Source organism: Excalfactoria chinensis, chromosome 10 (assembly GCF_039878825.1).
Source record: "Excalfactoria chinensis isolate bCotChi1 chromosome 10, bCotChi1.hap2, whole genome shotgun sequence".
NCBI classification, from domain to species: Eukaryota; Metazoa; Chordata; class Aves; order Galliformes; family Phasianidae; genus Excalfactoria; species Excalfactoria chinensis.
Window position 1 is genome coordinate 11012521 of NC_092834.1, and position 288358 is coordinate 11300878.

At 45.2% G+C, this 288358-nt stretch overlaps 7 protein-coding genes across 14 annotated transcripts; all 7 read right to left on the reverse strand.

Annotated features, from left to right (window-relative positions):
- Positions 1 to 10191: 10191 nt before the first annotated feature.
- Positions 10192 to 13429, reverse strand: BCL2L10 (BCL2 like 10). The gene is made up of 2 exons (XM_072345098.1): positions 12940 to 13429; positions 10192 to 11363 (listed from the first exon to the last, which is right to left on the reverse strand). Exons 1-2 carry the CDS (start codon positions 13339 to 13341, stop codon positions 11232 to 11234), a joined length of 534 nt encoding a protein of 177 aa, XP_072201199.1. The 5' UTR covers positions 13342 to 13429; the 3' UTR covers positions 10192 to 11231.
- A 1626-nt stretch (positions 13430 to 15055) lies between these two features.
- GNB5 (G protein subunit beta 5) lies at positions 15056 to 35169 on the reverse strand. The gene is made up of 11 exons (XM_072345099.1): positions 34931 to 35169; positions 31617 to 31753; positions 30342 to 30383; positions 29629 to 29705; positions 28028 to 28160; positions 24267 to 24410; positions 21233 to 21324; positions 21059 to 21107; positions 18182 to 18278; positions 17207 to 17373; positions 15056 to 16564 (listed from the first exon to the last, which is right to left on the reverse strand). Exons 1-11 carry the CDS (start codon positions 35040 to 35042, stop codon positions 16553 to 16555), a joined length of 1062 nt encoding a protein of 353 aa, XP_072201200.1. The 5' UTR covers positions 35043 to 35169; the 3' UTR covers positions 15056 to 16552.
- Positions 35170 to 43319: 8150 nt separating this feature from the next.
- On the reverse strand, positions 43320 to 74043 carry MYO5C (myosin VC). Its single transcript, XM_072345252.1, has 41 exons — positions 73576 to 74043; positions 70917 to 71027; positions 70274 to 70439; positions 69828 to 69972; positions 69192 to 69348; positions 68666 to 68809; positions 67746 to 67827; positions 67115 to 67222; positions 66454 to 66560; positions 65653 to 65918; positions 65071 to 65152; positions 64688 to 64828; positions 64288 to 64413; positions 63999 to 64082; positions 63143 to 63277; positions 62717 to 62814; positions 61111 to 61197; positions 60910 to 61021; positions 60272 to 60483; positions 59503 to 59668; positions 58974 to 59120; positions 58048 to 58212; positions 57740 to 57833; positions 57141 to 57204; positions 55944 to 56124; positions 55275 to 55368; positions 54507 to 54570; positions 54338 to 54418; positions 53803 to 53983; positions 52611 to 52704; positions 51821 to 51872; positions 51437 to 51602; positions 51106 to 51193; positions 50320 to 50418; positions 49210 to 49364; positions 48313 to 48402; positions 47096 to 47246; positions 46372 to 46654; positions 45208 to 45382; positions 44656 to 44736; positions 43320 to 44413 (listed from the first exon to the last, which is right to left on the reverse strand). Exons 1-41 carry the CDS (start codon positions 73600 to 73602, stop codon positions 44261 to 44263), a joined length of 5214 nt encoding a protein of 1737 aa, XP_072201353.1. The 5' UTR covers positions 73603 to 74043; the 3' UTR covers positions 43320 to 44260.
- Positions 74044 to 74152: 109 nt separating this feature from the next.
- Positions 74153 to 165359, reverse strand: MYO5A (myosin VA). Of its 2 annotated transcripts, none has more exons than XM_072346017.1 (39): positions 165205 to 165359; positions 152001 to 152111; positions 150376 to 150547; positions 143563 to 143707; positions 129303 to 129459; positions 125865 to 126008; positions 124634 to 124715; positions 123223 to 123330; positions 122653 to 122759; positions 119916 to 120181; positions 119243 to 119324; positions 116294 to 116434; positions 115606 to 115731; positions 113037 to 113120; positions 109729 to 109890; positions 108516 to 108613; positions 107799 to 107885; positions 107591 to 107699; positions 106229 to 106440; positions 105145 to 105301; positions 101474 to 101713; positions 100746 to 100994; positions 99530 to 99623; positions 98846 to 98994; positions 97992 to 98105; positions 95751 to 95894; positions 95009 to 95062; positions 94226 to 94453; positions 90638 to 90738; positions 88048 to 88246; positions 84286 to 84379; positions 83213 to 83359; positions 82673 to 82827; positions 82438 to 82527; positions 81604 to 81754; positions 80514 to 80796; positions 79864 to 80038; positions 78420 to 78500; positions 74153 to 77562 (listed from the first exon to the last, which is right to left on the reverse strand). In XM_072346017.1, exons 1-39 carry the CDS (start codon positions 165229 to 165231, stop codon positions 77410 to 77412), a joined length of 5478 nt encoding a protein of 1825 aa, XP_072202118.1. In that variant the 5' UTR covers positions 165232 to 165359; the 3' UTR covers positions 74153 to 77409. The 2 variants fall into 2 exon arrangements, with proteins under 2 accessions (XP_072202118.1, XP_072202117.1); XM_072346016.1 differs by having other exon boundaries at positions 95751 to 95897.
- A 2309-nt stretch (positions 165360 to 167668) lies between these two features.
- On the reverse strand, positions 167669 to 178333 carry ARPP19 (cAMP regulated phosphoprotein 19). 3 transcript variants are annotated; one of them, XM_072345299.1, is made up of 3 exons: positions 178157 to 178333; positions 173979 to 174101; positions 167669 to 171179 (listed from the first exon to the last, which is right to left on the reverse strand). In XM_072345299.1, exons 1-3 carry the CDS (start codon positions 178199 to 178201, stop codon positions 171009 to 171011), a joined length of 339 nt encoding a protein of 112 aa, XP_072201400.1. In that variant the 5' UTR covers positions 178202 to 178333; the 3' UTR covers positions 167669 to 171008. The 3 variants fall into 3 exon arrangements, with proteins under 3 accessions (XP_072201400.1, XP_072201402.1, XP_072201401.1); XM_072345301.1 differs by lacking the exon at positions 178157 to 178333 and adding an exon at positions 175979 to 176115; XM_072345300.1 differs by lacking the exon at positions 178157 to 178333 and adding an exon at positions 175915 to 176049.
- A 1862-nt stretch (positions 178334 to 180195) lies between these two features.
- On the reverse strand, positions 180196 to 221148 carry ATOSA (atos homolog A). Of its 5 annotated transcripts, none has more exons than XM_072345087.1 (13): positions 220983 to 221123; positions 215190 to 215384; positions 196185 to 196369; positions 195190 to 195392; positions 194628 to 194753; positions 192507 to 194355; positions 191885 to 192001; positions 190270 to 190349; positions 189326 to 189434; positions 188331 to 188489; positions 186179 to 186247; positions 184097 to 184296; positions 180196 to 180789 (listed from the first exon to the last, which is right to left on the reverse strand). In XM_072345087.1, exons 2-13 carry the CDS (start codon positions 215191 to 215193, stop codon positions 180636 to 180638), a joined length of 3255 nt encoding a protein of 1084 aa, XP_072201188.1. In that variant the 5' UTR covers positions 215194 to 215384; positions 220983 to 221123; the 3' UTR covers positions 180196 to 180635. The 5 variants fall into 5 exon arrangements, with proteins under 5 accessions (XP_072201188.1, XP_072201186.1, XP_072201187.1 ...); XM_072345085.1 differs by lacking the exons at positions 215190 to 215384; positions 220983 to 221123 and adding exons at positions 209923 to 210343; positions 211705 to 211817; XM_072345086.1 differs by lacking the exon at positions 215190 to 215384 and having other exon boundaries at positions 220983 to 221148.
- Positions 221149 to 238629: 17481 nt separating this feature from the next.
- Positions 238630 to 249600, reverse strand: ONECUT1 (one cut homeobox 1). The gene is made up of 2 exons (XM_072345755.1): positions 248349 to 249600; positions 238630 to 239747 (listed from the first exon to the last, which is right to left on the reverse strand). The coding sequence occupies exons 1-2, from the start codon at positions 249409 to 249411 to the stop codon at positions 239458 to 239460; spliced, it is 1353 nt and encodes a 450-aa protein (XP_072201856.1). The 5' UTR covers positions 249412 to 249600; the 3' UTR covers positions 238630 to 239457.
- Positions 249601 to 288358: the final 38758 nt, after the last annotated feature.

A 288358-nucleotide genomic window follows, 5' to 3' on the forward strand; every position in this document is an offset into this window, starting at 1 on the left:
GACAGCAGAAGGATGGCCCTACGTTCATTTGGCACCTCCTGAGATCACATCAGGAGAGGCTCAGGAGGATTTGTACAGTAACTTCCAGGTTGGCTTGGTTTTGAACCATTTCCAAAACAGCCAGAGAAAGTAAATGACAAACAGAAATTAGATGCCAGAACACGAGTGAACTGCACACAGATCTCTATTTGTGCAGTGCCAGGACATCCGTGAGAGCCACGGCTGCATCCCCTGTGCAGCAGAAAGCCCCTGTGCAGCAGGACATAGCCCTGATGCCCAGCCCTGCAGCTGGCAACCCCAGCACCAGTGTGACAAACCACCAGCCTCCCTGGGCCACAGCAAAGAGCGCCTTCAGCCAGCAGCTTTCTGTCTGACCTTGTGCGTATCTCCACAGAGGGTGACAAATAAAAGCATTGCAGATCAAAGCACTCGGCACCGAACTTGCCCCAGCGATAGCACCGCGCTGATTTACAGCTGCTGAGCTCACACAGGAGCTGCGCCGGCTGCTGAGGGCCTAGCGAGGTTACAAAGCACTCATTGTCCCCAAGGAATTCAGGGAAGCAGGAGACGGCCACTCGGAGAGGATGTGCTTCAGCATGTGCTTATTTCCTTACAAACACCAGTTGCCTTCTCTCCCAGGAGCCGCACTCAGAGCCACGTGAGGCACACACACACATTGCCACTCTGCAGCACTTGCTCCCACCACCCTGCTCTGCTGCAAAAGAGTGCTGCCCAGTGAGACCTGCTGAGGAAACACCTTCAGCAAGAGCAGTGTGAGCCTTGCAATCCTTGAGCCCTGCAACCCTTGAGCCTTGCAACCCATGAGCCCTGCCATGCAGCAGCACGGTCACTACCAGCACCTCAGCATTACCATCCTGCTCTGGTGTGCTGGAGAAACGCACGTAGGGACACCACGGCGCTGACACCGCCCCGCTGCCCACATGCCACTCTCGACACCATTTTACTGGAAAGCCTGGCTGCCCTGAAATAGCTGCGGTGCTGAAATAGCTGTGGCTGGGCTGCGGCGGGCGCTGACGGAGTGGGGCCTCACCCCGCTTCCTCCACGGATGTCAGTTCTGCGAAACAACCCACACAGCAGCACGGCTGTCCCAGCCCCGAGTCGCACCAGCAGCAGTGAGGACAGGTTGAGCTGCTCCACGCCATGCCGGCAGCAACACGGCCTTGCACCAGTCACTGTCCTGACAACCTCCATGCTAGCACAGCACTGCCAGGGATGCACGGGGACCTCTGATGCTTCCCAACCATCATCCCACAGAAATACATGAGCTCACAGAAGAGACACGCTAGCAAAATTCCCCACAGCTTATGGGGGTGATTTTATTTGAAGGCAATTTAGTTGTTCAGCTGGGCTCACTCTAAACCTATAAACGCCACCTGTGTAGCTAATTGCACCAAGAGATTGTTATAAAAAAAAATGTGACTCTGACATCTGTAATCAAACACATTTTGTTCCAAAGGCTGGCACAGGCCCATCTGCAGGTGCTGTGGGGCAGGATGAGCCCTGCCATCCCCTGGTACCCTGACGTGGTCCCAGGATGGGGCCCTACCACATCTTGTGAATGCGGTAGCAATGTGTTCTACTCAATTCAGAAGCAAAAGCAGCTACATATACAGCCAGACTGTCTGTGAGGCCCTGAACAACCTAACATGACTGCACAGGACTTCTCCATCTTTGCACAGCTCCTTCTTATTTGCTGCATTGAGCAAGAGCGGAGCAGCTGCTCCATTTCCCATCAGTCCCCCATCCTACCCCACTCCCCTCCCAACGCTATGGCCCCATACCTGCACCCAATGCCAAGCCCATGGGCCAGCCCTGCTCCCCCTGCACACTGGGCATTGCCAGCCCCACGTGCAATGCTGCTGCCTACCATCGTTTGGAGACTCCTGCCCTGCCTGAGCAGCCAGCAAGCACCCAGTGCCCTGCTGAGATTAAACTGACACCAAGTCACCAAAAAAGGAGGCTTAGTCTTTTTGTTTCACACTGCTTTTCAGTCTGTTCCTCTGCCTTTCAGAATTCCAGATGATGAGGAAAATAAATATTGGAAGATGATCCTTTGCATCTCATGATCAGATCAAAAAGCCAGCATGTGACTTGGGATGGAAAAACAAGTCTTTCCAGCAGATGTCAAAAGCAGCTAGCGCGTTGCAGACTGCTGTACCTTGGTGTTTGCTGCCAAAGTCAATTCCTTGTGCATCTTTGAGGTAAAGAAACTTCATGATTCATCAGGATCTTACTCTAATTAAAGCAAACTGCTCAGATGACTTTCATTTTAGCTTTGCCTGTTTAGCAACCCTGAATTCAATATGTATGTAACAATAAATAGCTGCCCTCAGCCATTGTTTTGTAAACAGGCTTGAGCATTGGGCAGGTTTTGGAGTCTCCCTGTAAGTCATGTGCTTGGATTGAGCAAAAAGCTTCTCACCAGCTTTGAGCAAAGGGACCAAGCAACGTGGAGCCCATGTGTTGCAGAGAATGAAGGTGCGCCGAGCAGGACCCGTGCCGCAGAGGAGCCATGCAGAGGATCATTGCAACCACACGGCACAGACCTCGAGAGGGGATGTCAGGCTTATGGAGAGACTGTTTCCTCAGAGCTCTGAAACCATCAGAAGGTACAGAGAAAGGCAGCCACCCCTCCAGCAGCTCCTCTCCCCTCACCAAGTAACCCAGTGCTCAGGATGGGAAATGCAGCGACTGCGAGCAAGGTTCTACCCGAGCCGCACAGCCTGATAAGCTGTAACATTGCATCCAGGCAGCCCCGCTGCAGCCGGCATCACATGATGGGTCAGCAGTTCATGGGAAGTGGTGGGCTGAATGCTTGAAAGAAAACACAACTTGCTTCAGCCAGCTCCCTCTCCACAGGAAACAAAAACTGGAGCTGAACTCCAGCAGTCTGGGTTTGACCGGACTTATCTCATCTGAGGCCTGTGCCTGACCAAGCACCCGGCTCTGAAACTCTGCAGAGAAGGAACTCAGCTCAAAGCAGGATGATGAGGAGGGAGAATAAGCCTGTGCATGCCTGCCTGCAGTGGGGAGGAAGAGGGAACGATGTAGGGCACTCACCCTACTGCTGCTGGGGCAGCCCCACACTGCCCATGCCAGGCAGGACAGAAAACTGGCACATGGCCACATGGGGTGAGGGTGGTGCCCAGCCCCAAACATCCTCCCCCCAAGCACGGCACCCATGGGTGCAGGATGCAGCCCCAGCTATCCCCTGGGTGTGGGATGCAGGCCGGCACCAGTGGGAGCAGCAGCACTGCCCACATTCCCACAGCACCAGGCTTATGCCCAATGCAGCCATCTCCCCCTGTTCCGTGTGCATGGCAGCATGCAGAGCTTTTTTTTCCTCCCTTTGTCCCAGCATCACAGACAATTGTACAGCTATTTTTAAAGAGGCTTTTCTTTTCCCCTGCAGAGCAGCCTGAATAGCTTTCCCTCCCATGCCTGGAAATGCTCTGAGCCTGGACGTCTTGTCTCATTGTGATGGGAAAGGTTATCAAAAGTACAAAACAAAAGTGAAATTATCCGCTGACATTCCTGCGACTAAAATAGCAGCTCTGACGTTACAGCAGGGAGCGGAAGTCCCAGGACACAGGCTGTCCTGCTGCAGCCAGCTGACGCCAGGCTGCTGTGAGCCCATGTGCAGCAAGGAGCTCCTGCCTTAGAAGACAGGGCAGGTAAAGACATAGAGCAGGTAAAGGGCTGCCACAGCTCCCTGGGCAGCGAGGCAGAAGCTGACACTGAGCAGCCGCTGCTGGCCTCCGAACTGAGCACAGACCTGAGAGCCAGCTGGGGACAGGAGCACTGGCAGACACTTGGGTACCACACCGCCTTTAAGGTGGCCTGGGGACTCCAAGCCTGAAGGAGAGAGCTTGTGCTCATGGGATGAAGAACGAGTCCCCTTCGGAGGACACTGCTGTCATCTCAGATCGGTCTCCCGTGAGGGAAGTGAGCACCAGAAGTGCTGAAGCAGAAACCAAGGAATGTGAAAAACAAGGAAAAACTTTACTTCCCCTGAACACACAGTAAAACATTGACCCAAATTGTCCAAGGCCTTTTCAAAACAAGCAGGGCACTCCACTGCCTGCCAAAGCCCAGCTTCTTTCCAAAGGACATGGAAGGTTCCTCTCCACTCAGGGCAGCACAGTGCCTTTGGCCACCCAGAGAGAGCACCATCCCTGTGCCACCAGCTCCAGGCTCCAGTGAGGCCTTCCTGGCTTTGTTGACTGGTACAGCTTTATCGCTGTTAAAACACTGCGTTTCTGTGACTTCTTCCCCCTTCTTAAATGTCAACTTGAAAAGAAAAATTTGGGAAAGGTCACTTAGCAGAGACTGGACTAATTCCAGCCACTTGGATAAACACACGTAGGGTCAGCTGCAACGAGAGGGGATTTTAATCATGGTATTTACCTGCGATGAACACGTGCTGTGCTTCTGAAGGAGGGTGAGACTCTATGTACCTTGCAGAAGGCAATCAATCTGCTCATCAACCACCCATCTGCTGCAGGACTCCTTAACCCTTTGGCACACCTCAGGCAAGAAGATGCATCTCCCCCCTAACATAGATATACACAGCCCTGTGGCTGAGGGAACCCAGCTTTAGGGGGCCGGTCCCCACACAGAACACAGCCACTGTGCTGTCCCATGAGCTGCTTGGGGCAGGAGCCAGGTCAGCTGCACATGCACCGCAGCTGTGTCATGCCAGCAGCCTTCCCAGGCAGGTGGTGGGTTCTAGGAGAGCAGCAGGACCTCCACTACAGGCACAGAGAGCCCCATGTCCTCCCTGAAAGAATTCACCTTTCTGTGGAATCCAGTCTCTTTAAAAAAAAAAAGTAAGCAAGCCTTCCACAAGCTTGCAGCAATATTTTGACTGTAAATAATCTAGGGAGCAAGGTCACATTCCCAAGCAGAAGCATAGCAGGGGAAGGGCGGTGCGTGCTGCACAGAAGGCCAGCAGCCCGCATACACCCAGTGCAGGGCCCAGGGAGCCTGGCTGGGGCATGGGGGATGGCAGAGAACCCCAGGGAGAAGGCAATGCAACCTTGGACATCACTACAGCAGCCCAAGGAAGCCATAAGCACTGGATGGCTGTCAGTGAGGCAGGTGTTGTTTTACCCTGAGTCTCACTGAGAGCAACACACAGACCCTAGAAGATTGTATTCTCTTCCTACAGATTCAGGCTAGGTTTACTTTACAAAAAGCTGACTTTATTTCTGAAGGCTGGGGAAGGGTAATGGTGCCATGGCAGAAAGTTGCATGCACCAAAGCACAATGAGGGCACCGCACTGCTTCACACCACCACAGAGAGAGCAGTCAGCCCCTGCCTACACCAGCTGCAGCCACACACAGAGAGGTGCCCGTGCTGAGGGGGCCAGAGGGGCTGCTGCGTGCATGTGTTCTCTAGGGCATGCACGGGGGAGGGAAAAAATATATATCAGACCCTGCACATATGTTACAGACCATTCAAATGCCAGACAGCTCAGCGGTTTCTGTGGAGTTTTGGGACGGAAACCACTCACTGACACAGCAGGGCCATGTTCCACACAGAGGCAGTGACCATGCACAGCCCTGCTGTCCTGCGCATGGCTCTGGGCTGCCCCTGCTCCGTCACCTCTCCACTTTATCGTGTTACCTTACATGAGAGCGGTGGAGTTCCTTCTTGCTCATGCCATGCAACCACCACACAGCCAGCACAGCTCTGCTGCAACACCCTTTCACAGCCACCCTCCCAGGAGCACACAGGGCACACTGCTTGTCCCCAGCACCGTCACAGCTCTGAACACATCTGAGGATGAAGTGGGGACAAGCCACCCAAAAAACAGCAGCAGCGACCCTTGCAAAGCAGCTCTGTCAGCTGAGATGGCAGTTTGGGATGGGGGACAGGGGACACAGCAGGTGGAACACACAGCCGCAGCAGGACACTGCCTGCATGCAGCTCAAAGCCAGCAGGGACATGGGGTACCCAGCAGCCAGGTAACAGCCCAGCCAGTATGCCCAAGAGCCTTGCTGGCAGCTCCTGGCTGGCTTCTGGGGAAACAGGAGTGAGCAGCTCCTTGCATCACAGAGCCAGTTCCGCCTGTATTTCAAGAGCATCAAATGGGTTCAAAAAGCTTCATAATTAACACTTAGAAATTAATTAAAGTAGTCTGGGATTCTTTCAAAGATACTAATAGCCACTAGTAAGAAACCAACCAGCTTGGTAGCTGAGCGTACTGAGGACTTTATGGTCAGCACTCAGGAGAAGCCCAGCACTTCTGCACTTCCAATACTATGCACTGCAGAGCAAAAGCACGAGCTCATGGCTTTGGCACCACACTGCAGCACCACAGCTCTCCAGACACCATGCCTGCTGCTCCTGGAGCTGCAATACAGCACTGCGCTCCCACGAACCTCAAGCAAACCAGGCCAGCACTCCCCAACCAATGCTGCTTTCTGAAAGCCACATTTTAAAAAAGAGACGCTATCAAGAAAGCTGTAAACAGGGTGTGGAGTTCCTGCTGTTACTCGCTATATGCCGGTCTGTTCAGAAACAAACAAAAGAGCACATTCAGTTAAACACAGGAACTCCCTCAAAGTGAATTATTGTCATAGGTCAGGATCATTGAAAGGATTAAATCTGGAGGACAGCAAAAACTTCCTGCAGCGCACACAGCGGCTCTCTGAGGATGTGCTGTTCTCATTCCCTGTGCTGTGGTGTCTCTTTCTAGAGGAGACCTGGATTTCAATCTCCCCAATAGCCAGCACAATCCCTCGCTGAGCTACAACTGCCATTCTGTAGGTGTAATTCTCACTAACAGATGTGTAATGCTCAGACATTAAACAGGTGAACGTTCTGAAACCACAGGACTGTCCATTTTCTAGTATCAGTTACACAACACCATGCTAGGAACTTACCACAGGCTGCAGAGAAACGAGTGACCTATTTGAACAGGAACCCTATTTGAGAAGGGAAGTCAGATCCTGCCCTCCTCATCTCGTTTGAATAAAGCAAACAGGCCGAGCCCAGGTGGAGAAACACTGCAGTGAAACCATCTTGTGAGCTCAGCACAGAGCCAACCTCCTGACTTCTCACACTTGAAATCAAGTAAATCAGGAAGCTTGTTCAACTCTGTTCTGACTTCAGGGCTTCACAATCCTTATTAGAGGGCAGAACTGATTAAGTTGTCCCAGTAGCAGCAGCATTTATGGAGGAGGTGCACCACAACTGCCTAAACCTGAAGGCAGGTCACATCCCAGCCATGCTTACTTCCCCACCACACATCTCCTGGTAGCCAGGAAAAGTGGGCTGGAGGCTCGTAAAGAATGCAGCCAGAGAAACAGAAGTGAAACCCAGAGGTCTGCTTTCAGTATCCACACTGAATGAGCATGAGGACTTGAGAGATTACATGAATAAATGCCACACGCTTGACCTCACTTCCTTCCAGGGGCTCAGCTGCCACATGACACATCCAGCAGGGCTGCCCCCCAGGCTGGGAGCACCGTCCTGCAGGACCACATTGTATCCCCATCAGCTCCTGCCAGCAGACATGGACACAGCCCCAGCACCTTCAGCAGGACACAACAGACCAGATTCTTTGCATACCACAGCAAAGTTGCTTAAAAACTGACATACAACACCATCTGGGGATTCACGTGTTTTGATCCCACAGCAGCATCTCATTTTTTTCCCCTACTAGAAGAGGGAAGAGCTGGCTATTTAAATGCCTTGGGAAACCCAATCAATAGATTTCTCTTTCTGTTAATGAGAAGGCAGCTGGGCTCCCTCAGCAGCACTGCAGCCTCTGCCAATGCTTACAATGAATGCCCCTTCACAAGGAAATAGTGCTGAGCAGGTGTGGTGCCAGCAGATAACGCCAGAGGCTCCAGGAAGACTGTTGTGAATGCCAGTGTGGGCTGGGAATGCTGCCCTCCAGCCTCCCAGTCCTGCAGAAAACTCCTAGCATAGCAGGACACAAAGTGCTCACACCTGGTACTGGCAAGCAAGGAATGAGCACACAACTCCAGGTCAAAAATACCAGCAAAACAAAGGGATGGGTGCGAAGATGGAGGGCAAGGAAGTCTGGGTGAGCACCAATATGGGACACCAAGGGTCAAAGGGGACTCCTGACCTCCCAGGAGAGCAGCTCTGAGGCCTCAATGGAACCAATGGCAATTACTGTGCTAATTGCCACACAGCACCAGGTCTGTCACCTCTGGCACCCACCTGGAAAGTACACAAACACTGGAGATCTGAGAGCTGTAATCAGGATTAGACACAGTGCCTTGCCCAGCCACCACCTAGTTTCCTTCTGTATTTGAAGAAAGGAACAGCTGAGTCCTGCTTCCCTTTTCTGAGCAGGAAAGGGGACAAGCAGCAGTTCTCAATTGAAACAGTACTTCATTGAGACAGTCAGACTGAAACTGAAAAAACAATGAGAAGGATGAATTAGCCTGAATGGCCCTGAGGTCAATGGCACTCCCACAGCGTAGGACATCATGCTCCATCCTGCAGCAGTTATGGGAGTTATGGCTGCCCTTGGTAGGTCCCTCTGCCCACTGGTGTGCGCCATGCCCACACAGGAGTCAGGAACCAGCAGGCACAGGCCCAGCTTCACTGGGGTACTGGGACAGGCTCAGCCATGTGTGACCCCTCCTAACACCTTCCCAATCTTTCTAAAGCACCCAAGTTTCTTCTAGCTCCCGGGAGACCTACCCACAGCTTCTCCTGTGCCAAAGAAGAGTGGCAAACGCTTTCCAAGCTGTACCTTTCACATCATAGGCTGACAAGACTTTATTCAAGGACACTTCCAGACTGTTTTCTTCTCCTCCTGAGCACACTGTGGAATGACAGCATTATATCCTCTCTGGCATTGCTTTGTGTGGCCTGCAAGATCAGGTTACACTGGAAATCAAGATACAGGTATTTTCATCTTTGCTCTGCTTGATGCTGGAAAGACAATGAGGCCCACAGCAGGACATGCACTACGTGACCTCTGCTCAGAGCGCTTCTTGCCCTGCTGCTTTGCTCTTCCATGCTCATCCCCCTAAGCACTCTGTTTTGGAAACTACCTCTGCTTCCCAGCATTAGTCAGCTTACACCCACTGCAGCAAGTTTCGAGCAGCTCCTTGCTGCCAGAGGTGGAGGAAAGCACCCAGGGGCACCAAGCTCTGCTGGAGCAAGCTGGGCTGCCTGCGTGGGACCTTCAGGAGGCACAGAGCATGCCGCAGGGTCTTAATCCTTTTGCTGAGGAGCCAAACCAGGGTTTAGAGAACTGGAAGTCAGAGAACAAGCAGACATTTGTTCAGAGCAAGCAGCGTGAGGGGGAGTACTGCGAGTTTCTTCCCGCCTCCATGGGACTTACCGTCTCTCAATGTTCCTTTTTGTTGTTCTCCCTGCGTTTGTGTTCGCTCAGCACAATGGGGCTCTATGTAACTGGACCACAGCGCAGGCGGCTGCAGCTCGCAGCCCTGCTCAGCCCATCAACCAGGGAAAGGAGCACGGTGATGCCGCAGGCCACAGCCATACTGACCCTGCTGCCAGGCTGCTGTGCCCAGCTCTGTCACACTGAGCAGCATGGCCAACTGAAGGGCCCACAGAACGGCCCTTTGGATGGCTACAGAACTGGCCCAGGAGCAGCTGCACCCTGCAGCACACACCAGACCACCAAAGGCAAAGATAGAGGCAGCTCTGAGAACTGGCTGTTTCACAGGAGAGTGAAATGGCTTTAAAAAAAGCTTGCAGTTGCTCAGGTATTACTGATTTGAGAAGGGCTGAATTGCTATTGCTCAGTCATTATCACACCAAGCAGAAACTCGTTCCAGTAGAGAGGGGAAAAAAAGCTAATAGTGAAAGAGAAAGGCAGCAGCAACTCAGCTGAGAAGAAACAAGAACCCTGTTACCCTGTACAAGTAGGAGCAGCTCCCAGGCGAGCCTCTCAGTACCCAGCTATGTTAGCCAACTTGGGAACGTTTCAGCTTGAGAAACCATAGGGTTACTTCCAGTTGCAGCAACGAAGCCAGTCTTTCAGGCTGGATCATCTCTAAGGGCAGCCCTGCCCCTACAGCTCTGAGCTCAGCACTCCTCTGTGATGTGGATGGCCTTCACCCTGCTCTGTGCCACACAGCTCCCCTGGGTCAGGTCAGCACGTTGAGATGGTGGATGCAAACTGACCCAGCCCAGTGAATTTTAAAAAGGTTTTTGAAAATAAAAATACTTAACATTTATTCACCATTTTAAGTCACCATAGTAATATTGTACACGCTGTAAGTAACCCAAGAACGTTATTAAAAGCTACCAGGAACAGAAGGCAATTTGTACAACCGTGGAAAGAAATACACAGCATGTTGGAAATAGAGCAAAACGTTCCTCAAACAAGACAACGCCTGACACACATGAGAGTGAGAAGAACCAGCATTAAAAATGAAGTTTTAAACAAAAATAAAGATGTCATGGCTACAAGTATTATACAGTGATAAATACTTCAAAAATATATTATGATATATGGAAATTCTCGTTTTGTAAGGGAAATCCAGAGAAATTCCAGCCTCCACTGGATTTCACTATACCAATTAAGGTTTAATATTTAAATTCCTTTCAGTAAGAACTGGAACTGCAGCCATTACTGTCCTGTATCAACACTTACACTCTTGTAGTGTCATGAAATCAGCCTTACATTACATCAAGCCATAACGCCTCACATCACAGGTACTAACTGCTCTACATCAACCAACGAGTTGAGTTGCCTCTCAATAACAAGTGCTGGGCACCGCATGTGAAGCCACAGACCGTGTTCTATCAGTCGGTGTGAGGCCACGTTACAGTACGAATGGCAGGCGAGGTCTGGGACTGCCTCCATGTAAATGCCTAGAACACAGGGTTTAGTTACGAGTCCACCATAGCTTTTTCCTAGCATGACATTGAGCACTCAGAAGTTACAGTACAAGAACCATGGTAACGTTTAGGGTCAAACGTTCAAAAGAAAGTCCAGGGGACGTTTGGAGACGACACACTGTGAACACGCACAAATGGTGGTGTGGTACATCTTTGTGCCGTTACTGGGTAGCGAGTGAAGCGGTTTATAGCCAAGGGTTTGGTGAGCGAGTTTTCCGAGCCACTTTAAAAATATAAACTTCTTCTTAGAGGATCTGTTCTATAGAAAATAGAATGCGATCTGGTAAAACAGTTCTGAGAGTACTTTCCCCATTGCAAAGATCCATCCATCCATCCATCCGCCTACCGCACCACCAAGAGAAAAGCTAATCCTGCTATTCCAAACCCTGCTGCTGCCATGATAGCATTGCTTAAGGTACTGTTCTGGTCGGCTGGTTGGGAGCCATGTCTGCCGAAGAAGCGACAGAAGCCGTCCTAGAAAAGCAAGAGAAAGGACATTGAGTTGGTTGGCTTAGCAATCAGTCATTTTGCTTTTAAACACATCTTTGAGTACAGTTGCGTTTGCAATCCCAGCACAGCACCTGTCAACCACAGAAATCCCATCACGAAAGCCTCAGCCCTATTGTCTTCAGCACACAAAACGCTTTGTGTGAGCTCACACAGGAGACGACTGGAAGCGGTCACTCCATGTGTTTGTGTGTGTGTTTGTGTGCCTTGCTCAACAGACAATTGCCAACGTCTGGATAGGACGTTCAGCATGTCACTGCATTATTTTCACCCTTTTAAGCAAGGTTTTGATCACAGCTGCCAGCATTGTTCCCCCCATTCACGATTCAGAAAGTATGTGAAACACAGGATATGGAAATTTCCACTTGAAAGCCAGGAGCCTGAAGCCGGTCCCATCCCGGTCGATGCACGACTCTGATTACATATTCTCTTGGAAGGGCCAAGTGGATGCTGCTCAGCACTGACCTATGACAGAGCAGAGCTGGCAGCTGCTCTAGCAGATCTTTATTTGCGATAATCAGAAGTGGCAGTCATACAAGTCCAGATGGTCGTGTTTGAACTCCGCTCAGCAGATGTCTATGTAAACAAGTTATACTCTTGATTTCTTCCGGAACTTTGTTCTTTACACTTTAATTTCTGCCAACAGGCAATGCGATTTTGCTAAATGACAGTTTACATTGTAGCCAACCACCATATTGTCCTCAGCATCCAGATGGAGGAGTGACCATTGGAAAACCAACTTCCTTTTAGAAGTTCTCCTTTCCTCTGGAAAAGTCAGCACAGCCAATGGCTCATCTCCCCGCTCTCCCTTCAGACTTTTGTACTTCTCTGCACCGGTATCAAATATTCTGCTAGTTTGGAAGATGGGGAACTTGAAGTTCTCTAGGATACGTGACATTATCTTTGGAAACACAGGCAGAGCCGCACAGATGCCTTCAGCGCAGCTTTTTGAGCATGGATCTCGTGGCAGAGGAGAGACAGCAACTGCAGCTCTCCATTGCCGTCGGTTCTACGCTGCCATGTGCATTAAGGCTGTCGCCCACACTGCCACGATACCCAACCCGACCAGTTCTGGAACAAGAGAGCACCGGAGCAGCGCTACTGACGGCCAATGAATTCGCTCCCAGCTGCATTCAGGGATACACATCAGTACATCCGGAGCGGACCCACCTGAGCCGTTCTCCGGGCCGCCCACCTGGGGACAGGGCGAACCGCGCCCCCGAGCAGAGCAGCACCGCTCCGAGCGCGCGTGTAAGCCCGGCACGGGGCGCTGACAGCCGCCCTAAGGACTCGCACGTGCCGGTCCCGGAGCCATGAGCCGCCCTTCGGACGCGCCCTCCCACACCCGGCACAGCCGTCGCGGCGGGCAGGCGGCAGGGCGCGCCTCGGCGCTGACAGCTCAGCCCAGCGCCCCGACCCCGCCACGCCGCAACACCGGCTCCCGGCCACCACCCGCGCCGCTCCCCGGCCCGCAGGCACCGCTCGGCGCCCGGAGCCCCGCCCGAGCCGCTCCCGCCCCCGGCCCCGGCCCGGCCCCGCTCACCCATCCGCCGTGCTCCTCCATCCACTCGCCCTGCTCCTCGGCCAGGTACGCGGCCAGCGCGGCGGCCAGCCGGCTCGGCCCTTCCTCGCAGCCGCTCTCGGCCAGCGCGGCCGCCAGCGTGCCGGCGAACACCACGAGCGCCAGCAGCCGGCCCCAGTTGAGGCCGCCTTCGGCCTCCAGCTGCGCCGCCACCTTCCGCAGCAGCGCCGCCGCCTCCCGCGGCTCGGCCCGCGCCAGCGGAGCGCAGGAGCGGAAGAAGGGCCGCTCTCGGCGCTCCAGCTCGGCCGCCGCCCGCCGCAGCTCGGCCGCCGTGGCGCTGGGAGGCAGCGCGGCCCCGCCGGCGCGGTGCTGGAAGTAGTCCTCCAGCAGCAGCGCCGTCTCCTCCTTCAGAGAGCCCGGCATGGCGGCGGCCCGGGGCGGCTGCGGGCCCGCAGCAGCTGCCGCCGACTAAGAGGCGGAGCGGCCCCTCCGCCCCCGCCGCCGCCGCCCGCGTGGCCCGGCCCGGCCCGGCCCTCTCCCGCCGCCCCGCCCCGGCCCGCCCCTCCGCCAGCCGGGCGTTGCCGCGCGGTGCCTTTGTCGCTCGGGCCGCACGCGGTGCCGGCGCGGGGCTGCTTCGCGCTTTCCCACGGCGGCGTCCCGGGGCTGCAGGGCGCTCCTCGAGGCCTCCGGGCTGCGGGACGGGCGCGGTTCGCCTCCAATTCCAGCCGGACGGCGCGCGGGATGCGGGGCTGGGACGCTCGGGCCGCGGCCGGTGAAAGGGCAGGGAACAAAAGCGGCCCGAGGCGCTGCCGCTCCGTAACGGTCCCCCGAGGTCCCGAGTCCCCGCGCGGCACGGCTGCGCCGCCCCGCAGCTCTGCGACGGCACGGACGGGCTGTGCGCTCACACGCGGCCGTCCCTGCCGAGCCCCGTTAGCCAACCTAAAAATAGAGCTGGACCGAATCCTGCAGCGGTTTCGCTATCGAGAACGGCCCGAGCTCAGAGCCACCGCTAAGGCAAACTCTCGGTTTTACATCCCCATATTTGGTGCTTTTTGTTTTGCTTTTAACCGGGAAAATCTGGTCTGTGTTTATGCGCCGGAGCTGTGACTGGAAGGCAGCACGGCTTTGCACCCGGGCTTTTTGCTTCTTAAACTCGGGTTTTCCCTACGATTGTTAATCCCGGAGCAGGAATTTCCTATTGCATTCCTCAGGGCAGGAGAGCAGAGGGAGAGGCTGCCATCGCTCTGGCAATTTCCTCTTCCACCCTTCCTGTTTATACGGCGTTCGTTCGGAGGGGCCGGGCCGCCTGACAGGGACTGCCGCTCCCTCGCACTCACACTTGGAGGCAGCAGCCCGCACGTGCGAGACCCCCGGGCCTTCTCCATGCAGGGACGGCCGTGCCAGACCCGGTGCCGGCATCACTGCCACGAGTGCAGTGTGTGGGTACTGCTATCACAGGGATAGGCTGGTTCAGCACTTCCCCAGCTCTTCCGAGGAAGGGAAATGAAACAACGTGCCTAAAGTAAGGTGCTGCTTTTTTTTCCCTAGGTCTAAACTGAGCGCTTCCAGCGGCAGCCTGCACGGTGACCACAAAACCTACATGCAAGTGCAAAGGACAGCTGATCCCAGCACGACTGCTCCACTGCCAAAGCAGAGAGCTTCACTGCTGCATCTCAGCACAGTCTGCACGCAGGATTTACCCCAGCAGTGACAGCCAGGCCCTCAGCAGCGTGTCCGTGCCCTGTGCTCACTGTGTCGCACTGCAATGTGAGGACAGTCCAGGCTCTTGCAAAACACATACTCTGCATTTTCCAGCGCATTCTTGTGTCATTTCTGGAAAGAAAACATCACATGTCAGCTATGAGCCTTCTAAGCAGGAAAACACAACCTGAATCCTGGCCTTCTGGAGGCAGGAGGTGCTCAGAGGGAGGCTCGAGTGTCTCCAAAGGCAGCTCTTGCAGTTCTGGCTCCGTGGGTATCACTGGAAGGTATTGCAGGAGCCATTTTCCAGTACATCTGGATACTGCTCTGGACAAATGACCTACAAAGCTGTATGGTGCAACAAGTAAATGCCAAAATCCAGAAGCAATTGTTACCACTGCATGTACTTAACACGAAATTGACCAAGAACATGCTCTCAATATGCAAAATACAATTTATTGTATTTGGGCCATTCATAAGTATCAACACAATGCAGTAAGTTTGAAACAGATATCTTACCAATAAATACTATCTAAACATTAATATCTTTTGATCAGATGTGTACAGTGTATTGACTCAATATTGCACAGTCAGCTCCATATGACATTACAGTTTCTGTAGTGCATTCGATACAGGGATTGTTTGCCACAAGTATTCCAAAGCATCAGGGTTGCCTTTTCCAAGCAGAAACAACTGTAACTTCATGAGAGACTGAAGGCTGATACACGTATCAGTGTCCTACCTTACCTGCTCATGGATTCTTTGGATCCCAATGTTTTCATAAATGAGGCCCACAGCGGGGCCCAGCAGCTCGCTGCCATCCATTCTCACACCCAACTACGACTGCATTGCCTCGCTCCAGTAGGAGAGCTGTTCAAGTAGGGGCTGTACAGTTTGGCTTCTAAGATTTGGCCCGCATTGGCATGAACTTGTGCTGCTCTGATGTTACACAAGGATCTCAAAATGGGAGCATGCTGCCTTTAATGCACATTTAAGGCTACATCACCCTGCCATGGCGGTGTGAACTGCTCAAAATGCAGATAAGAACTGCGATCACAGAACAACTGTGACTGACTTGGAAAAGACCTGACCATCAGTGTAATGGTGCTAGAGCTTAGCGTGTAGTATCCCTCAGTGCTTAGCGTGTAGTATCCTTTAAGTAAAGAAAATTCACTCACCAAGTGATACAATTAACGATTTCTAAGAAACTACTGGTTAAATACTACCTCATGATTATGTAAATCATGTTTATATACCTCATCTTTGCATTTATCATTTTGTATATATTTAGATTCTTTATATTCAGGTAACAGAGACGAAATACTAATTTCAATCTAAAAAGACAGTAGGAAAAAGCAGGGATTTAAAGGGTTCTCTTCTGTACAAAAAATACATTTTTATGACAACAACCTTCCCAGCAGGGCCTCTGCTCACCGTGCTTCAGTCAGCCGCAATGACATCACTAAGCATCAGAGTTGCTTTTCTTCCCACTTTTCAACACCAAAACTCAATGCAGCCCTATGGAATGTTCCCAAAACCTGATGCTACAACCTGATAAAATCAGGAATCTCTCTTGATTTTTTTTGCTCTAAAAAGGAACTCAAATCATGCAAATAAACACATAATGTGCACTGTAATACTCATTTCTGTGATACAGACGACTTCAGAGAAAAGTCCATTTATAATTAACTAAACTAGTTCTATAGTAAAATATGGTACTTTCAAAACAGAATCAGAAGCATTAACTTTTACCACGAGTTCATGTTTGCTATGTGTTCGAGCAGGTTATGTCCTACCTAGTTGTGTTGATCTGTGGGTTTGGTGTCACTCCTTTGTAGAGTAGCGAATGTCTGATTTTCAAGGAGCTTTCTTTATGCTGTTTTTGCAGTCCAGGTCATCGGTCTTCATTGGATTCTGCACACAGGATCTCATGTTAAGCCCAGATCTGCAGAAAGAGAGTTGAACAGTCATTTATGACCCTCACTGTTCTATCAGGTACTGAATTAAAATTTGCCAAGGCAGTCAGGTTAGTGACACAGGATACCAGCGGCCGTGATACCATTTAAGAAGCGACTTCAAAATTTCCTTGGCTTCAACAGCTCTGCAAGTCCTGCGAGGCAATGTTTCCATTCGAATTTTCAGCTCACACTTTATGCTGCAGGATTTTATATCTTTGTTAGTTGTCACAGAACCACTTGAGTTGGAAGGGACCTTTAAAGGTCATCCACCCCTGCACTGAACAGGGACACCTATAGCTCCATCAGGTGCTCAGAGCTCCTCCAGACTGACCTGGGGTGTCTCTCCAGGAGTGGGGCACTGCCACCTATCTGGGCAACCTGTACCAGTGCCTCACTGCCCCTACTGTAAAAACTTCTTCCTCGTATCCAATCTACAACTTCTGTCTTTTAGTTTGAAACCATTTTCCCTTGTCCTATCACAACAGATCCTGCTAAAGAGTCTGTCCCCTTCTTATAGCCCCACCTTAGACAGTGAAAGGAACCTGGAGAGTCAATTTTCCTTTCCTAATCCCTGTCCCTGTCCCTTTCTATTAAAGCAAACCAACCAGCAAGGTGCCCCCAGTGCTTACTCGCAGAGTGTGGTCCCAGGACCCTGAGCAGAACGCCGTCCCATCAGGAGAGACCCGCAGGGTGCTGACACGGTTCTCGTGTCCAAACAGAATAGATACACGGGATCCTTTCAGCACATCCCAGACATTTATGGTGTAATCATTATACCCTGCAAACAGCAGGCGACCTACAAAGAGAATGAGATTTCAAAAAATGAATTCTTAAGTGGGCAACACATCATTACTGCAGTAACGGGAAGCAGGCAGCAGCCCAGCTTTCCCATGCTGACACACACACACTGCCACGCTCTTATCCCCGTTAAATACTAAAATGATTAGAATATTAATTAGTTGAAAGCCAACAAAGGCCAACATTTCTTTGCTCAGACTTTGCAGGAGTTGAATACAAACAGCTGAACAATCAGGAGAGAAATTAGTGATTCTTTGTCCCCAATGGGACCAGCAGTGGTGCCCATGACCGGCACAGAGCCATCTCCATCTGTCAGTGTGCTGGGAGCAGCTTGCCCCATGCTCAGCCCTGTGGGAGCCCCCTGGAGCAGGGCTGGGAGGAGGCGGAGAAGACTCAAGCTCACATCTCTGGATCTGCAGTGAAAAATGGCTCTGCCTTCGTGCTCTTTTAACATACTTTGAGTTTCTATTAATCATTTATTATCCTTTAATAAACTATTCATGTAAGTGTGCGTTATAGTCAAGTTACATTTCGTGTTTCCTTTGAAGCATTTTTAACAATCATTGTGAAATTCTAGCCCAGCTGTAGTTAATGGCAAAATATTTTCTGCTTTCGGCGTGACCAGGAGAATACTTTTCATTGCTGCAAAGTCAGCTGGGCGACATAAAGAGTCATTTTAATTTACAGAGGAAGATTTTTGGATTTAGCACTGGTTTTCAAATGCTTTGTCAAGTTAAACTGACAACATTTGACAGCCTTCCACCATCCCAACACTAAAACCACCACCTCCCAAGTGCAGTTCTCACCACTGAGAGAGAAATCCACACTGGATGCTCCAAAAATGATGCTCTCCTTGGAATAAATTGCTACTTCTCTGTCTGCGCGAAGGTCGTATAAGCGGCACTAAGATCAAAACAAAAACAACGTACGTGTCACAGTAAAGATCAGAGTCAACGGCCACTACTTTTCATTGAAAGAATGTGATTGGGAAGGCCTGCAGCCTAGCAGGTATCACAGAAAATGGCTGCTTGGATTCCTTCCTTCTGTTCTTTCTGCCCACTACAACTGGGACTCCTCTGGAAGCTAACAAGGATCTGAACAAAACCAGGCAGCTTTGTGTAAACTGAGTACAGAGCTTGCTCGTCCAAACCTCTCCTGTACACCTCCTTCCTGTCCTGATATAAAGAAAGCAGTTTGGTTTTGGACCATGGATATCTCCTGGAATTTCTGCCGCTCCCAGCCTGCTCTCTTGCTTCCCCACTGTGGTTTCCTGTGTTAGGGTATCCTGCTGCCTACTTACTGGCTGTCGGCACACTCTCTAAGATGAACACTTCAGCCATAACGGGAGCTTCAGAGACACAGAATTAAACCTCCGGAGCTTTGTTAACACTGCCCACATGGTATGGTGCTAAGGCCGTTCCCTTGGCACAGAGGGAGCCACAATGCTGCTCTGTGCTGTGATACAGGACAGCAAGCAGCCTCTGGCTGAACATGAAATGAGGTTTGTCTGCTTGAAGAACCTACGCGAAAATAATTTAGGTGAGATAACACATTTTTCATACAGATCTTTGATTTTCATTTCGTATGGAAAATCCCCACTCACTCTAAAACCCTTATCATCTCCCAGCACACTTTGGCTTGCTTAACATGGAAAGGCTGCATAGACAGACAAGATTTCATTGCCATTCAGAATAGCAATCTGTTAGGTCTGAAATCACAAAGCACTTTTCAAATACTTGAACTGAAAACCTTCCTTAATATGTTAAGCTTAAGCAAACCCTGGCCAGCTGGATTTCTTAATATTAAGACTTGTGAAGAACAGCTGATGAGCAGCCTGTGCATAGAGGAGGAGCTGTGCCATTGGCAGGGCTGTGTGAAGCCACAAGGTATGAAATGTCCACATTTCTGTCAATGAGTAATTCTATCAGACTGTCCTGATAGGGAGTAAGGGTCACCTCAGGTGAGAGCACTGCTGTGTGAGCACACTTTTATGGTTTCCCTCCACACAGTCAGAATTACATATACCTCGAAATCCCTAAGTATACAGTCAGCTCAGAGATACCCATCAGCACACCGGTCTGTAACAGGAAAACACCAACCTCTTGGCTTAAACAGTGACATGGGTGGAAACTGCCAAAACTTCCATCAGAAGTACGAAGATGGCCTTTCCCATTCTCCCATCAAGTCAAAATAATTAGTAAGCACAGGAGCCCAGCTTGTGGTACTGGGCATCAAAAGAAAGCACTCTAATTGGTATTTAACAAAGGACGTTTCCTTCTTCTCACTCTCTCAGCATCTCAGATGTTCACAGTGCCACAACCAAATGTGCAGAGATGCACTGGGCTCACCATACAAGCTAGAGGTATTAATTTCCAATAGAAGCTTTTAAAACCTAAAAAGCAGCGCACGCATCCAGGGAAGAAAACAGGAATGGTTCTGTTGAGTTGAGTCAATTTTGGAGCAGACTCAAAACATGCTTCTAGGTCAGAGTACCTCAGAAAGGTTCTTCACCCCCATGCACCTCAGTGAGATGTCTGACAAGGCAGAAGGGTGTCAGGTGCCTCCCAAAGGCCTGCTCTCCAGTTGCGTTTATTGCCAGCTTGGCTCCTGCAGGGTTGCAAGCAGAGCCCTGCAGACCCACCAGCTGTCTCAAGACTCCAGCCACACACACCATGCCAGAGCCCATGGGCACCAGGAGGTAAGTGACATTTTGCAAGCAACATGCAACATGCTGACTAACATTACCAGTCAATACATACTGTGTCCTCCTAGCAGCTTACTCATAGATAAACCCAGGAAGGGCTATTGTATGACTAGAATGCCCTGGATGCAGTGACTCATTGCAGTGAGTCATGTTGGCAGGGAGGAGATGGACATGGGGGCCAGCCTGCCCTCAGGATGCACAGAGCTGCTGAGACCAACTGGCTGCATCTGCACAGCCCCACGCCAAGCCCACAGCCCCAGTGCTTGCTGAGACATGCATGTTTGTGTGTCCTTGCATTGTGCTGCTGCTTCTGATGAGTGGGGTTGATCTCCTCACTGGTGACAAGGGACGGGATGAGGGGAAATGGCCTCAAGTTGCACCAGGGTAAGTTTAGGTTGGATATCAGGAAAACCTTATTTACAGAAAGGGTTGATAAGCACTGGAATAGGTTCCCCAGGGGGGTGGTTGAGTCACCGTCCCTGGATGTGTTTAAAAAGTGTTTGGATGTGGTGCTCAGGGACATGATTTAGCGGAGGGTTCTTAGAATTAGGTTAGTATGGTTAGGTCATTGTTGGACTTGATAATCTTTAAGGTCTTTTCCAACCTGAGCGATTCTATGATTCTATGTTTCTATCTGGTTCTTTCTGCACTGATTGTGGCTAACTGTATGAAGCCAAATCTCTTCTAGTAAGACAGCTAATTCTGATTGTGAAACTTCAAAACATAGAACATTTGAAATGAAGATTTGGGCAGTACCTCATGTAGAAAACTTCGCAATGGTGACCTACAAATCATTACTAGATCTTTTTCCATATAGTGTTTAATATCTTCATATCACATCCTAATTATGGCACCCTAATTTTGGTGCTGCAGGCCCAGTGCAGCCACTGGCAGATTTCCATGAATATGACCTAGGTTCTTAGAACAATCTGACCTGGGAGGCAACAGAACTCAAAATTATGCTGTTGAATCAACATACCGTGGCATCATCTGAACCAGAGGCAAAAGCATCTCCACTTGGGTAATATCTGTGCATGAGTGAAAAAAAAAGACAGAGAACACATTACATTATTTGGATGAGATCAGTCTTCAAAAATAGAAGCAGTGCATGGCTCAGCATCACAAGTGCGTCCTCTCCCACAAACACACTGACCTGACGCTGTTGATGTCTGAATCGTGGGTTTCGAAGGACTGGATGCACTGACCGGACCGCATGTCCCACACCATGGCTTTCTTGTCACACCCCTAACAAGACAAAAGAAACTCACTACAGTTGTACAAACAGTGACGATCGCCCCTCATGTATCCAATATGTGTTCAAACCCAGCTGCATTCACAGGGCAGTGCTGCTGTGGGGCACAGAGAGGTCAGAGGGAAAGGGGCCCTTGTGCAGACATGGCAGGGTGTGTTCACACTGACCAGCACTCAGTGCCCTGCTCTGCTCACATTGCCACTGCATCTGCAGTTTCCCCATGCTGCATGAGTGACTCGTTCCCTTACTGCTTCACATGCTCAACATAAATATTAATACCCAGCACTAAAAGTTTTATGATAAATGCTTTTCATACACTGAAACTGGAAATGAAATAGATGTCTCTTGCCAAACCAGAGTTAACTCCCACCACAGCTTGTAGCACCTCCATGCTCGGTGGCAAGGCTGGATGAGAAAAGAAGCATGACAGCATTTCAGCTCATCATCAAGCTCTAAGCCACCCAAGCTGTGCTTTGAAAGGATGGTTTAACACTGAGTGCTTCCTAAAAGGTGCCGGGCACCTGTGATGTCCTCAGTGATGGACCCTCTCATGCCTGCAGAGGCACGTTTTTGGTCCTGCTCTCAGCAGCAGTGTTTCACTGCTGTCACAAAAGCAGCAGCAGGAAAAAGAGCATATACTTTTCTTTTAAGAGTGATGAGAGGTTTTAATAAACACAACCCTGCAGGGGAAAGGCAGAAGGTAGGCTCAGCTCTGGGGGTGGCTCAGCCTCTCCACAAGGGTCCCTGCTGCCTACATGCTGTATGGGAAGCACAGAGCAGCCCAGGCAGCTGCTGGTGAGTGCTGCTCAGCAGACTGTGCCCCACGTTATTTATTTTTAAGCACATGTAATTGCTGGCTAAATTAACTCTCTTCACAATTCAAGTGTCTCTTTATTTTTTGAAACTCTCCTGTAAAATGAAATCCCAGCTTTTTTTACTAATGATGCCATTATTTAAGTTACTCATTATTTAAATGTTCCTTCATACCAAGTTGCAGTTTCTGCATAGGCGAAAGCACACTGTGTTGAAAACATTTTGGATTCAGCACGTTTCCCTTGGAGGCTCTGCCACAGCCCCAGCCCAGCCCTTTGCATTGCTCCCATGCGCACCATTCTTACTGACCTCTCAAGGAGTTTGGGGCCAAGACCGAACTGAGAAGCTGCTGTTTGGATTACTAAGGTTTGAAGGAGAAACCAGCAAACACCTGTGGAGAAATGGCCCCACGACTGCTGCCCACCTTGCCCCAAGGAGCAATGCTCCAAGGGCTCAGAGCACAACAGCCTGGAGCTCAGCCCTGAGCTCACCCAGCTCTATAAGTCATACTGTGATTTTTAGTTGTTATACACAACAGCTCCCGTTCTACATGCTGTTGCATTTACATCGCTTATTCCATCTCAAGATTGCTGTACTGCAGAGCCCTGGTATACAGGGACATTCTATATATCACTATACATCCAGGTCACACCACTTCGGTTATGCAGCATCAACTCAGCGTAAGACAGACCTTCACTAAAGTGGTGTTCTGCATTTGATGAGTTAAGTGAGTCTCTGTGAGCACAGACATGCCTATGCTTCTACACTGACAAAGTATGACATATTCTCTTAGCAGTACCATAGCTGCTTGCGATTCTTCACCCTATAATAAGCTGAGCTGTTCCCAGGGAGAATGAATCTGTCCTTTCTGGGAAGTGAGCTCAGTGGCAGGAAAGCCCGGGAGGAGTAAATGCACTCAGATGGAATTAGCTTTCAGTCACGCTTCGGAGCAGCTGTGCTAACAGCAGGCAAACCGGGCCAGTGTGCTGGACTTTGCTCCTGGTGGACCCACCAAATTTGATAAAAAGAGCTGTAACTGAAGAGGTCCAGGTTTATCGTGAAGGGACAAGACTGTGACTCTGTGCACTATAAGTGGAATCCTCTGATTGACAGACAGTACCCTCCAGCACAAGGGCCATTTCCCCTAGCAAGCACAGGACACATCGTGCCATCACTGGTTAGACAAAATAACCAGGTAGCATCCACAATTATTGGTAGCAAGGGCTCACCTCCCAGCTCCTAATAGCTCCTACCTGCACACTTGGCTTCTGAGGTGGGAAGGACCAGCACTCCCTCAAAAAGGAGCTAAAACCCACTGCATTCACCTCTGTGCCTTGTTGTGCCTTACTGTGTAGCCATAGCTCAGCTGTCTGGGGCAGTGCTCCTTCAGCAGCAGAACACCATTGGGAAGGTGCCCTGATATTTCCCTAGAACCATCCTTTGGCCCCAGCAAGGTTGGCGTGTCCCTCAGGGCATGGGGAGCAGCGGACAGCATGTGGCTGACAAAGGGTCTTTGAATGCCTCTGGTACCACTGGAAAGCACAGGGGGCTCAGCAACAGCTGAAGATGTGGCCACACCTCATCTCTCTGCACCAACTTGCATGAGGGTCCAGCCAGCACCCATGCTACCCCTTGGCTGCTGGGGAGTGGTTGAGCAACACAGCGGCATGTGCATTATTTACAGCCCTGCACTGATGCCCCAAGCAGCCACTGGCACACCCTGCCTGCCTCCAGAGAGCTGGGCACAACAGAGCCAAAAGCAGAAGGGCGTCTGCTGTGGCGAGCTCACACCTCTGTCTGCAGAATGAGCCTGCAGCTCCAGTTCTGAGCCCGTTCCTTCCTGGGAGAGGTGTTGTTTTGATCTCGGGCTGAGTTGCTTTGGTGTGGGATGGAATCTGCTAAGTAAGCATAACCGCGGTCACAATGAGAGGGTGGGTTTGACCCCACAGTCAGAAGTTTAATTTACTCCAGATTGAGACATCTGCTTGCAATGAGAGGATTGCAGTGATGCTCCCACTACATACTCCAACGCTTCTTCAATAAGATCACAAGCCTCCTGTTTTGCTGCCTTTTCCCTCCCACCTTCCTTAACTTGATATGATGATAGGAAGCTCCTGCTTACCCCAGAGACAAATGTATTTCCAGTTTCTGAAGGAGCCAGATCCAGGCACAGGACATCAGCTCCATGTCCATGGAAGCTTTGCAGAAGCTGCCCACTCTCAACATCCCACAGAGCACAGGTCCCATCTCCGCTTGCTGTCAGGATCTATGGAACATGGCAAGGAAAGTCACGACACAAAATTCAACAGATAATCAGGCTTACAAAGAAACAACTGGCATCCTATTTGTACGCCAAGGACAGCTTTAACTTCAAGAAATATTATACAATAAATCAAAGCCATAAAAACAATCCTCTTCTGAGCTGAGACCGTGTTTTTAACTTTTAAGGAAAGAAGTGAGAGTGGAGAGAAAAGGAGAACTGACACAGCTGTAATGACATAGTGTTTCAGTAATGGTCAGTTTTGTGCAGTGGGGTTTGAAGAACAGATGCCATCAGAGATCTAAGGGGTGGTAGAACCAGACCGGTATTTTTGTCTGTCCCTGTATTCAGCTCTACTTTAGGCTGCTGGAATTCAAACTGCTTAAAGAACTGTTGGAGTAAAGGATGCCTGTTGTGGTTTACCTGCTTAACTCCTTCAGGTTTTTTTAGCTTGAAATCGCCAGATTCAAACCAATGAATTGGGCTTAAGACATGGATATTCTGAAAGGGAAGCAAGCCTGTCTAGACAGTTGTTTGACAAGTCCATCACTTCTCACTTGTCCAAAACCATTTATGTGTGAAGAGGCTTGAACAGATCTTGATCAAACAGAGCTCACAGCTTCCCTCATCTGCTACAGGCATGTGATCAGTGCTTGTGATTGCGGCTAAAGCCTGATGATGTTCAATTGTTTAGAATTTCCCCTTGGCACCCAAAGCTGTTATGCAATCACAGATTTTATAGGTCTCTGTGCATAGACATGGAACAGACTAGGGTGACCATACAACAACTCTGCATGTTCTGTAGTTCTCTGACCTTATGAAGTCTTCTGCAAAGATTATTCTCATGTTCAGTGGGGAAACTCGAGGATCCCAGTAGGTAATTAGAGGTTAAAAACAAAATACTCCTTAACAAGAAAATGATCATACGCTCATGAAACCATTCACAGAGTTGCATAAAAGTTAAACACTGATCACGTTTGACAGGTGCTCCAAAAACTCCTCCCAAAAACAAAAGTCTGCAAAGCTGCAGAACAGCCTATTCCAAACCCTCCTGCAGAGTCACAGCGATATTCTGGGATGTCAACAGTAGAACAAAGCCCTGAATTGTCTTTCTGCCCTGTTTTTGAGCCTAGGTTAATAAAATTCTCTATTTTGTGCATGATTTGTGCTCAGATGGAAAGTGAAGGTACTGAGTGAGGAATGAAAACTTCCAGCTCTGAGCATTTGCTCTTGTAAGAAAGAAAGATCTCATGGAAACAGGAATAGCTAAAGACATAAGGCAGAGGTTTGTTGGCAGTCCATGGCTCCAGCTAATGCTGGAGTTGAACTCGATGATCGCTATGGATCCCTTCTGGCACCAAGAAGCAGTGCTGTACATGGCCCCATGTTGGGGCTCACCAGGAGTGCAGGCGCTGGGGTAGGAGCAGCAAGAAGGGCCACTCTATCTTCCCCACAGTCACATCCTTTTCCTTAGCTCTGTCACACTGACACTATGGCTGCCTGCCCCATGAACAACACCCGAGATCCCAACTAACTCTTGCTATTAATACACACAGAGCATTGTCACGTGGGGAACATTATCGCTCTGCAGAGCTGCAGATACCTAATTTAGGAAGTGAGGCTCCCAGGCGCTCTGTGTTGGGGAAGCTTTCTCTGGCAGGACTGATCTGTGGGGCCCAGGCTGATTTGTGCAGGTTACCCAGCTGACAGCTCAGTGCTCCTCTTGGCCTGAGATGGCAACATGATGAAGAGCAAAGATGGCACTTCCTCTTTCAGCATCTGTGCAGCCTGAGCTTGGCTTTCATCAATGATGAGCCACCTCTTACCAGATGTCATGGACACACCGATTTCTGAGCTCCTCTCCTGATATTCATTCTGAAAACTGAGCACAGGTTTGAGAAAGCAGCTGAGGCAGAACAGCAGCACTCGCAGCTCTGGTGCTGGCTGTCATGGAGCTCTGCACTTGGGGAGCTGTGCTCTGCCCCAGAGATGCTCCAGGACAGGCAACACGGCAAGTCCTCTGGTGACACTGCCAGGAGAGCAGAGCTGCACAGTGTACCTGTTGCACAGTGTACCCTCAGAATTTCTGCATGATTTTAATTCTTAGGCCATTACCTAAAGGGAGAAAAGAGATGCAATGCGGGGTTCTCTGGGATGCCCTATATAACAGTGCCCTAACAGAAGCTTAGCCAAACCATTTGCTTGTATTTGTTTAAATAGCGCTATAAGCAATCACTTAAAAGCATATGCCTATCAATCACAAGAAAAATTCTTCAGCAAAATCTCAGAATCATTGAATCTAAAATAACTTAATCCACTGTGGTGCAGTATATCAATGCAGTTTGCCATATTTAATAAGGAAGGAAAAAAAAACACTATTTTTTCCTTCTATTTTTATTATGAAAAATACATCACATTTTTCTTTTCTTTCCATAGGATTTAAATCATGACACACATAGGTATGGACAAGAAAACAGATGCCTGGTTTTGTGTCTCATCACAGCCATTCCACATCATTTAGACTCTCCTCCAATTACGCAGGGCTCCTGCACAGTGAGGTCAGGGCTGAGCAAGCCTGAGACAGGTCCCTCCACCACCTGTTTCCATGACAATCAGCCTGAATTAGCACCTCAGAGTCATTCCAGAATGACAGACTGGCAAATAACAACATACTTTGGGGCATCTCATGTCTTGAAATAGAAGCAATCAGAGCTGGCATTTCCTTCAGAAGAGCTCTAAATATCTGCAAGAAGGGAACAAGGTATTCCCTTTCCAGCAGCTCTGCTGACACAGAGAATGATTTAAATGCTTTTTTTTCTTTCTTTTATTATTATTTTTTTATTTCCTGAGTGCTCTGAATAGAATTTCAATATGAATTTGAAAACCAGGGTGGGCAGGGAGGTTACTCTGGCTCCTTTCATAGTCTTTTCTGTTTCTGGAGAAAGGAGTGTGATATTCACTGCAGGAGGAGACTAGACTGGTCCTAGATGATCTGCATTTTGTCCCTAGCTTTGCCATAGAGTCCCACTGTGACTGTGAGCAATCACTGCTCTTTGTCTCAGCCCCTATCTATGAGACAGGGTCAACATCACTGCTTTCCCTCAGGAGAGCACATCATGGCAAGGATGGCTCTCTGTGGAGTCATCCTTGAGCTCAAATATGTCACTTGATATGAATAAAAAAATACTAAGAATTAAAGCAAAGTTGACTGGACATCCACAACAAAGCAGGCAACAATGCACACTCCACCACCAGCTGGCAAAGCAAACACCCGGCTTAGTTCTACTTGAACTGGTGTTGTTTTTTTTCTCCTCAACTATTTACATTAGTTCAAGCTCCTAAAAGCACAAGGCAGCACAGGGCCAGCGAGCAGAGAACACACCGAGTACCAGCAAACATTCTCTGCAAAAGACACAGGCTTTTGCAGGGCACAGGCACAACAGCCTGGCCACAGGCTGTTACAAGCTGCCAGAGAAGATTTTGCAGCACATTCATTGCTCCCGAGTGTCCCAGAAGCCCTGCATATGGCAGGACATGACTCTGGTTACTGAACGCCCCTTTTGCAGAGAAGGTTACTGCATCACATACAAGTGTGGCTCATGTTAGGCAGGGGATGCATTTACCTGCATGTCAGAGTTAGTGAAGCTGCAGGCAGACAAGTAGTTTGTGTGCATTGCAACCGATTTCTTCTTTGCAGCCATATTTTCATTTTTGTCAAATGTCAGAGGGTACACAGAACACTTGTTGTCCAGGCCACTGGAGAGAGTAATAATAGCAAATAACAGAGAGAACTGGTTAAAACTGCAACAACAAAAGGCAAGTGGTGATAAGAAGGAAACCACCTGTCAGTGCTGTGCTACCAAATCCTCACAAGCACCGACTTCCCTGTATTGTGCTGGCCTGGACCTCACGTGCGGGTAAGCCCAGCTGCCTCACCAGCCTGGCTACGTTACAACACATCAACAGCTGAGGCTCACTATTTTTTACCCTCATCCAGTTTATAAATGGCACTGAATTAAGACTTACTAAAGTACAAGCTAGAAGGTGACACGGTCACTTCAGGGTTAATTTTTCCTATTCAGTCAGAGTGCCATTTTTCTGCCATGTGTCATTGTGAGTACTAGCATTTAAAACATCATTATTTATGTACATTAATAAATTTGATATAACTCCTATGGAAGAGACAGCATAGCAAAGAGTGGACGTGAAGTAAAGGTCTTTTGGAAGAATCTGGGGAAGAACACACCAGAAATACCTACACCTGCAGCTGGTGTGTCCCTCTTGGACAGTCACAGCAGACAAGCTGTGTCACCCAGGCCAGCTGTGCCCACCTTGATGCCTTTCTAAAGCTGTGTTAGTTCAGTCATGCCTCGGTCCCGGGTCCCCAGGACTCCAGCAGGTGCTTGCTTTGTGCCTTAACTGCACGGCTCTTAACCAGTGCCACAGCAGAAATACAGAGCTAGGTAGTGCGATGCAGTTATGTCCCCATTGCCTCCCTTACAAGAGCTTCCCTGTCATTCTTTAAGTTGTAGTAAAAGTCATACAGTTTCTGAACTCCATCTCCACAGACACTTATGGAGTCTTTTTTCCACATTTGCAAGCAGCACAGTAAAGTCTCCCTTTGTTTCTTTCTCGCCCCAAGCTTACTTTGTCTGTGTGATCCACCCAGTCCCTTTTTAAAAGATCTTTTGCCAACTTCTTCTCTCTTTGTTTTCTCTCCTGCAAAAACTTGATTTTTTCAAACCTGAGCCCTCAGAAAAGTTGCAGATAATTATCAAGGACAGGGTCACTTCCCCCCACTTCACCTCCACAAGATCTATCCATGTGCTGATAATCCTTATCGGACAATCTTTCTCTCTACCTCTTAGAAGAAAGAAAGCAAAGGAAGAATAGGGTTAAAACCACTCTCCCTTAGAAGATATATCCAATGCACACAATCAAATTGGAACAGAGAACTTGCATGCATGCAGAATTCCTAACCCATGATATAAATGCTGAAAGAGGATTATTTACCATGCTTATACAACAGATGTTATTGCACTGAAGTCAGTGGAGACAAAATGGATGAGCCGTTATGGGACTAGAAACAGAGGCACTGAATATAATCCTCCCATCCACAATCAAGGCACGCAAGCTTCTAACTGTCGGCATCTTGTGAAGGCATCAGGAGATCCCTGCAAATCAAGTCTCTCTGCACAAGCAGCTGGGGAAACTGGAAACTTACCCACAAGCAATGGCACATCCAGATGGGGCATATGCACACGCCATCACCCAGGTACATGGCATTGTCACGGCATGTTCCTGAAACACAGTATCTCTCTTTAAAACTTAGACATTACTACTTCCCTAACCCAGCAAAGCAGTAGGAGGACAGCTACTCCATACCTGACTACTCTCACCTTATTCACAAGCCCCAAACACAGCGCATGTTTAATTGATGCTACTTGGTGTTGAAAATGTCAGTGTGGTACATATGTGGGTGAGTTAGAAATGAGCTGTATTTTCACAGCTGTCTGAAGAAAGGAGAGTCCTGACAGAGCTTAGAGAACCAGTACTGTCATATCACAGTAAACACCATGGCTAAGAATCCCTAGTGATCACACATGGCACCTTGCATAGCTGTTACTCAGGGAAGTTTTCCATTTAACTAGCCTGGTTTTTCCTCCAGCCCAGGGGCATCCCATCAGTGAAAGGATTGGATTGGTACATGCTGCAGACCACAACAAATAACAGTGCCCTTGTGGGGACTTTGCTCAGAGGCAAGTGAAGGGAGATGGTTTGTGTGGGTTCCTTGCTCTGAGGTGCTGGTGGAACCTTGCAGGCTATTCTATCATACTGCTGTCACCTGTGCCACCTGTTTGCCCTTCAGACCTCCACTGTATCCCACCGCTGTTTGCCCTCTGCACAGAAATTGGGCCTTTGCTGACTTTCACCTACCTTATTGGTAGTGAACGAATCCCACACAATCACCTTTCCATCCTAAATGAAAACACACAGAGAGGTACATCTGTCAGATCACATTCCAAATTTGGGGGAAATTCTGCTGCTCATTGATATCCCTGTCACGGTCACCTCAAGAAGCCATTGCTAGCGAGTGCTCACCTGCCTCCTTTCAACCACAATGTGTTTCCCCCAGCCTGCAACCACCATCTGCAAAAGCAGACACTTCTCCCATGTAAAACCTGTTGGTGGCTCAGTCCAAGGCCTTACAAATACAAGAGGTGACCTGTATTATAAGTCATTTTCCCAGCTGGCAACATGCACAGAATAATTTATGGACACTGCAGTGTTTATTCATCTTCCTTTCCTGTCTTTTTCTATTTTCCTCTTTACTTCTTGCTACACTTACTTCAGTTATACACTGTTACAACCAGCTAAATAGCAATTGTAACAACACTCCACTGAGAGTAACTCAACCACTTTGTGTATGCCAGCAACAATCCTGCCAGTAACTTTGCCTTTAGTGCATCATACTGGTTATCCTCCCAGTTTGCTGAAACTGAAATGTTTATTGGTAAAGAGGAATTTTTGCTATATCTGGACTCGTTTCAGTTCTTAGAAATGGAGACAAAATGCATTACCACTTTACTGCTTAGCTTTCTGATTTACGCAGTGGCATTTTAACCACTAAAAAAAAAACCAAAAAACAAACCTGTCCCGTTAATTATTTAAACTTTGATTCTCTTTGCTGGAATCACCATGAATGGTAAAAAACTCACAGTAACTGAAGGTGGCTTGCAATGCAGATTGCCTATTTTTATCCCTCTGGTGAGACCCCTGACAGATTTCATATAGGTCAATGAACAGCTGTGTGATGCAGCTCACTCACTCACTGCCATACTGGGCACATGATGAACCAGGGGATCTAGAAAGTAATTATCTTATTACCTCCTACAGCTCGTGAGACTGATCTTGAGCAGGTGGTAGGACAGTTTCTCAAAATGCCCAAGTAGATGCAGTAGCTTTGGCAGATTGTTTGAGGCTTTTAAGGCACACAAGATTGTGGAAGAAATGTTTGCACACAGGAATCTCTGCAAGAATTAATATCACTTTCCTTCCCTTTTCCTGATTGTTTTTTGTTAACACATCAAGTGAAATCATTACTGAACATTAAGTCTGTAATCCCAAGGCAATAAAAGTATGCATTTGCCTCAGAAGAATTCTGTACAGTGCCCAACATTGTCTTTGTAAAACACCCGCCCAGTGGCATACCTGGGAAGAGCTCACAATTCTTCTTTTGTCTTTGCACCAGTCCATACAGAGAACTTTATTTCCGTGGCCCTTCAGGGTCCTCCTGGTCTTCATCACAAACTGGCCTAATGCCTCCACACGCTCTGCCACCTGATGAACTGCAAACAGCTGATGGTTAGGGAACCTTGCATTGAAATTGTGCCACAGAAAGCCTTTGCATGTGTGAGTAATGTCACTTGGAGGAATGAATCCAAGAAACATGAGCCTATATGCAAGCCAAAAGGTCTGCCTTAGAACTGGCAGGTGATAAAACCAAGGTGGGAGGTGTACGAATATATCCACCAAAAAAAGATATGGATGCACTCACCCATGGATTGAATTCCACGGCTGTAGCAGCTGAAGCACTTGCACGCTATCGTTCCCAAGCATAACTGGAAAATCAATTACTCACCCCCTTTCCTCCCTCTCACTGTCTGAGGGAAACCCTCAGTCTGGCTGTGGCTTGAAAGAGCATCCCCAGCCTCACCCACACCCTGAGGTGCTCAACAGAACTGAAGATCACTGCTGTGTCTTGGAGGAACAAATCATACAAAGAAGGGGATAAGCATCAAATCTCTGAAGTTTTCACTGTAAAACCCTTGTTCTGCTTGTGAGACTCAGTGTGATACAGCTACCAGAGACTTCTTGCCATGCCATCCCCACCTGATGCCCAAGGAAGCTCTGAGGGCCAAGACACAGCTCCGACTGAGCAGGGAAATGAAGGTGATCAGAGCCAGAACACCTCTCCTGTGAAGAAACACTGAGGGTACTGGGCTTGGAGAAGGCTACAGGGAGACCTCATTGCAGCTTTCCTCTGCTTGAAGGGAGCCTACCAGCAGGAGGGAGACAGACTTTTTACAGGGGAAGACAGTGATAGGAAAGGGGGAAATTACTTAAAACTAAAAGAGGGAGGATTTAGGTTAGATGTTAGCCCTGCCTAGAGCTGTGGGTGTCCCATCTCTGGAGGTGCGTGAGGCCAGGCTGGATAGACTCTGGGCAGCCTGATTTGGTGGGTGGCAACACAGCAGGAGGGTTGTAACTGGATGGGCATAAATGTCCTTTCCAATGTAGGCCATTCTATGATAACGGGATCCAGTGCTACCTCATGTCATGTTTGTCCATGATGAAACATAAACTAACACAGCTGCTGCTAGCTAAGGGGACAATACCTGACTCAGATCTTTAGAAATAAATGCAGAAGCTCACACACTTCAGTGAGCTGGCAGATGAAATATTAAGCTTTCCAGAGCCTTGCTAGAGGCCGAGCTCCATGCCGTGTGGGACGGGTGACTGCTCTAGAGCAACGCTGCTGCTTCACTCTTGGTCACTTTTCTAGAGCAGCTGCAGGCGTCCTTCACTTTGAGATCAGTCCTTGGCACAGGGTCAGGGGAGAAATTTCTGCCTAAGGCAGAGGCTGATTTCAAGTAGTTTAGATTTTCAAGAGTTGTCTTTCAAAACCACCAGCCCTGTGGGCTGTGCCAGAGCAATGCTCTGCCTGAAATCTCTGCTTGCCCAGCCTCTCCCAGCCCAGGGCCCAGTGCTGCCCACCACCCCCAACCATCCGACCCTGCTATTTCCAATGAGAGGTCAGAAACAAGTTTCTGATTACTATCCTATAGGCTTACTCAGGAAAAGGTACATTTTCCCCCTACTTTTGCCCACCGAAACCCACTCAGTGATCCAATCAGAAGACACGAATGCACGGGACAGGAGGTTATTATGGCAGCTGGAAAGACGCTTGAGGCCAGAACATATCTGAAAAAACAAACGTTTCACAGACAATAGCAAAGTCTTTCCATTATGTCAACACAACTGAGACTCTGTGGAATTGTCTGGTTTGGCTTTTACGTTCTGTGAGGACGCTTATCTCCAGTCGCAGCCATAATAACGCCGTACCCGCCTAGCACAGGTTGCAGAGTCAGATAATTATTTTGAAGCGTTCCCTGACATTGTTTCAGGATAGTTGAAAATTATGCACTCAGACAAACAGATCGGCTGCAGCCAGCAATTAGCTCGAGTGGTTTTACAAAGGTCCAGATAAAACATGCTATTTTTATAGAGCATATGGTTTGGACCAACAGGAAGCGGGGATTTGATGCAGATACCACCGGGTCTTTGATCCTTTCTGTGCTGGAAGTTCTAATAGTATCTCTGGCCTTAAAAAGTTATGGCTCGCATGAACAGGACAAGCTGTTTTATTTATACCCCACATTTCAAGTGAGAGAACCAAATCCCTGAATCTGTAACACTGTGGCTCAAATGCATGTTTGGTATTTCCCCTTTCTGTCCACATTTCTGAGAGCTGCTGTTCCAAACCCACTGGACAAATAAGGGCAGTACCAGTTCAGCCAGCTGTTTGTTTTGGGAACCACAGAGGGAAGGTTGCGATCAGAGGGAAAAAAATGCAAAAGATACATTTTTAGATTAAAAAAAGAGAGAAAGAGAGAGAAAGATGCCTTATTCTGTTATTTATAACCTCAGCAGAAATCGCTCTTGGGAATAACTGAAACATAAAAAAACCGCTCTGATATAGACTTGACTGTGAGTAAGCACTGCTCTACATGAGTGTAAGGACGTGGAAACCATGCCACGGCCCAATGGAAGTTACAGATTTTATGTGTGAGAAAAGAGGTAAATATCCTACAACTGCAACGTCATGTCCTTTTACAGCATCGCTCCAACCGTGGGTGAAACTGCTTTCCTGAGCAAAGGTGGATTTAAGCTTATGCCAAAGGGACCTGTCAAAGAGAGGCCCCACTGCTACTGATACAGCAGAGGTGCTGTACGGATGGGATGATTTATGGTAATGTTTCTGTAATGAGGCCTTTGCTTAGTGATTCCTATTGATAGGGTGTGCATTATGACGGTCTAACTTAGACTAGAATATGCTCTATTTACTGCAGACCAAAAAAATAAAACGTAAGTCCCTTTAAACGCTCCCACAGCTGCTACTCAGCAGTTCTTTAGGAAACAAAAAATCCCGGCCTCATTGAAGCACGTCCCCACCAACTTCCCCGGGGTCGCCTTCAATCTTTGTTTCCGTCGCTAAGATGCGCGCAGTACCGCCGCGAGCAGAGCTCCGGGCCCGGCGCTGCGGAACCCCGCGGCCTCCCGCGCCGCCCCCGGTCTGCCCCACGCGGGGCCCGGCGGGCACGGAGCCGTCCGGCACGGCGCCCCCCGGCCGCATCCCCGGCCGCGTCTCTCCTCCTCCCGGGCCGGCCCGCGCCCTTCCGCCCGCCGCTGCCCGACCCGGCCAGGCCGCGCTCCCCGCCGCCCCGCCGCCCGGCCCCGCTCACGCTCCACGTCGTGCAGCTTGGCCCGCTCCTCCTCCAGCTTGCCCTTCAGGCTCTCCGCCTCGTTCTTCAGCGAAGCCAACGTCTCGTTCTCGTGCAGACCCTCGGTTGCCATCTTTGCAAAGGAAGCGGCGAAAGACAGATGAGAGGGAGGGAGGAGGAGTTTGTTGCCCGGCTCTCAGGGATGCTCGGAGGCTCCTGCTGCCTCAGCAACGCAACGCGGCCGGCTCCCCCCCCCCCGCACGCTGCCGCCCCGCAGCACGGCGGTCCCTGCTGCAGGTGCAGCCGGGCACCCAGCCCTGCCCGCTGCCCCAGGGCTTCGCTAGCTCAGAAATACATGCCAGCGGGGAGCTGCTGCGTGCCCCAACGAATCTGTACAACTTTGCACGCTCTGTGAGGGAAGGATGTAATTTTCCTAGACTTCAGCAAAGCCTTCGACTCTCTCCCGCGGCATTCTCGTAGAGAAGCCCCTACAGAGGCACCCGGACCGCCGGGCTGAGGCTAACTGCATGCACTGCAGCAAGACCAAGTGCCGGGTCCTGCATTTTGGTCACAGCAACCCCATGCTCCACTGCAGGCTTGGGGCAAACTGGCTGAAAGCTGCACAGAGGAGAAGGACTGTGGGGGTGTTAGCAGACTGTGCTGGAACATGGACCAGCAGTGTGCCCAGGTGGCCAAGAAGGCCAATGGCATCCTGGCTAATGTCAGGGATAGTGATGGTCCCTGTACAGTAGCACTGGTGAGGCTGCTGCTCAAGTGCTATGTTCAGTTTGGGCCTCTCTCTGCAAGAAAGACATCGAGGCTCTGGAGTGTGTCCAGAGAAGGGTAACAAAGCTGTGAAGGGCCTGGAGCACAGGTTTTTCCAGGCTGAGGGAACTGGGATGGGTCAGTCTGATGAAGAGCAGGCACAGGGAAACCTCATCACTCTCCACAACTCCCTGGTAGGAGGGTGTGCTGAGGTGGGGGTCAGCCTCTGCTACCAGGTAGCATCGATTGGACAAGAGGGAATGGCTTCAGGTTGTGCCAGGGGAGGTTCTGGATGGATATCAGGGATATCAGCTCCACAACCAGCAGCCTCTGCTCACAGGTCTATGGGAAGCATGTGCACTGGACATAGTATCATCATAGTATCATAGTATCCTGAAGTACATGAAGTAACTATAACATTTCCAGAGAAAGGACTGTGCCAAACAGCTTTGCAACTCTCTGTTCCCTGGGAATTCCTTGAAAACGTCCTCTTTTTTTCAGCAATTGTCCTTAATCTACATGGAGTAACTTCGCTCATTTTGACTCCCATTATCTCCCTTTCACCAGAACACAGACAATCCAACGGCTATTGTTCAACCTGGAGAAGTTCCAAGATTGGAAAGGGAGATAATAAAGTAAGGGTTTGCAGCTGTTGTTTGGACTCAGGGCACATCCTGGACACAGGGCTAGGAGAAAATGAGTCTTTTCCCACACTGGCTTAGCAGCAGTGCCACTGCCCAACTGGGATGTGCAGGCAGAGCTGCTGAGCTTCCCACTGCCACCATGGAAGTGGAATTCAGGCCTAGATCTGGTCCTGTGCTCCAACAGGGGAGTGTCTCCTGAGCAGAGATGCAGAAGTGTGTGATACATGGCATATATTTTGTGCACCTAAGTTAGGTAATACTATCATTAGCTAACCACGCAAAATAACCCAAACAAGTTAGAATAAGGCCATTTGGGAGTTTCAAATAAAGCAGGCTTGGGTCTAGTGGATATCATTATCTAGTGGATAACATTCTACCATATCAACTTCCAAAGTAAAAATGTTACCATTTAAGAAGCAATCTAATATTTTCACTCCACCCTTTTCATAAAATCTAACCGTAGTGAAGGTGATATACCTTTTTTTAAGTTGTATACAACTTCTTACCACAATATTAGAGCTGACCACGTTTAATCTGACAGAGCAGCTCAGTCTGCAGCAGTAGATAAAATATAGGCCCTCCTAGTTTGCGTTCTCATTTCAGGCGAGTTTCAGAACACATCAGCACAGTCCAAAATGCTGTGAAAACATCCTGTATGGAAGGTACGGCAGGTGGACAACGTGGAAAAGCAGCAACTGGGCTTTGTAATGTCGTTTTCCATTGATGGTGCAGTAATAGCTGGTATTTAATTTCTTTTTTGCCGTCACTTTGTACTGACCACCTGCATTCCCCAGAAAGATGACCACTTCCAAACTGGCTGCTGTGTGCTCAGAGGCAGGGAGCTGCCACACAGCCCAAAACTAGGACAGGTTTGTGTAAGACAGCTTCCGACTCTGACTCTTCCCTATGGAGCAAAGGCAGGCTGCCCCTTGGCTTCGAGCAGATCAGGACAATTTTGAGGTAAACACTCTGAAAGCAGTGCTTTATATGCAGCATCACTCCATGGAGCTGCTACAGAAACATTCAGACACCAAGAGCTGTGGCAATAGCAATCATTGTCACAATCATAAACCTACATTCTGCACGTGGCAAATACACTGCACTGGGGGATACACATGAGGAAGGTGGCACCGTTCTATCAGTAGGAATGCTGGGTAAAATGGAAGGTCTAACAGCATCACAGATTGTTGCCTATCTTAGAAGGTAGGCATTTATAAATTAAAAAATAATAAAAATAAAAAACCATTTTGTGAAGACTAAAACAGCAAACACACTGAATTTCTGATTAGCACCAATCTCTGCAACATGCAGAGTAAGTAAGAAACCGGATGAGGTTTAACATAAGCAAGTGTAGAGTCTTGCATCTCGGTAGAAATAATTGCATACACCAGTACAGGTTGGGGGAAGACCTGCTGGAGAGGAGCTCTGCTGAGAGGGACCTGGGCGTCCTGGTGGACGACAGGTTGGCCATGAGCCAGCAGTGTGCCCTTGTAGCCAAAAAGGCCAATGGCATTCTGGGGTGCATTAAAAAGAGCGTAGCCAGCAGGTCAAGGGAGGTGATCCTCCCCCTCTACTCTGCCCTGGTGAGGCCTCATCTGGAATACTGTGTCCAGTTCTGGGCTCCCCAGTACAAAAAAGACAGGGATCTCTTGGAAAGAGTCCAGCGGAGGGCCACAAAGATGGTGAAGGGCCTGGACCATCTCCCCTACGAGGAGAGACTTAGGGAACTGGGTCTGTTTAGCCTTGAGAAAAGAAGGCTGAGAGGGGACTTGATCCAGGTTTATAAATACCTGAGGTGTGGGAGCTATAGTGGCGAGGCTGGTCTCTTTTCAGTAGTGCGTGGGGACAGGACTAGGGGCAATGGGCTGAAACTCCAGCATAGGAAGTTCCGCACGAATGTGCGCAAGAACTTCTTTACAGTGAGGGTGACGGAGCACTGGAACAGGCTGCCCAGGGAGGTGGTGGAGTCTCCTTCTCTGGAGATATTCAAGACCCGCCTGGACGCCTACCTGTGCGACGTGGTGTAGGGAGCCTGCTTTGGCAGGGGGGTTGGACTCGATGATCTCTAGAGGTCCCTTCCAACCCCTATAATTCTGTGATTCTGTGATTCTGTGATGCAAAAGCCCAGAGGGCTTTAGCACCTGTTGCACTTAAATGAGGTAGGATGATCAGTGTGCAGCTGAGTCCACTCCACATCTGAAATTAAGAGGCGCAGTGCAAACGAGAAGCTACAAAAGGCCCGGCTGGTTGCACAACACATTATGCACGCCCATGCACAAACACCTGCCTGGCAAGGACACACTGCACTGTGACATTACACCAAAGGACACCTGCAGCTTTGAAAAACCAGTTTGATAAAAGGATGCTGCTTCCAAGCTGTATGTATTTCAGTATTGGTGCAAAGAGCTGCATTTTTTGTTTGGTTTTTGGTTTTTTTAATATATATATAAAATAAATATGTAGAAGCAAGCTAAATCCAGATCTACAAGAAAGGCTGGGTTCCTACTGCAGTGCTAATACGGTGCCTAACAGGCTGTTAGGGATGGAGGCAATTCCTCCTGAAGTCTCAGTCTGTTTCCACTTAGCAGCTGTTTCTGGTGGTAACAGTCTAACTTCCACATTGCAAATAATAAGGAGAAAGTTGCAGGAACTGTACATAGCAACCAGCCAGTTTCCTGCTATGCCAGTGTGCACTAACCAAGTCATGCAAAAATGTACCAGATAAATCACTATTTATAGGCTGCTGGCCAAGAAAGACCTGAGCAAAGCAGCAGCTTCAAAGTCATGAGAAGAGAATAAGCAGGGAAGAAAACTTGCAGTCACTACATCTGAATTTCCTTCTTGACAGCGTGACAAATGACTGTACTGCACACATCCGCAGTCACCACATCAGTGCTCTCATCCGCCCATCTTACTGTATTTTCCAATCACACCTAGTTAATCCTTCCAGCATTTCTGTAGAGATCACTTCATCTGATGCTCAAATATAACACGCTGCATTGGAAGCTGTTCAGTTATAGTCACGACCAGTTCTGGGGAAGGAGAGGGGGAAAGATATCTATAAATGCTGCTACACTATGGTTCAGGAGGATGGAATAGTTATTCCAAGCTGGAGTATAATCAGGACGATGAAATCCCTAAGTTTGCAGAAGCAGTTTTGGAGATGAGCTCTTCAGTCGCCATGTAAGTACCTGAGAGCTTTGTATCTCACTACAAAAAACTAAAACAAAAACAACTGTGACCACACTGGGACAGTGTTTCCTACCAGGAGAGTGGGTTATCACCTCAGTAACTGCTGAAGATCAAAAAGTCTCCAGCACCATTCCTTCTTCATGAAGGTATTCTGGCAGGACCTTCTATGGTGGTACACACAGACAGAAGAGCCACCACTGCTATGCAGCCTTTCCTCTCTGTATCCTCACTGCAGCTACCTACAGCTCCCTCAGACTCCACACCCGAGTACTGCAGGTAGCATACCAGGCAAGGTTTCAGCCTGGAGTGGGCCATGCACAGAACACTCCAGTTCTGTGTCTGAGGAGAGCTGCATCAGTTCAACTGACCCCAATCTGCCAGTCTTTGCTGAGTCAGCTTGTTGCAAAAGCTTTGTCTTTTTAATATGTTGTTTAAGGGAGACGCTCAAGATCATAGGCTAAGCAGACCCACACACATATACCTCAGAGCCCTGCTCGGACAGGCACATAACACGTGCATAGCTAAGGCATGCAGTGCCCTAGGGAAAAGAATCTCATGGCCACTTTCCAATCAAGAATCAAAAAACATATCCTTGAACCCAGGGTCACATCTGTTTGTTTCAGGCTTATGGAATAACATCAAGTGTCTGCAGAAGTGCTGGCTCGAAGGAGAAGTGACCAGCCTTCAGGCCTAGCAATGCTGCTTCTGTCCAGAAAAATCCAACACAACGGACCATTAATACACCCAACCCCTACTTTTTGCAGTCTTTTCACATTCCAGCCGATATAATCAATAACATACCATTTCCACACATAGCGAGCAGTAGCTGAGCTGTTCTGATTTGATGTAAACAGCCCTAAGCGGCTTCTCTTTGGAGCACTTGTCACACGGACCAAATACAATCGCTAAAAAGGTCTGGTCACACATCGCTGCGGTGCGAGAGCTGTAAGAGAGAAGAAAGAAAGAGTGTGTTCCACTGTGGTGCAAAGCTTCTTGCTGCTGCTCCAGTAGCTGCTGCAGCTTAGACAGCATATAGATAGCTGTAGGCTGGATAATCTCTCTGACTAATCTTTTGAGCTTAGTGAACAGTCACTACGTGCAAGGCAGTCACATGATCTACAGATAGGAATTTTAGGAAGAAAAAGCAAAATATGTATTCTGTTACAATGAGCACTGATTGCACACTGATTAATGACATACATGACATGTATATCCTTAGCTTTCATGTAACTAATTCCATTAGACGGTGACTAGAAATACCCAGCAGCTGGATTTGTGAGAAATCTGATCAATACTTGTGTTTTTGTTTGGTTTTTTGTTCCCCACTGCATTATTAAATAGTCAGTATTACGTATCATTTTTAAAGCTGACGGATGAGCTCGGATTCAGCTGGCAGCCATACATTTCACACAGTGTTCTGCTTGAGCAGAAAGCAATGATCTGGCACTCTGAAGACTGTGTCATTAAGAATCCCCTTTTTGTTCTCAAGCCAGGCATAACTGCGATCAGAGCACCATCATCAAAGGAGAATTAGGAACTCCTTGCGTCAGAAAAACAAACAATATCATTGTGTCAATCTCCTCCTTACACTTTCCATGGGAAAAAATGTAGTATTTTCCAGTTTTTAAATGAAAGCTTTTAAAACTATGTAGATAATTTAACACTATTTAGCCAAAAGCACAGATAATGAGTTTATGGTTAAAAGAAGAAGCTATTAAAAAGGGAAGCAAAGCAAATGGAATGAACTACGCAGATTTCAGAATGTGTTTGGCTGGATGTACATAAAAACATAATAACATTTTATTCTGTGCAGTTGCCTCCGTTCAGCTGCTTATCCTTACGTATTTCAGTGCACTGCTTGAAACAGGAGATGACCAGCTCAGAAATCCTGTCAAGTCATCAGAAGTTTCTCTGTTATCTCCAGGAGTTGTGTAACTTCATCCCAAAGTATGCATGAAGAAATCTGCCCTGACATAAACTACATCATATTAATCTCAAACCCACATAGAGCTTTCAACCAGCTATATGCAACCAGGGGTTCGTATCCCATTGGATGAAAAACAACAGATGTGCCCTGAAGCTTTTAATGCATTCTTTTGCAAACAGTGAGCCCAAGTCCCCAAGCTGCTACCCTTCCAGGGACCTTCCCCATAGTAGTTTTTCCTAATAGAGTTGAAGCATGTACAAGAGCAGGGCTCAACTGTGCTACATTTCTTAAATCTGGATTACAGGCTTTTTAAAAGTTAAATTAGAAGTATAAAAAACATTAACAGATATGCTACAATGAATCGGGTTGATGAACACCCCAAATCACTTACCTTTTCCAACAGCAAGAACCTGGAGATTCTCAAGATGAGCAAAGAAGCTGTGTGCAACTGCCACGCAGATGGACAGCCTTCCTATTAAGGCTACTTACAGGGTATTTAAAGCTCAGCCTCTCCAGTTGTGTCACCTCAGGTCAGTTATATACTGACAGTTATAGTTGAGAGGCTTGATTTCAACTGCCTTCTGTCAGAATATAAACTATTAAGCAAAATAATGTCTGCCCATTCCACGCTGCAGCCATTTGCTGATATCTTTCAAATGTTTAAATACACTGGGGGGATGACTGGCTGCTGTGCTTTCTAGCTTTCCAAATTGATATTCTAATAGATGTTGAGTTTACATCATATTCTTAGAGACAATTCTAAGTCAAAAACCCTGAGTAGTGTCCATGCTTGTTCTTCCTTGGATGACCATCATCCTGTACTCTTCCATTTGAATGCAAGAACTTTCTTCTTCAATATCATTCTAGGGAAGATATCCTCAGAAACGCTTCTTCCATGTATCTGCCCTTCACTAATACTGCTCCTTCCAAGAGGGAAAGCCAAAAGCAGAACTTTGTACCTACATATTGGCTGCAGACATGAACACCAAAAACACAGTAAGTTTCCTCTCAAACTCACTTATCAAATTGTCAGAACAATTTTCCTCCCTCAACAATTTTTGCCATACACACCTACATACCTTCAGACACCCCGTGATGTTGATGCAGGAGTGCACCATGCTTTTACTCCTACCATGCCAGGTGACACACAGCTCCAGTAAGTGTAAAAAAGGCCATATGCAAACCACAGCAACTAAACCTGCTTTCATTGAGATCGGTACAGAAATTCACCAGCATCAGCAAACCATTCTGATAGGAAGAAACACAATGTTGCAGCAAGGAAACTGGAGCAGTAAATAAACACTGGTGGTACAATACAAGGCAGTATCCACTCATGTTCCCACAATTCCAAGTAAATTGTTAATAATTCTTCACTGAAAATATCTGCATCACTCAGAACATTACAGATTGATTTAAAAGCTGCTTTATTTAACAGATAGGAATACCAGCCTGCCCACACATCTCCAAGTTTTGTACAACTTTTACAGCTGTTGAACAAAACAAAGACTGTTCCTCCATGTATTCTTTATGCACCTCCATAGTAATCACTATGAATATGACACTGTTCATCACAAATATCAAGAACAAAATATAACAAAAATATTCTTCTCTGTATTTACAAATTTTAAATGCTATGTAATACAAAAAAATCAAATTTCTCTTCCTGTAACATTCAAATTAACTACGTTAATTAGAATCCCTTCAATATTTCTAAGCTTCGGTAACATATTTCCATAACAGCCTACCCAGAAAACTAGCAGCATGCTCTGAAGAATTTCTAATGACAGCCGTCACCGCAGCAAGGTGAAAGCTGGTTCTCCAGTTGCTCTGACAGGGTCTAGTATTAAAGAAATTGTTATTCTTTGTGTTCTGCCTACAGAAATAAAGTTGAACGAAACAAAAAGGAGACCACTTCTGTTTCTAAGGATCCTGCAAGTTAAAAATGCAATGAATTAAGATTGGCTTATCAGTAATTTCAGACTATAGCAGCTCAGTATCTGAAATAGGGGAGGGAAACGAGCAAAAAAGAATGGGAGAAAGATCTGTATATGAGTGCATGCTCAGTGTATGCTCCTAAAGACACTGCATTAGAGACAGACCTAAAACAGGACTCCTAATTTCTTTTTAAGAAATAAGCTTGTAGTTTGGATCACAACGGGAATTTTATATCAGACTTTTCTGCTCTGATAATCAAAACAAAAATCCAGACATCGTTGCAGAGAACAGAGCTAAAATCTGCCTACAAAAGAAGTGCCCAAATTGCTCCCCAGGCTGAAGAGCTGTCTGCTGTGCCTGAACTGTAACGCACACAGCCAGCCTGAGCGAGCCAAGCCAACATTCCTACAAAGATAGCATGAGTTTATTACAGCAATCGTCTTAGACAAATTCAGTACAGCAAGACAATGGAATAATCTTGGGAAATCTTTTGGTACAGAAAGCAAGTCAGGGAAAACTGTACAGTAATTATATTGACCCCAGCATAGCCTTTCCCTGTGACTAGTGCTTTAATGTTACTGACAGAGAACCAGTGCAAAGTTGTCAGATAAATTCTTTCCTCATCAGGTTTGGGCTAAGAAACTGTGTGGAATGATGTCCTGCTGATGTCATTATTATAGGACTGTAAAGAAGGATGAACAACAGCAAAAAACAGAAGGAAATCAGAAGCTGAAATGATTCTTATTTTTTAAGTCTTGTCTCCAGAACAAGTTTTTAATGGCTTAATTCATGGCAAACTAACATACCATCCTCCAGCTGGAGAAAGGAAGCATAAAAGTCTATTTGTCCTTATTAAGTCTCAGAGAAAATACCAAAGCACCGGTTTTACTAAACCCTTGTGAGAAAGCCAAGTTTGAAGCTGCTGGGGACTTGTATCATTTCTAAAGCATGTGGAGAGGGTGTGAAAGGAAACATCACTTGAAAATGGTATTTGGTATCAAGCATCAGCTGCGGTCCATCCTCGCGATTGTTTAGCAAGGCCTGAAATTATAGCAGAAAAGGTAAGAAAATAACATCATCCAGTTAAATCAAAACCATTGTTTTTTCTCATTGCAAATCTTTCCTTCATTTTAAGGAGACCGCACTCGATCAGTTCCCAATGAAAAGCTGAGCAGTGTAGTCATCAGCTGACACAAAGGCCAAGTATAAATACATAGCTACAAACACAGTGTGGATGAAGTGCCCGGTGACCTTAATATCAAATGAAGTGATGCCGCTCTTACCTGGACTTTGCGAACAAATGACGGAGTCACTCTTTTCTCAAAATCATCTATCGGAGTGTATGAGTTGAGGATCTTAACTATCTGCTCAAAGTACAATACATGACTTTAGTATGCTACAAAAAGTGAAGAAAGCACTAAAACGTCACCTTTCTTGGTATTTAATTGAACTTTCAGTAAGAAATTTTGCAATCAAGTGAGAATTTTGACCTGGAACATAATTATTTCTTTCATATATGATCACTGCTAGGACTCATTTCCAAAGCTGTCAGCAGGATCAGGGAGATGTGGAACTGATAAAAGGAAACAACAAAAATGCCTCTGACAAAGAAATAACCATTGTGGAATAAAGAAGTGAGACAGGACAAGGCAGACAGCTATTCACCACAGAAGTTGTTAAAGCAGTTGGAAATAAGGAGTTAAAAAAATCGAATATAACAAGTGGTGATGCAGAAAGCTGACAAATGCTGTTTTTATCAAAGGAAAGGCCAATAACTCTTTGCAGCAAATTATGTTAGGTAGGTTGGTGCCAGAATAAAACAAATGGTTCATTACCTGCACAGTGGAAAGCGATGTGCAGTGTTCACATATTTCTTTGGCATCATCATCAGTGATCTTTTTGACCTGAAGGAGCCAGGCTGCTTGAGACAGAGGCTCTAAAGTTTCTTTGGCATTGCTGCTTTGAAGATTCTTGTCCTTAAGCCATTCTTCCAAATAGCTGATATTACATCTAGGTTATACCACGAACAGACAACAGAAATGTCAGGTTCCCTCTTGTCAAACAAAATACACTGAAGTCTTCTAAAGGAGTAATGTTCCTCTAATGCAATGTTCATATTCATAGAGTTTAAACAATACCATAACTGTACATCATAAATATCAAACAATAGCCTGCTGGTTTTTAAGTTTAATCTCTTGTACACTTTCATCCTTTTTTATTTATTCACTTTATTTCTTAAAGGTTGCCAAAAAGAAAGCAAGTTACTAGTTTAGCTGTTACAGAAGATCAGAAGAATATCAGTCTCTATTAGCTCTGGTAATTACGTTGTAGAACTGTATATGTTAAAAATATTAATTTATGACTAAGCTCATACAGGAGATTAGAATAATCTTTACATGTTATTAATCAGGCTAAGATATAAAGGTTAAAGCAGCTTTCTTCTAGTTGTATTTTGAAATGGGTCAAAATTGGACTGATTTTCTTTCATCTTAGTCTAACAGAGAAAAACTGTGTGTATTTTGCAAGAACTGTTTGGAACGTATGCTCTTGGTGATTATAAGATGGATGATGTCTGACCTGAACCCTCACATGGCTCTCTCTCAGTGCTTTCTTTTCTCATGATAGAGCATAAACAATATAAGTTTGCTTTCATCTGTCTGCCACATAGGGGATTCTGTACCTGCTTACTCTACTACTAGACATCATCATGAGCCAACAAGCATAGGAGAAATGCTAAAAATGGGACTGACTTTAAGCTCTCTGCTGATGGTTTCTCCATTATGGCTCCATGGAAGGTACAGACTGTAGTGTGCTAAGCAGAGAAAGCTCAGCAAATAAGGCAAAGATCTATTTTTTCTCAAAAGAGTGAAAGACAGCCAGCTACTTCCAGCAGAACGGACACAGAAGATCCAGTGACAAAGAGATACAGGGCTAAGTTACAGAAAAATGTTAAACATTCATCCTCAAGCAACTACTTGCTGAAAGCTTCCTGGCCTCACCTTATCTGCATTCCTTTCCTACAAGAGCACATGTCCTTGCGGAGGAACAGACTATTGAGGGTGACTGCTCCAATGAGAAAGAAAAGCTGCTTCACCGCCTGCTTGAGAAGCTCAGAGTCCAGGCCATTCTGACACATCGTACTATAAAAATAGCTGAGTTGCTGCAGGATAGATGTCATTGTGTAGGTATCCGTGTCATCTATACTAGAGGAACGTTTACGGAACCCTGTAGGTTTCAAGCCAGAAATTCCCTGGAGACTTTCATATTCCAGCATACCTGGTACTGAACGACAATAGAAGGTAACTGTAAGACTATAGGAGGACAATAGAAGGTAACTGTAAGACTCCTATAGCTCCTTCCAATTACATTAACTTAATTCTTGAACAAAACATAATTTCATGATATTTTAAAATGTAAATAATACTATATAAATTGAATATCTACCAGGGCTTCTGAAGAACACTTATTTTTTTAAAATAATTTTTATTTTTGTAGAACTTTGGTCTGTTTCAAAGTATTTTACCCCACACGAGGAAAGTGCAGAGAGGAAAAAGCCCTTTGGGGTTATAACATGCACATTTAAACGCACAGAAACACACATCCAGGTACCCATGTAAATCAACAGGAGGAAGGAGCCTGTCCCATCCTTTGCCACCACGTATAGACTTTACACAAGTTCTTCATCAGCTACATTTGTCTTCAATTGGACTTCTGCTGTCTTACCGATCATGTGCTGAATGCTGTTCTCCATTACAAGAATGAACTGGTGATAGATCTGAATGGCCAAATCACTGAGAACTTGTCTGTACTCCGAGAGATCAAAATGCTTCAAACAGTTATTATTCTGACGAGGGGTGTTGTGTTTCATAAATTCCTACAGTTACATTGTAAACACAAATATCAGAAATCACATAAACATTATACTTGTAAACTGGTATTATATACTAATGTATATATTAGAGTAGTACGCTTGGTCACTGGCCAGTCTCAGAATTAGTCAAAGCATCCACTAACTTCAATGGATGTTTCTAGTCCTGGGCTTCCTCTACTCATTTTCCAGTTATTGTTTAAGCTTACCCTGTTCCAAAAGATTACTAAAGCCAAAAGAAATGCTTGAACATATTTCAGTGGACTTGGGAGCAATTCCTATATTACTTAAACAGAAAATGTAAACTATTTAATTTAAAAATATATATAAGGTCACTGTCTATTATGTTGCTGCAAAGCACTCTCAGTTTTGGACTTGTCATCAGGAGAATTCTGCTTTCAAAAGTAAAGACTTCACATAAGTTAGGATCCAGTCTAAAGCGTTCATTTCAAATAGAGATTAATATTCAACGTGCTGGATTCAGAGTTTTCCCTCTCATTAGTGTTAAAATACAAAAGGCTGTTATTTATTGCATTTAAATCATGTTTTCACTGTGCATTACACATTATCAATAGAACCACGAGGGGGAGTACTGCTGTCTCGACTGTGCACAGCTGCTATAATTTCAGGATTAAAGCAAATAGAACATGAAGAGTGTATTCTTACACACTGAATTTCATTCAGCCTATATCAGTTAATAAAACACATCACTAAAATATCATAGACTAAGAGTTTGCAGTTTAAAAGAATGCTGGATTTCAGGATAAAACTCACTTAAACAAGCACGTCCAGCTCACATTAAACTCACATACAAGAATTCAAACTACTTAACAGTTATCACTTTGTGTCTTCAACTGACCTCAGCACTTTCATCTTTTGATTTCACTTTATCAGTTAGTTCTACACTGCCTTCTTACACGTGTATGACATGTCACCACTGCAAAGCAATACACACCCTGAAGGAACAGTGATGAGCTGGCAAACAATTATCTATTGGCTACCTCTGTCCATTTTACTTATTGTAGTCTGACAAAGGTAAAGCAATTAAATTATTATATGAGATCACTCCTACCTCTTCCCCACTGTATTGCTTCAAACAGTTAAGGAAATAGTATGTATTGGAAAGCCAAAAAGACAACATCTCAAAATCTTCTGAATTTTCCTGAAAAGGATAAAGCAATCTTTTTATGGCATTGTCTCATGAAGTCAATTGCATTTAAAAACTGAAGCTAAAGACCAGTAGATGTAGCTAAAGACCACAGAATTAGTAGTAACAACACCTACCTACAGAAGAAGGAATACATAGCACCTGTAATGTGGCAGCTATATAAATCACTCTGGCATTTTTTCAGGCTAGCGAATATATAGCAAAGACCCCTCCTTTACCCATTAAACATTGTTTAAGTCTACATAAGGGATGGGCTAAATACATCAGTCTGAACCTGTGTTACACATTCCTACCTGTAGCACTGTGGTGTATAGGAGGCCTTCCTGACAAAGCATGAACAACGTTCATACAGAAATGAAACTGAACTACGTATGAGCACAATTCTAACTTTGCTTAAGTATGTCTTCTTTCTGTTAGATATGCACGCATAAGCTCTTCCTATGGGTAAAATGTGGTATAAATTTGTGAACAAAATACAAACGCTTCCTACACAACAAATACAACTGCATAAAGCGTGGTACATTCCTACCAAGCACACCTTATGTCTTACTGCATCACAAATATACAACAAAGCATTCACATATCTGAATTTGGATAAGCATGTTAGCATGTTCAGCACAGGAGAACCTTACCCGTAGGCTTCATAGGGTCATACTAATAACACCAAAAAGATTGTCACTAACTATTTCTTATAGAAATACCAGCAGACGCAAGTATCAGCATTTCCCAGGTACTATGCATGCATCTTATAAACTTCACATGAAAAATAATAAGTAAAGTACAGCCAAATGTAATTCCTACCTTAACAACTTGTTTTATACCATCAATGGTTACATTTATGAAAGATTTCAGCATGTCGGCATCATTCAGATAATCTGCATACCTCACACACATGAATAGGATGTGAGCTGGAAGGCCAGGTATCATATTGACTACAACTCCACGTGGCTTTAAATCTGCATAAAGGAGAGTCATCAGGTTCATTATATAAAAATACAGAGCTTTAATGTGTCATTGTGAAAAAGACAAGCACCTTTAGGTTCATTTCTTCGGCAATGAGCCACTTGATAATTGTTATAGTGACAAATTACTCCCTGCTGAAAACTTGTATAGTAAGTAATGCTTGGCTCATGTGGAAGCATTAATTAAGTAATCCAGAAAATAAGGAGAGAATTACAACAAATTCTGGGCCATAGCGTGAGAGATAGGATAACCCCCAACACTGGCCTGTATTTAGCTAACTATAGTAAAGCCCACAGTTTTCTGGCACTGCTTAATGACAGACCTTTCTTCACAAATAAGGTAACGTTCAAATGTTGAAGTAAGTTTGAAGTAGATGAGAAGGCAAAGAAGAAGTTATTTCCAAGTAGTAGTTTGTAAAAGTACTGATGTGCATGGAGAAATTGTCGAGTTCCCGCTAACAGCAAGCGAATGCAAAAGGCTGGTCTGGCAGTAAGGCTGGAATTGTGAAGTGACTTATAGGAAGGGCAAAAATCCATCACGAGAGGAACACAAAAGTACAGTTCTCATCAGTGAATGAAATGATATGGAAAGGACAGATAAGATTAAGACACTGCACACGGACAGATAACTTACAGTCTTTGTAGATGACTAGGAAGAAAGTAAATTGAAGTTCCAAGAGTGCTCCTGAGACTTACAGCTTTATAAGCGAACAAAGAGTAAGGAAATATTAGAGTCAGAATTATGTAGAGTCAGAGAAAAATCACATTGTATTTGAAATGATTGGCAGCAGGAAAAAAGCATCTCCAAGTTACGTTGGCAGGAAGAGAGTGAGATAAAGCCATCTTAGATCGAAAATGAAATATGGCATCTTGTAGTTTTTGTTGTAGAGCTGTGTTCTGTGCCAAACATCTCTGATGACCAATAAAGTTCCAAATGTTACTAAAATACCGAGGATCAGATTTTGAACAATCCTTTCTTCATCCTCTCTTTTGTACTCCATCATTCCAATGTACTCTTTGTCCAAAGCTGACACATGAACTTCACTGCCTGTCAAATACAAAGCAGTGTTAACTGCAAGTAAATTACTAAGTTGCCATTCATGTATTAGAACAAACTATTGGAGAAAAGCAGTTCCTCTATGGTAAAGAGTACAGTGTCCAGTCACATGAATGTTCTTAAGTTAGAGTTCCAAACACTGAGTTAAAGAACATTCACATTATTTATGTGAAGTTTCAATTAATTCAATGGAATTACCTTAATAAGGCAAACAAACAGCAGTGACACGCCTTAGTCACTTCTGCATCCTTCTGAAGCATATTCTATAGTAAAGAACTACTTGCTGCATAAGAACTTTGTACAAATCTACTTCCTATCAGTAACCATCTGCCACCTGAATGCCAATGAGACAATATACTCATCTACAAAGCTAACATCCTGTTGGCTGAGAGACAGTTTGCGTGAGGGTGTGTACTAACTTTTGCTGACAGAACCCGATGCTTCTGAATTAAACTTTATCACACAGTCTAGGTCCCACATATGCCCATTATTTAGCTGGAAAAAAATAGGAGGAAGGGTTGTTAAAAAATTTCTGTCAATGGTCTCCTGGCATTTTTTCCTGAGGTTTTTTATCTCTAACCCATTCAACAAAGCCTACTTGGTTTTGCATTTGTAAAACTACTTTCACCGAACGTTCAAAGGTATGAGAAAAAATGATACAACAACATCTTGCCTTACCTTTTTCAATAGTCTTGGTAAGAGTTTTGATCTGATCCTCCAATTTCTTTATTATTCTGTCTTTCATGTCTAGTTCTTCTTCAAGGTCCTATAATAATCAAAAGTTCAGAGCAATGGAAATAAAGAAATCCCTTCTAGAGCTACATATTATTGCCACAAAAAAAGCATTGCAACATGTTTTACATTAGGTGGAAGAAACAAGAAACCCTTGTACATTTTCCTCCCCTCAACACACTGAGAAAACATCCCACCCATATCATAAAATCATTATTTCTTTCTTTTTATTCTATATTTCAGGTGCAGTTTCTTAATGAGGATTTCATTTCCTCACCATGTTTTCCACAGTAAGCCGAGTTGTTTCTTGCTTCATCTTGCTTTTTACTTCAGCCTGGATTTCACCGTGCTTCAAACCATTGCTCAGCCCCTCCATTTCTTGGGTTATGACATTCAATCTCTCTTCTTCTTTTATGTCTGTTCCATTCTGGAACTCATTTGTTCTAGAAATAAGCAGGAAACGTCGTCTTTTACTCTTCTTCTGTTAAAGCACAATCATATCACACTTACCTGTTATCTGTTAGCTGTACTCAGTGCTATGGGATGAATCATATGTTGGATGTGGAACTTGTGGAACTTCAACTGTGAGTTTGTTACTCCCAGCCTGTGGCACTTCTTATGTTAAGAAGGAGAGGAGAGAGAGAAGGAAGAACCTATTTACCGTCGTAGTGTTCTGTCTCCTTCTGGCTCACGATGCAGCCGGTTTGACATCTCTTTAGCAATAAAATACAAAAGAAAAGAGAAACAAGACCACACTTGCTTACTGCTCTGTATTCGTATTTAGAAAAACTTTTTCTTTAACTCATAATTTTATCTAACAAAATGGAATGGTGCCATATAACAGATCAGAAAATTCTCTGATTACTCCACGCAGAAGATTTCGTGTGCTATGGACACTATCCACTCCTTGCAGTTGGCAGTAAAACTACTTTTACCTCTCAGCAAACTGAAAAAAATAAGTTGCCTGGGAGGACACTGCAGTTAGAGAGTCCTCAGCAACTTCTGCTTTCCTGAACAGAGAAGAACTCTGAAACAAGCAAATTAGCAGGAACTTTTCCTTCTGCCTCTGAATTTTTCACCCCTTGAAATTCATGGACTGCAACTTAAATTCCAGTACATCGTTTCTTTTTGTGACTGCAAACAAATTGCATAATCCATTACACATACTCTTAGCACAGCCCTACTGAACATACTTGTAGACATCCAAACCATAGAACTGAATGACCTAAGAAAAGTCCAAAACAACAAAAAATTGCAGACATTTACACATACTTTTCTTTACTAACAGAGCTATTCTCTACTTCTTACTGGCAAGAAAGCAAGTAAATAGGCAAAGAAGTACAGCTGCTTCAGTTTTTATACATTTATGTCTATGGAATTCATAACTCAATCACAATTCATTCTTAACTGTAAGACTGGGGACACAGTGTCACTTTGCAATGGTACTTTACCTTTCAGCTTCACAGTCTGCTCTTGAAGACGGTTCTCGAGGTCTAACTTTTGATTCTCAAGCTCAGAAACTTGCTGTTTAAGATCTGGGATCACCTTCCAGAGGAAAAATAAAAAGGACATTGGTATATCTCAGCACATTCAGTTTGAAACACCTCTAATAGTATCTGTGAGATCAGAAGACCTTCAACTGCAGGAAAGAAAATCACACATTTAACTTTCCTAGCTCAATTAATTTGGGGGGGAGGAGGAGGGGAAAAATCAGTAGGTTATAAAATCATCCTTTAAAGATAGCATCACAAGCTACTTTTCCTTATGCTTCCAATTTCATTAGTTTTGTTCTGAAAATATTTCTACAGCTATACTTCACAGGAAAATACCACGGTATGTCCGATCTTTTGGAATAACAGCACTTCCCTGAGTCAGGTTTTACACAGCATTAATAATCATTTTGACTTTTAAGCTTGTCTGCAATTTATTAGCAACTTTATATGGTCAGCTGCCCTCTGGTGGAGAGAACCGCTACACAACACAAATCTATCACCACCGACATCCCCCAGGCATCTGCTTTCACTGGCAATCAAATCACAGAACTCTTCAACCTGAGAGAAAAGAGAGGCTTCAGACCAAATGATGCTGATTTCCATCCTTTGACCACAAGGGGAGAAGAGCAGACCTAAATTGTGAACCAGCTCGTTGTCGTGGCTTGGCCTCAGACTGAAGCCAAGCAACCGCAAAGCTGCCAACTCACCACCACCACCACCCTCCCATCCCAATGCAAAAAAAAAGGAGAGAATAGGAAGAGCACAAGTGAGAAAGCTAAAAGACAAAGTTCATTTAATACACAAAGGGAAAAAACAAGCCAAAAAAAAAAAAAAAAAAAAAAAAAAAGCCAGCAAGCAGAGCAAGGCCAATCACCCTAAACACACACAGTCACACCAGTGCTCAAACAGCAGCCACTCTGAAGCCAAACACACTTTGTTTCTTCTTCCCTTACTTCAGTTTTTATAGCTGAGCAAGAATTATACAGGAAAAAGTTGGTGTGGATGTGCAACCTCAGACGGGCACATCTGTTTGGGCTTTGTAAAGTCAAGACACGATGCCAGGTTTCTGAGGGCTTTGTAACACCAACAGTTTTGGATTGTACAGCCAAGTAACTGAAACATGCTTTGCTTGACTACATTGTGATCTTACCAGGTTTTCTGAAGTTAGCCTGCTAACTTCAAGTCGAATGCCATCATTTATGTCATTTTCCTCTCGAAATAGTTTTTGTAGATGATTAATATCTTGGCTAAGATGTTCAACTTTCAAGTTCAAACCTTCAATCTCCTTTTCATAGTTTTCCTTCTGAGACTGGAAGTGACTTTCCAATACTCTTTTAAAAACAACAGGAAAAATGAAAAATTGCAGCTGTAATATGACATTGGTGCAGTAGATCAAGTTTAATGCAGATGAAAACAATTTTGTGTTCGACACTCAGATATTCCATTACATCACAGAGGCATTAAAGGAGATGGAAGTCATGCATACTGTCTCTAAGGAAACATTTCCGAGACTGACACATACATACTTCATACTTAACTGATTCAGATAAGCTACTGAGACTATCATAGAAGATAATGTTTGTTAGGAAGAGGTTCGGTATCACACTATCAAGTTACTCATTGATTGTTCTGTTTATCTTCTAGATCACAGCCTGGAGATACAAAAAACAGAGGCACTGACTAACCTTGTAGCTTTTTTCAAGCCTTCGTAAGCAAACCACAATTCTCCATCTTCATTTAAGTGTTCCAGATCCTCTGTAGACAGCCTAGAACACAAGGCAGTGTCAATAGCAGGCAGGTGAACAAAATTCCTTAGTTGTTGTTGTTGTTTTTAAGGAGAACTCGGCAAATTACCTGCTTCTTACATCTTCAAAGTCATAGCTTTCAAGAAGCTGTTTTGTAACTTCTGACATCTTTTCTGAGGAACAAAAAAATATATACATGTTATGATCTCAATAAATTTCTCCTAACATTTCGAATTACATACCATTATAAAAATCAAACCAACCTCTTCCTGAATCTGTAAGGTTCTTCCCTGTTACTCAGTGCTTATTTACCAGCAGAACACAATGAGGGCACACGGCTGTACTTCTGAGCAAGGAAGGAGCACTATTTAGGTACACCAGCAACATAACTGCTTTATTTGTATATTGACCTTTGTTGTTGTTTTTTTAAACATATCACACTTTCACTGCCAAGATACTTCTTTCTGTTTCAAACCCAGACAACGGCTACAGTTATACAGATGATACGTCACCTAGTGCTGGCTTACCACACTAGATGATCCCAGTTTGCTATGTAAGATACGTTCTCAGTACTGCACAAAGTGCACAACAGCAGAGCTCAGATTAGGTTCCCTTTGTCAAAGGGATCCCAGCTCAGCAAGTTACTGATGAGACCTGAGGCTAAAGACAGGCTGAATGAAGGCCAGATCATGTATTCTTCCCAATGTCTCTGAGACTTTATGAGACTCTGAATAGAATGAACTCATGACAGGACAGAAAGTTACCTGCTTTTCTGTCAAAGCTAGCCAGTATTTCTAAAAAGCCCAACAATTCAAAGCAGCCCGTTCGCACTGAGCCTGACAGACTCTCTGAATTATCCAGCATTTAACTCACTTACCCCTCATCTCCCTCTTCTGTGACTGGGCCTGTTTTTCAACATCCAATTTTTGTGTCTGCAGCAGCTCAATTTCCTTTTGCAGCTCAGGTATTTTCTGAACCAGGCAGAAATTACAGAATGCAACAGAAAGGGAACGAGAAGGGCTAAGTAACAGTTATATCATAAAGGAAATTATTAATAACAACAAAATCATGAGCCAGAGGACTTTTAAAGTCTTTAAAGTGCCTGATTTCTTAGGCATTAGAGCTGAACAGTAATTTGATGCAGTAAAAAATAATGTGTTTGTGTCATGGATGTGACTCATAGGAAAAAAACGCGACTACACAAAAACAGTATTTTCACAGTCAGATTATAAGCTATAGTTACAAAAAACAAACTTAAGAAATTAATGCCTTCAGGGAAAAAGAAGGAAAAAGAAAGGGCCACGCATTTGAATGTATAAACATTCAGGCACTATCAGTTGTATCCTTGAAATTCATATGTGAAAAAGAACTTATACTGAGCACTACATGAAAAGGTCGCAATATAGTGCTGAATCAAATACGACTTGTTAGCTACAATTTCTTCACAACTAAGGAGGAAAAAAGAAAAGAATCTATAAATAAAAATCCCCATCGCCTACTTGCTTTATGCAGGAAAGACTCCGAAATGAAGCGAGTCAAGCTTTACCTGCGCTTGTTTTGTAAGTTGTCCTACTTCTATTTTCAGGTCATCCTGAATGGTGATCTCTTGCTGTATTTGTTGCTGTAGCTGCATTTTTTCTTCTCTGAGAACCTTTATTTCTCCCTTGAGCGATGCAATTTCCTTTTCATAGTCTTGTTTCTGAGTCTGGAAATTTTTCTCAAGTATCCTAAATGAGACAATGAGGCATTTGAAAGAAAAAGAGCAGGCTACGTTTTGCTTTTAACTTGAAGGATGCGTCTCAGCAAAGGAAACTTATATGAACCACAGCTGCTTGAAAACTCTAGGCATCAAAACCAATCTACAAAATGGATGACAATGGGATATGAACATCCCTGGATTTCCCTATGTTCTATTCAGATTTTGGGGTTGAACTCAAGACAGATGGAACACTCCACTTAAAGGCTAATTCTTTAACTCTTTGAGAGCCCACCTACTTGAGTGGCTCTCTGCTACATTTATGCCCATGTTAAGCACTGGAAGGACAACACAGCAGAAAGCCCTGTATTTTCTACTGGCCCCTGCTGGAATGGACTGGCTTCCAACATAACAGAGCAAGTAAGAAACGCAGAGAAACTAACAAAAAAGTCTGAAGTCAAATTGAAATCAGATCGAGCTGAAGTCCCATGCAGCTTCCAATTCCCAGTGACAGTGATTTATTACGCTCTTCAAATTTCTGAGGATGGCATTTATTTGGTACCTAAGGTTCTCTGTCTCGTAAAGAGTCAAACAAACATCTGATCTGATAGCAGAAAACTGCAAAGCATCATATGTAGCTAAACAACATGATTTTTCACACTACAAATAATATTCCAGAGGGAAGAAACACTTTCTACTCTATCCCCTTAATCTAAAACACTGCCTTTCCTTCAAGCTGAATCTAGTATGGTCATCAGCTGCTTTTCTGACCCTGACTGAATACTGAGAATGTATCAATTCTCAAAGACACAAATAAAGCAAGAAGAATCTCAAGCCTTCAATATATTTTCCCGCATGTGACTGACCCACAAACATGCATTCATCTACAGCAGTACATAAAGTATGTCAGAATGAGCATCACTTCTCAAGAATGCTGACAGACTCATAAATGATGTGATCATAATTACAGCAGGAAACAGAAAATCGAGAAAAAGGACAAAAAACACCAAAATGTTGCCTGAAACAAATGAAATTCTGCTTCCATACATTCTCTGACTTTCTTCTTTTCGTACGTCATCAAAAAGTTGTTTCGTGAGGTCATCCATTTTCTCTGTCAAAAAACATTGGTGATATTTCAAAGAACTTCATGCAGTGATGTGTATTTCTTAAGAAAGCATTACCACAATGAGAAGCTTCCATTTTAATAACAATCCTTAAGGTGAAACTGTCTAAAATGTCAGGAAGTACCCCAATAAACTTAGTAAGTAATGCTACAGAACAAAACGCTTCTGAAGCACCAAAATGCTCTAAAGTACACCTGACTTCACATACTGCTCGTATCCCATGAAGCTGGCTTCCTAAAAAACAGCTAATCAAAGAAAGGACAAATTGCTGCCCCCTGAGACAGGAAACATAGATAACAGCACAGGCTATGCTACTATAACAACAGATTTAATTTATGACATTAACAGCTCTTACACTCAACATTTTAAACTCTTTCCAGGGATGCGTAGATGCACCTTTCAATTTACTGTAAATTAAGGACTTACAATGTTTTTATTAGGCCAAAAATTCATTTTAATTTGCCAAAAACCTGACTGTTTGGCCTTCCCTCTTTTCTTAGAAACTCCTTTTAATTATCATACCTTTCATTTCCTCTGTTTTCTCTTGCAGCTTTACTTCTAAAGTCTCCTTCTGCTCTCGTAACTCTTTATTCTGGCTCTCCAGTTTCAGTATTTTCTGTACACACAAAAAGCAAGAAGAACACAGAATTTAAGAAAGGAAGAAGAAATAGGTCACAAGGTCTTAAGTTTACAACAGGAGCAAACAGACTCCCTCCTTCTACATCACCCCCTGTGAAGTTATTTACACGGTAACTCTCACAATCATGCAATTGATAAATCCAGCAAATCAAAAACTTAACACAAGCACCACAAAGGTAGGGAAAATTTACCTGTTCACTGTCCTCTTTATACTTTTTCCCTTTCTCCTCATAAGTTCTCTTTTGAGCAGCTAACTTTTCAAGCTCCGATTCAAGTTTCTGAATCGTATCCAAGTCATTCATACGAGTTGAAGCCAGGTTAGTCAATCGCTCCAGCAAGCCATGATTTTCCTTGCTCTACAGTGAGGAAGACAGGTTAAAATAAAACCAGGGAATGCACCACTGAGACTGTTCAATAGCATTGTGTCTTTACATATGCCTCTCAAAAAATACTGGGGAAAAAAATAAACCAAAACATACAGAACTACAGTTAAATCAAACTGTGCTTTTTGTGTAGAATTCCTCAGGGGCCATGAGAACCAATTTCAAGCATGTGAGCAATATAATCAGTGCTTCGCTTCTGCTCAGCTACAAAGGAAGCACCTGACCTATTTCCACTCATCATTCCAGGTTCATCGTGATTATTTCCATCAGGGATTGTTTCCATCAGGTAGATGAAAGCTACCATATCCTAAAGGTAACTGGTATAGACCTCACAAGTAAGCTATTAAAGAAACTTCAGACAGAATTCCCCAAAGTTTTGTTGAACCAAAGCAGTATGTAACACACTTCATTCTAATACAAGTAATCTCATGTGGAGATTGAACATTTACTATGAAACATTATAGGTTAACTCTTCTCATCAGCGCAGCTAACCCAAAACCTCAGCAGCATACACCTCAAAAACACAAGGAAATCCCAGCAGATTTTTGCTATGTTGGATATAGAAAGAATACAAGTTATTAAGGACTGTATCCTTTGTATGAATTCTGTCCTGTCAGGTAAATTATTGATATTGTAACCCACATAAGCCCCCGGTCAGCATGAGAGCTCAGAATAAAACTATCAATATCTATTATGAAATCAGTACAAATCATAAAGTTACTGATGATGCTCACCTGTTCTTCTATCTTCTTCTGCAGTCGCTGAACTCTGTATGAAAGCTGGATGTTCAGGACAAACCGACGAATGTTCTGAAATCTGCGCCTGGCCAGCCATGCCCGGGCGTATTTCTGAAGGATCACAGCCTTGTGTTCTTCAAGCATCTTCAGAAGAAAGCATTAACATCCATCAGTAACCATCTGTGGCTCAACTGACATCAGTTAAAGCGTTCTGTGAATCTATGCACATTGCTACGCTCTCAGAAGTACCAAAATAGTAAGATGTTCAGGTATGTGTACGGTCTGAATAACCGCAGCAATCACACTAAACGATCTGCATCGAGTATAAATCAGATGGTTTAACAGCTAGGAGATTTACATCTGAGCTACCACGTGTCAGTACTGTTACAATATCCACACAGAAATAAGTAGAAGATACAAGAATTAACACATGCAAGGCAAAGTAACAGGGATCGCTGCCTTTGTCTCCATCTCTCTTACAGAATAACCGCTGTTTCCAGTTACTGAAATCCCATTTGTACTGTACCTTCCGGTATTTCTTTCTCGCTAGAAATCCTCTGGTGTAAGCTTGGATTGTTACAGCAGCCACATGGATGAGCTGGCAAAGCTTACGGACAAGGTAACCTCGGCAGTATTTCTGAATAATTATAGCTGCCCATGTTTGCTTCAGAGCTTGTGCAGTTATGGCTTGCCTTAATTCAAAAGACAGAAATGTTTACTGAGGTCAAACGAGATGTTTTATGCTCATTCCCTCAGTCAGACAAATCACACACACGAAAATAGCTTGGCTGACAATGAACACTGCGTAGGACTATTTCCTTTTAGTGAAGCACAGAGGCATTAATCTTACTTATGAAAACTAGTGGAACTAGTCTAGAATAACAAAAGCGAAGCTGTGCCAAGGAGGGGGAGCAACCCACAGCCTTTTCTTTCTTTTCTCACTAGCCATTATTCTCACGCTGTCTTTCTGAACACTTCAAAGCCCAGATACAGCCACCTTTTTCCTCTGTCTGTTCTGCAAACGACTGCTACAATTTCTTGGCTGAATAGAAATAGGCCTCTCAGGAATGTGAGAGACACCTGGAGTCTGCCATAGCGCTTCCTTCAAACCAGCCAAACAACATGAACATTTTCAAGTTCATAGTTACAATCAAGAGAAAAAAAATCCACAATTTGGATTATTTTTAAACAAAAACTACACTTCCAAATCCGTGCCGAGCACTTTCACTGAGTTTGACCTTTCAGACCCCTTCAGGAGTGCCTGAACAGCAAGCAAACTTATCAGCCAAAAGTACCGCACGGCCCGCTGCCCACGGAAGTACTGCTGGATGGTAATGGCAGCTTGCTTCATGCACAGGAATCTCCTGCGCTGCAGCCAGCCCCGAACGCTCGTTTGGATGACGATGCACGCGTGTCTCAGTTTGTCCGATCGCAGTTTCTCTAAGTAAGCAACTTGTCCTGCTCTGAAGAAAATTTTCGTTCTCCCAAACTGATACTGGTTACGATCCTGAAAAATAATGACACAGCAGATCTGAATTTATCACCAAGCCCTTGAAAGCAAAGTCATCCGACTGAACACAGTTCCTAGAGCTCCACACTACCCTAAAGTGCATGTTTAGTCTCAAATCGGTGAATTGTGAGAGCAAAAACTCACAGAAGAAATAACTTTTAAACTCAGCCTCTCTGACACGTGAGCACACTGAGCACAGAGAGGTTAAACCAGCTATTTATGAACACATCGTGACTCAGCATCACAACAGAAGGTCACTGACTTACAAGCCTACGTTTGACAAACTAAATCAGGAAAGACAGCAATAAAGGAAATGTGTTATCTTTCCTACTTAAGGGGTAGGACACTACCCTGGAGAAAATGCCCCTTTTATTAATAACAGATGTTATGTGACACATATTGGATCAGTGCACATGTGCCAACCTGGATTAACCGCTGCAAAACGATCTTGCAGATCTGTTTCTTATCACTGAACGAGAGCTCCTGCTGTGTCATAAGGATGCTGTAGCGGCTGAAAAACTCAATGTAAGTCCATCTGAAAAATTAAAAGTTAGCAAATGCAATTTCTTTGAAGATGAAATACACTTTTTCTTCTAAATATAGAGACCTGCTATCAACCCCTACCTGGACGGATAGCTCTGTGCACTGATTCGAATGGTTTCCAAAACACCACATGCTCGCAGTTGCTGAACCACCCTTTTTGAGTCAAACCTTACAAAAAAAGCAGAGTTATGCTTTACATTTGTGCTAAGCTTGGCACACTATAATAAAACTACTAACTGGATTTCTATTTCTGCTCATAGGACAAAGGGCTCCCTATATTTTGTATGGTATCTTATCTGTTTGGTTTTCTTGGGATCTAAGATGGAGTATTTATGTTTTCCTCCTCAAGAAAGGAGGAAGAATGTCCTTATTTCTGTCTCATGACAAGTCCTTTTCCTTTCTCTATTAAACATGGCTGTTGATATTACCAAGAGGCAAAGAATCACGCCAAGGAGCAGAACATACATAGAAATAAATTTCCTCAGCAGCCTGCTGGGAAGTAACCCTCTCTGGGTACTCTTCAGCACACCAATTATAAATGAGATGAGATTGGTGTAAGGATATCTCGGTTCAAGACTGCCAACAAAAGGTGTGGGAAGAACCCTTCCAACTCTGGACCAAGGTGCACAAAGCACTGTGCTAGAGTCAATCCATTACTATCGAAGAGATTTCTGTGACTCACAGTGACATTGTTCTTCCCATGCTTTTGTAGCCTAATTCAGACATACTACTATATTATCCAAACTGTTTTCCATTTTATCACTATTACACAAAACAATCAGGGACAACAAAACTGTGAGACATGTAAGATATTTTTCACAGAGAGATTTTGTCCAATTCCATGCAAGTGAGCTAATCCTACTACAAATTAATTTAGAAACACATCAGCTTCACCTCTTCCTTCCTGCTCAGAAATGTGGAGTATACACAGGCATTTATTTCACTTGTCAGCATGTTACATTCCAACTAAAAGCTGTATACCTGAAACCAGAGAGCTGCTATGTGTTTGCCCACTGAAACCAACAGCTGCAGCAAGGTCAGCTCCCACTGACGGTAAGTGGTTATCAGGTTGAATGAACACAGGAGTTATGCAAACACAACTATCGAGCATGCAAGGCTGTATTATAACACTGAAGTAAAATAAATGTGCGTGAAAAAGCTAAAGTTGTGTTCAGTGCCACTCATACCTTTTCTGATTTATAAATACTTTTGTAGGCAAAAAGGAAACTAAAAAACTGCAGTAGCTGCTGCTCCCCAAATATGATTGGGTACTAATCTGTACCACACCAGCCAAGAGGAAACCTGAGCATTCAAAATACTGTATTTTCACCACAAATGTTATGACAAATACACAATATCTGACTTGAAAATCTTTAGTGTAATAAATTGTTTGTAAGGTATCAGTAATTATTACTGAATTATTCTGTTTTTGTAAGAATACATCTTTTTTACTTTGGCTCTCTTGAAAGGCAAAATACATTCTCTAAGTGAAGCTGTATGAATGTTGTGTTAAGGGACATAGTTTAGTGAGAACTACTGATGATAGGTTGGATTGGGTGACCCTGCGGGTCTTTTCCAACCTCGGTGATTCTATGATTCGGTTCAACAACAGGAAGCTAATGTGAAACGCAGAAGCACTCTTGCCATTTTAAAGACAGTACGAAAGCTGAACAAGTACCACACTTACTCAAAAGGCTGCTTTTCATCATTTGGCTTTATGCACCGCACGTAGTGAGGGGTGGTTGCGTTAAGCGTCTCCATGAGTAGAGACAAAGAACTCCGGAACTAGAAAATATCAGACAACAGTTTTGCTGCTGAGAAGTTTACAGCTTAGTGAGAAGTCTAATCCTAAGGTCTTCGATTCTTTGTTAGGTTTCGGATGGGTACTGAGAGATTTTCTAAGGGTTTTCAATCTCAAACACGAGAAACTTCATGTCCTATGGCACCCATTGTCTCCTACTTTGGAATTAAACTTACACTCAGAGGAGTGCTGCATTGTCGCTGACTTTTGTACTGAAAATTAGATGCTTCCCAATGAATAGCAGAATACAGTACCGTAGTCTGAGGCTACCCTAGAAGTAGGAGCATCACAAAGCAGCATTGTACACTGTACCTTACTGCCAACTGTCATCCGGAGCTGCTTGTTAGGTGACTTGAGGACAGGTCTTGCAGATTTGATGCTTATGGTTGAACTGAAAGGCGAAATGGACACCGGACTGTCTTGAAAAAAGTCTGCACACAGACGAAACTAAAAGTACATTAAAGAATCACATTAAGCCACAAAGCAAGACCAAAGAAACACCTGCTACAGTCCTAGACCTGCTATGGAGCGTTTATGTACTTCAGAGACAGAACTTAGCAACTGCAAAGAGTGCCTGCAAAGGCCATTTCAGTATAAGCAGACATGAGCAGAAACTCAGAATTAAACACACAGAAGATTTTATTTGCACACTATTTAATTTAAATTAAGAATATGGGTTTTAGTCAGATTAAGTTAATTTCTTATTAGTAAATCTACAGCACCAGAGGAGCAGGGCCTGCAAGCAGGTGGGAAGAGACAAGCCCACGTAAGATAAACGAAGCTCTCCCTGCCCTGGCATTTCCTTAATCCCTTCTGACAAATAATTGAAGGCAGCCGTTAAAGCTAAGCCACCTATCCAATCCATATAGAGACTATGGAAACAAAACCTTGCGGTTAATTGAACTGTTCAGTTTCAAGGACTCCAAAATGCCATCAAAGGGAAGATATTAAAAACTCACACTAACGTAACCAGCAAATGATTGTGATTTTGATGTTTAATATACACATCTGAGGAATTTTCACTAAAAACTAAGATGTAAACTAACTGATTCCACCCTATGAAGAACATATATCCTTTCCTTAGAACAGATCTTTTAACATCAGATCTGAATTAATTCCATTGACTTCCGATACACAGCAAATTAATCACGACTGATTGAACACAAACCTTGCTCTCTTTCAAGATTTCCATCAAGACTTCGTATACCGTATCCCTGTTTTTTTCCAGAAATCCTTCACATTTATACTCTACCTGTGCAAAGGCATGAAACCGTTAACACCAGAGACAAATGAATATGGTGGCATTACCAATAAATAAATAGCAATAAGCACTGAAGGAAGATTACCCAGCAGTTTCAAAGAGGTGTGGTTAATACTTCCCCTGCAAGTTTGTTCCTTTTCTGCACAAGATATTGCTAGAAGGAGGGTGCAATAAAGCCGGTGTCTTTACAGTTTACCTTATCAGCGAAGTGTTGAATGATGAAAGATGTGTTTGACATCCTCGGCTTTTCAAAGAGCGTGTTTTTGTTGACAAAATTATTATATAGCTTTTGAAGCCAGTTTTCATCTGTTCCGTGGGGCAACTGTAAAAATGAGAAGGGAGATACCTTTACAAAGTTCAGTCCAAAGAGTTTTCCAAGCAATGGGATCCCAATGCATTTCAGCTTAAGCTGTTCTAGTGCCCCATTGACCACACGGTAAAGAAATTGAGCTGCTGAGTCAACTTCTAGGTAAGAACCTACTTATGATTCCTAGAGTTCCTAGATTCCCAACTCAAATCACTGAACAGAGGGCAAATGTTCATGTTCCTTTTGTAATTTTTCTATGAGCTCATAAATGCAATCATTTTCACATTACCAAGCACTCTTCATCCAAAAGCTCTAAAATCCCCATTTTAGCTTCAATAAGGTCAATGACGGGCTGGTTGTCATAAAAGTCTATTAACGTCCACGGGATATCTTCTTTCATATATTCCTCTTGTTCAAGTTTAAAGACGTGCTAGATATATGAAAAGTATGAAAACGTAAGGTTAGAATTCAGGAAACAATACATAAAATACCTTTTTTTTTCCCCCTTGTTACTGGATAGTTGTTAACCAGAAACAGACATTTCTCAAATACGAATTTCCAAATAGTAACTGCAATTGATAATCTCAAAACTGAAGCAAAAAAAGACAAAGAACAATAAAACAATAATACAAAAGAAAACAAAAATAGAACTATAAAAATAAATGAATGTACCAGGTTAAACTGCTGCTGTAGTTTTTCATTGGCATAATTGATGCAGAATTGTTCAAAACTGTTCACATCAAATGTTTCAAAGCTGAAAAGTCAAAAAAAATAAAAAGGTGATACGATTGTATTGAAAACAAAAGGCCTTCACATTTAAATACAGATTGTAATAATCTGGTAAGAGCTTGGAGCTACTCTGATAGTACTATGGAAATGAAATGGCCATAATCCTAATGAAGGCTGCCAAGGGATTTCAAGGCTTCCCTAGAAGATAACGTTATTGAGGTTGACAGAGCTAAAAAAAAAATTTCAGAGTTACATCTAAAAGAATTCAATCAAGACTTAAATTCAAACTTCACTCATGTGAGATGCTGATATTTATATTTGCTGAACACACCTATGACTGCAGATGCAAAAGAACTCACATGACTGCAACCTTTTTGCTAATGAAACATTCCAGATTCATTAGCAGCACAAATTAGGAGGTGCTCACAACCCCATAGAGAATGAACTATGTTTAAGTTATAGAAGGACAGTGACTTCATAGAAGCTTAACTGGTTTAATAAAACTGTTTCTAGAAACATTCTTACCCATAAATATCCAGAACACCAATAAAAGTATGTTGCTTGCCAGAGAACTGCAAAGCTTGGTTAATTCTTTCCACAATATAGTCAAATAAATGAGAGTAGATCTTCTTTGCCAAAGCATCTCTTGCATTAAGAGCCTGAGGTTTTGTCATTGGCTTTATTACGGTCTCTGAAGTAGTGATAATCTTTCGGTGGCACAACCACTGTGCCATCTTGTCACTGTTTAATTCCAGAAGCTCACAGAATATATTGAGATGATTGTCTTCCAGCTTTACAGAAGATAACAAATATTATTACATTTAATGCCTTAAATGTTGTCTAAACAGGGAAATCCTGGCACTACTGACATCAACATAGAGGTTTTATTTTCTGCTCACTTAGCCTGACAAAACACTGAGAAGAGTTAATCCAAGTAACAGTGGATGGAGCTACTGACATAGGGAAGAAAGGCTTAGGCTGGATGAGGTGCACTGGACATAGACATTGCAAGAATAAGTTAGACTATGTTTAGATGTCATTCTTTTCTGTCAGCATAGTCTGCTGGGACACATACCAAGCAGCTCTGATAACGTTGTTTCCTTTATCCTGCAAGTAGTCTCCAAAGGCTTTACCAACAACTGCCAGGTAGAAGTAGGTTTGACATGAATACTCACTTTGTACACATACAAAGATAAATATTCCCTCAAGTTTAGTATACCAGATTTAATGCTGCTTTGAGACCCAAAATTGAGAAAAACACTGCTAAAGGTCTTTTGGCACAGAGTAGAAAAGAAAATGTAGTATCTCAGTGAGTTGCTTCCTTACATTGATGGATGACCTTTCATCTCCAACAGCTGTTATTTCCAAGTTGCCTAAGTGTAGGATTGCTGCCAGCGTTTTGAAAACTTCCATCTGAAAATCCTCCTTCAGACCTAAAATTTAAAAAAAATGTATCAATTCTCAATTATTTTAAACATTCAAATACAGTAGAATGAACTAAAATTGCACAATGCTTGATTACTTGCTTTGCTGTGTAGTCAGTAGTTGTACAGCTTCCCTGCAGACTATTGTGAAAAGACTATGTTCTGCCTGTCTGATACAATGAGAGATCAGTCATAAATTCCTGTACACCTACCAGTGCCAGCCAGAGTCTCATATCATCTTCACATAAACCACATTAGGGCTAAGGAAGCTTCTAATTCTATTTCATTTGCAGTATGTAATCTCACGGGCCAAGCAGACCTCAGCCCTTAAGTGTTTTTGATCATTAACAATGGATGCCAAATGGCTAGCAGTCATTTGCTCTTGCCCAGTGCTTTTAAAGCAAGCGTAAAAGACAGGCTATTAAGGAAAAAGTAAATAAATAGTAATAATTACAAAAATATTAATATTTAAGAAATAATCCACCTCTCTTCATTTAAGGATATATATACATATATACGTGTATATACATATATACATGTAGTAGGTATCCTCAAGAAATTACCCAGTAAGGCAAATGTCTTCTGAGTCTCAATCATATTTGCTCTGTCATCGACTCCTTCAATAGTCGTACTGCCACCCATTCTTGTGTAGTGAAATTCTTCTGCGCTTCCTGAAGGTAAACAGCAAAACTCATAATGCTGGAAAATTCAAGACTGGGGAAAGCCAATAGTTAAAGGCTTGTCACAGTAGAAAATTGCATGTGCTATCTGATGCGGTGAGCTGGAGGTCCCCTTCTTTGGAGAAATCCACATGCACAACTCATTTTAACTGACACAAACCAGCATTCCTAGTTCCTAGCAGTCCCAGCAGTTGATCCAACAAGCAAACAGGAACAAAGACATGAACGCATAGAGCTGAGATCTAACTCTCCCACGTGACATTAAAGCCTCTGAATCAAGCACCTGCCACCACAGACAGTACTAGAATAATATTTCAAAGGCACGTGATAATGCAGCATTCAAGTTCCAAGCGATTTGCTACCACGCTTAATACAAGCAGACTTACTGTCTATGTCCAATTGTAAGCCTTTGAGATATATGACACGAAGCACTTAACGCACTAGCTGTGGATAACCCAGTATTTGATACACTACACTGCAAAGGGGAAGAGGAGCTCTTTTTCCTGAGACCTACCCAACTTTAGATGCTTGAATTCAGGTTGCATGGCGGATGCACACAGCTGATAAAATATATGGTAATTCCTCTCATTCTCTGACTGCAAAGGAAAAAAGGAAACATTACAGAAGAAAAACGTTTGATACTGAACTGCGGTAAAATGATGGTGGTATGTGAAGGCGGAATACAACCTCAACACGGTTTAGCAAAGAAACTGCCCCAGAGTGTTCAAATATGCTGTTTCTCCATTACCATTTGCTCAGCTGTTAACACGACTCCTTCCACCTGAAAACCCGTCTACTAATAAGATCTGAAAGCACCAGGATGAGCAGCTGCATGGCAGCACCAGCTGCAGCACTGCCTGCGGTCATTCATGGAACTCAATGAGCCACCTTTCAGGGAGAAGATTCAAAGAAGGATTTTCTGTAGTATTTAAAAGCTACAGTACTACTAAAATAATGCTAAAACGTCACAAAGGCAGCCTTATCCAATTAATGCTTTCTTGAGTAGATTATAACAGTTATGCTCTAACACTGCAATGGATCACACATGATAAGCCTTGGCCTTAGACATTTTCAGCCAGTTCTGACCAGAGCATCCCTGTACTCCCCAGACACTGCCTCCTTCCAGACACAACTGGCACATGCCATTATAGCGAGTGAAATTCAGAGACTTTGCAGATACTTCTGGCACTACCACAGGGAATTGCTCCTGAAATACATCCTCCACTCAGCATAAGGAAGGATACGGAATAAATCATTTTCTTGCTCTAAACAAGATTAGCTCCTACAAAAAAAGAAATCATGTGTTTGTTAGACATACTGTGTAGAATTGCACGTATCTATTGTATCTTTCCACATCTTTTGTATGAAACCAACAAAGCCAGAAGGTCGTACATCAGTAGCTACGTTCACACTGAGCGTTCTCATTTTACCCACCTGGAAGACAACTCTGGACTTCTCAAGCAGGTACGTTCTCATGTTGGCTCCAATGATTCGGTAGCTCGGATCAAAACTGATTTCGGTGTATTTTCCAAACCTGCTGCTGTTATCATTCCGTGTGGTTTTTGCATTGCCAACAGCCTACAAAGAGATTTATTTGCAGAGCTTGTTTTGCTCGTATATTTCATAAAAATAAGCTTCTCAAAATGTGACTCAACCACAAGTTGCTAAAATCTCCATTCCTCAAGAATCAACCTCAACATTCAGCTGTATCTGCTATCATCTATTTAACAGGACGTGGACGGATCAAGCTTTTGCATCCCAGTGCCTGCAGAGGGCTGCTGGCAAACTGGGCAGAGCCTCGGTGCTCCTGACCTGACCATCTCTTCCCACCAGGAACATTCAGAGGCTCAATTTCTAATGCAGATATCTAAGTCAGCTACTAAAGTGCCCCTTCATGATTCCAAACAGAGAATCCTCTCCTCAGTAAGTACAGATTTGACAGCTGCTCTCTGAAGTTTACCTCGGTTATTGGATTGGATGCCAGAACTTTATCCTCCACGTGTGCATTGCTGCTTGACTTACTCACAGTGGCAAAATATCTCATAGTGTATCTTGCAGACACGGTCTTTCCAGCTCCTGACTCTCCACTGACTATAATAGACTGATTCTTGCTGTTTCTAAAACCAAATAATCAGAGGGTTGAAATCAGAAGTGTCTGAAATGCTTGTATATATGTGCAAATATAAGAAAGAGTTCTACATATGAAACAGAGGGATGAAAACACAATTGCAGTCAACTCGTACGAGTTCCACCTTTCATCTGCTCTTCTGTTTCACACCTCTTTGGCTGTAACCTCCCGCTAGGCCAATGTCATGGCCACTCACACAGCTAAGACAGTTCTGGCTCTTGTCAGAAATAAAAATGGTTCCAAGTTATAGAAGCCAAAGGATTGCCCAGGTTGGAAGGGACCTTAAAGATCATTTAGTTCCAACCCCAAATTCCTCAGCTGGTTGAGGAATTATTCCTTCTCTAGTTAAGTTACACATTCAGAGGTATTCAAAGCAGCCAGTGGCACATACACAGTTAATCTAAATTACAACGAGCAGACTGCTACTTGACTAAGTGTTATTTATGGAAGTAAATCAGCACACCAAACCTTGCCATTTGCTTGTACGCTTCTTCTGCCACAGCAAATATATGAGGATCCATGTCCCCCATGTTTTGCCCACTATACGCATGGATAATAGCATCTCCATATATTGGCAACTGCTTATAGGGGTTTATTGCAACCAGAATTATTCCTGCAACCAAGTGCACAAAACAAAAAGAAAACATAGGTTACAATATTGTCTAAAGCAGGTATAATATTCTGACCAACAAACGATGGTACACACATACAAATCCCCACTGAATGAATTAAAAGACACTTGAGGAAAAGATGACTTGCATCGTACTGCACGCTAATCATAGAATGATTTGGGTCAGAGGAAACCCTAAAGATCACAGAGTTCCAACCTACTGCCGTGGGCAGGGCTGCCATCCACGAAACCAGGTGAGCCAAGGTTACTTTGCTTTTCAAACCTTGCATCCAGCTTTGCTTACCACTGTAGGTGTAGATAAGCCGAGACTCCACGAAGCGAACTTTAAGGTTGTGCAGAACGGCGGGTTCGTGGAGGTAGCTGAGTGCTGTGAGGTCATTTTCACCCACAAGGATGTCGGGGTTCCGCAGTGGTGGCAAAGCAGGTGGATCGACGGGGTAATCGAGTTCCTGCGAGCAGAAAGGACTGGAAATAGCACTGCATTCCCTGCTTAAACACAAATGGATCTTCTATCTCTGCATGAAGGCACGGGGCTGGTGGAGTACTGTCTGATCTTTTCTTTCATCAGCTCCATACATCTCACTGAACATCAGGCACCGGGGAACCGCGAAAGTAATATGGTGCTTTCATCCCTGTGAGATGTGTTATTCTTACCTTGCTCTTCTGATTTACTTCAAAAATGAGTTTTCACTTGTTTCAAAAGCCATCTTTCTACTTCCATATCACTCTTATACACTAACGTGACACGGGCAGTAGAACTGCAGATATTTTTAAGCAATAGCCATTTACTGTGCAGCTTTCTGAATGATTCAATTCTGGTCACTGCATAGTTAGCAAAAAGGGAAGTACAGACAACCCATCTGGACCTGGTGTGCCCTATGTTTCTACACAGCGAACCCCACAGCAATTAAGGCCGCTCTCCTTACAGTTCCATCTTCTAATTGCACATGGAGAAAGCGGTCCCCTGCTTTGTAGTCTTTGGTGATTTCTGCAGACTGCCAGACTTCTTCGCTATCAGGAATCCAAACCCTGTTGTACTGAAAGAGAAAAAACAAGACAGCAGCCAACTCAGCTATTGCCATTACACCAGGCATTAGTTATTCTGTGTGAGAGAAAGAAGAGAAAAGAGAGTGTGAGAACAAACTCCATCTCAGATGTGCTCATTCTTCTCCTGTTTGGCATCTACACTGAGCAACGTGTGGAGCAGGAAGCTGAACAGTGGCCAGGCTGCTGCCAGGCCCTTCAAATCCTCTAATGCTGAGGAAAGAATAAAACAGCCTTTGGGCAGAGCCCTGGTTCTTAGGAATTCCAATGAGCAATGACCAGAGAAAGCATCTCACCGAGTAGAACTGAGACAACCACTCCCCTGGATTCAAATACAGGATACTGAACTTAGAAAGCACTGTGCCATAGGATGGATGCACACACCAGGAGGACACACAGCCACCTTCCTTCTAGCGGGACCTCCTTATAGCAGCACCTGTGCATTTATACACTGCTTTTAGCAGCACTGAAATCACATCCATTTGAGGGTTTGGGGCCGTTTCTGCCATGGCTTAAGATGTGGTGTAAAACACCTTTTACATCCTGCACTGCACCTGTCTTCAGTAGCAACAGAGGACTGAAGGAAGCTTGGATGGGAGAGGAGGGCAGGAGGAATGACAGAACCATCAGGGAAAGCACAGCCTGAAAGTCACCATACACAGCAGAGAGAGCTTCACGTGGGCCCTACTGCCTCTCTCCACAGAGCACTGCAGCATTCAGTCTCTACCCTCAGAAGGAACCATGACATGTAATCATTTCAGCATCTCTCTGTTCTGACAGATAGAATCCTTCATGCAATTCCCCTATCCCAGCTCAAGGCACGCTCGGTTTATCAGCTCCGTGCTGAGGTTAAACAAGCCTGTGACAACTGCTGCAGCTTCCCACTGAAAAGTTAACTTCAGACAACAGTTCATGGAGCTCAGGACAGCCACAGACACCTCGGGGACTCTTAAACCTTTCCATTTCAGTGCTGAAACTGTTATTTCTGACAGAAACAGCTTTTCCCCCCATATCTCAGAGGGAGCCCTACACAGCAGCATGTGCAGCGCACACACTGCTGGTGCTCTCAAGGCAAACACCAAACCAAAGGGTAAAGGGAGGGGTGCCCTGCAGGTGAGCCCAGGCTGCTCAGTGCCCCCCAGCCTTGTAAGGTCAGAGATGCCGCAGCCTTCCTGGTTAACAACACACCGACCCGAGCTGTGTGTCAGGTGACAAACACAGACCAAAACCTCTGTGAGATCTCTGAGCTGCTGCTTTCAGCACAGCTGATCCTGTCTGGTTTGGACACTGTGTGAATGCTGTGATGAGCACGTTTCCAGACGTCCAATCAGAAGGAAGAAAAGCTTTTAGAAATTCCTATTTAACAAGCAAATGAAAGACAGGGCTCAATGAAATCAGTTGAAGTGCACTTTTCCTGCATGTAGAATCACAGAACAGCTTGGGTTGGAAGGAACCTCAAATATCTCCTGATTCCAACCCACCCCACCACGGGCAGGGCTGCCAATCACTAAATGGGGCACCAGCTCAGATGCCCAGGGCCCCATCCAACCCAGCCTGGCAGCCTCTCTATGCAGCCTGCGCCACCAACTCACCACCTCTCACATTGAAAACTCCCTGTAACATAATCCAAATCTCCCCTCTTTTAGTTTAAACCCATTCCCCCTCGTCCTATCACTACCTACCCGTGTATAAAGTTCATTTCTCTCCTGCCTACAAGCTCCCTTTAAGTACTGGAAGGCCGCTATGGGGTCGCAGAACAAGGCCGGTCTTCATCGGGAGGCGCTTAAAGACAAGCTGACTTCTGTGTCATTCCTGCACAGTCCTTGCTTTTAAAGGCACATACGTACCTACCCACAGCTGTTACACAGAAGCCTTTGCTGTCATTTCACGCATTAAGAACAAAGAACTGCAGACCCTCAGCAGAACAAGGGGCGTTCCCGGACCAGAGAACGGACCGATGTGGGTCACAGCCGGAGAACGACAAGCAGATCAGAGCAGCGCTGATCCATCGGGAACCGCCCCGCGGGGAAGGAGCCTCCATTGGCAAACGGGCAGCGCGGCGCTGCCCCGCAGGTAAACGGGCGGTCCCGCACCGCCCCGCATCGCATCGCTCCGCTTCCCCGGCACGGCCGCCCGCAGCGGCTCCGCGGGGCTCACGCTGCACAGCGAAAGGCAAAGCAGGGCTGGGCGGGCACCCGGACGGGCGATAGGAGAGAGGAGGTCGATGGCTCTGCTATATTCGCACGCTGTTTGCTATTCGGAGTTAAGCAAACAGCTCCACCTCACAACGCCGCGCTGACGACGTGAAACGTGGGAAGCCCCGCACCAGCTGCGCTAAGGAGGAAGGGCGCTCGTTTTAACCCCCAAACCCGCAAGCCGCGCTCAGAAAACGCGCACTTTTCCCAGCGAGAATGGGAAGCGGCATCCCCCGGCACGGCGACCCGGAGCCGCTCTGCCTCCACCGCCTGACGTGACCGAGCAGCTGCACCAGCTGTCCCGGGGAGCTCCTCTCGGCCGCCCCCCTCGCAGAGCCCCGCTCACCTGTGTGTACAGCTCGGCCAGCGCCATGGGCACAGCTCCGCAGGGACGGACAGAAGGACGGACGGCTGCCCGCACCTCCGCCCGCTCCGGACAGCGCCCTCCAGCTCGGCCGGATCCCCGCCCTGCCCCGGGGAGGAGCGCGGCCGGCGGCCCTGCGGCTGCCACGCCGCTCACCTGGCCGAACACGGGCTCACCAACAGCTCCCGCAGCGGCCGCTGTGTGTTAAGGCATCCTTAAACGCGCGCTTGTGTGTTGGGAGGTACGGGAAGCGCAGGTGTGTAATTACAGGGCGAATGAGCAGGCTCGGCGATGACACGCAGGCGCTGCGCTTCGAGTGCTGCTGAGAAGGAGGAATTCCTAAGGAGCCTGGGGGAGCGGGGGGCAGCCCCTGACCAATAAGGAAAACCAACGGAAATAGGAATCTGCTCACTGTAAAACACCACGAAGGAGTGACTTTAGGATTAGAAAACAGAACAGAACGAATGAACTATGCTTCGGTAGCTCAGCCACGAGCCTGACAGCCACCCACTCCGAAACAAACGGACCTGAATGAACAAACAAACAAACAAAACCGGAGTAAATCTTACAGCTGTCTTTTTATTTGGACGTTTTCCAGTGATAGCTATTAGGCTACAGCTTTTATGATGCATACATTTACTAAGTACAACATCGGACACTACAACAGATCAGAGCTCAGGTCATTCTGACAAGGTTTTGGTTTCATCTATGTACTGTAGTGGTACTGAGTGAAAAATCTATTTCAAGGCTTTGATTTACCAGGTGAAGTCTGGGCATCATAAAAAAACCCAACCCGTTTACTCCTAGTACTTGTACGGTGCTTGAAAGGCGTTCAGTTTAAATCAGAGACCTTCCCATTGCAAATGCTGGTGTTTCCGAGTTAGGAACAGACATTACTGCCCATCAGCCCACTCTTCAGCGCTGAGATTGAGCCCATTTTGTTCTCCTCCTGATAAGTAGAACAGATTATTCACATTTAATGGACTTAAGCACTTCCATGTTCCGTCCCAGATTGAAGCCTGGGAATCAGTGTTTTACAGCTTGAAGACTCTGCTAAGCATCCAAAGGAAACAATCACTGGAAGAAAGGTACAGCAAACAGAATGAGGTAATTGTGCAAAATCTCTACAATAACTGTATGTCATTCTAAGGGCTCTCTGAGAATCATGTTTGTTTTTTTTCCAGCATCCAATAGAATCTATGATAGCAATAGATAATAAATTAAAATATAAAAGATATGTCCACATGAAAAGAACATGATTCAAAGGAAACAAACAAACAAACCAAACAACCCAGTTGTTTCAAATAACTCTGCATCCTATTCAATGGTTAAAGAGATATTAGGCCTAAGGTGAAAGTTCTATTATACACCGACACTAAAATGTTACTTCTGGAAAGTGCATGTAAAATACTGCCAGGTACAACATGGGGTGATTCACCAATTACACCCCTATTCCAACCCTGCAGTCATTTCCTTCCAAACATGTCGAGCAGCATCTACTTTTACCGTGATATAAAAGTAATACCAGTCAAACCACTGAGTTCAAGGATAACATCTATACATTATTAACCACTACTTGCTGAGGGAAACAGATACAATAAGGCTTTTTACAGGTAAACAAACTTTAGAGATCAACAAAAGTACAGGTAGGCATACATTTTAATACACCTATGCTTCCGTAGTGGATACGTTTCCTGATAGACAGTATGAGCATACCGTAACATTAATTTCTATGTTTTCCAATAAGGAGAAAACCGTGCAGGTCAGCACGTTCTGATATGTTGCCCTCCGTACCCTTGGCTGTGAAGGCCTTCCCATTCCATTTCCTCAAGTACAGTACCCTAAAAGCCTGAGAGCCACGATACCCCACCATTTAGTACATTACATTTGGAGCCACTCAGCAGCAGCTGTAGTTCAGAAATCAGGTAATATTAAATAAAACAAGTGTTTGGTGTACCATGCATGCAAAGACATCCGAAACCATCAGCAAGGACCACCCCAAATACCTGTGCAATGCAATATTCAGTTCTTGCATGGTCCATCAAACACAGCGTGGGTTTTCCACATCTGAAAATAAGACAACGTGAGCATCCTAAAATGACAATGCCAAAGTTCAGGCTGCCTTCATTCCTCATTTTATCAACCGTATCAACAGTATGTCTGCCCCTGCAGTCAAACACAGCTGAAACGTTTCTGTCTGCTTGGAAGCAATCTTTTTCTGTGAGTTTGCAGGCAAACACTGAGTACCAAACAGACTAATAGTGTACCTCTAGATTATTTCTCAGTAGTTGTAATGCTAAGTTGCTAGTTTTTATATTACATAAAAAATATTGCACAATGCAACAGAGTAATGTGAGTGTCTTTTTTTTTTTTTTCCCCACGTGTGTATTTGAGCCACAGGCCACAAAGGACACGTTGTAAAGGGCAGGACTGGAACCTTACGGAGAGCCTCTGCCCACACGCTGCACGTTGTGAAATGTGAATTCTGAAACACATCCGAGGAGCGTGAGACAGAAAACCCTCCCAGCTGGATGTGCCATAGCCCCACTAACTCCATTTCTCCTTACTCACTCCGGATCTCCAACCATTAAGTCAGCACCAATGGCAGTCAAGGACAGCATCACAGTCAAAACTTACTTTGCGTTTTTGTTGGCCAACCTTTCAATGAACGATTCCTGCACTACCGCAAAAGTTTTCTGTCAGCTTTTCCTCTCAAATACGAATATGAAGGAAAAAATATATACACAATCTTAGGGTTTCTTTTTTGTTTTTCAGATGTGGCAACAAAACACGTTATGCTGAATATACACGCTGTCATCCCTGGGGTCTACAAACAAAGAAGAACATGGGACGTGCTACAAAATCTACATAAATACAAAAATCGTGACTCATTTCTGATCATCTGCTTCAAGATTCTGTATTCTTAGATAACTACTTAAAAGTAATAAAAAATAAAAAGCAAAACAAAACAAAAATAACCCCTAAACATGTAATTTCCAGTGTGCTACTTGTGCTTAGTTACCATTTTCCTTTACAGGCGATATTTGATAACATCTGCAAAAGTCCAGTTAGAATAACAGACTGCATTGGACTGTAAATAAGGTTGACAACCCAAAATGAAGCATCTTATTTTTAGTGCCTATCATGATACTGTCACACATTTAAAAGAACACAATATGCAGCGGCAATTTAATATGCTTGGTAAACCACGTTACTAACAAATGAACACCTATGTTAGAGCATACAGTAAGCTATACGACTTATCGCTAGAGTTTATGTCAAATTGACATAAATAAGGAAGTGGTTTAAGAAATCGTTTTATATATTGCAAGTTTTTGCTTCTCCATTCCAGTTTTTACAAATTAAAAGTAACAGGCTCCCAAGTGAACGTGGACTCTACTACAAAATGCCTTACTTTTACGTCTTCCACTGGGAGCCACTGGGACTGTCCCCGTTGGTCCCTGCCCATGAGAAGGTTATACGTGGAGTTTAATTTACACTATTTAAATATGTTACTAAAGATCTAGAAATGTCTCTAAACAGCTGAAGACACAATTTTTGTCCAAACCCAATTTCCATTTCTGGAATCATTCAGTGATGTCCTCCTAAGTGCACTGACTGAACACAAACGCACATCTTTCTATCAGCCTTCAACCTGTGGAGCTGTTGTGTAGTTTCCCAGCTACTTTTACAACAAATCTGAGCATATGGAGACTGTTTGTTCAAAAATGTGTTTTCAGTGGCTCACTATGTTTTAATGGGCAATGATATCAGGCAAACAATTCTCCACCTAACACTGACAGAACATCCTTAGGATCAGACACGTGTTATGAAGCCCAGCCCCAAGCTGGCTGGGATCTGGATGGTTTCTAATGCCAGGGAGGATGGATTAAATGGAAAAGTAACAGGAAAGATGTGTTTAGCATCCATGAGCAGTTGAGGAGAGTCCTTCCTGTCTCGCAGACGCAGCTGTAAAGATAGGAAAGGGATTACGTTAGCATTCAGTCCCTTCAATGACAACAATCATCTTGCGGCAAGGTACTACTTCATCTGGGTGTTCAGAGGTGTAGATACACATACACTGTGGTAATCTGTAACACTTGTAACAATTAAATGATTAAAGTATGGTTAATTTTGGTGTTAGTTTTGTGTATCTTTCCCTTGAAATACTATCTGAAGATATTTTGATTCCTTGCAAAATGGAAAAGTAAGGCACTATCAGATAACCACATCTTTGCAGTGAGCAGAATTAGAGTTTTGCCTCAGTTCTACCTTCCCATTCTCCCTTACTGCACTAGCAGTGCACCTAGATTTGTAACAAACCAGAAAGATCATTGTTTCTTTTCTTTTGCCCTACTTGCTTTTTCATTTTGGAGTTCTGGGGATTCTTCATTTCCATAAATATATATGAAATTAGAAGGACGAAGTGAAGAGCTCTGGAATGTACACAGGCCTCGCTTTTCAAAGCAGTTGGAAATTCTCACGCAGACACAGGTCTGACAGAAGTAAATCTGCATTTGCAAATGTTATCATTTGAAAAGTGAGTATTTAAATGTGTCTGCATATACACAGATACGCAGCCACAAAACTCTCTCTCCTTCTGGAAATCTCACACATACTGAGGGAGAAACTAACATTCCCTTCCAAGTTTGGAGGCAGTACGGTGTGACCACTTAAGATTTTAAGGCTGACATCACCTTTTCAGCATAGAAAACAAAAAAAAAGGGCTAAAAAGCCTAAAAGGCTCCAGGACACAAACTGTGAGGATCATCAGAGGGTTTCTTAGAAACAGCCAGAAGATGTTTAATGAAAAGATGCAGCCATACCTGTATTGTACGTATAAACGATACCAAGACTCTCTCTTCAAATTCATTAACTGGAGTATACAAATTCAGTACTTTCACAATCTGCGAAGAAGAACAACCATCCTTAGTTTCATCCTACCAATAAGTCTACAGTTACTAATACATTTTTACATGAGCTATTTTTAAAATATAAAGTATTCATTTCTGTATGTTTTATTGATTCATACAAAGTGGCATTACCTATTCAATGTTATTTGTAAACCTGCCCCCTTAGAACACGTGTTCTTTGGAGGCAGAAACTCCAATTCTTCCATGCATAGGGAAAATACCAAACTGTGGCTAAGTCAGACGATTTAGGTGGTATGGTTGGGTCATGGTTGGACTCGATGATCTTTAAGGTCTTTTCCAGTCAGAGTGATTCCATGATTCTATGATAAATAGCTCACTGCATTCCTACATGCTCCTGAAACACACTGCACTTCTTTTCCTAGCTGTGACTCCCTGTGACCTTATGTAGCTTCCAATCAAGAGAATCTTATGACCTCATTGTTGTTCAAGGGAGTGAGCTATTCCTCTAAAAGCCACTAGAAGACCGAACTGTGATACAGAGCCTTTGAATAGCAACAAATTAAACATCTAAAACTTACATAAATCAATCATTTCTTTGGTCTTTTACATTTTTTTTTCTGTTTAAAACAATCTTCAATCGAATGAAAACACTCGAGGCACATGGAATTACAGCTTCTTTCAGTTCAGAACTAAATCGGTGCATCACTAAATCAGAACAGCTGTACCAATGTCACTGTTACTGCTGACATCACTATGAAAGAAACAGAAATTTGTTTCTTTTCCTTATAAGAATATTCACTAATAACCAAAGACGCTTGGATCCTGTTATTACTGCAAAAATTCTAAGCATATGCTGCATAGTTAAAATCAGTGCAGCTTGTCTTTACAAAACCTAAGCTTTCCCATGGAGTAGCCTTCAGCTGTGCTGCCAACTGAAACACACTTGGCTCGGCCTTTCTGAGGCTAATGGGTACAGGAACTTAATACTCTTGTTTGCAAACCCTGAGACAACAGCTCTGCCTGAACTGTTCATTATCTTAAATGGATGCCAACTCAGATGGCAGAAAGATAATTTCCTAGAATCCCAGACGGATTTACCTGGGGAATAGAAACGCCAGTGGAGGCTTTTCTCTGAAGATTTTTGTATCCTGAGACTAAGTACAGTGCTACACACTGCACAGTGTACTGAGTTTCCTCTCAATTGGTTGAAACTTATCTTGAGCATCAGACCTAGTCCTTTTTTTTCACCTCTCCAATTTAATCTGTTTAGTTATACAAACTCAAAGCAACGTTAGCAATGTGTGACCTGCCTGTGACAGCGGTGCAGGCCTAACAAAAACAGCAGAGCAGAGAACTGTTCAAAAGAGACAGCAAAAGAGAATGAGAGTTTGATTACTTGGGCAGTAGTCAGTGCACTGCACATTGAACAAATGGCTTCTGCATCTTCATCTGTTTTCTTTTTCACTTGCAACAACTGTGCAGCCTGTATGAGGGGCTCCAGTGTTTCTTTGGCCCCACTGTTCATCAAATTTTTATCACGTAGCCACTCCTCAAGTTGACTCACGTTGTACCTGTATGAGTTAAGAATACCCAAACATTAGTGCTTAATTACTGCTAAATCAAAAGCACGTCCGTTTCTCGTTCAGAGTTTCTTTCTCCTTATATGCTTCCACTTCATACTCGTAGTTTTCTGTAATTTTATCTTCATTCTATTTCCCTCCTATTAAGGCAGGACATTCCGAGTTTCAAAACAGTCAGAAACTATGGCTGAAGACTTCCACTACCTTTCCCCATTTGTTTCTGTTCCTAAAGGCAAATGAGATTCTGTTCATACAAATGCTCAGTGATACTTTACAATATTACCCAAGGGAGGGAATGCCTTGGCTACGTTTCCTGGCACATGCCAGTAGAATGCGTTGGCCAACTGCAGCCAAATGCAGGAACAGCCTAAGGTGGCTTTACCACAGGAAGTAGCAAATTACAGCCAAGAGCTCACTAACATTTTCAACAGCACGTTCAAGAAAAGTATGACAAAAGCTCTCCCACCTTATCTGCATTCCTTTGCTCCATGAACACATGTCCTTGCGCAGGAGAAGATTATTAAGTGTTACAGCCCCAATGATGTAGAACATCTGCTTGACAACCTGTTTGATCAGCTCTGGATCCATTCCATGCTGACACATCACGGAATGGAAAGAGTTCAGCTGTCGAATAATGGAGTCCAAAGTGTAGGTTCCTTCATCAGCAATGCTGGATGTTCTCTTCCGCAGCCCTGTTGGTTTCACCCCTGAGACACCTTGGATAGTCTCATGCTCCAGCATCCCAGAAACTGCGTAAGATTGACAACATTATTTTAATGATTGAAAGCAGTCTATGTGCAAGTTCGCTGTGCAAACCAGCAAGATCCTGCTGGCTATTTACACAGAAATATCCCATTGGGTTTCTGCTAACCACACTCTACAACAACTTCCAGCAATTCTCTCAGGGTCCTACTGTGTTTTACAATATCCGAACTGACAGCATTTTACAGGATATTCCAGCATGAGTGTCTGAAAGTAGCTCAGCATAATACTCTTTTCATCCACCTGATGTAAGAGCAGCAGAGTCAGCATACCAACAGCTGTTCCACTCTTCTAAATGATGTGATCAGAAAGCATAATGAAAATTTGAGAGAACACCATCTGACCAAAAAAATGAAATGAAAAACTCTCTCTGAATATAAGCTTCACCACTGCTAGTTATTTAGTTGCTGACTGCTGCCTATAATGATGGCCAGCAACTTTCTCCTCCATATTCACTTAAATTATGATTTCTCATGTAATTAAAGTCCAATTTTTCCAAGAGATGTGTTTTCCCAACACACAAATATTAGACTGTTCTAGCAGTGGTTTCTCTCGTAAACACACGACTTATGACAAACATTTACAATAGAAATTGATTTATTCTGTCACTGCCAGAAGAGCCAGACACTTCTAATCCAACCTGTACTCTACAGTCCTTGTCATCTATAAGCAGAATACTGTAAGAACTATTAATAAAATGGGATCATTCAGCAATGACTATAAGATACAGCATGTTATTGCCATCACAACATTCCTTTTAGTACTACAGGTTAAGGAATTCAACTCTGCCTTACCAATCATTGGTTGCAGAATGTTCTCCAACACGCGTACCAGTTGCTGGTAGATCTGAATAGCCAAATCACTCAGGACTTGTCTGTATTCAGCTAAGTCAAAATTAGTGAGGCAGTGCTCATTCTGACGAGGTGTATTATGCTTCATGAACCCCTGCATTAATGAAATCACAGAAACAATTGCTTCAGTGGAATACAAGAACATCAAATAAAACCTGTATTTAGATTTTTTAACACAACTGACAAATACCTCAAAGTAATGGTTGCAACCTCTCAAAACTTTAGTCTGGAAGTTCTGACTGCAACTAATACTAGGATTTGATCTTAAGTTCTGACTTATGCAGTGCCTGCTTCCTTGACTTGAAGCTTTGAGTATGTGACGTAGGCACAAACTGCCAGCTTTCTAGCTTTCTGGCCTCCCACTCCAACCTGGACATTATCATCTAGGCATGTATTGCCAAAATCACAGGTAAGTCTCAAGAAGGAATAAGACATACTGTAGCCTCCAGACTTAAAATGGTCTGTCATACTATAGTTAAAGCACTTAACATGACCTGTTTAATTTCAGCGAATCGTTACTAAAAATTCTTCAACTAAATCTGAGCTGGCACTTTCAGGAGTCAACGCTATCTAACCTTTGGGGCCTCAGCCTGTGATAAAGTGAAATGGGATCAGACTTTATCTCCTAGTACTTTCCACTGATGCCATCACCATCATTTCAGAAAGAGTAGCTGTTTTAAGAGACTCTGAGTAGATTTGGAGCTATTACAGGAATTAAAGTGTAGTGCCAACAACAGCATTATAGAGCACAGAAACTGGAGTGTGAGCACTGCTTACCTCTTCTCCACTGTACTGCTTCAAACAGTGCAAAAACCGGCAGGTGTTAGACAGCCAGAAAGACACCGTTTCAAAGTCATCACCTCTTTTCTGAAGATAAAAACAAACACATTTCAATGACTAGTAAGAGGAATGAAACAATGGAATGCTGGATAAACACTTCACATCCACTTTACCTAATGTACAATCAGAGATAAATTTCAATTTAACATTCTCCTAAACCAAGCAGACTGACCTTCAGCACTTTTTTGATGCCATTGATAGTGGAAGTCAGCAATGAACGCACTTTCTGGTCATCGTTAAGGTAATCTGCATGGCGTACACACATGAACAAAATATATGCTGGTAGTCCTGGAATCAGGTTGACTGCTACCCCACGTGGTTTCAGCTCTTGGGAAAAACAAACACATTATTTTAAGTGTAAACACTCTGGAAGGTGTTATAAAAAGTAATTGCAACTTCCCAGTTAATTCTACCTGTGTGTCTATATGTGGACAGTGAAGAATTAACAGCAGAGCTAAGAACACAAGCCACTTCCTTAGTAAAATTTCTGAACAGAATAAAACATAACTGCTTGCTAAAAATACATGGACATATTAACTTGCACTGTACTAATCAGGAAAGATATTTCATTGCAACAAGCATTTAGGAATTTTAGACAAACTGAATGCTGTCAAAACCAAAACATGCTATGCAACTTCTATGTTCTCATTATTTGCTTTATTTGTCAGAGTATGTGACTGCAAAGGAGGCTGCAAATGAGAAAGACACTTACCTAATATAAGATTCTTGACTAGTTTTTGTTCATCCTCCTTCTTGTATTCCAACATCCCCTGGAAGTCCTTCTCCTTCCGTGGAATGTTAACCGGACGAATAGGTTCATCAATGATTTGTCCAGGTGATATGTTCTCCATCTGACCCACTTCAGAAGGGAAATGAAAAACATGATAATATCTTCCAGACAACCAACTGTAATAAACTTTTACATTTCTAACAAAGAACTCCAGCGTATAAAACTAAGAAATGTGGATTTTTTTTGTTGCTGGTTTGGGGTAACACTTAGCAACAAAATTTCCATTAAACAAGAGGCCTGATTCTTGATAAATACATCCTGGAATAGCATTCTTCCTTTGAAGAATTTATAAGTTACTGAGCTTGCTTCCAGAGAAAGCAGACAACCATAAAAAGCTTTAGAAAGATCAAGATCTGAATTATTTAAAAACAAATTAATACTTCAACTTTTTACCATTATTAATCGCTTTTAACATTTACAATGATTTTACTTATGCAGAGACATAGAAATCTCTCAGTCTCTTCAGTCATGAGATCCTAAGGCAATACGCTTTGAAGCTCATAAAAACAGAACTAGCTTAGTCCATATCTGAGGGCTCTCACACCCAAGTCTCTACAGCTCCTGAAAATGAAACCTCAATCAGAAAAAGACAACCTCAGCATTCTTGGCTCCAGTGATAAAGAAATTCACAATCAAAGAAAACCTGGACGTACTTTTTCTATCTGGTTCTTATTTAATGTTGCTTTCATCTTGACAAAAACAGATACCGGCTTTGAGTACACAAATAGGCCAGGTAGCAATATTCTTAAATGGCTTCCATCTTCAGAGAAACATCAGCCTCCTTTTACTCACTGCTTTCAAATGATGACAAATCTTCTGCAGCTTTATAAAGGAACAAAGGGAGCCCTGAGTGGATCTCCTGTTCCTGGAATCAATCTGCAGAAGCTAACGCTGCTGGAGCCCTCACACCCTCCTTGCCACTAAGACAGCTAAATATAATGACAGTGGGATCACAAAACGCAAAACAAGATCTTTCTCTCATAATATAATAGTACCTTCAAGTTCACCAATCTTCTTAGCAAATACTTTCAATTGCTTCTTTAACTTGCGAACAGTTTTGTCTTGCTTTTCAAGTTGTTCCATTAAATCCTGCAAATTAAAACAAGAGGCAGATTAAGATATAAGAAAATGCCATGTTGTGACAGAACATCAGCGCTGTTAGAATCTGCAAGGTGGTGAGGAAAGCTGAACAGTGTTGCCATCCGCTGGCTGAGGTTTAAAAGCTGGTACACTGCCTAGAACACAAGACAAATATTGCAAATGTTATTAAGTTGTGTAGCACAACAAAGGCAAAGCTCTTAGGCAGGTATACTCTGCAAACACTCAAAACTAGGTCAGTTCTCAAGGCAAAAGCCATTTTGCTGCAAACACATCTCCCTAATGCTTCCTCCTTGCTCTTCCAAACGCCTCACTGACATGACTTTCTTTATTATTTAACAGCCGTCCTGTACTTCTGCATCGTTTACTCATGCCTTCAGGACTGACTCGTTATTCAAACTTATCTCTTTCATAGTCTTATAAAATGAATATCTGCAAAAAGAACTTAACTTGCCTTCAAATCCACCAAAATCATAAACCATTCAGCATACGACATATCTTACACTGCTCTCTATCATTTAGCATCATCGCATTTCTCACATTCCCTTACACTGAAACTGGGGTCTTAAAAGAATCGTCTTTGTATTCTGCGATCAAACAACACCTGGCACCTAAAAAACCCTATTATTGCAATAAAGCAGTATTTTTCTTTCAAAGGAACACTCCCCAGAAATCTTTGAATATTTCAAAAAATCAGAAAGCCATTCCACAGCAGGCATTCAAAATAAGCTTTTAAAACATGTACTATTCTAAGTAGATCCTTCATTGCACTCATAAGAACACAGGTGACCACGAGCTCCCTGCATTAGAAGTATCACTGCACCTTTCCTAAAAGCACTGTGGCTCCACTATACAAATTAAACAGATGTCACATCTCAGTGAGCTCTGGAATCTCGTAAATCATATTCCTTCAAGTTCAGGTATGCTGCTACCTCTGTTTACCATTTTTTATTATTATGCAGTTAAATTATTTTTAATATTTCCAATTCTATCCTTCAGATTTCACACTTCTGAAGAATATTAATTACAGATCTCTATAAGCATATTGATTCGGACGTATTTATTTGCACCAGTTGTCAGCACTGTAAGGAGATCTTAAAAAACACTGAAGCTATGATTTGGCAACTTATGTTTGCAGGCATTATTGACCTTAGAAGTATCTGTATGATCATGCCTCTATTTTGCTGAGCTGAATTTAAACATGTTGAAGTTTTAAAGTAAAGAGTGGACCTGAAAATTGAGCATCTTTTGCATCACGTACCTCCTTTTCAGGGCGCAGAGGCAGAATTAAGTAGAATTCAAAAAGAAACTGCTTTGCTCAGAGAGCAGGACATATTAGTAGCAAAACTGTGCGTCAAAAAGGGACACAGATGACACAGAGGACACTAAGACTAACAAAAAAAGCGGTGAAGGATATAATTGGCATCATGAAGCTCTCTGCAGGGGATTTCCTTTGGAAGGCAGAAAGGGAGGCAGCCTGCTTTTCAATTAGTGCTCCAGAAATAGCAAACGAGACAACAAAGAAGCAGGATTTATGTGATCTACATACAATCATCCGTTTGTAAAGGGAAATCCGGTACGATTGATACTTCTTGGGATCATCTGCATACAACTCCTCATAAAACTGCAAAAATAGGTAGAGGATTGTTTTTCCCCCTCTCTTTTCAGGCACTAATACTTCATTTAGCACTATATAAATGCAATCAGATTAATGAAAGATCAAGGATCTCTAATTTGAAGTAGTTTAGTTCTCAGGTGTGGTGCTGACTGCAGCTCTTCCCAGACAGAAGCTAATGTAGATGAGGCACAGAAGTCAGATCTTTAAAAAATAGGCAATAATAATATTGTGAAAGTCTGGGATAGAATCTTTGCAAGGCTTTGGAAAGAACACGTCCCTATGCTAATAAATTTGGGATGCAGTAAGTACTGTCAGCCTAACATCACGTCTGGGAAACCTGTAAATTATTTGTACTCTGGGGTTAGGGCTGGAAAAGAAGCCTATTCCCAGTTTGGAACAGATTTGCAATACTCAAATGTTTGCAGTGAAATACTGAGTCTGTATTTAACAAGTAAAATTACATTCACTGCATTTGTATAGAAAGAAATCTCCTCTGGGATGTAATTGCATGACTCTGTTGTCTTTGGAATTCAGAATGCAATGAGTGACTCTCTTGGTGGAAAAAAGGCTAAAGCTCAGAACACGACTAAGCAGCAGGAGGGAGCTATCCGAGATGGAAACGTTCACCATTTACCTTTTCCAGTAGGAGTCAGTTACTACTGAGATATATTTATAACACACTTTCAATCAATTTTCTAAGAGCTATTAAGCTGAACTGGCAATTGCTCTAAACCTCAGTACTAACACAACAGCTTTACAATGAAAACTTCTGTAACATATATAAGCAAAGAAGACTCCCTAAATAGCACCTTGGCTTGTTTAGAGAAAGCAATGGCACTCTGAATTTTCTCCCTGAAATACAATGGCTGCTCCAAAAGTAATGCCTCTTATTTTATGACGTTAGCCCATGATGTCAGAGGTTGGTGGTATGGCAGTAGAGACCGAACCTTCCTACCAGTACTTCATTACATGTTGTTGCCATGGGACAGATGGCAGCAGAGGGGCAGTCTGACAGAATGGTGTCTGACATGGAAGTACATACGAAGCAAAGGGTTAGAACTAATTCACTGCAGTTGTGACACAGCAGGTCTCCTCCATGGCTGCAGACTTTTACGAGCACAGCACACAGGCTCTTGTTCATTACTGCTGGCAAAAAATGCATAGCTAATGGTGTTGACTCTTGAAAAATGGTGTTTTGTAGCTGCAAATCTGCTCTGTCAAACAGTGCTATTGTGCTATTTGTAATTTGTTGTAGTTTCCATGGAAATAAATAGGAGGCACTACTTTCAGAGCAAACTACGTAGCCTGGTGCATTCTACTACAAAGAAGAAATTATACAGAGGAACTCCCAAGCTAATAAGCAGTGATCAGACGATGGTTTTTCAGCATGGGCTGAAGATTTCTCCAGAAATGAACTAGCTCATATATGACAAATAAAAGCCTTCAGAGGAAAAGCTGTTTCACCTGACTTCTCCTTCCTACAGAATTGTGGTACAGTGAACAAGGAACACCAAACAGCCAAGTAACTTGTAACCAAGTTTCTTTTTCTGGAATAAAACACTGAATACTCATAACACAGTGCATCACTCAGGTGGCTTCAGGCACGGAGAGAAAGGGGAAGAAAAGCTACACTGAAGAATTAAAGAACTACATCAGCATTTTTCAACAAAATAACATTTCAGAGTTAACAGTGTTAACAGAGTTAACATCACTGCAAGCCAATAATATTTTTTCAAAGTTCCATGCATATCCATGATTCTATTTAGGAATGATTAATCTCATTAGTCGAAACCAGCACCCTTAGACTGAGATCCACAAGCTTTTTCTGTGCCACAAACTAACACATTCCTCAAAATAACACGACTTAACCAGTAGTCATTTGTTTCTTTCTTGCATTAACTCATCTAAAAAAAACCAGAATTCCTTGTGCTCAAGCAGCCGTCTTTTACAGGAGGCTGCCATCTGAAAACCAATGAGAACTTACAGGCACAGACAAGCTTGTAAGACTCCATGACTGCTCCAACAACATCACTGCCCTTACCAAGTTCTCGTTTGTCAGCCGGGTGATCTCATGCTGCAGACTGGCTTCAATGCGGGCCTCTGGGGGCAGCTGCAGATTCTGTGCCAAGAGCTGCTGCTGGCGATTGTTTTCTTCCTTCAGACTTTGGATCTCACCTCTCAGTGACTCCAACTCATTCTCGTGGCTCTTCTTCTGCGACTGCAGCTGAGACTCCAGCAGCCTGAAGAAGTTGAGCAGCAGTTGTAAGATCACACTTAGTAAGACACATCCCAAATTCTCAGAGGGAGTTTAGCTGCTGCTCAGGAACAATTAGCCACGGCTTGCAAAGGAAAATGAAAAAGGCAGAGTACTCTTTAAACCCTTCAGTATGCCTTCTAATTAAATTAAGTTTGTGTGATCAAAAAGTGGAGAGAATCTAATTGTGACAACGCTTTGCATCTCCTTTGTGATGGAGCACATACTGTGCGTGGTACTGCTGAGAATGAGGCAAGGAATGTATTGCTATGCCTTCAAAGACCGCTCCTGTTTGTAAAGGGGCGAGAGAGGCTTTACCCAAATCATATCAACTGTGTAAAATGAAGACAGCCTAAACACCTAAGTTATGTTCCTGCAATATTAACAAAGGAAAATCTTTTTAGAGTTAACTCTGTTCAGTCAGAAACCATTCAACTGCAATTAATAATAAATAAGGTTCATGGTCTTACATTAAAGTAAATATTTTGAAGAGGCCTGTCACAGAATCACAGGGCTTGCTACTTGTGCAGGAATGTTTAACTAAAGAACCAAACTCAGGACTGGGATCCAGGAGCACTGTTTCACCCTTGCCACTGACTCTCTTTTTTCCCTTGGGCAAATCACGTCTCAAATTCTTCTTATGTGAAATGGGGATAAGATGCAAGAGCCTCCTTCAAAGCAGTGCTGTGTGGATTAACTCATGTTTGCAAGGCACTGTTCAAGAGCTCTGACTCATTATTTCATAAATACACACACAGGAAATGACACTACTGGAGACTGCTGGTGTTCAATTAGACAATCTTTCAGGGTTTAAATATGCATTAGGCAGCCACATTTATTAGTAACCAGACAGATCAAGCACACGAGGGCAAATAGTCATTTACCTGCATTGCTCTGCCATTAATACAAAACCTGTTGTCTCTACAGTGCTAGGACAAAAAGGAAGAGGCGTGGAATGCTCACTCTCACTCAAGTGTTCTGCTTTGCAGAACACTTGTTCTAAGTTACACCTTCACAGACTGTGTTAGGTTTAGAATTCGTAAGCACAAGGAAAGGAAAGACTTCAGTTAGTAGCGCTCACTGCAAAATAGCTCCTTCTGTAGTTACTGCTACCAAATGTGTATATTTAAGAAAATCAGCACTGCAAAGCTGTTGTGCCAAGACATGACTAAGGATTGTTTTGGAAGTCTAGGATACGTTACAGAGGCCCAGTCACACACACAGACCAGAACTGCGTTTCCTAACCAGGAGAGCTGCCCAATGACCTGACCAGCATGCAGCTTTGCAGCAGCCACAGTGACTGTACCAAGGTCTGGCCAGCACCACAATGAACTAACAACTGCTTCTCTGCATGTGGCCTCCTTCTTGTCTGTTACACTCTGAATCTTGCATAGAGAGGTGTGTGAAAATAATGTTACATTTACTGAACCCAAGTCAGAACAAACAGAGCAAGACATAACTATTCAGAAGTTAAGAGAATGCTGAAATTATTTTGACATTAATTTTGATACCCAACATAAAGACAGACAAATAATACGTAGTTAAAAAAAAACAACCTCCCCTTGAAGATCTTCTGGCATTTTACAGTCTACTTTTGTGCAGGTATTCTTCAGAATTACCTACTCTTTGTTGCCACCATCTCAGCTTCTCAAATAACATCATGTGGAAAGCCAAAAACTTCGGCAACTAACTTTGAGGAAAATCCAACAAAGATTTTTTTGTAAGCAAAAAGAAATACTGTAGCCAAAGCAAGGGGCACGGTTAGCTAGAAGAGAAGACGCAAATAAAGAGAAAACCATTCTGAGAAGTCTGGTAACCTGTTGGCTTGTTTTAACCCTTCATAAACCAGCCAAAGCTCTCCGTCCTCATTCAGCATATGATAGTCCTGGGGAGATTGCCTTCCAAGAAAAGTGTTTAAAAAAATACAAGAGAGATACATGATGGTGATGAGATGACACATCAAGGACATTACATACTAAATTATAGTTACAATAAAAGAGAAAGAAACAATTCTCTAAAACAACTGGGAGAAATACCTCTCCTGTTTATATGTATTTCTTCCCAGTGATGAAATTTAGCTTGTGGTATTAGCCAAAGTGGTTACAGCATTTCATGCTGTTAAAATATACATATTATGACAGACTACCATGAGTACTACTGGACAAACGTTTGTAAAACAGCATGTGGAACAGAACCCAGATTGAGCAATGTAGTCAGTCAATTAAATGCTAAGAAGGTGCAAGTCCAAGAATCATGATTTGACATGTCCTCATTGTTTCTTAATCCTTTCAAATGTTGTACATAGCAGTTTCACTAATCAAATCAAATTATAGCCCCCACTACAAATGCATGTAAATGAAATATAGAGAACATGTACCTGTTTGTTTCCTTCAGTCCAATATATGCCTGTGCTATTTCCCCTTTGTCTTTCATCTTCTGCACATCCTCCAAGAGGATAGTAGAATCTGTCATGGTATTCTGGAAAAAGAATGAGGATTTCCAGGGTAAATTTAACAATGTAAATTTCTTTGAATCCATCTTTTTGTCACGTTACTCACATGGGACCCTACTCAAGCTACATGCGAAAGGGAGTTTGGGTACTTCAGGAGCAAGAGTTTGGTCTGTAACTACTACAGCTACTCGGTACATCTTTTTAAATGACTGCATACAACATGTTGAAATATCTATCTACTGAGTGGGTACATCTGTTAACCTTGTTCCATTTTTTCTTAATCATCTAAAAGGAAATGAAATCGTGGATTTGCATTTGGTTTGATATTACTGCGTACTGAAATTCAAGCAGCATAATTTTGCAGCAAGTTTACAAATATAGCCTAATTCTATTTTAGATTTTATTTCTGAATCTCATAAATAAAGTCTTCATGTATTTTCAATGCTCTGACAAAGCAGGCAATAATTTACAAGGACTGGAAATTGTTTAAGCTGGATAACATCAAAATACCATTTTTGTTTCAGTTTTGAATGTTACTATGGCACTTTTGCCTTCAGTAAATCCTGAAATAAATAATCAGTGTTTGCAGTCAGCTAGGCCAGTCTAATCCTAGTCATTGCCATGGATAATTACCACAGTGATCTAATGAATTTAAGAGCTGTAATTCTGACTTTTCCTTTTGACTTTCGAAACAATTAAGTGCTATTTTCCTGTGTCAAATTTTTTCAAAGGAACAACTTTTAGACGTAAGTTTTGGAGAACAGCTCTCTTATGCCTGATACCATTTGTGTTATCTATTATGAAAACCAATAAAACATATAAGCCGCTCAAAAAATGATTCCCGAGATTACAGTGAGGTCTTTGTCAGTTCTCTACAATTCTTTCATTACACAGTAAAAATACTGTACTCATCTGCCAATACTGCCTTAGCAACATGTATTTATTACTTCTGCGCTGAAGGAAAAAATGCTAGTTACTCTTATATCCTCAAAAATACTCTAACTGCTAAAGTTGTAACACTTAGCAGCCCTCATTTAAAGTCAGTTTGGTTCCCCATTTTCCTAAATACTCTATGCTCAAATAAATTTTCTGATCAAACATTCAACAATTCCTGTGTAGTATCTGCAGATCACAACTCAAGTCCTGCCTGCGTTCACTGCATGTCAAAGGTAACAAACACTATAAAGTAATCCTTCCTATCAAGGAATTCTTTTGTGAAATGTATAGATTTTGCTGTAGAGATCTGATTTCTAAATCACAGTCCTGCTCCTGCTCTTCAAACACATTCAGCAAGATACACTGATTGAGCCAACCAGACTGATTCAAGGATCTTTCCTTACATGTCCAGCTTAACATAAACCAACAGTGCATAGTTGTTAAATCTGTTTGTTTTGAAGCAACTTCTTTCCTTGTGCAGAAGGGGAAGGTGGATACAGGGGACAAAAGAAAGGGATAACAAGAATGGTTTTTCAATAAAAGCAAAGTATAGGACCTGGGCAGGTTGGAGAAGTGGGCCCATGAAAACCTAATGAGGTTCAATAAGGCCAAGTGCAACATGCTGCACTTGGGTTGGGGCAATCCCAGGTATTTACAAGAACTGGGGGAAGACCACCCTGAGAGCAACCCTGTAGAGAAGGACTTGGGGGTCCTGGTGGATGAGAAGCTGGATATGAGCTGGCATTGAGTGCTTACAGCCCGGAAGGCCAACTGTGTTGTGGACTGCATTAAAAAAGGTGGCCAGCAGGGATAGGGAAGTGATTGTCCCCCTCTACTCAGCTCTTGTGAGGCCCCATCTACAGTACTGCATCCAGGTCTGGTACCCCCAGCACAAGAAAGACACAGAACTCTTGGAGCAGGTCTAGAAGAGGGCCACTAAGATGATGAGAGGGCTGGAGCACCTGTCCTATGAGAAAGGACTGAGGGAACTGGGTTCGTTTAGCTTGAAGAAAAGAAGGCTCTGGGGAGACCTCATTGTGGCTTTTCAATACTTGAAAGGAGCGTATAAACAGGAGGGGGAATGGCTGTTTACAAGGGTAAATAGTGATAGGACAAGAGGGAATGGTCTTAAACTGAGACTGGAGGTTTAGGTTTGATATTAGGAGAAAGTTTTTCACTTGGAGGGTGGTGATGTGCTAGAACAGGTTGCCCAAGGAGGTTGTGGATGCCCCATCCCTGCAGGCATTCAAGGCCAGACTGGATGTGGCTCTGGGCAGCCTGGTCTTGTTGCTGGCGACCCTGCACATAGCAAGGGGGGTTGGAACTAGACAAGCACTGTGGTACTTTTCAACCCAGGCCATTCTATGATTCTATGATATATGTAGGCTACATATGAGAGGCAGGGAAAGAATAGCTCAAGTATTTGTCACTGTTTGTTTGTTTGTTTGATAGCATTAAATAGTTCTGGTTAACAACTGTAGAAAATAACATGTACCTTGTCCTCCTGGCAATCAAATTGGTAGGCAAGAAAGAAGAGAAACAAAACATTAGAAAATTCTGTTTAAGCTGCAGCTGTCCAATCTGATACGTAAATTGGCTGTTAGCTGTCCCACTGGTCACCTTCCCTCATCACTAATGCAAAAACAATTTGGTCCCAGCATCACTGAGAATAAGTTATTCAAGGATTCCTATTCAAGAATTCATTTATAATGCTAAAAATATCATAGGAAAATGAGTTTTGTTTGCTTTATAATTAATCATTTGAAACAAAGTATGTACACCTTCATGCATCACAGACTTTCAACTGATTTTGGACAAATACAAACACATTTCTGCAGTAAATGAAGGAAAGAGAAAGTGTACCTGTTAATTCCCTGCTGCAGTTATAAACGCCAGAGAGTTCAGTTCAATGGAACAGATTAGTTACTAGTTTATCTGACACCCTTTCAAGTTAAATAACTTTCAAAGCTATTACTTTACTAAGTATCTCATCAGAATTATAGTTTTATTTTATTGTTATTTCTTAGAAAATACACTCCCTGATCTATTCTTCATAAAACATGTCACCTATCAGGCAATAATGTGGATTTCATATATCTTCATAGGTTAACTTTATAAACTTTTACTGTTTTTTTGTGTGCTGTCCTTTATGAGCCCACCTAGATTTAGCAGAAATTGGTCATTGCACCTCCTCTGAACTATTAATTCCGGACAACATAGTAAATTTCCCAGTGAAACTACATAACTCTCTAGAAATACAATACTGCTCCAAATTTCCACATCATTAAAAGAGTCTGGGGAGATCCTGGCCAGACAGTCTGTATTTGACAGCCTGCTATGATCTGTATATCTTCATGAGATGCTGGCAGATAAGCCCAAGGTTGGTTTATTAACAGTCTCCCAATTTGGATGGCTGCAATTTGTGCACTAGTAATGGATGAACAGCTAACACTTAGAAAGGCTTTGAAACGTAGATACGTTTTTCTGCCTTTTCAAGCAGGCTGATGAATTAAATAAGGCACGCCAGTTACACAATGTAACTTTACTACCCCAGTGAAACTCTTGACTGGTATTTACCTTGGGTTGAATGGCCTCTTTCTGGCTAACCAACTGAGACCTCAGGATCAGCACTTCTTCCTTGCGTACTTCCAGTTCTTCACTTACTGAAGTCAGCTGATCCAGAAGGACTCTGTATGCTGGAGCGCCGGGAGCAGTTACCTCTGGAGATCGTGTTTCTGTGAGGGCCTTCTGCAGCTCATTCAATTCATTCTTTAGTTTTTTATTCTCAGATTCAAGCTCCTGACGCTGCAAAAACAATGGAGACAATTCCATCAGCCAGCAGTACGGCAGAAACACTGAGCAACTGCACCAAATCCAACAGTCCTTCCCCTGCCCCCAGCTGTATGCCCAACAGGATTTCACAGACAGGGCTACCATTAGACTGAACCCACACATGTGTATGGTAGTACGTGTAGATTTGAAGGGAAAAAAGAAACAATCCCAACAAACAGCAACCAAAAGGCTAAGAAGGTCCTGCATCATTCAGGGTTATTAAGAAATATTTTAATTGTTAGTGGCCTAAGGCATGCATCAATTTGAAGAACATGTCTAGAATACACAGCTATATTTATCACTCCATCTTTGCTTAAATTCACCTGCAAGCTGCACTAAGCCCCAGTCGTACACTCTCCATCTCAAAAAAAAGGCAGTCTTACAGCAAAACACTTCTTGGGGAATTTTAATTCTAGTTTTTCTAGCCAATATTCTGAAACAGCAGAGCTGATGTAACGTACTACGCCAGCACATATAATTGGTGGTAATATTCTCACTAGAAAATAACAAAGAACTCCTTAGATTTACCTTGAGTGACTCATACTCCAACTCTGCACCTCTTATTGGAGGCCTTTCCTCTTCCTGTGAAAGAACACAGATTAGTGTGAAAAAACAAAGGAACAAGCAATCCTTTCTATCCCTTATTACAGCTGGGGAAGGAAAAGGAAATGGAGCTGAAAACTTTTCCCTATAGAACTGGAAAACACTCATTCTGGTACTGCTGAGCACTTCAAGCTGAATACTGGTATGGTCTCACTTAATTGTGTGTTTAAGAAATAGAACTGGTTAATGTAAATAACATCGTGTACCTGTCACAGTTACAGAGCACAATGAGTGCCAGAACATTTAAGATATTCACTGTTGAAAACAAATGGCAAAACTAGTTCAACATATTTATGAATACTTAAGGAGGTCATTTCAGAGAATTACAATTAAAATTCTGCTAAGCAAGCTTGTCTTATCTCAGCACTCTGGCATTGATTAAGCACTTCCTATTCCATGTAAAATTACCAATTACTTATTCTCCCCAACATTTAAGTTGGTTGTGATATTTTTATTCATCAATAAACAAAACACCAAAGTCCCAGCGCATTTGGTTACCTAGTACTAAGTACTGACAGTACTAAGTACCAGGTATAAAGCATGTGGTAAAATAAAGCAAGTACTAGGGAAAGATAAGGACTTAGTAAAAGCCTGTCAGCATTTGCACAGCTGATATTTCACCAGGGATATTCTGGAGTCAGCATTTGATCAGCTAGAAGGAGTCCACCTTAGCTTTGGCACGAAGAGCTTGTTCTTCCTTTCTGTCCAGTTCATCCTGCAGGGATTGCTTTTCTTGCTCCAGCTCTGTAACCCGTTTCTGCAGCTTGAGGAACAGAGACATGTCCAGTGGTGCCTTTTTCTCACTTGGCTCCTGCTTTAGGAAGAACAGAGGGAAGTCAAGACGTATTCCACTCCCACAGCAAAAGGAAGCACTACTGTGAGTAAAAAAGGGAAAACAGACTGGGGAAAAGAAATAACACACAGAAACGTTACTTGATTCTGAGAGTTTGCTACTGGCATCTAAAACATTTCATCAGCTGTCAGAATGCTATTTTAAAAAAGGATCTACTCGCATAAAACATATCTAAGCCTACAGCCTAGCAAAAGGAAGCACCAGGGATGATCTAGCAGAGAGCGGTCTATAATTAAGCATACCTTTTAATCTTACTTGTTTGGAGGGGGAAGGAGAAAAAAACATCCGTGGTTAGAATCATTTGGAAAGCAACTGTAAACCAATGCTTTTCCTGTTTTTTCCCCCCATTTCAAATTCTCTCTCCCGTGAGTTTATCAGATACAGAGAACTCTCTCTGACTTGTATAGATTTAGATCCATGATTAACCAAGGTAATTTAGTGGGATGACATAAAAAGGCACTAGAAGATATATTTTATGCCTTTTTCCTTTTCTTATGCTAATTAAACAGCCTGTTCTGGGACTAATCCACTAGCTTTCTCACCATCTTCTGGGTAAGGACCAGCATTTGCCATCTGAAGGTCCATAAAAAACTGTTCATCAGCCATTTTGTACTTCATATAGCAAGAAGATTAAAGCATTTACTGTGAAGTGTACCATAAAATTTTGAAGCCTAGAAAAGGAACTAGAAATTAATAATAATGACTTAGCAGATAAGCAAGCACAGCCATTTCTACTTCATCTCCTCTCACCGTTGAGAGGAAGGCTCATAAACTACACTGGCAGCTCAGGAAAAAGAAAATGGACTTTCAGGTTGCTGGCTTTATTGTTTCATAATGACTTGGTGTCTGTTTTTGTGCTATGGTTTTGTATCATTGCACCCTTAAAATTAACAGCATATTTTAAAGAGAATATAGATTTAGTCTTCCCAGTGCTGCACTTATTCATGCTACTGTTACTTTTTCTTTTCCCATTTATGATTAAAAAAAAAAAACAACAAAAAAACCCCACCAAAACTGGCTCTAGAATAACAATTACATAAGTCTGTTAGCCGAAAGAAAAGATGCTGTTTGGCTTGTATGTAAGATCCAATCACACGCAGTTGCACTGTCCTTTTCTTGACTGACTATAAAGATGGAAGCATCTTCCTGAAATAATTTTGCAAGGTGAAAAGTGTAAATGAGAAGGCAAATTGTGAAAGATACATCAGCATGAATGCATCGTGGTGTTCGCACCCCTTGTGGAAAATCATTTTCTGTAGTTGCTTTCAAAAACAGCCTGTAAAACAAATCACAGAGATAACTAACCTAGAGAGAGGGAGCTCTGTGATGGCTCACAGTTATAAAAATCTCTGGTAAGCACACAGTAACTTAGCACCTGCCAACTACCAAGCACAGTTAGAGCACAAACCTGACAGCTTGCTGCTGTGTTAGTAGTCCCACTCCTGTGCGACTGAGAGGGGATAAAATCTACAGTTGTCTTGGAATATACAGTGAATGGCTTGGAGATGCAACACAATTATTCATGGCTATCATTCATTAGAGAGGATTATATGATTAAATATTAAGTTTTATTTGTCTGTATGAAACGGAGGAAAAACAAATCAATGTGAGGTTTTCACCCCAAACAGGGAATGCATTACTTGAACATCCTAAGAGTGCAGCCTGCAACCTTGTCTCTTTTAATCCTCGAAATATATGGCATACAGACTTCTCAGGAAATCTCATTGGTTTTTCGTGTTCCTACTTTGTGCTGAAAAGCTGCTTGTGCTTATAAACACTGGCAGGCAAACGTTTTTACAGATGCAAAACTGGAGGACCAGGTGTTTAGTCTGCATGTTCTGTGATGCAGAAGAATTCAAAGTACTCTTTCACAAAGCCTTTTTAAATAGGATTACAGCTAACTACAGAATGAGCTATTCTCAAAAAGGAAACGGAAACAGGACACGCTTAACATTAGATTTCTCGATATATAGTGTTCACAAGCACATACACACACAAAAAAGGGATAGGAATGAACTCAACCATTCATCAATGGTTGGGTTTTTTTAACATTACCTCCGTCCTCAGTGGTAAGTCTTCTGCTTCTGTGATCTCAGAGCTAAAAGTATATTCAGATTCATTGCTACTGTGAGTTGAATCCGTTCTTTTGTGTCCAGGCTTGGGGATGCTCTGGAGTTCAAATTAAGCAAATCATTAGCACTGTATGTTTTCTTTTCCTGTGACTGTCTCTTCATACCTATAAGTGAGCCTGTAATATATTTGGTATTCCTCCACAGCTATCACAATTTACAAGTAAATGTTTTTGATTCTGGTCTCTTGTGCCACTTAAGTCTATAAGAAGCAGTTCACAAACAAATCTATGTGGACAGGTAAGATGCTATGCTAACAAGCATTGCTGCAGGAAGCAGAATCAAGTAGCAACGTAGCATTTTGTGGGAAAGAAAAACTCATTTTACAGGAAAGGTTCAGGCAGCGTAGAAAAACACGAGCAGCAATTCTTTAGATTTCCAGACACTGGAGTGAGGAACATTTTTTCCTCCTGCCATATATAATATTCCTAGAGCTGCCAAAAATTTAATACTAGCTGAATGTGGTACAAACGTGTGAATAACTTCAGGGCAAAGTAAGGGTCGAGGGCATATGCATTACCCCTAGCAAAGACCAAGAAGAAATTTAGTCTTTTACCACAAAAATGAAAATAAATGAAGAAAAAAAAAAATCAACTATTTTAAATACATTTGCTTTGCCTGAGCAAATCTAATTCAATCAAGAACTAAAACAGCAAACTTTGTTTTCAGCTGTAGGTAAAAACCGGATAGTTGAGAGCAGTCAGTTACTAAATTACACCCATAGATTCTGCTTAAACACACTTGTGAACAGCTTTTGATTTCACACAGTTAGCCACTTACCACCATTAAGTTCATTTCATCCTTGAGATCATCGTACCGCTCCTCCAAGCGGCTGAACTCATTCAGCAGGTTCTGATACCGTAACCTTTCATCATTCAGGTCTAGCTCCAGCTGCTTCGTTTCCTCCACTAGCTTCTTCTCCATTGTCTCTGTCACAGAGAACAGGAACCCAAACTGAGAACTACAGTCCTACCTAATATGCAGCTCATCCATCCTGTAGGTATAGGGCTGTTCTACAAATCAAACACTCCTCATCACAGCTGCCTCCATCATAACCCTGACATCCAGAGCTACAGTTTTCTGGCTGCTGTCTGCACAGTGGTAGTAGCAGTTACAACAGCAGCTGGTAGGGCTCAGAAATTTTGGCTCAGACTTACATCTTCTAACAAGAAAAGCATCAGGCACAAGTCTCTGCCTACAAAGGGACTACAACATTTGCTTTCAAACATCAGAGCCTTCTTTTATAAAGTAACATTTTGCAGCGAGAATCCTCACCAAAAAGATCTCAAACTCACTATCAGAAACTCAAACAGTAAATACTTCTGACATATGAGAGTTCTTACAACATTAAACTATTAATCTAATAAGGAATACAAAGTACAGCAGATTAGCCCAATTTAGTCAGTAGTGTCACTTTACAAGCTAACATGAAGTGAAAATCTGAGCAAAGAGAACAACACAAACCTGTTATCTCCTTTGCTTGGTCATGGATGCGGCGGTTCAGCTCCTCCTTCTCTGTTTTCAGTAACGTGTTTTGCTCTTTCAGTTCCGACACCAGCTGGAGAGATAATAAAATATCTGGCTGAGAATGCACTTAATCTTCCATCAGCAGCTCCAACAGCAATTACATCCTTGTTGTAAGAGTTCAAACATTTAGGCTTTTAATGGCCCCTCAGAGAATGAAATCTGTGAGCCAAGTTGTGACATTTTCATTTCTCAAATTACTTCCTTATATACACCCCACTTCAAATTCAGCCATTCATTCTACATTTGTTCCATTTCTGATCAGATGCTGAAACTGCCTTAGACCACTCCTTTATGCCATAACATTTTCCAGTGCAGTCCCAAAGATGTAATTCATTTCTTAAACATACATTCCTAAAACAGGAACAAATCTGGTTGTTCTCTTGTACATTCCCTTGCATTTGTTAACACAGTAATCTAACATCCACCCAAAAGCTGTGCCCCTTCAACTACACTCAGGTCTGCCAGTAACTCATTTGTCTCTGCTTACAGATACATCAGATTCACTCTGTTTAATCAAATAATATTTTTTTCTTTTCATTTAACTAGTCTTGAAATGCATCATGGCAGCACCACATGATGACAGAACGGCCCTTCCAATACTCAAAACTTGCACCATATCAACAAGTAACTGCGATAGTGAACAACTTGTTTGCTACATTTGTACTTAAAGCAAAGATATGGGGTAAGTCAAAACCTGCTGAACTAGAGTGCCCATATATACGTGAGCTCAGCAGCCTAATTATTTAAATTAGACAAGATGTAAGGAGGTACTCTTTGAATACAGTGTATGGAACTGATTTCAGACATCTATACAATTGTACTCTCTAGGTAGGTAAAATGATTTCTTTGTACGATGTGCTGTCTTGCACTAATTGAGTAAGCTTAGGTATTCAGACGGGCAAATTCTTTAAATATAAAAATCTGACTAGACTGAGTACATGTATTTACACACAGTACATAAATTTACCATATTCTTCAAGCAAAGGTGCAATTATTTAGGCATCAAGCCTATTTACTGTCGTACAGCTATAACACTAACTAAAAATACTGTTAAAGTATCAGACATACAACCAAAGCAGTTAAGTTTGGGCAAAACGTGAGTGGACACCAGGCATCTGTACATCTGCTCATGCACCTGGGACTGCATTCTTACCTGCTCAGTTTCATTTTTGTATTTGTCTGCCCATTCCTCAATTGTCTTCTTCTCAGTCTGAGTCTGGTGCAGCTCCTTCCGGAGCTTGGCAATCTCCTCCTGAAGGCTGAGAACACGGTTGGTTGCATTCTTAGCTTCCTCCTCACTCATCCGAAGCCTCTCCACATCACTTCGAAGCTTCTCTGTCTCTGTACTGTATGTGATCTCCAGGTTATTCATCTTCTCCAGCAGAGATTTGTACTCTTTGTTCTTTGCAAAACACAAAGGAGACATCAAGGCAGTTGGAGAAGTTCTGGTTTAAGGAAGCTTTCTGATTGCTTACAGAATACACCAAGACAGGGGAACAAGAGAGCAATTCTCTCCTTTTCAGTCTGTTTCTGCAGGAGAATTGCTTAAAGAGGTGACAAAACAGTCCAGTCTCTAAGTTTACATAATAATGTACTGAACTAAAATCAAACAAAGAACCCACTAACACCAAACTCGATCATCTCAGGTTCCCCTTCAACTGGACAACTGGAGTACTTCCAATGAAGGACTGAAATTCAAGGAGCAGATGCTTTCTCTCAGTGCTTCTGAGAGATACAAACAGATGTTTTACAATTTCAGTTCAATTGCTGTCTGCCTCTCTCTTCTCTCAGCATTCTTCAGCAGAGAAGAGATTTGCAACGAATGCCCACAGTGCTACAGAAGAAAATACAAGACTGCCAAGTGTTTTCCCAGAGCTTTACCTGTTCATCGATTTTCCGCTGCAGCTGCATGATCTTGTTCTCCAAGCCAATGTGAAGCTTCTTGTAGCGTTCCACAGACCGAGCTTCGATCTTCAGTTTCTTCAGCTCCCTCTTGGCCATCATGCGCCGGTAACAGCATTGCAAGTAAACAACTGCCTTCAAGGTCCTACGGTAGTGCACTCGAGCCAGCCAGCCTCTTACATGTTTCTGAATAATAATAGACTTGTGCTCTCGAAGCATCTACAGTTAAGAAAAAACACCACAAGTGTTATTAGAGTTACACCTGCTCAGTTAAATCGACTCCATAATGAAAGGTGTAAAGACGATGTAAATAGAGACGCCTTAGTCAGGAAAGAGAAACTGCTGGGGAAATGTAAAAGAAATGGATCTGGAATGAAAATAGAAGAGTAAAAGAAGACATGAATAAGGAAGACAAGAGAAAAGAAAAGGAAACAGAATTAAGGACATGCAAAGAAAGAACAAGAGACATGTTAAAGAACCAAGCATTCCTTTTTGCTGATGTCAGATGAAGCTAATTACAAAAATACATGGTACCTCTTGGCAAGATTACAAATACAATCCAGATGACTAGAATGGGGTTTTTTTATTGTCTCTTTTACTTTTAAACTTCTTAAAAGCATTGATATATGCAGCACAGAATTCATCAATACGCAGCACAAAATCACTGTACTTGACACACAGTGCAGCTATTACATATTACGACCCAGAGCACATTATAGCAGCTGTTAGTAAGAACAGCCGTACCCTAAGACGACTGAAGTACAAGTTCTAGTACGTGTTCTTTCCTTTTCTTTCTTTTTGCTTACCACTCCTTATACTTGTCAGCTGGAGAAATGTTTTTCTCTCTATTTATTTTAATCAGAAATTTTAGACTGTAATAATTCCAATGCATTTGATGGCAGAAATTTCAGTTATAGATTTGAGATGTAAAAATAATAATAATAATTAGATGTAACTATTTTTTAAAAGTCACTTTAATGAAAAATAATCAAGAAATCAGCCAGATATTTCTACTAGAAAGATTCTACCATGTGTTCCTGGATCATTCACCCAGTGATCCTCCAGGTCTGAAGCTACTGAATTCCCATAGACCACAGCTATGCTGGGAGAGCGTGTGCAAACCCACAAGGCTCCCAGGACTCTGAGAACACCAGAGTTCATTTAATAAAGCTTCTGCAAATTACAAACTTTACTCTAAAAAGCAAAACTATTTAAGATCTTCTGTTACTTACTGGATTTGGTAGCTTAAAGATCACACACTATTTCACATTCTTACATGGATTTACCATAAAGCTGGTAAAGCAAACCAGTACTGTAATCAAATTTTATTGTATTTTATACTTCTTAGCAAATGTACTGAAATGTGTTAAAAGCATTACATTTTCAGATCAATGAATCTGAAAGGTTCACTGGCAAAGTGGCAGTATTCTAAGAAATAGAAGCTTTCTGCCTTAGCATTCATTTTTAAAGAAAAAAATGAGGACTTGAAACACCAGCGCTCAATTAAAATGTACAACTTGGTAAGGAAAAAGATCCCTAGAAACTACAGCAAGGTCAAAAACCAAAGTCCTTCTGATTGCAAGCAACACAGTCAGCACTCCTCCCTCAACCATATGTGCTCCCTGAAATAGTCTTCCATGTTACCCACAGATGCCCTAACAACTAAGATAGAACTGGCTTGCAACAGCATTATCACCTGGAGCGTGAAAGCAGTAAGTCCCATAGAGTACCTCCATTGTGCAGGGATGGTCCTCATCTGCCAGTGAATTCTCACACCCATGCAATCCAGTGAGAGTATCAGAAAAGTCACTTAATTTATCAGGTATTTTCTCCTGGAAAATATAACCTGATAACCTGATATCAAAGTTCTGGAGGAATTAAGTTCCTTCTTAAGCAAACAAGCACGTCGCAAAGGCTCAGGCAGAAGCTTTCTCCAGGACGTGTGAAATAGATGATTCAAGCATTTCAAATTCCTTCTGTAAGTCATGTGACTGCCAACCCATGTCCTCTGTTATAAAAACAACAACAGATACCTTTCACAATCCTAACTACCAACACGGGCACCATATATTATGTACAGTCACAGCTCGGCCAAGGTTGCAGTCACAGGACGACCTTTCAGTTTCACTCACCTGCAATCATCATGAACTTCAGAGCAGAAGTGTTTACCTCTGCGTGCACAGCATGCACAGCTTGTGCTTCTGTCTCTGGACATCCCTGTATCTCAGCTTTTATAAAATAACACCTTTATGAGGGTGATACCTACATGCCACGTCTCAGATGCAGTTAATGCACCTTCTGTCCGTCTTGTGAACTTCGTGTTTTACTGTGGTGAACAATTTACTGCTCAAGGGGGAAATTCCCTGACAGGCAACTACAACCACCTCGTATGGAGATCCCTCCAGAAACACACAGCAGACTCACAGAATCATTAAGGTTGGAAAAGACCACCAAGATCATCCAGTCCAACTGCCTACCCACCATCACCCTGCCCACCGACCCATTTCTATTACCAGGGAATAGAATGGATCTGTACAACAATCATGCTACAGGACAGATGTGGTATATACCACTCTCATGACTAACTTCAGGTCTACAGAACCATCTCCTGCAGATGAACCATTTTCCTAGGGATAGCCCCTGCCCACATTGTTCTGTGACCTGCATCTCACTGTCGTATCTGTCAGCAGTCATATTTGTCAGACTATGGTTATAAACACATATAATCTTACTACATAAAATATGGCTTCTAATACTGAAGATGCCAAGAATTTTAATTAAAAAAAAAAAAAGCAAAGACCCTCAAAAATTGCTGAGTCAAGCAAAGCAAATAGAGCTCAAAAATTCCAATCAGGGATTGTTTGTTTTCAAACTTCCTGGTAAGGATACTACTTAAAACCGTTCTCACAGAGAAGTGCCATGCAAGCTGGCATTTTGTAACCTAATCATCTGAATCATAATCCTGTCTCCAGTTCTATAACCACTGGAAAGGAGGTCTATAATTTCCGTAAAACAATTTTTATTTTTTATCAAAGATAGTCAAGAAAATGTGATCAGTGTCACTACGGCAGGATTACAGCAATTTATCTCCAAAATGAAGCCAACATCAATGCAAAAAAACCCAAGAATCTGCCAAAGATTTAGTCTGTTCTTTTCAGGTATCTCCATGCCATCATTCATGTCCTTCACATATTCTCTCAACACTTACATGCTTCTACAGATTCACTGAAATTAGGAATGGAATAGGAATACTACCACATCATATATGCATACTGATGTGAGCAATGCTGATTTGGACTCATGAAGGCATATCCACACAAATCTATTTTCAGTATTTATTTGAAGTGCCTCCACATTCCGTATAACAAACAAAAACATCTCCTCAAGTCTGTAAATCCTTGTTAGATGCTTCACTGACTGCATGGAAAGTCTAGGCATTCAAATCAGATGACAACGTGAATACCTCTGAAATGAGTAGTTCACTGATCAGTATCAGAACTTTCTAATTTACAGGTGCTACCTCTCCATCCATCTGTTCGTGCATTGCGCATAACAGCATGCAGATTCCCAAGGGGACAGCAGAGAGCAGCTTCATTCTGAAGGTATGTGGAAATGAAATTAGAATAAAGGACTAAAACATTATTTCTTACCATTTGGTACCTGTTCCTGACCAGGTAACCTCTTAAGAGAGCCTGAAGAGCAATAGTAGCATCTCGCATGCATTGGTATCTTTTGCGGACCACATACATACGCTGGAACTTCTGAATAATGATGGCAGCCCGTGTTCTCCGTAGGAACTTGGCATAGCTATGGAAGAAAGATTACAATAGTACCTGTAATTGCTTTTCAGTATTTGAATACTGGTTTTTACATCCTGTAACATTACTCGCTTTCTTTAGAACTACACTCTTTCCTTCAGTTTCTTCCTAGTGTTGTCAGCAGTACCACATACTGACTTGCTACTTTACCAAGCAGCAGTACAACAGAACGACAAACAGAAACCTTCAAGGTTTTCCAGTTGTTTTCACTTCTGCTAGAAACTGTGCTATAGAGCTGGCAAACTAAATTCGACTTCATTTCTCAACACCTTTTCTCCAGCTTTAAACCTATTTCTGCTTCCAGACTTCCTCTCCTAAACTCACCCTGTATAAAATGTTTGCTCATTCCTGGTCCTCTCTGGAAGACAACTGCAAAGCATCATGACATAAGCCTCTCCTCAAAGGTAGATACTTATGGTCTTCAAAACCATTTTGTCTTTAATGATGCCACCTTCACTCCTACTCTGGCTCATGCAGGGCCATCCCTCAAGAGTAAATCCAAACAAATGACTCTGGTTGACTTAACTCCCTTTACAGCTGCACTCTGGGTGACAAATCACTTCTCTAGCTGCACAGACCCAGTCAGGAGTGGACATGGAAAATGGGCAACGACAATTTAACCAGAAGTCCTGCTTTACCTCACTCGCAGAAATATCTCCTAGTATTAGTTTTATTCTTCTCTCACTAACAACATACTGTTCTAAGCATCATCTGGCCACAGTGCTACTGTCCTCTTATGAAGGTCAAAAAGAGGCAGGAGAGACACACTCATTATATTCAATTTCCTTTATTTCCCTGTAAAATCATTTCCTCCCAGCCAGCATAGAAAGCGAGAGCAAATATATCACATTTAAATGTCCTACTTAAAGGCATCTGAATTGAGGCTAGTGTGGATTTTCCCCAGAGTATTGCTTACCATCGTGCTTGGTACCCTCTGACATATCTCTGAATGGTGATGGCAGCCTTCCTCATACGCATATACTTCTTTCTCATCAGCCAGCCTCGGATCGTCTTTTGGATGCGGATACAGGCAGCTCTCAACTTATCTGCCCTTAATTTTTCAAGATAGGCTACTTGACCAGCCCGGAAAAATATTTTTGTCTTACCAAACTGGTACTTATCCTTGTCCTATTTTCAGAGGTAAAAAGATGATCAGTTATAGCATTAAATGTTAGCAGATTAAAAAAAAAAAAGAAGAAAAAAAAGGCATGATGGCTAAATGAAAAGTACTGTTAGTAAAGACACAAATTTACCTGTGGAATATTTAAAGTAAATCTAGACTTGAATTAGCTAGTGAAGGAGAGTATTTTCTCTGTATGATTCTGTTAACAAATTAATATAATAAGGTCACAAGCAGGGCCTAAAGAAATAAAACAAGGTATTTGCTTAAAGAAGATTGCCATAAAGTTTGTGAATGTCATGGAAAGCTGTAAGAAATGAAGAAGGGGCCCAGAGGATGAAAGTGATACAGGCAATGCATATTTGTAATTTCTTGCTTAAGCAGTGGATGACTCCCCCCCCCCAACTGCCCACTTTCAATGATATTACACAGTACAAAGGAAACAGCTCAGGCTTCAAACGTGTACTCATCATTTACTGCCACCAGGACTGAGCCACAACAAAACACAACTATACTCCTGAAACAGATCTTAAACTTTAAAACCCAAGCAGGAAGAGAATAATATTGTCTCTGTATGACTGCAGCGCTCCTTGGAGGGAAATCCTGAGACAACAGAAACCATACAAAGGTATGACAGAAAAAAATATTCTGTTGATGTATTGACAGTCAAGTTGAAATGAATGGCAAAAGATTTTAGTTAAGTCCAGCCAATGACACAGAATTTGGAAAGCCAAGCTCCAACTTGTCTGCAGAGTACTTATTTTCCTTATTTCCATGAACATCTTAACAATGGCACTGCACTTCAACAAGGTAAATTTCTTTCTTTTGTATCTTTAGAAAACGTTATTTCTTTCTCTTCTGAGTAAGTCTCAATTAATCACCCTGTACCTGGGCAATACTTAGAACTGTCTCTTTGTAGCCTGATTTCCTTCGCTGCTCATTGGTTCTTAAAAAAAAAAAAAAAAAGCAACCAAGAAACCACAACAGTTCAGGTGCAATTCTGGTGCTAATGGCATAGTCTGGAAATGCAGGGCCACAAAAGGAGGTAGGAGGTAAAGCAAGGGGCAGCTGAGGTATGACAAAGGCTGATGGCACTAAGCAAGGAGACCTATCTTTATTCCTTCAGATTCCAAATGCTCTAAGGACTACATCTAGTACCAGAATCAGCTTCTCCAGGACATTTTTACATGTCTGCTTTCGGTCACTAATGACATCTTTCTGCTTCATCAGAACACGGTAACGGCTGAAGAACTCTTGGTATGTCCACCTGTTCCACAAAATAGACATGGTGTCAGTCCAAACAACAAACAATTCTCTTATGAAGAATAACTGTAGCTGAAAGCAATCTAAAAAGCAGCAAACACACCTGGAGGGGAAACCAGCTGCACTGATTCGGATGGTCTCCAGGACACCACAAGCTCTCAGCTGCTGCACTGCTCGCTTTTCATCAAATCTGTGTAGGAATAAAAAGAACCCGTGGGTGTGGGGTTAGCCTTGTGTTATCTGCTACCTTTTATCTGTGGGATGTGACAACTGGATAGCAAGTACAGGTAGTGCTTCCACAACTCAGCAATAACAGAGAACAGCCTGGCCACAGAATTCAGAATTGCCTGAGCTGCTTCAAGATGCTCATCTACAGAAGCCTTGTCCCACTCCTCACCAGCCTTCCTGACACACGTGGTCATGGAGGTCTTTGTATGCCCAGCTGTTAATCAGGCGTTTGAGAAACGCTCTGAGCAAATTCATATATGAAAAAAAGATTAGGATTAACTGGAAATAAAAAAAAAAATGGAATCAGCAAAAGCAAATTCCAGCAAATGGAAGCTAAAATGAAACTGCAGGTATTTCTTGCATCACATCATCCAAGAAGAAAAGCTCAGGAAGTACTTCTCCCTCTACTCAATCCAAAACATACCTTGCTGTAAGTGCACACAGGCGTGCACAATAAGCACATAACAACAGAAATGAGGCACATCACCTCACTCTTGATTGAGCTAATGCTTAGCAGAACCTCAACCCTCAGGTCCTTGGGGAATTCCCTCCCATTCACATGCCTATACAAACCATACATTAACCAGCTTACGTGAACGGAAACTTGCAGTCATTAGGCTTAATACAGCGCACATAGTGTGGAGTTGTAGCATTCAGGGTTTCCATCAGCAGATGAAGAGAGTTTCGAAACTTATTGAAAAAGAAGGGAAAAGCATCAAGGAATAATCTCAACTGCCATGTTTGAAAGAATCTCAGAGAGCAGCCTGAGCAACACTTATTTGTAATAGTGCTTCTGGTAGAAAACAAAACACCAACTTGTTTTTCTTATGGCAACAGATACTAGATCCAGATATCATTTTGGGGTGAGCGACATTACAGCCAGAGCTCTAAATGCTAGGTTCTATGAGAGTAAAACTCCCTACAGGCATGTGATAAATTACAAAAACGTGATAAACTGAGTTATTTTCAGCTTATGCCTATCTCTTCTACCCTAAGACTTGCCCATCTCTTCATGAGTGAACTTCATGGCATTACTAAATAGCCATTGATTTTTATATCCATTTTAAATCAAATTTAAAATCAACAGAAAAGAACGTTCAGCATTTTCTTTGGCCCCAGTGATTCCAGTGTCACACCTACTGATTTTAACTTTGGAAGATATTCTAGAAGTCCTAGGCACAGGAAAATGGAACTGCTCAATAACACAGCGGTACAGGCTAGCAAGTACATCAAAACACATACCAAACTGTCAAAAAAAGTTTTCCCTGGCTTCAATGAATACTCCAAGGGGCAATCCATCATGCATAAAGCACTAGCTACGAACTAAACCATCCTGAGAAAACGTCTGTTAGATCTGTTGATTGGAAATTAGCAAATAATTCAGCTGATATGGATACTTTTAATACAATTCTGGCACATACAGATGGATATTTTACATTTAGCCCCCTGACATTCTTCTGAGGATTCAACTCATACTTTGGAATTGAGCCAGAGAATGTGAAAAATGACCAAAAAGACACAGTAGAAGATTTTCAAAGCTTCTCAGCATCGAACATGTTAAACCTATCTTGAAAAAAACATTAGTTATTGACCAGGCACCATAATAAGAATTGAGCTCCCTGAAATTCTGGCCCAAAGTATATTACTAATTTTGGTATATTTGCCTTAATTATATGCAATGAACAACTGCAGTCGTCCCAGAATCACCAGGGACCCCAGGAAATCACCAGCATACCCAAAGACCTACCCAGACAGGGTAAGATAAAGAGCAAGGTTATTTAGAACAGCTGCATCCTTAAACTCACCTGATGCCCCACAGTTTTCTTATGCTCCTTGCTAGTTTGACCTGGCCTGGCCTTGGCTGGTTTTATAGGAGTTCGAGACAACAGCACCCGGCCTGAAGTGGTGGCTGATGTGGGACTGATGGCCTTCTCCTCATCCTGGAATAATTCTGCTAGCAGCTTAAACTGGTGTAACGGCAGAAAAATTACAGAGGGTAAGAATGCAGCAAGTGATGGCACATGTTCGTGTTTAAGGTGGTTAGAACCAGGCTCTGTTTTGTTAAGTGCCACATAGGAAAACAGGGATTAATGTAAAGTAGCATTCAAGCTAGCAATACAGGTCACAGTTTAGTACTAAAAACGTGCAGGTTTGATCAGTGAGTCTCCTTCTGAAGATAAAACTCTGATTTGAGTTTTCTTTTCACAGAGCCAGCAATAGCCTCCATGTGAAACCGCTAGATACTGACAGCAGTTTCATACGTACCAATTGCAATTATCTATGTCTGCTTTGAGGAAAGAGGGAAGCAGCACGGTCCTATCATATTCCACTGGTGCAGAAAATTCCTTTGTGTGGTTGAGCAACATCTAGGACACTGAATAACCCAGCAAGTAACAAATATTATTCCTCTTTTATCACTCTAAATTGAAATAACAAATGAGGAATCATCAGCTAAAAAGCTGTCAGCCAAATTCATGTGACTGAAGAGCTGCGATCAGATCAGCGGGAGTGGAAGAAAAACCTAAAAAATCTTTCCAGCTGTCATTCAGATCTTTTGGTTCCCTTTCTCTAGCAACTACAAAATACACCCACAGATAATAGCTGCTTTAGGGCAACTTGTACCTAAAAATAACACCAAAAATGGTATCGCTTGAGAAGCATTACAAAAATAAGAAAATCTGAACTTCTCTACCTGTCAGTGAATAATCTTTCATCTGGCACCTGTGCATTTCCTCACAAGAGATGGGAACATTCAACTACAAAGTGCTTGGGCTCAGCACAAGCTAAAAAATTTAAAAATTGCTTTTGCCTTTTGGTGATCATGCACGATACTCAACAAAACACACTGTGAAACAAAATGGTATTTGTGCTCTGTGGTTGTGCCAGATGGGCTAGCAGAAGGCATCAACCAGTCCTCACTAGCATCTAGCACAGAACTCTAGCTTAATATATTGACTGTGAACGCTATGAAGGTATCCCAAATCACTAAATTTAAAGAGGAGTATTGCAACTCAGCTTTATCTCACCTAAGTCTCACAGGTCAGGAGCACTGTTACCTTAGATTCCCTTGGATTACCATCTTAGATTTAGCTGTGGATGAATGACACTTCCTGAGGCTGATTTAGCCTGTCTCCTTCCACTGACTGGACAAAGAGTTTAGGACGGCTGGAAAGCTCATTCAGCTACCTGCAGTCAGACAGTATAAAGCTATGTTTGTAGCCATCTAAATTACATACCTGAGTCCTTTAATTCCACATAGAAACTTATTTGAATGCAATATGCTTTGTCTGAAAGTACTGATGCTTTAATGCAACAGGGGCAAAGGTGAGGAAGGGGTCCCCAGTGTCTGAGTGGGGGACGGATGAGCTCTAAGCTACACATTTCCTCCCTCTCCCCACTCCTGAGAAAGCTGGGCTGTAAAAGTACGTCAAAGTCTCAAATTCTCTTTTAGTTACTACATACGGAAGAAAGGTGCAACATCCAGCAGCAGAGGTTAACAGGAGAGCACTGCTGACAAGATCCACACTGTAGGGGCACATATGTTTTGGTTTGGGTTGTTTTATTTTTCCTATCTTATCAGTTTTCTTTGTTTTGCAGAACATTAGGAGTGTTCAAAGAAAAGGAAAACACTGATCAAAGGGCAGATAATTCACAGGGAAAAAAACAAGCAAGCATTTTTTCCCTGTAATTTTTTTCTAACTACTTGACATTCTGCTGATACAATCTTACTGGCAATACAGAACCACAGCAGAAGATTTTAACAACATGCAGTAGCAAGCACAGAAGCTGAGGACATGCGTGTACTTTCATGATACATGCGTGGAAACCGAACTGATACAAGTAGGTGCTGTGGGTGGATTTAAAGAGAAGACCAAAAAATAAAACTCAGCACTACACTGCCTGCCAACAGAAGAGTTTGTCATGCACTTCAGAGAGCAAAGAAGCATTTGAGCTGTATGTTCAAACCCATAGCAGTGACAAGTGTGCATGGGCAGGATGACAGATGATGCATTCAATTTAGAATTACCTTCTGTTGAATGTGCACAGCAAACCCAGAGAAGAGCAACAACAAAGAAAGAATAAAAATCAGCAATATAATCCGATTAAAGTTACTAATAAATAGGGTCCGCTGCAAAATAAAAATGAGACATTCTCAAATTCAAACTTTTCTTCTTTGGAAAATACTTGCCTTGGTAACATTTACCACTGGGAGAAAGCGGTTTTGTTTTTTAGCTCTGAGATTGGATTGACTTAGCATAGTGAGCTGGCAGCCCCTGAGCTGCTGCAGTGCTCCCCACAGCAAAGCAACTACCTTGAGACATTTCAATTCTCATTCTCAATTCTCAGTGGAAAGTTTGCAGTAGTTTTTTCATTATACTACACATTTTAATCATTTAACTTCATAAATCAGCTCAGAATACAAACAGAAGCAGAAAATGTTGGAATTCTTGATAGAACAGCATAATGTTAAGCAATCTGTCCTTGATACCAAGCTTCCTGGGTCATTAGAGCTAGCAAATTCCCAAGGGTGATCAGACCACAATGTTAATTGCTTTTAACTTTCAGAAGAGCACAACCAGCATTTTTTACATTAAAAAAGCCAATGATGCCACTGAAGGCCTGTTCTATATTATTTCTTCACACAGTGTATTTCTATTCAGATGTTATCTATCACAGACACCGAGAAGGTGAGACTCAGTAAGTTCTGGTTCATTTCCTCAGTGTTTGTAGATTCCCCTCCTCTCATTTTGCTTCTGGAACAGAACTTGTCTTTCCTGCAGCACTATTCTGCTCAATTGTCAGGCCATAAGCAAGCAGTTTCTGTTTTCAGATTAAAAAAGCCTTAACTGCTAAGCCTTCTTACAGTACTACAGTATATTAGAGGGGAACAAAAAGGTTACAAAGAGGAATCAGAGGATAAATACAGCCTCTGCTGTATTTCCTCAGCTGGAAAAAGGCTAGGCTACAGGACTTTCTCAGTTCAAATGTGATATGAACTATGTTCATCCTCAGTCAAGGGAGAAAAATTTCCTGGTTTTATGAAAGATTTCACATGATGCTTAACTCAAGGCATTATAACTTCAGAAAAAGCAAAAATAATCCTTATACTAACCTTACTTGATTTTAGGACCTTAATTTGTTCTTCATAAACAGTGTCCTTATTCTTCTCCAGAAAGCCTTCACACTGATATTCCACCTGAAAAGGATCATTAAAAAAATAATTAAAAAAAAAAAGTATTAAAAGTAATAATAAGTAGCACAGAATCTACCAGCTATAACATTCACATTACAATATAACTCTGCTGGGTGCTGAAAATATCAGCTCCTGGTTGCATCTTTCTTAAAATATAGATTTTGCTCAAAGCCAGCGCCTTGCAGTAAGTGTAAAACATCAAAACATGTAGTGATGAGTGCTGTTATTGCAGTAGACCTGATATATCTCTGCAGAGAGGTGCCTGTGGTAAGACAGCATAACTGAATGGTTACTGTAAAGGTGAAGAATCAATGCTCGTATTAAGCATCTCCTATATTGAAGTCATCAGGACTGTAAAATGGCAAGAAACCTGGGTGCAACTGAGAACAAAACATCTAATCTCATTAGCTGACAGGCAAGAAGTAAATCTGCCTGCAAGCTGTTAGGAAAACGCTTCATTTGTACTCAGAAAGACTACTTGTTTGAGAAGCAGTTAAGTCTGCCTGTTGTGACACACACCGCGATCCTCTATCAAGGGGCCACAGATACTTGATCAAAGAATGGCCAGAGCTTCACCTAAAAGCCCAATATTCCACAGTCCTAATTCCAGGCTGAACAAAAGCTAAAAGCTCCTGTCACAAGTTCACACCTTAGAATTCATAGACAGTTAGCACGGCAACTCTGCTTTCAGGCCTCGCTCTGACCTCATCTCAGCAGAAGTGCAGGCTACAAAACGTAAGAGCAAGCCCTTAAACCAATGTTGTTCTTTCAGAGCAGACAGACTGACGTCCGTCAGCAGACATCTTCCAGTACTGCCACTTAGTAATTCTTACACAACGACGCCATCCCTCAAGCTGAAAACCAACATCTAATATATTCCTAGGGGGAAGACAAGGGGATTTTCCAAGGTCTGCCACTAACTTGAAGCCCACTCCGCATGTTATTTCAGGTACGGCGGCGATGATGCCACGAGAGGGCAGCAGGATCTCTGCTTTCCCCCAGAAAAGATGACGACAAGGCACGCAGCTCCCTCACATGTCAGCTACAGCCTTACATTTTCAAGATGTCTGTATGCCCTCATGTAAGCACATAGGAAAGCACACACTGCTGGGCACAGACAGCGTGCTGGGGCTTAGAGCTCAGCCAGTACCTGCCTGGAGCTCCTTTTAGCTTTCCTTGGACTGTGATTCTCAAAGCAGGTATAGGAACATCCAATTTTCAAATAACAAACTTCAGACTATTGAGCACTATAAGAAATACGAAGCAAATCCTTCTTGCTCTCTCATGAAGCAAATGAAACAGAACTCACAAATCTATACAGAGCTCTCAGGGCTTTCATTAAGGTAACACTTGAAGCAACAAGAATAGGATCTCTCCTCTGTGTGCAATCTGAAGAACTTTTGAGAAATCAAGAGGAAGCAAATAAAGAACTCCAGTCTCTCGAGTCAGCATATCCAGACCTATGATAAGAATTCCAGAGCTTGCCCAAACTTGTGGCCAGCTTTTTGATGCAGCTGACAAAATTCTGAACCAGCTTCTTTATTTAACAGGACAAGTATCTTAAACCAGAGCTTATCCTTTTTCTTTCAACTCAGCTGTCTGAGCTGGACAGCACACGTACTCCACTAAGTCTGTCAGAAATAGCTGCCCACTGACCAGAAGAGGCAAAAGGTGGGAAGAGCACATTCTGTTCCAGCAATAACAGTTGTCAGCTGGTCGCCTGTTTGCAGCAAAACTACCATTGGTTTGTTGTTGCTCTTTAGCTAAAGCTGTGGAGAGATGCATGATTTTCCATTTTGCCTCATGTAATTGGAATTTATGTTGTGACTTGCAAATGCACATTTTGAACAAAGGATGATTAGTGATTACAGCATGTGATAGGAGTCAGGAGCTCTTGTTTGTCTTCCTGGCTCTGCACAGCTGCCAGCTCAACTTTCTTTGGAGCTGGTGTACAGGCGGGCACACGTTTTACAAGAAGCCAAGCAGAAAATGAGGCTGCTGTCTACCAGTCGGCCTCTCAGCTTGTTCTTTCTGCCTTGTGGCCACTAGGAATGTTTCCTGGGCACTCCCTACCCCACCTCATCAAACTGAACGGCGTTAGCCAAAAACTGCTGCTGAAACCATGCCAGCTGAAGCGGCTTACCCTGAGTGAACTGAGGGAGAAAGCCATCAGCTGAAAACTCCAGCAGATTGAACAGTGCTGTAACAAGCACTCAGAGCTGATAACTTCATGCACTGGCATGAGATACAGAAACATCTGTCAATCCACAGCATCAGTTTTGCATCCAAGCTGCAGACAGGTTTCACCAGGCAGCAGGGCAGCCCAGCAGCTGTCCCATACACATCTGAACAGTTCCTGGGCACCAGTTTCCCCCAGGCAGGGACCACCATAGCCCCGCTCCCTGAGGCAGCACTTGTCTCAGCCTCCCTTCCCACCCCCCTATTCCCTACAGCTTTGGAAAAAGGTAACCAGCAGAAAACTCCTTACCTTGTCAGCAAAGTGTTTGATGATAAAAGCCTTATTGGATAAACGTGGTTTTTCAAAGAGGGTGCATTTATTCAAATGAGTATTGTACAATTTTTGAGCCCAGGAGTCATCCGAGCCTTTTGGCATCTACACAAGAGAACACAAAGCCATTTAAAATGTACTGAAAACTTTTTCAGTAGCAAAGGAAACTAAGGGGATACTTTTCAATTTGCTTTCAAGCTCTGGCTCCTTGGATTTCCAGCACTGCCCTAAGCAAGTAGCCACATCCTTGCTTTTCAGACACTGTGGACTCGGCACAGCCCTTATCGCTGCTATGTGACATGTAAGATGCTCACAGCACTTTCGGTGTCACACATACATATCGGTGAGGATCCCAGAGGAATGGTACCTGACTGAGAAGTGGGTCAGAATTTATCTACCACCAATAGGGATACACAAAAACCCAGGCTGAGTTCCCACTGAATGATCATAGATCATAGAATCATTAAGGTTCAAAAAGGAAAAAAAAAAAGCATGACTAAAAATCATTTTTTCTCCTTCTCTGCCATTTCTGTTTCTACATTCTTTTAAGTATTTCAACAGCAGAGCACCAAAATAATGGCTACATGCAGATTATTTTTCCCTGTGAGGCCCCAGGTAGCAGGATAGATGATGACCTCTTTCCCTATGAAAGGCCTTGAAAACACACCTTGCATTCCTCATCTAACAGATCCAGAACTCCCATTTTGGCTTCTATGAGGTTGATGCAAGGCTGATTGTCATAGAAATCAATCAAGGTCCACGGTATTTGTTCTTTCATGTACTCTTCTTGTTCCAGCTTAAACACATGCTATGGGGCAAAAAGAAAACAGTTTTCCATGAAACAAAATGCAGAATAAATACATCAAACTCCCACTTGAATTCACCTTGGCACATTAATCCAGGCTGTCAAGTGGTGCACAAGTTAAACGGAATAAACCTTTTAACAAGGTTTATGGAAGACAAATTCACCCTTTTTTCTGGCCTCAAAACAACAGACTGAATTAACGCATTCATCCATACTCTATGCATATAAGGTCTGTTTTTCTTATCTTTTTCCCACATTGTTCCCCAGTGACTATAAGTTCCTTTTTCTAAAAATAACACAAAATCCTGAAAAAGCTTCAAGTACAGGAACAGCAACTTTCAAATTGGGATGTGACACGCGCTTATGATTGCAAATTTACGAACACTGCTCTATTTCAAGCAAAATTACACAATAAACCTTTTGTGTTTTCTTGTAAGACAGCAGAGTTCCATTTTCTCTTGAATGACTGATAAGTTCCTTCGGAGGTGATGTATTACACTAAATATACTCTTCAGCAAAAACCTGCGAGAATGACTAAGAGTATCAGCACAACAAATCTGATGTACCAAGATCAATAAAAATGGCATTGTATAGTTTTAAAAATACACTATTGAAGACAAAACAAAGCCCTGCACAGCTTAAAAAAAACATGCAGAGAAAATTAACTTCAGGAAAAAATACATGATAAAATATTAAACAAGGAAACTTGTGGTCTTAACAGCACAAGCGTGTGTTTTAAGAATTAAAAATACTGCTGGTTCCACGTATTTTAAACTATATTTTATCTCCTCTTTACATTTTAATGCATACTAACTGCTGTAACAGGCAAAAAAATAAATTCAAAACATATTCCAACACCGAAGAGCAGCACTATAGGCACTACATAGGGGGCAGCCAGCAACACCCATGGTTCTGGATTCAGCCTTAATTGCCCCCCTAATTCATCTCAGAAGGCCATAAACACTCCACACTTTTTCAGCACACATCAGTAAGGCAGCACAAGCTGCCCTGACAAAGCAGTTTATCCTTTTTATTTCATTAGCTTAACATGATCCTTTCCAAAACGGCGCTCCTTAACAGTGCCCGTGGGAGCCCTTCCATGCTCATCCACTTAACAGCTGCATTACATGCAAGTTAATTCCTGACAGGAAAGTAAATGATAATGTTTTATTGGTGTATCATATCTAAGCCATCTACATGTAAACCCTTTTCTTTACTGTAAAAAAATTAGCAGTTCTGTGGGTGAGTTGCACTCAGCAAGGGTTGGCCAATGTGTTGTCCTAGGGGCCCTTACATCCTACACGTTGCACTAACCCACAGCACATCCACCTTCTCTACACTCCCAAAAGAATAAGGAAGCAGAAGGAAGACTTATCAAAAACCTGGCCAGCACAACAGTACGAAGCTGTTAAATCAGATGGCTGGATACTAGGGGCACCATCATAAAATAAAGCCATGCTGTAGATCAGACGTCACAGTTTCATGTTTATCTAAGTTGTGACATTTGTCAAAGCAACAACAGCTTTAATTATCCCAATTCCTGAAGCCCTGCTTTCTCAAACAGCAGCACAGAAGCTGCTGCTTCCATCATTCTGCATCCTCCTGCCTCCAGCAAGAGACAAGCTATTGGATGAAGGAGAAGATGGGGTGCGGGGCCAGCCCACGTGCTGCTTCAGCTTCTCAGGCAGTGCATGAAGGGTTGCTGACTGCCAGCACCATCCCACGGGGTTTTTAGCAACCAGTACATCTGCCTGCTGCACTGCATGCAGCAGAGGCTGCAGTCCTATAGGTCTGTGTCCAGAGGGCCAGAGCTTGGCAGCTTAGAATGGAATCAATACAAACACCTCTTTACCGCATCCTCTGTGAAACGCATGGGAAAGAGAACATGGGAGCAGTGATCCCATCCCAATAATAAACCAACCTTTATTATTTTCACAGAATGAAATTTTTCTGCAGAGCTGAGAAAACTCTGAAATACCTTGTGCTTAGCAGTTATGACATGTAGCTTATGGAGCTGAAACCATCTGTAGCACTATAAAAACAGAAATGCCATTTTGGAGCTGGGAAGCTAGCCTCAGTTCTAACATGCTGCTTACTCCCAGTCTGCGTCCCTGCTGCTGGGATAAACAATTGCTGAGGGTGATCCAGTTCTGCACATATGCACCACCACTGAAATGCTCTTGTAAATATAGTTCAAAGCTATTCCAGCACAGCAGCACAGCCTAGCAACAGGCCTGGCATAAATAACTTGCCTCATCACTATGCAGGTAAGATATGTAATTAAAAATGTCACTGGGGCTGATGAGAGAATCATGATCTCTCCGAAGGAGGGAGAAGAAGCACTTCTTGCCACAAGTCAGTGATCATCTTAAGGACATGGCTGTAAACCCTCAAAAAATAAAGCCATTTGCAATAGCATTGAAAGTGAGCAAGGCAGACTTCCAGCAGTGAAGTTCTGCTCTCTTCTGTCAGTGCAGAGAATCTTGTTGCAGGTTATGAAGATACAACTAACTCAAACTTCATCCATACAGTGTTCTCATTGACAGGCATTCTCAGGGTCTTAATTGCCAGGCACTGCTTCTGTCTTACAATCGTTACTGTGATCGGAATTTCAAATAGTCCCAGAGCAGCAGTTAGTCATAAAATCTATTTTCAGGAGATAGTCAATCTTTTCCCAACCCCCAAAGCCCACAGCCAGGACAGCTGGTTAATAGACTGAAGGAATTCATCCTAACCACTGGGGACCCAATTAGCAGAATGGACTTTGGTGAGGGGAAAGGGAAGAGGAAATGCCAGTAATTTCCTACTTACCATATTGAACTGCTGCTGCAGTTTTTCATTGGCGTAGTTGATACAGAACTGTTCAAAGCTGTTGATTTCAAATGTCTCAAATCTAAAACATGTAGATATTCAACAATATTTGTTCAATGAAAAAAAAACAGATTAAATGATTCCATAACTTTAAATTCCCTCCCCCCAGTCGAATTCATTGCATTATTCCAGGCATAAAAACCACAAACATGTAACAAAACAGACAGGGAAAGTGCAAGTCACAGAGTGAGGGCAGTTCAGGGATGTTCTCTTTTTTGGCAGGGATGAGGAACACAGGGAAGGGATCGATGGTCCTAGAGAGCATGTTAGTTACCTTTGTCAACTCTGACCATGAGGTGACAACTGGCATATGACCTTCTCCAATACAATACATAATGGAACAACTAATATAAAAAATCTGAAATCTCACAGTAAGTGTCAAGACAAAGATCTTGGACTGCTTATCAAGAATAAACACCTACTTCCTTCACCTAACAAATGCAACAGGTAAAAGTACAGTTTAGGGTTTTTTGTGTTTTGTCTTTTTGATTGTTTTTTGTTTGTTTCTTTCTTTCTTTGTTTGTTTAATCCACACAGTGTAGCATGACAAAGACCAAAATAATGTGGTAGATAATCATGTAAGAAGTGATGCACCTCTAACAAAAAGACTCACCCATAAATGTCCAACACTCCAATAAAAGAATGTTGCTTTACAGTAGAATGAAGGGCTTTGTTCACATGATCTACAATCCAGTTAAAGAGATTAGCATAGATATGTTTGGCAAGTGCATCTCTGGCATTGATGGCATGGAGTTTAGAAATTGGCTTGATGTAGGTTTCAGTGGCAGTTGCGAGCTTCCTATGGCAAAGCCAGTGAGCCATCTCTTCATACTCCACACCCATGAGGTCACAGAAGATGGTGAGGGGATCGTGTTTGGGCTAATAAAAACAAAATCATTAGGTCTTGAAATAGTATTACTGGTAGCATACACGCAATCGCATAATCAGAAGAACTGCCTGCCTGCAGTGACCAAACCACAAGCAGCAAGTGCAGCTCCCTTTGCTTATCTTTCTCCAGAGCACAAGTTCCCTACCCACATATCACATTCACATCACTGAAGTAAATTACTGAAACAGTTTCCCCAAAGGCATTTCCCTGTACCTGTGTTCGTAAAGAAGTCCCACACAGGCAACCTGGAACCCCCACAAAAATGAGTCATCCAGCTTCCCAGGGATGGACTTTGCATTTTGAATACCTCTAACTGTCTTAGTGTGGAGTAAAATGCAGAGGACAGGGCATCAGCTACGTGCTGAGGACAGAACAGACTACAGCTTCTGTGTAGTGCTCTCCTCTAATCATATACACCTGTGGCAGGGAGTGACAGATAGTGGGGGATCACAGCCCAAGCTAAGAATGAATAGGAAGAAGTGTCAAAGTGATATAGCATTCTGGTCTCAGAATTTAAAACAGTATTTCCCTGCTGAAGTCTGGAGACTAATGTTACGAGATCAGAGAACAGAAAGGATGTTACCTAACTCTCAAATTGGACTTAATGTAAAAAAAGATTAAAAAAAATACCTGGCCTTTGGTTTATGGTATTAAACCAACTAGCAAGGCTTGCACACTAAAATGGGTATTTAATATTTCTGCATAAAAAAAATCAGTGCTGTGGGTTTACTACTCAGTGAGTTAAGTCACCATACTTCGTTACTAACAAGCAAACCAGAAGTTAGAAATCAAGGACAGACAGGTCTTTCCTCTAAAGGAATTCCCCTAACGCTACTTCCTCATATTCACTTTGCACTGTATGGCTCAAGAGCATGCTGACAAGCAGCATCTTGACAAGGACAGATTATAGGGAACCATTACTACATGCCCAATAACTTCGAGTACATCAGCTTTATCTTCCTTTTTTTAATGTCCTTCTGCCTTCTTTGGGGCTTGCTGCAGTCCTTAGGGCATATAGTCCCCAAGGCAGTGCTGTTACACCTCTAAAATCCAGTTAACCGAGCTCATCTTCTTTCAACTTAGCCATACCACTTTAAATGGCTCAGAAAACAATAATAAAGTAATAACAACAAAAATAACTAAACTGTACAAGAGAGTTCCAATTAGGGTTACTCAAGCTGACTTTAAACAAAGTGATTAATTCACACAGCATGGTGGGTAGACATCACTGAGCTTCCCAAAGCTCATCACTGCATTCAGACATACCTATCTGCATGGCAGCAGAGCTCTACACAACGTGGCCATTGTCAGAGAACAACACAGCTTAAGTAGCCAAAGACAGGGAGCAGACATTTGTCTCTGCCTGCTACATGCTCACCACATCAAGATAGGATTGCACAGGAACTTTCAGCTTTGTACTATTCATCCAATGTGATTACTGCATCAGAGATATCCATTACAACCCAGGCTACCTCATCACGTCCTGGGCCTCATCTGCTTCCCACCTGTGATCATTAAATGATGCTTCCTTTGTAGTTAAAACCTTTTTAAGACACATCAAAGAGCTAGACTATTGTTGTGGTTTCACAGCAACTATCTATTAGATTCCTCAGATGGTGTCAGAGCAGGCACACTAATTAGCTGTGGTCCTATGGAGGACTTGTTTCAGCTCCAGAAACTGCTACTGAAAATGCTTGAGAAACTGACTGCTATCAAAGGGAGAATAAAGCCTGCAACTGCTGCTACTGTTTGAAGAGAGAATGATGAAGGCTGTGTATTGCAGCAGTAGGCATTCAAGGAAAGGCAGAAGGAGAAACTGCTCACTTGTGAATCCACGGAAAAGAAGAATGACAAGAATAGAACAAGCAGATCTTTTTTGCTTCCCAACTCCAGAATAATAACTTCAGTAAGAAGCTTTGGTCCTTACTGAATAAAGAAGTTTTGTTCATATCAGACTTCATACTTCTCGCTGTGGACCTCCACAAAGTTAATAAAAGACTGAAAAAACCACAATAATCTTAAATGCATCATATTAACCACATCTGTACATCCTTGGATCCCACCTAGATGTCCCAGAGAACTTTGCAATACATTTGCTTTGCAATTATTTAGCTAGTTTGGCATTACTCTTGGCAAGGAATGTACTCATGTAGGAATCTAAAGATCTAGATATCTGCCCAGGACTTCAAAGCCAGTCTGTCTAGAAGACCTTTCTAGGACAGACCTATTACAATGCTGGAAAGAAATTAAGGCAACTACGGTTATAATACAAAGAATACTGTCTAAGGGTTGTAAGCTAAGAAGAGTTGGATCCATCCCCCAAATGAATATAAACAAATTAGAAACAATACAGTTCACATTTTTATGTTATTACTTCTTTTCCAGGAAAGATTCCTGCAAACAAGCAAAAGATGGGACTGCCAGAAAAGAAGGCACACTCCTGAGCTCATCCACTACTTACAGGAATGGTGCAGCTGTCAGAATCCCGAGGTGCAAACTCCACGTTGCCCAAGTGAAGGATGCCAGCAAGGATGTGAAAAATTCCCATCTGGTAGGAATCACTAATCCCTGAAAAAATGATGAATAAAATATTTAGAGAAGTAAAGAATCATGAGTCATGTCTGAAAAATGTTATTAAGAGAAGAAAAAATGCCACTAGTATCTGTGGGATGTTTTCAGAGCAATTGGTATTTGAACATGTCCTTGGCTCCAATTCCATCAAAACCACTTTATTACCAGATGCAAAGAAGATACAGAAAAATGAGCTATTTTAGTTTCTGTTTCAAAATGCTTTCTCAGAGACCTCCAACACTGTATGTTGGGAACCCAGCATTTATGGATGTTCACATATGTTCTTCTACACTAGGTATGTGATTACATTGCAACTTAAATATCCCCTAAAGGCAATAAAACTATCTAAATCCCTGAATATTTTTAAGCACAATCAAATACCAATAAGATATACCCAGGCAACGTGGAAAACATTTGCTGGCATATCACATTTGCGATACAATTATATTTTATTAATTACCTAGCAAAGTGCAGGCACGCCTGGTGTTTACCATTTCCTTAGCATCATCAACACCATCAATCACAGGGCTTCCACCTTGCCTCGTGTAATGAAAATAATTTGCATTCCCTGTAAGACAAAAACCAACTCTTTTACACACAGAAATCCATTGCACATCTGTAAAGCTGTGTAAAGGTTAAGTTGCTCTTGACAGAATCTATGATTTGAAATATCTCAGTATATTTTTTGTCTCCTGGCTCTTAGCATCCACTTCACCTGAAGAACAATTTTTTTTCAAGATTTAACAGAGCAAGTAAGTATTCTTAAACTATATGTTTCCTATGACAGGCTCTCAAGTATACTCTTTACCTAACGTGGGTTCACACTTCCACACCTGTGGAATAATCATTTTGCAAACAATTATTCTTCCAACCTGAGCCAACCAGCTCAAAGGTAGGTGCAGAATTGACAGGAGCAGCACTATAGCGTTATTTGGCAGCTATTATTATGATATTATTGCATGAGAACATTTTTAAGAAGTCTGCTTTGTCCCTGTTATCTTCTCATTTCTCCTTTACAGTCTAGTCTATGAGTATCTGTGATCCATTCTGGCTGAGAACTGGAGAACTGATAGCTTCGTATCATTTGGGAAGAGCAATGGGCTTTATTGCGAGGGCACTACTTCTTGGATGTTATAATACATTTGTTTTTGTGGCCATGCTTTCAGCTGCAGTAAGAGTCCTTTTCTTCTGATCGACTAACATTTCAAGAAAACTGAAAGACGAGTCTGCTCCATGGCTTCTTTAGCTATAATTACATCAATTCCTCTTTCCCTGAGTCAGTAGGTGTGAATCCTAAATGTGCTAGGATGGTGTAGAAGATCAGAGCAACACTTAAAAAGCAGAAGGATATTTCAGAAATCACCACTGACATACTGTGCAGTCTTCCCACTACACAGCTAACTGGAGATCTTTTTTACTTCAAAAATGTCACTTATCAGATTTGTGAGCACTGGATGAACAGAAATGGCAGAATAACTGCTGGTGGCAGTGCAAGTCACAGTGTGCAGATACAAAATACTCTGTAAGCTTTTCGGGTGCTTATACCAAAATGAAAAAATTCTCCAGCTGTTGGAGACATAATAGAAAGGTTTGACAGGACCAAGAGAAGAGAATTTCACCCTTGCAAGTGGAAAAATACTCTGGAATCCGGACATAGTAAGTCTGCAAGACTACAACCACAGCATATCAGAGTATGCTGAAGAAACAAATCTTTTGCTTTCATTTTACCTAACAAAAAAAACAACAAAACCAACCAACAAAGTCTGAGATGCGACATTTTAATTATTTCCAATATATTTAGTGCTCAGAAAATCTTAGAGATGCTGCTTTGCATATCCATTTGCACAGTACAAGGAATGTGAATTTCATACCTAATCGTAGAGTTTTAAGTTCAGGTAATGCTGCAGAGGCACAGAGTTGGTAAAAGATGTGGTAATTTCTCTCCTCTTCTGCCTTTAAAAGAAAGAGATTGATTATATTTCACTAAAAACAAACAGTCAAAAAACCTTAGATTTAATACATTCCCCAGCACTACATAGGGAGCATGGAAGTCAGAAGGAAAAAGGAAGATAACTCATCATCTGTCATTTCCTTCTTTATTAATTTAATCCATTTTCAAAAGCAAGAAGCATGCAGACATTTTCATGCTTAAAAGAATGCATGATTTCACTTTTCAGAATTGTAGATTACTGTTAAATATAGATCAGGATTCTATGGGTGAGCGAAATGATCATACTTAAAGGCTTTTCATTTTCCAAAAATAACTAATACCATTTGCTTCAGCATTTATAGTAAGCTGGTGAAGAGAGTATCTTTCTTGCCAACGCAAAGCTGGAATTTTAAAATGGAAGACAAGCACAGCTCAGAAGGTTATGACTCATGACTAACACCATAATTCTGAACTTAAGGGCACTAAACTTCGTAAATTCAAATCAAAAACCAGAAAAAGACTCTGCTTTTGCTAAATTACGTGCAACAGATTTATCTTATTTTTGAAATGGCTGTACTTCCTGTAACACCCTCACACAATACAAATTGTGATTATTTGCTTTATACCTTTAGGCAGCCAGTCAAGAGTAAGTCAGTTTTTACTAAGCTCTAGCTAGACTGATAAGCAAATAAAGAGAGGATACGATGAGACTTCAAGAGAGATGAAATAACATATTCTTCATGGTCTGATCTCTAATCAGTGTGATAGCAGTGAGTTTTAACAAGAGATTTAAAGTGAGATAAGATGGCAGCTCTACAAACCACAACAGAGAGCTCTTCTTGAGAATGGGCGTTTCTGTTAGGTTTTGAAGTCCAATTTTATAACACTGTGGTTAGCACAAACCAATACCTAGTAGTGCATAGTAGCGCACTCAAAGTATTCCTAAAATGCACATCTTTTTAAATATTCATGTTACTACTATGGATAATACATATATTGAAGAGCTACTTGGTTTTCCTTCTCCCTTCTCTCTGCGCATGTGCTACAGTGAAAATACATTACAGCCATCTCTCACAAGAGACACCTGATATCAGCAAGCAATGGTTTTTTTAGCATAGTCGTACAAATATATACAATCATATATATAAATAATAACTTTGCATCAGTATTACCTGAAACACCACTCTTGATTTCTCCAAGAGATAAGTTCTCATGTTAGCACCAATGATTCGATACCTCTTGTCAAAACCAATTTCAATGTATTTCCCAAAGCGACTGCTGTTGTCATTCCTCGTTGTTTTGGCATTCCCGATAGACTGCAAAGAGGGAATTTCGTAAAGGCAAAACAGCTTTCAGAAACGCTCATATCTAGCTGATCATCTACATGGCTCACAAATGCATAAAACACTTGTCTGTCCAGTTTTCAAAACACAAATTTAACAAAGAACAATCTCTGCCTGGTCAGCAAGTTACATCCAAATATTGTCATTTCATTGACATGAGATCTGGAGCAGATCTGGAAATGATTTCACTTCCAGAGCCTAACTTTCCAGCTAAGTATCATTAATTGCTCCCTGAAATCTTTTAAAAGATTCTAACAGAATGCTTGCATATATGTTGGTTTCTTCTACGGGTTTAATAAAACAATACCCACTACTTCATATTGTACATACTCACATACATATGTATAAAGACACACGCAGAGTACTTGCAACCTCTGTGCATCTATGTGTCACAAAGCCATAACCCAGCAAACAGCCACTGTACCCTGTCAGGCTAACACTTCTATTATTTTATAACCAACCACACTGCAAAACTACTTCTGCAAATGTACTGCTATAGAATATTTACTGTGTGCCTAAACATAATCTAGAAGTTAACATGTACAGACCCACATCATTTCTCTGAAATTAAATTCCTGCCATAGCAGCTTGGTTGTAGATTCAGAGGCAGTCTTCAACACTGCCATGGCAGCAAAGCAGTTTCAGAGCACCTCCGACTTGCAGCACCTCATTGCTGTTAGGATTCACACCACTGCTAGTACCAGACTGGAAATACCACAACTTTGGGACATGCAAACCACAACATGCTGAATTCCAAAGGAAAGCAGCTTCTCTTCTAAACACAATCCAAATGTATAGGCAGAACAGCAGTGAATCTGTGAGCACTAGCAGCGTACAGCACTGGAAGCTGGGATTAGACTTTGAGAAACGCCATTAGGGCAGCAGCAGTGTGCCTGTCCAAGTAGATGTCAAAGTGGTTATCAGATGAATCGTACTATAAAGAACTGAATCTCTGCAGTTCTAAGAAATACTAAACTCATTCAAAATGAATGCATTCAAACTTCATTCCTGTACTTTAAGCTTACTGCCTCTGTGATATATTTTGTTGCTGTAGGTAGCACTGTAACATCACAATATTTTTAGAAACCAGTTATTACTTTGATAGGGCCTGTTCCAAAGTCCAAAGCTGTATACATACAAACAGTCAAGAAAGCCTTTGGTATTACAAAGACTGCTGACCAGAGTGCGCAGTAAGCTGTACAATTTGCATAGCCACACAGGGTACCAAATAATGAGCAGAGGGTACTTACATAAAGGTTTGTTTCTAGACTTGACTATTTCTGCATTTGCTGTTGGCAGAATGTTTATAGCTATTAACTAGAAAACTAATTACTCAAATAGTTGGTAGTAATGTGAGTGTATAATGGTCACCTGATATTATAGAGTGTTTAGTAGGCCAAGATGATGTGAAATTCTGACATTAATGGTAGTTTTGACATAGAAATTAAAAAATAAAATTACCTTCTGCTCAACTTCACAAATTTGAAGCTCAGTTTTCCTAAGCTGAATTCTTCCTAACCTACATAGTTTAATTTATGTTTCTGCTGATTTATCAGCTAAAGATTTCAGAACATTAATTTTGCTATCCTTGACTCTGTGTACAAGTTCGCATTTCATAACACATACTCTAAAGCCTATTTAAAGTTCAAGTGTTAGAAGTTAAAGGGTAACTTTTACCCAATTATAACAACTTTTAAAGTAATTCAAACATCAGATCTATGCAGATTCATGAAATCATTATCCTAGAAAATAAAGTAACAGCACCACCACACCTCAACATAGCCAAGGATGACACAACACTTACTGTGACGGCTGCAGCAGTGAAAGAAGTACTATGGGGTTAGTTCATTCATGCAAAATTGCCATTGCTTCCAAGGGCCCAAGCTACCTCAGCTGGGTAGGAGCAGCTCAAGGCAAGGCTCAGCAGTCCTGGTTTCTTCCCATCACTGAGCACGTTGGTTACTTGACAGCAGAGCCCACTGCTGATCATGACACAGCTCAATATACCCCGCAAACAGTTTCAAAACAGCACACAGCACCACAAACCAGGCACAATTACCTTGTGACTGAACACACACAATTGCGATGGGGCAGCTATAGTCTGTATATATCATGAACTCCTCATGCCAAAAGGAAAGATGAAATAAAAGAGTTCATTTTTTTAAATACCTGAGGAAAAAACACAACGGCAGCACCTTGCATTTCACATCTCACTGTGTGCACACCATCTGCTCATGTCTGTCCGTTCAAACTACTTCAGTGAGATGCTAAACATCCACCAAGATATCCATCACACAAAGCATTTTCTTAGGTAGGTTAACATGCACCCTTAGCTTGTGCATGTTTGTGAACAAAGCTTCAGAAATTCCACCAAGACTTCTCTCTGGTGAACTATTTCTGATGTAGAATTCCTTAACCCCACCTACAACTTGTATCTCTACTACACATGTTAACAAAGATGCAAAAAGTGGTTAGAAAATAACTCAGATGAGCCTAAGAAGTTTCCGGCTTGGCCGTGACATCAGAATTATAGCATCTTCTGAGCTTCCTTGTAGAACAGGGACTCTGAACAGTAGGGAATTGTATATGTTATCCCACAGCCTGTTGATAGCAAGTGCATTCCTAAGCCAATGGCTCTGGAACTTGACTACAGTGACATTAAGATTACTGTACAAATGAAACATCATAGTCTGAGTTCATTATTTCCAAGTTATGTCTTCTGCCATTTTTCCCCTCCAAAACTGTGTACATCTCATGTAACTTTGCTTTCTCATCTATCTTCCCTGATGAAATTCTGCTAAAATTGACTATTTGCTTTATTCATTGACTCTCTTCCCCTCAGCAAATAATCAACATTTCTCCAATGTGTTCTACAGGTAAGACCAGAAATTTTCACCCATTTTGGAATTTCACACACAAAAACAGCCTCCTGCACTTGCATTGGGCTGGCAGCCTGGAAACTATCGGTGGTTACAAAGTTGAAGAGATTTATAGCAATATTAATCTAAAAATTACTTTGTTATGAGAAATACATTAACAGTAATGTAACATTACCTCATGTCTTCTCTCAACCTTTCATAAATATACATAAAATAATGACTACAGCACTTCCTGGTAAATGGCTTAAAAATGAAATTTTAAAACATTCAGTCCAGCTTTTTTTGATCCCCATAAAAGTAACAATCAATCTCTTTATTGAATGCTTATGTTAGTCTCAGAATAATTACTGCAGCAGAAGGGTAGGAGTTAGCACAGTAGCTCTCTTACCTCCATTATGGGGTTTGAAGCCAAGACTTTCTCCTCAACATTGGCTTCACTGGCAGATCCACTGACCGTGGCAAAGTACCTCATGGCATACTTGGCAGAAACCGTCTTTCCTGCCCCAGATTCTCCACTTACAATGATTGACTGATTCCGCTCATCTCTGAAACACAAAAACATGCTGATTACCAGCTATTCTCCCAAGGACAGAGTTTGGTGTCCCCAACTTGGCAACAACCCTTCCACCATAAATACTAGCAATACAGAGGTAACGTAGATACATGTGGCAGAGGAAGGCTGTTAGTGCTCAAGTTGCCTAGATGGCTAATTGGACTGCTGGTGACCAGGATGCTCACAGAGGGTTGGTGCTGCCACTACAGTTCAAACAACCATCAGAGCTTCTCTACAAATCCTGACTACAGTAAATCACCTGTTACTACTTTATCACTATGTACTTTTGCAGCTACTTCTACCCAGAGTGTGCGGTAAACCATTCACTAACTTATCAGTGCTCATTTGGAAAGATCATCTATGTCATCTTACAGATAGAGAAATCAATGGCAGAGTCAGCAACAGAAACCTTACTCAGCCTGAGTAAGCGCTGAGGCCCTGAGTAAATGCTACACAGTGGAAGAAAAGAAACATGCAAAAAAAAAAAGCCTATTTGTGCTTTCTGTAGCCTCAAGGTCCTCATGGGTTCCACTCTGACATCTTCAAAACAAGGTGCTGTTGAAACCATGAAGCTCAATTACGGATCACACAGATACTCTCAAGCTGTTATGCCTCTTAAAAACATCCCCAAGCACCCAGGTAAGAGCACAACTCTAGTACCTACTTCATGGTTCACACAGAAGCAGACTAAAGGCAGCTCCTGGTTATATCTGGCATCTGTGGGTGAGCCAAGGTGTGATTCATTTAACCAAAGGAAGTCATTGGTTAAAGCAGGTTTTTCACATCTTGGTAAAAGGAAATGGTTAAGTGCTGCTTTAATATGAAGTGTTAAGGAGAATATGAAAGTGTTAAGGAGATCAAAGCAACCTAATTTTATGTTTTAAACTTCCATTTCACACATATGATAGGTGCGAATGACTATAGCACAGTTCACACATTAGCATACATCAAGCTGTCAGTTTCGGTGGGAGAAGTTGTGGGAAAGCATAACTATTGAGCTTGATTCCGGGATGAAGATAGCCCAGGTCACTGCCAGAGATGGGGAAGTCAGAACACCTGTCTGGTGAGACAGCTCCTTCAGAAAGGCCACCAAGACTGCTGCATGCAGCCACGTGAGGCCTGTGGTGGTGGGACAGCTAGCATCAGACTTCCATTAGGGAAAGGAACAAGAAAAGCCCTGTCTCTTCCTCAGTCCCTGAGCCCAGCTAAGGAAGAAGCACACACCCATGGCTCTGCACATCGGGAGTCAGCATGACTCATGCTGAAGTGCACATCCAAAAGGAGCTGCAGAAGGACATTGGAGAAGACCAGCCATGGACATGGCATTTAGGCTTAAATGGGGCAAATGACCGTTAACAATTTTCTGCTCATACAGACAGTCCCTGCAATGAGTCAAAACCAGAATAATTTCTTCACAGGACTGGCAGTTTTTCTACTGCTCTTTGATGCAGGAAAAAAACAAACCAGCATACTACTATAAAATCAGAAACTTCTGGTACAATTTCAGGGTCCGACTAACACAGGAGACCAGCAATGACATAAGAAGCTTTTAACTTGTGGATCAGCTCTGTTTCATATATTAAATATCGTTAAATATATGAAGACTCGTGAAGCTATGAAATGGATCCTCTGATGCTTGCAGGTATTTTTAGCCTAGTTCCCGAAGTACAGAATGCTTTCACAAAACAAAGTAATGAAACCTCAGTTCTGCAGACTTCTAACAAAACTGTCAACAAAAAACACGCTCTGCTGCCAAGGGAGGAACATCAAAATAAATACGTCTTGTTCTAATTGTCACATCCCTTAAGGATCTGTTCCAATAGTTGAGGAATCCCACATTAGTTCCATCCACTGCTCCAGCTGCAAGACCTGAGGGCATACATTGTGAAAGTGGTAGCATTGGATACATAGAGCTTATTACCATTATTCTAGAAACACTTTCCAAAATCAACTGGTGATTTTACACAAAAATTTTCTGGAGCAATTCTGAAATAGGACCTAATGGAACTAGCAGGAAATTGGTAACATCACACTAACATTTTATCCAAGCAAGTCGTGGTAACTGTTCCATCCTTCTGTTTACCAAAACAAACTGATACACTACCACTCAAACACAGCAAAAAGGGCTTCATTTTCAAGCACAAATCCACACCTATGCCTCATCTTGCAGCCTCTCCAAAGCTACCAGTACTGAATTGTCAGTCACTGCTCCAACTCTCTTCATCCAACAGCTAATTCCAATGGAGACATCTGCTGCCCAACCTAGCGAGTATTAAAATCTGCCTCAACTTTGCCCTGAGGCCCTTGTTATTTCAATCCATCCAAATACTGAAATAACAGAACCAAACAACAATGTGCACTGCTTCTTTCTTTGCACAACAGGCATTGCACTTTTTAAAGAAGGTGGGAAAATTAGCAGAAATCAAACAGAATTAGTTAGAACTAACTCAGAGCTCAGATCATCCAGCACATTTGTGTGAGTGTGCAAAGCACACCCAGTTTTGGTCTTCTGCGTGGGTGCTCAGGAACAGCAGGAAAGCAAGCATCACTTCAGAGGACTACAGGAGGGCCTCCCATGTTTGCAAAGAATATAAAGAAAAGTGAGGTTGAAGTAATTTCTCTTTAAGAATACTGTTGCTGATTAGCCTGAAGTTTCCCCTCCCCACATCTCAGGACCTGAAGGTTTGTTCCTCTCTGTGGCACTCATGCATGTCCTCCTAACAGAGGAACCATTATTATGCTCTTATGGAAGTACGTACATGCACCATTTTTATAAATTGGCCTAGAGAAGATGTAGCAGCAGCTCCCTGGCACACAGAGCCAGCCATCAAGCCTGCAATGAATACTGTGTTTGCAGAAGCTATGGAAGTCATGAGAAACAAAGGCCTCTCTCTCCCCGCTCCATGCATGCTCAGACCGCTCTTGTCCTCACAAGAGCATTAGTCCATTGTTCACATTTAACACACTGCAGTTCCCATCCTCCAGCACTTTATTCTTTCTGCTTTTTGGCAAAATGCCCACCATCGCTCCTGACATCTGGAGAAGGTGCAAGGACAGTGCCACGCAGCACCCACAATGCAGGCAGAGGGGTGAGATGATACTGCCACAGACCCAAGAAACGCCTGGCACATGGCAGCCCTACCACGGGCAGCTGGATACACTGGCACCAGGGAAGGAAGGTGCATAGGCCTCCCTAGCAGCCACCGCAGGTCTGCAGAGAGAGCTTCGTATCATTAAACCTTAAAGAAACAAAATGCTATGTATTTTGGAGAGAAAGTACCAGCTAACACAGAACTGAAATGTATTTGACAGTGTATAAAATGATGGGAGAGCATATGCCAGTTTGATGCAAATGATGGTCAGTCTAACACATAACCTCTGCTTATGCTTAATGAAATTTTCATTATCAGTCAGTATTAAAACAAACAAACAAAAACTAAAAGAGAAAATACAAAAAAAAGTTGAGTTCTTCAGAGACAGAAATGACAATTTTGCAGTTAAATCGCTGGTCCTCAACCTCCAACCTGGCATTTTGAGCACTTAACACGTCACCAGTCAGAAAAGAAGCAACAATTAAAACTTCCAGCCAATAAAACATGTAAGCAGGGCAATATAGTTATGTGTGACACCACTTGCTGTCTGATGACACAACCTATTATCTGCGCAATACTTCTTCATCTCCCTAATGCTTCTTCTAGGCATAAAGCACGTAATTAGATGATTCTAAAATGAAGATTACTTCTGAATGGTTTCTAATGGATGGAACTTTTTTCATTATACTTTTACAAAGAGAAAAGAAGTAAGCTGGGAGATGAGAAGCTGTAGGAGTCCTCTTTCACCGCAAGGTAGATGATGATCACATCCTACAACGCACAACTCTGCTACAGTGATATGATGATATGCTGAACTATTGGCAGGTGTTTAATTGCAGCAGACTGGAACAGATTGATAGTGACTAATTTACCATTCGTGGAAACATGAAGCATTATGCTCAGGATCACAATCAGCTTTTGCCATTTCTCAGCAGAGCACAAGAATAAGAGAATGACAAGGAAAAATAAAAACCACAAAAAACTCAGGGTTTAAGATGATAGGCCTGGTCACTTCACAAACAAAAGGAGAGTGCTGAGATTGCTTCCAGTAACAGGACACTTGATTCAGAAATCTTCCAAGTCCTTCACTCAGGACTATACTTAAAGAATGACGTAATAATAATAGCTATTTCCTGTCAAACAGAAGAGTGACACACTGCAGAATAAAAAACTAAGAGTGAAAGGAGTGTTATCTATTAGAAAAATGATGTCTAATTTTGAAAGGCAATATTCAGACCCTGCTCTATACACAGCTCCACTCTGTGACAAGTTATGGTCACAGAATGAGCAATAAACGTCACTCACCACAAATTTTTCATCATCATAACTCTAGGAAAAGACAGAAAAATCTGTGCATTGGCTGGTTGATTTTAAAGATGGTTTTGCTCTCCTACAAAGCCCTGTTGACAGACAATATATTTATGTGGAATCTCGCTGTCCAAGTGCCCAAACAGAATAGATACAGACTTACCTAACTCCTGCAAGCTTGAGATCACAACCTACATTCCAGCACGTTGTTTTTTTTTGTGCTTTGAAAAAACACTGCAAAATTCAAAACTGAAGATAGCTTCAGCTCAAAGGGATTCAGCACTGGAATAGAGTGCTGCAAAGTGACCTGAAATACATTACTTGCAAAGGAGGGTTTTGCAGAATACTAGTGAAATAACAGTGCAAAAGAAACCAAAGAGTGGTTTGAAAAGAATAATCTTGCTTTCAAAACATGAAAAAATCTTTGTTGAAGACGTGCATACACCTTAAGGCAATACATCTAATAGCACTGACTACCATTAACTTGAAATTGTGTATATCATAGAAATCTAAGGGAGAAGCTTACAAAAGGTTTCAGAAAGAAATTCTACGCCAAGTTACAGCTGTCAGCCTCAGTGGAAACAAGAGTAACACTGTCACTGGGCTCCCCTACTGCGTACAGAGTGCTGCTAAACTACTAATCATTGCTAACCATCATTACCCAGGGCAACTTCTAACGATTTCAGTTGACCAATGGGAAAACAAGGAAAAAAAAAGTGCAAAAAAAAACCAACATTAAAGTTATTAAAGGCAAAGTTGCCAATTTTCAAACAATTTCAATTCCCCAAGATCCCTGTACCTTCAAAAGGTGTTTCCCACAAAAACAAACTTACTGCATTATAGCCATTTCTTCATAGCACACTATTCAAACATCAGAGTAACCGAGACCTATAGATTGCAAAACCTCTACCAGTCTCTTTGTTTACATTTTTCTTCTAAACAATACCAAAAGAAAGTCCCTCTTGGAAACAGGAACACTAAAACAGCTAAAAAATAATCAATGCACATTTCTGACAGGATTAAAGAAGCTGTGAGCTATTCAGTTTAATCATCAAAGCACAGCATTGTTTTTATGTTTTATTCCTTCCTGTGACTGATGCATAAGATGTATCACTTGATCTTGTCTTTCATGCTTGGGACTCAGGCAAATCATGTCAAATAGATGCATATAAGGACACACAGCATACAAACATCAGCCTGGGAAAAGCAACAACAGCAATACAGAATCAGTGACATCAGCCTCAATATTCATATCAATCCATCCTTACCCAAGCCATCAACATCTCCACCTGGCAAATGTACATCATCAACAACTGATTTTAAAAGATTTTGACAGAGACTTCAAACACTTGTCTGTGGTGCACTGCTCCAAAGCTGAGCTGTTTCAGTGCCATCTAACACAGATGAGATTGGCAAGAGAGATCAGACCGAGACCTCCTTAGATTAAATAGACCAAATAACAGAATGATTTGATGAGAGGAGAATTAGGACTTGCTGTGCCTTTCACTCCAAACCATCTACGTCTGCTAGAATCGAGGACACTGCCAAGGTGCTGTTTTTACAGAAGCTTCTTTTCAGCATGGTTTGAGAGGAGATGGCCTGAAGGCGGACGGAGTTAAGAGCATAATTAAATCTTTTTTTTCTTTTTTTCTGAGCATGTGTCTGTGTGGAATAGATACCGGTTTCTTGTTTTCCTTAAGAGAAACAAGCTGAGGTAATGGCCAAGGGCACCATCCCCATGTCATATGACAGTTTCATTTTTTATTTAAATGAACACTGCACAAATTGCTGCTCAAGGCCTGATCCTGCAATCTGTAAACACCCAGATCTCCTACTGCTTCAGCGCAACACCAGAAACATAATGAATAGCTTTCATTTAATCCAACAGTGACAATCTGGTCCACTCGATCTCAGTGTTGCTCTTCTGCTGCAATTCTGCAGTAAAGGAGTAGATTAGTAAGCTTGAAATTGCTTTAGATTTTTCAAAACAGTGAACTCTGATCGAAGAAAGTTAGCAATTAACCTGATGCGAAGTCCCTGGGAAGGAACCTGTGACTCAGGGAACATTTGGGGTAGATTCTGTTCTAAGCATGCACGTGTAATTACCACTAACATCAACGTGAGTTGTGTCCATCAAAGACAAGAGAGGAACTCGAATTTGCTTTCTGAGTGACACATTATCCTACAGCTGAATTACAGCACCAGGAAAAACAGTTCAGGAGAATAATTTCAATAGTAATGACACTGATGAAAGGTAGGATAGGATTCACTGGGAAGGCTGGCACGTCTGAAATCTCACAGCACTTCTATTAGCTACAGCTACTCCAAGAGCCACACGGTTAAATAGGCACCAACATAAAATTTGTTTGAGACTTTCTACCTTGTTAAACAGATTTTCAAACGGCACTAGAATACGTGTACTTATGTGCAGCTGACATGATTGTCTCCAGCGAAGCAACTGTATGAGAGCATGACTAAACAAATATATTTATTAAAGATCAATTTCCTCCCACAAGGCAGCTATATAAAAACAAAAAAGAGCCCAGAAAATCTTACCAAATTATTATCTCATTGAAAAGATAAAGTAAAACAACTTAATATAATGCACCAAGGACAGAACCATCTTGGAAGTGCTAAATAAGGCTTCATTGATGTTCCCAGCTAACTTCAAAGAGTCAGTGTTATGGGAACAGAGAAATGCATCCAACATTCCACCCATTACAGACAGCTTCTTCCAGCCTTGCTTGCTGGAACAAGACTGCAAACTCCTTGTGAAAACCATCCACTTTCATCAGCTGTTGGTATAAAGTAAGAGTTCTCTGCAAGATGGAACATTTCTGACCTTCATTGAAAGCAACTTCAAGAACTTACTAAGAAATTTAGAAAGGAACTTCCCAGCCCCAGCAGGTTGATGGAAGCACAGTTCTCAAACGACTGGGCATTTTCCAAACACCCGAAACACAATGCATAGGAGATGAAATAAACTGCTGGAAAAGAATAAAGCATTGGGGTATGACCAGAGAAACAGAACAACAAATCTGTGGTGTAAGACACATCGTCTCATAACACAAGTTGTCTCATCTGAAGACTATACCAAGTAAATCTCACTTCAATAATCCAAATTCCGTGTTTCCTCAAACATCAGCAATGGCAAATCTGAAACCAAAACAAATCCATGTTTCCTAGAATGCCCCATTTTCTTCAGCATAAAGCATGGCTTTGAAGAGAGAGAAGGATATTGCTCCCACTGTGCTGTTGGGCCTAACAAAAGAGTATGTGCAGGTGAAGGACAAAGTATACACCCAAGCACTTCTCTACATGAAGTTGTAGACAGAAACGTGGTAACCTTGGTCACAACGGCCTTTCAATAGAGAAATGCAAACAAAGCTCATAACAAGTTATTGCAGCTGTAAAACCCACGTGCTTTGGAAGGTTTACCACATCTGTGCAATACACTTAAGCTTCACCTGTGCACAAGGGCGTTGTGTGGCAGCAAAAGCTGCATATGCTGAGCAGTTCCTGCTTACCATGAAGGCTCCACACTCAGCCCAGGGTGCACTGTCAGGAGCCACTGGAGAAGCAGGCTCCTCTACAAGCCCTGGATTTGCTTTTCCACCAGAAGTAATTCAACCGTTCCATAAACAACCAAGAATTCATCCGGCAGTTTTCCAATGCTCTCCGATGAACAGAGAACAGCCGCAGCTTTGGAGGTGCCAAGCTGGAGCCTGACTCGGTGTTTTGCCCTTCACTGACCTTCTGAACAAGCTATTTTCATCACAACAACTTTTGCAGCCCTAAATAAGTTCTATTATCCCCCTGACTTCTGGATTAGGCTCTCTGGCCTGCTTTGTGGAAAAAAGCACCCTGGTTTTGCATTCCCACTTTCCAATGCTTCCAAGAGCCCAGAGAAAACTCACACTCCCTGTGCTCAGCCTGCTGAGCCCAGCTTCCTGCCTGGGGACAAGATTCCCCTGCACCCAGCCAACATTGACAAATGCCAGCCAAACTCAGGAATCCCTTTTTCCCTCATTGTGAAATGGTTTCTTCCTCTCAGTGGTCTTCTGTGTTTGGCCACAGCTCTTGCTTCCTGTGGAGCCATGTCGTCCCCACATTCCCACTGGTGAAGCCTACAAACTGGTCTATGTTGGCACATCCCAGATGTGGCCTAACACAGATAATTACTTTTTCCACCCTTAAAAAGTCTGTTTCATGGGCTATCAAGCTGACTTTCATGTAACACCCAGAACGTGCAAAGTGCTCTATCAGTGCTAGGAATAGTTATTAGAGACTAGAGCACTTTGAACATGGCAAAGTGATGAGAGGGAAAGGTTAAAAAAAAAAAAGGTTATTATCAGTGCTATTCCCCAATAGGAACTACAGCTACATTTCTGGCCTGTCCTACTGGCATACCCTGTCCCCATCAGTTTCTTTTGACTATCTGGATCCAATCTGCTCTGACTGGAAACATCCCAGCCCTTGCAGGAGCCATGTTGAAGAATTCAGAGATGTCTTCAGCTGCACCTTGAGTCACAACAACTTGCAGTGACTAATCAATAAATTCATTTTTAGTAAAAGACTTAATTTTAATAGGCATGAAGGCATTGGTCCAGCAAAACCATGCTCTTTAGCCACATCTCTCAACATATCTCTAGCTCAACTGTTTAAAAAGCATAACAATCTTTCTTCTTGACATCATGTTCAACATGCTACTGGAAAAAAGGATCTGAGCATAGGAATGGGAGCTGGAAGCTCAGTGTTGGGAACCTGCTTTTAGTGACAGAGGCATGGCACGACTGTGCCTTTTCTACTGTACAAGCAGAAAATGATATACTGGCATTAGAGACAGGAAACACAGCTCTTGACTGTACAAACACCAAAAGGTGAAAAGATAATTAATTGATGGTAGCGTCTCTCGACACATACAAATGAAGAAAACTGAGGTCAGCACATGCTGTAAAATCATGACAGATTGCACACTAGAGGAGCACAAAGATGAGCCAGCACTATGGAAGTGATTTATCTAGGGATTAGTCAGAGGTCACTCCTGTAATAGTTTACTAAAGCTCATTGCCTAGCTACCAGCAGGACACCTCACATGAACCCTAGCTTCCAGCTACAGCCGTGATTAACCCTTCTGTTGCCTAAAAATAATCACTGATCAAACAGGTAGGTCCTTCACATTACATCAGCTTGAGTACTGCATCTGTTGCCTTGTATTCCGTACCACAAAATGCCAGACCTGAAGTGTAAGGGTTAATTCTTTATCCCCAAATCAACAGTTTGCATCAGAAAGGACAATTTCCCTTTTCATTCTAATTTTACCAGCAGAGCCCCAGAAGAACTAGGTAAGTATTTCATGTGGAAGAGTCATGTGTGACAGCCATGTGTCAAAGCAGGCAGGCTGCCGTATGCCTGCACAGTGCCTATCAGGGAGCACGCTCACTTTGTAACTACATGCAGATCCGTGATGTGTTGTTCATCATCTCCCTTACTGCTTCTGGAAGGGGTGAACAGAGAATCCATTAATGAGATATTAGGAAGCAAAGCAGCAGCTGATCAAACATGCATTTTTATAGCAGGACATCATCTTGAGATGCCTGCGATAACGGGAGGCTGTCAGTCAAGGTGCTTTCAAAACACCTACTCAACAGCTCACCAAGCTTCCCTCTTAACAAAAAGGGATATAAAAAAATCTTCATGTAGCTGAGAGCCATCAGATGCATGCCACAAATCTACAAAACAGAGAGGCAGCCTGCTTATTAAAGGTAATTTAATGAAGAAGATCCACACTAACATTGAATAAATGATTATGCTTTGTCTAAACAGAAAAAGCAAAATGCTGCAGACTGACAGCATCGCTTTCCATTCTAGCACTCATTGAGTTCTACACAAATCTCACCAGTACATAAAGTCTGTAAGCATTGTCAACTTGCACTCTGAGCAGACAGCTTCACTGTATCTGTCAGCAACCACAGTAATAACAAAACAAAATACATCAACTAAGCACTGATGAAAATATACATTATCTTAATTATGTAATAAGCCCTTACTACACAGAAGGGATCCCATGTAGGAATGGTTTAGAACATCGTTCCCTAATAGTGTAAGGAACTGAATAATCGTAAATCTCAGATAGTAATGCAATTCTTAGCAGTTTCAAGAGTATAACCATAAACATTTCCTCTCTCACAAGCCACAGGTTTAAAACTGGAGGCTTCTACCAAACACAGAAAAGAAACTGAAAGGAAAGCTACACGTGCTGATGGTTGATTCCTACTGAAGTTGTAATGCTTTCAAAGAAAATCAAAATAGATTAGGAAACTTAACAACTAATTCTATGCCTCAGTTTTCATAGTTACCAACTGTGAGCCAAGAATGAATATCTTTTGTTACAAAATTGGAAATGCTGGCTTATAAAAGTGGTATGCATTGTAGCTCAAAGAGTTCAACACACACAAGCACATACACGCAGATATTATGGTTTATATTTCAGAGGGAAAAAAAAGTAAGCACTTCAATAATACTTTCCTTCCTTTTAACTTGCTAACCTTCCCTTAAAGTTGTCCAAAAGCAAGCTATCCATGGAAATCACATACCATACATCTGGCTACCTACAGTCTAAAATGAATGAATAATGAATAGAAACAGAAATACAAGACATGCAGACAAAAGCAACTCCACAGTCTCATATAAAGTTATCAATAAAAAGACATACTTGGTCAAACCTTAGAGATGAGTGAGCACTATTCACAGTGTGCTCTAAGAACAGCCCATGGGGCCACCCTGCTACACTTTACACGTATTGCTCAGAAACTTGGCTCTTCTGGAAAAAGGAAAAGAAATGAAAATCCAAAATAAGAGTAGTCCTAAAAAGATATATACATTTTCCTGGGTTAAACTAATGATAATCAGTTATCTGACAGCCAACTGTGGGTAAAGAGCCATTCTGCCTTTAATTAATTATTCATATTTTTGCACTGTACATGCTGAAGACACAATGCAAATACTTAGTTTACTATGACTAGCTTTCAGGGTTCGTTTTGTTTGACTAAAGATCTCAGAAATCACTTAGTAAAACCAAACACAAGGAGAGAGTTTCTTAGTCACCGTAAAGGAAGTAATGAAGCTGCCAAGAACAAACCCTAAATCATTACACTATAAATAACAAGGAGTAAATATTCATGTGTTGAAGCTTTATGGATAGCAGTATCACAACCAATTATTCCAGTGATCATTTAAACAGAGAATTAAGACAGATCAGAAGCCAGAAGCAACAGTAAAATAAAAGCAATATATGCATGAATGCAGGTAATTGCCATGAACATAGCAACCATATGAATATTTAATGTAATTATTAAATTGTTAGTGAAGGTCAGATACAATCTGATTTTTGCTTTTAAATGACCAACAGAGGAACTGTAGACCTTCAAATTCTTTTTTCTTTTAATTTCATAATTCAGGAGTAAAAGGTCACTCATCCAGATGCAGAAATTATCATTGATTTTAAAGGGTAGGGACCAACAAAGGAACTGAAAACAGCATTAGAAAATGTTATTCAACTAGTAAATACTCAGCAAGTCCAAACAGAAGAAATCCTTACAAACAAACAAAAATAGAAAGGAAAGAAACAATAAGGGAATAAATAATGGAATTGTCACTTGAGTCTTGAGAAATAGAGAGAAAGGGAAATAAACATTAGGAAACTAAATAAAGTGGAACAGTTATTTTAATGTAGAAGAATTGTATGACTTCTCTTTGTATGATCAGGTTTCATTATGCACCTTTGAAAGTAATGGCACTTATTTATACATAATAACAAAGTGTCTATAACATACTGTCAGCATGCAAAGGAATTAATTTGTTAACGCTAAAAGATTATTTAAGATCATTTCCATGCTTATATAACTTCTCATTTGTTTCAAGAGGATCTTCCACATCTTATTTGTTATTATTCAGCAGCACAGAATTGCTGGAGGGAGCATCTAGAACTGCAGAGCAGGCAATTAACACAAAAAGAAATAACCACAGGAGAAACTATTGCCAAATCTCAGCACTCTGATTCTTCATCTGCTGTCAGAGAAGGAAATAGCAGATAGTGCAGTTGGTGGTAGATGGAAATCTTCACTGCACAGGCTTCAGCTAACAAGTGAGCACAATGTAGGATCTTGAAATTTCTGAACAGGTAAGTGGTAGGTCTCCTCCAGCGCTGAAAAGCAGCCCTTAAGGAGAGATCGCCTTCCAGCCTCCCAGTGATCGAGATACAAAAATGATGGATATTTGGATTACATCCCCCCACTGCAATATAAATGCACGTGTATAATGTGCCTCAGGTGTAAAGTCTGCCTACTGTATTCTTGTTTCATAGACAGACTTGACCAGTATTAGTAGAACAATGCAGATCTAGGTTTAAAAAGCCACAATGTACAAACATGACTGCCGTGACACGCAGTTTTGCCTTCGTATTTCCATACAAGATTATGTGTCTTTTTTTCCTTAGCAGTAGGAAAATAAGGGGAGTATCTCTGCTATACAACAATGCAAGTGTGTGGTATTTCTGAAACGCTGCCTATTTTGCAATTACCCCACATCAGGAAATACTGCACTGTACGTATCTCTTTCTTTTAAAATTATCTATTACTTGATTATAAAGTGGATCACTGTACTCACACAACCGACTTCGTAACGTATGGAGGATTTTATTCATTCTAGCCCTCATATGAATTCTTTAATGAAAAGGTAGCTGATTGCAAAGCTGAATATTTTATCATTTTCAGCTCTTCTCTGCTTTGCTCCCCCTTCTGCAGTAGAGCTTGAGGTCCACTACAGTTAGTTCATATATCTGTTGCTATTTTACCAGGTTAGTTTGATCACAGGCTGTATTATCAACAAAGAAAACTGTACAGATAGCTTGTAGCTAAACAGTGAGGATACCAGTGACCATTTTGCTAACCTAAGATCACGTGGTATCCTCTAAAAGGCTCATTCTAGAAACTAAATACTTCAGAAAGCTTCTCAAACTGACAGGTTACTGGGGCGAAGGGGAAGAACAGTTTCCAGCAACTTTCCTTGGGTGACAAGTTTGTTTTCATGCAATAGCTGAGGAAATGACAACTTCCTACACAGCTGTTATAGTGTCCTTAGAGACATTGTTTTAGAGAACTCTGTGCATTCAGTCCTTTCTTCCCTCTTAACTCTAGTCAATGGCAGTCAAAAGCAGATTACATTGTTGGGACTGTGCTGATACAACTAACAGTCTGTAACAGCACACAGCATTCGTGAGCCCGGTAATTTTTCTTTCTGTTGTCAGTTCCATATACAAATATAAAACAGTTAAGAATCTTGCATTTTTTCTCTTTAAAAATCCACCAATGATTAAAAAGTATCTCCACAGTTTGCTAATCAAATTAAAACTACATAATCTTATAAAGCACCAGGCTAATTTTAGACCTAAATTCTAAAGAGATCCACAGTTATTCCTGTTACCTGTCAGCAGCCAGGATCTCCTGGGCATTTGTAACATTTTAATGTTCACTAACTTGGACAACTTACCCTCCTGTGAAATGCACTGAAACACTGGATAAAAAACAGATCCTGAAACTACTTTGTGAGTCATAAATTAACGAGAAGTCTGTTAGCCAGAAGTCTAAATTCCTTTTATAAAATCCCTGAATTCAAAACTCTTGTGGTCTACAAACCTGGCCATCTGCTTGTATGCCTCTTCTGCCACTGCAAAGATATGTGGATCCATATCCCCCATATTTTGGCCACTGTACGCATTGATGATATCTTCGCCATAGATAGGCAGTTGTTCATAAGGATTTATGGCCACTAAGACGATACCTACACAAACAAAATGAAACAAAAGGAGTCAGTAATAGTGGTCTCAAAATAAAATAAATCAAAAATGGGCTTAACACCAACTGCTGTCCTAACCTTTCCAAAAGAACTAACTAGAGAAGAATAACCCACATGCTTTATATTGTTGTTTTCTATAGATATTTAATCTGACCTTGGCTTTATGCATAAAAACTGGATTGAGTTTACTTCCTATTTCAGGGCATACATCAGGGACAGCTTTTTACTTCATTTCTTCACCTGCCTGTTCTAAAACCAGTATGCATGAAGCCACATCACCAGATTCGGAGCGTGTCTGCTCCTAATACGGCACACAGTGAGGTACACTGATCAATCTGCACTGCATCTCCCCTTTCTTTAACTGTAAAAGCACCTGGATTTGTGAATTATAGCTGCTAAATGGCCTCACGAGCATTCTGTTATGTACAGTGTGTTAACCCTTCAGAAGCTATGCTGAACTCAGGACACACTTATAGTTTTTGTTAAGAACAACAAAGTAGAGTCATAGCGTGACCTGGATGGCTTTACCGGGGGGCAGGAACAACCTCCTGCCTGTAGGACACTTCTGACAGGGCTCAAAAGAATACACCGCGTGGGGCTGACACATAGAGGCACAAAGTCAAGTCAGGAAATTAATTACACCTCCAGAAGGCACCACAAGACCCTCACATTGCATGCCTATATGTGGAACTACTTACTCCTTCCATCTTCTGGTTTTCCAGGTTTATTTTATGCCAACCATCACTACAGCATTTCTAAATTCACACCATCCTTTTGCTCCCCCCAGACAGACCACCTCCAATCCCCTCCTCTTTTATAGAAAAGCTCAGTTTTAATCTGTACATCTTTCCTGCCCACAAAGTGAGATCTGAAGTGGCCTTGGTCCAATTTTCTTTTTCACAAAAAAAGAGGATTTCTCTGCCCACAGGGAGGGTCTGAACGAGGACTACTGATACTCCTCTCTTCTGCAGTATTTACTACAGGCAGGGAACACCTCTTATTTGCTCCATGTAGAGGTGAAATCACTGATCACTAACATGTGAGACCTGGCCATTCCAGGCAAAATCTGCTCTCTTGACAACACAATTCTTCCTCACCTTAACAAGTGATAGAAGCAAGAAAAAACAACAACAATAACAGCAACAAAAAACTGATTTTAACTGCAGCTCACTTTAAAATACAACCTCTTCTTACATTTGTATTTCAAGCTGCTCATGGCTGCATCAAGTCTGCAGCAAGCATGCTATAGGCACTCCTTGGACAACGGCCTCTCAGTATCTGTGCTGGAAGTACCTCCACAGCATTCAGTGCATTTCTAAATCTACCCAGAAATTCACACAGGCCCACACCTCCTCAGGGCTCCCAGCACTCTGCTCCGTGCACAGCAGTGCTGTGATTTCTATCTCAGGAACTTTCCATGCAGAGCTGGGAGAAGGGAAGGGAAGTGAAAGCATCTGTAATCCGCCTCTGCTGCTGGGAGTATCATCCCATTTTTAAATCCTGTCATGTATTTATAAATGAAGCACCAACCACAGCAAAAACACTGAACAGTGATAGAACGCTTTGCAAAAAGAGACCGGAGAAACCTTGATTTATTTCCTCAAATATAATGCCAGTTACAGGTCTGGGCACGCCTATCCAACCCCTACCAGTGTTTTTCCACCAAGTGACTTCACCCAGATGACTCAGTAACTCAAGTTAGAAGTTGCTGTAAAAATGTGTGCCAAGTGTAACGCTGTAATGACGAGCCAAAAAATAAAAGGGGTGCAGGAATACAGGAGCTGGGTGCTGACACACGCAGCAGTGCCCATCAGCTACACTGGGAGTCAGCAGCTGGGGGTGTAAGTCAGCAGCAGCAGTCAGAGCTGTGGGTTGGAGCAGGGCCTGCAAGCAACCCAAGGTGCTCAGGGCTGCTCCTGGTACGACCAGCCACATCCCTGGGCTTCATAGAATCAGTGTGGGGCAGGAGAGCAGCAGGCAGCCAGCCCAGCAGCCACCAAACCTGCATCTGCAGCCTGGGCTGCCACAGACAGATCTAACATCCCTAACATGCCTGCAGCACAAAGATGGCAGCGTGTGTGAAGGATCAGGACAGGCTGCAAATCAAAGTCAGGTGAGCTCAGTCTGGGACATCAGAGAGGCTACGAATGATGGCTGTAAGGGCAAACACTGGGAAGCAGTGGTGTTCCAAGGCCCTGGTGATGCTGCCGATGGGAATGCTGGGAAATTCTGCTGTATAAACAACTGGGAAGCACCTCTGGACCCTGATGGTCCATAGGGATCTGCCTGCACACTGGAACACTCAATCCTTTCTTCTCAGCATACCTCAGTGGCATGTGTGGAGTGGCATGGCCTCAGGATTCACAGGTCTGCTTCAGCACTGGACATAACCCACGCTACGATTACTGATTTCACCAATAACGAGCTACTGCCAGGCACAGCGATGAGGAGCAACTGCATTTTACCTGGGCTCAGTCCAAGCCACTAAGCTGGCTCTGCAGCAGCAGGAACTGCAGGTTTAGCTCAGGCGCTGAGGGCCGGATGAGGCTCTCTGCAGCAATGCTCCCATGAGAGCGGACGCATGTGCCTCGTTCAGCTAATTAGCCAAGTCTGCTAATTCACCAGCACTTGTTCCAACACTCACACCACACAGCCAATGTCTGTCAGCACTTCTGTGCAGTGCTGCTATTACCAAAGTGTGCATGGCACAGTGGCAACCGAGGAGACCTTGTGGGACTGTTCATTGTAGGGAAGGTAGGCTAGGTGACCTTTAATGCTCCTTTCCAACTCGAATGCTTCTATGACCCTATCACTCCATGACTTGTCATGGAGAAAGAGACATGTTAGACAACCCAGCCCGCCCCATGCCAACAGGCCAGGTGCCAACAGCCTCTGGCACTGAGGCTGTGATGGATGGGCTCCTAAATCCTCCCAAGCTTACATGTGTATTCAAACAGACATTAAAAAAGCCGGGCAAAACTTCAGACAATTCCCTCCTGCTTATGTCTGCACTGGCAAAAACAAACCCTTGAATTCAAAACTGCAGCCCCATGACAAGTCTCCAACACATTAAAGCACTTAATTGCAGTAGTGGCTTGCAAAATCAACAAGTTACTGCCATCTGGAAATAACCAAAGCAAGCAAGACAGGAATTATGTGCTTTCTATGGAAACTTTTAAAGCAGTTTACCTCCCAGGATAATAATTCTGAATTATTCATATATAACTTATTTTTACCTCCACTGAATGGTATTGCTGTTTTTATAAGAAATATCGTGGCCCTTCCCACACTGTGTGTGCTTTCATTCCTGCAGTTACATGAAATCTTATTATATTACTTCTTGTTACTTTCTGCCATTCTTCTTACATACATCCAAAGTAAATGAGGCCGATTCCTTCATTTTGAATGTATTCATCCATATGTGGATAAACTAGATACTAATGCAAACACTTTATTAACTTGTTAGTTTTCTGTCCTTCGTAACAGGCAGTATTTATATATCAGAACTAACGAGGAATATTTACTGAGTTTTGATCACAGTCATAGCAGGTTGTCCATATATTTTTTCCTTATAACCTTTCAGCTTCCATCTCGAACTCATCATTCCATATTCTCAACAGCAAAACAAAACAATAAATCAGCTCTGGATTTCTGGTTGACAGGCTGCCTTGAAATTAAAAATCAGGAGTTCTTCAGTTTAAAAGTCTGGGTTACCTCAAAGTGAAATTGTAAGGAATTTAATATTCATTCAACCTATTACACTAAGAAAAGAATAATTGAATTAATTTCTAGGACCACAGAAATCCATCCATTCACAATCTGCTGGTTCTGCTGGTTGAGGAGAGTGTTACCATAATTCTCCTGGTGGATTAAAGTGTTTTCTAATCTCCTTCTGGCTAAATCAACTGGGTTAGCTCAAATCACCTTCACCGAGTATTTAACCTAACCTGGTAATGTCTGAACCAGAATAAGGAGGCACACACAATTCCTTCCACGGGCAGAACTCTAAGACAATAATCATTTGAAAAGGGCAAATAACACATACTCGGGACAGAAACTGATAGTGATTTGGAAAGTGAATGTCCTTAGCCAAAGGACCAGGTTTTTAAAGGCTAACACACTAGCTCTATTTTACCTGGTTTACACTGTAATGTATATATGCCTACCACCCAAGACAACAATTGCAGAGCACATTGTACTCTTCAGTACCCCAGTTGGTGTAAGAACTCACTCACCTGCACTGCGACCAGCTGAAACTGCCACAGTGCACAGTCCACGTATTTCTAATTCACACACCATGCATTTCACAGAAGCCTCACTTAGTACTGGGAAGCAAAAGGGCTCAAGCTCAGCAATCCTGAATCAATGAATTCCATAAGCTGCTAAAAGCCTTCTAGACCTAGGAGAAACTGTGTAACATCAGCCAAACCTGCAACTAAAGCAGCACTAGGACAAACATAAAACAATCTGTCTTCTCAAGCAGCAAAACAAAACCAGAAGACACACTCTCTTAGAAAGCCCCTTACAGAACACTAAACATAACCCCTGTTTACAAGCAAACAAAACACAAACCCGGCATACTGTCTCACAGGACAGGCATGGCTGTACTTGCAGACACTACACTCATAAACTGGAAACTATTTACAGGGTCGGGCCGTAAGACTCCGGTTACACAAAAGCCCTTTCACTGAACACTCCCCCATCAGGAGCTTTGCCATGGGGGCACTAGGGACAGAAATACAGGCTATGTCCAAGATGGGGGAGCCAAGAAATTCTGCCCAGAATGGTTGTGGTTTCCTTGGTCAAAGCCCTAAGCAACCCAGTCTCGTCAGATCTGTTTGTAAGAAGGGAGCTTCCTGGAAGACTTCCAGAGGTCCTTTCTAGCCTAAACCATCCGGTGCCTGAGGTCACACTCTAACTGTGCGACAGCATGAGATGTAGGTATGCATCATCTCCCACATCTATGGGAATGAAGGCTGCCTGCAAGCAGAGGGAGGCAAAGTCAGACTCAGGCCCTCATGGTCTGGACACTGCTCAGAGCAGGACTGGAAACAGATGTGCTCTCATTGCTGGTATGAGCAGAATGTGGCACAACTCTAATGCTTTTGCTCTGGCCATCATGAAGTGCCTAACATGCTGCTTGCCTTCGTTCTCCACATCCCTCACCATGGTGGAGGTATAAGAATGCCCTGATCAGGGAAGTCTGACACATGAAAAACTCTACCTGCAAATCAGGACAGGACAAGGCCTTGCAATGCAAAACAGAAATTTCTACTTCAGATACCAGCAGCCACGATTTGCTTCTATCTGACAAGGGCCATCCTGCAACATGACACCACCAGCCTTGTGAAAGCCTACTCTACAGGATGCAAATAGTGCAAAGCACAATGAAATCATAAATAGCAAGTCTAATATATGGCAACACGGAGGGGGCTCAATAACCTCTGGCGTGCAGTAACAACTGGAACTGTCCTACAAACATCTGATTAGAAACAAAGTTAAATTGTGTATTGAAAAAGAAATCATGGGGCGTGATTTCTGCTGGCATAAACTGAGCTCTGCTAAATACACAAATAGTTATCTGACTACATGTACTGAAAGAATGTGCCTTTGTTTTAATCAGACAATCACAAGAAAGACATTTTTAGCACTTGATTTCCAGGAATCACATCATCACGTCAGATTTTCTTTTACTCAGACCTAAATGTTAAAAAAACCCAACAAAACAAAAAATAAAAACCCACCCAGCCAACAAACAAGAGCCTAATGACTTGAACTGTTCCTTCTGTTCCTTATGCAATAGCACAGTGTCCAAAACATAGACAAACTAAAGAAATACTTGAAAAGTTAACAGACTGTTTATAATGAAAGGTTACATTAGAAAGTTAAAATAGTATTTTGTATTAAAACTAAAGTTTAAAAGAAACACATGCACATGAGCCCAAAAGCATTAAGCCTAAACTATCTCAGTGTGTCCTTAAAACTTAGCTACAATTTTGTACCTACAATGAAGTGTGTTAAAGTAACTTCCCCATCGTTTGGCTGTATGAAAATGTTACAGGCAATTACGGCTTTAGGAAACGTCCACTGTGAGCTAAAAAGTATTTTTAAAATCCACACTGTTGATGATTGTGAATGGACAAGCACTGGCTCACACACAGTTACAAACGCACTCTCATAGTTCCACTGACTGGAAAAAAACAAAAAGGAAAATAAAGGGGTATCTTCAGCACAAAGATACGGCAGCTCAATACAGATGCAGGCAATCAAAGGCAGGAAGCAATAAATCCATCAAACAGCAAGGCTAGCCTCCTACATCCGCAGTGTGTGAAGCTCTCCTCCAGCCAATGCCTACCTACGCGTGCCTAAAGGAACAACAGTCAGCAAGGAATCCCATGGCTAAAATTGTTGAATACAAATTTTATAAACAGAGCCCACTGGGAAGCTAGAGGAACATAAAGTGAAGTCAATTTTCTTCGAGCCTTAATAATTTCAAGCCTACTTGATGCACTTACTGACCACAAACACAGGGACTTCCACAAGAACAGCCCAACCTACCCTACCATTATGTTAAAAGTATAAAAATCAGTAATAAATTTTTCCTGTCTACTGCAGTCTCTGTGAAGATTACAGGATAGAAAAACAGTACTTGCCACAATAGGTATAAATGAGTTTAGAGTCTATAAATCGAACTTTGAGGTTGTGTAGAACAGCAGGTTCGTGGAGATAACTGAGCGCAGTGAGGTCATTTTCACCAACAAGGATATCAGGGTTTCGCAAAGGGGGAAGTTCCTTAGTCTTCGGATCGAGGCAATATTCTAGGTCCTGAAAATCAAATAGAAGCAAGTGCTGAAAGAACTGATGTTCAGATCCCTTCGTTCAACCCCTCTCACCATTCTTCCCAGCAAAAGATTCACAAGGTATAAAAACCAAGACAACATTTACATTGTCTGGTGATTTGGGTTCTCCAAAAGTATCATTAAAAAATTCCCAAAGGGGTTTTCTACATGCAGTGGGCAATAATAAATGTATTTCATCCTTTTAAACTATTACTTAAACAAATGCCTTGCTTTTGCTGACAAATCTTTTTTATTAAATAAACTGAAATGTGTTTTATCACAAATCTAATTAGTTTTTCATATTATTTTCCTCTTGAGCAGGACAAAGGAAATAATTTCCCATCAGTCTGCAGCCAGCCCTATATACAATAACATCACACAAGAAAGCTGGCAAGCACAAGAATGCTATCAGCACACAAACTGAAGAAAATGCTACTTATAATTCACACAGATTTATGCAAATTAAGCCCTAATGTAGATGTTTTAATTCCTCTGGAGGAAACAATACTCTATTTACCTGACATTCTCTTGTCCCAGCACAATGTGTCTCAACTGGCAAACATCTGCATTTTACTACATTCAGTGCACAAGAGTGCAGCATCACTGCACAGTCTGGAATGTGGAGGGTGGAGCAAAACAGACCTTGTCTGATTGAAAAAGCTGTGCTCAGTTTGCCATATCAGAGATGTGAGTGAGTCAAAGAATGAAATTCATTCAGTTAAAGTGTTTTAACTTAGGACCTATTCTACACATATGATCTGCTCATTTTACTTAATTGCTATGTAGACCTCCATCTGAAAACAGCATGCAAGCTGCCCACTCGTACGAAGAAAATAAGTTAAAAATAAATCCTTGAACTACTGCAGGAGATCTTTATTCTCCATGAGAAATCCTGAAGGACCACTTCCATCATACAGTGACATTAAATAACCATTTAAATGGCATAAGAAAATATAAACAAGCCCTCACTGCAAGGACGTGATCTTTTCAGTGAGATGCCATCCTTTCTCCACAGCATACCACGCCATTCTGGCAATGCTTTTAATCCTTGCCCCATCCTATTGATACTAACTTTCTCATGGATATGCTCAATGTGAAAGTCACCATTTCTTTCTGCAATGCTATTCTTGTGGCCCCCTGGAATATCAGCCAGGGTTATAGCTTTAACAGTATAAGCAGAAAAAGATACATATATATAACCGAATAATACAGGCAGCTGGACATAACCAACATTTTTGTTATCTTAGTTTAAAAAAAATCAGGCAAAATGGAATTCTGTAAATAAACATAATTAATCACACAAAAAGTAATACTCAAATTCTGTGGTCAAGAATAATAGCACATATTAAAACAGGGCTATAGTTTTGCAACTTATCTTTGTGTGTTAGATACATCAGTCTCCCAAGAACAATCAGTCAGGATTTAACATGCAGACCTACCTTGCCATCTTCAAGTCGAAGCTGAAGAACTTTATCTCCAGGTTTGTAATCTTTCAGAAGTTCTGCTGACTTCCAGACCTCCTCTGGGTCAGGGATCCAAACCCTGGCATACTGCAACATGAAAACAACAGCAAAAGATCGGTGACTTCTTGAAGCAATATCATTAACCCATCAACATATATGACACAAAAAACTTCCATTTTTTCCTTTTTTAATACATCTGTTTATAGATGCCCTTTCAGTTACCAGGTTTTGACATCACGTTTGAAGTACACAGTGGCTGAACCCAATGCATTTCATTTGCAAATCACTCCTTTTCACAACAGAGTCAGTGCTGTCACTTCAGTGCTGGTATTTGTCACAGTGTTTCTGAGTTGGGACAGATTTCCCCCTCGCCCTTAGGTACATCCTAAGCCTACCGTGTCGCCTCTACTGAGCCCATAGAAACCACACAAATAGCAACGACTATTCCCCAGAGCCTGAGGAAATCTGTCAGTTTAACACAAAGACATCACCTTATCAGTCACCGCTGAAGACAAAATGCTTATGGACTACACTTGGTCCAATTTTTATGACTTTTTCTTCCCTCAGCTAAAGCGGTAGTTTCTCGTCTACAATGTTTCTGATGGGAACCCACAAATAAAAGGTAACACACAAGAGGTAAGCTATACATACGGTCAGGACAGAAGGGCCAGCAGGCTGGTCACACACTGTTTCCAGTGTTAGAAAGGCAGCAGTCTTGTAAGACACAAAGTTAACTTCAGGCAGCAAATGTTGCACAGCAGTTTCTAATTATGTGATCTATGCCAGAATGAAATAGGCACCTCTAATTTATTCAACTGAAACTGTACATTTTCTACTGTCTGCAGAAAGGAAGGAGAAAGCAGAAAACAGATCACCATAGAAACTGGGTTACTAGAGACAGCTGAATCTTCCACATGACATAGCCTCACAGATACTAAAGTCATCCTAAGAGCACTAAGATCTACCATCACTGCCTTGCCTTAAACCCCTGCCAAAGAAACACCTGGTAAAAAGAGTAAGTAGGAGTAAAGAGAGAGATAGTCCTAATCAGAAGCAGTGAATCATTTCCCAGCATTCTCACCTCACTAACTTAGCAGAATGGTTTGCCAAATCAGATTTTCATTCTATCTTTTGCATAATCAGTTGATGGTAAAATTCCACTGTCATAACGTCTTCCGTGCGCTCCGAGCCTGAGCAGAAAGCAAAGAACTGTCACTGGTGGAAACAGGACCGAGGTCATCTGGGCAGTGCCTTGCTCTGGTATGCCTAATATTCACCCTTATTGACTACTATACAAAAACAAGCTTATGCCTACATTAAAATAAGACCAACACAATAAACTTCTAGAGACAATGAATTACAAATCAACCTTCTACAAAGGGGTAGGAAATTCTACCCAAAAATAACACTGAAATTGCAGTAAAAGTGACAGCAAGAATCAGATTAACTTCACTGAAATTGTGCTCAGTGAACCAGGATGAAAACGTTGATAGGGAAATAACAGACTGACTCAAGGGAAAGCAGTGAATGACGTTTCAGAGAAATACAGCTGTAGCTGACTCTAAACTGATCAGGGTGAATAGAAGGCACACTGATGAGATAGCCATGAATTCAAGAGAAATAACTGAATACATGTAAAGGGTTATGTCAAAATTACATTTCTTGCCTAGACTCTTCCAGCCTCAGCAGTGACGTCAAACATCATCGCCTGCACAGCCACGCGGACGGACAAAAGCACGGTGCTCTATGCTGGAAGGACAAGTGCTGTGAGGCAGTGTGCAGGGCTATGGATAGGATGACCCTGATGAAAAGACAGAGCAACGTATTCACTTCTCACTGGCGGGTCAGAAATTTCACTGTATTACCAGAATTTCATGTAATAAGAAAGTATAATAGAAAATTGCAGCGCTCGGTAATACCTCATGATTTCATCTTAGATCACATGAAGAAATCAGCAGACTATAACAATTATCTATCAAATGAGACCATATGACTCAGAAAGCTTCTCTTCTGAGATATTAACCTCTTGAAGCACAAACTGACATTGCTGACAGAACAGAATTAGAAATGCAAGCAGCCCAGCTTTGGCTTCAGCAGTTGGTTTTCCACTTCCATTGCATAACCACAATTACTGCAGGAGATGCAGCTATTTGTCCAGCACAGCAGCTCTTCTGAGATGCACTGAAAGACTTCACAAGGTGATCTATACCCTAACAAAACCAAACAGGAAATTTCAGCCCAACAAAGCTGTCCCTAGCACCTAAGACCTAACCTTTTACTTGAGCTCCTATGGCTTTCACTTTAGCAAAGATGACCATGTTTCTCTTTTACAGACAGTCTTAAAACTCACAGCCTTCCAGGTGCTTATCATGAAAAACTTATGACAGACATTACTTCTCTGCTTCACAAATGACCTTATTTTTGGGTATGAATAAAGCAGTTTGTTAATGCCTGGATCAAAGAGATACTGGCAGCACGAGCTGAGGAAGCTGATGGGATAGCAACAGTCCAACCTAGACCAAACTCGTGCAGCATGAGCCTGTTGCTAACTCTGAGCATGGACACCTGGAGAGAACAGTCTGCATCACTATGGCTGGAAAAGGAAAAGTGCCTGTTAGCAAGGCACAGCTACAAGGCAGCCCAAAAGCTGTGAAAGGCTGGGTGAAACAGCTGAGCTATGCAAGATGCTTACATATTAGAATAGGATTTCCTGATCTGTGCAATTTCGTTGGGTAGGATTGCTCTGAAAACATCAATGCATGCTACTGGAATAATTAGCTTTCAGCCCATATTCTCCCTTACAAAGATCTCACAATGCCAACACCACGGGTGGCAATCCTGAACTTAAAAGCGCTTAGAAACACTTTCTCTTTTGTACTAATAACACAAGCAGATGCATGTCCAGGTGAGTAACAGGCTTAAACACAAGTCTTAACTTGACCAGCCTAGATCCCATGCAGAGATCCTGATTGGTAACACCGGAGGCGGCAGCAGGTCCCAGTTCTCCCAGTGCTGAAACCAGAATGATTTTTTGCAGGGCTCCCATACAGACTCAGTCCTGAGGAAGCACTGCACCTCCAGCAACAAAGCACTGCTGCTGGTTACAGTATGAAGACTTTACTGTCCTTTTAGAGAAATTGCAAGTTACCAGGAAGGATCAGAAAGTAACCAAAGACCTCACTTCTGTGACAAGCAGGATGCAAAATTTCTGAGCAACTCCTCTAAATTCTTGTGATGACCTGAGGGAAAGGCATCGTTAACTTTCCAGGAGAAACACAACAAAAATTATTGATTTTCTTAACATTTTCTTAGCATTCTTCTGACATGGAAGGTATTTTCTGTCTTGTTGCTCAGCAACAGCCATTTCTATACCTCTTGTACAGTTTAAGACCTAATATTTATTATGTATTAGTTTAAAAAGACATTACTATGATACATAGTGGGGAGAACATCTGTGACCATTTGTATTAATGCCTTATACGACAAATAATCTCACATAAGCTGTTTTTCTAATAGGAAGACTATAGGCCTACCACATAAATCTCTAACTCAGGAAGAAAAATTTCTCTCCCCATGCTACCCCAAACTTTCTAGTTGTTATTAATATCTGAGTTTCTTAGAACTGCTGAACTCTGCAGATATCTTGACTAATATGCAATCAATTTTCTTTTGCATCTAAAACATTTTGCATATTTTTTAAGGGTCAATGGAAGAGAATTCAGCTAAATACTTCTGCCTGAAACTTCTGCAGCTCTCATTGCAGGCTTGCACAGAGAACAAGCAGTCCAGCATTTAACACCTCTTTGTTGCCTTATGGCTAGGAAATCAGACCTCATTACTCTCACATGGTTATGATAGTAAATAAGGAAAAGAGTTCTTTATTTTTATTGGACTTTACTTCTATATCGTTACAGGCTCAGTAAATTAAATGAAACAGAAGGTCAGGTCTCACTGGTGCCTTGTTTGTAATGCTCTGAATAGCCAGCCCTTCCAAATAAGCAAGGACTGCTAAACTGGTAAACTCCAGTGTCTGGAGGAATCATTCTGACCAGAAGCTCCCTCTGCTAACAGTGGTGCAATGTATTTTAAGGCCAATCTCAAAATGCTGAACTCTAAGATGTGACTTTGAGCTTAAATAATCCAAGACTTCCTCCTATAGGACCAATTGCACTGACATCCCAAGATGCTCTTACATATAGCTTTCACTGAACTCCATACGTTGACATCATCTTTAATGGTTACATAAGCAGAACTAGGAAAGGGATGGAAAAACAACGTCCCATAGAGCCCTGGGACAACACGGCACCCCTGGGACCAGAACAGCAGATGGGAGGTCTGGGGCCTGCAGGCAGCTGCACTGTGACTATTAATACACACCCAGGGAGTGACTTACAAACTCATCCTGAGATAAACAAGTAGAAAACAAGTCACAAACAACATCAAGTAACGCCACCAAATGTTTCAGTCATCAAACCAGGCCTCTGAGTTACCTCTGTGATGGAAGAAGTCAAACGCAGAGACAGACCTGTACTTAAAACATGATACTGCAGCAGAACAGCAGTTCAACTCCTCAAGAATGAGCGGAAACAAAGAGTGAACTCCTACGAACAGAGCAGCACAGCCACAAGCTGATAAATGCCGGAGGTCTCCGTGTGTTTAACCACCACAGTCACTGCAGAGATGAATTGAAGAAAAAACATCACAGTTGGGGCGTATAAACCAAGGGTAGCAGCTTGGCTGTGTCACTGCAGAGCTAACCAGCACGGCAGGCTCTTCTGAAGGATGCTCCAGGTGGAAATAAAAGCTGACACATGAATACGTAACTATATGCACAGGTGAATGTGTTATGCCTGCATCTCCCTCTCCGCTAAACAACCACCCCAAGCCAGCAGCCGTACCATAGTAGGGAGTCAGTGCCATTCGGCCACAGCTCCAGCCACCAAAGGAGGGCTACAGAGATGGAGATGGGTCTGAGGGCATGGTGTGAGCAGTGGCTGAGTCCCTGTGTTTGCTCAGCCCAGAGCACAGGAGATGAGGGGAGGCCTATGGTGGCTGCAGCTCCTCACAGGGAGCAGAGGGCAGCGCTGAGCTCTGCTGTCTGGGGCAGTGACAGGGCCCGAGGGAACGGCATGGAGCTGTGCCAGGGGAGGGGAGGGTGGGGGAAGGCCTGAACCAGAGGGGCAGATCCATGCCTGCAGCATGCAGGGTTAAGCATGTAAGACACTGCGCCCTTCCCTACAGGGTAACTGCTTCCAAAGGTCTTTCTTTTAATATTTATTGAATGTATGCTTTGTATTTAGGACTTGGTCACTGGTAACAACTCCTACTTTGTCAAGCATGTCTTTGGTCCAAGGTACAAACGGGCCTTAACTGTGAGTATCCTACGAGGAACCACTGCAGTACAATTTAAAACCATTGGTTAGACACTGGGGAAATGTCCATCAACTTACACAAACTCAACTTACATCAACTGACATGAAACTTATCATTACTTTGAAGCAATGCCAGAAAAAAAGCTAAAGCCCAAACCCAGGCAACAAATGCACGCTGCTATGGGCGATTCTGGTCACCAAACAAAAATGTAAAGCTTTGTTTCTTAAATTTAGACACTCAGATTATAGCAACCCTTCGGAAAAAGTTCAGACAAAATGATCCCCCTGGAAATCCACACACTTGGAATGATATCAAAGCAGAAAAATCTTTATTTTGCACTGCCAAATCTATCAAAAAATAGCAAATCTATCTCTTTAAAAGCTTTGCTTTCTACATTTCACACTGATTGTACTTGACCTTCTCTTTAACGTTATAGGGACAGACTTGGTTTATAATTAGTCATTACTATATCACACAGCATATTAGCTATCAAACTGTTGCCCATTCAAACAACCCTCTAAAGTGCTGCATGCAGTAGCAGCATTTACCGGCCTTTGGTTTATTCCCTTCCACACCTGGCTGCCCATCCTCCAGCAGCTGCCATCTTAAGCCAGCTGCTGCTGCTGCAGTCTTGGTCTGTGCATTACTCAGTTGTGATGCCAGCAGCACAGACAGCTGAACACCACCACACAGCTCAGGGAAGTCACACGCAGTCCTGCTCGGTACATTTTGAGTCTGACCACATGATGTTCCTGATAGTATTTAATTAAGGTTATCAGTTACACAAAGCTAAAACCTGTTTTGCAGTGTCCACGCAGACACTGGAAGCCCGGTACGGCCACACTGCTCCCAGTGAAGGATGAACATTTTGGTCATTGATTGAGGCACAAACAAACATACAACAAACTTTGGGAATAAGCACAATAATCTCATCAAAAAACACAGATGAGAAGTGGGACACATCTCCAACCAAGCAACAGCAAACAGTGCAGCCCTGACACTGGTAAAACTTGAGTTCTGGTTCATGGCCACAGAGAGAGGTACACAGTGCATTGCATCTCAACTTCTGCCATCAAAATGAAGGCCAACAAGGAATTACATGCCGGGGATTTCAAAAAGAAGTTAATTACAAGTCTGCACTAAAATACCTCCTAGAACATTCAACCTAAAAAACATGTTATGAGAGTTACAGAATAGCAGCCACAAAAAAAATAAGGGCAAATGAAAAACTACAGCCACCCTCTGAATATTAAGCTAATGAAACAAGTTGCATTGAAGAAGGAATATCAGGAAAAGGCTGCATGATGTCACACCTGTCTCCAGGCCACAGAAGACCATCATGTCCCTTACAGATTTTAACATGTTGATTTTTATGTAACACCGGTTTCATTTCCTCAAGTTCATACACAGATTTACTCTTATTTTTCAGTGATTTTCCCCAAAGCTCCTGGAAAGCTCATCTACAACAGGCCACACCAATTCGTGCAGCACGCCACACAACCCAAGCTGTGCCTCAGGAAGCTGGAGCTGCCAGTGCTGGCTGCAGCTGGATGCCCGTTTTAGGTTCACTGGTGCTAAGAGAGGAAGCGTTGTCTTTTGTCTGTGTCAGTGCTTCAGCAGAGAGCCATCTGCATTGCCGGGATGAGATTATTTGGTGTATCTAGTACTCGCCTAGACAGGAAGCACAAATAATGCTTGCATTGATCAGGCAGATGCACTGAGCTGTGCTGTGCTGCAGCACCAGAGTTTGAGACAAGGAGTTATTGAGAGAAGAGCAGCATGGCCATAGCTGATCACCTGGCACACAGCGGCACAGACAGGTGAATATTTGGGTCTGTAAGGCACCCAGAGTGCAGACAGCTGCTGACTGACCTGTGAGCCACACAGCAAGAAATGGAAGGAAAAACGTTTGGTACAAACACCGACAGTAGGCAAAGCTATACTTTTCTGAGCATTTTTTCATCAAGTTGAGATCAAATCCAAACAGTCCTTCTGGTTTCACTTGAGAAAAGTCGCGTGAAAAGTAAAATACCTGCTGGCCGTTCTAAAACCCAAAATGAATGACTGCAAGCCGCTGCGTTCAGTTAGTGCACAACATTTTTTGTTAAACTGTACGGAAGCACCAGCTTGAGATGCAATTATAATAAAGCAGAGATTTCGCTGCCTTGGCCCAATTTACTCAGGGAAAACCAGTTTTACTCAGCTCACCCAGAGCAGAATTCAGCCATTACAGCCCAGTCTACACCACCAACGCCTCACTGCAACACCGTAACACAACCTGAGGTCAGTGAGCCCATTAGCAAAGCCATATTTAGTCTCACCATCTTTCCATCGGTAATTAACAGTAAGTCCTCAAGTGAGGAACTAGAAATGGTGTGAGCAACCCGACAAGCTTCAGCACAGAGCAGGCAGGGTGACATCTGGCAGCTGTCCTCCACCAGGGCTGGGGAAGCTGAAAGCAGAACTGGGGCCAGAAGGCACGGCGGGGCTGAGATGCGCTCAGAGGGGAACTGAGGCATTTCTGCCTGCACAGGAGAGCCTGAAGGAAGCTCCTGGGCAGACGCACACCCTGGTACCGCCAGCACCACTGCCTGCCTCGGCCAGCCTGGGGAACTCCATCAGACGAGACTGTGCTGGAGAGAGGAATCAAAGCCCTCCTATACCACAACTTAGATTTCTGCACCATACTTAGCCTTAGAAAAAGGCGTATTCCACTACTTTGCTCTGCAAACACTGATAGCTGACTGTTCGTACATCATTTATGCTGCCCTTGTATTTCCACTATGCGACTGTTAGCACAAAGAGATGCACTCTGACATCAGATCTGAACAACTTCTGCAAGTACTCCTCATATTCATCTAATGTAGACAACATCCTAAACAAAGAATTCACTGTCTGAGATGTTTGAAAATAGTCTTCCCTATATATCTCCACACCATAAACCAAAGCTCTATTTACTTTAAACTCTTATTAATATGCTCTTATATGACTAGATCGACAGTCTTCACCAATGTTAAAGCCAACAAAACAACCACATTCTACTTACTTTAATGTACATATATTCTAGACCATCTATTTCCATCTTGTATCTCTTGTGACACAGATTTTCAGCACTTTCCAAGGCAGTTGGTGTTTCTTTTCTGGGCAGAATAGGCTTAACCTCCATGGAAAATATTTCTGTCTCTCTTGTCCTGCTGCACAGTAGCTCACAAGGCAACTTGAGAATCTCACTGGTTCCCTCAGCAAAACAGCTGAGGTCATCTGCTTTAAAGATATGTATGAATAACCCATGCAGTCTGCGGGGTAACGTGTGACCCGCCATGCTGGGGCAATGAATTCCCTCATTGTTAGGCTGACCCATAATATTTTAGCTTCTCTCTCCAGCTCTACAAAGAGTGTCCTCCCATCAGTCAATGAGCAACTGCAAAATTCTCTCAGCTTGTGATAATCAAACGGAGGAATTCAAAGGCACTGCGAATAACTGCAGCGAGACTTCATGATTTTTCACAGCCATTTACAAAAGTCCATAAGGGGATGCAAATGCCTCAAATAAGTATCTCTTCTTCTATATTTGGAACTAGGCTAGAAGCGTGCAGTTTGCATCTGACCACACAGCAGTCTTACGAAACTTTACATGGCAAGTCACAAGTCATATGTTCCTTCTGTGCTAACTACTTGCTATAACAAAAGAGCTCTAAAGCAGTGCTGCTTTAGCCTTTGTATTTAATCTTAAGAACAAGGCTCTCATCACACCAAAGCGTAAGCAGCCTGGAAGAGTCTGCTCTCAGCCATCTCTGTTGTCTCCTCTGAGCTAAGTGAACTCAGCAAGCCAATTATCCTGTTAATTACTGGTGGCAGATTTTATTCGAAGTGAATTAACCTGAGAGCTTTATGGGCAACCATACCTGAATGATCTTGACTGCTTGTCCTCCAGCTCAGTCCTGATATTGTTCCCTCAGACCTACCATCACTGCGGTGACCTCTCATTGATATCTGCTCATCTTCTTTTTATCTCCTTTTCCACCTAACACTTTAAGAAGCTTTACCCCAGCCTGGAGTAGCTCCATGCCACAGTTACTCAAAGACTGTCTCTAACAGCACTCGCTATTGTCCCCACTAATGGGACAAAGAAACCAAATACAAGTCAATAAAGAAAACAGTTATGCAGCACTGGGGAGCTCAGATGGCCCACCTTGCCCAGCACTGCGTGTTGGGCCGCTGCCTGCAGCAAGAGGGCAATGCTGAGGAGATGGGCAGCCCTATTATCTCCCCAAGACGGGGAGGAGCCCGGAATGTGGAAGCTCCTCATGAAAATACCGCTCTTGCTATTAAATGTTCAAACTGAGCTTTAAGGAGGCAGGTCATAACTCAGTGCAGTACTGCGTACACAGAGCTTAACACCAAGAACTTGACAGGCAAGCATCCCCATGATATGCTTCCCTTTGTTTTCCAGCACCTACTATTCTGGGCAAGCAAATGATGACAAAATTATTTCTCGGCAATAAGAGGAAATAGACGGTCAAAGTCTTGCAGATGTACAGGCTTATTTCAAAGTGCAAAATTAAGCAATAGGATTACTCACACCAGTAAAGATAAAGCTTTGTGGAGGATCAGAGTTAAGCAAAGCCAGGGTTAAGTGAAGCCAAGGCATTCTGAGAACACGGAGGAAATGATGTAGTCCCAAGCAAAGGCAAACACAAAGCTCGGCCCTGGCACTGGGCTCTGCCCATAACGTCCTTGGAAGCCTTCCTGCTAGCGTTGGTAAACGAGCCCTTAGCAACCCCATCAGACTCCATCCTGTAGCTCAGATGTGAAGCCAGTGGGAGGAAGAAGTTCTACACAAAGAGCCTTTCAGTTCGGCACAGTTTGGGCACCTTCGGACACATTCCCACTTACTTGAAAGTTTTGGTACTGATTTAAACCATTCAAATTCTTAGGAGCATCGCCCTCCAAGATAAAGATAGACATCCATGGTGTACCGTGAGCAACACTACAGTCTATTGCAACAGCATAAGCAAAAGACTGACAGAAGAGGAAACAGTGAAAGCTGCAGACACGAAGGAAATTCCCAAGAAATGCAGGATGACTGTGATGCAGACTGTAGTCTCTGCAGCAAGAACCACCTGTTTCTCAGGGAAAATACACAATTCCCCTGCTGCAGAGAAGAGCAGAAGACAGCACTGCTTGAGTTCATCACCACCACGACTGACCAGCAGCAGCCTGTCCTCCTGCCGCTCCTTGGCCCTGGTCCCACCGTACAAACGCTGCAGAGTCAAGCCTGACTGCCACGGCAGTAAACACTGCTGCACTCGAGTGAGCACACAACTGGGCCAGAGACAACCTCCGCACCTCCAGCATACAAACCAAACAGCCCAACGAGGAGTGTCCGGACACGTGCACCCAGACACACACAGGTGTCACGGCTCCAGGAACACAAACTCAAGTCACAAAGTCTGAGTTGCAGGGAGTCCCATGCACACACGCTGGGTTCTGGTTTCTGTGCACCCTGCGGCCACCAGCCCTGTGCCGCTCTGCCCTCAGCAGCTGCACTGCCCACGGTTTGCTTTACTGACACTTCTTGCTTTTATCTCTTTAATCCTATTAAGAACAGACCACCAAAACCAGATCTTGTGTACATGGGATGCTTCTGTGACTTCAACAAATCCAACCTGCTCAATGAGCAACTTCAATAGCAGAAATGCTTCCTTTAATTCTGCAGAGATTAAACGATGAGTCTCGTTGAAGAGGGAGGCCAGCTATTGTAACGCTGTGCCCTCAGAGCCAAGCAGCTGCCTGCAGACAGCACACTAAGCAAGAAAGACACTCTCGCCATGCTGTGAACTGCACGAGTGGATTTTTGTTCCATGCAGTTCCCTCCGACACTTCCCTATGTCAGCTCAATGCTACAGACCCTCAGACAGAACCATTTCCCATCAGAAGTGAAGGCCAGCTGCTGAACTCAGCTCATCCACGCCTACAGTCTGCAGGGAGACTGGATGCTGCTTCCTGGAAGGCTCAGAAGGGACATTTCTGCTGCCGTCACCAACACTGGGTGAGCTCACTCGAAAGATACTGGAAAGGGAGGGTTGCAGCAGGGATCAAAGTGAATGAATGAAACAGTTGGTATATAAATAAATATGTTGAACCCGGCCATACAGAACTGACACAGAAATACCTTGAGATGGGAAATTAGCTCTGCCAAACCTCCAACTTGGATTCACGCATCCAGATTAACTACCAGCAAAGTGGAGCAGCGAGGCTGGCTACATGGTCACTGTGACACCCAGCACACACACTGCATGGTGGATCGTGAGCAAGGTCAGGCGGTTGGCAGCACGCTGCTCCAAGACTGTGCTGCAAATGCACTCCTCCTCCAGCACCCACCCAACGCACACCGGCCACCAACGCCACGTGCTGGGTGTGGTGCTGCACTGGAAGTTGTGGTGCTTTAAGGAGCTGTCCTGAATGACAATCCCAGCTGTGCCTGTCAGCACAGAAAAGATGTGAAAGTCACTTTTTCTGTGCCTGCGTACAGCTCTAAAGAGGACATGCAGAGCTTCGTGCGGGAGGGAAGCACAGGAGCAATCCTGCTGTCCTCGGTCACAAAGCACAGCCGCTACCCAAGGATGGACCAGTTTTACTTCAGTTGTTCTTCTCACCTCTGCACACTACGACCTTACATCCTCCATCTGTGCCACTCAACCCGGGACGAGCTCTGCTCCCAATGCTCACAGAGAAACCAAAGCTGACAGAGCACCATGGCACCGCCTGGGGAAGGCAGAAAGGAGGGACCAGCTCCTGCAGCCACCCCGCTGCCAGTGCCCTGCCCTGCACTGTGCAGCCCCAGAGCCACTCGGCTGTCCAGGGCAGCAAATCCAAGGTCAATGTTTGACACTAAAGACAAATAACTTCTGATTAACTCCTCAGGAGAGACTTTAACTCGCTGCCATAATAAGAACCTCCACAGAGAGGGAAATCAAGAGCAGCTTCCCAAAGTAACTCCTCATAGAGCTGAGCACCACTGAGTGCTTGGGAACAACCCTGCAGCTCCACTGCTCTTTTGACCTGAATTTTCTCCCCTTCTTGCAAAAAGTTAGTACAGATCAACGTCCACAAGGCACGGAATGGAGACGCCCACAGACACCCAGCGTGTGCAGGGCGTGCACCTCCCTTCCTGGGATGGTCTGGCAGTGTAGCACAGGCAGCTCCGGACCTCGACGGCCTTCAGAGGCCGCACGTGGACTTCAGCAGTTTCCCACCAGAGCTGTTGGAGGCTTTGGATGGTGACCCCCGTGCTCCTCCTGCTCCTCCTGCTCCGCCGGCCGCTTTCCCAGCCCTTCTGCACCAGGTGCGGCTGAGCGATGGAAACAAAGCGCCGGACGGACAACAGCCCAGCTGCAGCCCGCTCTCGGGCCGGGCCGCGGTGCCGACGCGCGGGGGGAACCCGCTGGGACACGGGCCGCCGCAGACACCGAGCGAGCAGCCCGCGGGACGCCGCCGAGCGCCGCGTGAAGCGCACCGTCATCCCACGGCCGAGGCTGCACCGAACGCGGCTCCGCACGGCCGAGCGCGCCCCGAAGCCTCGCGGGTCCCCGCCGGCTCCCGCCCTGACCCCGCAGCGCCGCAGCCCGACGGGCGGCATCCCGTCCGGCACGGCATCGCGCTCGGCCCCGCGGACGAGCACCACCGCCTCCTGCGGCGCCCAGCCCGGGTTCGGCCGCGCCGCCGGGTCCATCTTGAAGCGAGGCCCGGCCCGGCCCCTCGCCGCTCCCCGCCGCCCCCGGCCCGCGGCCCGCCGCCGCCCTACCTTGGTGTACAGCTCGGAGGCGGCCATGGCGCGGGGCGCGGCCGCGCTGCGGCGGGCTGACGGGCGGCGGCGGGAGGATGCTCAGGCGGCGGCGCGGCGCGCCATATTGCTGCTACCTGGCGGGCGGCGCGGCCCCGCTCTGTGCATTGTGGGAGCGCGGCGGGCGGGCGGCGCTGCCTCCCACCGGCGGGCGGGCGGCGGACTGCCCCGAGAGCCGCGCCCGGCACGGCCCTGCCCCGCCCGCCCCCGGACCCGGCCGCGCTGAGATTGACGGGCGGCCGGTCCCGGTGCTACCGCCCGGCGTGTGCGCGCGGTGCTCGGGTCGCTGGTAGAACCCCGCGGAGTACCGGGCCCAGAGCGGCGCGTGCAGCTCCGAACCGAGGGGGCGGAGAGGAAGAACGGTTTTCAGAAGACGCAGCTCTCCCGTCGGAAGGGAAAACGCCAGCGGCACCTCCGCTTCATCAGCCCTTCCTGGGCTTCTTGCAGCTCCGCTCCTTGGGACGGCAGAACTGCAGCGCTCCGATGCGCGCCCTTCGCCTTTGGGAGCGCGCCCCAAGCACAGAAGGACCCGGAGCTGTGCGCTTCGACCCGGGACTGGCATCGCCCGGCACAGCCCGGCCGTGTCTGCAGCAGCTCTGCGCTCCGCCGGCTTCCGACTGCCCAGCAACCTGCCCCGTCCGGCACAGAGCACAGACTGACCCGCTACAGATACAGACAGCGGGCCATGGGGGAGACGGGGAGCTCAAATCACACACCAAGGAGAGACCGCGGGTATGAGGACAAAGCTCTGACCCAACAGACACTCCCAACAGCTGCTGCGGTCCGGCTGTACTTCAGTGGTACTTGAAAGGGAGGTCACAGTGAGAGCACAAAGGAAAAATAAGAGCGAGAAGAAAACACGGAGCCCTACCTGTGTTCTCTGCATTAGGTGCAGCTGTACGACCTTCACAGTGAAAACAAGGTTGATACATTTGGAGGTACTCAAAGTTGACAAGAAACAACCTGACTGTAGTGTAGATAGATCGATAGCTTCATTGTTACACCAAGAAGCAGCTCCTGCATCGTGCATCTAACGGTAAGATTCTGATGATGTCCTCATCTCGTACCTGCTAGGCCTTCCTTCTTGGCTGTTGTCACATCGTGCCTTACATAAGGAGCAGATTCTCCATCGGCCACTTGTATTGTATGGACTGTATGATTCTTCCAAATTCCCATGCAGAAATCTTGCCCCAATTGAACCTGCCTTGTCCTACAAGGGAGATTCCTCTGGAACATCACGTAGGTGTCTTCAGAGGCTTAAAACCATCACCTGAGAACTGACCCGATGTTCAGAAGAGCCCACAGCTCTCATCTGGCTTTAATTTCAGCCAGAGCTCCATTCCTAGAAAGTGCTGCACGTTTAAAAATGCTAATCCTATTTCTCAAGGAAAACTCCCACAGGTGTTTCTTCCTCAAATCTATTGAGGAAACAACTCTGAAGATCTTGTTGTACCAGGAACTCGAGGACAGCTATTCTGTAACACTGTCTAGGGATGCTGATACACTACCCACACTACCTCTTTTATTGGAAGCAACATTATTCTCTAATAAAATAAACCAAACCCAACTGAAATCTGTTGTTTTGACAACACCAGAAACAAAAAGTATGAGGCCCAATTTTAAAACAAGTATGTCTGAAATGGGTAGAAGTTCTGTCATTATTTTTCACACCAGTCAGTAAATAGGCTTCAGTACCTGCTATGTTCAGACGTACCCAGACTTGAATCTATGAGGGGTGTCTCACTACTAGAGGAGGAATGGTCAATGATCAATGATCGAACACCACAGTCGGTCCAACTCCACTTTGAGCTGAAATACATTCACCCCGCTCACACGCTCTACAAGGTCCCCCAGTCTGTTCTTTCCAACCCCCGGGATGCCCCCAGCCATCAAACAAACATGTTACTGCAGGTTCACCTGCCCAATGAATGCGGTCACTTTTAGGGAGCACAGTGACTGAACACTAAGCTCCTCCGAAGGCAGTTTTGTGCAACTAATTGAATTAGACTTGGGCATAACGCTGTACTTGCCTGGTTTGTCTTTGCCTGACAACTGATGTCCCTCCCCATGAATATTAGGGTACAAATGATGGTATTCCTTTGCATTGCCTTGGCACAGCATCTGGATGTTGCAACTCCCATTGGACACCTCTGTTAGAGATGCAGGGTACAGAGAGTATTAATATGGCTTGGTTACCATGCTAACTGCGTAGATATACCACGTGGATCTTGAAATTGCACAAGGCCCAGTACCTGAGTCACAGCACGTGATGTTAAGAGCAGTCAGATTTTGCCCAGTATCTCAATTTCTTGGAAACTGCCGGTTCAGGTGAACAGCCTACAGCGATGCAAACCTCCAAATGCCAGCTTAGCTCCCAGAAATGCCCTTCAATCAGTATAAGGGACCAAAACAATCACCTGTTACGGAGTTTTCAAACAATAAGCTTTAATTGCCTTATTAGAAAAATAAGCACTGAAATATATATAAATGTGATTACATTAAAGTAATTCTGTAGTCTAACATACTAGGAAACCAAAACCCAGTCATATTTTTTCATGGTACAGAGTAGCAAGATTTAGGGTTTAGAAACTTTCCATAGAGAACAGGGATGTATGCAGGATCATTTAGGAAACCACAGTAAAGACGAGACAGATCTCCACATTGCAATAAAAACTAAGTAGATCAATTTATTCTGTATACTATACAATGTGTAAGTTTGTAAAGAACAGTTGACATTTTTTATCACCTTAACATCTCGACTGGGTGTAATTATGTCCAACAAAATGTACTCCTGTGGCTTTTATACAAACACTGTCCTACTACGTCAAGAACAATGAGAGGGAAGCCTTTGGTGCTACAAATTTGGGGACGTATCTGCGAGGTTGGAATTAATTCACTTTCAACCATCTTGAATAAAATGTTGGTGCTACCTGCTATGATAAGCCTAGATGAGAACTAGTCTAATAACGAAACACTGTCTAACTTTAAAGGCAAAATATGAAAGGGACTGCCAGTCTACAGCGTGGGCAGGTTTTCTTTGAAAAAGGTCATTATCAAATGGTAAAACTCATATAATACATTATGTACATACGTTTGGATAGCTGAGTTATCTTGCTGGAGTAAAGAGAAAGTAAGCATCGATCTGCAGTCACATTTGCTTTACTGTTACATGATTATTGGACTTCCTAAGTTTTAAATGGTGTTTAGAGTCAAAACAGCTGTGCCTGCTGCTTGAGCTCGGTCAGATGGAAAGGCTCATAACCAGTCACCAAACTCGTTAGTATTACAGTACTTCAAATCATCTTTTTCTAGCTGAATTTGTAGTAACCTCAAGGACTGCAAGTCACTGAGTGAGCAGCGGAAGAGCTTGAGTTATCCAACCAGCAGGACAAGCTGATCTGTAGCTATGTGAGAGGAATGGTTACATTTACATGGCTGTGTTTTTAAACCTTCCCAAGCATCAAGAAAGCTCACCTGATGTGAGCTACAGAGTAATGGAACCAGACAGTACAAAGCAAGTCTCCTTCAGTTGTTGCAGTGTGTTTCAGGCCCAGTCCTATCGTTCAGTTTCGATTTTCATTTGCACATAAAACAATAAAGAGGGATTTTCACATTAGGACAAACATCTACAGAAAGCACTCTGTTTCAATATATCCAGTTTGCTTCTTATTTTTCCAGCCTAACTTCTTGCTTAAACCCAGTCAGCCCATCCCTTCAACCTGCTCTGTGAAAAATCACAAGTTCTTTACAGTGCCAGTAGAAGACACGGAATAAAGGGGCTTTCTCTAATTACAAGCAAAGGGCCACAAAGACTTGATTAGAATCAAGTTAGCGATTTCAAAAATCCTCTGGAATGACTCCTTTAAACCAAAGAGTGTACATTATACAGATACTGCTTCACTCATATTCTAATCAAAGCAGGACCAAATTAAGATTATTCACCTCATCTTGATCATTTTCTTGTATTTAATATTAGGAAAGCATTGCAGAAAATAGGGAGTCCTCTTTCTGACTAGCAGTCATTTATCCTGCAAGACCTTTCTGAATATATCAACACAAAGTGCATCCTTCTGAAAACGTGCATCTTCAAGAGTGGTTTCCCTTACAATACCTGCATGGGTACTTTGTTTTAATTCGACTGTTTAACAGAACTGTTTCTTTTAAGAAAATAGGATTCAGTACACCGATATTTCCAAAGGGTTTCTTATGCTCCCAAAGAACACCCAGCTATGATTGCCTTTATTAGAGCCAATTACATTACGGATCACTACGCTTTAATATACCCAATTGCACCGAACAAATCATACTCTGCATCAGGCTATCTAACATCAACTGCGTACTCTGGCAATCTAGTACTCACCATGTGTATCATACAAACAATGTTTGTTTCTATCTTCTCAAAATGAAAAATTGACAATTTCTCAGTAGGCCACTGTATAAATACGTTCCAGTTCTTTTTATTTCCCAAAGCCAATAAGGGGCTGCTGCATAACAGAAAGAAAAGAATCAGTTTACTACAGCTACTGCTTCAGGAGTTCGAGGAAAAAAACAACAAAAACAATTATCGCTTTTCACTTCCAGAAGTCTAAAATAGCCCAAAGACAATTGCATATCAAATCTCAGCAAGCCTAGATTTGGAATTTGCCACAAGGGAAAATCTCTAACTACCTTCCACGTCACCCTACTGAGCATTTCACCTTTAGAAGCTTAAAGAGCTGCTGAACAGAAAGGGCACCTGCCTTTAAATACACAAACGATTTTCAGATTTATATTTGAATGCTGGACATTGTTGCAAAACAAAGTGTACAACTGCAAAAGCATAAGGCCGAGTCAGGTGTAAGTAGAAGTGTTTCACAAATTTCAGGTCTGTCATTTTTACTTTCAGTAGCAAGAGTCCGGGCTCTCAGTTTCAGGCCAAGACTTGGAAAGGTACAGAATCACTTGTGCTTTGATTGGCACGTTATCTGCTTTTTAAAATGTAAAATTAATAGACATTTGCAAAAGGTTGTGCAAAACTATTGTATTTACAAAAATGGCACAAGAGTGAATTCAACAGTCTATGCACATGCACACTTCATTCACATCTTCAACAAAAGTGTGTCCTAAGCTACGGAGCTGAAAAGAACACCAGCTTCAACAGGCAGTTGTCAATAAGCACTAGATTCACAAGAGTTACACCGGAATGGGCAAATATTGCCCAAGTAAAAACTCTATTGTTAAAGCTGAAACAGGTTTAAGGCCGTTCAAGTTCAAGAGCAGAAACAAAATTCAATCAGAGCCCTGTGTTTGTTTTTATACATGCTTTACCATCTAGCAACTTGTGGTCTAAACCTCTATTTTAGACAACAAACCCAAACACAGAAGAAAAACCCAACACAACTGGAGGTTATATTAAATACAAATATGCTGTAATTAAGGTGAAATAACAAAAGCAGAAACATTAAAAGTTGTAAAACTTGCGATGTCACTTGCTGGAACCAGTCCTACACTAGGAAATGGGCAATATGTACATTTTCAAGTAGAATACATTGCTCTAACCAAACTTGTCCTTTTTTTAATCAGTGCATTGTTCTTAACTAGTCCAAACACTACACGTTTTACTCTAAACAGTACTCCCTTACAATAGCAGCACATGCTACCGCTACCTGCAAAGCTGTCAGTCTCACGACTTAGTGTAAGAAAGAAAAAGGGGATGTGAGGGTGAGAAATAACTATTAAGGAGAAATAACAGGAATGAGAATTATCATGCAGTTCAGCTGTTCTCGTCAGCCAGCCAGCTTGCTAGCAACGAGAGATGGTTTCCGCTGTGGGAGATCCTGTGGAGTAGGAATATGGTCACCAGTGACTTCTGTCTTGTCAGGAGCTGCAGTAGGCAGTTGCTTATTCTTCATCTTTGCTTTAGCCATGTTGTAATCACCAGAATCAAAGTACTTTTGCTAGAAGACAAAATACATACACCATTAAAAGCCTGAAATGTTATCAGATGCATAAACTGAATTCTGTGGCTGTATAATAGTTACAAAACTAATCCTTAAGTTTTAACAATCTCATTTAGCAAGGCAGCTCTATGTCAGTTCAAAAAAAATCACAACTAGTAGGAACACAACTCTAAAGATCAGTTACGGTGCAAGTTTAATGCAGGGCCTTAACCATACACATACGTGAACACTATTCTAATCCTGTTTTTCAAAGGGCTTTGCTCTACCGCAAATGAAACCTGGGGGTTTGTAAATCACACTGCAGTGAACAAGTTCTGCTAGACAGAATAACCAAACAATATATGAGGGAAGGCTAGAGAACAGTGTCTGCTTTATCATACCAGAAGATCAAAGCACCACAAAACTGCATGCTATCAAGAAAACCTTTATTTCTGCATACATTAAAACAGTGAAACTACAATCCCTGAAGTTCCCAAACCAATTATTTAGTTAAGCCAGATCTACCATGCAATCCTGCTAAAAAGCATTGTGTGAATTCTTACCCTAAGCTCCAGGATTCTTCAGAACACAACCATCTGAATTTGTAAAACAGCATTTGAGCTGTTAATAGCATCACCCTTAATATTCTTTGTTACCAGCACTGCACTAAGATGAGACATGGCATTTCATCCAAGGCCCCCATCAAGTCTGCTCAGTGTTTTGGGAAACGTTGTATTTTGTTTACATCTAACTATGAGGTCTCCTATTAACGTGCTTATAACCCGTGACTTGCACAGATTGTCAATTGAGGCCAAAAACCAGATTTGGGACAGAGATTTACTCTGACAACTGTTCCTTACAGTGGATAATCACCTCAGACAGAACACTCCCCATTTAGCTTCATATGGATTCACTCTTCAGAGTCAGCTGAACAAAAGCCATCACAACCTGCACTTCCAGGCAGCACTGTAACTATACTCTTCACTTGGAATTAGCACTGCCCAGCTGCAAGATGTTCAGCAGCAGTTGCTGAACGGAAGTCATTTCAACACCCAACTTAAAAAGTCTTTACCTAAGATAAGGAGGCAGGGTTTGTTCATTTTCAAAGCATGGCTTTAAAGGTGGCTTTAAATGTTCCCTTTTAGAGTCTGCTAGAACCTCAAAGGCACTGAATCTTTCTCCCATGCACACCCGATCGCCATATTTTACCAGCCTGTCTTCCCACTACTCAACCCTTTTGACAATACAATCAATTTTGTTGCTGTTGTTTGTTTTTACTGTGCTAGAACACCGTGGTACATCTGCAGACTAGGCTTTAGTTGTACTGCAACCTGACTTGGAAACAGGCTTTCATATTTTGCTCTTCGAGACTGAAGAAACAAACAAAAAACCTCTCAAACAGGAATTAGGTAATAACACATCCGAAGATTGAGCAGTTCTGTGAACTGTTCACCAAGTAAAGGTGCTTCCTCATTTAAGACACAGAGTGTGCTAAACAAGAATAACAAATAATAAAACAGAAGAGAGATATTAACAACACATCACAAATGGAAAACTGAAGGTGACAGACTGAGAATCAGAACCCACAGCTTCATACCATCTTCCATCATACCAGCAGAATCCCTAATGCTGAGGCCATTCAAATGCCCACTGGCCTCTCTATCCTCCTACTTAAAACCACATGCTGTAACAAGCTTTGCATGAAGTAGTGCTACAACCAAGATTAAGACCTTGCAGAGATTATCTTGTGTTGTTTTCTTTTGTAATCACATTTGCACTGAGTGCCAGCAGCCATCATAACTCCTTTGTGCCCAATCCTTCTGGATTGGATGCTGGTCTGTCTCCCTGAACAATAAGTACAACGCACCTTACCTTGCCTCTGGAGTGTCTACACAGACAATAAACCCACTCGGCCTCGTTTGGGTTGTCTTTGACCACAGAAGCCATCATCTCATCTCCCACCTGCCCACCCCCAGCAGCCATTACCCACACAGCACATGCACTACTTTGTGAGAGAAAGCTCATCCCAGAAACCTGCCAGTAGTAACCACTCCCTGGAGATGTTACCAGATAGCACAGAATTACATCAGCACTGAACTCCAGCAGCTGGTCTGTGAAGGATTTATACTTGGAATCACTGCGTGCACTCAGAAGGGCCCAGACGAGAGTAAATAACAGCACAACAGCAATGAAAGCACCTTCAGAAATGACAGACCAGGATTATTCCAAGAACAGACTTTACCATGTCTGTGCAGGATTACATCATCACTTCATGAATAATTAATCGAGAAAGAAACACTTGAATAACTAAGAAGGTAAGAGACACTGGTCAAATGTGAAGCAAAATTTAAACCCAAATTCACTCCCCCTTCTTTTACCTTGACTTTTTACCTGTGTACTTGTTCAGAATTACACCATCATTCCCCAGTCAGAGATGTGAGCCGGTGGCTGCGAACACCGAGCTGTCACATGATCAAATATGAATACCAACAGTGCTGTACAACTTGAAAATGCAAGAACGGTAACACAAGATCAGCACAAAACCAGGCTGAGATTCTGCCTGGCAGTGATGACTGCATTTTCTTTGAAGCCCATCACTGCCACAGTGAGCCAGCTTCTCAGCTAAGCTTGTCTTAAAATGGCAGCTGAGCCATTGGTGTTGTATGCAACCACCCAGTCAGTTTGGCATTTGTTCTGTGAACCCCCCCCCTTGAGCCTTCACAGATAAGCTCACAGTGCTTCTACTCACACAACGAACCACAGATAGCACAACTTTGGAATTTCTCGTCTGCACCCCGCGGGCAATAAAGAACTCACTCCTTTTTGAAGCCTCTTCCTCAAGAAGTCTGAGCCTCCTGGCTTCTGGCCCAGATGAGGATATCTTGCTTTCAATTTTGCTTCTTCAGCTTTTTCTGGGCTGATCACCTTATCCTCCATTTCCTGAAACAAAATTAGCAAGGTTTTAAAAGAAATCTTACAATAAATTATTTACACACAGTGCTTCTGCAGGTTCAACAGATTACTCCCACAACATATTTTATGACTCTGCTGCAACTGTAATACATTGATACCCGTTGTGAAATAGCATTAAAGTTGCTCAAAAACACACGTGCTCCCAATTAATAATAAACACTACTGTCTTTCTCTACGCTGGCCTTCCACGGGAGGCCAACACCATCTGCCATTAGAGATATGGTTAAACGAAGACATTTCTGCAGAGAATATGCATACTTATGAGAGCGCTGTAACATACAGATGTTCAAAGTGATGACGTGAAGATGACTGTAGTTGGTACATCAACCTTTCATCACTGACCTCCACTTCACAGTGCTTTGCTCTGGCTCACGCAGTAATTGGATGTGAGCAGCAGCTTCTTTGTACTCTGTCATTTCAAAAATATTTTCCATTCAAGATAATAGTTTCGCTGCCTTCCAGTATTCTGCCATGATTGTTTGTTGCATGCAAACCACGGCAAGTTCAGGAAAAATGTGTATGGATTGTGCTGAATGCTGTACTTCTTGAACAGCAATTATCATCTGAAGTCACAGAAAGACTTTCAGCCAGGAAAGAACCAACACTGAAACCAGGAGGGCCTCATATTCATCCACGACTAAGGCTTCACATTCACTTTGAGCTGTCAGAAAGCCCCTTCAGACCATCCTCCATCCACGCCTTCATCCTCTGCACTGCATCAGTCAGCACGACCACACATATTCCATGAGTTACAGGAACGAAGTCATAGGAAAAATAACCACGTACCAATTCTTTTCCTCTTTGTCAGCCTGTTCTTCATCTGGGTCGATGTACCCCTCAGGATCACTGAGCAGCTATACAAGGATGGGGGAGCAGCGGGAGCTGACCCACAACCTGCCCTGACTAACAACCATTCCCAGCTCTCTAAAGCCAGCATCCTCCCAAACCTTGCAAGCAACGTTGATAACATAATTAAAATACAACGTCCTATCTGGTTGCTCCATTACTCCAAGACCCTCTCAGAAACAGCATCTCACAACACAGCAGGAATCTGAATTAACAGGAATATCAAGCAAGGACAGAAATCCTTACGGCAGCTCGAGAGAAACTTCACCAAGGATTGGAACCGATCCTTTTTAGTTGGACAAAAACAGCCAGGCACTACAATGCAAGATGAAGACAAATAAACAAGTACCTTCTCTGACACAATGCAGAGCTCTAGGCACTGTCTCCCACCACACAATACCACACTAGGGAAGTGCACAGCTTCTATGCATATATGACAAACGTTCTTCGGTCACTATTCTTGTTCATGGTGGGTTTTTTCTAGCATGCCAACCCTGACTCTGGACCTTCTCAAAGGCTGTCCGTACAGCTAAACATTCCACCAGCTGATGCTGAATCACCGGCTACTGCTGTTGAGCCAACTCACACGGCATTAGGGCATTAGAGGGGATGTGTTTTGCCAATACCAACCAAAGGAGATATTTTTAAGAACAGAGGGCCAACAATAAAGAGCTCACACAGATATGCATTCACAGAGCATCAAAGGAGATATTTATGCAGACTCGCAGGGTTGACAAATCATCACACAGCAGGCAACCAAAACACCAAACACTGAGTTGTGCATCAATGCAGCTAAAAGGATACAGACTGCAGTCACCTTCTCTTCATGTCCAAGAACAGCTATGACCCCCTAAAACTACCTAACATGAAGAAGGATGGCAAGACAAAGACCGGGACGTCAGACACAAGCAGCTGAGAACAGGTTCCAAAATACCTAGAACGGTTCTTCAAACAAGGTGCAGTCAAACAAGGTGCAGTCAAGCTCCAGAACTCCTCACCAAAGGATGCAGGGGACACCAAGAACGTGGATGAATTCAGAAAGGCGCTGGATGTGTTCAATTGCTGCTCAGAAGGCCTTTATACCACAGCCCGAGGAGAGCCGGGGTAGCTTTTAGTGGAAGATCACCGCCTGCTTGTCCTGACCTTCTATCTTCCACAGACTACGTAGCATTGAGCTCTCTTGGAGATGCATCATTGCAACGCAAAGGCGTTAACTCAAACCCACAAGACCAATGGCACATTAGCAGTGTTTTCCCTTGAGTTATTATAGAAGCAGCAACCAAATGACTGACAACTGATGGAGAGAAATCAAGATGTACCACGCACTTCTTCCTAGTGACAACCACACAAGTTGTAATTTTAGTTCTCTATAGGAATTTTTGCACAGCTAATGAGGTCTGCTCACTTCATTAAAATGAGCTACCAGCACAGCCAGTAGTTACCTAACACATTTAAAGATGGCTTCTGCTTTTAATCTTTATGAAAAACAAGAGGTTTGCTATCTGCTGGTCAGCTGAACTGCGCTACTAAAAAGAAGCCTGGACAATCACGTTCTGAATAAAGCTCATCCCCTTTAGAGAAAGACATCAGACAAGAATATAAAGTAGAAAATGAGACGAACATGACAGCACTGTAACTGCGCAACTATGGGAACAGCCAGTTCTGAAACAAGAGGTACCACTGCTAACAGCTTCCTGACAAACACGGACTTGTAGGGCAGAAACAGCACCGCTGAACAAGCACATGTTCACCACTGCCTGAAGGTTCCTTTGTTGCCGAACTTCCTCCTGCCACCATCCCAAGTTTTCACACGGGGAACAGGAAGCACTGCTCTCATGGAAAGTTTTCACTCGACATCACCCTTCATTGAGCGTATATGTGAGCTTCCTGCAGCAGCCCAGTTTGTAAGGGAAGTCTCAGCTTGCTGCCCCTGTGTTCCTTTGGGGTTTCTTCTTTAATGGGTACTGCAGAATGGGTCGGTCAGCCAAGTATTGTGGAGCTGAGCATTAACTGCACCAACCTGACACTTTGCTTGCCCAGACAAACACTGTTGAAGGTGAACGTTGCAATGCCACAGTACTAGTGTGTAGCTCTGACATCACACGATAGAGACTCAGAGAAAATGAGGGTTTATTGCCTTTCATTAGCCCCGAGTGGCTGCTCTGACTACAACTAAACGAGAAGCTCAGCACGGGATCCTATCCGTCTGGCAAACAGCAGCGTTTCAGAGCAGCACCATTCAGGACATCAGCCCCAAACTTTGTTGGTAGCATCAGCCGCGGCCTGCTGACACCCCCAGAACACGCTAGAAGGCAGCACAATGAACGCGCTGCCGCATGTCAGCTCCTGTTAGGGCGCTATTCCAGCAGTGCCGCACAGGCCGGGCAGCGCCGAGCGCTCGGAGCGGGATTGCTCGGAGCCTCTGCCGGCAGCGCCGCGAGCAGCGCCGCAGGGAACCGCGGCCCCGATCGCCGCTCCACGCAGCGCCGTTCCGTCCCGGCTCCCGAACCTTCCGTCCCAGCGCCACTAACGCGTATCGCAGGCGGTGAATTATTAAACAAGAACTTCAGCCCGCCGGGACATACGGCCGTTTTCCCCACAGGCCCCCACGGCGGCACGGCCGCGTTTCGTAACTTCCTCGCCGGCCGCGGGGACGGCAGCCGGCGCTCAGCGGCGCCCACACGGCACGGACGGGCACGGACGGCCCCGGGAGCCGCCGCCGGCGCCGCGAGGACGGAGCACGGCCGGGAGCATCCGCCGCCGTGAGCGCTGACGGCGCGGCCGCCGCTCTGTGGAAGCGCTCAGCAGCGCGGGCTGCCCGGCCTTTGTCTGGGAAGCTCCGCCGCCCCGGGGTTATTAAGGCACCGCTTCGCGCGGGACCGGGGCTCCCCGCCGGCCTTGGCCCTCCAGCGCGGACGGAAGCGCCGCGTGCCGCCCGGAGCGCAGCACAGAGCCCGGCGGTCCTGCTCTACGGCGGACGCCGAGCGAGGGCGGCGGGGACCGCCATCCCGCTCCCAGGCTCGGGCCCCCTCCCCCCGGGCTCCCGGCGCTGCCCTCACAGCCGCTCACCCCGCCGCGGGACGGCGCCTCCTTCCGCCTCGACGAGGCGCGGATGGAGGCGGGGAGGCGCCCCGCGGCGGCCCGTTCGCCCCCCCGGGAGAGCCGCCGCCACCCACCTTCTGCTCCTCGGCCGAGGCGGGCTCGGGGCTCTCAGCAGACATGGCGCCGCGGCAGCAGCACGGCGGGCGGGGCGCCGCTCCTCCGCGCAGCGCAGCGCAGCGCTCCTCCGCCTCCGCACAAGATGGCGGCCGCTCGCAGGACGGCGCGCCGCCGGGCCAAACTTCCTCCGCGCTCAGCGTCCCGCCGCGCGGCCACGCGCCCAGCGCCTCTCGGGGGCGACTTCCGGTGCTGGCCCCGGCCCCCGTTACGTCACGCCAACTTCCGGGCCGCCGCCGGGAGCACTGCTGAGTTACCGGAAGTGCTGCGGGGCTCTGCTGGGCGCTGCGCCGGGAGGAGCGGGGATCAAGGTGCGGCGCTCACACCGTGCGTGGGACGGTACCGCTGTGTGTGTGACGGTACCGGGCTGTGTGGGACACAGATAACCTGAGGCCGCTTTCATTCTGAATGGCAGCTGTGCAGGGACTGAGTGCAGCGTGGCTCTTTAAGCCAATGCTAAGTCATTAGCATTGGACCGTATCTCCAAAGCCCACACTTGTGTCCAAGACAAATAAACACGTTACTCCCAAGGGAAAAATGATGGATTGAATGAAGTCATGTAAAAATACAGACATAAAAACACTGCATAACGTCAGTGTGAAATACAAGGTTAATCCACTAAAGGTGAGTTATGACTTTTAATGGAGTGTCCTTTTCCCGTCCCCTTCTTCCATCAGGCACACAAGCAGATGTGCGCCTTGACACAGACAAACTACTTCTAGGACATACTGTATCTGTCTGCTTGTGACTGAACATCAGATACAGAGGAACTAGGATGCGTTCTCAATATACTCCATCAGCTCCTGGTTACACATGCGGTACAACTGCAGCTGGTTTTGACTCTTTAGCTATCAAGAGACCTTTTTCAGCTCCGCAGGACACTGAAATGACTAGAAGCTGCAAGCAATTCCCTTGTACGATGCCTCCCGAGTTTCATTAAAACAAATGCTAATCTTTGAAAACCCACCGTAAGAGGGCAAAAATACTGCTCCAGCTGGAAACAGGTTCAGTAATATCTGGGTTCTGCTCTTCTGTAGCAACAGTCATTTGAATACAGAAGAGAGTCGATAAGTATCATCTGCAAAGTCTGGTCTCCCTTACTGTCCCTGACAGACGTCCTGAAGATTCTCATCTCAGAGCAGCACTGAACATACAACGCGCACATTCACTGGTTCTCCAGTCTTCATCAGATAAGGATGTTACACTCCCAAACACAAAGGTCACCTTTCACATGACTGACGCTATGAAAAAGCATTGAGATGGAAGGACAAACATTATCCGAGGTAAGACAGCAGAGAAACTCCGAGATCTTCGGCAAGCATTACGAAGCTTCATTTTCATTATTAAATATATACTTCAAATATAATCAAATGCTTCTAGCTTTATTTCTCTCAGTTACACAGTTTAACACTTAGCATAAACTGTTCATCTGACTGTGATTTGCTTTAGGAATACATGTATTGGAAAGCATTTATATGCCCAACATAGCATCTCTAGTAAAACTTCAGATAGCCACCTAGTGGCCTACATGGAATTGACCTATTAAAAATATTCAGGATTACACGAAGATCCTCCTTATCTAAAAATAAAACAAAGTACATGTTCCATAGCTTTTGCATATATTTCAGATATTAATGCTAATTAGTTTGTTCGCACAGTACATCCTTCAGCACAATCTGAGATATCAAGTGTGGAAGGTGGGAATTATATGAGACACCAACAGACAGCAAAAATCAAAGTGGCTCTTTTGGAAAGGAAGAAATGGAGGGAGCTAAAGACGAATCGAATCAAAGATCTGAATGCAAGGGGAAGTAAATGAACGCTCCACACTACAGCTGCAAGTGTTATGAAATCTGTATGAGAGGAAAAAGAAAGAAGGGTACTGTTAAAAGAGAGAAAAGAAAGCTGAATGCTTGCATAGTATGAAATGTTATGGAAATTCAGCCACTGTCCCCATTTTCAATAACTTAAATGAATACCACTTAAAACATCACACAGATTAAAGACATCTGTATATATTTCAGATTCAATATTAATGCCAAAAATACATAGTATGATTTTACATAGGATTTATGCTACATTAGAACACTAAAGACAAACATCACTTGAGTATTAAATGAAACATTAAATATTAAATAACTGAAAAATAAAATAAAAAGTGTAAACACTAAAACTAACTCAGGAAATTGCTATTGCAACACATCCAATGAAGTGGTTTTAAACAGTACAAAAAGATTAGAAGCACGTTTCCAGTCTACATGGAATACACAAAGCTCATTCCAGAAACCTGTTACAAAACTGGTCCGGGATCACACAAGAACCTTCTCTCTCGAGCTCTATTCTCATTCCTTTACAGATTTAATTTTATACAGCTTTACCAATTTTCTCTTGCACGGAGTAATCAACAGTAAAAGGAATACTTCAGTTTGCCATTGTCTGCTAACATCTCGGGGAGAACTGAGGATTGGTTGGAGATTCAGTGTAAGATTTGAGTTCATATGCAGCGCCGCTATCGACTTCCATGGACTTCCGAGAGAACAGGAGCCTAACGTCTCGGTGGAGGTAGATCTTTCCAGATTTAGAACTCTGGAACCTGAAAAGGTATGAACATATGCATTACATAAAACAATCAGAAAAAGAGCAACTTTAAATACTATTGAATTATATGCGGAACTTTAAGAAGTCAAGGCTGAAAAAAGCCCACTTGAACACAAAATGAGCTGGTTATCAAAGCACTACTGTAAAGTACACCTGAATTATTCTCATATTACACACGGATCCATCAGGAAATTATCAAGGTCTGTCTTTCAATCACCTCAAGCTCATTATTGTCAAGTAGTAAGAATCCTGTCAGATTCCCTTTGCTCTGTCAGTATGGCTCCCCTGCAACTGGGCTGTTCTGAGCCTGACATTTCACGAAGATCGGAGGAGGATGAGTGGGAGATGGTAATGAAGGTTGGGAGATTCTTCTGGTTTATGCTTCCACTGCCTTTACATTTTGAGAAGTACCTATCACAGTAACTGGGATGTGCAGCCTCGGGTTTGCACACGTACAAGTGCACGGCAGTTCACAGGAGATAATCACACACACCCCTGCTGGTGGCTGGCAGTGGAGTGGCCAGCACAGGACCGGCCCTGGGGCTGTGGCAGTTCCAGTGCTTTTGTGTAAGGGAATAAACAAAACCACAGCAGACATTTCTGACAGATGGTGTCCTGGGAACAGCACCAACGTACAAATATAGGAAGGCTTAAAAACACAAATAACAGATAAGCTAGGAAGTCTGGCAGAGGAAAAGAAGCTAAGTGATGAATATGACTGGAGAAACGACAAACAAGCACAAAAACCTTTCGGGTATCAACATGCCACCAGAATTCACAAAGAACAGGGTAAGCCACAGGAACAGGATACAGCAGGATAGCCATAAAAATGCAAGAGGAAAAGACAAGACAGCACAACCCATAAAATTCGTAAGTAAAGCTGTAAACAAACAATGGAAAATAACAAATTCCCTGATCAGGAAAAACGCTGAGAGATCAGAAAGATCCAAAAGCCACCGGTAAGCCAGGAGCAGCAAATACAGCCAGCTTCCACCAGCAACACCTCTGGTCACATCAGGAAAATATCAAAACAAGACATTCCTCAGCTGTGTTGAAGCACTGGTTTGAAGAGCAGCCCCACCAGCCCCCACTAACAGCCGGCTAATGAAAGAAATGAACCCCGTCAGCCACTAAGCAACAGCCATTATGCTCCCTGCAATTAAGAGAGACAGCATGTCGGTAGCTACAACAGTTGACCAAGCCTTAAAAACCTGAAAAGCAGGGAGCTGTGAGCAGGTTCTGTTTAATTGCCTTTTCCAGGGGGTGCCAGAGTACAACCCAGAAACCAGCTGACTGTCGCCATCATGGTACATGGGTACAGGCACAGCTGGGCCCTCCTGCACTCACACACACTTGATTACAACACAGAAGTCTTTGTTTGGCACGCAACAGAGGGTTTTTTGTTTTCCAAAGCATCTTCAAACAGCTTCTCGAATGGTATCAACCCTTAACAGATGTATAAGAATCCTTTGCTTTCTGAACGTGTTGCCTATTGTGTCAGGACTGCAGCTGCACAAATGCAGTCTAATGGCACGCCGAACAATCTCAAATGTACAAAACCATGTATGTAAAAGTCATATAAGCACTATATCTGACACCGTACAGGGTGCTGTAGAGATCCTGGCCACCCATTTAAAGCTCCAGACCTATACAAGCATCTTTGCTGAATTACCACTTGCAGAGAAGGTGTTCATAATGCAAGTGCTGACAGCTGTAATTGAGGCCTCACAAGCAGACTCTACCACAGCACAGCTTAATATTTGGGACTTCACTTGGTTGGTTGGTTTTCTCTGAGCAAAGCTTCAACACGTAAGCTTAAGAAGAATGCTTTCAGAAAGTACTGCAACGAAACCTGAAAGGCTGACTTATTACTCAGGCTGCCTTAAAGCAATCTTTGTTATTTAGGTTCTTTTTGTTTTACACGCAAGTTCTCAGCAGGATGGGTTTGAGGAAACATGGTGCTCTTAATCATTTTTTAATCCTATCAAGGATTTAGAAGTAACACATACGAACAATAATATACTCGCACTGTTTGTTTTTCCAGCCAGAAATGGTTACATTAACAATTATGTGTTTCACATTATACATTAAAAACCCCCATCGGAATGCTGAAAGCTGGACTAAACCATACAGGTACTTCAGAACTAAAAGCAGCAGAATGGCTACATGTCCGTCTTAGCAGAAGACTGCAGATGTACTGGCTGTAAAAAAAAAAAGACTACAAAGAAAGCAGGCTTGCTTTGGGTCTGTCTAAAACAGACCTACCAACAGGGAGTTAAGGTAGATACAGTAAGTTAGTGTGGCCTGAAAGGACAAATTTCACTCTAGATGAAAATTCAGAATGAAAACACAGTTCAACATTGTAATTGTGATATTATTCTCCACACTCCAGTAAGCCAACACACACTTTTTCTGCCTGTTGACTTCCATTTAACAGGAAACATTGGTCTGGAATCACTGTCAGAGACAACTGTGCTTTCAAGCCTGCCAGTAGAAGCTAATGCCACTAAGTAGCAAAGATTCCACAGGTAATTCGACTGTTCAGCCTGCAAGCTTTAAACCATCAGCAGCCGCCAGGCTTTAAAGAGCTGCAATGGAATCACTGGGTCTGTGTGCATGTGGCTCAGTGCAACAACGCAGGCAAAAGTCTGCAAAGGACAAAGCACAGCCATCACTTCTCCTTTGTTTCCAATTGCAGCCTTCAGAACACCAGAATCGCAGCCGCACCACACCTGGCTTCAGGCAGTGCTCTGCACATCCTGTAAGGAAATGCAGCGAATATTGCATGAAGGGAAAGGTGCCTCAGTGGTGCTCATTCACAAAACAAGCTGTTAAAGATTTCTGCCACTGAATGCCCCACGGTTAGCAGCGATTCCAAGTGCTTTTCATGTCAGAACTTGTTCTGCTGTCAGGTCTGTGTGCACATAACCACCTCCTCCACACTGACCCTTGGTCTGGCTTCTGCCATGTTACAGCACATGTGCTACTCCTTGTAAGCTCCAAGAAGATCCCTGTGATGCAGCCAGAACTCAGCCTCTGCCCAGGGGAAACCAGCCACGCTTACAAGACTACACAAATGTCAGGAAAGAGCTTCATATTTCATTTTTGTTCCTCCTGAGCAGAATCCAAACTACTCAGTCGCTTTCTGCCCTCTATTGTCTGTGTGAAATACCAAATTAACAGCCTTCTTTTGTTTTAAATAAGCCTGCATGCAGACAGGCTGCTGGCGAAGGCAGTGAGTGTTTTGGCAGGTACTTGGATTCCTCCTTTAAACCTTTCCTTGTGAGCTCCCAGCAGCTCACCTCAGATGGATGAGGTAGCGTAGCAGCCTTTCTTCGGTCTGTTGGCTGTTTTCTTTATTGACAGTCCGCTTGACTTCTCGTCTCACAGGAACAGAGAAAGTTCTTTGCCGTAGGAATGTCTGATGATTAGCTGGCATCTCTCTTAAGTCATAGATCACCACAAACATCTTCACCACAGTTTTGTTAGGGTTAAATAAGGTCTGAAAAGACAGAGGAATCACACCTGGAATTAGCAATGTGTCCCCCCAGCTTGGGTCCTTACAAGAGGCAGAGGTTGCTCCTAAGCAATGGCTGTGATATACCTTCTGATTTTACTACGGAAAGTGTTGCAAAACGTAGGTAAGACTGAGTATTTAAACTGGGTGTCTCTTTTCAAAGGATTTCGGAGTTTGGACTTGAAAATTACCTCACTGAAGAAATAATGAAGTGTTACCAACTATCCCGAATCTTCAGTAACTGATCTGAAGCCTTTTCACAGCACTGGATGGGTTCAGATGTTCAGATCTCCTTCATCCCATACATTACAGACAAATTTATACTTCAAATAACCACAATTTTACAAGTTCCAAGAGAAAAATCAGTTTTCCACTGTTAGCTTTATGCTTCTCTCTAGTAAATAACCTAATTCCCTCTGCATTATTTCCTTGATATCAGTGCTTTTTTAATGCACTCATATCTGTGATGTTGCACCCATTTTTAAGAAGGGTAGAAAAGATGACCCAGGGAACTACCAACCTGTCGGCCTCACCTCTGTACCAGGTAGGATCACAGAGCAGATCCTACTGGAAGCTATGCTAAGGTACATGGGGGAGAGGGAGGTGATATGGGACAACTACATTATTTCACTAAAGGCAGGTCTTGCCTGACCAACCTTGTTGATTTTTACAGCAGTGAAACAGTGTCAGTGGGCAAGGGAAGAGTCACTGATGTCATCTATCTGGACTTCAGTAAGGCCTCTGACACGGTCCCCCATAGCAACCTTCTCTCCAAATCAATTAGATAGGAAGTTGATGAGTCAAATCCTTGACTGATGTGGAACTGATTACGAGATGGTACCCAGAGAGTGGTGGTCAATGGCTGAATGTCCAGACAGAGATCAGTGACAAGTGGTGTCCCTCAGGGGCCAGTGCTCTTTAACAACTTCAGCAATGACACTGACACCAGGATTGAGCGCACCCTCAGCCAGTCTGAGGATGACACCAATCTGTGTTGTGCAGCTAACGCACCCAAGGGATGGGATGCCATTCAGAGAGAATTAGATAGGCTTGAGCAGAGGGCCCAGGAGAACCTCAGGAGGATCAAAAAATCCAAGTGCAAGGTTTGGCACCTGGGTCTTAGCAACCCCCGCTATCCATACAAGCTGGGGGGACTGTCAGGATGGAGCCCTGTCAAAAAGGACCTGGGGCTACTGGCAGATAACAAGCTGGACGTGAACCAGCAATGTACCCTTGCAGCCCAGAAAGCCAACTGTAACCTGGGCTGCATCAAAAGAATCGTGTCCAGCAGGTCAAGGGAGGTGATCCTGCCCCTCTGCTCTGCGCTGGTGAGACCTCACCTGGAGTACTGCATCCAGATGTGGAGTCCTCAGTACAGGAGAGATGTGGACCTGTTAGAGCGCATCCAAAGGAGGGCCACAAAAATGATCCAAGGGATGGAACACCTCCCCTGTGAGGACAAGCTCAGGGAGCTGGGGCTGTTCAGCTTGGAGAAGGCTCCGAGATGACCTGATAGCAGCCTTTCAATATCTAAAGGGGGGCTATAAGAAAGAAGGGGATAGACTCTTTAGCGGGTCTGCTGTTACAGGACAAGGTGAAATGGTTTCAAACTAAAGGAGGGGAGATTTATACTGGATTTAAGGAAGAAGTTTTTGTTTTTTAACAGAAAAGGTGGTGAAGCACTGGCACAGGTTACCCAGAGAGATGATGGGTGCCTTGTCCCTGGATACACTCAAGGTCAGGCTGGACCAAGCTCTGAGCACCTGATCAGCTGTAGGTGCTCTTGTTCACTGCAGGGGAGTTGGACTAGACGACTTTTAAGGGTTCCTTCCAACTCAAATGATTCTGTTCGATGCTGCATACGTACCACTTGTATCGTTCCTGAAGGCGGTACCCGATAACCCCTTTTACCAAGGGACTCTAAAGTAATTACACCCTGAAAAAAAAATAAAGAAATAGAGTTAGCAGGCTGCAATGCAAATCATAGTGCTCTACTCATGTCGTTGTACTTACATGTTGCTGTTAATAAAATAATAATAATAATTAAAGGATATAAGACAATGTTTAAGATGAAGTTAAAAATCAACAGCTTTGGTAGATCATTAAAAGCTGTGCAATAAGGAATCCATTCTCCTCTTGAAACAACTTTCAAGGTTCCACATGTTCAGACTAGCAGTCAGGGAGCTACAGAGAAATAAAAAGCCATTCTAGAAAGAAAGCCTTACATTAAAAATGACAGAATTGCCCGTCCATTTCTGCATGGCCTGCAATTGAACCATTAATACTTCCATCTCCATAGAATTAATTCTTGCTTTTCAAAGACAGCAGATGCACTTAATCTCCCATTCTAATGCAAAACTCTAGCAATTATATCATCTGCACCAGTACCAACAGGGATCTATGGAGCTTGTGAGCATCCCACCAGCACCCACTGAGGAAAACCACTGTGCTCCAGCACTGCAGAGCTCACCCTTAAGGCTCTGCAGTACTGCATGAACTCCATTACGCTTCTGTGCACAACTGATGTAGTGCACTGATATAGATACATCAAAACCAAAAATATCCTACCAAAAAAACCCAACAGGAAAAGCAGAACTAAGAAACTAGCAGTACAAACAGAAACAACGTTTCTGATGATGGAGGCACGATACAAATGTTGTCATAACTCTGTCATGTGGGAAAGCCTTAAACAATGAAACCCTGCTGGTAACATAAGTAATGCTACTTCAATCATTTGAAGAACATCAGAATCCTTCCATCTCCTGGAAAATTAGGTGAAACAATCTTTCATAAGCAAGAAAACTGATACTACTTTTCTGTAGCTAAAATAGATACATACAAGCTTAAACTTTATTATGCAAACTCAACTTGCAAAGCCACTTAATTTCATTTTCCAAATCAATTTAGAAGCAGAATATCAAGAATATGGTACCAGCTACAAATTTGAGGTCTAAATATTAAGATAATCAGGCATTATACCCTACTTATGTATTTAAATAAAGTATTTATCATATTCTAAATGCACATACAGTAAAATCTCTCAAATGAGATCTGTCACCCAGGTAACACCCAAGCTGCTTAACAGGCATTCAGAATGAATCTAGCTGTCTGATTCAACCATTCAAAGCATCCAGACTTTTGCTTTTTTACAAGGTAGCAATTTTTAGGCATTCAAACCCGTGCTGCCCTTGCAGAACTGCAGAACAAATTAGTACCGCAGTGCTAGTGTAAACACCAACAAATCAAGCAGCTTATGAGAGTGACATGCTTAACACTGGCTCAGACAGCAATTACCTAAAAATAAAGGGCTGAACAACTTCAACTAGGAGTCTAAACTCTCCATCCACAACTGTACCTTGGCCTACCATCCAAGCAAAGCAGTTAGTTCCCCAGGACAGCAGCTTGTGCTGACAACAAAATGTATCCCATTTGTCCAGCTATTGCCTCACTGCCTGTTTTAAGAAAGCTGGATAAAAAGAGATAGTGGAGTTCAATCACTCAGTGACATTTCATGCAGCTGGATGTTGGACACAGCAATGGGAGAAAACGTATTAGTTAGGAAAAGAGAAAGGACAGGAAGAAGACACCTTGATCATAAGCAGCTGGAAATGACCCCTCCAAAGCCCCAGTGCCCCAACTCTCCACTCACTGAGCTCTTGGTTTCAATCTCCACCTACCAGAATTTAATTCCCCTATCATCCAAAGCCAGCTCTGTCCCTATGTAAAAACTGCAGGGCTTTGAAATGCCAAAGGATGAGGGCAAAAATATCCTCCCTGAGGGTACAGTGTCTGCTACCACAGAAGTACCTGATCAGCTGAGAAACTCTGAATAGCTCTGGGTAGTTTACATACATTACTATGCTAATTACAAAACGCCTCAGCAAGCATTAGGGTTGCATGTCATCAGATTACTGCATTAAAGCATGAGTTAGGCAAGTTCACCTGACTACGAGCTTACCAACTTGGTTCCACCTTGCTGGTTTTAAACAGAAGAGAGATAATTTGGAACATAAACTTACCATGTAAGGAGAAGGTGCGTTATCATCTGAAACGCTGTAGAATGACACTTCAACTGGCAGAGTCATGTGAGTGGGACAGAAGATTCCACTTGCTCCCACTTCTGCTGTGAAGCCCTCGACGATGCCTAGCGGGTCCAAGCGAAAGTTCAAGACGGACTCCTGGAAGACAGAACACATACAGCTTCAATTGAGACTGCCTCAAAACAGAGCAGAAAATAAACAGCAGTAAAACAGAAAACGAGTGTCTATAAGAACCTGGGTGCTAAGCATTTCATGGGGTGACATACCAGAAATCACAACCGGGGCAGGAATTAACAATAAAAAGAGGAACATTCAGCAAGATGGCAGTAGTCTAAAAGAAAGCATCATGCAAATCTTATCTTAATCCATCTCAAACCTGCACAAAAGCCCTCAGAGAGCAGTGGAATCTGTTCATGACCACCGTTGGCATACGCCGTCTGAAAGAACAGACCATAACCTGCAGCTTTTCTCAACATATTCAACTCCATGTTTCACAAGGTATAATGCAACCCATAAACGCTACAATTAGTCACTGACATTTGATGTGCTGCATGAAACCAAAACTGGATGCTACACTTCCAATATGTTGTTTACTACACTGATTTCACATGGCTTTTGTGAAACACTGAGTAAGCTTCGAGAATAGAAATAAGATATTGGTTTTTTCCCTAGGTTTATATATGACAAAAATGACTAATAATGATTTGAATCTCATTTAAGTCAGCAGAACATCTCCTAACTTAACTGTAGGTTAAAGTAAAAGTTAAAATTTCTGATCTTGTATGTGAGAGAGAGAAGACTTCTCACGAGTGAAATTCATGCCTTTAGAGATGGAAATTAAAACAAATTTCATTCAACTTAATTATGAATCTTTACACTGTAATCAGGCTGGAATTATCCGCACTAACGCACTCTAAAAAGCAGTACAGAAGAATAATAAAAATACCACAAGACTTCCAGACAATGTGCAATACCTCAAAGTTTCCCAGAAGGCTAAGACTTGTTACTGGTGGAGCACTAGAACTTAGAAATGGTTTCCCATGGCTCTCTGGATCACTCTCTCTGTTTATACATTGTTGTGGGCTATTAAATAAAAGAGAATAAATATAAAGGATGAACACATTTCCTTTTGTCTTCTGGGAATAACCAGGTCTAAAAAGAATCATTTGCTTACTGCATTGCAAAATACTGTGCTAAAGAAATAGCAGCTGAACACTGTCAGTTAATACTCTTGCAAAACATTTTCTAGGTAACTGAAGAATACCTTCACCGAGAGAGACAGACAATACTAATTCACGTTCACTGGCTCTGAATAAAGTAGCAGAATTTTCTCCTGCATGTAGCCATTTATCCTGAAGTTTCCATCACACTACATACTGAAAGCTGTTTATGTTATGCACATTAACGTGTAAAAAGTCGTGACAAGTCCCTTTCAAAGGTTACGCTCCCTGAGCAGATGGAAAAGCAAAATATTCAACCCATCCAGTTTAAAGTAAAACACGTCTCATTTGGAAAACAAAAAAAAGCCTTTCATATAATGGAGAAAAAAACCTCCAGGGAAAAAGAGGAATCAATGATTAATCAACTTTCTGTTTGAGTACTCAGGTGTATCCTACAGTGCTCCCAATCTTCGATGGGACAGAGCAGGTCTCAGCAGTGGCCCTGTCAGTGCTGTGCTGGTTTGGGGACCTGAGACAAAACCTATCAACTGATAATTCAGACCAAGGGCTGAAAACTGCTGCCTGCATTGTAACTGCAATACTGCCTGCAATTAGATTTATTATATATATATTTCAGAATAAGAATTCTTTGGGAAGGCGCCCATCCATCTGTATTTGTTAACCATCTTTGTTGTTATATACGTTCTGTTTCTGAATAAAGAACAATAACCTCAAAGTTTCTGGTCAATAAAACGTACCTTCTTGCTGACAAACATTTCAGCTGCAGCAGTGACGAATCCAGATCAAAGCACCCAGATTGTGTTTTCCTCTGCGGAACCTCCAAAAGGGAAGAAAATGCTAATTTAGAAGCTGCACCTCCAGCAAGCACAGGTTTGCCAAGAATTTGCATAATGTTACAAAAACATGAAAACAAAAAAGGAAGTTATTCTAAAATCAGTGAAAAAAATCTACAAGTATTAAAGACTGCTTAAAAACACTGAAGAAAAAAATCTGATCAACACCAACAAGAGTCTCCAGAAGAACACGTGAACAAAGCAACAGGAACTAAATATACCCCCAAATCACTGCCCAGCTCACTCAGGAGGCTTTGGAGCAATGCAAGAAGCAAACAAGTTGTATCAATTTCCATCCGAGTTCCCTGAAAATACGACATCATCCCTAAGCACCAAAGGACAAAATGCACCATATGCTGATTACAAAAGGTCAGCCTGTCAGTAGTTCTAATTGGGAACACCGCCTTCTTTAAAAGCCCCAACCAACCAGCTGGGAACTACGTGGATTGCTCTGAAAGTAATGCCTCCTGTTTATTCCCAAGGAAAGTCCAGCAGATACAAAGAGCACAACAACAACACTTAATAGAGGAAACTCTCAGCTGCAACATGTTATTTATTTATTTTCAGCACAGTCACCACCATTAGCTGTGTGTTTTTGCCAGCAATGAATAAGAGCCTGCATGTCACACTGGAAAAATCTGTTTTGCTGCTGCTATAATAGTGCTATTGCTAGGAAAACATCACCCACACAGGCCATCTTTCCACTGTCCCAAACAGATGGAAATCAGAAGGCACACAATCTGGCCTATATGGTTGGTGTGGTAGGACGGTCCAGCCAAGACCAGCAGTGTGCTCCACAGACTTCAGACTGGTATGGAGCCTAGAAAGTGACTTATCTTTCAAATTACTATTGCCACTGCTGATATGCACAACCAGCCCCCTTCCTGAGCCCACACACACTATTTGGTGTCCATAAATGTTCAGCAAGCATCAATAAATGTCAGTGGGTGCCATTTTTTTTCCACGTAGACGAATTCAATTCCACACCTTTGCTTCATCCACATTTCCATGTCACACTAGCCAATATAATTAAACATCAGGCATTACTTTCAGAGCAGCCCTCATATAAAAACATGTTTCTGCCTTATCACAGCAATCTTGTGTCACTTACTCAACTGTATCTGGATGTTGAAAAATACGCTGCACAAAATGTTCACAGAAACAAAAACTTTAGGATAAAAGGCCACCAGGTTTTAATAACTCACACAAAAACTCCTCGGTGACTAAATAAGTCAACTTCAAAATGCTTTCTTTGGTTTGCCATACCATCGTTGATTTTACCTTTTGTAACTCTTGGGAATCTCTCAAGAAGTGCCTCTAATGCATTCAAACTTCATTTTAGCGTTAACTCTGAAGATTCCACCCATAAAAGCATTCACCCTGACACCAAAAGGACAAAAACTTCTTCTAGATAGCTTGCCAAATTTTCTACAATACATGGGAACTGAATGTACAAAATATCCCCTTTCTCACATAAACACTGAGTCACAATTAAGCCATAATTCCATCAGTAGCTTACAGGACTTGAAAGCAGAGGCAATCCAGTTCGGGGATGAAAAGCCTTGGTTGAAGTTCCATCCAAGGACCGAAAATTGTGTTTCCGCCATATATTTGTGTGTTTTAGAGATGGTGCTTTCTGTCAGAGAAACAGATTGACTCAAGACATTATTGGGCCATTTCAACAGCCTATCAAGATATCATTTGTTTGCCCAAGTAGAAAGAGCTCATGCAGCTGGTGCATCTGCATCACACTGACGTATTATGAAACAGATATAAGTTCTCTTTGATTCAATCTACAATTGCTACAAACTACTGATTGTAAATGGCCACACAGCACATTGAGACAATAGTACGTGTATACATGACACCCAACTGACTACAGAAAGTGTCATTTCTAATGCTATTACAGCGAGCAGAATGAGGCAACGTTCTTCCTCATGTTAAACTTTTAATTCAAGAGGGAGGAGAAAAGCACCTCTAGACCAAACTTCAGTTCAGAATTGGAAGCAGACAACAGTCCCAGACTGCTTCACTAAGTCAGACCAAACCACTTCCTCCCATCACCCTCAGCAAACAGAGTGCAGTTACAAGTTACCTGACTGCCAGCAGCTTAAGAAACTGTTCTTTTCATCCCTGCTTACCTGCACGTCTGGGTTCTTCAGCCGCTCACACCTAATAGAGCCATCATCTGTAGGCTTCTTCTGAGAAGTGCTTTGGAAATCAAGGCCTACTGGCTCCTCATTCTCATCATGTGCAGCTTTCGTTTTATCTTGTCTGCTTTTATTTTTGAAGTTGTCGTGGTCTTTATTTAAATAGTTCTCAATACTAATAAGCTGGGTATTCTGCTCATAAATACTTTGTTTTTTTGAGTCTCTGTCTGAACATTTGAGTTCATTCTTGTGCAAAGAGTCAGATGCCTGCATCACAGTTGCTTTTTTTGTACCTTCAAGTATTCTGCATTTATCTATCTGCAAATTGTTAAAAGTGCCCGTGTTGTTGCTCTCACTGACAACTGTTCTTTCTTTCAGTTTATTTGTGCAAATCTGTTCATCAACGCTGCTAAAATTGGAACACTGTTTAATTCTATTGGCTGTCTGGTCTTTCTGCACACAATCAGACTGCATCATTTCCAATTTATCCAGCAATTCGGATTTATTTTCTTTAACACACGATGATGATGTGTGCATGTTTGTAAATGAATGAGAAGTCTTATTTGAAGTCTGATGAAAAGCATTTTGGACAGCATCACTAGGTTTTGCTAACACCAATCTTCTTCTCGCTTGAAGTTTCAGAGAAGCTTTTGATTCACCATCAAGCCGAGGACTGATTGGAGTATCAGGCGTTTTCAACTTTGATTTACTGCTGTCCTCTGGCAAAGTAAAACTGGATTTAGCAAAAGAAACAGAAGATGGTTGCTTGACTCTCTTCAGCAAATTTTCATCCTCATATGTACTTCGGAAAACTTTTGAAGAAACTGGGCTAGCCTCATGTACTTTGAATGGACGACCATTGACATGAGAAGTAGCTGGATCACAATGAATTAAGTGCTGGGCAATCCTTGCTATAACATCCCGCCGCTCCTGGAGTAGAGAGTCAATGAGAGGGTTGCCTTCTCCTGCAGATGGACGGCCACAGTGGTTCACTGCAGCACGGGGATCAAGCCGTGGGATTTCTGGTATCACTCTAGTTCTGCCTTCACCACCATCTTCTTGCTTTGCATTATCTAAATTGACAGCAGGAACAGGTGAGGTTTCCTTGCCTTTCCTCAGCAAGCTTTCATCTTCGTAAGTACTCCGATAAGCTTTTGGTGTAGCTGTGCTGGTTTCATGCATGTTGAAGGGGCGTCCAGCAACAACTGGGGAAGTAGCTGGATCACAGTGAATCAAGTGTTGAGCAATTCTTGCAATGACTTCTTGTCGCTCCTGAAGTAAGGAGCCTATCAAAGGATTGGTTTCTCCTGTGGACTGATGAGAGCAATGACCATTCGAAACACGGGAATCAACCAACGAAAGCGATTTAAAAGTTCTAACAGCTGTTTCATGAGCTTGTGTCTTACTGTCGACTGCAGCATTATAGCACTGAACTTTAGACTGCGATGCTGCAAAATCAGATCCAAGACCAGTAGATGGATAAAGCTTTAAATTTCTGAGAGATGAAGTAAATTCAGGTGTCTTTTTTACATTAAGTAGGCCTTCAGGTATCATGGTCCACGCTTGTTTCCCACGGACGCGCTGTGGACTGGAGGTACTGCAAAGCTCTGCTGTGCTGGATTCACTGTGCTGATATAACTTACGCTCTTTCATTTGCTTTTCATAATAGCTAAGGTTGGTGTGAATACTACAGGTCAACACTGGGTAATTCGATTGTCTGGGTAAGGACTGGACGCTGACTTTCAAGGCCACATTGTGAGAAACATTAGGAACAGGAAAGATGTGCTCTGTTGGTGTCTGGGAGAATGTCCATTGCAAGTCCACATCTGCAGCGCTCACCCTGAAACAATACAGAAGTGCATTTATAGACATACCTAAATAGAGAGCCTTTGATACTCCACGAGACAAAGTGCAAAAACAAAACACTGAAGCTCTGTCACACTGCAACTGCCACACTTTGCAAAGGATAGGAAGCAGATACAAACAGTACAGAACGGGGCCAACAATGTGGCACCCTCTGAAAGCAAAGAGGGCCACAGGTAAGAAGAATGGGTTTAAGGTGAGCAGCAGTAACACACAAACAGCCAAGAGTATTTTTCACTTCTAACATACCTGTACAGAATGTTACGGGGAACAGCACCGTGTGAAACACTCAGCCACGCGCTCAGCTGGGAGAAGAAAACAAAAGAGCGAACAGCCAATAAAAGAGTCTTCTCTTCAATGAATCGATCTCCGCTTCTAAAATGCATTAGAAGAAACACAGAGGTTGGTAAGAACACACACAGAGAGTTAATAAAACTAGGACACAATTAAGCTTTCACAGGACCCGTTGCTCCCTTCCCCCGTTTGCCTTCTCTGTCTATACCACATTATCACCACTTGGGTAAAAGGTCAAATTTTGCAAATATCTTGTAGGAAAATACAGTCAAAAATATACTATATGCATAAATACAATATATTACATGTGCATTGTTAGAGTTTTCTGTATTAAGTACAGGAAGACACATTTATTTACAAGTTTTCATTCTGAAAGTAAAATAGGTGATTCAAGCAAAACAACAAAATTCCTCCACACTTTGAAGATTACAGAGCCTGATTGGCTCCCATCTATAGGAAACATTCACAGAACTTAACAAGTCAAGCAACCATCAATTGATCCCAATACCCAACTTACTGTCGAGGAACTGGTTCCAAAATCCACCTTTCTAACAACAATGCATCTTGTTTGATCGCAGGATCATTTAAATCATTCCCCTCTGTGTTAGGCCCTTCATCACTATAGCAACAGTCTGGAAGTAACATCACTTCAACCATGATTGGAATATTGTTTTTCCACAGTAGCATAACCTCAGATCTGGTTCTCCTGGCTTGACGACACTAAGGGAGAGAATAAATGTCAACATACGTAAGCAATAAAAATAATAGCCACGTTTAAACCCACTTTAACATTCCAAAGACCTCAAGAAGGGTAAGGGCCAAGTTCTGTAGACTACACTGCACCAAATCAGCAATAGGATCACAGAGCTATCAAATGGTGAATAAACAAATCATTTATGGCAGTAGTTAAAACAACTTCAGTCAAAAATAAAGAGCTCACAGAAATTTCTCTAACCACCATACTCTGCAACTTTAACTACTCTCTCCATAGGCCGTCCTCAGCAGTACCTTATGAAATGTTGTGTCTTGGATCAGACTAACTTTTGCATAAGTAAACAGCAAATTCACACAGCACTTTGTATCTTTTGTTGGAGAGACGCTCCAACATCAACCCAAAAGAGATGAGGTGCATTTGATGGTGGTCCTGCATTTTTGGACCACTAACTTTTTAATATCACCTGAAAAAGCAAAATGTTCTGCAAGTCAGCCTACATTTTCCTCTCTCTCTCAAAAAAAAAAAAGACCATGAATGCTAAGTATAGCACTCACAATCTGCATAATAAAGACTCAAATAGGTGCTGTATTCAGGTAGCTATGCAGAACTTCATGTTCAAGGATAAAAGGCTTAACGATCTCATTTTAAGGACAGATCTGATCTATTATTAGTATGACACTACTCGTTTTAATGCAGAGCTGACAGACAGCAATTGTTACTTGTGCTTAGCCTACCAGGGGTTCTCAGCTGATTTTCATCATGGTAGTAACACTCCAAATGAAACGAGACCATCATACCTGAGCCAGCTTGTCGCTGCATTCATGCTTAGTTGTTGGTGGCTGACTTGACTGTGCTGGAGGACAATGAAAGCCCTCTGTTCTACCCTTTATCGAGTGTTCAGGCGTCCGACCCTCGGTGATCAGCAAGGCCAAGGAGACCAGGAACTCCTCAGCTTCATACTCAAAGTACTCATCTAAAGTATCTGCCATTTCAAAAAGACAAAAATCAATGTAATCTGCTGTATAACAAGCATTAAACTGTAGCCGTCCCTGTGGCTTATTCCAATATACACTTTAAACATGAGCTACGGGAAATGGATGTTGGTACCACCTGCCCTCCCCACTGTGCCGAGAGTCATCACACCACCAAAACTCGTCTTTCTTCTACCTGTAACTCTGCTGCTGCAAACATACAAAATTAGAAAGGCTCTAAAGAAAGTTCCAGAGTAATGGCTGTGCCACCAGGCTGCACCATCACAAAGAACTACAGTTCATGTTGCGACCCACAGCTGAGTCACAGCCTCTCTACAGGAAAAACCTCTCCTGGGTCCCAATGGAAGGAGCCTGATGGCAGCACGACTTGACATCCTTAACAGCACATAACAGATATAAAGAAGACACACTGCATCACATAGTACATTAAAAACATTTAATAGGGAAAAAATAGTAAGAGTTAATTATATTAGAGAAAGTGGGACACAATGTTCTTTAAGATTTTTATAGCAAGTTCCTACTGCTGAGAGCCGGGATTATTTAAGGGAGGTCCATTTATAGTTACCATTAACAGCTTTCAACACAGAGACAAGGTTCACGAGGCACATACAAATATTCATTGTTTTGTACCACGCTCAGTCTGAACTTGTGCAAAGAAGGTGGTACTTGTGGTACTCAGGGATATGATTTAGCAGAGGTTTGTTGTTGTGGTGTTGTTTCGTGGTTGTTTTTTTAAGAGATAGGCTACTGGTTAGGCTGCGGTTGGACTTGATGATCTTCAAGGTCTTTTCCAACCTGAGTAATTCTATGATTCTATGATTCTATGAACCAAACCTCAACAAGTTTCCCTAAACAAAGCAGCAGCTGCACCGCTCCTCATGAGCCATGATGGCACGTGCAGTGCCCACAGAGCGCAATGCAGAGGTCTCAGTTCTGCAGCACGACAGCAGTTCTTTGTTTTATGCTTCTGGGGCATCAAAGCAGGTGACATGTTCACTGCTCTAGTGTGAGCATCCTGTGCCGTGCCCCAGAAGGGACTGTTAGCTTCAGCACATGTTTTGAACACCACACACAAGTGATTTTTCCGCCTATAGAAAAGAGATGGTTCAGGAGGCTTTTCTGGTTTAGTTTTTTTGTTTGTTTGTTTTTGGTGTTTTTTGTTTTTTGTTTTTTGTTTTTTTTTTTTTTCTTTTTGCCTTTATGACCTAGTGCCTGAGGGATCTACACATGGGAGAAGCCAGCTCAACTGCCAGGGAACCGCACTCACTACAGACAAGTCCCAGGCTGGTTGCAGCACTGCGCAGTCTGTTTAGTGGCTGGCAAGCCTGCCCGTGGCCAGGGGTTGAAACTAGATGATCATTACAGTCCTTTTCAACCCATTTTCAAGGCCATTCTATGATTCTATCAGTCTGCATCTTTACAGACTCCTTTCCTCTTTCTGAAGGGATGTAATTCTGTCCATGGACCAACAGAAGAGAAAGCAGGACAGGCAGAGGCAGCAGGAGCTCCAGCTCAGTGACAGCACAGGGCTGAGTGCTGCCTGCACCGGGCACAGACCAACACCTGCCTTCTGCCAAAAGCCTGAGGTGAGATGAGTTTCCCCAAGAGCCCCCACACACACCAAGCCTTGCATCAGCTGGCATGAGTTACAGGTGGCCATTCTTCTGATGGATGGCAGAAAGTATTGGGGGGGGGGGGGGGGGGAAAGACATGAAAGATTGAAGGGAACAGTAAGTAACAGAAATTTTTCAGGCATACATACACCCATACAACAGGTAAGTCACACTTAGAGAATAAGGAATGGGATATGGAAGCACTGAGATGGTATCTTGGTGCTGATATAAGCATTGTTCTCAGCTCCATATGTCCAAAGGTTGCAGTGGTGTTCAGACAGTCATGGTGGGATGGATCACTGCAGGAGCAGCTCTCCTGCTTGGCTGTAGGAGCTGCCAACACCCAGAAGTGCTCAGTTGGAGCCAGAACAAACTAAAGCAGAACGGCCTTGTTCCTAACAAAAAAGGGGGGAGGAAACATTGCTTCTTGAGACAACATCAGAGAAACCTGTGCAGTTAAGTATGGAAAAGCAGCCTGGTTTTAAAGAAAAAAAAATGAAAGCACTCCATCAAGATCCAGATGCGCTTCCACAGACAGATCCCACCTTGGTCAACCAGCTGCTTACAGAACAGACATGAGCAGATCAGGACGTGATACCTCAGAATCTACACTAGGAAACTGCAAATGGCACATCCTCAAAGGAAGACCAACACCAAGCACTGAGCTAGGAGAAGCTACTGCTCTCTTAACAGCTTATAAAGACAGGGCCAACTGTTACAAATGACATCAGCCATGTAATAAACAAGGCATCTGATCTTCATTTTTAATTCCTTTAAAGCACAGATAGCAATGGCTATTGAGAAATGTGTTTTTCTACAAATGCCATGTGGCACGTTGACTTTTTTTTCCCAGCTCCACGTGATTTCTGTATTATTTGGCAACTTCTAATGGTTTCAGTAAAGGAAAAAAGCCCTGTGAATGCTGAGAAGCATGGTAATTGTTCCTACACAACAGACACAGATGATGTAAGTTGATGTAATTGAGGACAAGGGTGGACAGGCATCTATAGAAACAGCAAACTCAGTGTTTAGTGAAAAAGAATTCCTGGTTATGCAGCACTTTGCTTTCGTCTATAATTCAGCCCCGTTCAAGACATGACACTGCACAGAATCACCTCAAGCCTGTAACTTTACTGTGAATATGTTTTTATTCTGCTTCATCTCCAGCAATGGAACATGCAAGTGTGTGATATAAAACAAATGATCCAGCAGTGCATGTATTTTCTTGCCCTTAAAATGGATAAAGCTCCAATTGGTTGACACAAGTACACGGGAACAGAAGTAATAAGGCACTATTGCCTTTCACTGCTAATTGAAACTGAAGCGTACTGACCAGCTAGTCACAGGAGACAGCAACAGACTGCTGTAGGGAAGAAAATATATATACATAAATTTTGAATGAAGCTATTATGCTATACATAGAACTAAGCATACAGTGCTGGAGAACTTAGACCTGGAGGCACAGCGTTTTGTCTTCCTTTGTCTCTTCCATACACCAAACAAGAACTACTTTCCTACACCTTCCAGACAAACAGGAAAGCACATTTAACAAGAAATATCAGGAAGAACCTTCAAATCCTTGCCCTCCCCGTCCACTGCACACATGCACAAATCACTGGAGCACTGTAGTAAAGGACAAGAACTCAAAAACAAAGGAAAAGCTACAACAGGAGCACACACTGACATCTCTTGAACTCTTGCTTGCTGTACAAGAAAGCCATAATGTCACCGAGCTGGGACAGACTCTCCCAACACAGCTGAGCCAGCTCTGCCCATCGACTCCTTCCCCAGTTAGGTCACGGCCACACAGACCAACTCCCTTCCCTTTCCTATTGCTGTATTTTCTGCAGGAATTACAGAAAATGCTTTCATGAAACGTGCGTTAGAAGAGCAGTTAATCTCTCTCCTAGGCTGACACATGAAGCAAAGACACTGGTATCATGCACCCAGGTGCTCCACCATACCAACTGTGAACCCTGCCCTGACTATTTCAGGGGTGCAGCTCTGGCTCGTCTAAAAGCTGCAGGGACCCCCCACACTGTGATTAAGAAGGCTACCCTTAACAGTCCATGAAACACAGCAAGTAATTACCTTTAAATATGCTCTAGGATGGCCCACAGCATCCCTGAAAAATCTTTAGGCATCCGGAACAGATTCTGAAGGCCACCAGTATAATCAGACTCATATTTCGCTTACTAGGAAGCGAGCAAACTGCAGAACCAAGCAGGAATTGCCCCATCAGTGCAGCTCAGGTGCACAGCTGGATGCTGGCCCCACTGCTTGCCCAGCCCCACGCCTCCCCCTGCATCTTCCCAACCCCACGCCAGCCCTGCTGACACCACTGTGCACTACATTTGTTTTCCAGCGCATTTGGTACAACTCCAGTATAAGTTTCTGGAAAGACTAAAAATATTGCTCAAGTGCGTGGATTTCTTATTCTTTAGTTATTATTACAGGCAGCCTGTAAGGAGACTCTACAGTCTAGGGCTCCAGGCCATGGATATCAGGTACGCTAAGGAAGCAGTAGCTGCTCTGTGAGGGTCAGAACAAGGAGTTCCCTTTTCCTCCTAGCAGAGGCTCTGCAAGGCACATAAAAGTTTCAGAATGGGCTCCTAATAGCCAACAAATGGGTTTTATTATATCGCTGCTCCAAGAAGTGGGTTAAAGGTAGCCCTGCATTTTAAGAGTAAGGCAGGGATTCAACAGACTTCTATAAAGGAAATGAAACACAATGTAAACATTTGACTAATAGCTTCTCTTCTGGAATTAGAAACACCTACGGATGCTTCAGTTAACTAATCCTATGTTGTGCTCTACTTCAAAGAATGCTGCGCTTGAACCTCCAAAAATCCATCATATTCTGGATGTTGTGTCTACAGGCTTCAAGCCTGTAATTACCTCTGAAGTCACAGAGCTCAGAGGCCTTGCAATATGAAGGGTTTGAGTATAATTCAAGCTATCAAGAGTCAAAACCATGAGCCAGGCTATGCCGTTCATGAAACGAGCCATTAGCTAAATTGGCTTAAATTCAAGAAAATGCAATGAACTGGTGACTCACCTGATCTTAGGAATGCTCTATAGACCCCCCAGCACTGACTCCAGGTGCAGCAGTGCAGTACTTCATGGCATTTCTGCTGCCTCTTTACATTTCCCAGAGCATTGAGCTGAATCATGACCTGCTCACTGCAACACCTCAGCAGCAGGCAGTAAATAGTAGCACAGAACACTAAATTAGGACTGATGTTCAGTGGAGTAAACTGGAAGCTATACAAGTGCTGGACCTACTTAGTCCTGCATAGAAGAATGGAAAACAAGTCACTGCCTTGTGATCTTACAACCATTTACAATCAAGAAAAAATAAAAAGAAACAAAACATCACCTTCTAACAGGTAATTTTAAAGAACAAGATATGACTACATGGCAGCTGATGAAGCCACTACAGAGCCACACAAATGGATGAGCACCACCAGACATCTCTCCCCATCACTGCACTGCCCATCTGCTGTGGGCATTCTACCTCAGAACTAACCCAGAGCCAGCAGCACAGCACATGAAGTCAATGAAAAGACATCAGGCTTAGAATCAGGCTAGATAAGAAGTACAGTTGACGTGACTGCCTTCACTAAGACCTATTCAGGGTCAAACTGTTCAACAAGTACAGAAGAAAAGGAGTTTAATTCATTTTAAGCTGAAACTCTCGGCAGCAGTCTCAGAAACCACTCCCTTGGAGAGCACAGAAGGCAGGCTGCCGAACTGCTCTGGGTGTTCCCATCCCACTTCCTGTGCCTTGGCTGACATCCTATTCTGCCATCACCACACTGCTCTCTGAGTCACTGCTCTTCCCAACTGTAGCCTTCTATTTTTACCTAGCAACATCAGGTTAACCTGCTACTTTTGACTCGCTGGCATTCCACCAAACCAAACTCCAGCTCCAACGTTAGAACGCTGCTCAGGGAAACTGACTTTATTTTCACTTAACTGGGAAAAGAAGGGGAACGCTTAAGAACAAATGATGTAAGCCAAATCGTTTCTCACTCCACAAGGAAATGACAAACAGAGAAGCAGAGCAATCGTTATGATTTCATGGTCTGTATTTATTTAATGGAAGACTATACCTGAAAACAGGCAGCTAGTTTCAAACTCAGTTCCAACCCTCCCATTCACTGAGCTGCAAGAAAAGTTCCCTATTCCACAATACAGCTGCTCCACTGTATCCTAACACAGGTAAATCTGCTGATCCCAGAGCTAGCACTCTACAGAAGGAGTTACAAAAGATGCTGCTTGTGCTAACACGCTATAACCAGTCAGGTACTGAAAGAGGACTTTTGCCTCAATAATGCACTTAATTAAACACACATCAATTTGTGTCTTCCTTTACATTTGGATTTCCTTGGTTAAATGCAATACACACACAAAAAAAATGCACAAATGAAACAAATGTGTACACCAGACTACATCATTGTATTAGAACAAACAAATTTGGCTTGATTATAGCAAAAATAAATGGTTAAAATTGTTCTGTTTCAAGGTCCCACTTGGTTCACAGGAGTTGGGGGTGCACAGCTGAGCCCCAGGCAAACATCTGGCTCCACCAGCAGCATGTACCTGCAGCCCCCAGGTGGGCTGGGAACCAGAAGAGCTGGGAACAAAGCAGCACATCACCCCGGGACTGCAAACAGAGCCTCCTTAAGCTTATGGGAGATGCAAAAGCTTATTCTTTAGGTTTATTCCAGAAAGCAAGCGATCATTCTTATATTTGAGTATGGATTTTCCTGTATGAGATTTCTAGATCTACATTGAAACATCTTTTCAGCCTCCTTCACTAACTGGTTCCAATGGAGCCTTCCTGGAAGGACAAGGCCTCATCCCACAGCAGGTCTTCCCTCAGTGGGGGCTGTGCAGAGATGAGGAAGGCAGTGAGGAGGCTTCACTACTCTAACTTGCTAATTCGAGAGCTGACTTGGCTGCAGCAGCACATACAGACCGAAGGCTTCCATCAACTTGCTCAATCTGCAGCTAGCTGTGAATACCACACTGCTGCTGCCCCACAACTGCTGCTTTCTTTTCAATGGAAGCCTAACAATTCACAATGAAAAAGCACACGTATTTTTGGCTGCACTCACCTCTTTGTGCAGGCGTAACACTCATACAGCAGTCGCAGCAATTCAGTACCAGGAGGTCTGACTCCAGTTGGACGCCACCGCATCCCTCCATTAAACAGGTCGGCAGCAGCTCTGCATTAAGTTCTGGCTGTGACTGAATTCTTATAATATATAAATAAAAATGGATGCCAGAAATTTTATGTGAGACCTTAAGCACAATACAGTTCAGCACCGCAGACAGAAGTTTCCTCTTTAATTTGTTTAACAATCGAGCTTGACAATGATTCAACTATTTGCAGACTTCTGCAATATTTTATGCAGAGATTGGTCTGAAGATGTAAAGCAACAATTTGTGGTAATAAATCAGGCTCAGATCTGTCTTAAAAAAAGAAAAGAGCAACACCAGAGTGTTGCTTAAAGTAGGTATTTCAGTGCTTATAAGAGCTGCCTGAGCAGCCCTCTACTTAAACCACGTGTTTGTACCCCGTGCTGCCTGGGTTCCCTCTGCAGTTCATTGCTCTGTCCCTTTACATCTTTACAATATATGCCAGTGTCATTGGGAACAGCATGCACAACAATATAGACATGCCAAAAAAAGCTTTTTTTGTTTTAAATCAGGGTTTCCCACGAACACTAAATGTTAATGCCTTTGAGGTATTTCAGGCTTTATCTCATCACCTTAGATAATTACGGTACTTAGAAACTTTGACAATGTAATTTCAAGTGTTCTTGTGCTTATTTCACTGCTAACACCGATAAAATAGCATTTCTTTTCTGAGGAGGAATGTAAAGAGCCTTCAGTTCTCAAAGACAGAGTGAGTGATTCTGAAGAGTCATTAAGGAGCTGAACAGACCTGGAGTGGGAGCACGCAGAAAAGTCCTCACAGTGAATGCCAGCTGCATGGTGTGCGAGCACAGGTCCCACTTTGTTTCATTAACACCTGCTATTTCACCACAGACAAAAGCACCACAGAAATAAGCTGGTGTTTTTCTTCTTTAAGGTTACTGCAAGGAAAAGAACCGTTATGACACGTGACGTGTGCTTCAGATCATAGCCAGGCCTCTTGAAAACAAACCAGAGCAAATTTGGAAAACGCAACGTGAAATCCAAACACCCAACGCTGACTCATTTTGGGTGGAATCAACAGGGATACCACAGCTGCAAGAGCCAGGGGAATCCCTCTGAACAGTGAGCCACACCATGGGAAACCAGCACCCAACACTCGGCCCACAAAGCAAAGATAAGGGAACAGTTTCCCAAGAGTACCAAGAAACCTCCTGCATGTTGAGCATCTCTCAAAGTTAACTACCGGTACCTGCTTTTAACACATACAACAACTCCTCAGCTTACTGAGGCACGTCTCAAAAAGCAAAGCAGTGAGCCAGAGGAGGATGTGGGACAGGGAGGAGGAGAGAAATTAGTTACTTTGGAGAAAAAAAACAACGCTGATGACCTAGTCCAATTTTCTGGTTAACGCAGTCAGCTCTATTAAAATGCTATTACAAGCTGAGGCCTCCCATGTGCACCATTAGTATGTCAGCTCTTCAGGGGCACGAGCTCTGATCCTCACCCAAACGGGTTGCTGCTGGTGTTACCACCAGCATTGTAAGTGCACAAGAGATGCTCCCAGCACAGCCAGGCTTTCCTCACACACACAAACACACACTCCTTGGAAAGTATCCTTTTAGGAAGAGGACCCACCTGAGCACTGCTACTTCACCAACATACCCCTGTCTGCCTAGCAAACATGGGCGCCTGCTGACCCTCTCCCCACTGTTCAGGCAGCGCACGACAGCCTGAGGGCTGGCTCCCAGAAGCACCACCCAGACCCCACAGCCTTCTGACAACCCCAGACATTCATCTGAAAGCTAAAATTAACACAGCTAGAGCAAGAATAGCAGCGCTGCACTCATAACACATCCGTCCAAAACAGCCATCCCTCCACGAGGGCAGAGGCAAGCCATGGGCCAGCCGGCCCCGTGGGCTCTGACCTCGCTTCACCCATAGCCCAGCCCTGCTCCCTGTTGCACGTGGGTCTGTAACGCCCCATAATGCCTATTCTTAGAACATACTTTCCAGAGAATCTCAGGGACAGGGTTCAGCCTTTCTCCACCCCTTTCAGAGCCACCCCACCACAGGAGTACTCAGCTCCTCAGGTCACAGCACTGTTGTGCCAGCAGAGATTCAGCCCTGGTCTGCACACCCAAAGCCAGGTGACCTGCAAGCCAAGGCACAGAGCAATGAATCACAAGGAAAGGAAAACAGTGTGCTAAAAATAGCAAAGCAGGCAGTGTATGGAGAATAAATGTTTTTATCCAGCTGAGGCCCAAGGTCCTCCACCAGTTCTCCTGTATTTTGTGCAAAACAATTCACAGAAGCAAAGAGATGAAGAAATAAAAGCAAGCTTAGATCCTCCCCGATGACTTACAAATTACATTCAATCAACAGTACACAACCAGGGAGAAAGCGCCGAGTTTGAAACCAGCAGAAAGTATACTAACTTATAAATTAAGCACTCAAACTTCAAACAGAAGATGCCAAAAGTACTTTTTCTTTTAGGGGAAATTGCCCCAAGTTGCCTGCAGTTCAGAAATGCTGAAGAGTCACTGTCAGCTACACACCAGCAACGTGAAGGCTCTGCCCACCCATCCCTCCATCAGACACAAATGCTTGCAGGTGCTCCAGCTGAGCATCAGACCAAAAAAGTCCCATAAGCAGCACCGACCCCAAGTATACAATGGTCGCTTTTCCTGATGTGCAGAAAGGGATCTCCCTGGATCTTGCTGCACCTGGTCTGCGTCTCCAGTGCATGGATTTAACAGCAGGGTACAAGCCCTGGAGTTCCTCAGGCAGGAGCTCAGTGCAGTGCAAGGGGACAAAGCTGGAAGCTGAGGCTCTGGCTGGGCACAGCCTGTGGGAGCAGCCTCAGTGCCAGCACAGCTCCTGCTCCAGGCAGCACCAGCAGGGCCCACCCTTCCCATGGGACCCACCACTGGAAACAAGCATGCAGAAGACAGTGAAAAGATTACGCCTCACCAGCAGCCAGCCCGAAGAGGAAGGTACGCCTGGCTGGTGCCTCACAGGAAATAGTATTTTCCTGTTGTCTTTTTTGATTCTCAGTACACCTCGTTGTGTTCTTCTGCTGAAATCTTTCTATGTAACAAGCAAATTACTAAAAAGAAAAAAAACAACAAAGATTTTCCATGGCTTGCCAACATTCCTGTTGTCTCCCACTCACTGTAGCAGTAAACCTTTGGTGCCAATTAGCCTGACATTAGCTTTGAGTCCATCAATTACCTGAGCTTCCCACCCTCCCACGTTAACCCACAGATGGGAAGTACACACTGCAAAGCAATGCTGAGATCAGTTTATCTATCTCATCAGTATCGCCCTTTGTTTCCTTACAAGCCTCTCTTGGAAGCCATTGATTTCCTTGTTGGATACTTGCAGAAGATCCAAGGCGAGGACAGCCTTTTTGCTCCACATTTGTACAATACATAGCAAAACAGAGCTCTGGTACCTGAACGGGACTCTTAATTTCTATCACAAGTGCTAATCAGCAGGTCAGAATTCCAGGAATTTGCTTCCTTTCTCTCTAGAAGCAATACTGTGGCTGAAGAATTATTAGATCCATCAAGGTAAGCAACCAGCAACAGAAAAAACTCTGGCAATACTTGAGTATACCCAGTCTTGGTATGCTCGTACATAAAGGACTTTCTTCACTCTATAAAGAAGACACTGGCACAAAGTAAGACCTGCAGCCAGAAATGTATCTCGGAAAGAACAGCAGCTGAAGAAATTGTTCTCAAGAGCACTGATAAAGCAGACTTACAACGGGTTGTTTATCCTTTATGAGAAATGACTCACATTCAGGAGTATTCCCAGACCCTGGCCATGGCCTTCCCAGGGGAACAGACTAAAACCTGCTTCAGAAGCACTTTCCTGCAGTGGTCTCAGTGCCGTGAAGATTAGACTCAACTAATGCCTTTTCAGGGGTCCTGACCTAATGAGAGATCATCAGCTTTCTAGTTCAAGTCCAACCACAGCAGATACAGCAATTGCACAGCAGTTCTGCTAGAACACATAGGAAAGTTAACACTTGGGATCCTTCCAGCACGCTGCTCCCAGCAGTCAGACACAAGAAGAGCATGGGCAAAGGAAAGCTGTAGCAATGTTTCTTCAGAATGCTCGCCTAGTCCTTCAGCTTTCAGTTTTGCCCCACAGAAGGAGCAGAGAAGGTCGTACCTCATGCAGTGGCCAGCAGAGCTTCCAGCTCCACTACAGCCACGGACAAAAAGCCACATCCATCCCACGAGCTACATGCCTATCTTGCTTCTCTGAACCACACCAAAAACCTCCTCTTCCTCCACACTTTTCCCTTTGCAGCACTCTCCCAATAGCAACAGGTGATTTTCAGGTTAGAAGAGAAGGATTCAGGTGGATCGGTTCAGATTATCAGCTTTCACATTTAAATGGATGCTTTAACTGACAGGCCTCTTAAAATGCACAGCACTTCAATGCTTTTCAGAAAGATCTTAAAAGAACCCAAAGACTCAGTGTCTCCAGGAATTCATATCCACGTTCTCCTAGTTTATGTTTTCTCCTCCAGCTGCTCCGTTCTGCCTTTTACATTTATTTTAAGGCCATAAAACCAACAAGTCACCTTCAGCTCCAAAAACTTTGCTGAAACTGGAAAAAAAAAGTGTTAGTTGCCATGGGAACAGCAAGGAGTCACTGGGTCAGGATGCAGAGAACTTCTCTGCTCTGCCTGATCATTTGCATCAGAAGTTCAGCCATCTGTTATTAACAATTTAACAACAGTCTCGCTTGTTATCGCGCTGCCTGCTATTTAAGTTTGCAGAATCCATCGCCCCACCTTCAGCCCTTTTGTAAACTTCTAATGAATGTGAAAATTCAACTGAGAGCTCAGTTTTCCTCCAGGTAGAGCAAGCACCATTAACAGACTTTGCCTGCTGGTCAATATTCTCTTTTCTCACCAAGGAAAAGGCATACGGCTTATGCAGACAGCACCCTCTGGAGAGGAAAGCTGCTGCTTCCAAAGACATCAATTTGGAAAGACAGTAGATGGCTGAGCCACAAGATATGCCGTATCCCTCCCATTAAAGCACATCACACTTCTATTCTTGAGTTCCACACCATCACTTGATCATCTATATCCCATCTTCCCAGATGAAACGACGTTTTAAGTTTTACTCCAGAGTATGAACAGTGTAGACTCAGCAGTGCATTACAAGCAAGGAAATATTGCCTTGTATCCCCAAAGAGGATCTGAAATATATTCATCTGCTATTTCTATGCACTACAAAAACAAAACCTTGGTTGTCATACTTGCAAGCTCACCATTTGGTACATGAAATCTTTTGCTCTGACCTCAGTATCTTCATTCAGATCCGTTACTGACTGAGTGCTGGGACAGCTGGCCAGGCTGGCTGCTCTTCGCTCATCCTGCTCTCACAAGAAGGTGGGAAGCTACAAAACACTGCCAAAAAGGGACAACATGACTGCTTCCCAAAACTACTCAAGAGAAAAAAACAAAATCAGTATTACCAGGAACATCTAACAGGCCATTGGCAGAAAGCCCCTGTCTGTCACTTAACAAGAAAGTGCTGCATTATATATACATTCTGCTTACAGGTACAGCCAGTAAAGGTCAGACCCCTGAAATTACAAAGCGATGGGGAAAAAGAAGGGTATTTATGTGGTAATACGGAAAGAGCATCGCAGAACATCACAAGACCGAATCACACATCTGCATAACAACACAATATTTTCCATCTGGTCTTTCACTTGGATGACACGCACACTACCAGCCTGCTATATGCATGGGCAATTTCACCATAGCAATAACTGCAGCAGAGAGCCATGGCTAAGATGCCTCCTCTGACTTTACTGAGATGGGGGATTTGGTAGATAACACTACACATGCATAGGACAGGTTGAGTATAATGCAAAGACTTAGAAACTCATGTGATACTGCATCAAAACAAGAAAACAGACCTTCCTTACATCTGGTTCCAAAGAGGAAGATGCAGTCAAACAGTCCAGAGTGTACAGAAAGGTTTTTTTCTTTTGTCATGCTCAAGAAACGTATCCATCAGAGATGCTCAGCTTCACACGGGAGTGCTCCATGAATTACACCCAGGGCAGCTCTCTGACTATCCAACCCCGTCAGCTCCACAGATTTGGTTCTAGTCCAGGAAGCTACCCAAACACGGATGGCACATTTAAGCCCAAGATAAATACAGGCACCCTGAGGAAGAATTGTTAGGCACAGTTCAGTCTACATGCGAGGCACTCACTAATGCTGATGAGCTGCTTTTTTTTTTCCCCTCCCCAGAATACCTGTAAAACAAGAAAGTGAGAAACCAAACCAAACCGTGCAAATGCACTGCTAATAACAAGGCTTTAAAAGAACGTTTATGAGGAAAAGAGATAGAAACGCTCAAGAATTCAAGAATTTTATTTGAATGGACAGCACACAAACCATGGGATACGAAGAACACGGGCTGAGCAGGAGCTGGTACCCTCAGAACTTTATTAGCACCATCGAGTCAGAGCAAAGTTGCACCTACTAGCCTAAATCTTGAGCAGCGCTGCTGCTGGAACAGAACTGGCTGCAGGGGTACTTAACAAAAACAGCGACCAAAAACCCACATGCAAGAGGAAAAAAAAACAAAAGAGGGCTCGTTAGAAATGTGCTCAGGTGAGGAATTTAGATTGTGAATCCAATTATTTCGTCTGAAATACAGAAAAAGACAAAACAAGAAACCCACAGGAAACCATTTCCACAACATGTAAAATCTGACCTGCAGAACTGCCGTTCCTTTCTGCAGTCATCTTCTCTTCTTGCCTTTTCACTTCATCTCACAGCTCTCTTTGATGTTACAACCTGCTCGCTGCCATCTCGGCGGCGGGTAATGTATCTGGAGGAGCTCTGTCAGAACACGTCTGACCACCCCAAATCCTCCCCCTAGCTAGCGGGGCTGCCTTCAGCCTCAGGAGTGTCTTTCAGTACTTGCAGTCCAGGTTACTCAGAGCACGGGGTGGAGGGAAAGAAGCAAGGCCAGCAGGCCAAAGGCAGGCACTGCTTCTTCATCAGAAAGGCAATAAGCTTGCAAAGGACAAAGATGAAACAGACGATGAAGCAGCACGAAGCTCCTCAGGTAGCTTTTCCAAGGTTATTAACCTTCACCTACAAGGCCTGCCCTTAAGTGGTTAAACAGTAACCTGCAAAAGTAAAAAAGTTACAAAGAGACAATATACACTTCTCATCTGAAAAATGTCTGGGAGAGCAGCCAAGCCCGTAAAATTGTTTTTAAGCTTTATTTAGCAGGATAACCAGGAACGGTACAGCTGTGCAGGAGACTGCTCTGTTTAAAATGGACACCAGAGCCTGCAACTGAACCCTGAGTGCACAAAGAGAAGGTTTTGGTAGCTTTAGAACTGGTTACACAGCACAGCTCAGCTACCAACACAACCAAGTCATGCTATGGAGGGAGCTTTAATGGTCTTCTGATAACCCAAAGAACTAAAGGCCACAAAGCACCAAAATGGAAAAGCTTATCAGAACGCTGCAGGTTTCCCTCCCCCTCTCCTAAAATATGATAATTTTCTACAAAGGTGCAAACCAGCACACATTAAATCAGCACATTGAAAACACAAAATTATGCAACAACAGTGAAATTTCCCCTCGTCCTCTCCAAAACTCCTCGCTAGTACTTAGGGCAACATCTGAGAGATCCAAAACCACATTCCCACACACGCCACCTGAGCCTCCTGTCCTGTGCCAGGAGAGGAACACCTGAGCTCAGGGGCTGCTGGACAGCCCTCGCTCCTGGGTGGGAATGCAGGCACACACTGAGCCCCAGCGGCACCAGCATCCCCAGAGGCAATTGCAATATAAAGGAATGGCTCGCTCTCGATTTTGCATTGGATTCAATATGTTATTGAATTACCTTTCCCCATAGCCTAGAGTCGAGAAGCCAGTAAACAGCTAACTAAAAAATATATGTTCTTAGTTGCCCCCAACGCTGACATATCTGCATCAGCTTCATTCGCCCCCAGACAACCAAGCAGTGGCAGAGGACCGATAAGGCTTTCATGCATTGTTTCCAGCAGAAAACACCGCAAGTTTCCTCCTGCTGGAGGAGAGAAAAAAGGACGTGACCTCCGTGGCAGGGCAGAGCAGGGCAGGAACCCAGCCGGGCCGCTCCGGGCAGGGGGTGGCTCGGTCCCCCAACAAGGAAGCGGCAGCTACAGCTGGCAAGCCGAGCGCAACCGAAAGCAGGCCCGGCACCGGCCGCCTGGCTTCGCCGCTCCAAACGCTCCCCTCGCGTTGCGGGCGGCGTAGCGCCGCTGCCGCAGCACCGACGGCGGCCCGCCGAGCCGCCGGCTTCCCAGCCGTCCCTTCCTTCCGACCGAAGCCCTCGGCGGGCTCCCGCACAAAGCTGGCGGGGTGAACTTTTCGCAGGCGGTCCCGCAGCCGGAGCGGGCGCACACGGAGCCACCGCCGGCACGGCGCCCGCCCGCCCCGCACGCACGGCCCCGCAGCCCGCCCGCAGAGCCGAGCCCCGGCGCTCCGTACACACCTGGGCCGCGCGGCGCTCTGTCCATACCGGCCGCCAGCCGCCGCGGGGGCGCGCAGCGGGGCGCGCGGCCGGCGGGCAGAGTAGGGGCGCGCATAGCAACAGCGACGGGAGCGGATTGGCCCCGGTCGCGCCGGCCCCCTGGCAGCGGGCGGCTCCTCCGCCTCTCGGCCGCGGAGTGCGGGGGGAGGAAGGATGAAAGCACAAAGCGCGGACGCGGCGCGGGGCCGGGAGCGCGCACGGCTGCGGAGGTCGCCCCCGGGGCTGCTCCGCGGGGCAGCGCGAGGCGGCGGGGCCAGGGGCAGGCCGAGCCACCGGTGCCAGCTCTCAGTCCTTTATGTGGGCCCGCTACATGTAGAAGTTACCATATGATAAAGCCCCGTTCCCCAAAAGAACACCTTGACGCGTGCCAGTCAAGTACTGGTTTGATCTATTCCACACCTTGAAGGATAGGCTCACGAGATTCATGCGGTAACAGGACAGCGACCACATGGCCAAACACAAACACACTGTGTAATAAACAGAGATACATGCAGGACTTTATCCTAAGCTGCACATTACACCATCAGAAAGGGCCTGTGCTTAGCACACCAATAATACCCTTGCCATTCTAATACTGTGCAAGATGATCGGCAATAAGCCAGATAAAAGGCCTGTGTGTTAACCCTCCCACTGCCACAAACAGGGCAATGCTCACTAAAATGGAAAAGACCTCAGCGAGAACCTCACCTCAATGCAAGCATCGGGAACAGGCAACCCCTGCATGTCACATGGCTGGGAAGCTCAGCTACACATCACATCAGCAATGTATCAATTCGAGGCACTTAGCATAGACAGAATTGTGCTAGCCCTCATGACAGAGCACCCGGCCCTCAGAGGATGCCCATTAACAGCTGGATCAGAGCTCAGCTGGGGCTCCAGCCCTCCCCATCCCACCCAGGAGGACACAAATGAATAGTCCCTGTGGCTCTGAGCATAAGGGACCTCAGGGCACTTTGTGTTCACACAGGCCCTGTCGCAGAGACAAAGCTAAAACAAAAGCACGCTCATAGCAGCCCGTCTTTTGTTTAAAACAATCCTCTTGGATTAAATTATTCATCTGCAGAATGTCACAACCTTCTCACTGCAGTGCCCAAGTGGGGACAGCCAGCCCCAAGGCCCCGCAGCACTGCCCCTGTGCCGCACAACTCAACCTCCCCAGTTTCCATTCAGCCACAGAATTCCCAAAGCACCAAGTGTTTCAGTCTGCTTTCTTTTTGGATGGATGTTGGTTCCCTCTCCACAGCCACACGCAGCCCATGGATGAGCTCCTCAGCCACTGCACCTCCTGACACTAATCCACAGCCACCACCACTCCAGTAATTCGGCCCACAGCTGCTCCCCTCAAAGGAGGCAGTGAGATGCACTGGCCTAATGCTGCTGCTGGGGGGATGGCATCAAGCACTCACACAGACAGCCCCATTTCTCCTCCTTCTCCCCCAGACACTCCATTCCTTAGAACAAAGCTCAGCTCCTGATGCTTGGAACGCAGTGAGAGCTCAGTAACATACACCATCCAGTCTTAATTTATAATCTACCTTTTCATCTGATGTTTAAATTTAATAGGTGAGAAAGACTACATCCAGCCTACAGACCACATAAAGAAGCTGACAGCAGATACTCACCGTTTCACTCTGATTTTAGAAGGGAAAAATATCAACACACATTGTAAAGCTGCTCAAAATTTCATAGGAGCAGCTTAGCTGAGGATGAGCAGAGCCAGCTTATAAAAATCATCCTACAACATTCACAGACCTGAAAGCCATAATACACCCTCTGAATGAGGACAGGATGAAAGAGCATACCGTGCCTATCAAGCATCACCACTTAACCTTTTCTAATTGATCCACCATCTTTTCTCACAGAAACTCTTTACAATCAGTAAAACTACCCATTGGAAATGATCAAAGGCAGTAGGAAAATGGCCAATTTTAATGAACTTCATCACTCAATATAAGGCACGTGTGTATTCCTGCAGTTGTACTCTGAATGCCTTCAACCTTTTCCCCTTCACCTTCCTCAGCCTTACACATGTAAATGGACTTAAGCACCCCACACTCTTGCAAACCACATCTCCAGTTTAAAACTTGGCTAGAGTTATTAATGTATTTGTCCTGTTTCAGCTTCCTCAGCTGGCAACTTGGTTATATTCATTCACCTTCTGTGAGCACACAGGTTACTAAGAAGAGCCTTCCACACCTTCCTTAATTAGAGTGCAGAAGGCATTTCCTCCCTAGCAGCTGGCAGTGAGGACTCCAGTTCTCCAGATACTTTCTGGTTCTCACAGCCTCTTCACAGCAAGCAGAATGCCTTCATCTATTTGAACAACACATGATTCAAAAGGGATAGGCTGAATTTCCCCCTCAAAATAAGGCAAAACAAAGCCACGCTTCATTAAAAGGCATCTTGAAGTGGGAAAGTCTGCATGGGAAATTTGCTTAAAGAATCTTTAAACAAAATACACAAGGGAAAAAAGGGCTTGACTTTTGAGCAGTATGAGAGCTGTTGTTAATCTCTTTGCATTTTCAGTTCATATTGATCTTTTGTCTCTATTCAGCTCCTAACAGTAGGAAACTCCCTCTCCTTTACTCCATATCATCAGAATATTTACTGAAGTTGTTCTCTTCCTGATCCATCTGTTCTCCTCCCCGTCACCCCCAATTCAAGCTACCTGATAAGAATTAAAAGCCTAACTAAAAGCTGTGATAAGAACAAACAAGTAAAAAGGATGGCTTCCTGAAGCTGTCTTGTAAATGCTCACTGTTAACATGCAGGCAAAACTGATACCTGTGACTTCACACAAGTCCTAGGGGAGAATCAACCCAACACGTCCATGTTAATGTGAAGTTATGTCAGCAATTACTCACCACAAACATTTACCTAGATGTTACCCTTAACCACCTGCGCTCCTACCAATCTGCAGCTAAAGCTTTCTACCAAACTCATTGGCCTGCTTGAAAGTAGGAGCTTGAACCAGGGTTTCAGTAAGGTTGTTGGGCCAGTGCCATGGAAGGGAGCCAAGAAGCACAATACCTGCTTGGAGAGAAAGAAGGGCTCTCACTGCTCAGCAACAGGAGCATGCTGGCCTCGGCAGCTCTTCCTGCACCTCTCCTTCCCCAACCCCAGCAATCACCATGCTGGCACACTGCCCTACCACCTCTCACAGCAGCACTGACATGCCATACAAACTAATACCTTCTTCAGCCCTTTACCTCTCTGCCCTTCCTTCACCACTATAGGTAGTGACTTGTCACTTGCACAGCAGCCTGAGAAAGGAGCTTCATTTGTTGCAGCATCAGGAACTATGAAATGTGCCCTAGAAATCCTGAAGACTTATCAGCAAGCAAAAGAAATCCCTGTGCACGTGGCACCTGTAATAGGTTACACTAGCATAAGCAGTCAGCTACATCTCACTTCAGAAGTTCACAGTCTAAAACGGGCCTACTTACCCATTGCTGATTCCACCAATCGTAATGGGAAAAAATCCCCAACTTCACAGGGTGCAGAACATGAAACAGAAGATGTGTCACATGCGCAAGCAGAGTGGCCTTACTTCAGGTGAGTTCTCCTTATTTCAAAAGGACCTTTTTATCATACCTCAGAAGAAAACCCGGCTGTGCACCTGCAGTTATATCCATCCCACCCTGCAAGGGACAAGCAGAAAAAGGAACTGCATAATGAGCATGAAGTCTTCCAAAGTCCAACTGCATCTGCTCTCACCCAGGCTTATGGACAAGCTTTATTGCCTATTCACACATGAAGTTTCTATATGCAGTGGTTCAAAGGCAACCATGCAGTTGTACATCCATCTCTTAGATATGTTAAACTTAATAATGGCTTAATTCTGCCTAACTATGAAATATAAATGACCTGGAAAGACTTAATTTACCATCACCTTGAAAGATAATACACTAGACACCCTTAATATTTAAAGCAAATAATTTGTAGTATCATATCAGGACAGAGAAAGTATTAAATCCACAGCTGCAGATAAATTAGAAGACCTAATTGACTAAAAGAGCTCCTAGTAACTGTTAAACCAGTACCAGGAACTTGTTGCTGAGTGAAAGGCTATGCCTGTTTTACCACCATGTAACAGTTGCTATTGGCAGACATTTGTCAAAACAACAAAGGAACTTTTTGTAAACAGTGAAGTACAGCAAGTTACTTCAGTAAATGTCATATAGCTGGCTTGTTCAGAAGATTGCTAATTTTAATAAGCAGTATTTCATTTGGCAACAAACTGACAACTCTCACGAGAATTTGTTTTTAAAAGTAAGCTGACATTAATAAATACATTTAGAAGCTCATAGATCTCAGGTCCCATAATGGTTTCAACACTGCCCTTAACAGGTAAAATCCCACCTGGTACACTTCAGCCTCAGCAGCTCACCTGGGAGGCCAGAGCCTCTACTTTCAATACAGAATACAGCCAGAAGGGTCAGCTGCACAGCCCAAGCCTATGGACCTGACACAAACCCCACTCTTAAGTGCCTCTCGATGTCTGGTTTATCAACAGGAGCCCCTCTGAAGGAGGCCAGTATGGACAAAACCAGCCAAGCAGAAAAAAAAGACCAACTTCTCACAAGCATGGTGTGTTTTCCCTGAGAAACAGCTGCACAGCGAAGAACTACCAATATTGAACACTGATTGAAGCACTCTTCCAAAGCACAAGCTAGTTCTGCAGCAAGGACTTGCTTCACCACTGGTACCAAGGGATATCTTGCAGAACAGTAAAGTAAGCCTTAACATAAGCAGGTATTTCACACCAAAATGTAAGGTTCTCCAATTCTACAAGTGAGTATCCCTAGATTAAATTTTTGAAGAAAATTAAGCACTTGAAAGCCAAGAATTCCTCTAAAACTAGCAGAGCACGTATTCCCACGTCATGGGCACAAGGAGAGTCATACTGAAAGAATCTAGACTCTCCCCTCAACTAAAAGGAAAAAAAGGCCAATATTCCTGTTTTTTCACCCTCACCAGCTGTGCCTGCATACTGTGTGCTACCAGGACAAATCTGTTCCCCAAGAAGATCAGAGACTTTGAGCCTCATAAGCAGAACCCGAGTGTAACGTCCTGACCACCTGTCAGCATGGTTTATTTGTTTTATCCTGAACAGTTTAGGTTTCTTTCCAAGAATAAGCTATTTCATTTTAGAGTCATCTCTATGGGAAAAGCTGGCACATACCCACCCCTTCCTGCCTCTGCTGTTGCACTGGACATGCCAGAGCACAGCACAGCCCTACAGCTTCCTCAGGGGCCAGGAAGCTGTAAGCCAGCTCAGTGCCACCACACCTGCACTCACCTGAGGCAGGTGAGCCAGGAGCGTGGCTGGAACGCTTTGGGGATGACAGTTCTTCTGAGCAGGAAGTACCTCATTTCCAGTTCATTGCTTTGTTTACTGGCTACATCGCTTCACCACTAGAAAATTTAAGTGCTTGGTGACATTTCCCAGAGAAGATGTTGTAAAATTGAAGCGTCTCTATCACAGCGCAATACAGGGATCTAAAATCCTACTCCATACTTAACACAGCCTGTAGAAATAAGTCTGCTTCTTTAAGACTGATGACCCGACCTGACCTCCTGACCTAACCACCAGCTCCACCACCCTGACCACGCAGTTCAGCTCACTGCCCTCACGCCTCACAACCTGCCCCCGTCTTCCTCCTCCCCTCGAGTCTGAGAAGAACATTCAAATCGACTTCTCAGTTTATGTTCTCTTCCAGCATTCCTTACAGATAAATGCAGAACTCCATCAAGATACATTTCCAACAAGAGGTAGCCAGCAGACCACTGTTTAATCAAAGAGCGAGCTCTTCCCATAACAATTCACCCCACAAGGCAAAGACAGTCTGCCCAGATCACTACAAACAAAGCCAGAGGCTCTGTAGCTGAGTTTGACTTGCAAAAAAGGATGGAGAAAAGGCAACCTGCAGACTGACTGCTCCTTTCTTGAATGGAGAATGCCATTTCCCTCAGTCAAGATAGTCTCGAGGAGGGAAGCGGTGCTTCAAAAAGTATGAGCCAACAGCATTTTGTTCAATTTGTAAGTGAAAAATAGAACAGCTTCTACACAAAGAAAACGTGGCAGAGGAAGAAACAAAGCAAAGTAATAAAGTAAGAAAAGACTTGAATAAGGTGATTAAAGCCTGCCTGAAGAACTGAAAGACAAACAAGCCTGACCTCCTGTAACTGATCGTTCCTGCAGGGCTGGGGGTGGTGGGGCAGCAGCAGCTCAGAGTTATGCAGTCCACAGCAAGTACTTGTTGATGTTGTGTGACATTCCCACAGTCAAATACTGCTGCACTGTAGATTCATCTAAACCACAAGATTTTTTCCAGTTGTGCACCAAGTGTACTCAGAGTACAAAACAAGCCATCTGAGTTTGGCAGTATGCTATCACCCTGACATTATGCAATGTTTTCATTAACTCCGATGGTGAAACAGTGTGTTTATACAGTTTATGAACAAAGCTGAACTGGAAGAGACTGCGAGCACTCTGCTGTGAATTCTGGTTCTGTCCTCCAAGCTCAATAAACAGGCAAAGCGACCTGAAGTCATTAGACCGAAGTTCAATAGAAGTAAGAGCACAGCTTTGTACTTAAGAAAGGAAACAGAGATCCAAACATGCAATGCAAAGCAGCTGACTCGGCAGCTGTGCTGCACAACCCAAACCGTGATGATATCATGGATCAAAGCCCGGTAAGCTGATACGTTGTTACTGCAGAAAGACAAAGAATTCCAACATCACTCTAAAAACACGGTAAAATATGAACCCTTCTTCGCATTGGCAGTGGTGAAGCCTCAGCTAAAGCAAAGTCACCATTGTATTTTAAGATGCATAATGCTTCACTTTAAGAATGACTGTAGAAAAGGTAATGCCGAGCAGCCAGCAGTAATGGAATGGAGGTATTTCCACTGCCCCAGCTGCCCTGCAGCATGTCCTGCCATGCCCTGTGCCTCCATGGTCAGAGAAAAGCCTGCACTCCCTGTGCTCTCAGAGCCAACACCACACAGCACTGCTCCCTGGGGCTGCCTTACAGCTCCTCACACCCCCTATTTCTATACGTTGCTCTCAAATACATGTTTATCACAGTAGCTTTCATGCTTTCCTTATAAAAGATAAGTTTATCTTTGGACCAGATTCCTTTGCTTCACAAAAATGACCCTTTTTCTTTCATTTCTGCTCATGCCTCCCATCTCTGTGAATGGAAATATTCTATAACACTTTCCCACTGCTAAAGATGTGGCCACAGTGTTAAGTTCCCCCTTCCCTCCCTGTACCACCCATCCCTACTGGTGATAATGAGGCTCTTATGGGCAGCACAATAGCAAAGGCCACACAGTACCTCCTCCCAACAGGCCTGCAAATTGCAGTCTCACTAGCTATAGTTTTAAGCGTAATTCTAATCACAAGAACCACACAGCTCAGCTCCAGGTGAATTCTGATACAACTAATCGTGCAAACAAACAAAAAACCAACCCAAATCACCATCAAATCTTTCCAGGTCAGCTTCTTTCCTTGTCCCCGGGCACGTGGGGCTGCAGTCCTTGCAGGGCCTCCAAGGCCCACAGGAAGGCATGCACCGCAGGAGGATCGCTCTGCCTCCTTCTGCCCTCTGCTATTAATTCACCACGAGTGGAAGCAGGTGACTGCACACTTGACTGCCTGTATCCTGCACTGCAGCTGCTATGCAGAACGCAGCACGTGTGAACACTTGCATGATTCTGTGGCTCCATGAGCTGCGTGTGGCACTGAGGAAGCACTGCCAAAGCCCTCTGTGCAGGCTATGGCCCAGTGGCAGCAGCACAGCCCAGCTGCAGGCAGTTACTGGGAGAGCTGGAGGAGCCAGTGCTTGCAGGAAGCTTCCAAAAGGAAGGAAAAACAAACCACAGCGACTTGCTGCCTTTGTAATTTTGCTTCCCTCTACACCAGATTGGTTAAAAAAGGCACCATACAGCAACTAAGATTGTTTTCACTGCTTTAACATTTTCTGCCTTAAAAATAAATAAGTAAATCAAAGGTCGTCCAGAGGTTCTGGATTGCTGGAGCAGAACATTTTCTAGCTGGGATTTTATCTGATTTTGAAGTTTTTCCCATCTTGACAAAAGAGAGTTTGCAAACTTCAGTGTTTGATTTAAAACCCAACGAGATCCTGAGCAGAGCCTGCTTTGCTGCAGTCAGTCACGTGAAGGCAAGCAATTAGGAAACAAAAGCAAAGAGAAAAGCCTCTTTCAACGCCCTCGCTATTTAAATCACTGTAATGTCCGCAATACATTGAAGATCAGCTCTGTACCATACACGTGCTCTTGTCACAGCATATAATTATTACATCTTATACATACATCAAATCCACCTGACAGTGGTCACTCGCACAGTGTCTCTATTAGCAAACGTGTCATTAACAAACCTGATTAAGACAGGTGCGTCACGTAAGCATTAGCATTTAAGAGACAGATATCTGAGCTATATTGTTTCTCAGAACACCGAAGCAATTCTAACACAAAACCCAGCAGGCAAACAATAGGATCATCAAAATTACACAGGGCTTTATTTTAATTAACGCTCACACGGCGAGCACTCACAAATATTCATTTTTTTTTCATTTAATCTCGTTTTATCTAACAGGAATCAATAGCAGCGCTGGTGCAGTCCAAAATAGCAGCCATGCCCTATTTCTAACTCTAGGGGCACCAGCAGCTGTTGAAGCACCGCAAGGAGCCGAATTGCCATAAACACCCATGCAGACGGCAGGCAGGCTATTTTGCTGTCCGACCAGATGTCAGCGAGCGACGCAAGGTCAGCGAGCAAGAGACTGCGGAACAAACAGTACTTCAGTGCGCTTGTTATGCTGCATCTGCTTCGGAAACGGAGCTCAGGCAGCTGTCAGCCCCAGACCAACCACCCCGATCCCAGTGCCGGTCGTCCTCAGGGCATTTGGGGGGGGGACCCTTCGCCCACTGCATGCCCGTACAGGCGCTGCCAGCCACTCGCTTTACCTTGTCCGGCTGCCGCTCAGCGCTGCGGCTGTGTCCGACAAGCGGACCGCACCACCCCAGGCACTGCCGGGCCAGGCAGCCCCTCAGCCCGGGGGAGCCGAACGGGGGGCCGGGCTGCTTCCCATGCACCGAACGGGGCAGGAGGAGACGAAGACGCCGAACGGCGACACCGAAACAAAGCAGCGAGTTGCTCCTGTTTCCACAGACAAACACACAACGTTACATCACGACAAAGCGTTTACCTCGTTCTGGCTTCATTTTCCCCGCTTCCTCGGAGCTCCGAGACGAGCCCGCACGTCGGTGCCGTTCCTTTGTACGAGAGCGGCGGACGGTCCGGGCGCACCAGGGGTGCGTGGGGCCCCGCCGGCAGCCGGTCCCGGATCTCGTTGCGCCGCGTTGGGCTGAGCCGAGCCGGGCCCGCCTCCCGCCTGGTGTCCTGCCGTGACACGGCGCCGGGAGGGCTATTTATAGCCGCCGGGAGGGAGCCCGCAAAGCGCAGCCCCGCTTCCCGCCCCGGCCGAGCGCTCTGAGTCACGGCGCAGAGCCGGGCACCGCCACCGCGCGGATCCCGGCCGCCCCCGGACCCTCAGCGAGCGAACGGCGGCAGGAGGCTGCGCGCTCCCCACACGCCCTGCCCCGCCGCCCGCGGGCCGAGCCCCATGGCCGCGGCCCCCGCCCCGCCTCCGCCTGCCCTCCTCCTCCTCCTCCTCCTCCTCCTCCTCCTCCTCCTCCGCCCGCCCCGCGGGGCACAACCATCACAGCCCGCCCGGCACAGCGGGGAGAATCGTCTCTCCCGGCCGCGGGCAGAGGCGGCGCGGCGGCCGCGCGGCGAACCCCGTCCCGCCCCACGCGGCGCTCATCCCGCCCGGGCCGGGCCGTGCCCCGCCGCCCGGATCACGTGCCCCGCGGCAGCCAATCGGCCGCGCCCACTTCCGCCCGCCGAGCCGCCCGGTTGCCGTGGCGACGTGGCGCCGGCTCGGGCCGCTGCGGGCTGAGCGCTCTGCTGGGCCGCGGGGCGATGGGCGCTCGGAAAGCCGCCCTGCAGCTCGGCCGGGATTCGGAGGGTGGAGGCACCGGGAGCAGCGTAACCGCTCCTTGTCGCACAGATCGGCCGGTGTAAAACATACAGAGCACTGAACGTTTCAGAACAACTCGACTCTATTGGATTCGTGTAAACTGTGCCTGTTTCCCACACAGTTATCAGATGGGCATCGTTATACGGGGCGGATAATCTGCCCTACAAACATCTGTCCTTCTAGTCACAGCCTGACAGACACAGAGCAGTGTGTGAGTGCAGCCATGTGTGAGAGCTGCTCACCTGCTCTGCAATTAGAGGCCGGGAGCTCAGCCCAGATGCAGTATAATTGCAAAAGTGGCAATCCAGAATGAGCAAAGGAGGCCTTGCACTGAGCAATATAGTGTGAATAAACGTACGTGTGAAGCTGAGCATGACTACCCAGGGCATGGTTCAGCCACCTGTCAGATCGTCCCGCTGCTGATGGCCGTCTGAAGGAAAGCCCACATCCTTCAGCCACCCGCTGTTGCTGTATAACACTGCGGATGGGTTTGTAGCCTGTACTAATGTTGGCTTTACAATCAAAATCAAATCTATCTTCCTACTGCTTAAACACAGCCACGGCTCTTAACGCTGTTCTGCGTCACATAGGTTTTAATTTTTAATCATTTTTAAAGTCTCAATCTCTCTTTGGCTTTTTTTTTCAAATTATTATTATCTTATTCTTTTGTAACAAATCACCACACAAACATACCCCGCTTCTGAGAAAGCACTTCCCCCAAGCACTTTCCCCGCTGTGTTTTCTTAACTAATGGGCCAAATATTAAGCACAGTTTCCCGTTTATTCAGCATTCAGGCCAATTGGAAACGTAGGTGCCAGCCTGAAAACCTCTTATCACAAGGAGGATATAATCCTAAGGGATATGACCAGAGTAGGGCGGCTGTGATATGCGTGCTCCTAATGTACGTGGCTGTGTAGGAGATTTCAGGGTCAGCTTCTCCTGCTGACTCAGATAATTTCTGGACCCACCGAGGAAAGGATATGTTTCAGATCCATGCTTTGGGTCCAGACAAAGAAAGGCTCTTTCCCTTTTGATCACACAGACATTTAACAGAACTGAAACAAACAGGAAAACAACAAAAGACACCACAGATAGAAAAATGAGACTGACTGGAAGGGTTGAATCACACAATAGTTTGTGAATAATACTAAAAACAAAATGAGGATGAACAGCTCAAAGAAAGAAGTGGACTGCGTTTGGCTACAGTGGCTAAAAATGGCCTGGACTCATACCTTTCCTCTTAGTCAGCAACCAAACGATGCGTGCTGTGTGAATACGCACTGAAAATATGGCATTAGGGGGATTCAGCTGTGAGAATCTGCTTACGCACACTTGAAAGTTCTTTGGGAACAATGACAGAACAAAAATGGGCTTCTGACCTGAGAAACCAAACATAAAGCGTCTAAAAAACTGTACGGCCGTGTTACGCATCACACAAAAGCAGGATTACCTTAGAAACACTAAGAGATCTTTAATTGCCAAGCCCCAGCCAGCACTTGCCTCTGGGAGCACAAGCAAAACCTGGTTTGTTATCAGGTTGTATCTCACGTCTGATTATCTCCAGTGTCTGCACAGGTGAGAGCACGTGCTGCAGTGTCTGTGCAGTCACGGAGGCTCTCAGGCAGTCTCTGGTGCTTAGAAGTGTGAGTTTCCGTGGCAGCCTCATTCTCAGTAGGAACACTTACAAGAGCTTGGGATTTTAAATGTCCCTACCTGGGGCAGCGTGACACAGTGCTGTCACATAAGCCTTGTTCCCATAGCAACAGGAACAAGCCTTGTTTTTTACATAAAGTTTTCCAGAAAAGGTTCAACAAGGCAAACATCTGGCTGCTCTTTCTTTCAGAGCTCACACTATTGGCACTGTCACTGCAGCCCGGAGCAAAGTGCATTTGCTGTGACACCTCTGAGAGTCCTTTCAGCATTAATGGTCACAGAAATGAGGTCTGATGCAGCAGATCGAGATTCCTGCAATTCCTGCAGGTAATTACTGCCTGTTAAGTGATGCAGCGCAACTGCTTCTGACGTGGTTGCCTCGGTGGTAAAAAACCACCACGCTTGGGATAGTATTACAGCCAAAAGATGAAGTTAGAGGGTCTGAATAGTATCTGCAGATACATTCTGCAGTGCAACAAACTTGAGATGCGCTAAAAAATGCCAAACAGCCAAACTGTGAAGAATCAACTGCCGTTTGTCACTGGTTGTAACTGCTTTGGAGAGAGCATTAAAATAGAAATGAGTTACGTGCTTGCAGGGGTTTATTAATCTGTAGGAACAGAAGAGCCAACTGTTACTGAGAGAATTATAACTCGTAGATTTAAAATGCCATATGTTCTAAATGTTTTGTTTTAGGGGTTATAATCAGCTCGGGGTTGATTTCAATGTGTATACATAAGTAAGCCAAGTCGAATGGGAAAGCAGACTTTCTCATAATTCCTTCTGAAGATACTTATAACCATAATAAAGAGGATAGCCTGAGAAAGTTTTCCTTCCTATGTCTGCCTTTCTTTGTGTTGTAGCCATTGGCTTCAGCCTGCAGTACTTCTGAGTACAAATGCAAGCAGCCCCTGGGCCTCTCCTGGCTACATGTGGGGCCTGTCTCAAGATCAACAAGGAAAACAAACTCACCTTTTTGTTTTGAGCTCCCAAATAGGCTGTTGTATTTAAGGCAGGCAAGATGGGTTATAGCCACGAGGCGCAGAGTACTTCCCAATAGGAGCCCTGTGCACACAGGCATCGGGAATGAAACCCTTCAGCTCAGGATGTCCAACACCAAATCAACTGGGCTGGTGTTACAGATTAGGAAGAGAAGTAAACCTACACCAGAGCAAATCTATGGGTACTCTGCTGTTAGACCTGGGTTTGCCACCTTACAGGGACTTATCTTTTCATATGGCTCTTACCAACAACCCCACAGCTTAATTTCTCTACAGTTCAGCCATTTTAAAGTAAAAATCATGTAGCTATTACCATGTTCTGATCTCCTAGATTCACTTGTTGAAATGATTAAAATGGCACCTAATTGCTTTTCTCTCCCACACACTCTCAAATGCCTTTATTTTCCAAGCAGTACCGTCCCTCTGGAGATGCAGCCAGAGCTAAGTTAGGATGGAACTGTGTGAACAACAGGGAGATAATTGCATCCCTCTCAAACAGAAAGCTTATACTCCTTGCCAGAAATCATTCCCTGGACTCAACACTTTGCTGCTACACCTTGTTCACATGCGGCAGATTCCTTTAGTTGGTAAGGACTGCAGCAGCTGGCTTCATTTAATCAGCACTTGACAAATCATGCCACAAGACACTGAAAAGTAAACTGTAGGCCTGTGAATAGATCATTAATTCCTGTAAGACAGAGACATTATTTTTTACACAGATCTTTTCTTTGGCTGCAATGTTCATTCTAGGCTGGGAACAATTTTTCTTCAATATTTTTTCAAGGGGATTGTGCAAGTTCGCTGATGAATTCTGACATTACTCCATGTTTACCCAGGACTGAACTCAATGGAAACATTAATCAGAAAATGTATATATTTCCATAGGAAGACTGGAGTTTGTGTAGCAGCAGCAAGCCCCAGCATTCCCTGAACAGAAGCTAGGGACGTTTGCTTGCCAAGAGAAGCAGCAAGATGCTGTCAGCAGCAGAAGTTCTGGGGAAAGGGAAGCACAAGGACTGTTTCCAGTCTGGGTCATCTCACACCACTCAGTGCAGTCAGTTTACTTTAGAGCAGGTATATCCACAGGCTACTCCTCGGTTACCCACTGCAGTGAGCTGGCAGGAATCCAAGCACCCTAATTCATTATAACTTCTACCAATTTCAGTGGAAGGTGAATAACAACTGGAAGGAGGAGCTTGGACTTTTGCAATGCTGTTTTTCTATTGCTAATGCTTTGATCCATCTTGCAATAATTTCCAGTGCAGCTCTGCACAAGTAATTGCACAAAATTAATCACTGGTGTAGCTCCATCTGGTAGTTTATTGGGTTCACCCTCTGATGCCTTCTCAGCCCTTTTTGTTCTCCTGCCCATTTGCAGCAGCAGGCAGCACTGCTCCCAGTTCATGGCTTCCTACCCTGCCAGAAGGGCTGGCACCTCCCAGCCCCCTCCTCCCAGCTGTGCAGCTCCCATCTCATGTCCTTCACCTTTGCATGCCCCACCACTGCTGGCTGCTCACCGGGAAGCCCAGCAGGCACAGGTGAACCAGGACCAGCACCCTGCAAAATATCATTGTGTTGTACATCTCACCATGCTAATACAACTGGGAGAACACCGGCAGTGAGCACATCCACAGCACAATATTACCACAGCCGCACCGCTGACTGTATTCAAATTGCAGGCGGTTTACTGTGTGCACTGCAAATGAAAAGGATAAGTCCTTTACTCAGCAAAGCGATTACCTTCTGGAACAACAAGTGCAACCGACGGTTCCACCCAGGTTAAATGAATGCCGCAGCTCCTATTAGGCTTGCGAGAGAGTAGGACAGGAAAGTAGCACACCGGTAAATGCAGGGCAACATTTAACATAACCACACGCGTGGCTTACAGGAGAAGCTGCATGTCATTTACTCAAGTAGGCAGTGAGTTGGGGTTTATTAGGGAAGTGCCGCAGCCATTGCAAAACTGCCATGGCCTGGTTCTAAAAGTTTTTGTTGCCTACTTATTAGCCAGAGCCCTTCTGATATGTGCCTGGCCACTCAGTGAGACACACCACATGTTATTAGTAAAGACCGAATAGAAATGGCACTGAACAGAACGGGTTGCACATGGGGTCATCAGGATTGGTTTTGCAGTATAGACATAAGAAAATTACCCAGATTTAGGTTTCGCTGGCTCCCCATTTCTTTCTTTTTTGGATGAAAACAGTCCCTAAAATGCCACCTGTCAGCTGCTGTCCTGTAGCCGTTCTGCCCATGGCGATGATGCAGTGGCTCACCTTGCTGGCTGGTAGGGCTGCCTGGGCCTGTTCCAAGCTGTGTGCTGAGTACACCAAAGCTCCTCTGATATGATTAAGCCCACACCGTCTCAAGTGTAATGTTGGTAAACTTTACCAGCAGTCAAAACAAGTTACCTTTCTGGGAGTCTGACGTGCTCTGGAAACTGAGGGTATAATAGTAACAACAGCACAAAATGAGCACAAAGAGCAGGACATTGAAAGGCTTGATTCTACCTTTACATGCAAAAAAGTACATCTGTGCCTGGTAAATGTCATGAATGGTGAAATCCTTGGCCCATGTACAAAGGTCAGCTCCCCTTCACACAGGCAGAGCTAGGATTTCACTGTGGCTATATTTGGGTGAGCATTCGTTGCTGCTTTCACACCAGTTAACCTGTAATTGTGGTCCTTAGAGTTGATTTATTCTCATGGTGCATAACATTGTTTGGAGGGGAAAGGAAACTGACGTTCACGATCTCAAACAAAGGCAGTGAGGTACAGCACGCTGAAATCCCCAAAGTTCCACTAAGATATTCCATTGCTCACCTTTGGATGTCAATTAAAACTTGAAAATGAACAAGATCACTGTACATATTTATAACTAAGTCAATCTTTACTTAATTAGGCTACGTATATTTTTAAACCAGCAGTACAGCTGGAACACTGTTGCAGTATCTTTGCTTATAATGCTTTTGGCTCCATCTGAATTTCTCGGTTAACTTATTTACCCTTTCAGATGTGTAACCGACTTTCTTTCTTTTCACAGAACATAGGCACCTTCACTGCCCCAAAAACACAGAGCCTGATTGTTCCCTGCTCACATCAGCGTGAATCAGTAATGACCCCACCGCAGCCTATAGAATCACATCAATGTAAAGGTGACGTCAGAGAGATAGCAATCAAAGCCCTTGTTCCAAAGTTAATTGTTTTTGCAGGAAAAAAAAAAAGATGAGTACAGAACACGTTTATTCTTCTTCTCAACTGAAATGTCAAATAAATGCTGCAGTTTTGGCTTCTGCTCCATGTGGGATTTGTACACGTGGATCATGTTGCAAAAAACAGGACCTTAGTCACAGCAATCATGCTAAGAGTCCATGGCCTTGATCTGATTGTAAGGAAGGGGAAGGGCTTTGCCCCTATTTGTTTGCTGTCATTGGGACCACTTTTTCCACATCCAGAGCCAATGGCAAACCATCAGCTGTCAGCAGTATGGCTACAACAACAAATATGTGCTTCATGTAAAGCCATTCCTCAGCTGTTTCACCACGTCCCTCACTCTACACACTTAATGCTTTCAGCATTTCACTTGGCAACCAAAAACATATCAGGACTTGCAATCTTTTCTCTTTCCCTTTAAATAAGTAGGCATATGGCTTGTGAAGGGGACTGAGGGCAAAGATGGGAGAGGACACATCCAGAGCTTGCAAGTGGCAGCATCCTTGGGACCACTCCAATTCATGGTGGTGCCTCCCTGGCATCCCAGAACAGCCTTGCTGCAGTGAGGACTCACCCCAGTAGTGCATGTGCCACCCCAGCCCCACACCCCTCCTGTGTGTGCCCATATGCCAGCAGTGCATTCCCCTCGAAGTGCCTGTTTGTACCGCAGCACCTCCCAGAGAGGTAGCAGCCTCCCCTTGCACAACCGGTGCTGAAAGCCTTACCTGGCCACGGCTCCACTGCATCGGTTCAACGTGGCTCCACTGCACCGGTACGGCAGCAGCTGGTAGTGCAAACAGGAGCCAGCTGGTCTCATGGGCTCACCTGCCTTCATCTGCGTGTCAAAGGCACAGCATACAAATTATGTCTGAATGTAAGCACTGGCCTTTTGGAATCATTGTTCAGACAGCACAGGTACTGCTGGTGTCAGTCAGTTCTGTACACACACATTGCCTAGCAAAATCAGACTTAAAGATTTCCTGTCTAGGCCATGGTGCTTGCTGCCCCTGGAAAGCCCCATGTTTGGTTTAACTAGAGGTACAGGCTGCTTTGGTTGCAGGCTGTCCTGACCTTACAGCCAGACTGGGCAGTGGGGACTCCCCTTCCCTTCCCTTCCCTTCCCTTCCCTTCCCTTCCCTTCCCTTCCCTTCCCTTCCCTTCCCTTCCCTTCCCTTCCCTTCCCTTCCCTTCCCTTCCCTTCCCTTCCCTTCCCTTTCCACAGCACACCAGCTGCTTTATGCAGTGTTTTAAGCTGTGTTTACCTGCTGGAAGAGTTTGGGTGTCAGTGTTTGCTTTTCATGGCACAGTCTCTGCAGAGCAATGAGATTCCTCTGTGTGGCGCTTGCAGCAGGCATAGAAAGTGTTATTCCATGTGTGAGGCTGTACCCTGCAAAGGCAGGGCACACACGTACACAGACAGGGAGGTGTCCGGTGGCCATACTTACACAAATTCATAAATCAATCACTCATTCGTGACTTGGTGTTATTACCTTGTCAGCTATTCGAGATGTTTAAGACTCATTTTCATCCTCAGAAATTGCAGACGATGTACGCAGCAAACACTAATAACGCCAGAGGAGCAGCTCTGACTCCTGATGCTGACTCTGTGGTATTTTAAGCATCATTTACCATTGAAAGAAAACTTAACGTAAGGGAAACCACAGAGTTAAACTGGAATACAGAGCACAGGCAGGGAGGAAGGACAGGCTGTAACTGCTGCTGAAGGGCTCCATATTTACAGTCGTTTGTCTTCCATATGATAAACCTGTATGATTTCCAGTCTGGTGAGACTGAAGCAACACCCACATTTTGGCTAAGGAACGGGCAGGAACACACTTCTATTTCAGTGCACTAAGAAGATCTGGAGCATCAGTGTTGGCTGCTGGTCTGCCAGTGGCTGTGCTGCGCTGGATGCCCTCCTGGAGAGCATTTCCCACAAATATAAATGCAGAATCAGAATTAGAGGCTTGTTCTAAATTATAAGCTGGGTTTTCCCAGTACAGGCGCCTACTAACCCCACTGTGTGCAGGCTGTGCCATTGGCTCTGGCCACCCCGCTCCTTCTGCCCCAGGCCGGGTCTGCGTTCTTTCCGATCCAATCAAGGAAGCCTGAAATAAGAGAACTGTGTTAAAGAACAGCTGGCTAACTTATAAACTAGCAGTAAAACTGAAAAATGAATAAGGGGGGCTGTGAAATAGAAGGAGGAGTAAAGAAAATACACTGCTTGAGAGCCAGCTCTTTTCCTGCGCAGCTCCCAAGCCACATGTGTGCACAGCTCTGCTGTAAAACCCCCTGAAAAGAGCGACTTCTCAGCTTTTCAGCTTTTGATCCATCACAAGCGTTAGCAGATTATTTAGAGCAGAAGCCTTCTAAATGGTCCCCTTAGCTTTATATACATGAATTGCTCCCGCTGTCAGCCAGAGGGAGATGCATGGCAGCAGGACCATCCATAACGCTGAGTGCTGCCCTGCCAGGGAGAGCAGGAAAACACCGTGTTTTTTACAGCACCTTTTCCCTACGGCCCACAACACACTTAGCAAGTCAGATTGAATTAAGCATGTCAGCACTCTGTGTGGGAGCCAAACACTTCTTCCCCTGTGCTGGAGGAGGAAAACTGAGGCTCTGGGTCCCCCCAGCCCTTCAAGTACTGCTGCTCACTGAGGTGTGTGTTGCAGCTCCGACACCCAAACACAGTGCTTCAGTTCTCTGTGGCACCTGACTTCCTGCAATTCATGCTTGCCAAGTGAGGTGTAATGCAAAAACCTACACGGGATATAAGGAAGGAGCAAACAAAAGCACTTCTAGGGTCAAATGCTTAAAAAAAGCAGGGCTGTACAATTCTTCAGTGACTTAAAATTCGTTTTTAATGTGTATCCTCCTACTGATGGCTCCCCGCAGCAAGTCTGAGACTGAAACAACCCTTTTAAAATAATATAGAGTGCATTATTTTTAATGCTACCCATACCCTCATTAAGGGGATAACAGGGAACACCCACCCGTTGCTCTCTGCTGTGGATGGAGCCTGGCTGGCAGCTCACTGCTGGGCTGGGGGTCACTGTTCTCACCTGTCCACCTCCAGCATGAGAGGCATTAGGACACGGCCTTTCCTGTGTGCATCACAGCACATCACAGCAGCCCTTTGCCGTTATGACAAGTTCTCTCTGTTTCCTGTAGATTTTCACTGCCATAAGCAGCAAAGAAATGTCAAATCCAGGATTTAACTTGGAGCCGGGAAGCTTCTGCTGTCCTCTCCTAAGTAACAGAAGTTTATAAAATCACAGGCAATTTGGATGTGGCTTCTGGATCCCAGACTCCAGCCCCAGGCCTGTCACTGTGAGAAGCATCACAGATGCTCCTTCCTACAAGGAATTTCCATAGCTCCTCTATCAGTTACCTGGAAAAAGCAGTCACTGTAATGAAAACCCCGAGGGCAGATAGAATCACGGGAACAGACCAGCCTTATTGCAATGGGTATTGACTGTAACTCATTAAGATGTTAAGGTATTGACATCCCGTTTGATGAGAAAAACATCTGATAGCCAGCGTACACAACCGGCAGTGAGCGTGCGGGCATCAACACATCATAATGAGTAACTAATGATGTCTGCGGCCTAACCAGGCGATTAAAGCAGTATCCTCTGATCCGTGTCACCAACTTGATTGAATGCCTCACCAAGATCAGATCTCTGCGCATCTCTGGGGAGATTCCAACCCCTGGGGAGATTCGTTGGCCTCATCCCCACATCACCATGGTGTCTGTGCCAAGCACGGCAGCTCCTATAGCATCTCAGCTGGCACCCCTCTGAGCAACGTCAGCCCTGCTGGTTAACTACCAGCACCACGTGCAGTGCTGCCCCATCACATGCATTGAAGGCACCTGAGCTGCCAACACCGCTCTGCTCAGCCCAGCACGTACCTGCTTCGCTGCTTCCTTCTTGCTGCCTCTGCTCCTTGCTGTGTGGCCCTGCTCGGCAGACACAGCCTGTGACACTCAGGCTTCTCCATTTTCCATGTGCCCCGGTGAGCCTTCTCGAGCACACTCACATACGGGGTGTGTGCGCTGCAGTCACTTTGCCTGGAGACACATCAAAAAAGCTGTGCAGGCCCCTGGCCCCCAAGTGTCCCCAGCAGCAAGGGACCCTTGGGGACAGCGCTTGGCTCAGGTGATGCTGCTGAGGGCAGGTCCCACCGCATGGCCTCTGGTGATGAGGGGCGCTCCTGGGAATGGGGTCCTTCCTCTGGCCTCTGCCTTTCCTGGATGGGCACTGCTCTGGTTCCCAGCACAGCCTCAGGACAGCAGCCTCAGGGGAGCCCCAACAGGAGCCCTGACAGGACCCCCATACCTCCTTCATTCTGCAGCACCAAGAAACTGCACAGCAGGCCCAACCAGCAGTGCCCAGAGAAAAAAACCTGCCCGTGGCACCCAGACCAGGCATGGAATAAAGGCAGCTGAGGCTGCGATTTAGGGGAGAACGATGAAGGGTTAATCCTCATCTCGGCAGCGCAGCCCGCTGCCCAGAAGTGTTACCTCTGCGGCAGGAGCCGGTGCGGGGCGGGGCGGCCCCAGCACAGTCCCTCTGTGATGGGGTGGGTGTGAAGGGCCCTGCGGGGTCGCGGGGCAGCGATGGGGGAGGAACGCAACATCCCTTCCAGCAATGAACCATCCGTCCCGCAGAAGGAAACAGCCGAGCGGGTTCTCCGTCCCCGCAGACACAAAGGAGGCAGGAGATGGCTAAATGTAAAGTGCTGGAAAATCCAACCTTTTATTTACTACATTTTTTTTGTGACTACATAAACGCTGAAACATTGTAACACTGAAAAGCATGATGACATCAGCACTTGCTCTTTTTTTTTTTTTTCCTTTTTTTCCATTTTCCTTTTTTTTTTATATATTTTTTTAATTATTATTATTTCTTTTTTTTTTTTTTTTTTGCTTAGCAAACACAGCAGATGATATTGCACGGCATCAAGTGAGGACAGTAGCAAAGCTTAACAAAAAGGAACGTATAATGAAATATAACGCAGTACAGGAGATACTCTGAAACAAAGCCGATAATGCCTAGCGCATTACACGTCGCTACACACGAAAAATACAGAAGAAGAAGCGCTCGACTAAAGAGAGAGAGACTGAGGAAATAGTAGCAACCAAGCGTCATTAGGTACAATAATCGCTCTGAAATGCAGACGCGACGCATCAACTACGACTGCTTCCTAATGGGCCAACCCAGCGGGGCGGCGCGGACACCCGCACCCATCCCGCACCCACCCGCCCCGCCCGCGCGGTGCTCGCTCCCCGCCGCTGCCGCAGCCGCTGATTGTCTCGGGCGCCCCCTGCGCGGAGCGGGCGGGACGGCGGCGGGGCGGGGCCAAAAGGGGTGTGGACTAAAAAGGGGAGGGGGCAGTCGGGGAGGGGCCGGGGTGAGCCAAGGCCGGGCTGGGCAGCGGGCACGGGATGAAGACAACTAACAGAGCGAGTGAGAGACAACGCCGTCAGTTTATTGTCGTTTAATACTGTCGTTCGGTTCGTACTGCGAAACGAAAACGATTCCACAACGATTACGCAATAAATGCAGAACATACCATGAGAAATCAAACGACTGCAACGGAAAAAGGAAACGTGGTTTTTCTTTTTTTTTTTCCTAAGTACAGTTCTGTTGTCCAGTGTTCAATAGCTAATGCTGGATTCGCAGACTAATACTTTGTCTCCTCCCTCCACGTGACACGTAAGTCATTGCACGGCATCAGTTTATGTATTAAAAGCAGACATTTAGCCAATGCTTACCGACAGACCATTTAATGATCCTGCATTTCAGAGCATCTTTATTGCCCCCATTTCAATACTTGAAGTATAAAAATGTATCTAGAAAGTGTAACTTCTGACCAAAAGCTCAAACCCTGCCCTTGTCCTTCCCTCCCTCAACCCCTCCGACATCCCCCGAACGAAAACAACGTACGCCTGGAGCTCACCTACTGTGCATGGAAAGAAATATTTACATCCGTCACCAATCATGTCATACACAACATTCAGTTGAAACAGAACCTATTACTTTTATGCAAAATAAAACACAAGTGAGCGGCATCCTATTTTCTGTGCCGTGATGCCACCGTCAGCTTTGCGGGATTATCATTGTCATTACTCTGCTCCACTCAAAACTGCTGTTCCCCTCTGGAGCTGAGCGGGGTGGCACACGGTCCCCCAGCGGGATGGTGACACCCAACACGGGACCCCCACGGTGCCGCTGCGGCCCTGAGCTGTCCCTTCCAGGAGCCTACAACCATGGGTGGCACTGAGCTGGCCCGGCAGCGGCCAGGGCCTGAGCGCTGCCAGCTGGGTGCAGCCATCCCTGCCATCCCCATCTGCCCCCAGGAGGGCAGCCCATGGGCACACACTGAGCTGGCATCTCACAAACACTGACACCTCAAAGTATACCCACCCAAAATGCTTTGGACACGCGGGTCTGACCCGCTAAGGAACCTTTCTAGGAAAAAGAGGAAAAAAAAAAAAAAAAAGTCAAATAAATTAAAGGAAAAACGCGCTAAATAATGCCTTTCTGCTCTCTAGTGACAAAAGCACTACCTTGGAACACTCATTTTGGCATGTACAGGGCCGGGGGAAGGGAGGCCGGGGGATAACCTGGCAGTGTTTGGGACACGCGTGGAAGTGCACGGCCAAGACAAGGCTGAAGACACACCCTGCAGTCAAGAGAAGCACTCTCCTTCAGTTTATCTCGGCATCGAGAATGAAAAGATTGTAACATAAAGCTTTGGCCATTTTTGAATCTACTATATACAATTTCTTTTTAAACTACATAGTCATAAATTAAAGCAGTGATTAAATAAGCGTATACAAAATGTAATTAAATTAAAAATCACAGCACATTATAGAGAAAAAATAGGAACCATTTATCACAGCAGATAATATCTTTTTTTTTTTACCCTGTGAAAAGAAGGTCGACTAGCAAAACACAAAGCATCCCAACCGAAACAAAAGAAATCAAAGCCGCTTTTTCCCTTTCTCGCATTCATTGCAACCAGCGATCTTCACCCACTTGGAAACATTTCCAGGAATAGGATCTTCCTTGAGTATAACAGAGAAGTTCTGCCGAAAGAGAAGAAGAAGAAACCCAAACCCGACCACAGCAATAAAAACGGAATGTACAAACAAAACAACCCCTACAAAATAAATAAGAATTATAAAGCTTCTTTTAAGTAACCTTAACAATTATCAAACTAGTAAGTTCTGCCTTATCACATAGACTCTCTATACAACGTAACCCTAACGATTTATTACTATGAGGTATTTGGAGGAATTGGTAAAAGCAATGCACGGCCTGTCTGGGCTGAGGGACTCACGCTGCTTGCGGGGGAAGGAGGAAGGAACCTTTGGTTTGTCAGCAAGAAAGTGGAAAAAAAACATTTTCCTTTGGTATCAAAGAAAGTTTCATTGCATGGTTGCACGGCAAAAAGCACCACGGTGAAGAATTATTCCTTTTTTCATTAGTGGCCTTTCTAACAGGCTGAGGTATTCAAAGAGTATAAGGTGAGAGATAAAGAGGTCAACAGCGGTTTAACACTTTGGTTCAAGCAAGGCACTCGTCCTAGGAGTTTACAAAGTTTGCAACATGTTTGCCTAGAGCTTTATTATTATTATCCTTATCATCGTCAGCAGTAGAGTTGTAGTAAGAGAAGCATTCATCAGGTTACCGTCATTGCTACAAGGAGCAGACACGTCTACGCACTGGGAGAGGCGAGGAGGGGGGAGGAGTTCCCTTCACAGACCGAGGCCGTGCATGAAAAATCTTTGGTATTCTTTGGTATCATCAATGTGATTAAAATCACCAATGGAAATCGAGTGAGGTAGCGTCTTTGGTTCACACTATAAATAGTAGATCTTTACACACTTTTTTTTTTTTACTTTTTTTTCTTTTTTTTCCTTTTTTTTCTTTTTTTTTTCTTTTTTTTTCATTTTTTTTCATTTTTTTTTTTTTTAACACGTGGAAGTAGCTATTCCTTACCTTTTGCTTCTTTGTCTTTAGCAAATAGTTACCAAATGTATTGTAAAGCTAACCACACCACAATAATAAACCAGAAGGCTAAGCAAAGTCTCAAAATTAGCCTCTGGACCTTTGAATGCACCCAAACGCAGCTGGATAGAAAAGGGTAAGTGCTTTCTCTTTGTTTGCTAAATGCATAGTTTTCATTCTTATGTACAAAGGAGGAGAGGAGGAAGAGTGGTGGAAGGAAGGGGCGAGAAGGTAGCTCAGGGCTTGGGAAGAAGGCCCTGGGGCTCCTTTGGGCAGTGCCCAGCGGCTGTGCCCCTGAGCTGTGCCCTCCAGCAGCACCCAGGTCTGTGCCCACCGCTGGCCCTGCACCCAAGGCAGCTGTTGGCACCACCTGTGGGAGCAGCAGCACGGCCCTGCCGGCTCGCTTGGCTTTACCTGAGTGAGGAGAGGAGGACAAGGCCCTGGGAAGCCTCCTAGGGCCGAGCCGAGCAGCGCTGCCACCCAGGGCTGTGCCTGCTCCCCAGAGAGCCAACAGCGCCCATAGGATGGGATGGGTGCGGACGCTTTGCCCCTGAACCAGCCTCCCTGGGGTCAGCACGGTTTTGACAGCCCCCATGGGCTGAACACATGCCCCTGATGCCCTCATGCCAAGAAGCCCCATGGTGCCATGGCAGACTGGGTTCTGCTCCTCTCCTAAACCTTCCTGGCAGACTTTCAGGTCCTTTGGGTTTGGAATCTGAAACTAATTTCCAGTTTGTCAGGCGTGAAGCCCCAACCTCATCCAGGTGAACAGACAGACACTAACACAATGGGGACAGGACAGGTGTGATGCTCGGCACGGCACCGGGAAGGGATGGCAGCCGGCGAGCAGCAGCGATGGGATGGGGCTGTGCTGTGTGCCCGGGGCACAGAGGAGCAGTCCCATAGGGATCTGCTGCACAGTCTGAACACAACTAAAGAAAAGGTGGTTCTTGGTCTATTCCGAGTACGAGGTGCGTATTGCTTATGGCAAGGGTGGTTTTGTTCTCCATGGCTTATAAAAAAAAAAACAAAAAACCAAAACACAAAAGGTTTACAGATACCTCAACAGGCATGTAAAAAAACAACAACAAACCCAACACTTAAAATCTATAACTTGTGCATCGGTTTTGGCGTGTGTGGATACGTGTGCATGTATACACATATACCCACAGGGAAATGCGTGTGCATATATGTATACATAGATCTACTCGGGAGCTCGTGTGGGTGGGTGTGTATCAGAGATCCTGAAATTGCATATTGGGTGCAAATTTAATGCTGGTATGAAAGTTCTCTTTGGTTTCAGCAAGTCGTCTCTAGAGACAATACAGTGGAAATACTAAAAAATGCGGCAATGTACTTGGAGTTTCCCTGCATTTTTAAATTCTCAAGTTTTAAATAAATAAGGCTTCCTTTTCTAAACTAAGGTATGGTACGAAGCAGTGCTTTGCTGGAAAAAAGAAACAAAACAAAACAAAAAAAGCCTAAAACATTAGTTGTCATTGTCCTGTTTTAATCTTACTCTAATGAAACTGTATTCCTAACATGCTTTATGGGTGAGCTTATTAGTATTTGTCAGCTATACTTTGGTGGGAATGGAACGCTACTAAAGAGAGCTCTCTAAAATTTAAGGTAAGCTAGAAGTCCTAAAGCCTCAGAGATTATATTTAAATAGACATTTGCTTTGCCATTCTTAAACTGGGTTTAACATAGAAAAATGGGGAGAAATATCTGTTGTACTTGGTTTTACTTGAATTTATTTTAATAAAGAGATACTTTGGTTTAATTCTAAACACCTACTGGAAATTACCTACGTACCCTGAAACCTGACTAGACCCTGTCATCTTGGGAAATAAATGGTGCCACTGGTATTTGAGTGGGCTTCATCACAAAAGCCTGTATGGCTGATGTTGGTAGGATTCTAGTTTACCTTGAATTTTAATTTCCCTTAAAAGAACAGAGAGGAGAAGAGAAGAGAAGAGAAGAGAAGAGAAGAGAAGAGAAGAGAAGAGAAGAGAAGAGAAGAGAAGAGAAGAGAAGAGAAGAGAAGAGAAGAGAAGAGAAGAGAAGAGAAGAGAAGAGAAGAGAAGAGAAGAGAAGAGAAGAGAAGAGAAGAGAAGAGAAGAGAAGAGAAGAGAAGAGAAGAGAAGAAAGAGAGGTGTAAATAAGATTACCTATTTCTAATCCCTTGGGCCTAACCTGCATATTTGGTTACTCTGGAATTTAATATGCCTAGTAGAATTATGACAGAAATTCAAGACACCAGTTAGAAATCTAATAGGCACACAAATGGTTTTTAAAGTCCAATTTCCCCTCACACTAAAATTCAATTTGCAGATGTTGCTCGCTTTTCTTTGTACTTTTATCAGAGTAGGGATGGGATGGTTTATCTTCTGAGGTTCTGTTAGCAACAGAGCAGTTAAACTTCCCAACTATGAATTTTAAACTACTTCATGCAGTATTTGGATTAACAGATGAGCAAGAAAGAACGCACGGAAGAAAGCTCAGCTGATGCACACACGGCCATGAAGCCACATGACAACAGGCTGTGCCTTTGTATCATGAGAACACTGCTGTCAGCTTCAGCTGAGCCATGACTTGGCTTTTCAACAGCACACCTGGAGCTCCTGCCAGAGCAGCTGCCATCATCACTACCCAATGTCCTACCTGCTTTCAATGGGAAAAGACCCCCAAGTCTTCACATATATCACTATTCCTCTGCCTAGAAAAGTCAGTAGGTTAAAAAATTAAAAATAAAAATAAAGGAAAAAAAAGCTTCCTAACATGAATGAGCATTGACCAGGTGTTGGGCCCCGGCCCCATTGTGCCATTCTTTCTTGCCATTCGTGAAAACAAACAAGAATGTGACATTACTAATGGCAAATAACAGTCTTGATTACAAGTTTTATGTGTTATACAGTTAGATTAGTTTATACCTATAACTCTACATAGTATTTTGTGTAAAAATAGCTTTGGAATATTAAAATCATTGCAATAAAATACCTGCAATATAATTATTAAATGTGTTCTTTGGTAGCTAGTCGATTTTTTTTTATGGATGGAATAGTTTCCCTTTTTAAAATCTGAACATTCCTTAACAAACAAAGAGAATGCACTGGTTTAGGTACCATTCAAAATTTCTCTGCCTAGTTTGAACTCGTGTCCGGGCATCGCGCCGGGGAAGCTCAAACACCAAAACAGCAAAAATCACACTACCATTCAAATGCATTCGGACGACTCCACGCCTTGCTGGTCATGCTGTGCACGACCCTCTCTGCCAACCAGCTCTGACTCAGTCCCTACCACCGGTGTGTACACAGCACGGACACACTGCACACCTTCATGGCGATCGCTGTGGAAATGAAGAGCCATATCTGACAAGATGTCCATTCAATGACAAGAAATCACTATGCTCCAAACCACTACACAGCCAAGGACGGTGAAGATGATCATAGGTGAAGGTGTGAGACCAGTGGTCTACTTTTCTTCTCTTCATGTTCCACTTCGTTCATTCCATTTCACTCTCTTCTTTATTTTTTTGCAAGCTGTCATCCTACTAAAGCGTGTGTCTTAGAACAAAGTCATAATGCAGGTGAAATAAGTCTTTGGTTTCTTTGGACTTATAAATAACATTTTTTTTTTTCAAATAGTTCTAAGTATAAACCTGCTATCTTGAGGTCCTGGTCTGTCTTTATTTATTTATTTATTTATTTTTAAAGCTTTTCCACCGAGGTTTAGTTTGTGGTAATTCCTTCATGCTTTGGTACAAGTGCTTGATGAAGATGAGTTGCCTGAATTGGAGCTGCCCTCGTCTTGCCACTTATCCAGACTCCTCCTCCGTGCATTCATGAAAAAGTTGCTGACGGTGCTCAGCTCCAACCCGAGCTGCTGGGAAATGGTGATTTGTAATTCTTTGGATGGACGCTTATTTTCCTTGAATATTGCATGTAGAGTTCGACGCTGGACATCTGTGAAGACCAACCGAGGCTTTTTGGGGGTATTCCCTCTGTCCTTCCCGTGCTCTTGTTCTTTCCTCTTGCACGCTGCAAGAAAGCGGAGCACTGGTTAGAGGTCTGGCAGAGTGCTATATGACAACTAGAACAAAAGGAGCATTCACTTTGGCTTCTACATTCGGTGAGGATGTGTGGCATGGGATAAGACATGCACTTACATGCAGGTTTTGTGGGTCTACCGACAGGCATACACACAAGCCAGTTTAAAGACAAGTTTAAGAGTTTACTTTTTAACATACTATAAGCTACGAAAAATCAAGGGAAATGAATTAGAAAATGCCTTTGCCGTTGTCTGCTCAAACACAGTGAAGCTGTCCCTGAGAGGTTAGATGTCGACATCGTTGAACTATGCAACATCCCTCGAACGTAGAGTGGAAATTCATGGAGCTCTTAAGTCAAGCTTTCCTACATTTTTAATCTTCACTGTTTGTTGTGAATCCATTTCTGTTTTGTTGTTGCTGATGATTTTTTTCTCTTTTTTTGGCCGAGCAATAAGGAACTGCATGAAAACAAGACCCTGATACCATCTCACAGCCCAGAACAATGTGTTCTGAATAAAACAGCCCATATTTTCACACAGAACAATGTCACACCAACTCTTCCTCATGCAATCCCGCTGTCTTCTGTCCTTTCTCTCCCCTCTGCTCCCTTTCAGAGAGCTGTTACACCACACACCGCTGACAGGCCATGGCAACATGAAATCTGCCTTGCAGATCACCTGCTTGGCAGAAACCAGGGAGCTGGGAGCACAGCTCCAAGGCCCCCGCAGCCTTTGACCGCCTGCCAGCTCATACTGTTAGCATTTAGCCAGGATAAAAGGGTTCCCTGGGAGGACAGATTGGTCTGTCTCACTTTCAAAAGAGTCTGAAGTTGTCTGTTTCCTTTTTTTTTCCGCTCTAACAATGTCTTTTAATGCTGATTTAGAGAGGTAATTCTGAAAAGAATGTGGATGTTCTGCCTCTGTGTGCCTAGCCCTTATTTCTGTGGAGATTAGTGCTGATCATATCAAAAACTCGGTGAGGTACCTCCACCAATCCCATGGATACAGAATGAAGACAACAAATCATTTTACAAAGATCCTTCCTCCACCTTTTATTGTTACCCAGGGCCAGCACTGTCATAAGGGTGTAACTAATTGAGGAAGACAGAACGGTCACCTACCGCCTGTTCCTCCAGTGCCCTTCCAGCCCCATCCATGCAGATGCTTTTGCAGAGCCTAATGGTGTGGATCTCAAGCACGCACCTCTCCATATGATCATAAGGACTGATGTTCCAGACTCACACCTTCTATGGCTATTTTTATCTGAAAACCTTTGAAGAGTGCTTTGAAGTTACATCTTAACCTCTAAAACGTGGTATCACTTCTGGGCTGAAAAAAAAAAAAGGTTTGATGCAACAGGTTTCTCATGGAGCCAAGCCAGGGAACGCACTGCAGGGATCAGGCCCTACAGAAATAATTCTGGGTCCTGACTGGAAGTAAACATTGATGCCTCATGGGTTAAAAATACTATTACATGAATAGTCCATTAGTTACCAATTGGTCTTCAAAATGAGACAATGAGGAGTGCAGGAGAGTTAGATGGAATCTCAACTTTTTATACCCCTCAATATTTGAGGTCAGAAGCTCCTGAGGGAAAAGCCGTGGGGCTCAGCTCTAACACCTCCAGCTGCCCACTGCCTGTCCCGCTAAAGAGGGAAGCAGAGCCCACTTCACATTAGCTGCCCCTAAGAGCTCATTTCTATTCAGACTGCTTTACACTTCACTTTTCCAAAGACAACACAAATCCCAGCTTTCACCTGCACAGACCGTGCAGAGAAACTATCATTTGCCACACAACCCTGACTACACCAGCAGTGTGACCCACATCAGCAGGAACCTCAGAGCTGGCTCACCTGGCTGTAAGAAAAAGGTGCTCACTGCTGAGCAGAATAGAACAAATTCTGTCAGCTCTGTGACACAAATGAGCCAAGTTCAGTACTTCACAGTTCTCTGTAGATTTCTATTACTCTCCAGTTGGCCCAGCACCTCACTTTGCAGGTGACTGGTGATCCCACGCATGCTGGGACTGACTGTGCCCTTCCTATGAGCTGATTGCTGGCTGGTGAAGGGAAGAGACCAAAACAGAACAGTGGGGAAGTTGTTCCTTCACAAACCATTGCACGGACTGCTGGTTCCAAGGCTTGGCCCATAGCAAAGCTCCGTGGCTCTCAGAGCTCACAGCAGGGCTGCCAGGCTTCTGCCTGAGCGGGGAGGGCGGCTCCTACCTCCATCTTCTGCCTTGTCTGGACCCGGGAATATTAATAGCACTTAAAAATAAATAATGGTGATAATGAAAAACCGTAATAGGGTTTCCTGACGATCGTTTTTCCTGCATTGGAGCCAATCAATTTTAATAATAAATCACAGCTTCCAGCTTGCCAGAGAACAAATGTGCACGGTGAGGTGAAGCCCGCTGCGAGGCGAGCGCTGCCCAGACCTCAACCCAGGCTGTACCCACACAGCAGCAGTGCCTGCTGTGGCCAGAGCTCCTGTGGCTCGGGCAGCTGCTGGAGGCACAGGCCTCGCCAACACCAGCTGGCATCTCTTTTGGTAAAACACAGGAGCCCATCTTAGAACTGTTTATCACAAACCAATGTACAGATAGAAGCGTGGCACAGCATACGCAGCACACAGCGCAGCCAGCCCTGCCCTCCTCCGCCCCAATAGCAAGGCACCTCGTGAAGCCTTTGGAAAGAGCCTAAAGAAAGCCTCATTTAAAAAAGACAACACAGCAGAGTAGAGTCCCTTTGAGTCCGGCAACACAGGTGCAGATATGACAATATAATATTATCGGTGCTAGAAGGAGCCCTATAAATCCAGCGCTGAACTCTGGCCTCTCCCCATCACTTCTTTCTTCCTGTGCCCTGAGCACATCAATCCAGTTTTGTCTCCCTTTGTTCCTCACCAGCCACCCAAGGGATGTGGCTGCGCTCACTTGCTGGCACTGGGGAGCTCTGCACGCCTCTGCCCTGCCCTGCTGCTTTGGGCACACGGGTCCTGCAGCCCCATCACAGCCATGTCCAGGAGGCTGAGCCAAGTGCTACACACAGATGGAGGCTGTAGGAACCCAGAGCCGTTCTCAGTGGCACAGCCACTTCCAAGCACTTGGGGGAGACAGAGCTGAGGCACACACGCATCTGCAGGTGAAGCAGGTAATGACAAGGGAGCATGCAGCACCCTGAGGGATCCCTACTTCAGGATTCCCTTTCAAGATGGAAGGACAGCCATGAACACTGAGAGACCAGACACTGCTGGTGTGGGGGAACAGCAACTGGGACAAAGCACAGCAAAACGGCGCTGTCTGTACGCACAGCATTTCCTTCAGACAGGTGGGAGAAGAAAGAACAGCACTATGCTTCTCTCAGAGGCTCCAGTGCAGGGTTCCCTGGCAGCAGCATGGAGTTCACATTTGGCAGCTGGGAGAGCCCAAGCTGAGTGGGAAAACCCCAGGGAAGAAAACAGCCCAGCCACACCAGGAGCCAGCTGAAGTGCTGCAGATCAGGATGCTGCAGGAAACACAAGCAGGCATGCAGGATATTGACTCGAGTTCTCAGAAGTTTTGTGAGGGTCCCTCTTCCCTCTCCAGTGGCAAAATGAAATCTTTTAGCTGTTTTGAGTCCATCTGCACAGGGCGTGTCTCACAGACATCAAAACCCAGTCAGAGTTCCCTTCTTTAATGCATTTTCTGATCTTTGCCATGTTCCATCTGCAGAATCTGGCACCTGCCTCAGCCATCCAAATGGGGCCCACCGACACCCTGGGACTCTCCTTCTAAATCACCTGCTTTCCATTTGAAATGTTGCAACACATCCAAGAGCAATTTTAGAGAGGGAAAAGCCTTCAGCAGTACAGCCCAGAAAGTATCATGAGGGGAAAATTCCTCCAAAGGGGGCTGCCATTGGCAGGGCCAGTGGGTTTCCATCAGAGGCTGAGCCCGGTTCAGACATCAGAGATGGTCCCAGTCCCATGGCTACAGATAGCCCAAAGTGTATGGTGAATTCAGAGTGATGATAACATACAATTAAGGGTGATAAGCTCCATCCTTACCACGGGAATAACACCTCTGGAGTTGGCAGAGACACTGATAGGTCTTTCCTAATTGCCAAGACCTCCTATTTGGGAGGAATATGAGAACAAGATGAGGGGCCTTCAACTCACATTACCTTGCCGAAGACCTCACCTGGTGAGCTAAAAGCAGGCAGTTCCCTAGATCCTCCGGTGCCACTTAGCACTTTGTCTCTCTGGGAATCTGTATTGACATCCTCCCAGAGGTCATTTGCTCTGGACCTTATTTCTCTGCCATCACGCCCCTTTTGCTGTTCCACAACATGCGAAGAGTTAAGGATGTATCTGCATGGGAAACACAGTCTGACATCACCCTGCCAACGTACGGATCGCAGCTGAGACGGCCATCGCCAAACACCTCCCTGCTTGCTCTGTATTAAAATGCGACCTTAATTTGTTGCCTCCGGAATAACAAAGCGAGGCGGGCTCAGGCGCGCTGACTCGGCAGCAGGGATTCCGGGCTCCACGCGCCCGCAGTGCTGACAGACCCGTGAGCACCTGCGTGAGCTGCCGCGGCTGCCCAGGGTCTGCCGCTAAGTGGATCAATGGGGGAAGCACCCGATATTCCTGCTATATCATTGAAAGCAAACGCGGAATTTCTGGAGCCGGGTCTTTAGTTAACCGTATTACTGTGACAAATATTTCTTTGTCTAGCATAAGTAACTAGAATTTAATCACTTTAACGGCATCTTAATTACCTCAAATGAATTGAAAGGACATTTAATAGCAAAGATTAAATTGCCTTAATGAATGATTTTTGCGACTCCATCGATATGTTAATCACGTTAGCCCTTCCTTTCCTACGAGCGCTGGCGGCTGCCGGCCCCTGGGTGGCGACCTCGGCTCGCCGCTGCCGCGCCGGGAAGCGCCGGCTGCACCGCCCCGCACGGCCCCGCAGCGCCCGACCGGGGCCGCCCCCGCCGCCCCTCGCCCCGCGGTCGCCCCAGCCCCGGTTCCGCTGCAGCAGCCGAAATGGGGTTTCCGGGCTTTGGGAGTGACGCGCTCCGCTCCCAGAGTTCCGCAGGGATTTTAAGGGCCCTCGAAGGCACGTACCGAGCGGGCGGCTCTCGGGCTCGTATCCTGAGGCCCGGCCCCACTTTCCCCTCCGCTAGCTGCAAAGCCCCTCGTCAGTTCCGACAATATTCAAACAGCGAGAGCTGCCCCGCGTTCGTGAGGCAGCGGTGCCACCACCGGGTCCCCACGCCGGGGCACTGCAGGCCGGGTGCCGCCGTGCTGCGGCCGTGCCCCGAGCTCCGGGCAGACTCCCGCAGCCCCCGCCCGGCTCGGTATCCCCTACGGCGTCTGCCCGAGCGGTGCCTGTGTGAGCAGCTGCTCCCGTGAACTCACAGCAATCCGGGGCCAACCTCCACGGGAGCGGGACGGCTCGAGCGAGCCTCGTTGCGGAAGCATTTCGGTATGACCGGCCGCTTTTCCGACACAGACGTTGCGGTGCAATCGCCGCTTTGGATCTGCGCACGCGGAAGCCACGGAGCGCCGGCGGGAGCCCGGAGCTCACCGGGCAGAGTCCGGAGGTACCGCCCCGAGTGGTACCGCGCCGCCCCTTGGCGGGACCCGAGCACGCGGCTCCCGCACTCGAAACGACCCCGTCCGCGCGGGGTTCCGCAGCCGAAGCGGAGCGCGGTCCCAATCAACCCCCGCTCCAACCCCCGGGGCGGCCCCGCGCCGCCGGTAACTGTCCGCAGTGCTGAAGCCGCCGCGAGCCGGGACGCTCCGAGGCCCGCACGGCGCTGCACGCCGACCGTCATCCGCCCGTCCGCCCCGTCGGAGCGCCCCGGCCCGGGGAAACTGCCTCCCGGCGCCGAGGTGGGCAGCAGAGGGCGCAGAGCCGCCGGGAACGGCGGGAGGCACCGGGCCGGGGCGGCTCGACGGCGGCCCCCGGAAGGGACGGCGACCTTCCCGGGCGGAAGGGACGGGGCGGTTCCGAGGCGGCTTCATCAAAATCGCGGCGGATCGGAACGAACGAACTGACGAACACGGGAGCGGCGCCGGGCCGACATTAACGAAGGGCGAACGCGGCGCTGCGAGCGGCTGGGAGTCGGTCCCGCCGCAGCGACACGGCCGGAGAACGCGGGGCCCACGGCGGCACCGGGCTCCGGAGCGGGGCGGGGGTGGGCTGCCCTCGTCGGATTCCGTACGAATGCGGAGAACGCTCTGATGACGGTATTGATTTCTTTGCAGTTAATTTGGTGAGAAACCCTCGCAGGCCGCTCAGCGTTCGGCTCGGCCGAGATTTCGTTTGAGAGGGAGAAAGGAGACGGAAAGAAAAGCTGTGTGCGAACAGACGGCGACAGCCGGGTCACCGGAACGCGGCGCGGGGGACGGAGAAGGAGAACGAAGGGGAGCGCCGCCTCCCGGGACGCGCTCAGCACCCCGGAGCAGGAGCCGCCCCCGAGCCCCGCGCCGCTGGGAAACACCGCGGAGAACCGCTCGGAAACGCCAACGGGCCGCGGCGGGGCCGGGAGTTCCGTTCGAACCGCGCTTCTTCTCGGAGCACCTTCGCTGCCCTGCAGGTGTCAGCGGCGGCGAAGGAAGAACGACCGGGAAACGGCCGAACAGGGACGTAGCGAGCGATGCGGGGGGAGGGCAGACAAAGAGAGAGCGGAGAGGAGAGGGGAGATGGGGTGAATAAGATGGAGGCTGGAGGAGCTCAGCGCCGCTCACGCTGCGAGTCGCAGCCCGGGGAAGCGTCTGACCGCCGGAGGGGGAGGCGGAGCCCCAGGGAAGGTCCCCCCGCTGCGCTCCCACCGCCTGCGGCCCGGGGACACCGGCGGGAAGGAGCCGGGCGTTCATCCGCCGTCGACTCTCCGTAAACGCCCGGGAGCGAGCTGTAATTAACCTGACATTTAATTGCCTCCGACGGGAGTAATTGATGACATTCCCAACTGACGCTCATACGTCAGTACCGGTCCGGGCAGACTTTTGCCCCTCGCTGAGACCACCGTCCCGTTTCCGACCCGCTCTGTGTCCCGCTCCGCGCCGCACGTTCCCCGCAGCCCTTCGTGGCAGCGGGACAAACCCTGCGGGCCGGGGGGGCGCCGAGAGGGCCGCCCCCATTGGCTGGGATACGCCGCTATGCAAATGAGCACGTGCGGCGGGCGGCCCAGGTGGGGCCGGGCGGGGCGGAACGGAACGGAACGGAACGGAACGGAACGGCGCTGCCCGAGTCCCCTCGGCCGCCGGCAGGTCGCTGCTCCGCCGTGCAAAGGGGGGATGCAAAACGGCGGGGCTTCGTGCGTCTGCCGGGACCGCCCCGCTCTGCCGCCCGGGAGCCGGGCCGCTCCGGGAGCGAACAAAGGGCCGCGGCCCCGCTGGGGACGGCGACGGGCGCGGGGCGGGCGCGGCTCCGCGGCGATCCGCGCTCACGACGGGGCTCGGGGCGAACGGCACCGCGCGGAGCGGGAAGGTCGCCCCCACGGTCGCCGGGCGGCGTCAGGAGCGGCCCCCATCCGCCTCAATGCGGAGCCCGCGGGACGGGGAGCGCGGGAGGCGGAAAGGGCGCCGCCGAGCTCGGACCTCGGACGCCGAGCGGGGCCGAAGCCGGGGCGGTGCGAGAGGAACGGGGGATCCGCGCCGCGTCTCACCGGTGCCGCTCCGCCCCCAGCCCCGAGGGCACGGCCGGGCCGGGCGCACCCCGGTTCTCGGCACCGCGCGTCGGTGCGTTTGGGAGCGGGGAGCCGCGCGCCCTTCCCTCGCCGTTGTCTGCGGAACGGATCGGTGACCCCGGCGGATCGACCGTCTCGCGTTCTCCAGGGACAAATCAATGCAGACCCATCACTTAATTAACGGCCCCTTGCTCACGGCGTATTAAACCCGCGTCCCGCACACGCAGGGGCTGGGCAGGCCACGGGGCCGGCGACGCGCTCCGCTTCGTCCCCCTCGCGCGGCTCCCGGCAGGGCCCTGCCCGCGGCCCGGAGCTCGGAGCTGAGCTCCCGCAGCGACGCGGGACGGCGGCGGGGCGCTCCTGTCGGCCCCGCACCGAAGCCACGCTCCGCGCGCTGATCGCCGCCGCAATCCGTTCACAACCCAACGACTTCGGCCGACGGCGTTGCACCCGCAAGCCAGGCCCGCACGTCCGTACGCGGCTCTCGTTCCGCGGCGCCCGCCGGGCACGGGCGGACGTAGAGCCCGAACCCGCTCCGAGCTCCAGCCTCGCTGCGCACCCCGAGCCCGAGGGCGCGCCGTTGGGCCGCGCAGAGCCCGGGCCCCGTTCCGGCCGCGCCACGCCGCCGATTCCATCGTGTCCGCCTCGCCCGCCGCCGCCGAGCTTCGGTCCGGTGCGGGAGGACCGAGCCACGGCGGGACAAAGCGGGGCGGGCAGCGGCACCGCCCGGAGCTTCTCCGCGGCCCGCCCGGAGGCGCTTCTCCGCACCCGCGGCCGCCGCGTGCGCCGGCGCCCGGCGTGAGCTCCTCGACCCGCGGGCGCTGAGCGCGGCCGGAACGGGGCCCGAGCCACCCCGCACGGCCGGGCGCGGGTCCCGTCCCGTCCCGCCGCGGCTCCGCTCACCTGCCAGCCGCAGAGCGGACATCCGCTGGAACTCGGGCTCCTGGAGCCACTTCCACATCCTGCGGAAAGTCTCCCGGCCGGACTTGAGCTTGCTCCAGGGCTTGGGGTTCCTCAGCAGGTCCGAGAGGGTCCCCTGGGAGCGGCACAGCACCCGCTGGGCGAAGATGGCCTGGGGGATGCTGTACCGCTTGAGCTCGGTGGTGATCCTCTGAGCGACTTCTTTGGTATTGATTTCTTCCATTTGCCCTGAATTGCTCCCGCCGCCCGCCTGCGAGCCCGTCACCGCGGGGTTCTGCTCCCGGCCGGGGCCCAGCAGCTGCCCGTGGCCCTGCGCGCCCAGGTGGCCGTGCGGGGGGTGCGGGATGCCGCCCAGGGGCACCATGCCGGCGGGCGGGGCGCTCAGGTGCTGCTCGCCGTGCCGGCCCAGCATGGCGGGGTGCGGCGCCTCGAAGCCGGTGGGCGTCAGCATCTTGTCGGCGGGCATGGCGGCGCCGGGGTGCGCGTAGTGCGGCAGCGCCTGCTGCGAGCCGTGCACCGAGCCCAGCCCCGAGCCCGACAGCGGCGACAGGCTCTGCCCCATGCCGGCCACGTCCTTGTGGTACGGCGCGTAGAGGTTGTTCATGGGCGCCAGGCCCCGCTCGTCCCGCATGAGCGTGAAGCTGCCGCTGACGTTGCCCGGGAGGCGCTGGTGCGGATGGTGGTGGTGGTGGTGGTGGTGGTGCGGGAACTTGTCCGACACCGTGGAGATGGGCGGCAGCGGCTGCAGCGGGGTCAGCGTGGTGTAGGTGCCGCTCATGCCCATGCCGGGGGGCGTCTCGCAGCCCATGCTCATGGCGGGGTGCAGCGGCCCCCCCAGCCCGTGCTCGGCGGCGCGGTGGTGGTGGTGGAAGTCGCCGCCGTCCAGCAGCGCCATGCCCGAGGGCCGCGCGGGGCCGCCCAGGTGCCCGCGGGGCGGCACGGCGGCGGCGCGGGGGTGCGCGGGGCCGCCCAGCAGCTCAGCGCCCGGCTCGTGGCTCACCGCGTGCAGGTCGCCCATGCTCTCCATCGCCAGCTGCGCGTTCATCGCGGGCCGCGCACATCCGTGTGGCTGTGTGTGCTGCGGCGGGCCGGCTCCTCCCGCGGGACGCGGCGGCTCTGGAGGGCTCTCGGTGCCGTCGCCGCTCGGTTGGTGGCGCTCGGATTATTATCAGTAGGATTATTTTTCTTTTTTTTTTTTTTTTTGGTTGGTGGTTTACTGAGTAGTTCTTATTATTTGCGGGACGCCGCCGGCTCGCTCCTAGGGCCCCCGCTCCCTCAGGCCAGGCTCCGCAGCCGCGGCGGCCGTCCGCCCGCGCCCCTCGCCATCTCTAGCCATGGCTCTCTCTGCGCTCCGCCGTTTGGCCGCCGCTCCGCTGCTGCAGCGCCGCGGCGCTCCGCGCGGCGCATGCGCGCCCCGCCCCGCCCCGCCCCCGCCCGCCCGCGCCCCGCCCCCGCGCGCCCCGCCCCGTGACGTCACCGCCCCTATTAAGGGGGCGAGCCCCTCGCGCGTCGCTCAGAGCCGCGGTACCGCGCGGCCCCCCCGGAGCTGGGCCGGGCCGGGCGGGGTCCCCGCTTCCCCCCCGGGTCCAGCCCCGTGAGCCGTGCCCCCGCACCGCAGCAGCTCATCACCCCCCCCCGCTTCCCCTCCCCCGTGGTGACCGGACTCCCTCCCCCCCCCCCCCATGCGCAGCGGGGCCGTGCCCGTGCCCGGAGAGCAGCTGCCCCAGCGCGGCCGCGGTCTTTTATTTTTTTCCCCCGAAATAAAGAATAGGGGGAGGAGGAGAGACAGAAAAGCGGCCCCCCCGCCGGCCCCTCGTTAGCGGAGGTGCCTTTATCCCGGCAGAACGGGCAGATGTGCCCATTGTCCGCCCATTAACAATAACGGACCCCGCCGGCGGCGCGGGGCGGGCGCGCTGCGGGAGAGCCGCGGGGCCGCGGCCGGGAGGGTCGGGGCAGAGCAGAGCCCGCGGGTGGGGCCGGGCTCACCGCCCCGGCACGGGGCAGCCCTGAGCGGAGCCGCGGGGTTCTGCCTCTGGGAGCGGCTCGGGCCGCGCTGCGGGGCGCCGTCAGTGCCGGGCGGTGCGCGGGGAGCCCCGGGCCGCTCCTGCGGCGCTCGGTCACGGAGCTGCGGGCCGAAGCGCGGCGCAGAGCGGAGCACGACGGGGCCCGTCGGCGCGTCCCGCGGGGCGCTGACCGCGTGCCTCGGGAGGGTTCGGGGACTTCCTATTCGGTTCCGCTTCGTGCCGTGCGCTGCGCGCGAGGCCCTCAGAGCCGGCGCCTTTGGGTCCGATAAAAAAACCTAACCTAAAAAAACACGATTCCCCGGAATGAAAACCCCGCGCATCTCCGCGTGCGTTTACGGCACAACTCGGAGCCGCCGAATCGCGCCTCCGACGGACGGCCGCTGCCCAGCGCCGGCCGCTTTCCGAAGCCCTTCCGCTGCCCCTTCACCGAACTCCGCGCTGCGCAGAGCTGTTCCCAACGCCCGGATCTGCGCGGCCCGAACGGCGCTGCCTCATTCCTTATAGATGGGTCAGAACGGACAAGGGGCGCCCAAAGCTGCTCCTGGCCTCGGGAAACGTTTGGCAAATAATAATAATAATAATAAAATAATAAAAATTAAAAATAAATAAATAAATAAAACGAAGCATTTCTAGAACAAGCCGAGCGGCTGCGGTCGCTCCTCGGGCCAACGCGAGGCGTTCCGGATCTGCTGGGGACGCTCAGCTCCCCGTTAGCCGCATCTGCGTACAATTTAAATATGTAAATTGAAATTAATCCAAAGTTCCTCAGTACAACACCGGGCGGGCGGCTGCCAACCGAACACGGCCGCGCTCTGCAGTTACCCGCTCGAGTTTGGGGAAAATCACAGCATCCGATTTGATTTCGAAGAAGCAGCGCAGCCCCCGCACATCCCACGTCGGGACCGCGGCCCGGGGCGGCTCTGGGCTCGGGGAGTAACGGCCGCGGGCCACGGGCCCTGCACCCCGACCCACCGCGGCTTTGCTACAACTATTATCTTTCCCGTTGCTCCCGGGGAGATCCTGGCAACAAAACGCTGCCGGTGCGGAAAGGTGGCGGCTCCTCGACGGCTCCCGCTGGTTTCCCCGGAGCGGTTCGGAACCCGCACCCCGCGCACAGCCCGCACTGCCCGCACCCTGAGGGGCCGTCGGGGTGGCCCGGTCCCGACCTCCCCCTACACCTCCGGCGCAGAGCCTGCAGCACTGCCGGCGAAGGGGGAGTGCCGGGGACGCATCATTTCGGTGCTTTAATCAATTACCGCTTTGCAGTCAAGTACCATATATTTAACAGAATAATCGTTACCGCCCTTAAGTCTTTATTTGATCAGCAGATACTCAGCGCGGACCTAAAACGCAACTTCGGTTGTTTGAATTGAGCCGCGTGTTGTGCTTTTTAAATCCGCGGCGATGACAGACGGAACGGCCGCCGGCTCCCGCTGACAGCAGCACAAACGGGCACCGGGCCCTGCGACGGCGCAGCCCCGACGGGGCGGCCGGGCCCGGGACAACGAGGGGGTGTCCGGCGGCGGGGCCGGGCGGCTGTGCGGGTGTGCGGACAACTTCGTCCTTTTGCTTTTTTCCCCCTTCTTTTCCACCTCCCCCCCCCACACACACACTCTATTTCATTTTCTTCTCCTTTCTCTCTTCTCTTTTTACCCCTCTCTTCTTTTTTGTTTTCTTTTTCCTTCTTTATTTTTCCTTTCTTTTTCCTATTTCTTTTTTCCCTTCTTTTTTTTCATTTTTCTTTTCTTCTTTTTCTTTTCTTCTCTCTTTCTTCTTTCTTTCTTCCTTTCTTTCCATTCCTTTCCTTCCTCCCCCCTCCTCCTTTCACCGTGTGCCGCCGCCCCGCACACGCCGCCACCTCGGCGCAGTTCTCCCGGCCCCCCCGCGCGGTGACAGCTTGCGGCGGCCGCGGCACCCGGGTCCCCCCGCACGGGGACGGTGTCAAAGGTGACGCTCGGAGGCTCCCGAAGCCAACAGCTGCCAGGGGGGGATTAACTTTTCCAGACTTTCCCCTGTTGAGCTTCTTGGAAACTTGCTCGGTGACAAAAACATATACATCTGTCGCGGGGCAGGCAGAGAAAAGAGGGCTTTAGCGGCTGGGGCACGCGGGGGAGCGGCATTAAGGGGGCCTCAGGGGCGGGCGGATGGCCGCCGTGCCCTCAGGGGAGCGCGGGGCCGAGCCGTGGGTCCGGGCCCCGCAGCTCTCGTCCGCAGCCACGCGCTCGGCCCCGACGGGGAGAACGGCGCTCGGCGGCCCGGCCCGGCCCACGGTCCCCCAGGCGCTGCCCGAGGGCCACCCTGGCACGAGGCAGGGCTCGCCGCTCCCACCCCGCACCTCCGCACAGGGCTGCCCCCGCTGCCGTCGGGCCGGGAAAGAAAGGCCGCTCCCGCTGCCGGGCTCTCCGTGCACCGAACGGAGGGTTCTGGGCGCTGGGCTGCCCCGGGCTGGGTGAGCGCCCCGACCTGCGTGTGAGCTTCGGCGGGGTGTGAGCCCCCCGCGGCGGGGTCTGAGCCCCGGGCCCGGAGAGCAGCAGCGGGCGAAGGGGGCACCGGGAGGGGCTGCGAGAGCTGCCCGGCCCCACAGCCCGGAGCCGGCTCCGCGCCGCGCCCCGCGCCGACCGCAGTGCTGGTAATGAAAGGACTTAGGGAAGCTTTGCAAAACACCGTAAATAATTTAGCGGTGTATTTCAGGAAAAAAAAAAAAATAATAATAATAAAATAGGTTTCTTAAATCATCTCCTCAATATAACTCGCAGCCTTACAGTATGGCCCTGGTAAGTCTGAATTTTTAAAGTAGCAATATTCAAAGAGACAGAGATGTCTGTATTAATTATTTATCCGCCGGTGCCTTCCTTCGTTTCTAACTTATTATTAATTAGGCGCCTCCAGTCTTTCGCAGAGAGCTCCGCAGAGCCAGTTGCAGCTTTAAATATGAATTAAAAGCAAATCCGAGCTACTGTAATGCGAAAATTATTCCGTGTCTTCCACGGCAGAGATGAATAGCCGCGCGGATCAATACTGTGAAGCTATGCTCCCAACGACAGCGTTATTGATAGCTGATATTAATGATGTTAATGATGGAAAAAGGAAAACAAGAGCCCGACAGACTTATAAACTTTTTATCTGCCGAAACCCCACAATCGGGCGGACGGGAGCGTGAATTGAGGGGGCCGCGGCTAATGAGGACGTTGTTTACGAAACCGAATGAACGAGCGGCTGCCAGCGTGTCGCGTTTAACTCCGAGCTCCCGGCAGCCCGGAGACACGCTCAGTCCCTCGCAAGAGCCCCGACGGCCTCCGCCCCGCAGCCCCGAGCAGCCCCTCTCGCTCTCGCGGAGCGCGGCCCGGGACAGAGCCGAGGGGTGTCCGGGAGCGGCCCGAGCCCCCACTCCGCAGCTCGCCTCCGCCGGACAGCGGACAAGATGGGCCGCCCGTCCCGTCCCGTCCCGTCCCGCCCCTCCCCGGGCTGCGGCTGCCGCGGCTCTGCCCCGTGGCCCGAGCTCCTCCCGCGGAGCCGTGCGCCGGGCCCGGGCCGGAACGCGTCCTTCTGCCCGCGGCCGTGCGCGTTCGAACACACGAGCGTATCCCGGCTGAGGTACGACGGGAATCAACGGCGCTCGTGAGAGCTGTGACTCGGCCTTTTTACTCAGAGACGTAACGCTGCCGGCCTCGCTCGCACAGCGCCGATCCCCACGCTCTCAGCCAGGGCCCGGAGCCGGAACCCGGCCCGGCTGTTGGGGTGGCAGGAGGAGCACCTCGGCCCGGCGGCTGCGAAAAGCGCGGTGCTGCCCGGCCAGAGCGGCTGCGGACGCGGGTTGAGGTGCAGCCACGATGCTCGGAGAGACCTCATAGTTAGAACTATTTATCGCTCTAAAAATCTGCTGTCTGTAAGCAGTATCTGCTGTCTGTAAGCAGTTTTCTTCCCTTTTCTTTCTTTCTTTTTTCTTTCTTTCTCTCTTTTTTAATTTGGAAATATCTCTGTAATTACGATTTTTAAAACCAGCTTCCTCCGGGAGAAAGTCGCACTTGTTTCCAAAACCAATTCACAGCAGATAGTGCGGATATCACTTAATTCCTACAGAAATCAATGTGAAAATTAGATTTATTGGCTCCTTACATGGTTAAAAATGACAAAGTGCTGCCTTTTATTTTCATAAAAACACAGAAGACGAAAATCATTTAATAAAGAATCCGCCCGGTTTAATTTCGCCGTCGGCCTTCAGCACCGAACCCAACAGCTCGGCCGCCCCTCCCAACGTCCCCTCCGCGAGGGCAGAAGCGACGCAGAGGTGCGGGACTTCGTTGGGGGAACCTCGCCGTCAGCCGGGAGGTGACATGGACACGGAACGGGACCGCCGCTCCCCATAGCCTGGAAACCTCGAATTGTGCGGCGGCCTCATTAATTCCAAAGGCTCGTTTGTTGCTACTTGCTTCTCTCTCTTTCTCTCTTTTTTTTCCTTTTCATTTTTCCCTTTTTTTTTTTTTTTTTTTTTTTTTTTTTAATTAAATCAGACGTTTTAGTTGTTCCCATTATTATTTCTACTATTATGATTATTTCGGGGTTAATTTAACGTACCGAAACAAAGTAAAATGAAAACCAAAAGAGAGAAAGAGAAGCGAGGGGTGCTCGGCTCTGTAACGCACTCGAAGCAACCGGACCCAGCTTCGCGGTGGCCCAGGTGGTGCCGGGCCGGCGGCTTCGTCCCCTCTCCTCTCTGCGTTTCGCTGCGGGGGAACGAAAGCAGCAGCCGCAGCCCGGCCCCAAAGGCTTCGCTCCCGCACCCCTGTGCGCCCCGTCGGGTGGGGAGGTGCCGGCCCTGGGCGAGCTGCCCCTGGGGCCCTGCCCCGCACCGCCGGGATTTGGGATCCGCTCCCCGATCGGGCAGGAGAGCGTCGATAAAATTGTGCGTATCAAATGAGCAATCATTTGTTGTGGTTACACGTTGGGTAATGAAAGATGTTAGCAGGATCAATAAAAATGAAAACACTTTTACTTACATCTTGAATTACTGTTTTAAGGGGTGAGCTGTGGTGATGCAACAAACCAGAGAAAGATCTACAACCAGCAAACGGCTTCGAAGGAAACCAAAATGAACGCGCGGCGCCGTGCGCGTCCCATCCCTGCCCTGGGGCTCCGCGCACACGTGGGGCCGAGAGCGGTCGGGAGGGAGAGAGGGGGCTGGGATGGGGCTGGGATGGGGCTGGGATGGCATGAGGATGGGGCCGGGGACAAGGATTGGGCTGGGATGGGGCCGGGCCGCGCAGTGCGGAGCGGCCCGACCGCTGGGATTGTTGGTGCTAGAGAGCAGAGCTCTGCCCATCGGGGTGTCTAGAGGTCACCGGGCGGGTCGCAGCTCACGGCAAGTGGGAATTTCAGGGAGACGGAGGGCCAGGCGGCTCCGCAGCGCCCTAAACGCTTCTTCTCGGCCGCCGCTAAATAATACGATCTCTGCGGACCGGCACCGTTTGTTCTCCTCGCTGCACCGCGAGGACGTGCGGAGGAACCGCCCGCGATCGATCGTTGGGGGGGAACCCGCGATAGGCGCGTTACCGCCGTTTGCCCGACCTAAAACAAAAGCGTGCCCCGCACTGCACGAAAACCATCGGCATCGATTTCGAGGCCACCCGCGCGGAATTCTGCGAGGAGCGGCCCGAGCCGCGGGCGGAGCTCCGGGTCCCGGCGGGGTCCCCGCTCCGCGACCTCAGCTCCGCGGGAGGCGGATGGGCCGAGGGGCGGCGGGGACCCCCGGGCCGCTCAGCGCGGAGCCGCCGGGCGGAGCCCTTCGGCGAGCGGTTCGTTCCGCGGACGCGGAGAGGCCGCATTGCCGCACGGGGCCCTCCGTTGCCGCTCCCCCCGGGGCCGCCGCCGCCGCCGCCGCCCCTCCGCCCTCCGTTGCGCGCCCGCGGCCCCTGCGCGCCCCGCCCCGCCCCGCCCCGGCCCCGTGGCCCGGGGCACGCTTACCCCGCATCCGCCGCACGCCGCCGGGACGGGCATCCGCTGCGGGCGCCTCCTGGCCTGGCCCCCTAGGAGGAGAGAATCAAAATCAAACTCTATCTGCATAATTGCAAAGGAGAACGAAAAGAAGAAAAAGAAGAAGAAAAAAAGGCGAGCACCGAGGCCGCCGCGCCAGTCCCATTCAAAAAGAAAGCACCGAACCCTCGCAAGGTGTAGGAGACATCTTTTATTGGACCAACTTAATGCAAGAATTTACAGCCAGAATTACACGTTCCTCATCAGCCTTGGGCTGCGTGTCCCCGGCTCCGTAGGAGCTGCTTTTGGCTGCGGTGGGAGAGGACGGAGCCTCTCACCCCCATAGAGCCTCAGTTTGTGGCTTGGGCAAAAGCAAAAACAGGAAAAAAAAAAAAATTAAAAAAAAAAAAAAAAGCCAAAAATCTCCGCAGTGCCCCTTTCTGCTCCGTCCTTAAGTCCAGTGCGGGGTCAGTGCTCTCCCTTCCATCCCCGGCCATAAACAAACAGCTTCCAGCTGCATCTCCTAACGGGTAACAGGAGCAAAAAGAGAAATCATAATCAAGGGCTTTTTTCTTCTCCTTCTGCGCGTTGGACAGCGCATTTTGGTCAGTGTAGCCCTGCATTTAGGGATGCTACTTGCATTTGAATAGCTGCTGCCTGGTTATGGATCGGGAGGCTACAGAGGAATCAGTATGCAAATTGTTTCGGTTACAATCGAAGGGTTCGATCTGGAGAAGGTGCCTGAGCGGAAGTCGCTGTCAGGCAGCGCCGCATTAGGCTGCCATCGCCGGGCCTGCTCTCCCCTTCCCTCGCCCTCTTTTATGCTTGTGTACAGGTTTCTGCGGCGGTAATTAACACACACACACAAATCAGGGGCTGCTGAGCGGCACGTCGGTGCCTTTTGCCGGCTGCGGGCTGGGAAGGGAAGGGGGAGAGCAGGGCTATATCGCCGTGCTGCCGGGTTGTTATTATGCAGCAAGGGTGAGGCGATCAGCGAAATAAAACATTTATAAACGGTTCCGTGCTTACAGTAGGAGAGGTGGGCTGTTGGGGGGGGGGCGCGTGGGTGCTGATCACACGGCGCAGGCTGCCAATCGATAACCCCTTCCTTGTAATCCCGGTAATTGTGGGAATCACGGCTCGCCGTTAAAGGGACAGCGGGCTGCAGCGGGGCGCGGCGCGGCACCACGGGCCCCGGCTTTGTCTGCATGGAAGCCGACAGGAGGTCGGGGCAGGGCCCTGCTCTACCAACGGGTGCCCCTCGGAGGCTGCAGCAGGGCCCTCCCGGCACCTCGCGTCCCCAGCCCGGGGCACAGACGTGCGCCCTTTGCGTTCCTCTTTGGAGCGCGGAATGGGGCTGGGCACGGTGCTGCTGCCCTGCCCAGGCGGCACGTCGGGCCTAGAGGCTCGGCAGGCCCCGCGGCTCAGCAGGCCTCGCACCTCAGCCAGCTCCTCACCTCCCCTCCTTGCTCTGCCCGGCCTGGACGGGACGCCTGGCAGCCCCGTGCCGTGATTTCCGCGGCGTTTCGCTGCACGGCAGGGACGGGCAGGGCCGTCCGGAGCTCGGCCTGTGCCGCCCCGGGCCCCGTCCCTTAGTGGGCGGCTGAGTCGGCCCCGGGGGCGCGTGGGCAGCATCGCCGGGGGCGCGGGGCCGGCTCCTGCCCTCTCGCTGCCGCTGACCATCTGTCATTCAATTAGGGCCGGGAGGCAGCTGAGGGGCTGGGGAGCAGGGCTGGGGGTCAGCGACCCCGCGCACAACGGCCTGCTGCCTCGCAGACGTGAAGAAGTTCAAATGTTAAATGCTCTCCGGCCCCGGCTCATCCAGGGCAGTCGCCTTTGGAAGCACTGGAGGGGTGAAGGGCATCAGTCATTAGCACTTAGATTTCAGCTCTGAGGTTGACCCTGCCTTCTGTTGGAGGATTTTGGCCTGAAAAGCCTTAACCCTTCCTGGGAAGCCTGCACCCTCCCAGCACCCCTGGGCGAGCAGCCTCAGGTTGCTCCCACTGCCTTCAGCATCCCTGGGTCTGGGGGCGGCCCCAGGGGTGAGGGGGTCCCCATAGCTCTACCCCCACATCCTCACCCCCAGCCCTGCTGCAGTGGGCACATCCCAGTGCCAGGAAGATGTGTCCCAGTCCCAGCCCGCTCACAGCTGTGGTCCTGTGGGGCTCTGTGCCACCCTCCCCTGCCACCGCTGGAGCAGAGCAAATTGATTAATTGAGCTTTCACTATGCTAATTTGGACACTATAAATATTTAACTACCTGCCCTAGCAGCCAGCCAGAGAGGGCTCCTCTCTGCTTTACATGCCACTTAATCTAAAGTAAATGTTTGCCCCAGAAGTGGCCAGGGCAATCTTAGCATCCCCTTCCTTGCCTTTTCCTCTCCCAGGGGAGCCTGGGGGGTCCAGAAGAGGGGGGTCATTGCATCAGACTACTTCCTGAGAGCCTCCCTGATGCCTTCTTGCCTTCACTGCGCAGAGAGGCCAAATGGAGGCAGAGATGCAGTGCATCCCAGAGGACACACACACACTATGCTCCGAACCTCCAGGCTGCCTGGCTGCCAGTGGCAGTTCTCACCTCTGTTTGGTGAAGGAGAGGTTCCTGACTTGGGGTTCAGGCTAGGAGGAAGGAGCATGCCTCTCCTTTCCAGGGGAACTGGATCCTGCCTTCCTTCACACTGCAGAGCTATGGGGAGCTGCAAGCTGGCCGGAGGTGCCATGCTCCTGTGGCAGTGCCAGCAGCCCAGCCGCACAGCTGTTCTACCCTGAGTGAGCCTGCAAGGAGTGACACTGCATCAGGGCTGCACTTAGTGAGAGAACCCCGTGGCCTTTGTTTTGGGGACAGATGGCACAGCTCTCACACGGCTGCACCTGATACACCCTGTTGTTTGGTTTGCTTGCTGTTCCCTGCTGAAGAGGGGGGGGGTTTGTCCATCAGCGTGGTAGCACACCGCAGGTATTTGCCTGCAATTGCAGAGCTTTGCTGTTTCTGAAGGGCTCCAGCAGCTATTGGATTGCGTTGTCCATAACAGGTTTACAAGCCAGTCACCATAGAAGGTTGTAGCAGCAAAATAAAATGTTACTTGTGCAGTGGTCTGGGGTTTCAGCAAGCTCAGTTTTACAGCACTGGTGTGGCAGCTGTGCCACTCACCTGAAGAAGCAGGCATTGGGAAGCTGCCTTTCTGTTGTGAGCTCTGGTAATTTGCTAATGAGAAGCTTGTGGTGCCTGTTATTTATTCTGTCTCTCCTTGCCCTGAGGAGCAGAGTCCTGGAGCTTAGCTGGCTGTGTGTGCTGTGGTAATAACCATGGGTGCTGCTACCTGAGCATGGCAAGAGCTTGATGCCAATCCCTATGTTAAAAAACACACGGATGCAAGAAATCTCATCCTGTATGGTGCTCCCCACTGGAAGGCCAGCTGCCCTCCTGTAGCCATCCCATATATGTAGAAGCACAGGCGCATGCTGTGCCTGTTCCTGCTTTGCCCAGCGGGGAAGTGGCAGACTGGAGAGGCTGCAGGGAAGGGAGGAGCCAGCAGAAGGGACTGAGTGCTACAGAGGAGGTGTGTGGCAGCAGTTACTTTGCTATAGGGTCAGATATTGGATTATCAGCAAAAGTTAATCTCAGTCACATGATAGATCTTACATTTGCTGTCATAAAATCTATCATTATTCAATAGGCATGGAAATCAAATTCTTCTGTGGACTATGAAGCAGGAATCTTTTTAAAAAATTCTGTTTGCTGTGACAGACAACGTATTGATCCTCAGATTTGAGGCCTCGCAGACAATCCAGAGATGTTTGTGAGCACAAGCAAGCTTGGCTGTGCTCTCTGCCCCAAACCAAGCCTCACCGTGTGGCTGCACATGCCGTTTCCTGGGCAGGAAGCTTGTCTTTGCTTTGCTTTAAACACAGCAGCATTGTTAAAGACAAATAATGAGGAAACTAGATAATGTTGGCCTGCCTGTGGTGATGCTGCTGTCTGCAGTGATGCTCATAGAGCGCAGTGACGAAGCCCTCCTTGTGCCACGGCAATGTGGTGCGAGCCATTGGGAAGAGTTCTGCAAGGGAAGGCCTACTGGCTGCAGGTGCACTCTGAATGGCTCCAGCTGCCCTGGAGGAGGTGTGCAGCCATTTCAGGTGGACTGCAGTACAGCACTTACAGACTTGTCTGTCCCTGTCCCCTTCCATGCTTGGAGGCAGCCCAGGAGCTGCTGTGGCCCGGCAGTGCCCACACTGAGCTCTGGCATCGGGCATCGGTGCCCTCCAGCTTTACAATTAATGTGGTCTCTAATCCACGCATATTTTAAAGTGTGGGGATCCCATAAATCCTTCCACATCTGGGACCGCTTGCAATGATCGGTGTCAGGAGTTTACAGAGGAGCTCGCCTAAGATCTAGCGCCCAGAATTGATAGCAGCTGCAATTCCAGGGAGGAGGATAAGCCGAATCCTGATTCGATTCTCAGGTGTTTTCAATTGTATTGCCAGCAAAAAATTATTGTTGTTAAGTGATTCTTCTAGTCTGCTTGTGCCTTTTGAAGTTGCCTTTATTTCTTTGAGCTCAGATTCCTTGAGATCCTATTGCTGTTCCGTCCCCAAGCCCGCATGTATCTAATAAAGCTGACAGCTTCCCAGCAGATGTCTCCATTTTCTCCATTTTATCCTTTATTGAGGAGTCGGACTTCACTGAAGAGCATCTTAGTGTGGGGGGCCAACACGGCTCTTCAGAGTGCTGCCAGAGGCCAAACTCATCTCTGGAGGCTGTGGAGGAGCAGGCAGGCATTGCCCAGTGCAGCAGGGGCTGGAATGCCCTGCAATCCACTTGCCCCTCATTTTCTCTTCTCCCACTTGCCTTTGGGCAGTGTGCTGCACAACAATGGCTCCCATCTGACTGCAAGTGCAGGGCTGCCACTTCGGGAGGTCTCAGCCATCCCACCTCACTGTGAGCGCTGCCCAGCACCACCATCTCCGCTCCTCATTTGGGTCTGTGCTGGTGCAGCAGGGAGCACCGCAAAGTGGAACCTTGAGGGATTGGCTCCACAGCATCATTCATGTTGTCCTAGGCCACAAGACATGTCCCCAGCTCGCTGCTGAGCTACCAGGCTCCCTTGACTGCTCTGGTTTGCTCTGAAGTGCCCGTATCTGAATGCCTTTTGAATGGGAGAAAGGAATATGGAGGTGATGGGCAGCATCTGTAATAGGAAATTGCTGTCTGCAGATGTGTGTGAAGGAAAGCCTGTGTCAGACAATGGTATCAAGGGATAAATTCCACAAGTGAGTGAATCCATCTGAGTGTAAGACGTGGGTTGTGCGTTTCCCAGGAACAAGCTGAACAGCTCCAAGGCCACCACTCTACGAGTGACATGGTTTCCTTAGTGTTGCCCATGCTTACTCAGTAGGAGAGAAGGCAACAGGCAGATAAACAGATGTTTGGCTCCTCTTGGACCAGGTTTTGAACCTTTACTGCTTTTGCAATTAGATGGGGCTATGCTGGGAGTTTTGCTTGAATAAGGAATAGCAGAGAACTTGACGGTGTTCTTCAGAAGGAACAATGTGAGAATGTCCAATAGGGAACACCTCCTGGGAAACATGACATTCCCTCCTGCTGGGATGATGGGGTGCAGTGGGAGATGCTGCAGCTCCTTTAGAGCAAAGTAATCCCTGTGAGTACTGCAGAAAGCAGCTTGCCACCACCTCCAAGCATAGAAATTCCTCCTGCCCCTGCTTTGAAGAAAGGGAAACCTGACCGCTCCCTCTAATCTTCCCCCATACAGCTGGTGTTGCAGGGACCAGTGACAACCTGGCCCTGATAAAGACTTCAAGACCGGACCTATTATCTATATCCTAGAAACACTCCAATCATGTGGGAATAGTTAAAGGTAAGAGAATACCTAACAGGTCATCTGTCTTTCAGCTGCAGGCAGCAGGAGGTGGAAGCAGGTCGGCACAGCTGGGTGCTGCCATCCTGCCAGCGCCTGCCAAGTGGCTGGGCAGAGCAACGCTGGGCTCAACACTGCCTGTGCCATTCCCTCTCAAGTTCTTTGTCCATAGGGGTTTGCCCTCCAGCTTTGGGAGCCCAGGCAAAGTGCTGCAGCTGCTTCCTGAGCAATGGAGACACAAGATCAGGGCTGTCCTGCAGGTACGCAGAACAACATGTACCTTCCTCGATACGCTGAGCTGGCTGGCTGCACTGCTGAGCTGAGCTGGGTGCGCGCTGGGGGAGCAACCCCTGCTCGGCCAAAGGCAGTATGCTGCACACTGTGCTTCAGCAGCAAGCCAGGAGCATCGAGCAAGTCCCAGCTTCACCTGCTTCCCATCCCAGGGGCAATCAGCCATCTGCAGCTCTGCTGCCTGGGATGCACAGGAAGGGAGAGTTCATTAGCAATTTATACGTTTGGTTTGCTTCCTAAAATGGATCCTTCCAGCAGTAAGGATGTGTCAATTCCCTGTTGAGATGCTCCTGCTCTCTCTGCAGTGGCTCCCAGGCAATCGCTAGGCTCCAGCCGCACTTGCCATGTATGTAAATGCTGTGAGTAAGCCGCAGGGGCAGGGTCACCTAACCATTTTGTTAGGTTCTGCCCTGTCGGCCTTATTTCATGGATTCAGACAGAATATTAACGTGTTTGCATATGTAAATGTGTTAAACTGAGCATCAGCTGAGGGAATGCATTAAACCCCGCGGTCCTGCCGAGTTGATTTAATCTGACATCGCCTCCATTAAAAAAATAAAAAGCATCAGTTTTCCCTTTTGACTTGATGTACAGTAATTAGCTTGTTAGAGCAGGAAACACCTCCTTTCATAATTGATTTTGCACCCCTTTTACTTGGGTATCTCTGACAAGCTGTTTCTCGTTCCCCAAGGACGCCATCAGTACTTCCCATGCGTTTGGAATTTCATGAATGTGAATAATGAATATGATTTATGCCTCCCACGCTCCCACGCAGGGGTAATGCATGTGGCCAATTTGCGGGCCGGACCTCGCACCATACAGCGGGGTGTGGAGGTGTGAGCAAAGTGCTGTGCCATGCCCAGAATTTGGGCACTGCTCTGTGGCAATGCTCTGGCTGTAGCAGGGAGCGGATTGCATTGCATGTTTGTCCACCAAGGAGGAAAACTGAAGGGAGGTTTTCTGAATGGCCCTGTGTATCTACATTCGCATGCCAAATCCATTGCTTATTACAGCTGGCACAGTGCCTTAGTGGGCTAATGTGTTAATAATGTGTAATGTTTCTCTTAGGCAATGGCACTGCTCTTCATTAGCGCTCTCCAGCCCTGTCGCTGCTGCTTAGATCCACATTTTGTTTCTGAAGTCTGAATGAGGGTATTTGAAATCAGGATTTCAGATCTGCTAATACATGTCACACACTCTTTAAAAATGGATTTTAAAAGGGCCTCAATAATTTTATGGCTACTAATAACATTTGTAGCTATGTGAGCTAAGCTAATGATAAGAGTAATCAAATTTCATGTTTCACGGCATAAAACGAGCAACTGCAGGGGTCAGGGAGGCTGCCTGCCTGCCCTCCTCCCCCGGGAGCCACCTTCCCAGTGCCACGGCAGCTGAGTGGGGTTGGGGTGTGTGGCCGCACAGTGCTGCGGGACAGCTCTGGGTCTCATGCAGAACCAGCGCCTTATTTATACATATAGGAATTCCTGCTTTGGTTGTCATACGGAGCGGAATAATGTGCTTCCTCCACCCTGATCATTCCCAGCCCTGGCACTGGGTATTTGTGACAGATTTGTCCCGTGTTTTGGGGCTGCTTCCTTGGACACACAAGGCCCATAATTCTAGCATGACCCCATACCTTCTGTGTGAACTGCTTTATCATAGAATCATAGAATCAATTGTCTTGGAGGGGGCCTTTAAAGGCCATCCAGTCCAACTCTTCTGCACTGAACAGGGACACCTACAGCTCCATCAGGGGCTCAGAGCCCCTCCAGCCTGACCTTGGGTGTCTCCAGGCATGGAGCACCACCACCTCCCTGGGCAACCTGTGCCAGTGCCTCACCACCCTTATTGTAAAAGCTTCTTCCTTATATCTGGTTTACATCTTCCCTTCAGGATTTCTCTCAGTGCTGTGCCTGCAGCTGCAGCCAGGCAAGGCAACAGCAGCTGAACTCAGTGCTCCTTCTGCCTGGGACTCTCAGGGCTGCGCTTTGCCATACAGTGCCTTGAGCATTTTCTGGCACCTATATTTTTAGTGCAGTGTGTTTTCCAAAGCCTTTTAGTGCACTGCACCAGCAATGTACTGATGAGTTTAGAAGGATTCACTTAACACAATGCCTAATGAACTAGACACGAGATGCCCTGAGTAAAAACCCAGCTGCACCCATTAAACTTGCTATTTTTTAAAGAGGGAAATAGCCATGCTTTGTTTAAAGGATACTTCTCTAGAAAATACCTAATATTCTGGAGCCCACGGCAATGCCTGGAGGATGTGCCCTATACTGCTGCCCTTCCATTCACCACTGGGCTGTGGGGGATGTGTGCTGGTGGGTGCAGAGCTGTGCCCATCCAGGGGCATCAGGGATCCTGGCAGGAAGGCTGAGCTAAACACCCCTTAATTGAGGCCTTCAGAGCAGTAAGTACAACACCGCACCACCCTGTGTAGGGGATTTGGTGTATCTCTACCATCAAGGCTACATTTGTCTGTAGGATTAATCACTTTTTGATCCGGAGGGTTTAAGACAGACAGCTTACTAGCAGTGTGCCGCCCGGCTCTCCCAGGCTGGCAATTAGCTGCCTTTGCTCGTATTGTCCTGTTTATTGTGCCCTTCTCCATCCCTTTTCTTTTTTCTTTCTGACCAGCATGTTAATACACTAAGTCATTTTTAATCAATTTTAACTGTGCTTTTAGGAGACCTTTAGCAGAGGATTTTTAGGAAAAGCTTTATACTGAACACAGAAAATGAATGGGCAGCGCAGGTCTGTAGGTGATGCTTTAAAGAATTCTGTCGAGAAACTCAAAGAGGTCATTTTGCTCTATTCTAGTGCTTTATCTCTGGACTTGCTGAGGTTCTCCTGCTTGCCAGCAGGCCCTCAGCACCCTGAATGATGCTCATTGCCACTTAATTGCAATGCAAATGAGCTTCTCTGGGGCAATGTTTTACCTCACATGCAAGAAGAGCTGTCCGGGCCCCTTGGAGCCTGAGAACAGCTCTTTGCAGGCTGACCCTCCTGCCTCACACAGCACCGGGCAGCAGAAGCTCATACCATGTCCCCCAGGCAGCGTTTGCTCCATCACCGCAGGCTGGTGCAGAAGGACCACGTGTCTGCCTTCTTTTCCTGTGCGCGGTCTGAACACAGGGGACCGGCAGGGAGCTGGCCTTGGGGCTTCCAAATGCTGATTGAGGCAGTGGCTGGAGCTGTTCCTGTGCTGTGATGTGTGGGATTGCACACCTGTGGGGTCTGGAGCTGCTGGCATCAAACACTGCTTGGCAGAGCCTCACGGTACCTGGCCGCCTGCCCGTGGTCTGGAACTGCCCAAAGGCACCCGGCTGCTGCCTCGGGGCTCGGCTTTCCTGTTTCCAGGCATGACTGTGTCCTGGGTGTCCTTGGCCAAGCGCACTCACTGCTCTGGTGGTCACGATGCTGACCACCTCTGTGAAGCACTTTGCTGCACCCAGAGGGTGAGCATACCTGCAGGCCGAGCACTGCTGTGCAGAGCAGCAGTTGGCTGCTGTAGATATGGTGTGCAGAGCCTAAGCTTGTTGAAATTGTTGGAAGTGCTGAACTGACTACAGCCAGTTTTGGATCAGATGCTAACAACTATAAAATCCTTTTTGCTGTTAGACACCCCTGGAGTGGACTTGTAGGCACACTCTGAGCTGGAAGCAGTGTGGGCCACTCTTCCCCGCTGTAGGCAGTCCATCTTCTTTTCTTCTTGTCTCTTCTTTTAACAAATGTAACCTTTTCTCCTACAGCTTAGGCATTGTGTTGAACCACGCCGACAAATGTTCTCAGGTTTTTAAAATATTCGCTATTAAAGAGATCAGGCCAGATGTGTTCTGCTGCCTTCATCACTCTGGGTTGTGTACTCTATGTTGAAATGATTATTGTCATCACCCGGTGAAAGGCAGCTGATGAAAGACTCTCTCTCCCTCTGATGAGCTATCCATCTGCCCATGGCTGGTGCAGAGTGCACAGGTTTTGTTTTTGAGTGATATATTGCTGTGTCAAAGTGGCTTATGTGCTGCTTAAACTTGCGCTGGTGAATGATAGAGAGTACGTATTAAACAACCTCATTGTGGCTGCAGCTGTATTTCTCACCTCCAGCTCTGGGAGTACAGCGTGGCCCCATGTGGCCCAACAACAGCAATCCTTGTGCCAGGGGCTGCTGCAGCCCACCGGGCCTGTGCACGGTGCTGCCATGGAGCTGATGCTGAAAGGGGAAGCCTTGGGCTGGATTTAAGTTGGCTCTTGGTATAACTCACAGAGGAGTGCCTTGGAGCCCAGATGACTGATGGTTAATGTACTGGTGTTTGGACTTCTCCCAGTTTTCATCTGCAGCACAAGCAAGAGACCCAACAGCATCAGGCTCAGAAAGGATTCTCCAGGCATGTCTGGAGTGTCTGTTCTCCAGTACTCTCACCTCAGCCCCTTTTACTTTGCCTTGCTCTTTGTTTTTCTTCAACCATTTCCAAGACTCATCAAAAACAAACAAGGGATAGGGAGAAGGGAGGCTGCAATGTTTCCATCTTGGATCCCATTCCCCAAACCATGTCCACAACACCCACTGATGAGCAAAACATATTGCAGACACTGCTTTGCCTTGAAAATGTCCTGAACAGAAAATTTGGTTCTCTGGGTCCTCTCCACTTCTGCAGCCCTCCCATGTTGCTGTGAATTCCCTCAAGGCTGAGCAGAGCCCCTCATTGCCAACAGGACCTTTCCAACCAGAGGAGAGTAATTAAAAACCCCACACAGACATTTTCTCTCTGTAGCGACACAATCAAATACTTAACCAAAAATAATGTAATGAAAAGCCTGGGTCACAGAATGGAGTGCTGCAGCCTGGAAAATCAGTGTTCTGACCTTCTGCATTCCCTCTATTAGCGGAGTGCTGTGCAGTGAGCAAACCCTATTTCTTACAACAAAGAAATTTAGCAATCTGTGAGGCTGTGTCACCTTGCTGGCAGAAACACCGAGCGGCAACAGCGCTGAAAGTCAACACTAATAGCTGACACCAAATTAAACTGCCAGAGTTTGTGTGATGCGGTTCTGTCACCCTCCAACAAGTTTGATGTGAACGCAGGGGCTTCTGTTGGAAGCTCATTGCTGGAGCTCATGACGCATCATCTTTACATATCGGTCCGTCTGCGTCTGCCAGCAACAGGTGCAGCTCTGGGGCTGGGGCCGCAGGTTGCCTCACCTCCACTCACAGCACATTGGGTGCCTTAGTGCCTGGAGTGCCTCTGCTCTGGTTCCTATTTGAGCATATGGTGTAATACACCATCCTCAGAAGGTAGTATGCATCAGACCATATTTATCTGAGGGTGAGCTGTATCAGACAGGAATACCACCATGATACCCTGCAAGAAGAGCCTTCTCTCACCTTATCACCGTATCCTCCACTTACACACTATCAGCCCAGAAATACTGTGCAGTGCACCGTGCTCACCTGGCCCTCTGCACCACCAGAACTATCTCTGTGAAATGATGATAGATTTCCACCTCTGGAAGAGAACTGAGCCCTGTGCCAGGTCCGAGGGCAGAGGATCATGTCAGACCTGTGCCATATCCTTTCTTGTGCCCTCCCGGCAGGCAGCAGGCACAGTTTTTGAGCTGCAGAGGGGACCGTCCCACCTTCCCATGACCAACTATTATCTAAACAACGAACAGCACGTCTTAAAGTACATCTGATGGCACTCGTGATCAGGTGAGGCTTTAAGTTGAATGAGTTAAAGTGGATCATGAAGCATGTTGGCCCATAACACTGCCCCACTGTGTCCAACACCAGTGCACCAAATTCCACCCAGCAGCCAGCTGGGAGCCACGGGGCTGTACGCACAGGGAATGAGGGTTCCCCAGCTCTGCCCAAGAAATATTCAGTTACTGATATAAGCTCCCCATATTGTCAGATCCCGGAGCACCCTCTTCTGGTTTCTCCCTGGCTGTGGCTGCCTCTCCTGTGAGCCCACCGCAGTGGGTGCATGGAGCAGCCCCCACCAGCTCTGGTGCCTCCAGATCTGTCTGTGGCCTCAATGCTGTACTTGGGATGCAGCCACTCCTCCTGCCCACACCGAGTCCCTTCACAATTAACCTTTACGTGCAACCTTTTTTGAGCAAAATCCCTTTTCTTATTTTTCAGTGGGTGATCATGGAAAAAAGAAACCTGACTTTGCACATGTTATGTGGCCTCGGCCATGGCTCTCCAGAGGTAGAACCAAGGCTGTTGGTGTGGGTGCACTGAGCAGCGGGATGGCCGCAGCACAGCAGACAGGGCCCCAAACCAACCCTGCCCTGCGGTTCCCCCAGTGGGGCTCCGGGTGGGTCTGGGAGCTGCTCCCCTCTTCTTGGTGCCCTCACAGCAAACCTGGAGCCATAACTCACAGTGTGGGTGGGCAAAATTCCCACTAAGAGCTAATTAACCGCTGGGATTAATATTTCTGTTTCAGGGTCCACAAATGTCATTATACCATTATAAAATAAACTCCTGAAAAATAACTCATTTTAAAAATAATACATTGCTTTCCTTTTATCCAGTAGGTTAAAGTACTTTGTTCCTCGGCACCAGCTTTAAATTTTTCATGTCAGGGTGAAAAGCAATTTTTTAATTATAATTTTAATGCATCCGACCATATTTCGTAGTGATACATTTTGAACCCAACTTGTAAAGGTGTCAGAAGGAAATACGGCTATTCCATAGAAGTACCTGAGCCATAAGCATATGGTTGAAATAACATAGTGCTTTTAAAAGTGCCAATTATTTATTTTAACTGTGATACTACGTCTGTCATTAGAGCTGCAAGAAATATTTGATGAGTTATCAGGAAGGGCCCAAATTCAGCTGTTTCAGAGTTGACACAATTGGCACGAAGGTGAGGAACTGGATCACAGCTCCTCCTTTTGCAGGTCTGGTGGCAAAGCCAGCCCTAAATCCACTTCAGCCAGCTTCCCTCTCCCCTACCAGCAATGGGGCTGTGCTGCCTCCAGGAGCATGGCACTCTGCTCCCCTTCAGACAAACATCTCTTTCCCCATTTATGATGGACCAAAGGTTGAAGATAGCTGCTCCAGCACTTCCACAGCTCCACTGAAATTGTATGCCCTGAAATTGCTGTCAAGTTTAATGTTCTCATTTTATGTAACGAAATAGCAATTGTTCCAGCTCTGCGGCTGAATGAATTCACGCTGAAAAAGATTGAAAATTTTAGGTGGAATTTTAGAAACGACTCAGACCTTCAGCCAGTGGTGCTACGTTGGATTAAAAGCAGAGATAAGTGGTATTTACTTGGAAAACTGAGCACCAGGCATACCTGGAGAATTCTTTCTGAACCTAATACCAATGCATCTGAGAGGGGAAACCATCAGAATATTTACCCTTTTGTGCAGCTTCATCGACCTTTTCTTTCAGCCTCTTGTTATCTTTTCCCTTTACAGGTTTTGGTATAGATCCTCGGTTATAAGTCTACAGTTCTCTGACATGATACTGCTTTGTAGAAAGGAAGGTCTTTCTGTTTTACACCTTTTAAATACAAAACCTCAAAATGATCGCCCCTTCAGTAGTATTTTTACATAAGCTCTGTCCAGCAGACAGACCTTGCATTGACTTTGATGGGTACAAAAACCACAGGTGAACTTTAAGGAGAAAACCTTATTAAGCATTGGAGGTGACAGTTTGATGTTCACAGCATCTTCAGATCTGACAGAGCTGGGGATAACCTAAATGCCAAGCACATGTCCCTGAAGGCAGTGGCTTGTGGGCAGCAGTTTGGGAGGACCTGGCCAGTGGGAAGCACTGCTCCTTCTCCAAAGGGCACCACAACAAATGGAACAGATAAAGGGACAGACATTTTAGTGGGGTCTGTTGTGACAGGACAAGGAAAATGATTTCAAACTAAAAGAGGGGAGATTTAGATGGCATATAAGGAAAAGGTTTTACAATAAAGGCAGTGAGGCACAGGCACAGGTTGCCCCCAGAGAGCTGGTGGGTGCCCTGTCCCTGGAGACACCCAAGGTCAGGCTGGAGAGGCTCTGAGCACCTGATGGAGCTGTAGGTGTCCCTGTTTAATGCAGGAGAATTGGGATAGATGGCCTTTAAGCATTCCTTCCGATTGAATCCATTCTATAGAATCATAGAATGGCTTGGGTAGGAAGGGACCTCAAGGATCATCAAGCTCCAGTCCCCTTTCCACATGCAGGGCCACCAACCTCCAAATCTAGTACTAGACCAGGCTGCTCAGGGCCCCATCCAGCCTGGCCTTGAACATCTCCAGGAACAGGGCATCCACAGTCTCTCTGAGCAGCCTGTTCCAGCACCTCACCACTCTCTTGTAAAGACCTTCCCCCTGATATCCAACCTAAATCTTCCCTCCCTTAACTCAAAACCATTTCCTCTTGTCCTGCTGTACTTCTATGACTCTGTGATCACGCCCATCACTTAGAAGCATGTCAGCCCGTGTCACTCCTCCTGTTCTCCTTTATCTGGTGATCTACCTTACGATTTTCAGAAGACTGTTAATGGCCATATTTCCAAGTAGCCCCATGCTGCTGATGGTTGCTGCCATACTTAAGACATGTTCAAAATTTCCTTATTTGAAGTATGACTCACAACAGCTGTATTAAAATCATATATTTCACCTTCACTTTTCACAATCAATATTTTTAACAGGGCTAAAGCTATGGAGGGATGATAGAAAATTATTTACCAGTTCCTCCCAGTGCAGCCTTTCCCAGCCCTCCCTTTCTGTATCCCCAGTCCCCCTCCTTGGTGTGCATCCAAGGAGCGCAGGGCACTCCCTGTGCCAGCAGCCAGGCAGGGGCAGTGCTCACCCAGCAGCGGTGCCACCTCCTCCACCATGTGTTGCTTCCTGTGACCTCATGGTACATAGACCCTCTCTGCCCTTCCCCAATGCTCTGGGAAGGCTTTTAAGACCAGACTCATCTCCCGTAAGCTCTGTCAAGTCAGTGGAGTGATAGCATTGCACGGTAGCCACAGCCTTTGCTTGTTAGTTTTTATAACTGAATATATGACCCTTCCAATTTCACTAACAGAAACCTCCATTTCCACATTGGCAAGGGGTTGATTTACTCCAATAAATATTGACCCTCTGTGACGAAGTATTCTTATTATCAGAATGTATTGGTATAGCAATCCTATCCATCGATAGGTGTTCAGCTCCATGTTGTATAAACATTTTACAATGACATATTTTGGACTTTCACTGACACGCTTCTGAAAATATTTGCGCTGGCAAGGAAGCTGGGAGCTCACCGGGTTATCTCTGACATGGCAAGGGCTGGGAGGACGATGAGAGATTCACTGAAGCTTGGGCTGTTATCAGTTGTTTTGCATGTACGAGCCCAAGCGCAGGTCAGGACTCTGTTTGCAGTGGGGACCCACTTTCAAAATTTGCCCTATGCATCATCCTTCATCCCGCTGATAAACAATGAGTCACCGAAACACTAAATCCTCTCTGCAATTTCTGCGGAGAGGTTCTTTCATTTTCTTTCCAGAAGTTTCAGTATTTGAGCTTTACTTTTCCTGGGGGCTGGGCATGGGGAAAAATACATGCATTTTGGTCAGCAAGCAGCCAAGCTGCCATCCCTGCCCCGAACTGGGACACTTGCATGGGAATCTCCAGCCTAGGTGAGGCATTGTGCTCTGTGTTTCCTGCTATGCAAGCCCACTAAATACCTGGGGAGGAAGAGACTATTTTTAACTGCTGCAGTGGGTGAATGGGAGCTGCTCCTTGGCGAGAGGCAATTCTCCATTCCCAGCAGAAGCTGTATCATTGCAGCTGTCAGCAGCAGGGATGGATGGCGCCTCCGGCGGCTCCGCTGCAGACCTGGCTGTGGAATTTCCTCCACAATGGCACACTGGCGTGCGGCATCCCCAAACTTTTCCAAATTTGTTGGGTTTATCTTTATTAATAAAGGCAAGTATTCACAAAGCGGAGGCCTGCCATTAAGGAGGCGATAAGCCATAATTTGTAATAAAAGAGCTACCTTTTCCAATTGTCTTCAGCTGAAACCGGGAGTCTCCATGATGATTTATTGCCTTACTGCCAGGCTCTTGATAAGTGGACACCAAATGGCTCCTCATTACTCAAAAGCTCCTCTGATTTCTTGAACCAAAGTCCTTCCCAAGCTCCTCTTAGTTCACTTTCCTTCTAAAGAAAATGAATCAAGGATCTTCTCTCGGTAGCCTATAAACTATTTTAGCATAAAAAATATCATAAATGAGAAAGCAGAAAATCTTGTTTGCTAAAGGGCTGCTGGATGAACTGCCTCTTGCCCTTTTGATAGCATCTTTGAAATGGAAATGGCCAGCTGCCTGACCTTCTGTTCAATGACCCTTTTTGTACAAAGTCAAATTGCAGTGGCTTCACAGCAGCAATTCACCTATGGACATATAAACTAGATTTCAGGGGGGTAAGGAAGAGAGGGCTTCTATTTCCAGTTTCTTTAGATTTTTTTTTCCTCGGTAATATTTCCCATCTACACATCAGGAATCAAGTTTATAAAATAAATTGCTGTTCACGAAAGAAATTCCGAATCTTACCCCAGCAGCTCTCATCTCTGGACTTTTTCATATTATGGATGCAACAAGCCTTCTTTAAAAATCATTAATCAAACAGATTTAGTATGTGAACAGCACGACATGCAATTTTGGAAAAAAAATTCTATAATCAGTTATTGGATTATAGCATTAATTATTTAACTCATTTTATTAGAACTGGAGGAAAGATATAATTCTGAGCGGGATGAAAGATAAGCAAAAATGAAAGAAGACAAGAAATATCATATTTCTAAATACATTGAGATGTAGATGCCCAAGTTTAGCAATCAGCTGCCCACGTGAGATGTCCAAGTAGCGCAAAACTCCATTCTCCCATCCAATCTCTGCCCTTGCAGCTTAGTTTATCCCGTGGTACAATTGCTTTTTAAAAGCAGTCATTCTTTGTTAAATGCATTTGCCAAATCCGAGCCCTGCCTTCCAGCTGGGGGAAATCACTCGTGTTCAATTATACCAGCTGAGAATCGGTCCGAGGAGGTTTCCCAAATGTGCATGGAAACACCGGGCTGGCGGGCGCCTGTTGGCAGGACCAGGGCCGGCGAGGGCTGTGCGGGGCTTCCTGCTGAGAGCCCAGCCCTGCCGTGTGGCTCAGCCTTTTTCCTCCGGCTCCACCTCTGCCTCTCTGCCAACTGCCAAACATCATCCATCCAAGGGGAAGGGAGGGGGATGCATGCTCCAAGCAGAGCATTTAGCAGTATTTAACTTTGTCTAGAATCATGGCTGGGTGCAGGCATAAAGCATTTCTCAAAGCAGCCAAAAATAGGAGAAGATTAAGGTACCGTACAGTTTGTGGTTAAGGAGTGTCCCCGGTTGCTGTTTTGTAGCTAACAGCTGGTATGTTAAGGCTAAAATCAGAGTGTCAATTAATTCTGTATCAGATCAGCTGAGAAAGAACAGTGTGCAAGCATATGGTCATTGCAGGAGTAAGGCTGCTGAAAGCAGAGGGTGTTTGATGGTTTCAGCCTGTCGCTCTTCACTTCTGATATTGTAAATGAGGCTAAAACAGTTTAATTTGTGTAACAGGCAGTCAGAAGGGTTTAACTGAAGGGGGAGGGCTGGCAGCACTGGCAGCTCCTCCTGTGGTTGCTCGATGTGCAGCGGCTTTGCCCGGTGGCAAGCTGCCCAGCCTTGTAGCACAAGAAAACAGTTCATAATTACCTCATAATTCAATCCCAAGCCTTGTTTCCAATCAATCCCTCATGAACGCTGCATTCTGCTAGCAGCCCCATGCCTCGTAGGGAGACCCCAACATGCTGCCCACCCTGTGCCCCTTCTGCTGGCACAGGCCTGGCCAGAAGTGCCTTGATGTGTCCTTGGGCCCCTTGTTCAAAGGAGCATTTGTGCATATGCTCATGTTTTAGGCACATGCTGTTGTCCATTCTCACACAACAGCACTCTCAGATCATGTGGAACCTCCATCAAATTCTGACCATGTGCTCCATCCAGGGCTCTGTAATTAAAGAGGACACATGCAAGCCATTGTCTGCTGATAATGCTTGGGTAAAAGTGTCTGAAATGCTACTGGCAGAGGAAGAAGTGTCTTTTCAAGTCCCACATGCGAAGGGCTCTATAACAGCCAAGAAGTATTTCACAGATGTTTAGAGGAAATAAAAAACCCTCTCCAAGCTGAGAACAAGGATGAAATATTTAGACCAAAGGTTAGTGTCCTCCCATATAGATATAAACCTCCTGGGTCACCGGCTGTTAAGACAGTAATGTTCCCTCTGCAGTGGAGCCCCAGGAAGATGCAACGAAGGCAGGCAGAATGCAGAGGGAGCAGTGCCTGGAGAGAGAAGCAAGGAGAAACATCTATAGGAACTGCTGCAGAGGAAAAGAGACAAGTTTTATCTATCTGGAGCTTGCATATCCCATCACTGCTATGCATTCCTAAGGACATGCCCAGCACATGCGATGCCCAACACCCTATAATGCCCAGCACCTCATAATGACCCCATAAAGAGAAAGTCACATCATTCCCAAAGACCTGCAGAACTCACTGCTTGCTGCACAGCAGCAGTGCAGGATTAAGGCCTGGCACAAACAGGGCTCACACCTCTCTGGGCATCATCTGCAAGCTCTGGGTAAAACACAGGGCTCCCAGGCTAAGGAGCAAACACTCAAATTAAATATGTTTCTCTTCAAAAGGGAGTAATTATGGAATCCCAGATTAATTCAATTATTTCACTTAAAATAACAACGTGAGTCCTGCAGAGCAGCTTAACCAAGCTAATGAGCACAACAGCGAGGATGAGCCGAGGGGAAGGAAAAAGTGGTTCAGAAAGCAGTGTGAGCACATGCAAATAAAGCACCTGCCAGGTTTTGTGCCGTGCCCTTATAATCTCCGCCTGTGCTCAGAGGGATTCTGACCTGCACAACTGTGTATGCACCCTAATTTTCTGCCAAGCACTGGATAAACTGTTTATTTCTAATGACACCAGTATCACGTGGACTGTGGCGTATGGATTGAAGATACTGCTCCTCTATTTTTCTGCTTTTTGCTATTATTCCTGGGCTGTGAATATTTTAAATCACGTGCCAACTCTTTGCATCTGAAAATCAATGGAAGTTTGGCCATTCATTGTAACAGCGCTGGATCAGCTCGCAAGGTTTGCACCCTCTTTTTAAATAAGTGGGCATTTTGTAGGATAATGGTCCCAGAGCATATTGATTGGCCTCAGTGAGGCTGTGCATCACCCTCACTGGAAAATATGAAACCCAGAGTGAGCTGAGTGCAGGGACGTGGCCAATACGCCGAGGGGTTTGGGGCTGGGGGCCGTGCACTGTGCAGGGCGCAACGAGGTGTCATGGCAGCACCTGAGTGCCCAACACAGCCGTGCAGCGTGGGCAGCAGTGCTGAGCACTGTGATGGCCAGGGTGAATATGGAGAGTCCGGGGGCTGTGCAGAGGGATGTGTGCCCCAAGGAGGTGCTGATGAACCGGTCAGCCGTCGGTGCCAGCCCGACACCTCTTCACCCTGGGTATCCATGGCCGTGGTTTGCCACAAAGCACATTCCCATTAGAAACATCGTTCTGGAAAAAAAAAAAGTCTTTTGGCTGTAGCGGTGGCGATGTGAGCCCACATCAGCGCAGCCTCTTATTGACCGGCGGGGGTTCGGACCAGGCCCTCCCCCGCGGTCATTTCCAGAGGCAATTACCCTGATGGCTGCTGCCTCGCCTTCTGTCACGCCGGGCGATTGCTCTGGGGCTGGCGGGGCTGCTGCGCTCTCCTGGAAGCCATTTCCCTTCACTGAACTTTGATTGCGAGGAGCAGGCTATTGTCCTGGCAGGGAGACCCTGCACGCATCCCCATCAGCTCTCTTGGTGCTTGGAACTGACACAACCACACTCGGAACTGACACAACCACACTCGTCTCCCCAGGGCTGTGTGCGACGGTGCTGTCACCTACGTGTGCATCTGAATACAGGGATATGCTGTGTGACCATCACCATGTCTCCTGCTGCTGTGGCTTAAAGTCTGGTAATAAAATCATAGTTTTGCAAAAATCAGAGGAGCTTTGTTGTTTTTTTTTTTAAATTATTTTAACCTGGCTTCACCCCACTTAAAATAATGTTTTAGCACAGTGTTAATGAAATGCGACTGTCATAAAAGCAGAGAACGTGGGTGTCAGCCAGTGCAATAAAAGTAATGTAAAAATCATGGCAAGTTGACGCGTGGCATGTACCAGCCCTATTACACAGGCTGCGCACGCACACGTGTGATATTCAGCACACCCTCTTATCAGGTTTAATTGTATTAGCGCCCACTGCTCATCTATATCCTGTATAAAAGCAGCGAGGCAATCATTGGGCAGAGGCATTGCAAGGCAGAGCAGGGAACGGAGCTCAGCTCTTCTCTCCCAGCTTGATTTGACACGCCGGCATAGTCACGCATAGACAATTCTTAATTGTTTTATTCCGGGGAGCAAACAAATAAAAAGCCAAACCTGAAATAATTCGATGGCATTTTTTTTTTCCCTCTAAAGGAGGAAGCCGAACTACTTATGGCTACAAAGAGGGAGCAGATTGTATGAAAGGACTGTGAATCTAGCTCTCTTTGTTGTGTTTGCAGGGATTTTCAGGGTGATTTAGTGTGGATTGATTTGCAGTTTATTCTGCAGCCATTGTTTGTAATGTGCTTTGCAAGCTCATGTACTCTGAACCTTAATTGTTCTAAATTAAACTATGGGGACCAGACAGAACACATTTCAATCAGAATTACAAAATATTGCACCAAATTCCTTTGGGATACATAATCTTTCGCTATGTCTGCAGCGCTTGTATATGTGGAGGAGGACTGAGAAAGCATATTTAGGAAGACATCTTACTATAATTTAATTTACCCTTTTCCATTGGTAAACCAAACAAGGACAAGGATATTGGCAGAAACAAGTGATCAAAGTGGTTTGAAGCTGCCTCGTGGTGATGTTTTTCTCACCCTGCTTAAGAAACTGCTCGTGCATGGTTCTCCATCCAGGGCACGCCAGGTGGGGAAGCGCTGCCAGCAGCAAGAGCCCAGGTACGGGCTGTCATTTGGCAGGGCAGGGAAAGCAATAAGAGCTCACTTGGGTTAGCATGGGAGAAAGGAACAATATAACTTGCATCGATTTGAGCAATTCTGGGGGAACAAAGCTCAGACATCAGTAGGGTTGGAGTTCTTTTAAGCCAATATGCCTTTAGTGAAAGAGCACTGTAATATTTGCTTGAAAAATACCTTTGTGTATCCTGGCTCGGGCTGACCTGGCTCCTGCAAAGTTGTCAGCCAATGAAAGTTCCTTAAAAAAAAAAAAGAAAATTTTTTCTCCAGCTGAAGTTCCTCTGAAGAGCAATGGAGAGACTTTTCTGATAGAGGAACTGAATGTGAAGATACCATTTGTGAGGAAAACACCTGGTGAGGATGAGAATAAGGATGAGAATGCCAGAGGGGTGAAAAAGGAGGGAGGATTTTGGGGAAGAGCAGCTGATGCCAAAGTAGTACCTATGACCACAGGGAAATGAATGCTTAGAACAGCACTGCCATGCAGAATCTGCATCTGCCTCGTGAAAAGCACTTCTGCTCGTGGTACCAAAGCTCTGATAGAAGTTTCCTATTTGATTCAACACTAGGCTGAGTAAAAACTACAAAACAACGTTCCTCTTCCTGCCCCTACCCCAGCAGGGCAGGGGGCAGCTGCTGCAAAGCCTCGAGGGCAGCTCCGCACCCTGTTCCTGCCACAAGACCACCATAGGTTGAGGCAGTTTTCTGCTGTACCATTTGGGAGGCTCGGCAGGGGATCACCTGGTAGTGGGACTGCTCAGCAGCTCAGGGCAGAGGAAGGGGCTGTCCTGCCCCTGTGTGTCCCCAGGGAGACCAGTGGTGGAAGGAGGGCTCTCCCCACCCAGTGCGGTTTACAGCCTAAGTGCTCTCTAGATGGAAGCTCAGCAATGGAGAACCTGGGAACAGGAGGAAGGAGACGTGATGAAGGACAGAATCTGCTCACATAGTGGGTCCTTGGAGGGCACCACCATTTGGGATAGGAATTTAAGTCTGCTTCGTAGCTCACAAATATCAGTGCCTCTTCTTGTCACTTCCAGTCTAGAGAAATACGAATCAACTGAACAGCAGCTCGACAAGCTCCGGAAAGTCACAAGTGATTTGTCAGAGCTTTTTTGCTGGGAGGTCACTACGAGTGAGAGTGTATTTAGGCACCGTATGTGTCCCTATTTATTGACTGCACCTGTGCTTCCATGCCGAGCCTGAAACAAACCCGCTCATACTCAATTTAGCATAGCGGTCTGAATTAGTTAATTTTAGTCAGTCGGTGATTGTTATTGCTAAGATCCACCACTGCTCTGCATTGCACAGGCATTAAAATTAGTGTGAAGATTGACAGCCTTTTTCCGGAAAGAATAAAAGTATCTGCACATTCATGATGAATATAAACAGAAAGGTCAAGACTCAAAACCCGGCAGTCACCTATATAGTCTCCAAACAGTAGACTGTCTCATAAGGTCACAACTCATTTAAGCCCAGTGCTTCCTATGAATGCTCTGGCAGATGTACATAAGTGAATGGCTTATTTATCATCAAAGCCTGAGCTCAGATATAACTTTATTGAAAACATTGAGTTTTCACTCTTGTGTTTTAATTTAGACTGCCAAATTAAATTCAGTCATATTAGAAAAATTGGTTCAAATGTTCAAACTGAGACAATGACAACTGAACATACTGTTCTCCATGCCTGCAATGTCCTGACTGCCTGTTTACGTCTGTGGTTTTCAATCTCTTTAATGTTTATACACCTAAAATCTTCTTCTGGAGGTAGGGACCTTTACACTCCAAACACAAGCCAGCTGACAATAGGTTTGCTATTCCTGATTATCTTTTATAGTGCCCTCATTCATAGTCCCTGCACCACAGGTAAAAAAACACTGATGGAGGTATTTACATAGCCCTCATTCCTACGGTACCTGAATGCCCCAGTCACCGTGGACTTATTTTATTGCAGAAATGTGAATTAGAAGAGAACTACTTTTCTAATTCCACCTAACTCAAGAGCAAAGACACTGAAGGTAAGATTTGAAAATCAAGCAAATAGAAATTAAAGACAAGCTGCCCAAAGCTATCCATATGAACCTACCTGATGTAAAACAAACAAACAAAACAAAACCCAGCAACTCTTGTTTGTGCTGCTGACCAGGATTCTCAACCGTTTATCCTTTCCACCAAGGATGCAATCTACTGAATCCTTATGCACAGTGCTCATAATCATTTGTTCAATACTGAGATTTGGCTTCTCATCTCCCAGTGCAAGTGAAGGCAGATGAAAGGTGTGAGTTGTTGGGGCAGGAATGAGCTCTGAGCAGTCAGTTATAGCAATAGCAAGCTTGGCACACGTAGACAGTTTAGGGTTGGTGCTTAAAAGAGCTAACTTCCAAAATAAAAAGATATTTAAGTCTTTGCTTGCTCGTAACCCTGTGCATCTACCTAATTAGTCTTTACGGCTCTGTATTGCAATGGTGCTCCAGAGCTGTAAATGCACTTTTGTTACAACTGGTTTATTTAGAGGGAGGCAGAAACAGAGCCTTCTGCCCTGTGAAGGACACACTGCGTGCCCTGCTGACAACCAAATGAGAAAGTGATTTGGGGACTTAAAAGACAGGAGCTCAGTGGGCGCAGCCCAACATGAGAAAATACAATGCTGTACAATGTGACAGTCTTGGCACAAAGCAGAAAGCTGGGTAGGCATGGATCCAGATTTGCCCACGCTGAATGCTGCAGAAAACCCATTTCAAAAGGATCTGCCCTATGTCCAGAGTGCCAATCCCACCCATACTACAGGATGCATCGGACAAAACAGGAGTAAGTACAGTAGATGCTGATGGCAGAGCAGCTCCTTTTTCTTTCCTCTAGTGTTACCATTAATACAGAAAGAGAAAAATATTTTGGGGAGAACTCAGCAGCTACAGTTTCTGAGTAAAGCTTATTATTTGTACAGCAAAAATCAAACCAACCTATTATTTGTCACTGCAGAGAGAGGAAGAAATACGATTCCTGTCTCTGGCTCTGTAATGTCCTCTTCTCCAGCCGTGCATTTTGTCCAGTTGTGTCTTATCACGTTAGCGAGAGGAGGCTTTCTGCTCCTTTCTTTCTCTTTTTCCCCCATCTTTCTTTCTCTCTCATTTTTTTAATACCTCGCTGTTCTTGACCTGACCTCTTGCTCGTGTAACATCTCAGTTTTTAAATGGTCATTCACTATCACCATTTCTTTTGGGAAACACGTTTCTAAGCTTAAGCATACAAGATTATAGCAGATTTCTTAGCTTACTGTGTAGCGTGTTTCCCATGTGATAGCTTCTCCTCAGGAAAGCTATTCTTTCATGCAGCCATAGCACCAGCATTGATCAGTGGAAAAGTTCAAGGCAGCAACTCATCAAGCACAGCTTCAATACTAGATTCCAGACAAGGTCTGCAATAAATAAGACCAGTAACAAAGCATCATATTTCCTCCTTACACAGAAAACCAACAGTGACACAGTTCTAAATTTCAGAATATAAGGACAATTTCTCCTCTGCATTGGAGCTAAATGAAAGCTGGAGGAATATTCCCATTTAATATAAACTACCTCTAAGTAATCATGAATTTTTAGGACGGCAGCCTTTGAAGTGTGCTAGCATATCATTTTAAATGCACACGTTCTTACCGTACGGGATTTTGCAGTGCCTTCACTGAACAGCGCTTTGCTGTCTGAACACTGTGATATTATTGAATATGAATGTTTAGAGCATATTATTCCAACCCCTGCGTTAGTTACCACTTTTTATAAAATATAATAATAATTCCAAGACCTCAACATTAGCTAACAAAAAAGAACAATCTAGTGTTGTAAGCAGATAGGAAAAAAATTCCAAATAGCAGCGCGATAAAAAAATATACACCCTATGAGGCCCTCACAGATTATTGCTATTGATTTCTTTCCTGGAGACGTGGAAATGTTACCAGATGGGGTGTTAGGCAGTAAGTGTGTGGGTGCAAACGCAGTTTATTGCTTGCTGTCTAGAAATCACTGAAAACCTTCACAATTCTCTTTGGCTGTGTCACATAAAAAGGTAAATTTTTTGCCCTACGCCAGTCCTTACAAAAAGCTACATGACATGCTGTAACAATGAGCATACAGCAAATTTGTCTCTAAGGAAAAGAAGACCAACAAGAGAATTAAACACGCACAGACACACGCACGTGCTTCCAGGGACCATAAAATGCCTCGCACATATTTGAGTATTTGCCTGCATCTTGGTCGTATCCTCTCACTATGTTGATGTAAATTCATCCAAAAGACTAAATTGATTTATTTCACGGTTTTTCTCTTTTGCTTCTGGCTGGAACATCGTGCTCTGTCCTGTATTTTATGCTTATGGAAGCGCTAATAAGATTTGCTGTAGGTTTCTAAAAGTCAGGTACTGGAGCTGGAGTATAATGCACAACTGTGTCTGACCCCCTCGGGGATGCACCCATTAGAAAAAAAAAGGCTGACCTTCTGTCACTTTCTTCCTCCTCCCTTTTAATGATTCCTTCTATATCCTTTTGAGAAGATCTTTACAGCCCTTTGACCCCTGTTAGAACAGGAAGACTTAAACAGCTAAAAGTACCCTCAATATCAGCGGTTGCCAACAGGAGCTCAAGAGGCTTTTTAGGAAATGCCAAAAGACAATAACCTACATTTTCAATGCATTTAGAGACAGCTCCACATTCAATATTGTATAATTCCCCTTTCGTTTGCTTTAGCGCAGTGCGGCTCGAGGCCCAGCAGTACAAACAGCCTTTCCCCTGGCAGCATGGCTGCTGCTTCGGCAGAACCTCCGTTAATAACAGCACTGCAAAGCTGTGCTAATTCTACACATTCCAGCACTCCTTACTGAGCTGTTAGGAAGCCAGGCAGTGTGCCTTGGAAGGCTCCAGCACCTCGATGCCTTCTCTGCCCTGGCACAAGCATGCAGTGGGAGGAAACCTACAAGAGCGGGTTAGAACAGCACTAGAAGGAAACCCAGGGTGGGGTGCCTTTGCAAACAGCTGATAAGGAGGCTTGATCAGGGAACCCGTTACATGGTGAGCGCTGACCTGAGGTGGTGATGCCAGAAAGCACAGAGTGATGGAGAAGTAGAAATCACCTGGGGAGTTACGTGGAGCACGCAGTAGGGTTATGTGAGCTCACAGACACCTCACTACATGTGTCACCAAATAAAACATCATTAAAGCACCAATGAAATGGTGTGATGGAGCCATAATTTTCAAAATATTAAGGAATAATATTTTGGGGCTGTACAAACAAATGTACAGAGTGGTGTGGTTAGGCTGGTATCTACAGATCACACAGATAGAAAGATTATCACATTGAAAAGGGATAATTGAAAATAAATAAAAAGGCTCACTTGTGTCCCAAGCTCACAGGAAATACTCCAGAAGAAACAAACTCCAGAAAGTGATCCTTCCCCATGGCAGTCAGCCCTTAAATAGGATCTAGGAGAGGTGCAGCCAAGCTCCACTCCTTCCAGTCACACAGCTGAATTGCCTTCACCTGTGCTCCCAGGCTGACCCAGTGCTTGCCTCAGGTGGTCAATCAGAGGTTCAGGCTGTAATCAACAGTTCCCATACAGGGATAACAAAGAATTTAACAGGAACTCAGGAAAACTCATCCAGACCTCCCTACCCCCTTATGCATCTGATCCTTGGGGACACTGACTGTGAGAACATGAGCTGTGCTGGTGACCTGCCTCATCTTTCTAAGCTCTAAGCTCGACCAAGCCTTTCAGCTTCCAACAGATCCAAGAAAGAATATAAAACCCAAATCAGTTTGAGGAAACTAAGTGAACAGAAAGCAAGTATAATAAAAAGGTATTTCAGGAAGGACAACTAAACGCAGACAGCTGGATTGCTTACAGTGCTTCCCAAGGCTCAGTTAGCATTGGCTGCTTGCAGCATGCATTACTTTTCTTAGATCAAGCAGTTTTCCATTCAAGTGTGCCTGTGCACTGCCATGAGCGCTCTGACTCTTCTGCTGCTGAGAATGAAGACAGTCTTTAAAGCATACAAAATGATTGTCTGTGGTCTATCCAAGCAATTACAATATGGAGAATGAACTGCTAAGGATGACCTTCTCAGGTCATCTGTAGACCAGTAGGCCTGGAAAATTGATGAAACCAGTCTTCATGGCAGAGATTTCAAGACAGTAACAAGGAGATCCCCATGTGACTGATGTTGAAGCACTACAAAATGAATGGCCATGAATATAATTGGGCAACATCCCACAAAGTGTAACCCTCCAAAAGGTGAGATATTTTATATGCAATCCATTTTAAAGAAGAAAGAATCTGCTATTTACATATTTGAAAGCAATACAAAATGCCCCAGACACTCCTGGTGTCATGCTGATGAAGGAAGAAACTTAGTCTAATATTTCACATAAGAAAACCTTCATGAATTCAGAATACACACAAGACAGAGCATCAATTCCTTCTCACTTCTGCATACTCTGCTGATGGCCACGCCACAAAAGCGGATGGAGAAGTTACCTTTGTTTATCTTACAGAGAACGGCACAGGAGATTGGGTATTTCCTGCCATGCGAGTTAGCAAATCTGGCCAAGGGCAGCCATTTTATGCTTGTCAGTGAAAAAAGGAACAGCTTCAAGAAATGAAAAAAAGGGAATATGTTCATGGGAGCTTCCTGCTGCAGGTGACAAATGAGCCCCGGCACAGGTCTGATGGCCTCGTAGGCCAAGACAAAGCACGGCCGAGTCCTCTCGCATGCTTTGTCCTCGCTGAGGCATGGCATCCCTTGGGGACCAATTGTGCAGCTCCAGTCCCTCTGCCTGGTGTCCTGTCATGGATGCTGCTGGAATATAACTCGCAGCTGCTCCTTCAGAAACCTTTCTGTTTTTTAGTTCTTTTAATTTTGTTTTTTTACTCACACGTTGCATGCACATGCATGGACACAAAGCCTGGCTCTGCTCCTTCAAGAGCCCTGGAGTGCCCAGGCGTTTCATTTGCTTTTCATGCATTAGCTTCGGAGGGCTTCAGGAAAAGCAGGGTATTTATTTATGGATTAGATTGACAGAGTGCTCCCTACAAGTGCTCCGGGTTCAGCTCTATTGAACTCGGTGCACTTACACCTAGGTCCTGATCCTACAGAGCAAGGGGAACCTGCCCACTGATGTTCTGGGTCCAGGTGTTAAAGCTGAGAATACGGCTGAAGTGTTTGGGGTCTGGAGCTCTAAATATCCCATGAAAATAAATGTCCTATGATCCTCACCAGTTCCCAAAGCTGTACATTTTTTAAGTTTATCATGCAATATTAAATGAGCAGAGCCAACAGTAGACTCAGGAAGGAATATGACACTCACCAGCCCTCCCAGCCAGCATTCTTCATGGGGTACATGTTTACATAAGTGCTTCAAAATTATTAGTGTTCAGGAATATAATAAAGCACTTCTTTAAATAAAAAGGCAAAAATATTCTCTGAATTTGCATCAGTACTTAACTAACAAAACCTCCAAACCTTTCTACTAACTTTTTACTTTCTACTAACTCCTCAGATCTTGCATACCAGATAGAATGAGGTCCACATTAGCAAAGAAACTCCAGTAGAAGCAGTTAGTGACTTCTAATAGCAGTTGCTTGTTAATGAAATCCATCCTGCGAAGGAGTGATTTTAAAATTCCGCAATAGCCAATGAAAATTACATGCAAACATTATGGTCATTTGTTATCATTATAAATTGTGATAATGTCATGGCTGACTTACAAAGATGATGACCTGAAAGGCCATGACATTATGACATTACATTTTATCAATAATGAAAAATTGCTTCTTTTGCATGATTGTACCAGTGGTGAGCCAGGACCCCGAAGGCTGCTGGCTGTGCAGACTGGTCTCTGTGTCAGAGAGGCAAACACGCTGATAAAGAAGCATTTGGGGAAAGCAAACAAACCAGCTATAACAAGACTAGAGACAGGAGAATATATTTACCACACAGAATTCAATTTGAATTTCTGGAGGCCTGGATGATACGTGTCCTGAAGACAGCCCGGGGGGATTCACCCAGTGCAGGATGCTTACAACAGGCTCGTTCTTATACTCAAATGGCACAACAAAAGCCTTTGGGACCAATGGAGGCCTTAATAGAGGAGTTTAACGTTTCCGATGTCATTAACTGACATTTCTGATCTGGTCTGTAATTTCTGAAGGCAAATGGCTCAAATGTTACCACTGCTACAAGTGCTGCAACTCAACGGTGACTTCAAGGGCCAAACCCCTGGAGCCCTGCAGGATGTGCACTGTGTGTGTGTCAGCTGGTGTGGAAAGCTGTGCTCCTGGGTGCCAGCCTCAGCGGGCAGTCCCACTATGAGAAGGTGCCTCAGGTCGGTGTACCCCAACCTCATTGTGCTGCAATATGGACATCAGAAGGGCAATAAAGATGGCAATAAAGAGGCAAGTGTTGCATTACTCACACGTACCACAGGCTAAAATTCCCAAAATAAAGACAAGAAGATATTAAATTGCATTTTGGGTGCATTTTAAGATTTATTTCACCTTTTATGTAGGTATTTCATGGGAGGAAAACAGATTACCTATTTGCTTCATTTTGTTTGTCTCATTCCAGCTCCTCCCAGGAACAGCTTTTGTACACATTCTCTCGATGCCACCTTTCAGAGCAAACTATGTCAAAATTAAAGCAGCAGCACCTTGCAGCTGAAAAATGCTGCAGAAGCTCTGCCTTAATTTGAGCACAAGGACAGCACCGGCAGCGGTGCAGGAAAGCTGTGCTGCTGAGATGCAGTGCAGGAACAGAGAGAGGGAGAAAGTCCTGACCAGCTTCTTCCTAACAGGTTCACTTTTGTGTGCATCTGGGTTGCTGCTGGTGGTATGAAATCCCAGGGCATCTGCCAAGATGTATTGCTTAATGTTCTCTGCTTTTCAAAGGTTCAGTAAGCAAAAGGGGTTATCCTGAGCAAGCTGCTGTGACCATGACAGGAGCAAAACACCTCTGTGTATAAATTTGAAACCTTTAACCTCCTAACTGTCAAATTTCAATATTTCTGGTCACAGTGTTAAATGCACCCGAGCATTTTTATTGAAAGAGTTCTCAGTGTATCCGGATGGAAAAATCAAAGTTTGCTTTAATATTTACACGCTGTGAGTAAGTCGTTAAAAGAAGAATAAAACAAGGTGACTGCCAGCAATATTTTGTATTAGTGCAAGCTTTATAGCTTCGGCATAGTAAAATAGGATCCCTATTTTCTCTGTAACTTGTGATGTATGCAATGACTGACTTAGTGCTACTGCTGCTTTAACACATGCTGCCTCCACCAGCGCCAAACAGGGAGTGCTGACTTAAGGCTGGGGTTCAAACTTGACAGCAAGGAAGAGAGGAAAAGGGGGTGAGCAAAAACGTCAACTTTGAAAGAATAAAGACCACACTGAGGCTAAAACGCAGTTTCCAACTCATTCAGCTATCAGTGCTATCTTCTCTGTCTATTTTTAGGTCATATTTTTTGTCTTTGCAGATACAATGGGAGCGACCGCTGCTTACAGACATGGTGATTTTACATTACCCTACACTGAGATATCATTATGTTCCGGGATGTTTTCCAGCTCTGCACCATTCCATCATAAAGACCTTTGTGACAGCAGATGGAGGAAAGAAATAACGGCAGCAGAAAGCCATTTTCCTTTCAAACAGTAAACAAATATTATCAGAGATAGGTGTGACAGTGATGGAGAAACCCACTGTGGAGCTGTCTCTTCCGAGGGAGCTGCTTTGTCCCATTCCCTCTAGCATGGCACGGCCAGCAGCTTAGCTGGGAGCCAGCATGAAGGCTCTGGAACTGTCAGCATCCGCTCTGGCTGCAGGGACAAGTGTGGAGGGATGGCTGCTGCCCAGTGCCAGGCAGTCCTTGCAATGCTGCTCGTGTGCTCCTAAGCTGAACATGAGTTGAGATTGAATGTTTATCACTAAGCCCTGATGCCAGGAAGAAAATGTACTCTGGGGCAATGAGAGGATTACAACCCAGCTTCTGATCTGCCACGGCCCCTTTTTGTGCGGGGTGTCTGCTGGCTGGAGCTGTGCTGCTGTGCTTTGTGCTGTAGAGATGTAATCGGGCGCTAAGCCCTGCTTCTCCCGTGGGGCTGGGAGCTCTGCAGGTGGCAGTGCCTGGGGGTGGGAGAACAGAAGCCTGCTGCTGGCCAGCCCTGGGGGTTGGAGCAGAGAGCAGGACAGGGTGCTTCAGGAGGGGAGGTTTCCCTGGGCTGGCAACACAGTTGCTCTGCAGGAAAATGGTGCAGAAAGAGCTTGGAGCAACCCTGTGCCTTGTTGAGCTGAGTACACACCACCGGGCATACATTCCTCCATCCCCCCTTACCAACTATTGGAGCATTTCTGCCGAGAGAAGCAGTGGGGTCATCCATACAGCACAGAGTAGGTTTGGACCTTCTCCCAGCTTTGCTTGGGCATGTCAATGGCACAACTATTGTGCAGCAGATGCATGGAGCAATACCTACTGGAGTCAAGATGTTTAAGTTTACTTGTTAAACTGATGATTATTTCCACTGCATTGATAGAAAAAGATTAAATCTTGCAGTTGCAGTATATCTGCTTCATTCTCTTTGCAATGGCTCAGTGCTTGCCTGGCCCCCATGGTGCCCATTCTATGCAGTGCTCACAGCCTCATCAGCTCCCACACAACTCAGCACAGCCTGAAAATCAACAGCTGTGCCATTCTGCTCATA

Excerpts from the sequence above, each read along its gene's own strand:
- MYO5C (XM_072345252.1), bottom strand. The coding sequence starts at position 73,602 with ATGGCGCTGGCCGAGCTGTACACACAG. Across the intron at positions 60,484-60,909 it reads TTTTGCAGCGGTTAATCCAG|GATCGTAACCAGTATCAGTT; the intron begins GTTGGCACATGT and ends ATTATTTTTCAG. Across the intron at positions 59,669-60,271 it reads CGTGGGCAGCGGGCCGTGCG|GCAAGCCATAACTGCACAAG; the intron begins GTACTTTTGGCT and ends TTTTGAATTAAG.
- ARPP19 (XM_072345299.1), bottom strand. The coding sequence starts at position 178,201 with ATGTCTGCTGAGAGCCCCGAGCCCGCCTCGGCCGAGGAGCAGAAG. Across the intron at positions 174,102-178,156 it reads CCTCGGCCGAGGAGCAGAAG|GAAATGGAGGATAAGGTGAT; the intron begins GTGGGTGGCGGC and ends ATTTTGTTTCAG. Across the intron at positions 171,180-173,978 it reads GGAAGAGGCTTCAAAAAGGA|CAAAAGTACTTTGATTCTGG; the intron begins GTGAGTTCTTTA and ends TTTGTCTTCTAG.
- BCL2L10 (XM_072345098.1), bottom strand. The coding sequence starts at position 13,341 with ATGCCGGGCTCTCTGAAGGAGGAGACGGCGCTGCTGCTGGAGGACTAC. Across the intron at positions 11,364-12,939 it reads TGGAGGAGCACGGCGGATGG|GACGGCTTCTGTCGCTTCTT; the intron begins GTGAGCGGGGCC and ends TTGCTTTTCTAG.
- ONECUT1 (XM_072345755.1), bottom strand. The coding sequence starts at position 249,411 with ATGAACGCGCAGCTGGCGATGGAGAGCATGGGCGACCTGCACGCGGTG. Across the intron at positions 239,748-248,348 it reads GTCCGCTCTGCGGCTGGCAG|CGTGCAAGAGGAAAGAACAA; the intron begins GTGAGCGGAGCC and ends GCTTTCTTGCAG.
- MYO5A (XM_072346016.1), bottom strand. The coding sequence starts at position 165,231 with ATGGCCGCCTCCGAGCTGTACACCAAG. Across the intron at positions 94,454-95,008 it reads TGGAGTATGAGTCACTCAAG|CGTCAGGAGCTTGAATCTGA; the intron begins GTAAATCTAAGG and ends TTGTTTTTGCAG. Across the intron at positions 84,380-88,047 it reads GGCTGACAAACGAGAACTTG|GATTTAATGGAACAACTTGA; the intron begins GTAAGGGCAGTG and ends TTTAATTTGCAG.
- GNB5 (XM_072345099.1), bottom strand. The coding sequence starts at position 35,042 with ATGGCAACCGAGGGTCTGCACGAGAACGAGACGTTGGCTTCGCTGAAG. Across the intron at positions 18,279-21,058 it reads CTGGTTCAGATGATGCCACG|TGCCGCTTATACGACCTTCG; the intron begins GTATGTTGATTC and ends TTTTGATCTTAG. Across the intron at positions 17,374-18,181 it reads TGTGGATTTCTCTCTCAGTG|GTCGCCTGCTGTTTGCAGGG; the intron begins GTGAGAACTGCA and ends TTCTCTTTGTAG.
- ATOSA (XM_072345083.1), bottom strand. The coding sequence starts at position 211,798 with ATGCGCGCCCCTACTCTGCCCGCCGGCCGCGCGCCCCGCTGCGCGCCC. Across the intron at positions 196,370-211,704 it reads CAGAGCGCCGCGCGGCCCAG|ATACTTTAGATGAGTACTTT; the intron begins GTGTGTACGGAG and ends TTGAAATGGCAG. Across the intron at positions 195,393-196,184 it reads GCAGCGACAAGCTGGCTCAG|TGTCGTCAAGCCAGGAGAAC; the intron begins GTATGATGGTCT and ends TCTCTCCCTTAG.